We start from the raw sequence: 288,358 nt of genomic DNA, 5'->3' as shown, positions 1-288,358 counted from the left end.
TAAAAACTGAAGAGGCAAAACCAGGCAGACTGGGAGAGGTGGACAGCACAAAGGGCTCTGGGAAGCGGTAAGAGCCATTGCTCGAGGAGCCGTCACACGCCTTCTGTTAAGCAGCTAAGGCATAGCAGGGCCTGCTGCAGGGCCCGTGGGACCTATAGGCAGAGGGAGGGAATGAATGCTATTGGCTGAGGCAGGGAGTGTGCAGTGGGGAGAAAGGCAAATCCAGACATGAGGCGCCCTGTGTCCTCACGTTCATTCACTCACTCACTCACTCACTGAACATGTTTCCTGAGTGCCGACTGAGTTATGTACACTGCGAGGTTCTCGATACTTAGTGATGAATGAGACAAAGCCCCTGACCTTATAGACGCTATTACGAGTACAGGCAATAGATACGGAGTGACTGCATGTGTGATGTGAAATCCAGGATTCACCAGTGCTTTGCAGCAAAAGGAGAAAGGGTAGCAGTGATGGTGATGGCACTGGGCTAGACTAGGTGGTCAGGGACGGCTTCTCAGAGGTGTCACTACAGTGAAGCGAATTGAAGGCCCCTTAAGTGAAAAGGCACTTAACCCTCCCAATCTGTGATCAATATGCTTATGATCTAATGATCTATAGAGAGGGAAAATACCAGGAATCACCTGAGTAGCTCCTGGACTTTTTAATCTATGCCTTTTCTCATTATACCTTCAGTTCAAGTCCACCCACTCTGCCCATCACAACACGTCCAGCCTATTGTCCATGAGTTATTTTAAATGATGGGAAGCCTTGCTCTCTGATCTCTATGATGACAAACAATTAAACTGAGTAGCTCTTCTTGATGGTACCCTTCAAACCATCCACATAGATAGGCAAATAGATGGGGAGGCATAGATTAAAAGGTCCAGGAGCTACTCAGGTGATTCCTGGTATTTTCCCTCTCTATAGATCATTAGATCATAAGCATATTGATCACATAAAGGGAACAGGTGATGGGTAACTCAAAACAAGGATGAAAGTCCTAAGAGTTCGCTGTGATAAAATATATCCAAGGAAGGCTATGTTTCCTGACTTTTATATCACTCCCTCTTCTGCATTGCTCAGGAAAGAGGAAAAGAGCTGTATCGGTCGAGGTCTCCTCAGAAAAGCAGAAACCCCTTTGAATATCTAAAACATGGAGCCCAACACAGGAAAGTAGTTACACAAGTGATGGAAAAGGGAGAGCCAGATCAAGCCACACGAGCATCTTCGGTGAACGAACTCGATGGCCATCACCACCTCTTGTCTGGAAGGAGGTGGGGTTAACCACGCCTGGGAGGTCGAGATCCCCTGCTCAGAGCTGGAATCACGGGTGGGCCTGTCTGCAAGCAGGTGGGACCATAAAGGAAGTGTAGCTGCTGCCAGAGAAACCACCAAAGGTAGGGGCCAGGGGAGGGAAGTGCACCTTGGATTCTCCCCGGCCCCTGACTGTCTAACTTCCCCAGTGTTTCCCATGGACCAAGCCCAGCCAGGGGCCAGTAGCCTGCAGGGGCCATGTCCTCCCCAAGAGAGACAGGAAGATGGGAGAAGACTGAGAAATAGATTTGAGGGCTGGTCGCTCAACACTGTCAGAATTGTTTTGTTTTGTTTTTTAATGTTTTTATTTATTTATTTTTTGGTTAATCCTCACCCAAGGATATTTTTTCCCTGTTGATTTTTAGAGAGCATGGAAAGCAGGGGGAGAGACACACACAGAGAGACACATCAATTGGTTGCCTCCCGCACACGCCCTGACTGGGGCCAGGGATTGAGCCTGCAAACCGGCTAGGGCAGTGGTCGGCAAACTCATTAGTCAACAGAGCCAAATGTCAACAGTACAACGATTGAAATTTCTTTTGAGAGCCAAATTTTTTAAACTTAAACTATATAGGTAGGTACATTGTTACTAACTTAATTAGGGTACTCCTAAGGCTTAGGAAGAGCCACACTCAAGGGGCCAAAGAGCCGCATGTGGCTCTCGAGCCGCAGAATAGTTATAAAATGTACTTCATGTTCTTAAACTATGGGTCAAGAACTGTGCTAGGATCTCTCACAAACATATTCTCATTTAATCACAAAGCTTTCTCGGAAGGTGAAATGATTATTACAACTTTAAAGGACTAGAGGGTGTGCGGAATTTGCTCCTGGGCAGACACTAAGTATGGCGAAGCCAGGGCTGAAACCCGCCCCTCATTGTTCACCTCTGCTCTTTCCACTGCATTCCTGACCTCTCATGAGCCCTGGAGGGAGAGGGAGGCCCCTCTCCTTCCGAACTACTCGCTTTCCCTTTTCACCTTTCCTGTGGGACCCAGGGTACTGCTGAGTAGCGTCTCTGTACTCTATCCTAAGACTAGAGTTCATGGGAATCTAATATTTGATTCAAGCTGAATGTCATTTCAGATATAATTGTTGAGGTTGGAAACACGGCTATGTTGAAATCATCCCTCCTGGGTAATTTTAAATACTAAATGCTTTCCTTTTCTGTACTGCAAAGGTGAGCACAGATGGCCACGCCTGCATTTTCAGAGGCCAAGACTGGTTTTCGGGTGGGGGTGCTGGTGTTTGCGTCAGGCAATGAGGTCAGTGACTAAAAGAGTGAGGGTGAGTGAGGGTGGGGCCTCCCTCCCCAGATCTCAGGTGGGGCTTCGAGGTTGACAGCAAGTCCTGCATTCATTTATAAATGAACTGTGTTTGCTCTGGAAGCATCTGAGAGGATAAATATGGGATCCCACAGGAGCCACAATGTTATTTTTGCAGTGTCTTTTCTCATTATACCTTCAGTTCAAGTCCCTTCCCCCCCCCCCCCAACTTATTTTGGGTGGGGGAGAGGTTTGCTTCTTATGTATGAATGCATGTGCATGAATGATTATGCATATGAATATACACACAGCTAGAAGTTTGTTCTAATTGAGAATTCTGACGTAAAGATGTTTACAGCATCACTTTTCCAAATTTTTCCCATAGGTGAGATTACTTTGAAATGTGGTTCAAATGTGGCTCAACTCCATCTTGGAAAAATATGGAAGTGTAAAGAATGTACAAATGAAATAATGACTATGTGATGCTAGGTAAATACACTCTTAATTCTTTTAAAAGACATTTGATAGCAAATGTCATATGCATGAGACATACTAATTTTTTACCCTGAGAGATATCAGAATATAATTAAGATCTGGCTAAAAACAAAGCTTATCCTTCGTTTAAATTTAAGGCTCAATTCCACCTTCGCCATGTTTGAGGTACTTTCAGTGGGAGGGAGAATAATGCAGCCCCACTGCATTGTACCTATACCCTAACCCCTGCAACCTGTGAGGAAGATGTGGGTTTATCTGGCAAGGGGGAAGTAGCTTACAGATGGATTTAAGATTGCTAATCAACTGACCTTAAAATAAGGAGATTATCTTGGGTTTTCTAGGTTATCTAGGCCAACTGTAATTGCAAGGGCCCTTATATGTGGAAGACTCCGTGTCAGAATGACATGATGTGGAAAGACTCTACTGGCTCTGAAAATGGAAGGGGCAACAAGCCAAGGAATGTGGGCAGTCTCTAGAAGCTGCAAAAGGCAAGAAAACAGATTCTCTCCTGGAGCCTCCAGGAAGAAACACAGCTGTGCTGGCACCTTGATTTGAACCTAGTGAGACCCAGGTTCAAATTGCAAGACAATAAATGTGTGTTGTTTTAAGCCACAAGTTCGCAGTCATTTATTACAGCACCCACAGAAAAGTACACACCTTCTAACTCAGGCTATGCCTGTGGAACACCAAAACAAGAAGCTTAAAAAATAACAATGGCCGTGTATTAGCTAGGGTAAGTGATATTAGCTGCTACAACAATAACAAAACTAGAAAAATCTCATGGCTTAATATAGTTAAAATTTATTACTTAACCCATAGAATTCAGACAGATGTTCTGGTCTGTCACCCTCCATATAGTCATTCAAGGCTTAGTTTTTCTTCCATCTTGTGGCCTCAACTTCCTCTAGGATGTAGCTTACAGAAGACACCCAGGTGGTGTGGCTGACTCTCCATTTCTCCTTTCCCGCATTAGACTCCCTGTTTTAGATACTCAAAGTGGTTTCTGTTTTTCGGGGAGACCTCAACTGATATAGTTCCATTCACTGGCATGTGTGGAAGGAGAAAGTGTGTGGAGAACTGTGTGGAAAGATTGCATGAGCCTGACCTGGAAATGGCACGTCCCTTCCACCCACAGTCCGTCGCCAGGGCCCTGGTGAACGGGCAGACCTAATTGCAAGGGCGATGATGAAATGTAGCCAGGCTGTGTGTGTCCTTGAGGAAAAGGAAGTTTGGGATTTGAATAATGTAGCAGTCTTAGCCACAGTGGGCAAGCCCAGCCTTTAATAACACAGAAAGATATAGGGGCAAGGAAAAATAATTAACAGAGCCTAATATGAAATGCAGCCAATTAAACAATAATGAAAAGTAGAACATAGAAACAGCTATTAGATCTGGTTTTTAAACAGCTGCTACCTCATGGAATCACTAGGATTTCTGTAAGTCATTTAATGTCTCTTGGTCTCAATTTTCTCATCTTAAATACGGAAATAAAAATCTGTCCTGTCTCCAACTTTTTCTGTTTCAGTTTTTGCCAGTTTTCAGGTTTTTAGTGGAGTGAAAAGGCATTATACAAGTTTGTTTGCATGTTCATGTCTAGGGAATTTACTAATTTGAAATTTTATTAATTCGCCCTAATTGACTAGTTTAGTTAAGAAGGCTCAGGTTTTTTTTATTAGGTTGAACTATATGAAATAGTCATTTTTGTAGCTTAAGTATGGCCAAATAATAGCAAATTCTCATAGCTCCACTTAATATATTACAGAAAATACCTTTTGGGTCCTTTTGTAAAATCCAAAAATGAATTAGGAGGCTGTTTCTGATCACTCTAAGTTTGCCCTGTTAGTGCCCATCATGGTATCCTATTTATTTCCTTCCTCAAATAGTTCCATTTGTAATTTATATGTTTGCTTGTTTATTATCTACTTCTGGAAGACAGCAAACTTTGTGAAGGCAGATAAAAGCATCTTCATTATCACTGTATACTCCAAGTCTAGTATAAGTACTGAATTTACAGACTTAATAACTACTTCTAAATGTGAAAGTGGAATTCCTTCAAATTATGAGTCTAACTGAGGTGACAATATCATATAGGTTTTAGATTTCAGTGGAAATAAATTTCTACCTATACTTAGGTAATATTTATCAGTTGTTTTACTTTAAATTTTATAAAATCCAGAATTGCTTCCAACTAATTTTGAATGCCACCTGCAAATACCATGCCATTCAAGCATGAAAAAGTGTTGTCTTCTCTGCTGTGAATGATTTTCCCTGAATTATTTTCGATAGCTGAAGACTAAAGCCACGATGCTCATAATGCTTCAGTATTATTCCTGAGTTGCATATTTGGGAAAGGAAACAGAGATGACTTAACTTCTCTTTACCCAAACTCTCCCAGACCGGTGCGAATCTGTTCAAGTTCTAACTCCTTCCTAGAAGATTCCGCACCAGCTTTGGGAACCATTTCCAATGTATGCCATACACCAGCCTTCACTGTCAGGACTGTCTTCCGATTTTAACCTCTGTGTTTAGTTCTGTTCCTCTTTGTGAAGTGAAAATACCAAATAGTTCTCATCATTTGGGTGAGGATTCTTCAAAGCACAGAAAACCATCTTTCAATCATCATGAGTCTTCATTGTCCCATGTTCATGTGGGTTTGAGACCTTTTAAATTATCTCTAAAAGTCCCCCATCTCCAGGCAAAACTAGCAAAATAGCAACCCTGATGTCGGTGTGCATGTTAAAACACTGCTCTGACTCAAAGGACTGGAATGGAATTTACTATCGGGGGTGAACTCTGTGAAAACATTTCCATGATCAAAATACAAGATGAAAAAGAAGAGAATCTTTGGGCCCCAGGGAGAAGGAGATCTGATGGTATCTGGTTCAACTTATAAACGTGAACATTTCTCAGGGCAACATGGGACCAGAACATAGCAGCTCAAAGAGAACTGTACTTGAAAACATTCTTGTCCATTTGATGCAAATCCAGTGAAAAATACTAAGATGTTGAGCACATTTTTTTTTTTAATTTATATCCAGCGCCTGCTTCTTTCTAAGGTTCATTTTGTTTGTTTTCTTTTTTAAATCCTCACCCAAGAATATTTTTCCATTGATTTTTAGGGAGTATGGAAAAGAGAGGGAACGACAGAGAGAAATATCGAGTGAGAAAAACACATCAATTGGGTGCCTCCTGCATGCTCCCCAACAAGACTCGGGTGTGGGGAGGAGCCTGCAACCGAGGTACATGCCCTTGGTCAGAATCGAACCCGGGACCCTTCGGTCCGCAGGTTCTATCCACTGAGCCAAATTGGTGAGGGCCATTTTGTTTGCTGTTTAGCTTGTGTACTCTCTAGCTGCCACGGCTACAACGGATGCCGCTGCTTGGCATGCAAATGTCAAGAACCAACGAGCCAAAGTGAAGAGGAAGGAGAGACCACGAAGTCTTAATATCCATGGTTCAGTAGGGCTCAGGAGAACACATTTACGAGAAGACTGACTGTCAAACTACTTTCAGAAAAGGTCTTGATCGTGTTTTCTGCTACAGACACAGTGTCATGGAAACATGGAGTGTTGGGTGGGAGGATAAAGTCAGGAACGTGGAAGTGCCTGGGGATGCAGCAGCAGCGGGGCAGTGTGCGGAGCAGCCCTGGTAATGAAGGAAGCAAAACATGCTGCATTTGTTCACAAAGAAACAAGCTTTCTTGATGCATCTGCTCCAAAGACTCCTTTCCATCTTCTGTGACACCACCTTCTCCTAGGTGGTAGGTTCTCCTATCTACTTTGTTATAATTATGGCTAATCTTCTACCTTCAGCCCCCCTAACTGAGGGCCTTCCATAAGGTCCCATCCTCTCCCATGACGTGTTTACGTTTTTGCTCCTACAATGAACCTTGCTCTAGTCTCTAGCTATCACCCAAACTGTGGACCTATACAATTGCCCTCCAGAATTCTAGATTGACACATACTAGTACATTGTAATAGACTACAAGATTGAATGAATTTCTTAGGAATAAGCCATTCCTCCCACCAATTAGAGAAGAATAAACAAAATATACTGGTAACAATCTATACCTCAGGGTAAGATGTTCACTATCTTTTGTAGAATCTAAATTTAAGCACAGTATTCTGTTTACAGAGAATTTACAATATAAGTTATTGACATGCATTCACATGAATTAATATGAGCAAAGCTTTATATAACAGATGATAGGGGATAATTATTAATATTCTTTACAAGTTATTTAAGGTCACTAGCATTGGGATGATGAATGATAAAGAGAAAGTAGAATTCTCCTACTTAAAAAAGACCATTTTAAAGTTGTCTTTAGTGTTCTTATCTCCAGGCTTAACAGGCTCAGTACTTCAACCTCATCCTTCAGGTGTAATTTTCTCACCATTTTAATAATCTTTTTGATTCTTTCCTAAGCTTCACTCATTTTAAACTAGACCTGGCTTTAGTTAAAATGCTACAAATTGTAGTTAATAAATAAAGAATTGATGGTGTTTGTCCGTCCCCATCTCTTGGCAGCATTATCTAGAGAAGGTTGGGCAAGATTTAGGAAGTGCATTGTGTCCATAAGCCAATGAGAGAATAATCAGCAAAAGCAGGGACTAAATTCACAATTGTGGTTTCATCTGTACTGTGTCCAATAAAATAAAATAGAGACAAGAGGGCTTTGAGGAAGACATGGGGAGGGGACAAGACAGAGTTGGAAGAAGAATAGGCATTCTATTCTTACTCTCACTGGTGGCACTGAGGCTCTGAAAAGTAACAGGAGCCATGAGTCTGTGTCTGTGCCGGCAGAAGTGCTCCAGGGGACAGGGGATAACAACAGAAGCAAAGTGACTGAGGTGGTGAGAAGGCATGGGATCCGGGTGGAGGGACTGGATTTTGATACAGCAACGATGCTAAATTCAGTGTCACTGAAGAAATGCAGAGTCTGGGTACTGAATGCAGTTATAATGAGAGATTTGATGGCGGAAAGCCGATGGTAACTGCTCCTACTGTCTCTTAAATGTCACCACCAAGAACGATGGGAAAGATGGGGAAGTGGGAGATTTGAGGGTAGTGGGGAAAATGTGCACTATAATTTTGGAGAAGGGGGAAGGGAATACACCAGGCATGTGTGGCAGGGTTGCCCATGGGAGGTTAGTGGTCATGAATTTGAAGTGAGATCAATCCACACAGTTGTGTCCTTGGGTGGTCAGGGAAGCCTCAGTGTTAGTTGTTACCGCTTTTCGTTATTATTGTTTGAGAGACATTTCTCTTTGCCCATTGGCTGTTTGGATAACCTCTGGCCTTGGAGAGGGAAGGTCCAGGCTGTTGCTGTCTGGAATCACAACCTGGACAGTATCACAGCTGATAAGACCTAATAGAAACAGGAGGAGGTGCCCGGAGAAGAAAGGCAGTTCTCTCTTAGCTCCCTAAGAGTTCAAGATAAAAGAGCTGCAGGGAGGCCAGGTTACAGGTCAAGAAGCAGGAAGGAAGGTCTTAGGATGAATAGCCAACCCCATCTTATCCTAGACAGCAAGGCTCCATCCGATTGTTGATTCTGGGAGTAAATGGTTTCCCTGGTTACTGGGGCCTGTTTATTCAGTCAGGCCAAAGAAGCAAGTCTGTTCATGCCATGGCAAGAATACAAACTTTTCTTAGCACCTTATGTGTCATCACATTCTCTTGGATATTCTTCCAACTGGCTACACTATTAATCTGCTCCTTCCCAAGACGGCTTGTTTTCTTGTAACTGGGGCCTTCTCTAAGACTCATCATTGGTTCATTCCTATGATATGTTTGCACTCTCACTCCTAAAAGGATGAAACAGCCCGGCCAGCATGGCTCAGTGGTTTAGCATTGACCCATGAACCAGGAGGTCACAGTTCCATTCCCGATTAGGGCACATGCTGGGGTTGGGGGCTCGATCCCATATAGGGGGCGCGCAGGAGGCAGCTGATCAATGATTCTCTCTCAACATTGATGTTTCTTTCTCTCTCTCCCTCTCTGAAGTCAATAAAAATGTATTTTAAAAAACAAGATGAAGCATTCTCTTAGTTCTAGCGCTCCCCTATGCTCCCACCCTGTGTTTTCAAGTAGCATTAAGACATTTCTAAAGAGATGAACATTAATTCCTCATTTTTTCAGAATTGAAAACTTTATTGTTCCTCTTTCTGTGGTCCCTGCACTGGCTTACAGAGCTACCATTCTTATAATCTTCCAATCTGGAAGCTTTGCAACACCATGACTTTGTGCTTTTCTTTCTTCATCATGTTGAGTCTACCTCCATGTCCTGCCCATTCCACTTATGCAAGGCCATTTTCCTCCATTGTCTCTTCTCCCTCCCCTCGCAAGGACTATTTCATAGCTTCCTACCCTGCCTCCTAAGCTCTAGAGTCTCTGCTCTACATATTCACATACCACCACCCATGGCATTCTGCAAATTAGCCAACCAGAGAAACACAATTCCTGTTGGAGCCCCTTGATTTTGCCAGCTGCTCACCCCTTCCTTGTGCCTGTCTCCCCTACATAGTTCCTGCTAGTCTTTCTCTCTATATATAAAAGAGAAGCCTTTTTCTGTTTGATTTTGAGACATTTGTAGACTTCTGAGATTGGAACCTTGTCCCTATTGCAATAATCCTTTGGGAATACCAAACTGCATGTGTGTACAGGGGAATAGGAAGGAGAGAGATGTTGGGGGCATTTGTTTATATAGGCTTGTCCTTGGCTTAGTCCCAACAAGATCCCCTTCACTTATGTTTGATGCTCTGGATGAGTTTAAAACCTTAAAATCTCAAAGAGGATCATATTACAAAAAACCAACAAAAATAATCTGAGAACTGTGAAAAAGTATTTTTGGTAGAAAAAGAGGAGGAACTAACAGCATGTGAAAAGTCCTAAAATTGATTTACATAAAAAAGAAAAAAGTTTAAAAAATTAAGTGGCCTTTTTCTCCTCAATAAAATGAAATAGGATATTCCCTCTATTAAGTAAGACTAGGCCAAAATGAAATGGAGACAATAAAAAATCAAATTAGATAACATTTTTCAATAATGGCCATAAGAAGACTTGAAACTGAAGAAAATGGAACCAGTAATTTTAAAAAACTATTCTGAAAGTGAAGGTTAATACAAAACTAAAAAACAAGAAGATAACCTTGATTGTGGCGAGATAACAAAATTCTGATCTGCGAAGTATATATAATATTATCTTATCATATTTTAAATGAGTATAGGATCTGTAGTGATATCACATTTTCAATCTTGATATTACTAATTTGTGCCTTAATTTGTTCTTAATATGTTTTGCTAAGAATTCATAAATTTCTTTAGTCTTTTCAAAGAATCAATATTGACTTTGCTGGTCCTATTATATGTTTTCTGTCTCATGAATTTCTGCTCCTTTATTCATGAGTTCTTTCTTCTATCTTTAAGGAGTTTAAGTTGCCATTCTATTACTAACTTCTTAAAATGAATTCTTAGATCACGGATTTTCAGGCTTTATTCTTGCTTAATATATGTATTAAGGCTATATATTTCCTACTAAAGCACGACTGTAGTTGAATTCCATGCATATTTTCTCTAGCACTAGTATTTTCAAACTATTTTCTAATTTCCATTGTGATCTCTTCTTTGATCCAGAGACTATTTAGAAGTATAGTTTGTATTTCCCAACATGTGGGAATTTTTTATGCAGCTTTTATTATACATTGATCTGTGGTCACCTAATGTACTCTGTGTAATATCATTCCTTTGAAATTTGTTGAGTTGCTTTATGGTTCAGCATTTTTGAAAAAATTCCACATGTATTTGGAAAGAATGTGTGGTTTGTAGTTGTTGGGTATCCAACTACATACATTTTAAGTGGGATGTTCAAATATTTTATATCACTTTTGACTGCCTTGCTTGTTCTACCAGTTACAAGGAGGTATTTTAAAAATTTTCAGCATGAATGTGCATTTGCCTATTACTTCTTATAATTCCATCACTTTTGCTTGATATGCTTTCAGGCTATATTATTAGGTGATAAAAATTTATAATTATACCTACTTATTAAATTAACCCCCTTCCCCATAATGTTTCTCATATTAATGTAGCTATACCAGTTTTCTTTTGGTTAGCGTATTACTGATTTATTGCTAACAAAGCATCCCAAAGACATAGCAGCTTAAAACAACAACTATTTCTTTTTTTAATAGTCTAAGGGAGTCAGGAATATAGGAGCAGCTTAGTGTCTCATGAGGCTGTAGTCAAGGTGTCCAGAGGAGCTGCAGCTTCATGAGAGACTTGAGTGGGGCTGCAGGCTGGAATAGGGCGGACAGCCCACTTCTAAGATGGTTCCCTTTCATCGCTATTGGCTGGAGGCTTTGGTTTCTTACTGGCTGTTGATAGAAAGCCTTGGTTCCTCATCCCATAGACCTCTTCACAAGGCTGCCCGTGAGTCCACATGATGTGAAAGCTAGTGTCCCACAAGCCAGCCAGCCAAGGAAGAGAGGTGGAGGAGGAAGCCACAGTGCGCCTTATGACCTACTCTCAGAAGTGCCACCCTCTCGCTTCTGCCACACTCTGTTTACAAGGCGTGAGTCACTAAGTGCCACCTCCAGGGGGATTAGGCTTTACCTTTGAAAGGAGAAGTAGCAAAGAATTTGTGGGCCTATTTTTGTTTTTATTAATGTATTTATTTACTTAAATCCTCACCCGAGGACATTTTCCCACTGATTTTTAGAGAGAGGGGAAGGGAGAGGGAAAGACAGAGAAACATCGATGTGAGAGAAACACACGGATCTGTTGCCTCCTACACACGCCCTGACCAGGGCCTGGGCCAGGGAGGAGCCTTCCGCTGAGATAGGTGCCCTGACTGGAATCGAACCCGGGACACTTTGGTCCGCAGGTTGATGCTCTACCCACTGCGCCAAACCGGCTAGGACTGTGCGCTTATTTTTAAAACAGTGAGTATTTGCACAGTATACTTTTTTATACTTTCACTTATAGACTTTATGTTTCCTTGTATTTTAGATTTGGCCTATAGTAAGCAAATATACATAAATTGTATACCACTCTGTCTATCTTTGTCTCTTACTTGGAACATTCAGTCCATTTTAATTGGATGTAATTATTGATATGCTTGATCTTAACGCTATTGTTACTTGACTTTTGTGGGTCCTCTGTGTGCGCTCCTTTTCTCCTCTTCCTCCCCTTTGGATTCAGATGAGCTGGGCCTCAGTCCCTGGGCGGGATGCCTACTTCCCCGTCACCATTGTTTCTGAGGAGCTGCCTGGCAGGGTCCCACTGGAAGCAGACATGGGTCTCCCAGCATCGCCTCAGGCCAGCCAGCTGACCACAGATCTCCCAGCATCGCCTCAGGCCAGCCAGCTGACCACAGATCTCCCAGCATCGCCTCAGGCCAGCCAGCTGGCCACAGATCTCCCAGCATTGCCTCAGGCCAGCCAGCTGACCACAGATCTCCCAGCATTGCCTCAGGCCAGCCAGCTGACCACAGATCTCCCAGCATTGCCTCAGGCCAGCCAGCTGACCACAGATCTCCCAGCATTGCCTCAGGCCAGCCAGCTGACCACAGATCTCCCAGCATCGCCTCAGGCCTGTCAGCTGACCACAGATCTCCCAGCATCGCCTCAGGCCAGCCAGCTGACCACAGATCTCCCAGCATCGCCTCAGGCCAGCCAGCTGACCACAGATCTCCCAGCATCGCCTCAGGCCTGTCAGCTGACCACAGATCTCCCAGCATCCTCTCCAGAACCAGCAGGTGCTGGGGGAGAAGAGGCCCACGCTGAGCTCCCTTCTGTGTGTTCCTTTCTTTTCTGAGATTTTGTCTCTATGTTTCTTCACTATCATATTGACTCGCCCAAACTCTCAGGAAGAGTATTTAAAGCCCCCGCTATATTATAGTTGTTTACTTGAGAAGGTTGGTCTGAATTTCTTAGTTTGCTTTCACTGGAAGTGAAATAAGTCATTTAATTTTTACAAATGGTGAAGCAAGTATTATTATTCCCTTTCACTGGTGAGAAAACTGGTCTCAGAGAAGCTAAGTAAACTGCTCAAGGTTACATTTAGAAAGTGGCCAAGAGAATTTGAACTTGTATCTTTCTGTCTCTAAAAACAAAACTCAAACTCGTGCTGTTTACATTAGCTAAAAGCAATTTTGGCTAATATCCCCCAAATGGAACACACTATAACAAGATTTATTGCAATTATGCTTATACTTCCCATCAATTATAAATGTACGTTTGTAAAATTGGAAGTCTTTTTGTTTTACAGCAGTCCTTAATTAATTTCACTAAAACAGTTTGAGGTTCCTAAGCATTTTGATTTAGAGTTTATAATTCCTTAATGGTACTGACTAGCAATCAGTATTTTATAAAATAATGGTACTTTACCATAAAAGTCTAATATAACCCAATCAATGGCTATTTTCAAAGTATAAATAAAAATTGAATCTCAATTTTTGAATTTCTTAACCACTATTTCTTCATTCCATATCCAAGTTTTATTTTAAAGAAACTTGGTCTTGCTTCAGATCTCATTTATCACCCATTAAAATTCCATGGAAAACAATAAATTCCTTCCCATAAAGCCATATAACTATTAAATCCACCAGACATTATTTGACTTTTAGAAATGACATATTTTTGAAATCAATGTAGAGCTTTATATAGTCAACAAATATATATGACATGACATACATTGTTATCCAGATGATTAAGCTTTAGCATATTTCATACTGAAGAAAAGTTCCTTCTTTACTCACAAGACAAATCTGCTTTAGAAAAACAACTTCTCTGCTTATTTTGCTGATAAGAAACTGGAAGAGAAAGCCATCTGCCTCCGGAGTCATGAGGTCAAATTAAAATTGAAATCGATATTTTAGGAAAGGCAAAATGGCAAAGGCTACGAAAGACACATTTCTTCCACAAAATGGACTATGGCCCCGTGTCCTGGGAACCAGGCTTTCTGAAGTTCCTGAAGGCCTGTGCGTCAAGAGTGCCCTAGAGGGCATCTGCCTCAAATAGACGACTTTTCCCTGGGTGTTGGTGTCACCCAGGAGAGGAGATGGGAAAGAGGCCGCCTCGCGGGCGCTGGTGTCAGCTCTAAGGAAACAGAAGTGGAACCTGACTGAAGGTTTCTAAGTTGGACAGTTTATCTTCCCAGGAGACAGGGTTGGAAAACCGACTCAGAGACGACTAAAGAATGACACTTTGCCATGTGGTGTGACAGCTTTAGAACCAAAGCTCTGTGCTTGGCAGCTGGAGAGGGAAGATATGGCCGTTGAGGCGATAGAAAAATCTTCATGCGAAGGAAGAAGGGGAGAGGGTACCTGAGCTTCACTGAACTCAGTCTAACATGCTCTGGATCTGTTGGGTGAAGACCAATGGTCAGAACAGTCCCGGAAAGTCAGTTATATGCTATAGCCCTAGCTGGTTTGGCTCAGTGGATAGAGCGTCGGCCTGCGGACTGAAGGGTCCCAGGTTCGATTCCAGCCAAGGGCACATGCCTGGGTTTCGGGCTTTATCCCCAGTGGGGGATGAGCAGGAGGCAGCCAATCAATGATTCTCTCTCATCATTGATGTTTCTATCTCTCTTTCCCTCTCCCTTCCTCTCTGAAATCAATAAAGATATATTAAAAAATTATATGCTATATTTTTGTGGGTTCAAACACCAAATAAACAAGAAGAGGAAAAAGAGGGAGAAGTGTTTAACGGAAAAGAGTCTCAATAGCTGGGAAGATATTCCGTTTTAGTGGTGTTTTTGTAAATTTCTTAGATTCTAAAAGCTTGAAGTTTGTTCTTCAGAGAAGAGCAAACGCAGGCTGCCCTGGGATAAAGTGCCTTTTGGGGGACTGCGCAGGCAGGCCATGTGAAAGCTTACCTTGGACAGAAGGGCAGCCCTTTGGGGGTGAGTTGGCCCAGGGCCAGCTTAAGTGGATTTGATCCCATAGAGTCACTGGTGAGGCAATGGACCCTGTGTGTGGTGACTACATTTGCGTGTGGTGACTACATTTGCGTGTGGTGACTGCTGGGTCCCCAGGGACTGAGGGTTGACTTCTTAGCAGCCAGCCAGATTGCCAAGGTCTTAAGGATTGCCATTTGGTGTTCCTGGTGGGAGAATCTTGGGGAAACACAGGAAACAGCCCATGGGAAACAATCAGTATCAGGAACCTGCCATGCCAAAGGCACCAGTATAGGCGTATGTCTCTTCTAGTTGGCAAGTACCGTCCCTTAGCTATCCCCACCCCACAACTGACTACCCTGGAGGGCGTGGGGTACGTGCGGGAAGGAGGAAAGGGGAGGTTGGGAAATGGAGAGGTGGGTCACGCCCCTCTTCCCACTGAAGGAGTCTCAGCTGGGAGCAGCACTTTACCAGAGGGAGAAGATTTAGATTTCTTTTTTGGGGGGTTAATCCTCACCCAAGGATATTTTTTCATTGATCTTTTAGAGAGAATGGAAGGGAGGAGAAGAGACAGAGAGAGACATCAACGTGGGAGAGACACATTGATTGGCTGCCTCCTGCACATGCCCCGACCAGAACTGGGGCAGGAGCCTGCAACCGAGTATGTGCCCTTGACCAGAATCAAACCTGGGACTTTTCATTCCACAGGCCGACGCTCCATCCACTGAACCAAATCAGCGAGGGCGAGAAGGTTTGGCTTTAAGGAAAGGATGCAATTGTGATTATGATACTGAGCTGGGCATTTAATTACTGGGTTGAGACTGACCAGAGGACTTTTAATATTCAAAAGGGATCAGAAAAGCAGAGGTCTCGGTTGGGAAAAAAAAAAAAATTAGCCACTAACCCTTTGTGCTAGTGTGAAGGAAAACGCGGGGAAAAGAAAGTTGCTTTATGATTGCACCTTTTTGGGTTTGCTCCATCCAGCACTAGTTACAGCTCATCCAAATGCCTCAGCCTGAGTCTCTGGGAGTCTGTGTAACCCACAGGAAGGCCGGTGTCCAAATTGCCATGACTCTTAGCCCACACCTGTTCCTGCGCGCCACCTCCCACCCACTCCCCCCAGCTCTGCCTGGCTTACATCTGGGAGTTTTGCGGGTTGAAGACCTCTGAGAGCCTACAGCGGAAGAGGGGCATTTTGCAAGTGGATGGTTGGTTGAGTAAGACTATGACGGGTCTACATGTAGCTGAAGGAGAAGGAAGAGATGCCAGGCTTTGGAACAGGACTCAAAAGTGCTCTTCAAAACTTCCTTCTCGGTTACTCCTCAGAGCAGGCTAAGGGGTAACTGATAGTTTTATTTCCACCAAATTTGGATTGGGGCAATACATTTGCTATGCACATTCCCTTGAATCCAATCTTTTCAGCAGGGTTTTAAGGAAAGACTAAGCAGGTTCTTGCTAAAAGGCCTGTTCTTGAATAAATGGTTGCTGTTAGAAGTAAAAGACAGCCTCATCCAGGGAAAAGGGAAAGAATGGGATTCTGGAGGTTAGGGAAAAAGAACAATATAAAAGATACCAATTTTTAAAATTAAAAAAGGAAACATTAGCTCCATTCAGGCTTAGGAAAATTAAACACACTTGTTGTCATTTGTTCTCTAAACCATTTTAAAAAGGAGTTAACCAGAATCCTAGAGGTTAGTTGCTGAACTAGAGATTATTACTTGTAAAAAGTGATTTTGTTTTGTTTGTTTTTTGAGCAAAGAACTGAGAGTAACTCACATCTTGGAAACTGTTGGGAGAAAAATTCCCTGTGAAGGAAAAATTCAAAAAGAAAATATTGGAATGGAGTATTTCCATAAATTGAATATGTTTGCATTTGTGGAAGTCCATGAGACTTTACAGAGTGACAGATAATTTAGAACTGTTTGTTCTAAGAAAAGAGGAGATGGTAAGATGTCCTGAAAATAATTCCATATGTTAACATATGGGTCCTTGGAAAATACAGAGTATGTCCTATTATTGCCTCAGAAGCAACCCCACTGGGAAATGGCCTACCAGGCATAAAAGAAACAGATACCAATAGCAGAACTGAAGTGTTTATTTTTAAACATAAGGACCTAACGATGAATAAAAACACAAACTAGGCATCTGGATCTTTTCTTCTCTCCAAGGACTAGAAGTGTACAGGTTGGGAGTGGGGGCACGTGTAAAAATGCTCTACATTCCTTAGGAGAAAAACTTCCCAAGCCATATTGTAAAGGAAAGACAAATAGATGTTAAAACCAAGAGAACTAGATGTAGTCCTGACAATACCAAATGTGATCTATATACTTTATACTTTATTTCCCTTAATTTCTGGGGAGTGTTCTCACTGCTTATTTCAGGTAGCATTTTCCTGGACTTTGGCAGTTCTCTCACACACGTGCTAATGAGTATTAGGCTGAAGACTAAGGGGGCCTTCTGCAGATAAGCAGTCTTTCCTTTCTCCACGCAGCTTGCTGATGTCTGCTACCCTGAAAGGAGGTGTGAGAACTGGCTTTCTCTCCCCCATACCACAACACTACCACGTTATGTTCCAATCTTTTCTGGGGAGTGGTATGAACCCCCTTCCCTATGAGGTAAAAGGTAATACCATGCTATTTATTATTTATTTATTTATTTATTTGTAATCCTCACCCGAGGATATTTTTCCCTTGATTTTTTAAGGGAGAGTGGAAGAGAGAGGCAAAGACAGAGAGAAACATTGATGTGAGAGAAAAACATCAATTGGTTGCCTCCTGCACGAGCCCCGACCAGGGCCTGGGCCAGGGAGCAACCAAGGTATGTACCCTTGACCGGAATCAAACCCAGGACCCTTTGGTCTGCAGGCTGAAGATCTATCCACTTTATTTTAAAAATCACATGTAATCCAAAGGCTGGGAAGAGTAGCAGAAGTATTAAAGGGAAAAGAAGGAAACAAGAAAAAACATATGCATCAAAATATGAGAAAAAGATTCTGAAAGAATTGGTTATTTCCCAAAGTTACCAAAGTAGTTAAGATGGGGTCTGGGAGGAAAGTTCTGACAGTTTCCTTACATTACACATTTTACATTTTAGTACTGTATCACATTTCATTTCATTATCCCATGCATATTGTTTTATGCATTTAAAAACTCAATTCTGAAAGTGAGCCTATGTCACAAAGAAGATAATGTATTTATTTTAAACTGTCTTTGGAGAACATATCATGGAGAAGAGATATTTTAATTCAATTTCTTAGAAAGGTACCAAAATCTACATATGAATAACCAAATCTCTTATTCTTTATTAATGATTTTACTATAGACAACTCAAATCCAAGTATGAAACAAGGTCATCAAATGGAATTTCTATTGATTGTAAATTATTTTTGAAATGTCCAAGAAATGGTGACTTTTTCCAGTTGTTTAGGATTATACTTTAAAAACCTTAGCAATAATAATCACAAATTTAAAATTCCAACCCCATTAATTCCAGAGCATATAGGAGATGAAAGTTGATAGCATTGACCATTTTGACAGATATGGAAGTTCATTCAGACGGGAAACAATTCTCCATTTTTAAAATAACTGAGTTGGCTTCTTTAACTGAGTAGATTGACTAGGCCTTGGTTTTAGCATTGTTTTCCTATTTGCGGCAGATAATTGCAAAAAAGTGCTTGCAGAATATCTCATGGAAAATAAGTGTTAAGACACGAACTCTATCTCAGGTATCTGATTCATAGCCTCCTAGAACATAGTGTTTCAACAGCAGGTCATCACACACTAAATTAGGAGTCAATTTTATAGACAAGACCAGCATTAAAAAATAGAACATATCAAAGTGTATCTGATATAGTAAAGATATTATTTAGTGAAACATTTGATTCATGTGTGTGTGTGTGTGCACTGGGTCATGAGGTAACATATATTTCTTAGGTGGGTTGTAGTAAAACAAGTTTGAAAAGCACTGTATTAGTGCTCTTGCCCCCAAAGAGACATATGCAAAATGTTTATCTGAAGTGTAACAGACTAATACTTCATGAGTACTACTGGATGCTACCCAATAAAAGGGAACTTCTTTTTTTAAATATATTTTTATTGATTTCAGAGAGGAAGGAAGAGGGAGAGAGAGAAACATCAATGATGAGAGAGAATCATTGATTGGTTGTCTCCTGCACTCCCCACACTGGGATTGAGCCTGCAACCTGGGCTTGGGTGCTGACCAGGAATTGAACCATTCATAGGTCAACACTCAACCACTGAGTCACGCCGGCTAGGCAAAAAATGGAGCTGCTTAAGTGGCACTCAGGAAGATCTAAGTAAAAGACTTGAAAAATATTTTATGATCTCTTTCCATAGCTATCAATCTTCACGGCATTCAACATCTTGGTGAAAATGAAAATATTTGTCCATAAACTCCTAAATATGCAATAGGCAATATGGGCAATATACACTCTAATGTGACTAAAGGTATGAATGACTAATTCAGTGTTTCCATCTTCATCTGAACACTGGTTTCATGCAACAAAGATAATGCCCCAGATAAAATGACACCCCAGAAAGAATTGCTCTTTCATTCCAAACAATGTCCAAATTTTATTATTTTTCTATTAGATTTGCAAGCGGTATCCATTCTGATTCTCCTGGGCTCGTGGTATAAAACAGAATGTGCTACTCATGAGTGAGAGGAAAATAAATTCTATATTTGGGGTTAATTTATCTCCTTCTTCCTGCCAACTCACCTTGGCTTTCGGAGGAATACTAAAGAGTACAGAGAGCCGTGCAGTGGAACCTGCCTTCAAGGGGATAATTAATTCCTAGTCTTTGATTCCTGAGTTCCTGCCCAAAATCAAAGGCAGAGAAAACATCCCGGGTGCTCTGGGCATCCCACATCTGCTCTACTTGTGAGCTCATACCTCTAATTACCTTTCAAGAAGCCTTAACATATCCTTTTGCCACAGTATGCAAAGGTGTCTTCTGAACCCCCTCTTCTTTCTCCTGTCCTTCTGAGCCACACCCGCTCCAACATTCCCAGCCCACAGCCAGCCCAATCTCACTCTCAGGCGCCCTGGCCAACATCTATCATCTCTATTCGCAGTGTCAGGCTCCCGAGGACCTTTGCCTCGCGCCCTATGTGTCCTTACTCCTAGCCTCCGTTTCCTGCTAGGTGGTAGCTAACTGGTTTTCTGGAGATGTGATTAATAAGCATGCTGATTAATGAGCACAGGCCTGCTCAGTTCCAAGTGCACTGCTCCAATGATGGGTGCTCCTACCCACAGGTGTTACTATCTGTGGGTTCTCCAACAGGAAGAGCCGAAACTGTTCTTTGTGTCAGAGCTGGGAGGAAATGTGGAGGGCGCCACACGGAGGGCGGGTAGGAGCAGTGCTGTGGGAAGGGGGGGTGACTGACCTGACACTCCTTCCACTGGTCCTTAGCACTCAGCCCCAAGCTGAGCCTCTGCCAATACCCCCGACGCAGCTGAGTCAGGAGGCCTGGATTCTCCAGTTAGTGAAGAGCCTACGTGGCTCCCGAGTTCCTCTGGCGCCCTGGTCTGGTTGAAGTAGATCACAGTTGTCCCTCCAGCTCTAATCGTCTGTGTTCAAAGCAGCAGTCCCAGGTGGGGAACGTCCTCCTCCTGGCCCTTCACTCAGTGTGTGGCTTTGCCCTTGCCAGCAGATTCAGTTTCTTTGCTAAAAAAGGGCATTTTGCCCGATTAGACTGACCACTCGTGCTCCTTTGCTGCTCTGCCTGGCAGTGGATAGTGGCACTCACTGTGCTTTCTGAGGGTCCAGCTTGAGTGATAAATTGTATGGCCCGGGCTGTGTAGACCAACTCTAAGAATTACGCACTGGTAGCTATGTTGTCGTCATTTTCCTCTGAAGGACTTCAGAATTGCTAACCAGATGACCAAAATGCACGTAAATCACTTTCCCTACCAAAGCAGGATTCTCAGCACATCTTTATTCAAGTTTATTTCCCACTTGTTTATGTATAAACTTTCTGATTTGAAGTTCAGTTCAAGGTAAACAAACTTCTATGCAAACCCTGAGACGGGCCCCTGCCTGGCCCCCACCCCTGGGGGCTGGCTCTCTCCTCCTGGGTGAAGCTCAGACACATTTCCTACAGCTCCAGTAGCCCATGCTGCCTTGGGACATATGGTATTTAGTCTACAACTCAGTAAGCAACAGGCTTTATTCCTGGAAAGAAGAAGAAAAAATCTCAAAAAAGTAAAAAAAGCATTTCATTGGATTTCCCCCTAAGGGTTCCAAAATTAAAATGCAAATTCCTGCCCCGGGAAGAAGGTAGAAATATCATTTTCTTTCAATACGAAGGCCTCCGAGACCACAAGCAGGGAGGCAAAGATTAAAATAAAACCTGAACAGTCTTTTATCTGTCTGCAGTTCTATGTTAGCGAGGCCCGCGGAGTCTGGCCGAGTATTTTGAAAACCTGATTATTATTATACCATGCGTGTGGTAGAAAGTCACTATTCGCCCAAACACACCAGGCTGTGCTCACAGTACCTTCTTGTTCAATGGTTGTTCAGTATTATATCTGTCATATTCCCTACTCCAAGCCCCGTACTTCTAAACCAGGACCCCGAGCTTGCTATTCTAGGCCATGCTTTACCTTCTCGTAAGAAGCTACTTTGGGAGTCCCCAGCCTCTGACAGACCACTGAGAAAAACAGACACTTACTCGGGGGTCTTAGCAGTTAGACATCGATGCCAGTCTGGGAATCAGACGCCTTGATTCAGCGCTGGCTTGTCAGTGGTTAGCCCGGGAGATCTGGCCAAGTCAAAGCTGCAGGATGTGCAGGGTGAAGTGCACGCTCACTGGACGGCACACTCCCACCTGCCATTTACTGACCTGCTCATCGGAGCCTTAGCCTCCTGTGCCTCGCTTCCTCACCGTTAAGATGGGGTGACAACTGTCTATGCTTAGTTGTGTGAGGCATGAAGGTGTTCTTAGCCTAAGGACTTGGAGCTGACCCAGCACAGAACGGGAAGAACACACGCCCCACATCAAGTGCCGGAATCTTTCTAGGTGTTCTTTTCTCTATCAGCTCTTCCTGGTCTATTCTCCCCCTCCCCATACACACTCCACCACCACCACCACCCCCAAGGCAGATGGAGTCCCTTCTTCTGGGCTTGCTTTGCACTTGAACCACACTAGTTAGTGCCTATTTACATGTTTCCTTTTCTTAAAAGAATATAAGTTCAGTAACTAGCCCAGTGCCTGGCACACAGGAAATGCAGAATGCATGCTTCTTGAAGACCTGAATGAATTAGTATGTAACATAAAAGTTGGACTGGCTAAATCTATAATCCATTTTAGCTCTAAAATTCTATGACACTGTGACTTAGAGAATTATCCTGGTGATTTGAATGGGATCCAGAAACTTTCTGAATCAAAATGAAAATTAACTTTAAAAAAATGAGATGAAAATGATTGCTATAGAAACCAAAAGACGAAGTTTAATCACACCTGAATCACTCCCTCTGCTGCAGGGCTCAGGGTAGGAAAGGATAGAGAGGGTATCTTAGCAACAGTATAAATAAGTAAATAAATATATTAATTTAAAAATATGCAGATAGATAGGCAGATGCACATGTGGGAATTCCCATGAAACTCCCAAAAGAACATGGTGTTTGATTTCACTAGATTCCCTAAGGTGCTGACGGGATGAACTCCACATCTAGTCCCCTGTAAAAAACAAACATTTGGACGAAGTCCACCAAAATACAACAGAAGGACCTGGGGCTCTTGAATCATAATCTCCTAGCAGTGGGTCTTTGTGCTGGTGACAATACATTTTAGAAATATGAAATTATGGAGAAAGAGAGTAAACCAAGGAGATGAGAGAGAGAGAGAGAGAGAGAGAGAGAGAGAGAGAGAGAGAGAGCTCAGTGTGATTATTGTCTTCCAACCCAATTATTGCTACTTTATTGTCCCTGAAAATCCAAGACCGGAGGAGACCTGCAGCCACTAGAGAAGTCAGGGATGAGCGTACAGGAGAGAGGGGAAGGGGGGGCTAGAAGAGTCTCAGAGTGCAGCTCAGTTCTAAGAAAGCTTTGTCTGCCAAGGGAATCCTTCAGCCAGAGTCACTCATCAGAGGACTCCTGCCCCTCCCAGATGGGTCTGCCTCGTGAGCCCTGCTGCGGGTCGGCTGTAGCAGCCGGGGCAGTGGGCCTGAGTGCGGGTCCAGAGGGCGGCTGAGCCTCCTCAGGCCTCCCTGCAGCGGGAGGGGTGAGGGCAGGCTTTTATGGCTGCCACAGGCTTGCACCCTAGTCTAGTTCCTGATGTTCTATCCCAGCCAGTTATCCTCCAGAGCAATCATTCCCGAGACTTAGACTAGACGGTGGTAAAACAAAACACAAACAAGACCAAAACAAACCCAAAGAGGACAGGTAATGAGTTTTTCATAAAACTTAATAAAACAATTGTTCTTTATTCTTCATCATGTCTTTCCTTATCCTTTTTGGGGGGAGGGGGACATCAAAATATTCTTTTATTTTTAACAAAATTAAAGTGATATGAGAGAGAAGTGGTATTTTTAATGTCTTTAACCTGGCATATTTAAAAGTGGGCATCTCATGCCTTAAACTTATAAAAGTGGGCATCTCTATGGAAGTCCCAGCTCGATTTTACTGGTATTGGGTAGGTCAAAAAAAAGCAAGGACTCACAGCTCTACGGAAACCAAAGGCCATACAGCACAGTTCAAAATGAAAAAGATGAAAACGAGTTATTGTTTCCCTTCTCAGAAACAAGAGGAGAACAATCAGTATCAGACCTCCATGTTCACTGCAGCCTGAAGCTGGCTGGAGGTCCCGGCATCCCCAGAGGTGGGGGCAGCTTGGGGGGGGGGGGCTGTCCTTAGTCTGTGTGTCCCGAGCCACGCCCTGCAGCCATCTGCTCCCTGCAGACCCCAGGCTGGCTCACAGGTTAGGGTTAGGGTTAGGGTTAGGGTTAGGGTTAGGGTTAGGGTTAGGGCTAGGGCTAGGGTTAGGGTTAGGGTTAGGGTTGGGGAGCGTGTGTGGATCAAGATAACCTCATGACACTGGAGCCCAGGCCCCCCACATTACAGATGAAACTCCTTTAGAGGAGAATAAGTTGACTTTGCTGGGGTGGGGCTGACATGACCCAGGCTGAGCGCATTTCTACACTGCGCTGGGCACCTACCGCTACGGCCTGGCACTACAGGGAGCAGGGAGAGGCAGGGGGACACCCCAGCCACTGGCAGAGAGCTCGTGGGGGAGAGCTAGCAGAGCTTGAGCTTACTAAAACAGGTTCTTGTCCCCGGTCCCCAGCACTGGGTCACAGAGAAGTAAAAGTCCACTCCAGGTACGTTTCTTTTATATTTCAGGAAAGCCAGCTTTTCTAAGTGCACCGACACTCGGCAAGCCCAGGCATATTTGTTTGAGTATAAAACTAAAATCAAACAGCTTCTGCACTTACAAACCCACATGTCTATATTTTAACATGACGGCATTACCAGGAATCAGTAATTAGTCGGAAGTATCTGGTCAAAATCAAATAGAAATGAGCCAACCACATCTCTTGAATTCATCTACCCCATTTCAGACTTTATGATATTAAATTGCTTATGAAAAGTTGCCTATAAGAAAACAAAATGAGGGATGGCTTGAGGACATCTTGTCAGACTTTAATCATTGTAGATTAATTGTTTTTCAGAAACAAGATGCATTGTTTGCGACGTCTCCAAGCTTGGCAACACCCGAGCCGGCGTGCCCAGGGAAAGATGGGTTTAGGCAGGTAAATACTTTCAGATTTCTTGTGGTTGAACGTTTGCCAGGCTCTGCTCTCAGCAAACAGAAACTCTGATTTGTGGGGCCGACGCCGCCTGCCGGGAAGGAGGCACTGACAGGTACCGTCAGCAGGTAAACTGGGTGAAGATGAAGAAAGCCGCGGGGAATACATCTAAGTGTTTGCCTACAACATTGTGCTTGGCGCTGCCAAGCTGCTTGCCACCGGCCGTTTCTGGGCAGGATACTGTGCGTGTTTTGGATGGTATGGCGTAGATACCATGGGATTTCTCTTCTTAGTAACTTGGTAAGAGACATTTAGAAAGCCACTTGTCGAGGGCTATTTAAGTACCTATGACTGCTACGTTGTAAAGTACCACAGGTTAGCAGTATCTCCACAAGTATCATTCCTTAGGAAGTTGATTGAGTATGGGTTGTTTTTCACTGTTTCTCAGAGAAAATGTGTGGAGAGGCTATGGACAACTGACAGGAAGCACTCTGTATCATTTACCGAGTTAAACCCGTGGGGCTTGTTACCTGTTCTCAGGACACAGAGAAAACAGAAACAAATGTGGTTTAGACTCATGTTGTGAGTAACAAAAAGTGATGAACACGCAGATTCAGCTCTGCTTTTAAATGAGGGTACCACAGTCATCCGACCAGGGCAGAGAAGAAAACACTCAAAGATGAGCTGTGTTGGGTAAAGGAGAGAGTCACCAGGTACAGGATGTTTCAGAAAATTCATTTATGTGCAAACAGAGACACAAATCCAAGACTGGAAGACCACTGGCTTCATATAACCTCAATTATGGTCCTTCGAGAGGCTTCAGGGGCAAGCACTTTCCTAGCCCAGGGATTCCTAACTTCCAAACTGTGCGTAAAATACAGGCGATGGTGGAAGTGTGTGCAGCCTACAAACTGGATGGAAACAGTTTACAACTTTGTTTTTAAAACGTCTACCTGAAATTTAAGTTTTTCCTAAATTAGGAATGTAGGCAACAAACCCCAGCAGTACTGGTACCTGTGACTTTGCACTCACAGAAATAAGAAATATTTTCATATATTCCAGTAGGTGCAGGAATCTTGAACTATTATTTATACTTATCACACTTCACAATTAAAGTAGGTAAGGCACTAATAGTTTAGTCAAAGAATAGGCTACTTGAAATATATAAAATGTAACTCAGAACATGTATATTTCATTCACTAGAACTTGTATAAATGCATTAATGGCAACACATGGATTACTATATCACAAAGTTGTTTTTTTACTAGTTTGATAACTGTATTTGCAATACATTTCCCAAGTAACCTAAGCCTCTGGGCTCGCATGATTACATATGACGTTAGCTGTAGGTTTCTTGTAGATGTTCACTAGCAGGTTGAGGAAGTCCCCCTCTAGTTCCAGTCTTCTGAGAGGATATTGTTTTTATGTATCTCCTTCCCATTCCTATCCCATTTCAATTATGGGTCACGTGTTAGGTAACCCAGGTTGTAGCTCTCTGTAGCTCTCTCTCTTCTGCCTCCTGGATCCCTGCTTCTTGGTCATCTTCCTGCTGGTAGAGGCATCACCAGAAGCCAAGCAAGTGGCTGCCTGTTCATGGCTCTGAGAAAGCTTGGATGAGGCTACAAGGTTCCCATGTGAACTCCAGAAACCTAAGTCAGCCCCTTCCTTAAAAATGAAGCTCTGTGCTTTCAGTGAAGTGAGAGGGAAATAATTAAACAGGCAATTTCAATAGAGAGTGATAAATGTAATAAATAATTGAAGGTATAAGAACCTTCCAGGAGTGTATAAAAGGGAATTTAACCCAGTTGTGGGAGGAGATTACAAAGGAAAAAGTACTTTTCTAGTTGGGTCAGGAATAGCTAAGAGCCAAGGGACAGGGTACTGGGATAGGGATTGACTGGAGGTATAAGGAGAATGTTCCAGAAAAAAGAGAGGGCATGGAGGAAGGACAAGCAGCAAAATAGTATTTATCCCTTTGGAGTGAATTACATACACATGCTCTTTCAGTTCATTTTATATATTTCAAGTGGCCTATTTTCTTCTTTGATAGACTATAGTTTAATTTTATATTACATGAAATAATATGGCCAAAATACTTAGAACAGTGTATATTAAATATTTAGAAAAGATACCATTATTATAATCAGAGTCCTAAATTTAAAGAGCTTTGTGTTATCAGCAAAAGGACAAAGCTTCAAAGGACAGGATGACTCTCTTGTTAGGTGCTACTCCAGTTGGTGACTTCACATTGAAGCCATTCTGAATATCCCAGAGCCCCAAAGCAGTATGCTAAATCTACCCTTCCTGTGCTCTAAAATGCAGCACAAAGCCTGCATGGTAGCACATTTGGTTAGTGAATATTTCAAGCTCTCTGTTGGGACCTACTGCTCTGAAAAAGAGATTCCTTTTAAAGTATTACTGCTTATTGACAATGCACCTGGTAGCCCAAAAGCTTTCATGAAGCTGTACAATGAGATTAATGTTTTCATGCCTGCTAACACAACATTCATTCTGCAGCTCATGGGTCAACAAGGAGTAACTTTAACTTTCGAATCTTAATATTTAAGAAGTATACTTCATAAGGTTATAGCTGCCATATATAACTATTTCACTGCTGGATCTGGGCAAAGTAAATTTGAAAACCTGGAAAAATTCATCATTCTAAATGCCATTAAGAACATCCGTGATTCATGGGAGGAGATGAGAAGAGAATATCCACATTAACAGGAATTTGGAGAAAGTTGATTCCAATCCTCATGGGTGACTTTGAGGGGTTCAAGATTCCAGGGGTTCGAGCTGAGGGCGCAGCGCACGTGGAAAGGGCTGGAAACTGAGGACACGATTGTCTTTTTCAATCGGGAGGAACTCTCAAGCTCCCGACTGCTCTGAACTCCAGTTCCGGGCGAGTCTCTGGGGACCCAGACTCATACAGGAGAAATTGGACTGTCTGGCATTGGTCGGAACTCAAGGGCGGCTTTCTCTCAGAGGTACTGGCAGCGATTGCCGGGACACTGAGAAGTGGGGCCTCTTAGGGTAGGACTGAAGAGCAGCCATAGCTGCTTGCTCCGCCCTGTTGATCTCCAGAGACCCCGCCCCACCCAAGCTGTGTGCAGAGGCTTTTGCATATGAAAGGCCTGGCCCTTTGCAATCTGAAAATTACCTAACAAACTGCAGCTGGGTCAGAGAGACCCAGAACTTCCAAAAGAAGGCCCAAGGCCCCACAGCAGCTTGCATTGCTTCACAGCTGGGCTCCTGCTGGGTAGCCTCAGGCAGAGGTGAAATTAGCACCTCCTTAGAGATCCAAGAGCCAGTGTACCCAGTGGTCAGAGTGGGACTATCCAATTACAACTCCTCAGATCCATAAGGGACACACTCAAAGGACAGACTCAGTGAGCACCAAAGCCCCACTGAAGAAAGTCTTGCCCCATTAGGGTATCTCCAGCACAGAAGTTCTCCCACTGCAGACACAGCTGATTCTCACAGCCAATTGGCCTGGAGGTCAATTCCTCCCAGTGATACCTACAGCAATCAAGGCTTACCTACAACAAGACTGTGCACAAAGCCCACAAAGGGGGTGCACCAAAAGTGTCTATCTCAGGTAATTGGGGAGGCTGAGCCACTGGGCCCTATAGGACACTCAGCACACAAAGCCACTCTATCAACACAGGGAAGCATAAAAAATGCGGAGACAAAGAAACAGGTCACAAATGACAGAAATGGAGGAAAGCAAACTACTGGGTATAGAGTTCAAAACCACACTTTTAAGGTTTTTCAAGAATTTTCTAGAAACCGCCAATAAACTTAATGAGATCTACAAGAAATCTAATGAGACCCTCGAGGTTGTGATAAAGGACCAACTAGAAATTAAGCATACACTGACTGAAATAAAAAATATTATACAGACTCCCAACAGCAGACTAGAGGATTGCAAGAATCAAGTCAACGATTTGAAATACGAAGAAGCAAAAAAACACTCAACCAGAAAAGTAAAATGAAAAAAGAATCCAAAAATATGAAGATAGTGTAAGGAACCTCTGGGACAGCTTCAAGCATTCCAACATCTGAATTATAGGGGTGCCAGAAGAAGAGAGAGAGCAAGATATTGAAAACCTATTTGAAGAAATAATGACAGAAAGCTTCCCCTACCTGGTGAAAGAAATAGACTTACAAGTCCAGGAAGTGCAGAGAACCCCAAACAAAAGGAATCCAAAGAGGACCACACCAAGACACATCATAATTAAAATGCCAAGAGCAAAAGACAAAGAGAGAATCTTAAAAGCAGCAAGAGAAAGAAACCCAGTTACCTACAAGGGAGTACCCATACGACTGTCAGCTGATTTCTCAACAGAAACTTTGCAGGCCAGAAGGGAGTGGCAAGAAATATTCAAAGTGATGAATGCCAAGAATCTACAACCAAGATCACTTTATCCAGCACAGCTATCATTCAGAATTGAAGGTCAGATAAAGAGCTTCACAGATAAGGAAAAGCTAAAGGAGTTCATCACCACCAAACCAGTATTATATGAAATGCTGAAAGGTATCCTTTAAGACGAGGAAGAAGAAGAAAAAGGTAAAGATACAAATTATGAACAACAAATACACATCTATCAACAAGTGAATCTAAAAATCAAGTGAATAAATAATCTGATGAACATAATGAACTGGTGATTATAATAGAATCAGGGGCATAGAAAGGGAATGGACTGACTATTCTTGGGGGGGAAAGGAGTGTGGGGGATGCGGGAAGAGACTGGACAAAAATCATACAACTATGGATGAGGACAGTGGGGGTGGGGGGGTAAGGGCAGAGGGTGGGGTGGGAACCGGGTGGAGGGGAGCTATGGGGGGAAAAAAAGAGGAACAACTGTAATAATCTGAACAATAAAGATTTAATTAAAATTAAAAAAAAGAGACTCCAGGGGTTCAAGACTGCACATGTGGTGGAAACAGCAAAAGAACTAGCATTAGAACCTGAAGATGTGATGGACTTGCTGCTATCTCATGGTAAAACTTTAACAGATAAAAAGCTGCTTCTTATGGGTGAGCAAAGGATATGACTTCTTGAGACAGAACGCACTCCTGAGGAAATGCTATGCAGATTGTTGAAATGAAGACAAAGGGTGTAGAATAGGACACAAAGTCATCGATAACACACGGGCAGGCTTTGAAAGGAGTTCTGTGGATAAAAAGTGATCAAATAGCATGGTATGTCACAGAGAAATCCTTCAGAAAGGAAGAATCGATCTATGTGGCAAACTTTGTTGTCTTATTTTAAGAATTTTCCACAGCCATCCCAACCTTCAGCAAACATCATCCCAGTCAATCAGCAGCTACTGACATCAAGGCAAGACTCCACCAGCAAAAAAGTATGACTCTCTGAAGGCTCAGATGATGAGTGTGGTTGTTTTATTATTATTAATTTTATTAGTATTACTAGAGGCCCGGTGCACAAAAATTTGTGCACTCGGGGGGGGGGGGGGGAGGGGGGTCCTTCAGCCCGGCCTGTGCCCTCTCGCAGTCTGGGACCCCTCGGGAGATAACAACCTGCTGGCTTAGGCCTGCTCCCGGGTGGCAGAGGGCAGGCCCAATCCCTAGGTGCAGCCCCTGGTCGGGCTCAGAGCAGGGACGATTGGGGAGATGGGGCGCCGCCTCCTGTCATGCACAGAGCAGGGTGGATTGGGAGGTTGCGATGCCACCCTCAGTCACGCTCAGGGTAGGGCCGAGTGGGGGGTTGGGGCACTGCCCCCTGTCACATTCAAGGCAGGGTCGATGGGGAGGTTGCAGCGCCACCCCCTGACACGCACAGAGCAGGGCCAATCAGGGTGTTGGGGCGCTGCCCCCTGTCACTCACAGAGCAGGGCCCATCAGGGGGGTTGGGGCTCCGTACCCTGTCACGCACAGAGCAGGGCCCATCAGGGGGTTTGGGGCTCCGTACCCTGTCACGCACAGAGCAGGGCCCATCAGGGGGTTGGGGAGCTCCCCCCTGTCACTCACAGAGCAGGGCTGATCAGGGGGTTGAGGAGCTCCCCCCTGTCACTCACAGAGTAGGGCCGATAGGGGAGTTGGGGCACTGCCCCGTCACACTCAGAGCAGGGCGGATCAGGGGGTTGGGGCGCTGCACCCTGTCATACTCAGGGCAGGGCCGATAGGGAGGTTATGGCTCTACCCCGTCACACACAGAGCAGGGCCCCCGGGGGGGGGACGGGTTGAGGCGCTGCCCTCTATCACCCACAGAGCAGGGCCGATCAGGGGGTTGGGGCGCTGCCACTGTCACACTCAGGGCAGGGCCAATGGGGAGGTTATGGCTCTACTCCGTCACACACAGAGCAGGGCCTGTGGGGGGCGGGGGTTGGGGCGCTGCACCCTGTCACACACAGAGCAGGACCGATCAGGGGGTTGGGGCGCCTCACCCCGTCACACACAGAGCCGCAGGGCGATCAGGGGGTTGGGGAGCTCCCCCCTATCAGACACAGAGCAGGGCTGATCAGGGGGATGGGGCACCTTCCCCTGTCCCGAACAGAGCAGGGCAGATAGGGAGGTTGTGGCCCCGCCCCCTGTCACACACAGAGCCGCAGGGCGATCAGGGGGTTTGGGCGCTGCCCCCTGTCACGCTAATCCCGGTGCTGGGAGGCCTCACAGCTCCGCTGATCCCGGTGCTGGGAGGCATATTACCCTTTTACTATATAGGATAGAGGCCTGGTGCATGGGTGGGGCTGGCAGGTTTGCCCTGAAGGGTGTCCTGGATCAGGGTGGGGGTCCCCACTGGGGTGCCTGGCCAGTCTGGGTGAGGGGCTGATGGCTGTTTTCAGGCTGGTGGGTGACTGAAGCTCCCAACTCTTCCTTTTCTTCTTCTTTTTTTATTCTGGGCCAGCTTTAGGTCTGGCTCCAGCTCTGAGGCCTCTGCTGCTGAAAGCAGGTATCTGGTTTGTTTGGGTTCTATAATCGAAACACTGTATCAACTCCAGCTCTGAGATCCTGGCTGGCTGAAAGCAGGTTTCTGGGGTTTTGTTTAGCTTCTATATTTGTAAGAATGTTTCAAACTGCAAGCTTAGAGGCCGGCAAGGCAGGTGGGGAACGTTGGAATCCTCGTCACTGAAGCAAGCAAGCCTCATGTTAACTTCAAGCTGCCTGGCTGCCGGCCGCCATCCTGGCTGGCAGTTAATTTGCATATCGCCCTGATTAGCCAATGGGAAGGGTAGCGGACGTACGGCTAATTACCGTGTTTTTCTTTTATTAGATAGGATATCCTCAACTGAGGATATGTTTTCATTGATTTTAGACAGAGAGGAAGGGAGAGAAACACCTACGTGAGAGAGAAACATTGATTGGTTGTCCTCCCTTAAGCCCTAGTATGTGCTCTGACTGTGGATCAAACCCCCAACCTTTTGGTGTACAGATGATGCTCCAACCAACTGAGCTGCCAGGGCAATGGTTATTTTTTTAGAAGTATTTTTTAATTAAGGTATGTACTATTTTTTAGATGTAATTCTATTTCATACTTAATAGACTACAGTACAGTGTAAAAATAACCTTTATATGTACTGGAAAACCAAAAATTTTGTGTGACTCACTTTATTATGATATTTACTTTATTGTGGTTTCTAGAACCAATCCCACCGTATCTTTGAGGTAACCTGTATGCTTCATATATAATATGAAGAACTTTTTTGCCTCAGTAGCTTTTCAATAAGGTACTCAGGGAATTTATGTTTTGAAATATTTTTTATATGAAATTATGTCTGGATGAGTTTAAGAGACTTATAAAATCTCAGGGAAATGCTGAGGAAGGAGCTTTTCTTTCTAGTAAGATCTATAAGAATGGCGCGTAACTTTCCTTCCCTGTAGCTTCTGAAGAGCCATCTCTAGGGAATCATGAAGGAAGCGAAGCTGCACGTGGATTCTTTCCCCTTTTCCTCGTTGGACTTCTCCTTCCTCACCCTTCCATTTCCAGGCCCCAGACCCCCCCTCTTTCTCTCGGGATCTATCTGCCTGGGGTCCTGTTAGGGCCTTGAATGGTGCCTAACTGGAGAGACTATTCCATAGTCAGATATTGACAGCTGATTAGCTAAATGCGATATTACTTCCAGGAATATTTGCAATGCAGCAGGCATTCTTGGCTGCATAACACTGGAGAAGGATGAAATCTCTGTCTTATCTGTTAAATTTGGAGACTGAGCAATCCTATAGGGCTCTTTAGTGTGGCTTCCAATTCATATTTTAAGGCATCTGCCAAGAGGAGGTGTTGAGGGAGTCTACTCGCCTTCACAGAGATCTCTGAGACTATCGTGTGGCTAGTGCTGGGGCTGCTGGGTTTCCATATTCAGCTTTCTTAGTATTTCTATTATGCTCCCTTGTCCGTCATCTCTCATTTCTAGCTATTGCTGAAAGTACCCGAAAAGAAGGCTAAAGACCCTCAGTGCCACTGAAAGGACCCTGTGACATGCAGTCAGGGTTACTTTTTATTTTATGTAGAATTTTAATAAGGTGAGTAATCTATTTCCCAACCCAAGAGTACATCAGAGGTAACAAATTAGTGGCCTCAAAAAGAGGGCTTTTATAAGTCAAAAACAATGTGGGCAACCCATAGTGACACATAACATTGACACGGATGGAAGAGAAAACAAAATTAAACAAACAAAATAACAAAACAAAACAGGCAGTCTGGAGGTATTTAAGGTGGAGACAAACATCTTAATAACCTCTTAGAGCAAACTGGCAAAAGAGTGCAGTGAATAGCAGCTGTGGAACACCATTTAGAAGAGATGGAGATGTGAGTGGGATGCTCTAGTTGAAAAGGCATACTCAGATTTCTATCACACAAACTGAAGTTAAAAGATGTAGGTCGGACACCATTGTCTGCTGAAAGGAACAGAAATCTGAGGGCGGGGCAGGTGTGAGGCAATAGTGCAAACTTGAGGGGAGAAAGCTCCCCATCTCTCCTCTCCTGGAGAGCCAGGAGTCATTGTATGAAATATGCAGCCGGCAACCCAGCCTCCCTGTGTTCCTGTGTATTCCCCACGCTTTCTGATAAAGCAGGGCCGGCATGGCCAGAACAGATGCTAACATAAAAACAGTTCTCTCAAAGCCAGGGAGCCCATTGTGGCAGTATTTGGGATGATGATTCTTTACAACACAACTCACTGGAGAAGATCAAAGGTTGTGTTGGCCCCAAGAATATGACATCAGAGGCCACAGGCTGTGAGGCCACAACACTTACCAAGACCACAGCTATGGAGAAGCCAACAGAGCTCCACCCCAGTGCTTATTGTCAGAAATCTTAAATATTTGCCTTAAAAATAGCTGGCCGCTGAAAGGGCTACCTTTAGATGTGTCCATGAGTGATGCGGAAAGTTCATCTGAGGTGTTTTTAATGAATAGGGTTTTAGATTACTGTTTAGATTTTGCCTTTGTTGGTTTTAATGCCCATAAATAGAACCTGTAGTCGGAGAAAACATAATGGCGGAAGTTCTGAAAGAACCCTTCTCTGTGTGTTGGGGTGGAGGGTAAGGGTTGTGGTATGTGAAAGAAAGCTGCTGACTATCTCACGGCAGGAAGGAGTGAAGCATAATGTCCATCGTGAAATGGTTTTATTCATGCGAACTGAAGTGACCCATCCCTTCTCAGCACCCCCCCCCCCCGCCAGGAGGGATATTAGGGTCTAGTTTGCCAGTCTTCTCATCTGTCTACTTCATTTGGCCACAGAAAAACGAACTCTATTCAGGATTAGACACTGCTGAGAGCAGTGTTGCTCAAACTGGGGTCCATGGGATTCCCTCCAGTTTGCTATGAGCAAATGCTTAATGTGTTTTTAATAATAACCTTTATGGAGCATTTGGATGACTACCTAATATGTGAGTATCCCCTGGCTGTACCTAAGACAGCTTTGCCTAACTCCAAGCCACAGATTTTTTTCTCCTGGGTTTTCTTCTAGAAGTTTTATGGTTCTAGGTTTTACATTTGGGTCTACGATCTATTTTGAGCTATTTTTATTTGTTGAAAAGACTAAAAGACTATACTTTTCCCACAGAACTTCCTTTTCAGCATTGTCAAGAAACAGTTTTCTAAATAGGTGGTTATTTCTAAACTTTCTGTTTTGCTTGGTTGGGCCAGATCAATGTGTCTGTTTTGATGTCAAAATTTTGCACTGTCTCGACTGCTATAGCGTTAGTTTAAGTCTTGAAGCCAGGGAGCATTAAACCTTTTTTCTTTTTCAAAGCTGTTTTGGCTGTTGTAGGTCCTTTGCATTTCTTACGAATTTTTTATATAAACTAGCTTATCAAAAATCTGCTGAAATTTTGATGGAGACTGCATTGAATGTACAGATTAATTTGGGAGTACTGATATCTTAACAATATCAATATTTTAACAGTATCTTAACTGGTATCTTAATCTTCTGATTCATGAACATGGTATATTTAGGTTTTCTATTTACGTTTTCTTATATTTCTCTGAGAAATGTTTTACAGTTTTCCACATACAGGCCTTCCACAATATTGGCCAGATTTATACATAAAAATTCATATTTTATGCTACCGCAAATGATATTTACATGGCTAGTATATAGAACTGAGTTTTATAGATTGATCATGTTTTGTATACTGAAATCTTGCTAAATTAACTAGTTCCAGTAGCTATTTTTTGTGTAGAGTCCACTGACTTTTCTATTTAGACGATCATTTACCTATGACTAGACAGTTTTTCTTTTTCCTTTCAATAAAGATGACTTTTTTCTCTGTTATTCACTGGTCAGATCTTTCAGTATAATGCTGAATAGAAAGGAATGAGAGTGGATATCCATGTCTTGTTTCTGACCTTAGGAGGAAAAAGTAGTCTTTTGCCATTAAAGCTTCATCTTCACAATTATTTCTCTCTCTTGTTCAGCGCTCTAACTGTGAACTCCAGTCCCATTGGTCTCCCTGGACACTTGGCTCTGTCTTCTCAAATCAGGGAGTCTGCTGGGCTCCACCTGCATTCACTCCTTGCACTGCAGACTGTAAACTTTCTGGGGGGAGTAGGCCAGGGTAATAGTGGGGTTCACCTCATTTGTTCTCTATCTCCCAGGGATCCATGACTTTGCACCCTGTTTTCCAATGACTTGAGAATGCTTGTTTTTATTTCAGATGGAAGGGTAAAACTGGTCCCTGTTACTCAATCTATTCCAGGCACATAAGCCACTATGTTTTTATTTTATTATCATAATTTTTAATGGATAATGCCTTTACTGTCTTGTTTAAACAATCTTTTACTATTTTAGGGTAACAAATATATTCTCTTCATTTTCACCTTAAAGACTCTATTTTTTTACCTTTCACATTTAGATCTGTAATCACTCTGGAATTGCTTTTTGTATATGGTGTCAAGTAGAAGTCAAGAAACATTTTTTGGTATTGATATGTAATTGATCCAGCATTACTTATTGAAAAGACATACTTTCTACACTTCACTGCAATGGTACGTTTGTCATAAATCAGATGCATGCATATATTACATTGTTTATGGAGTCACTGTTTCAGGTTGCTTATATTTTCATCAATACCACATTTTTCTAATTAGTATAGTTTATAGTAGGTCCTGATGCATAGCAGTAAGGCCTCCATTTTTAAAATTTATTTTTCTTAAAGACTTCCTTGTCTATTCATAAGCCTTTGCATTGCCATATGACTTTTAGAATTATCTGATCAATTTCTGCAAGAAAAGTCACCTGTTGGGATTTTCAGTGAGTTACATTAAATTGATAGATGGACTTGGCAGTAAATTGACATCTTTATATATTAAATCTTCCCATCTATGAACTATGAATTATATCACTCCATTTACTTAGCTCCTCTTAACTTCTCCCAATGAAGTTATAGTTTCCACTATATAGGTGTTGGACAACACCTTTGGTCTATTCGATATTTTAAAAGTTATCCATATTAATAAGGATCATTAGCTCATTTTCTTCTTAAATATTCCCTAAGATTTCACAATGGTGAAGAAAACCAGACATGGGTCTGTTCTAATGAAGGTTATAGACTAGTGATATTAAAATGTTTATCATATTCATAGTGCAAGTAGTAATTTTATACCACTAATGCACCATATAACTCACATTAAATTCATAATTTTGGCTTAAAAAACAGAAACTTATTATCTCATAGTTCTGGCCCATGTTTGGTTTCTTTGAAGTCCTCTCTCCTTGGCTTGCAGACGGCTGTCTTATGGTTGTGTCCTCACATGGTCCTTTTTCTCTGTGTATCCTAACCTCCTCTTCTAAAAACAATTTTTTTTCAAACAATTACAGTTGACATTCAATATTATTTTATAGCAGTTTCAGGTATCTAGCATAAGGGCTAGACAATTATATAACTTACAAAGTGATTCCCCCAATAATTCAAGTACTCACCATACATAGTTCTCACAATATTATTGCCTATATTCCCTATGCTGGATTTTATATCCCTGTGACTATTTTGTAACCACCAATTTGTACTTTTTAATCCCTTCATCTTTTTCATTGATCCCCCAAACCCCTCCCCTCTGGCAACCATTAGTTTGTTTTCTGCATCTATGAGTCTGTTCCTATTACATTGAATTAATATCAAATTTTATGGATTTCATAAATTTGTTAAATATAAAATGTCAGAGGGAACATTCTGGCATATCAAAAGCCAGTGGATAAGCTCCAAGCCTATCACAGTCCATGAGAAATTAACTGGTGATTTGAGACATTTGTATTTGGGCCATTCATTGTTCATGCTGGTTAAACACCAATGTAGTCTAGGTAATGTCCATCTGAGAAACAAAAATGTACAAATACATGAGTTATTTGTTTTGAACTGAGCTCAAAACCAATGGATTTTAAAGAATTTTTGTTGAGGTTTTGTTGTTTGTTGTTTTGATTTTTATATTTGGTCTAACAGGCCCCTGGAATACTATTTGAGTACTTTGAATGAGGGAATCCAAGTGTAAAGTAAGACAAGATGCAAGGTATACCAACACAAATACCCGATATTTGGGTGAAAAGTGAAGAACTTAAAAGGGATCACATTTCTCAAAGAGACATATTTGACTCATGAAATTTAAATGCAGATCTACTACCAGTTTCTCCTCTGCTCCTCCAGACATTTGGCATCAGTCACCATGGTGATATTCTCAAACACTAGAAACTGTTTCAAAAATATGTGTTGAACTGAAATAAATTTTTCTCATGAATACAGAAAAAAAATCTTGTTTTCCCCCCAAAACACAATAAGATTAGTACTGTTAACTCTTGAGAAAAAGTCATATTAAAAATAATTTCTATACAGGTAATCATCATCTTTCTATATACACCCGTGAAAGACCTAAAAATGTGGTACATTTGAAATCAGGGGAGGGAGAGGCCCTACTTTTTTCAATACGGTATTCTCCAGCGGGTGTGTGACTAAGAGGGAAGGTATGCGACTCTGAGGCAGCGCTGCAGGTACAGTGAATGAGCAAATTCTTAGCAGCCTATGACATCACCAGGGAGCGTGACTTGGGTCAAGAGCTTGGCAGGAGGCGCTGGGAACAGTAGAATCAACAGCGATCAAGGCTGGCAAGCCAACATACTGGCCACCATAAAACTGAAAAGAGAGCTTATTGTACCTCACGCACAGCAGCAGGTTTAAGAGAAAAGTAGACATGTTTATAGTCCCAGATTTACAGCGCGCCTTATAAACACCTTATGACTTAGAATCCAGTCTGCTGTCCTAGAAACGAAGAATGGGACTTTGTTAAGCAGTAGGATTTGTTGACATAAATGTCTTGCCTAAGTTTGCCATTGTGGTTAACCAAAACGCATTTACTCCTGGGAAAGTAAACACCAGCAAACAAAATGCCTCTTATACTACAATACAGTGAGTTTCAAACTGACCGAACTTAATGCTATGACATAAATATGCCTAATGTTTATGGAATTTTTTAGAAACCTTTTGCCATGTTGGGCTTACCATCCTGTATAAGTCGCACTGAATGGGAATGTGTTTTCAGAATTACATGTGCTTAAAGCCTCCATCAGAAATATTCAGAAACCTTGCCACGAATACCAGGGCTGACCACGCAGCAAATAAAAGGGGTCATGGTCCCCTCAGACATTAGCGTGGATAAATCAGTTCTGCACCATGTACTAGTTACACACTGAAATGGTTACCAACAATTAAAAATAGAGAACTAATGGAAAATAATGTTGAATAAATATTATAAAGCCACATGAAAATATGTTCACGGAAGGTGAAGTATCTGGCTAAAACCCACAAAGTTGAGGAAATTCCTAGGGAAGAATGAAAATTCCAACTTATCTTTTGATGCTTAAAAATTCACCCATTTAACAGTAGATAAAACCCCTGGTTTGGGGGTAGACTTTTTAAATTACAGATTCATAGTACCATTGGAGGATAAATAAATCAACTGAGCAGATTTCCTATCCTTTCAGACATATAGTCAGCCCTCTTCAAATCTTAAAAATTCTATAGTAGGGAAGCTGCTTATGTCAGATATAAATGGGTATTCATGATGACATAGTTTGGATCTAACGTCATTACCAAATATTTTTGCAAAAACATCTATATCAATAAAGATCTATAGGAAATTGTTAAGAAGATGGTATCTGTGTGATTGACAGAAAAAAACTGTGAACAAATATACAGTCATTGATTGATCAAATCCCACAAACGAGATCCTATAAATGACAAGAACCTGGAAATCTTTCTAACAGAACCATGTGGCTGACTTCATGAACCACAACAAAAGACCATGACCACATGTAGCCATGACATTTTTACACGTTGAGAGCTACTGTGTTGCAGTAGCATATTCAGGAATGCAGGGATTTAGTTGACTAAGCTCCACAAGTTTCCTTCAAATCAAATGCAGCTCTAGGCCACAGTAACAGAAGTAGAACATTCAAAGTGATAGAATTGGGGGTTACAATTAAGATAGGAAATACCGTTCCCAGTTCTGACATTGACAACTGAACGAGATTTGAATAAAGAGATTAGGACCACATATTCTCACATCCTAAGAACAAACAGGAATTACAAGAAAAGCAACAAAACATAAGCATGAAGTTCATAAACAAAAAATTAAAAGTTTCAGGCCCTAACCGGTTTGGCTCAGTGGATAGAGCATCGGCCTGCGGACTGAAAGGTCCCAGGTTCGATTCCGGTCAAGGGCATGGACCTTGGTTGCGGGCACATCCCCAGTAGGAGGTGTGCAGGAGGCAGCTGATCGATGTTTCTCTCTCACCGATGTTTCTAACTCTCTATCCCTCTCCATTCCTCTCTGTAAAAAATCAATAAAATATATATTTTTTAAAAAGTGTCAGAACATAAGGTGGCCTTCTTTGGGAGGATGGACATCCCTGGAAATTAAGTGATTTTCAAATGGTTTAGCTTAACCTTAGTATCTGCAAAGAAACAAGGAGACAAGTAATATGTTAGGGTTTGCCTCCCTCTTCAACCAAAGGCATGTGCTATTAAAAATCTTGCAAACCACTAGAGAAGATAATTTCTGAAGTTAATTCTGACGTTATCCTATGATTCAGATGTTCTGAAAAGGTTCCATCTTTATGGTGTGATCCACTGTTACATTACAAAGACTAGAGCAGCCCTGTCTAATGAGGTGCTGGTGCTGGGAGGCTCAGAGTATCATATGTGGAGGAGCAGCAATTCCATTGATGGTCACCACCCAGACTTTGGTGTGGGCAGGGGAGAGTAATTCACAAGCAGGGATATGGGGAGGGTAATATCCAGGTCAATCAGAAGAGAACACCTGAAGTCTACGGATGTGAAGTACTGGAATAATTTCCAGGATCCCGTGAGTGTTGTTTACAACACTGTGAAAGAGGAAACACCTTTGGCCTCCAATTAGTTATCTCCATGCTGATACTCTTCAGATTAGATTTCATTTCCAGTGGAGCACTCGTTTTATGAGTTACTTGTAAAAACCTTGTCTCTGAGGACAGGGAAGAAGACTGATTTCATTCTGGGGGGTATATTAGCATGTTAAGGCCTCTGACATAATTCCAGAGAAACTGTGAATGCTTCTTTGGCCATTCTCTTCTACAGAAAAGCAGTTAATAACTTAGAAGTACTGTCCCAGAAGTCATCTCATTTTGTCTCTCAGCGATGACCTAAGTGGTACAGGACATACATTTCCATCCTCCTTTCCCAGGTAAGGGAATTGGAGATCAGAAACAGTGACCAGCGCAGATCACACAGCTACTAAGCGGGGGGTGGGGGTTGGGGAAAGCCAGATGAAAGCTATCTTGATCCCAAGTTTAAAAGTCTTTGCAAAATCTTCAGCACATGAATTCTTTAACTAAGGAGCGTGATAAAGCTCAGAGTTCCCTTAAATGTTGTCTTTCTTCTTATAATTTTTTTTTGTATCTGACATGCAGGTAATTGCTATTTAACATAGCCATAGCTATATTATAGATATATAAGTGAATTTTTAAAAAACCCCCACTTGGATTCAAATAGTAACATCTCCAATTGAAAATCAACAATTGTTTAGAAATAAACATGTCTATTTTAAAAAGCCACCTTAATTCAGTGACTCAGTAAACTGTGTTCTGATAGCTGTCAGTAATTGCTTTTTATTTTATTTTTGTTTTTTAAGTGTCTCTGGTAAGAGAAGCAAGCAAACACCAGGCTCTCTGTGGCCTTCGCCAGGCTGCCGAGTATCTGGCACGTAGACCAGTCTTGGCAAAATACCTTCGTTTATATCCGCGGGAAAAACGTAAAGGGCTCATAAGAAGCTAGGTTCCCGCCAATGGCGCCCTTGAAGAGGATCCATTTTTCTTAACTGCTTACTTTCTAGTTTGAGTTTTCAAAGTTCAGGGTCTTGGGTGCAAGGGTTATTAATAAAAAGCAAATTCTAGAATGGCCCCTATGGGAAGCAGAAAAAAAGGCCACAAGGATTCTCTGATCTCCTGTTATACCTGGAATTTTCTTCACTGTCTCCCCTCAGAAGAGAGTAGATGGTGTCTATTGGGAAACCTTTTACTCTTGCAGCCAACTCAGCAATTTCCACAAGATCAGTCCACTCTCCTGGGCTAGTCTCGCTAGAGAGAGAGTTTCTCCAAGCAAGTCCTTGGAACACGAGTCCTGTGTAATACTCTGGCATAAAGAGTTCCATTTCCAACCACACACTATACCCCTTCCGTGCAGAATCAGAGTGCGCATGGGCAATGCTACAGTGAAGAAATCGGCTGTTCTTCGTGTAACCCAGCATTTCTCAGTTAGTTGGCCACGTGCTGATCCCTTGCTTGGCCTCCCCTGCTCGTTCTGTATTGGGGAGAAGTGGAAGAAAAGGGCATCCTGGCAACTGCGTTTTCCCAGGCTTCTATGGCAAGTAGCTTCCTGCTGGGCTTGGCTATTTCAGTCTATGGTGGGAGATTGGAACAGAAGGAAGGGGTGAGCCAGGGTATTCCTTTCCCCTGCCCCACCAACTGTCTCTGCGAGATTTCCTGCAACAGTGGGTTTCCTTCATCATTCCAGCTCCCTCAGGACAGACCCTCTGTGGTTCCAGCTTCTGCTGGGCCGCCCTAGGTCCACTTCTCTCCTTTGCATTATGGGTAGAAAGGGACTCCTGCTACTGCTAATCTTTGGGTTGCTTTGCAAGGCTGGGCCAGGTGGTTTTCCTGAAGTGTCCATAGCACTCTGCATGCCACGGCTCACAAAACCTGCCCACTTGTCCCGGTCACCGAGCACTCGCTGCACAGATGTCAGTGTGGTGGGAGTACTGGTGACCAGCGGCACAGAATCGGCACAGATGTCAGTGTGGTGGGAGTACTGGTGACCAGCGGCACAGAATCGGCACAGATGTCAGTGTGGCGGGAGTACTGGTGACCAGCGGCACAGAATCTGCACAGATGTCAGTGTGGTGGGAGTACTGGTGACCAGCGGCACAGAATCTGCACAGATGTCAGTGTGGTGGGAGTACTGGTGACCAGCGGCACAGAATCGGCACAGATGTCAGTGTGGTGGGAGTACTGGTGACCAGCGGCACAGAATCTGCACAGATGTCAGTGTGGTGGGAGTACTGGTGACCAGCGGCACAGAATCGGCACAGATGTCAGTGTGGTGGGAGTACTGGTGACCAGCGGCACAGAATCGGCACAGATGTCAGTGTGGTGGGAGTACTGGTGACCAGCGGCACAGAATCGGCACAGATGTCAGTGTGGTGGGAGTACTGGTGGCCAGCGGCACAGAATCGGCACAGATGTCAGTGTGGTGGGAGTACTGGTGACCAGCGGCACAGAATCGGCACAGACGTCAGTGTGGTGGGAGTACTGGTGACCAGCGGCACAGAATCGGCACAGACGTCAGTGTGGTGGGAGTACTGGTGGCCAGCGGCACAGAATCGGCACAGACGTCAGTGTGGTGGGAGTACTGGTGGCCAGCGGCACAGAATCGGCACAGATGTCAGTGTGGTGGGAGTACTGGTGACCAGCGGCACAGAATCTGCACAGATGTCAGTGTGGTGGGAGTACTGGTGACCAGCGGCACAGAATCTGCACAGATGTCAGTGTGGTGGGAGTACTGGTGACCAGCGGCACAGAATCTGCACAGATGTCAGTGTGGTGGGAGTACTGGTGGCCAGCGGCACAGAATCTGCCTCGGCTTCATGCTTCCGGATATTCAGAGGTGTATTACTCTAGACACGCGCCCTGGCCATTTTCTCCGAATCACAGGGAACCACCTGGTCCAGGTGCGCCTGGCCTGTCATTCTTAATTCAGTCATTCCTTCTGGTACTGTGCTTTGAAATAACAGTTTCTAGAAGCCCCCCTGCTGGGTGGTTTTTTCCTCCTTCTTTATAACATTGACATAATATTTGGTGAATGGTTAAAATTTAATGTTCAGTCCCCACTATGCCCCACATTACCAAATGTGGAGAATCTAAGTGTAGGGCCACAGAGACTGGGGGGCTCTTTCATTATTAGGAATCTTTTGTCTGCAAGGGTACCAGACTCTAAGATCAGAGAGCTGTTGGAAGGATAACAAAGTGTCTCATAGAAAAGGCTTAAAAGCTGAGCCTTAGAAGGCAGGAGCCAGGACAGAAACCAGAGCCAGGAAAATAGCCATGACCCTCACACTGACACAATCTCAATTTCTCCCTCCCTCCCTCTGGTTCTCTCTCTCATTTTGTTTCTCCCTCTTCTCAGTTCCCTATCTCTCCCTCTGTCTCTCGTTTTCTATCTATTTCATATATCTTGCCTACTTTCTGAATGTTAGTTCTGTGCTGTCTTGCTAAAGTCAGGAGGTCTATACAATCAGGGACACAGCTGCTGGCAATAGCTCCTGCTCCTATGGTCACAGGGGGAAGACTATTCTTCCCAAGAAAAGACGCTGACTGGCTAGGCTTGAGTCAGGTGCCAAGATGTGGGATCATGTAAGAGGATGACAGATGCCATTTGGACCCTGTTACTTCAATAAACAAAGGGGATAAGAGATGGGGGAGGAGGCAATGTCCCCAACAAAGAAAATGGAAGAAGGCATGCTGAAAGTACAATAAATTTCCATTTGAGGCTTGCTGCATATTTTTAAAGACCAAAGTGGACTTATGACTGATGACATAGAATATTTCTTCTTATATAGAAAACTAGAGGCCCGGTGCATGAAAAGATGTTACTGGAATATTCTAGTGGTTTCTTTGCACCTGGCTCAAACTTATTATACACACACACACACACACACACACACACACACACACGGGTGAGCAAAAGTAGATTTATAGTTGTGAGTACATGAAAGAATTTATTTTTATATTGTTATTTATAAATTATTATGTTATTTGTGTTTTAACTGTAGTTGCATGTATTATGCATATATATGACACATATTTTTATTACAGATACAGTTGAAATTCTCATAAAAAAAGACATGCATTCACAAACATTCAAATTCAGCAGTACAAAAAAAAAGCTATCTAATTTTCCAGGACTTTAATAACATGAATTTTGTGAATATGAAGTCCTTTAGATAAGCACTTTGTAGAATAAAAATAAATTATTAATTTATTTACCAATTTTATAAATGCTCTACCTAAAACTTCAATAATGCCAGTTTTCTATGACACATGTTCCTGAGGTGGTAGGTCTTAAAATAGTTAAAATCTGTGAGAGTCATTATAAATTACCACATCAGAAAGAGATGAAAGTAGAGATAGTAAGAGAGAGAATTTAAATTGCATTAACAAATCCTAGGTTGTATATAAAAAATATTTTGGAGATGGCAGTCTCTAGGATCTTAATAAAGTTAAATAGGAAGAAAGCAGAGTGAGGCTAATAGGAAGAATTTCCCAGCAGAAATTCTTTGTGGACTTGGTGTAAGGAACAGATCTCATGATTACCTGTTATCATTTATATTGTTCCTGGGAGAGCTGAAGATATTTAAAAATGTGTGTTAATTAGAAAAATAATTTTTCTTTAACATGGTTTATAATATTTTCCTAAGAAAATTCCTTTTACAGATACATTCCAGAGGGGCATTTCTGTCAAGCCTTTATCCAAATGATGTTGATTCTATGAGTCCACAAGCTTGAGACCTATGATAGGCAGAGATAAAGAAGCCCATATCAAGAGCTAAAGATCAACAATGAGGTTAACGAAGGCTACAAAGATCTAATCTTGCCCAGCCCGTATGGCTCAGTGGTTGAGCATCGACCTATGAACCAGGAAATCATGATTCGATTCCAGGTCAGGGCACATGCCCGGGTTGTGTGTTTGATCCCCAGTGGGGGGCATATAGGAGGCAGCTGATCAATGAGTCTCTCTCATCATTGATGTTTCTCTCTATCCCTCCCTCTCCCTTCCTCTCTAAAATCAATGAAAACATATTTTAAAAAAAGATCTGCTTTACACAGATAGGGTTACATGAATAGTTTCATGCTTTGACATTATTGTGGCCTCCCTGAGCACCAGAGAGACATTATTTCCGTTTGCAGAAATGCTCACTGGCTTACAGTTGCTTATATGTCCCCTTCCTCAGTCTGGATCCAGAAATAGCAGTGTACACATGGCGCTGTGAAGTCCTTGTGACCTAAGGTGCTCAGAGCCCCCGCCTGTGGCCGTGGCAAATAGCAAACACTTATGCAACACTTACCATGTGTCAGGCACTGCTCCAAACTAACTAGGCCTCCCGCAAGCAGCCAGCGTAACCCCAAACACTTACAACCCCCCAAAGCCAGCCACTGCACGCCTGCCAGCCGGCGTTCACAGAAGTCTATATTTGCGTGCAGCATAGTCCGTTACCTGCCACGCGTCCCAAATGGAAACCATCCCCACACGCCACGCTATTCTGAATTTAATGTAAAAAATCAATTTGCAATGAATATTATAAAATCAAATATATTAATGGGGGGATAAGGACACATCTGTAATACCTTAATCAATAAAGAAAAAATTAAATATATTACAATTCAGGTGTTCTGGAATATTTTCAGCTGAAAGTTCTCACGAAAAATGATTTCAAAGTTGATCTATAGACGCTTATGGCGTGCAATGGGTTAGTGAAATGTCATGAACTCTGGAGTCAGCTGGCTCCCGCCATTCACTATTTGGATTCATAAAAATGAACCTGTTGGGGCTCAGTTTCCCTATCTGAAACCGGATAGAACAGCTTCTCTCCTCCCCACCCTCCACGCCGAGGGGCCACTGCGGGGCTGACTGGAGGCCCAGCGGTGTGAGAGCAGGAGCTCAGCCTCCAGGGAGAAGTGTGGCCGGCTCTCACAGAGGAGCGGAGGTCATGTTCTCCTGGAAGATGGCTATCCCTGCGAGACTTCCCACCTGATAGTGCACCAGGGCTCATCTGAACCCGGGCAACCCAAACCACCAATGCAGCCTTTGTTACTGCGAAATCAGTACACTTGGGCAAGAAGAGGGTTGAAATTTCTAAGGTTTGATTAAAAAAATACACAAAGAGATTGAATTTCCTCATTAACTCAACATACTTTGGGTGAGATGGAGAAGGCTAAGTGAATGTGCTGCATAGGCATTCCATTCTCTGAGGACAGTGCATGCTAGGATGGGGAGTTTATAAATTGGAAAATATCCTAGAAGGCCTTTGGACAGGCATAGGATAGTCTGGGTTTAGAGTTCGCATTCACTGAATAACAACAAAATGACTAATTAGTGTTGAGTTATACTCTTGGAACTATTAGAAATACATTCAAATTCAAAAATTGCTCTCTACCATGAAAAGCTGTGTGTCTTTACAATACTTTTTAAAGCATTCCAATTTGGGTTATTTTATCTTTATTTGCATTAATATCTCAATGGGAACAGAAACATATCTAGGAATAAATTAAAATTAAAAAACTTCAAACGCATAATAGTGAGTACATTTTGACCAAAAAAAAAAGAAGGGGCTAGATGGCCTGAAAAAAACCTCCCACTATAAACACCTAGAGTGCTGAGTGAAATATTTTATACATCTCTCTAAATTTATGGCTCATTTAAACTCACAAAAGAAGTAGAGTGGAAACTGATGCCAAACCCTTAGCTGCAAGGCCTTTTACAATCTCTATACCCAGAGGTTTGGTTACTAAAGAGGGGGTGGGTGACAGTAAGATGAGGAGTAGGAACGGAGACCCCAAATTAAGGGGGTCCCCTGAAGGCCTATACCCTCAGTGAAAGTTTCCTGTATTATTATTCATACATTTTTGTATGTCTGGGATATTTTATTACATACCTTGTAAGTTCTAAAAGGCATTAAAAGCCTGGGAAACTACTTTTCTCTCTCTTTCTCTCTCTCTCTCTCTTAATGGTTATATAAACTACTTCTCATTCACTTTGCTAAATACTTATTACAGTGAATTTTTATTTTAACAATTTTTAATTTAACAACTTTGACTTGGTATAATCAACTCCAGACAATTGGTTGTAAAGAATGGGAAGTGGCCCTAGTCAGTTTGGCTCAGTGGATAGAGCATCGGCCTGTGGAATCAAGGGTCCTGGGTTCAATTCCAGTCAAGGGTATACAGGGGTGGGCAAACTTTTTGCCTTGAATGCCACAATGGGTTCTTAAACTGGACCGGAGGGCCAGAACAAAAGCATGGATGGAATGTTTGTGTAAACTAATATAAATTCAAAGTAAACATCACTACATAAAAGGGTACGGTCTTTTTTTTTTAGTTTTATTCATTTCAAACGGGCCGTATCCGGCCAGCGGGCCGTAGTTTGCCCACAGCTGGTATATACCTTGGTTGCAGACTGAATGCCCGGCCCTGGTCGGGGTTTGGGTGGGAGGCAACCAATCGATGTGTCTCTCACATTGATGCTTCTCTCTCTGTGTCTCTCTTCCTCCCTTCCACTCGCTCTAAAAATCAATGGGAAAATATCCTCGGGTGAGGGTTAACAACAAGAATGGGAAGTATGACATGGACAGACCCAAATATTGGCTTTATGAGAGTATTTTCTACCTAGGTTTTCACAGTTTTACAGTCTACTCATGCAACCCACACGCGTGGGGTACAGACTATTCCAAGTAATTGAACACATGTAACACGTGATTCACTCCTACTCACTCCAGTATCCCCATTTTTTTTTTTAACTGCTCTTTCCAAGCTGATCTTCAAGACCCCTTTGGCTAGTTCCCATCAGTGACATGAACCCCATACCAGCACAGATGGCCCACCCAGGGAGCACGAAGGCTTGTGCACTGCTAGGTCCTGGCTATTTATGCTTGTCCTCCCTCTGGCTGTGGTGGTGAAGCCACCTAGCACACCTGGATGCATCTTTTCACAGCCTGAGTTTCCTTGGAGCATGATGGGAAATAAGCAAGAGTGGGCCCCAAAATGTTAGCATTTCTAAAGAGATGGGATGTACAGGCATTTTCTTAATAAGAATAGCAAGCCTCCTTATGTCCTAGGAAAATTCTAAACACTTCCAGTTTACCTTGTTTCATTCTCAGAACATATATTTTACTAGAGGCCTGGTGCACAGATTTGTGCACGGATGGGGTCCCTCAGCCTGGCCTGTGCCCTCTCGCAATCTGGGATGCCTCAGGGATGTTGGAGGCCCGGTGCATGGATTCGGCCTGATCACCACAGGCCAGGCCGAGGGACCCCGCCAGTGCACAAATCCATGCACCAGGCCTCTAGTATGCATATAAGATCTTTGGTTAATCTCTTCCCGCCCTCTCCCTTTCCCCTTCCCTCTGAGATTCATCAGTCTGTTCCATGTTTCCATGCCTGTGCATTGAGCTTCTGCCCCCTGGTGGTCAGTGCCCATCATAGCTATCAGTCGAATGGTCGAATGGTTGAATGATAAAATGGTCGAACAGTCACTTAGGTTTTTATATAGAGAGATAGATGATTGCCCTAACCGGTTTGGCTCAGTGGATAGAGCGTCAGCCTGCGGAATCAAGGGTCCCAGGTTCAATTCCAGTCAAGGGTATGTACCTTGGTTGTGGGCACATCCCCAGTAGGGAGTGTGCAGGAGGCAGCTGATCAATGTTTCTCTCTCATCGATGTTTCTAACTCTATCCCTCTCCCTCTCTGTAAAAAATCAATAAAATGTATTAAAATAAAAATAAAAATATAGATGAAATTGAGGCTCAGAGGTGTTAGGTATCTTTCTGACATATTAAGATTTTGACAGAGTTAATTGTGGAGCTAGGATTTGGACCAAGACCGTTCATCTCCCCGAATACGGAGTCCTAGGCCTTCTCTTTCCAGCCATGAGGGAGGATGGCTTTGTCAGGCAGATCGGTTTCTTTCATCTTGGCTAACCTCAGAATAAGTGCTGGGGAAATACCTAGCTTATATGAAAAGAATCTTTTTGTCCTGGTTTTGATCTAGTTCCCTGGAAGGCTTGCTAAGATTTGTCTTAACATGTACATTTTCCTTGCCAAAGCACACGTGGTATGTTTGGACATATGGTCTCATTTTTATGATCTTTTAACCTTTACATATTTTAAATACCTCATGGTGGGGTTAATTCTTTGTGGTGACCAAGATTGGCAGCTGGTCGGATGGGACCATGTTTGGAATCCCTAAGGAATGAGAGGCTGGATACCCTGTGGAACATACTTTCAAAGATAAATATATAAATGTAAAGGAGGAATTTATTTTTATTTTCTATTGTTGATACTATTACAGATGTCCCCCATTTCTCCCCTTGTAAAGGAGAAATTTTTGACACACTCATTAGTGAACAGAGCCTAGTAATGCCTCATGGTAAATCAGTGAATTTCTTCAGGGATATATCACTGTAAAATGGTTTTAAGATTAGCCTTACTGCACTTCCAACCATTTTTAACATGGATTAATATTGGGTAATCTGAATCCCTTAGAAAATGGCCATTTAACTATTGCCTGTCTTTATATGTTCTGAACACATAGTTGGCACAAAACTCTAAAAACAGATTGGCTAAAGGACTTCAAACTTATTGAGCCTTAAATATATATCCCAGGTAACTTAATGGTGAGGTCTCTAACATCATCTATACTAATAAAAGGGTAATATGCTAATTAGACCAGGTGACCAGCCACTTCTGGATGTCCGACTTCCTTCCGGACAAAGCCACAATGGTGGGGGCTGGGGCTGAGGCAGAGGCAGTTAGGGGTGATCAGGCCAGCAGGGGAAGGCAGTTGGGGGCCATCAGGCCGGCAGGGGAGGGCAGTTGGGGGCCATCTAGCCAGCAGGGGAGCAGTTAGGTGGTGATCAGGCTGGCAGAGGTGGTTAGGGGCGATCAGGCAGGCAGGCAGGCAGGCAGGCAAGTGGTTAGGAGCCAGCAGTCCTGGATTGTGAGAGGGATCCCAGATTGGAGAGGGTGCAGGCCGGGCTGAGGGACACCACCCACCATGCATGAATTTCATGCACTGGGCCTCTAGTAGGGTTATAAATAACTTCAAAGCAGTGTTAACTGCAAAATGGAAGAGTAAACAAAGTTTTTATCCTTCCAGAGACCCTTTGACAAGGTGGTTATAGTGAAATAAACAAAGTTAGAGAAGCACCAAGTGGAGCCAAACTCAGGGGAGGTGTGCTCTCCAAAGACCTTCTGCAAATCAGAGCTCATATGGTGCATGTATAGCACAGGCCTTCTCTGTTTCAACTGCTTAGCTCAGCCGTGGGCAAACTACAGCCCGCGGGCCGGATCCGGCCCGTTTGAAATGAATAAAACTAAAAAAAAAAAAAAAAAAGACCGTACCCTTTTATGTAATGATGTTTACTTTGAATTTATATTAGTTCACACAAACACTCCATCCATGCTTTTGTTCCAGCCCTCCGGTCCAGTTTAAGAACCCATTGTGGCCCTCGAGTCAAAAAGTTTGCCCACCCCTGGCTTAGCTCCAGTGAGCCAACATGGTGTACATGAGTCTGCCCTGAGAGATAGTGAAGAGGCCAGATTCCGAGGTGCCATTCCCTGAGGTTCAGATTCAGTGAACAAGGTTGTGGGCCTAAGCCCTGGGTAGCTGGAAGGCTTGTTCCCCTACTCTATACATCAGGGGGTAGTTTTTCTCCCCAGGAACACATGGCAATGTTTGGAAATAATTTTGTTTGTCACAGCTGGGGAAGGGGGTGCCTCGAGCATTTAGTGGGTAGAAGCCAGGGATGCTGTTAAACATTCAACAGTGCACAGGACAGCCCCACAAAAATTATGATCCAACCCCATATGCAATAGGGTGGAGGCTGAGAAACCCAGCCATAAGCCTAGATCACCTAAGCTGGTTTTTATGGATCTTTCTGATCGGATCTCAGAAACATGTCTCACGCTGTGCAGCTAATTTAAAAATTCAATCTGAATGAAGCAGAATATAGTCTCCAGGTTGACTGACCGTCCTGAAATGCAAGCTTTAACTCTTGCTAAATTTGTTATTAACTGTCAGCAAGGTCCTCATAGAATAAATTTAATATGTTTTATTTCATATGCAAAAGGGCAACTTTCTAATAGTTTAATATAACCTTATTGCCTAGAAGTTATAGCTCCCTTAGCTTCCTGTCTGAAATTTATTCCATATACTCACTGATGAACAGCAATTCTTAGTTTTGCAGACCAAGATTTTACGTGAGGAACACGTGGACTTTAGATAAGGTTATTTCAAGAAATATCATCATTAAAGATTCATTACTTGCAGGAGAATGCAACCAGGCACTACATCAGCTGTGGCTTTTGACTGTCTGGTCTAAAATTATCACTGGCTCATTACCACAAGCAGGACATACACCCCTACTTAAAACTGACGCTTAGACAGGGCTTGTTCCTTACGGGGCAGGGTTAATAGGAATGATCTCTGGATTAAGGTTAAAATGAAGAGGCTCTACCTTCTTCATAGTAAGTCGCCCAGATTCAAACCTCAGTTTTCCATTACTAGCTAGAGACACTGAAAAAGTTATTCCATACTTTACGCCACAGTTTTTTTCTCTCATCTCTAACGTGGGGATAATCACGGGGCTGTTGGGAGGGTAACTGAATCAGCACGTCATCTAGGACAGGTTCCTAGAAAAGTAGCAGATACACAGTAGATGCCAGTCAGTGGTTGTTATTATCATCTTTGATGAGCATACACTGTTTCTCTCTATTTCTTTGGGTTCACTTTCCCATGAGCAATTATTTTAGGGACTGAATGTCCAAGCTGACTCTTCCCTGAGCACTCCCAGAGAGACGGATCTTCTTGGGAATCAGAGGGTAGTAAGTGTCAGACCGACCTAAGTTTTAGTCTCAGAACAGCAACTATTTCGCGAGGACCCAGGAAACAATCTCTTCTCTCCAACGAAACTTCAACTATTGGATGATGGGAGACTTGTGTTGTCCTAGTTACAGTACATGTGGGGCCTCTCCTCCTCCAACACTTCATTTCGTGTAACAACAATGAAAGGAAGACTAAGGTTCTGATCTGTACTCTGTTCCCAACCAGCTGTGTCACACTGAACAGCTGAGCACAATTACAGACCTGGAGAGACTAGATTAGGAACTCTCTGAAGCGCTTCCAGCATTAACATTCTACTAGAGGCCCTGTGCACAAAATCTGTGCTTGGGTAGGGTCCCTAGGGCTGGCCGGCGATCAGGGCCAATTGGGGCCTTCTGGCTGCTGGCCAGGGCCTTCCTTCCCCAGCTGCTGGCTGCTGTCCATAGCCTTCCTTTGTTCTATGCTGCCCCCTGGTGGTCAGAGCACATCATAGCGAGTGATCCAACTTCCTGTCTCCTGGTCCAACTCTCAAGGGGACACTTTGCATATTAGGCTTTTATATATAACTAGGGGCCCGGTGCACGAAATTCGTGCACTGGGTGTGGGGCGGGGGGGAGTGTCCCTCAGCCCAGCCTGCCCCCTCCAACATACTGGGAGCCCTCAGGCGTTGACCCCCATCACCCTCCAATCACAGTATCGGCCCCTTGCCCAGGCCTGACGCCTCTGGCCTAGGCGTCCGGCCCGGGCAGCGGGGACCTGCAGTGGCAGCGGCCCCACAATCGTGGGCTTCGCTTTAGGCCCAGGCAAGGGACCCCTAGCTCCCGGGACTGCCAGCTTCAACCATGCCCAGCTCCCATCGCTGGCTCCACCCCTACTTCCTGCTATCACTGGCCAGGGCGGAAAAGGCACCTGATTCTCCGATCATGGCTGGGGGGCAGGGCAAAGGCGGCCCCAAGGCCGCCTTTGCCCTTCCCCCCAGCTCTTAGCTCCCCCCTGGGTTTCCGATCACTGTCAGTGGCAGGGGGCTTCTTCCTGCTTTCCCTTTCGCCTCCCTGCATTGTGCCTACATATGCAAATTAACCGCCATCTTGTTGGCAGTTAACTGCCAATCTTAGTTGGCAGTTAATTTGCATATAGCCCTGATTAGCCAATGAAAAGGGTAGCTCATACGCCAATTACCATTTTTCTCTTTTATTAGTGTTGATACTAGGGGCCGGTGCACGAAATTCGTGCACTGGGTGTGTGTGGGGGGGAGTGTCCCTCAGCCCAGCCTGCCCCCTCTCATATACTGGGAGCCCTCAGGCGTTGACCCCCATCACCCTCCAATCGCAGGATCGGCCCCTTGCCCAGGCCTGATGCCTCTGGCCTAGGCGTCCGGCCCGGGCAGCTGGGACCTGCAGTGGCAGCGGGGGGGTGCCGCAATCGCGCGGGCTCCGCCCCTGCCCCTGTAGAACGCCTCTGGCTGAGGCGTCCGGCCCGGGCAGCGGGGACCCGCAGCTGCAGCGGCCCCACGATCGTGGGCTTCGCTTTAGGCCCAGGCAAGGGACCCCTAGCTCCTGGGACTGCCAGCTTCGACCGTGCCCAGCTCCCATCGCTGGCTCCACCCCTACTTCCTGCTATCACTGGCCAGGGCGGAAAAGGCGCTGATTCTCTGATCATGGCTGGGGGGCAGGGCAAAGGCGGCCCCAAGGCCGCCTTTGCCCTGCCCCCCAGCTCTTAGCTCCCCCCTGGGTTTCCGATCACTGTCAGTGGCAGGGGGCTTCTTCCTGCTTTCCCTTTTGCCTCCCTGCATTATGCCTACATATGCAAATTAACTGCCATCTTGTTGGCAGTTAACTGCCAATCTTAGTTGGCAGTTAATTTGCATATAGCCCTGATTAGCCAATGAAAAGGGTAGCTCGTACGCCAATTACCATTTTTCTCTTTTATTAGTGTTGATATAATATACATTATATATATTAGTGTAAAGCAAGCATGTCAAACTCAAAGGCTAACATGGGCCAAATAAACGAGGCATGCGGCCCATGGGCCGCGAGTTTGACATGCCTGATCTACAGTATGCTAGGCCCAGGGGAATGTGACAATAGACAAGCCCTCATAGAATTGCAGGTGATTATGGAACAGGTAAACAGGTAGCCAGGAAGAGAACAAAGAAGCTACCGTCATCTGCAGGGTAAGGGGAGGATTCCCTGAAAAAGAGTGGTTGAGACTGGGGGCAGAGCATTCTGGGTAGAGAGAACAGCATTTACAAAGGTAGGAAAGAGCCTGGGATCTCCAAGCACTGAGGGATTTCATGTGTGGTTGCACCAGGAAGAAAATGAAGCAAGAAAAGACAAGCATATCCTCTAAGGACCAACCAATGGGTGGAGATGAAGACCATTCTGTTTCATCCCCTCCTGTGTCTGCTATGCTGTAGATGGCCACCTGTGGTCTGACCCTCTGCAGGCAACAATCGATCATCCTATAATAAGCAATAACACAAATCCCAGCCTGGTCATCCCCAAAGAACCCCTTCCAGGCCATCTGAGGGCAAGAGAGAGTGTGGTGCTTTGCCAGGGGAAATTCCTTAGTAGAGAAGAGGTAGGGAGAGAATGTTAACTATGCCTCCATATGCTTCCTCCTTGCCTTCACTCCTGCGCTCAAAGCATCCCCCTTTTCCTTAGAGCAGCGGTTCTCAACCTGTGGGTCGCGACCCCTTTGGTGGTCGAATGACCCTTTCACAGGGGTCGCCTAAGACCATCCTGCATATCAGATATTTACATTACGATTCATAACAGTAGCAACATTACAGTTACAAAGTAGCAACGAAAATAATTTTATGGTTGGGTCACAACATGAGGAGCTGTATTTAAAGGGCCAGAAGGTTGAGAACCACTGCCTTAGAGTCTATCTTCCTCCCTCAAGAACAGCTCCCCCTCCTTCCGCCCCCCGGCCCCCCCTTTGGCCCAAATTATAGTACTGAAAATGTAAAACCTGCAGTTTTGGGTATGGTACCAAAGGAAACAGTTTTACTTAAAATCTCATTTTTGCCAAAATATTTTCAAAGTAGCTGGCGAGCTGTCAAACCACAGTGGCTCTCAGCTGCGTTTCCTGCTAGCATTTCCCCAGGTTCTCCCAGCACAGCACTCAGTAATTGGATATTATTTGAGGAGATGGGGGAAAATGCTGCATGAGACGGTTTGTAGGTTTAAGAATTATCCTCCGGTGCCAAAGGCCAGAGATGTGGAGGTTCCAGGGGTGCTCGGCTGCCAGACTTCAGGCCTGCGTGACCGAGTGTCATTCCCAGATGTAGCTGTCAACAAGGAGACCGAGCGGCAACGTGCTGATCACCACCAATACTGAGGCTGCCAGTCCACGGTCTTCAGTTGTTTTCTGCCACAGTGAAGTGACTTTGACCAAAGGAATCTACTCTGATGGGGGGAAAATTACTGAGCACAGTAATTGAAATGACACTTTTTCCCCCCTTTTTCAGGTACTGACAACATATCCCATCCCTAGCTGTCTCTTATAATCCCAGCTAGCATCTGTGGGTTTCATGTACCAGTAGGATAATTTCACAGGAAGCACTCGGCTTTTATGCGCCTCTAACAACTTTCTTCAAGACTTTAAAGGAGGTGCAAGGGAATTATTTAGGGACTTCTGGACTCTCATATCACATATAGATTTGTTATGTGGATGTGGTTAAGGGTAAAGAATATTGGCATATATTGGCATAATATAGAAAATATAATATTGGCATAATATAGAAAATATTAGGGTGACTATAAGTCTTAAACCACATCTTTCCTGGGACAGTCCTGTCTATGCCTTTAGTCCCAGCATCCTTTCTGGTTTAGCATTTGACTCAGATTATTTATTTCTTAATGAAGTATTGTTATCATTATTTTCATTTAAGTAAGCTTCTTGTATAAAGAAGTGCCAATTTAAGAGCTTAACAATTTCAAATTTAATAACCAAAAATGCAGTTTTAAAGACATGCTCAGGTAACTTTTTTTTAAGGTTAAAAATAACATGGCCATATCCTATCTAATAAAAGAGAAAAATGGTAATTGGCGTACGACGATACCCTTTTCATTGGCTAATCAGGGCTATATGCAAATTAACTGCCAACTATGATTGGCAGTTAACTGCCAACTAAGATTGGCAGTTAACTGCCAACAAGATGGCGGTTAATTTGCATATGTAGGCACAATGCAGGGATGCGAAAGGGAAAGCAGGAAGAAGCCCCCTGCCACTGACAGTGATCGGAAACCCAGGGGGGAGCTAAGAGCTGGGGGGCAGGGCAAAGGCGGCCCTGGGGCCGCCTTTGCCCTGCCCCCCTACCATGATCGGAGAATCAGGCGCCTTTGCCGCCCTGGCCAGTGATAGCAGGAAGTAGGGGTGGAGCCAGCGATGGGAGCTGGGCACGGTCGAAGCTGGCAGTCCCGGGAGCTAGGGGCCCCTTGCCTGGGCCTAAAGCGAAGCCCACGATCGTGGGGCTGCTGCAGCTGTGGGTCCCCGCTGCCCGGGCCGGACACCTCTGCCGGAGGCCTCAGGCCTGGTCAAGGGGCCGATCCGGTGATTGGTGATCGGAGGGTGATGAGGGTCAACTCTTCTGGCAGAGGCATCAGGCCTGGGCGGGGGGCTGAGCCGGGGATTGGGGGGATATGATGGTCCCCTTGCCCAGGCCTGACGCCTCTGCCAGAGGCCTCAGGCCTGGGCGGGGACCAGAGCCAGTGATCAGGGGGAGATGGGGGTCCCCTGTCCAAGCCTGACACCTCTGGCAGAGGCGTCAGGCCTGGGCAAGGGGCCAATCCTGCGATTGGAGGGTGATGGGGGTCAACGCCTGAGGGCTCCCAGTATGTGAGAGGGGGCAGGCTGGGCTGAGGGACACTCCCCTCCCCACACACACCCAGTGCACGAATTTCGTGCACCGGGCCCCTAGTTAAAACATATTCTTCAAGAGAATGTCAGAGACACAGTAACAGATATGCATGTGGCTAAGAAACTGATTAGAGTATATAAATGGAATTGAGAATAATTATTCTGCTTAGGTCATTTTTGATGTTCAAACAATCAATAGACCAAAGTTTTTAAAAATTTTACTTTAATGTACATGGATATGACATTTTCACTTTCTGAAGCTAGAACTTTGATTTTGAAATTAGTTTTAGAATAGGACCATTTTTTAGTTCTAACAGTTGAATAAAATTTTGTGCAGTCAATAAATATTTAAAAGTTATAACATTTTAATAAACGTATGTAGTTATAGAATTTTTATAAGTTTAAGTAGTCACTCAAGTAACGCTCAACATAATCTAAACTATACAGGAATGAGGTGGTATAATAATTGTCTTTTGCACTTTCAAAAAAGAAAGTCAAAAGTATAATCTATAGCAGATTGAAAAAATACTATGCTAAAAAATAAACAAAAGAAAAATTTTAATAACGCCGACCTAAATGTAACCATTCTTCTGAAAGACATGAGATTTTGATAATAAAAATGTCGGCATTTTCTCAAAACTATCTGGTGGATCTAGCAGTATCTTATTGCATAAGGTATCCAAAGCACTTCATTCATGTGGGAGTTGTAAACTCATACATGTCTGCATTTAGAGGTAAAATCATATCTTTTATTGAGATGACAGCTCAGAAATTCTAAGTGGCTGTGTCACATGGTCAGATCACACTGTCTCTTATGTAGAACAAGGGAGATGGTACATTCTGGGGTCCCTCCTGAATTCGTGAGTGGGGGCCCAAGGTTTTAGGTAGAGAATGGCTCCTTCTTTTTCCATTTTCTTCTGCATTCCATTTTTTGTTTACGTGTTATTTCCACATCTTTCTGAGGTTCCAAGTCAATTAGGAACTTATATTTCTATAGGTTATTTTAGGACTTACTCCCTAATAATATACAGTTAATCTTTGAACAACATGGGATTGAACTGTATGGATCCACTTATATGCGAATTTTCCCCCCAATAAATATTGTAAATGTATATTCTCTTCATTGTGATTTCCTTAAAAACACTTTTTTCTAGCTTACTTTAGTATAAGAAAATGGAATATAATACATATAATATAAAAAGTACATGTTAATTAACTGTTCATGTTATTACTAAGCCTAAGGCTTCAACAGTAGGGTACTAGTAGTTAAGTTTTTGGGAAGTCAAAACTTATAAGTATCAGATATTTGATACTTATAAGAATCAGGGGTTCAGTGCTCCTAATGCCTGTGCTGTTGGAGGGTCACCTGTATCTCCATCCAATTTCGTATCGTGGTCTCATTTATTTCCACCTGGTAAAACCCCAGTGAGCTACAATAGCTCATGAGTGTCCAAGCAATGAGAGACTCCTACAGCATTAGAAAGAAGTAACACAGTCAGTTCTAATGACATTCCACACTTGTATGCTGGTCAGTTCCCTTTTAGCAGCACTCTCTCCCCTGATTCTTCATCTTTCTCCGCCTGCTCGGGGTGGGAAGCTGAGCTCAGATACAGAGTCACCCGGGACCCCTTTTCTCGGGCTTCCTTTGGCTCTGCTAGTGAGCAACACGCCGAGGAGGTTGGTGAAAGGTTGAGATATTCATCCCGGTCTTACCACAGTTTTGGCAGCTCTGCGCCTCTAAGGCCACAGCTCCTCGCAGGTGGTCCTTGTCCCATAGTTCCACAGTTCCAGGTCCCACCAGCCTCTCTGAGTAGGCCTGCTCTCTCCTTGCCACTTTGAGCCTCGTACTGACAATGGTATCTTGCTGTTAATAGTGCCCGGGTGCTTTCATCATACCTTGCTGGTTGCCCTAACCCTGCTCACACCTCTGTAAATGGTCTCTTCAAAAAGTTATTCAACTTGCCCAAGCCAGTCTGGCTCAGTGGATGGAATGTTGGACTTCAGACTGAAGGGTTCCGGGTTTGATCCCAGTCAAGGGCATGTACCTCGGTTACAGGCTCCATACCTGGCCCAGATCAGGAACCAGTGTGGGAGGCAACGATGTCTCTTACATCCATGTTTCTCTCTGTCTCTGCCTCTCCCTTGTACTCTCTTTAAAAATCAATGGAAAAATATTCTCAGGTGAGGATTAACAACAAAACAGCGTTATTCACTTAACCCTTTTGAGTGTGTCATTTACTGCCTCTCAAACCCTGGTGGCAGGCCTGGCATCACTAAAATGAAAGTCTCTGAATGTGCCTTCTAAATCCTCACTGCTCCTTCTTGTAAAAAGTAGGAAATGTTGGTAGTTCAGAGCTTGTAGGGTCCAGGGCTTTGTTTTGGAATCGCTGGCAAGTGGGTATTTCTGAAAGCAAAGGAAGTAGGGAATATTCTCAATCTATACTACAATACTGTCATTTAGCAATGAAATCATTCTAGAAAATTTAGTTTGTGAAAACTCATTCATCGCATCGCAAGTACTGTTGTAAGTAGAAATTGTGAGCTACTATACCTTTTTACGAAATAAAAAGTTTGAATAGAACTGTCCTGAGAGATGTGCAGAGTACACCGTCTTCATAAAGCAGACTAGAAAGTCTACCATCACCCAGGCCAGTCTGTGGAGGGTCAAGTGATGACAAGGCATTTTGCTCTCATTGCTTTACTGGGAATAAGCAAATGTAACCAAGATGCCACTTGGGACTGCCCTGACCCTTAGAGAGTGTGTCAAAGTCTTGATTTCAAAATCTGGAATGTCCAGTGGCCTCCCAATGACCTCTGCAAATATCTGACAAACAGCTAGTTGAACTTCTGTTTTCATTCCAGAATCTATGCTGGTCAGTTAGATTTAGCATCTTGCACAAACAACACCAAACTTTTTCCATTCCTGCTGCTGCAGGAAACCCAAACACATCAACCACATTATGATCTGTAGACTGAATGAAAAATTCTAGGATCACTGTGAAGGAATCACACTGAAAAATGTCATGCCACCTTCTCTCTGGCTACCCTCATTTCCCTCCTCGTCTCTCCTCACTCTCTTCTCCACTCTCTCCCTCCCTCTTCCGCTGTCCCTCCCATAAGTACTTGTTCACATATGACCACATCTCTGCCTTCTGTGACGGTACCTGTAATCCATTTTATCACATCCACTGCTTTTTTTCAAAGACAATTATAGTGAATGCATTTTTTTTTCTCTGCTTTGATGCACACATAATTTTTGTAAATAAAATTTCTGGGGAAATGCCTGGTTAATTTGTTAGAGAAACCTGAAGGTCTACTACTAAGACAATATGCCTTTAAGAAACTGGTAACCAGAGAATAAGGCCTAATAAAAGTAGTGTTTGAAACTCTCAGCAACCAAAAGAGGCTCAGACGTTTACAATATAAAGTATTTTCAAATATTTTGTTTTGGTCAAAATCTGTGAATCAATAAATCTTGGCAAAACCCTTCAGAATAAACCAGGAATAGCAAAGATGGTACCATCAGAATTGGTCCTTATGCGTCAGAATCATTTTTCAGATGTACTGGTCATCCCGTATTGCTGGAATTCTGTAGAATAGGACTGAGATGAAAATTTGTGTACAAAGATTTATTAAGGAAGTTCTAGAAAACAAGGAAAGAAAAGAGACCAAGCGAGTGTTTTTAAGCCAAGTTCTGTAGAGGGCAGCTCATTTTAATCCCCGAGATTAGAATGTGAGTATGTTCCACTCTGAGAAAAAGGGTTTCCTCATGGCATCTGCCAGGCACGTCTGGCTTTGGAGCTAAGTAGCTTGACTTGCGGGCAGTCGAAGTGGCTTCATGGGGGCAGACTCTTATGAGCATAAGCACTGCAAAGCCAGGGGCAGGGCACTGTGGTAATTTTAAACATCTTCACAAACTCTCCACCACTCTTCCCACAAGGGAGCCTCGTCTCCTTCCCTTAAATACGGGCTTGCCCTCTGACTCACTTCTAAGGACCAGAGTGCAGCAGAAGTGACACTGAATTCCAAAGCGAAGTTCAAAAAGGTGTTTCACCGGCCTGACTCTGACTCCTTTTCTTGGGTTTGTCTTGTCCCTAGAACTCAGGTACCACATAAGGCCAGGCACATAGAGATGTCTGGCTAAAAACCCCAACTAAGGTCTAAGCCCATAGCCAAATTCAACCACAGACATGTGAATGAGGTAGACTCCCAATGAGTCCTTCCCTCCATCTTCTGGCTGATGCCCCAGACATCATGGGTAGAGGGCATTCTCCCCTGCCCTGTCTCATCCAAATTCATGATGCGCAGAATCATGAGCTGATAAATGGTTGTTTTCTGCCACTGAGTCAGGGGCCGATTTGTTACACAGCCACAGGATCAGGAACAGGCATAGGAAAAGGAAATGCTTGTGTGGAAGTTCCTGAAGGAATATGGGTGAGAACTGGAATCTGTGAAAGTCCCTAACGAAAAGACTGTGAAGAGCCTTTCTGTCTCAGTTAATTGGATTGACTCATAGGACAGTGTGATTTAGTGGAAAGAACACTGGCCATTGAGTCACAAGACCTGGGTTCAAATTATAACTTGGAAACAAGTCCCTGAATCTCTTAGAATCACAGGTTTCTTATGAGTAATTACACCTACGTGACAGGTTGTTTTTGAGAGCTGGATAAAATAAGATATGTAAGCGTATCAGAGACACAGATACTGATGTAGATCTAGTGAGGAGTCTACTGTCTCCTCAAGTGCCCAGTTCATGTAGAAAATGCTATTTCACCCAATTCCCTCTCGGGTAGAAGAGTTCTCGTTGATAATAAGAGAGAGGCTCAGACTTTTTCTTTGACTTAGGACATTTTCTGTGTTAGAAACCATTTTTTCCACACCGTTAATGATCTCAGAAACACATGAACTTGCATGAACTTAGTTTTCCAATACTAAATAGGTGGTCTGTGTAGTTAACGTCTTAAAGATTTACAGTTCTACATTAGGGTGCCATTATTACTAAATAATGTGGCACTCTCCATTCTAGAAACCATCTTGACTGTTGGAAGCACTGTCAAAACCATATTTGGTAAACCAGGAATGAAATACATCCTTATTAAGTTATTTGACAATTTTGAAGTTTGCACTTGGAACCACTCACAGAGTTCTTTTTAAGCTATTAATTTCACACAAGGCAAGGAAGACATGTCTAGACAAATGTTCTTTAAAGGAAGTATTTTAAAATAAAGCCTTTTTTTGAAATGGCTATATACTCTTGTGTCCAAACATTTTACTTTGAACTCACTACAATATTTGCCTTCTTGAAAGCAAGCTAGTGTTCTGCAAATGAACCAGACTTCAGAGAGTTCTGATTTTTACCATGACAATTTTTAGGGGTGTGGGAAAAAAAAAGTTTTGTTAACAGAAAGACTTTTGTCAGAACATTTTTATGAACACCTTTTTTTTTTTTTTTTTTTTTAACCTAATGGCATTTATGGGCCTATGGACATAAAAATAATGAAGAGACTATATTCTGGTCTTAAGAAGAGCCTAATATGAACATACTGAAAAACCAAAGGAAGAACCTTAGTGATTTGTAGGGGCATAGCATTCGGTCATTGTTAAAATGACCTGCCAAGACCGCAGGATTAAAGAATCTTATCTGGCTTCTGCACAGTGCTGACTTTCTCAGTGAGGTGTGTTGGGTCATATCAAATATGACTCAAATTATTGATAACACAAAGTAATTTTTAATATAATTTTATTGATTTCAGGGAGGAAGGGAGAAGGAGGGAGAAAGAGAAACATCAATGATGAGAGAGAATCATTGATCATCTACCTCCTGCACGGTTCAGACTAGGGATCGAGCTCACAACCCAGGCATGTGTCCTGGCCAGGAATTGAACCGTGGCCTCCCGGTTTATAGATTGATGCTCAACCACTGAGCCTCACTGGTTGGGCAACACAAAGTAATGAATTCAGTTGAACTTAAGATCATTCTGAAGCTGCTATCTGAATAATTTTTCTCACCCATGAAGGGTTTTCTAGGTAAAAGCACTGACATCAGATTTAGGGCTATCTCCTGCCTAATTACTTTTGTCTTTCCCAGAACTGTCCCTAGACCAGATAAGTGCCTGAATAAATTACTTCTAAAAAAAATCCTCATATCATGGTCTGAAAGGTCACTCCAAATGACGTCCCACTGCCTCATCCACAGGTGAGATGAGTAACAGCCACATTTAGGAGCTTGGGAGCCCTGAAGAATTTTGACTTCCTTATAACTCCGCTAATTCCTTCCTTCAAGCAATAAATATTTACTGATGGCCACTGTGAACCACGGACTCTTCTAAGCACTGAGAATATAGCAGTGAACAAAACAGAGAAAGGACCCTGTCTTTATGGAGCACATATTATAGGATGGGGAGGGGGCAGATACGCAAACAGAAAGCATATGTCTGATGGTGTGAAGTAGCATAGGAAGACACGAGGCAGGAAAGCGAGGGGAGAGAGTAGGAATTACTATTTTATGTGGGGTGGTCTGGGAAAGCCTCGCCTATAAGGTAACATTTGAGCAGAGGCCTGAAGAAAATGAGAAAACGAGCCATTCAGATTCTTGGGGAAGAACAATCCAAGCATAGAAAGCATTACATGCAAAACACGTGAAGTGAGGGTCAGCTTGTCAAATACAAGGAATGCCAAAAAGACCAGCATGGCTAGAGCAGGGGGACAGGGGCGAGAACAGCAGGAGTGGAGGTCACAGAGGCAGAGGGCTAGACCTCATGCAGTGAGTGCAATCATGAAGGGACTCTGCAGAGAAAGAAAACAAGATTTCAAGAATAACATTTATGGAAATGCCTCCATGTAGGAGGTGGAAAAGGTAAGGAGGTAGTATTTTTTTTATTTTTTTTTTAATATATTTTATTGACTTTTTACAGAGAGGAAGAGAGAGGGATAGAGAGTTAGAAACATCGATGAGAGAGAAACATGGATCAGCTGCCTCCTGCACACTCCCTACTGTGGATGTGCCCGCAACCAAGGTACATGCCCTTGGCCGGAATCAAACCCGGGACCCTTCAGTCCACAGGCTGACGCTCTATCCACTGAGCCAAACCAGCCAGGGCGAAGGAGCTAGTATTTTTAAAAGATGACAAGGGGACCCCAGGAGATAACAGGGCCCTAAAGCCTTGGAAAGAGAAATTAATAAAAGAGGGGCTGCTCACCCACTGAGTGTCAACAGTTTCATAATTTACATGAAAATAAGAATTGATAAAAGCCTTTCCATTTGGTAATTAAGGGTTACAGGAGATCTCTGAGAGGACAGTCTCCCCTGAGTGATGGGATTGGATGTCAAGTTGCAAAATAAGAAGAGTGAGAGGTGAAGAAAAGCAGGTAGCACACATAGCCTGTTTTTGCAGCTTATCCCCCATTCCCTCCTCTCCCCCTCATCCTCTCCCTCTCCTCCTCCTCCTCCTCCTTCTTTTAAAAAAATTTGGTCACAAATGCAGAAAGGGAGATAACACTTTGAAAGCACAGAAAGCATTTGTAAAAATAGCTATTGGCTTTCTCTTTGTGCATATTTGCCAGTGAATCCCTGTAGAATTCAACATCAGCCCAATGCTCATAATCTGTTTCCACCAGGGAACATATAGTACTCTGCAGCCACTCATGCCAAAGATTTACTGGCATGAGATACAATCTGTTTTAGTTAGTTCTAGAGATAAAGTTAGTTTTTGCTAGGGTTATTTATCCATCCTCTCCACCCCCTGCTGTGCTAATTGGACAGGAAGATCAGTATCTTGGCACACGAAAACAGTAGGAGTAGCATTTCTGAGCAGGTACTATCCAAATAGGTCAATGACACTGGATTCTGGTGAAAGGGATTAATAAAATCTTTCAGGTTTCATTCTACAGTGGTTATAAAGACATATTTTAGGGCTTTCTTCCTTCAAATTTTATAATTGCTTTAAAAAATTGGCAGATGTATGCTACGCTAACTGGCAGGCACTCTAATTTTGTTCTTTGCTCAATTCCTAGGGCAGTGCTGACATTCAATAAATGTTATATATTAATATTAATACTTTCCATGTTGCCGTCATTAAATTTTTATGCCTTAATTAAATGATTACACTGGAAACAAACCAGGTGATCGGATGATTATAAAATATCTCACCCTCAAACGTCAAAGATCAACATGATAAAATCCAACGCATGCTCTTCATAATTGACCAAAGAGAGCACATTTATGGCCTTACATATAAGGTGTGATTTTCTTTTCTCCCCTTAAACTAGGGAACAAGATGAGCACCCAATGATGTTTTTGGCAGGGTGGGCTTCCCAGGATGTGCTATTAGGATATCTTTAAGTCAGCCGCATTTTTGCCTCTACACAAACAGTAAGAGACGAAGCTTGAAACCCCCACCAGAAAAAAAAATTTACAGTAGAAATTAGGATCTGGCTTACTGGTGCTCCAGCTCACTTAGGCACTGCCCCTGCAGAACCTAGATGCCAGGGCAGAGAAAAGGTAAGATTAATGCCAATGGATCAACCGTGCAGCCAGGTCAAGTTCTCGGCAGGGATGAAACAGAATCTTTCTGATGCAACAAAATTTTATTACGAAGTCTATTACGTTTTTACTATAAATGAATCAATGATCCTATAACTGATTGACAACAGCAAGTTAGAAGTAACCAAGAATAGACGTGTGTATTTCAAACTTTAAAGTTAAGGATATGGGAAGACTGAGAGAAATTTGTTATGAGAATGCGTGTCTGTACATCAGAGATGCCTGGCTGATCACCACTGTGATGAGAAAGGAGTGAGTTTTCACAGAGGTATTGGGGTCAGAGTGAGAAATAGTTGTTTTCCTTCTTCCTTTCACAGACTCTTGCTTCTTCTTTCCTCAGGTAAGATATACACTAGTAAATATTGGTGCAAGAAGAATTCTGGATTTCTAATACATCCAAGTACTAAGTATTGATTGATATCTATATATATGGAAGCTTCAGATTCCTTTATTCTGTTTTCAATATCCCCTATGCCAGTGCTTGGCAAACTCATTAGTCAACAGAGCCAAATATCAACAGTACAACGATTGAAATTTCTTTTGAGAGCCAAATTTTTTAAACTTCAACTATATAGGTAGGTACATTGTTATTAACTTAATTAGGGTACTCCTAAGGCTTAGGAAGAGCCACACTCAAGGGGCCAAAGAGCCGCATGTGGCTCGCGAGCCGCAGTTTGCCGACCACGGCCCTATGCCATGTAATACTTCAAAATTAACAATGTTTGAGAGTAATCAGTGTTACCTTTCAAACCTAAAGAATTTCTGTTGTTTAAATTGGTTTTAAAATTCAGGATTATCTTTTTTATTATTATTATTGTTTACAGTATTACAAATAATCGTACATATATCTCCTTTCCCCCCCTTGACGGGATTATCTTTGTTCTCTAAAAATTAACTTACTTTTATTAGAAGATGCTCATATAGTACACTTAGAGTTGATGCTGATAGGATCTAGATCTTTTTGGGAAGGGGGGGAAATATCTTCAGCACAATCTCTATACCCAGTCGCATTACTTCGTTAAGCAGAATTTTAATAAATTAGATAAATTATATATATAAAGAAAGAAAGCTAGTCAGTCCCTCTATAGGTTCCCTTAAGGTTTTTAAGGGAAGAAGGAAGTTGCCATTTACATACCACTACTATTTTACTTCTAAATAGATCTACATGGCTTTTGTCTGTGTAGGTGTTGTGATGATGTTAAATTTGTTATGATTGATTTCCTTTTTAATAGGAGGATAAAATAATTTAAGCCCATTTACAGTTCCTGATCTCAATTAGACATTTTTATAGGCATGTTCTACATAACTATAAATTTATTAGAGAAAGGTAAATACTATGGATGCTCTTCTTTTAAAAAAAATGATTTCAGAGAGGAAGAGAGAAGGAGAGGGAGATAGAAACATCAATGTTGAGAGAGAATCATCTATTGGCTGCCTTCTGCACGCCCTCCACTAGGGATTGAGCCTGAAACCCAATCCAGGCATATGCCCTGCTGGGAATCAAACTGGGGACCTCTTGGCTCCTGGTCGACGCTGAACTGCAGAGCCATACCTGGCTGGGTTACTATGGATGTGCTTGTATTTCATATTCTTTTAAGGGTTTTCCCTAAATTGGTTTAGAATGTGTCATGAATTCAGCGCTGTGAAGGCTTTAGCTACAAGGCCATTGGAGACAGTGTGGTTAGAAGTAAAGTCAGTTGATAGTTAAAAGGACTATACCATTTTAAGTAACTAGCTTTCACCATAGATTATTGTTAAAAAATAGTTGGTGAGGCAAAAGTAATGAGGGGAGAAATTTCAGTGGACAATAATGGTTGCCATGAGGTCAGAAGGCCTCGCCTCCCAGCTGCTTCTGTAGGCGCACTGTGGGTAACAAATGTTCTGATCAGTCAACTCCCGAAGGAAAGTCCACAGATTTAGGTTCCCAATTCCAGACACTCTTTCTTCAATGTCTTCTGAAGTTGATTCTGGTACCAAACCAAAAAAGATCGTGGGTTCAAATGAACTACTAGGAAGCAATTAGGCGTTGATGAACTGTACTGGCATTATGGAGGATGAGGGCCGTGGAGCTGAGATCTTAGATCCAAAATTCAGTATGGCAGACCACCCACAGGGTCAGTCTTCTGACAACCCAAAGGAAAATGCTTATGACACGAGACCATGAGCCAAGGAACAAAATAAACCAGTTACAGTTTCCTTTCATAGAAAATATTTCTCTCTCCCCAAACACATGCATATAAACATATACACACACAGGCACACACACATACCCTATAGGGATAAACAGTTTATAATCTCTTCAATATCCTGTTTGTAATCACCCCCAAATATAACCAAACCAATACAATGCAACCTATTTATAACATTGGTTTTAAAGAACAGGCTGCACGCTAACATCATGGATAGAGACTCACAATGAAGAGAAGGATGTGAGGGTGAGTAAGCAAACCTTTCCTGCTATCTAAAAGCTTACAGTTTAGTACGCACCAATGAAAGCAATAGTTTTCATGCACAGATCAAGAAAATAGGTAAACAATCCAAAGTGAAATGAAAATAATTGCTTTAAAGGGAAGTATGAAGTATTAGAAAGCCTCAAAGGTGGAAGAGATATGTCTATTTGGCTTGGCCATCCTTATGAATACAGCATACATAATTTACCCTTGAAGCATAGCAAGGAACTTAAAATACAATCTTATTAAATTAATATATTTGTTTTCTACATGTATGGAGTGTCATTTATAAAATATTTTTACCTGTAGATATTATCTCTATATATGAGCCTAATATGCAAAGCGTCCCCTCGGGAGTTCAACCGGCCGGGAGTTCGATCACTTGTTATGATATGCACTGACCACCAGGCGGCGGTGCAGAATGAAGGGAGGCCCTGGCTGGCAGCTGGCAGCTGCTAGGGATCCTACCCATGCATGAATTTTGTGCACTAGGCCTCTAGTCTGTATATATAAAAGGCTAAGTGACCGACCATCCATCCGTCTGACTGTGTGTCTGACTGACCAGCCAGTACATATGACGCACACTGGCAATTTAAAAATGAATGTTGACTTGCGCATGCACGATACATATAAAGCTCTTGTTGGCGCCAATTGCACGTGTATGTTTTGATCTGTCATTGTCGATCATGAATTTGGTTGTTTTTGTTGACATTCTGAAGCTGAAAGAAAGTGGCGGCGGCGACTGAATATGTCTGAAGACCAACTATTGGTACAAATGTCCCCATCTGACATTGGCCTCCCATTTAAATTAATTCGAAGACAGTTTCCCGTGACACCAGCATTTGCAATGACTATTAATAAATCACAAGGACAAACTCTAGACAGAGTAGGAATATTCCTACCTGAACCTGTTTTCAGACATGGTCAGTTATATGTTGCTTTCTCTCGAGTTCGAAGAGCGTGTGATGTTAAAGTTGTAAATACTTCATCACAAGGGAAATTAGTCAAGCATTCTGAAAGTGTTTTTATTCTTAATGTGGTATACAGGGAGATATTAGAATAAGTTTAATCAATTTATCAGCCATTGTTTTTAATCAATGTTGTTTTTATATCATGTTTTTGTTGTTTTTTATATCATGTTTTTATTGATTTTATGTTTTCATTGTTTTTCTATCATGTCTTTGTTGTTGTTATATCATGTTATTATTTATTGATTAAACAATTTGTATATTTTCATATACATTTTACTAATTTTCTTTCATCTCTGACATTTCTATTATAGAGAAAGAGCAAATAGTGATATTAAAATATTTCTTCTAATTAATTTCCTTTCAATGTGCATGAATCCATGCACCGGGCCTCCAGTCATTACTATAATAATACTTCCCATGTATTGAACATACCAGTGTATATGAGGCACTTTATTTTTTATTAGGTGATCAAATATTTTTGAGTGATTAAATGAAGTACTGTAAATGGAATGCTGATCAAAGAACTGGCTGATTCCAAAGCCCTTGTTCTTTTCATCACAACGTGCCACCTTTGTAAGTCAGGAGTCTCAACCTTGACTGCACATTGGAGTTAGCTAGGGAGCCAGGAAAAGCACTGACGCCTACATACTGTGTCCTAACATTCTGATGTGAGTGATCTGGCTGCAGCCTGGGCATCCAAGTTATTTAAAGCTCCTCGGGTGATTCTAATGTGCAGTCAAGGTTGAGAATCATTGCTCTACACATAACCTTTTGAGATAAAATACAGTCACTCTTGTTTGCTAGACAAGAGCTTTAACAATTTAAACAAGAAATTCCATTTTAATGCAGTGTTTTAGGATGAATTTACACCAGCTGTATTTATTTAAACACTTAAACATCAGGGCTTTGCATATGAAAGGGGCAGGGGTGTAGTCAGAAAATTCTTTAATGTTAAAAAGGCAATATTCAACCAAAGGCAGAGGCATACTCAGGTGACTAGAAGCAGCATTAACTAACTATAATTACTGTATATGGCTCCCTGTATGAAACTGTATGTGGCAATTAGGCACAAGGAGGACTTTCTGTTACTTGTTTTAAGAATTTTCCAAATGTCGTAAGTAAAAGTATTTGTAAGATTTGAAAAGTTTCAGCTGAATTCTAGGCTCCCTCCATTCATACCTGAGTCTGATTGAGCAGTTCCCTGCAGACCTATTCACAATTACTCCCTTTTATCCACTGCAGCACGTTCAGATCAAATGCACAGTAACTTCATCCTAGTAAATTTATTGTCCAACCCACAAAAAAAAGCCACATGAAAGGAGAGAAATATGAGACCTGTAATGTGGTCACTGCTAACTCAGCCAAAACTAACTCTTTGATATCTTTATGTTCTTACCATCTGCATTTTGCTCTGTCTTCAGCATGGTAGGAGAGGTAATAGAGGAGACAGATGAGAAAAAATGGAGGAAAACAGCCCTCCAAAAACAGTACCATAAATTATTCTAATGTATCTTCATTAATCACGCTCAGCTATGGTTTCAATTATTTATCTTTCAGGGAAGGTTTCAGGGTGAGTGAGTGAGACGTTCTTTCAAGCTGCTTTATGATTCTTTGAAAATCTGGGATGGAAAATATTCCCAGGTCTCGGTCCTGAGACCCTAACTGAAGCCTCACTCCTCTGAAAGCCAACAAAGAGGGATCGCATCCTGGAACCTACAGATCCCTTTAACTTGGTACAAAGATCTGGTTATCGCCTCCCCTCAACACAGTAACTTATATTTTTCTCGCATTTTAGAAATTGTATTTACTCTAAGCAACACAAACAGCTTAAAGGAACTCTTCCATAGGGTTCTATTTCAGTGGGAGAAATATCACCTTCCTGGACCATCCATACCAGAGTCCCTATACCAGCGGTTCTCAACCTGGGGTCGCGACCCCTTTGGGGGTTGAATGACCCTTTCACAGGGGTCGCCTAAGACCATCGGAAAACACATATATAATGACATATTGTTTTTGTGATTAATCACTATACTTTAATTATGTTCAATTTGTAACAATGAAAATACATCCTGCATATCAGATATTTCATTACGATTCATAACAGTAGCAACATTACAGTGATGAAGTAGCAACGAAAGTAATTTTATGGTTGGGGGTCACCACCACATGAGGAACTGTATTAAAGGGTCGCGGCGTTAGGAAGGTTGAGAACCACTGCCCTATACAGTAGAGTGAAGCTGCTTATTCCAGGATCAGTGCAAATTATCTCCTGGGTTTTCATGGTTTTGTACCAGACTTCAACCTTTAGTCACAACATGGCTTGAATAGTTTGAAAATGAGCCCTGTGTCTCATGCCAGCTGAGGGTGGCCTTTTCTGGAAGCCACAAAAGATGGAATGTCTGAAATCCTGAAAGTTTCTTGCTGGAGTTTTAAGACAGGCCACACTTCCTCAAAGACAGTGCCAAATTCACCAAACTTTTCATAAGTCTGACCCAAATTGTACACTATGCACAGGGCCCACCACCAAGCCAAACTCATCTGGTTCAAATGTATCATTTCATTTGTAAAACTGGCTGCCTCTGGCAAAGGGAACAGCAGAACCGGGCACTGGTGCCCAGCATGTGAGACCCACGGCTGGGGACAGGAAGGCCTGGCAGGGAAGGAGCCCGAGGTAGGCCCGGGCCCCAGAACGGCTACAGGGAGGGAAGTCCAGCAGTAGCTTGTGAAGCTAATGAGTATTTTCTCAAAATTGTCTATTTTTGTTAAATGTGAGAAAGCCGAACAAATAATAATTAATGCTATTGGCACCCCAAATACTCCATCACGTTTGTAAATTGGAGTTCTGCTTCAAGTGGCTGAGACCAAAAGGGAAAAGATATGGCCACGAGTCTGAAGACTTGGCCTTGGAAAGGAGGCGGGGAAATCTGCAAAAAGGACAGAGTGCTTTAGGACAGTTGAAAACAGTGAGACCCGGGAATCCTACTGCATCCCAGCACATCTGGTGACCACATGTTCCTCTCATACTTCGGGATATAGAAGCAACAGCTTTATCTCTACTTAATGAATGTGCTCAGTGTCTCTCAAATTCACTTGCCTCGTGACAATGTCCACCGGAGAAAAAAAGAACTCCAATACCTGGAAACATGCTATTGCTCAGGTTAGCCCCTCCTCTTTCTTCTCTTTTTCTCATCATCATCTTAGCCACTGGCTCATTGTAGAAGAAGGTGATTGAGTCAGGAAGCTAAAAAATAAGGGACAAGGTTTTAAAAATAAAGGATCATCAGCCATGAAGGCAGAAAGTCAGAAATCAGTGGAAAATATTAACATAAGAAGTGGTCAGAATTAATAAGCAAAAATACCCTTAAAACTTGGTCTAGACCAAAATCATATATAAATCAAGTTAGAAAAGCAGTAAATTGTCATAGTAGATGTGAGAAAAAAATAAGAATGACAATAGCCATTATGAATGACGTGAAGGACAATAAAAGCATTTATTCAAAAAATATTGTTGCGATTGTGTTCCTACCCTTGAGGCATTATAAATTAGTCATATGATTAAGATAAAAATGTAACAACTTAACCAATAATAGAGAAAACCAGCAATCTAAGCAATAAAAGAAATGCGTAACACAAGAAATGAGGTATTAAAAACAAGTGGGAGAAAGATTTATGACTAATGGAATGGTCAGGTAATTCCTATGGAGGCTGTAGGTGTACATTTCACCATGAAGGATGAGTGAGATTACACAACATAGAAAGGGAGAAGGTCATTTGACCTCAGGATAATGACCAAGGCAGTAAGAGTATGTAAGTTCACATGGGGCCTTTGAAGAATATCAAGTAGACCACTCTGGCTAAAGAGGAAAAGATGCAGAGATGCTAAGAGTGGTGTTGGAGAGAAGCTTAGGGAAGCAGGTTGTGAGGAACCTAAGCAGCCTACCAAGGGCTTTGGACACGTGCGATAGGTGAGAAGAGTCCCTTGGAAAGTTTAGAATGAAGTAGTAACATAAATAGAGCACTGTTTTAGGAAAACTAATTTGACTTACAGTATAAACTGGAATAAAGAAAGAAGAACAGGGACCAGACATACGGACATTATTCAGTGAATACTTTTTGCATGCCACCTCAGTGCAGGAAACTGTAAAAGATATTACAGATACATAGATGAATAAAATGTGCTCATTTCCCAGGAAAGCCTTGCAGTGTGGTGGAGGAAATGCACCAGTGAATTTTTAAATTATAGTAATTTTTAAAATTACTCTAAAAAATCATTATGGAGAAGATCTACAGATATTGCCTAGAAATCAGAGTGAGAAAAGCCAAGAAATAGCACGAACAACCACCCAGAGACAGAAAGGACAGGGATATGGAAGCAACTTTGAGTAGTTGTTAGTCTGGAGCATATGACGTGTTGAAGAGTCAGAGGTGATAAGGCTGGAGAAGCAAGTAAAATGTAAAATGTGTTAAGTAGTTCAAACTCTACTGCAAGCAATGAAGACCCAGAAAAGAATTCTGAAGGGAGTAACACAGTATGATAAGCAATTTAGAAAGATAACTCTACCGAGCAGTGTGAACTGCTTTACTCAGAAGTGCATATATTGATGGAGGTCACTTGGCAGATTATTGAAACAGCCAAGGTAAGGAATAATGAGGACTACATCTAAGCCACTTACCTGGGGATGGAAATAAGAGAACAGATTTAATGAATATTTAGGAGATAGAAACAACAGAACTTAGTGGCTGATTAGGTGTGGCTAGAAGAAGGAAAGGAAGAGGAAATATTGACTGAAAGATGCCTGGCCTGGTGACTGGGCGGATGATGGAGAGGAAGGACAGCCTTGGGAAATGGGGAGGAGAACTGAGAAGTGAACTGAATTTGGAACATGTATGGTTCAGGTATCTGTGAGTCAACCAAGTGTGAAGAAGACCATTAGGCCGTTGTAATGTGGTCTGGCTCTAAGAGTCATCAGCACACAGGTGATCGCCGAAACTCGGAAATAAAGGAGGCCATGCATGGAAAGAATTAAGAATGAGAAGAAAAACTCAATGAGTACTTAATCCTAAGGAACACAGGACTTAAAGATCTAAAGTCAGAAAGAAACCAGAAGAATAGTCTATCTAAATTAAATTTCAAAAAAGGAAAGAAAAAATTAGTAAGGAGAACAAGAAAAAAAAATAACAAAGGCAACTGAGAAATTCTGCAGGATGGATTGGGGTTAGGGGCGAATCAATGTCAAATGCTAGAGAAAATTCAAGTACCACGGTGACAGAGTGTGTGCAAAAGTGCTGGGAGCTTGACGTTCTCTGCAGACCTTGCAAAGGCAGTTTCAGTGTGTGGCTGAGGCAGGACCTATTCTCCAGAAAGTGTGCGAGCAGACTGGAAATGAAACAGTGGCAACATATATTCCCTGGCCTAGTCTCTTCAGGATGCTACCTGGGGAGGAATAGGAAGTAACTAGTGAAGAAGAATAAGGGGAGAAAGAGAATTATCTTAAAAATTGATTTATAAGCTGGGGTGAAAACAACTCAATAGAAAGGCAGTGGGAGTAAGGATTTGTGGCAGGATGAGTGCTTGAGATCATCTGAGAATTCCATGTAGGACTTTTTAGGGTTGAGAAATTAAGGGGATTTTTCCCTAACGGGCGGTCTTTCTTTAAAAAGCAGAGAACCCAGGTATTTCCTCAGAGTGGGGGTGGTGTGAGTAAGATAGAAAGTCTGTGAATTTAGATGAGATAGTGGAACGGCCCACATTGGACATGGAAGAACAATTAGGTATAAGTAAGAGGATTTCTGAGTGCAAAAGAGTCCCCAAATAATCTTAGAAAATATACATTTGTAATGGAGCCAAATTATATGTGTTTCTCCCAAACCCTTGGCAGTTTAGATGTAGAAGTGAAGAAGGCAAATGTTTTGATTGATTCAGGTTTGGTGACTGACACAGCAGGTGGAATAGAAACACAAAGGAACTCAGAATATTGGCCAAAAAAAAAAAAATATATAGATGAGATGTACTGTAGTGTCTGAATAGTCTCAGCTAAAGAATTCCTAAGCGAGAAACAACTGAGAGAAACAGACATTAAGCTAGGCTAAGGTACAAAACCTCTGGTCATTTCTAAACTTTATCTCAAAAAATGCCTTTCCCCCCACTACCCACCTTCAACCCGGCAATTCTGTTTCTAGCAATTTAGCTGACTCATACTCCCCTACATATGCAAAGTGTATTTACTGCAGCATTGTCTGTATTAGCAAAAGACTGGAAACAACATGGATTTCCATCCATACAGACCTGGTGAATAAATAAGAGTGCAATGAAATAACAGAATGCCAAGCAGCAATTCAATGGAGAGAGGAAGGACTAATGCGCAGCAACTCTAAGGTGTGGTAAAGTGAAACCGCAAGATGCAAAAGAGTGTGCATTACCTGCTGCTATTTGTATAACAGTAAAGCAATGTATGTACTCGTATATACTCACATACACAACACACATATATGCATAATATCTCTGGAAAGATAGAGAAAGGATATGGTAACTGCTTCTGGAGATGGTGCTCTATGGCTGGGGTCAGGGTGAGGAAAAAAAAAACCCTGCTCTCAGCTTACCCTATGTAGTTTATATATTTTTTTATTTTTTATTACATATGCATATAATTACATGGACAAAGAGATTTAAAAAATCAATCTGTCATCATCATATACTGTCTCCATTAGTGGTAAGCGCTAGTAAGGAAACGTAAGTACATTTGTGCTTGCATTTATCTATACCTTCTGGATTAGTCGTCTTTTAGTTTCATGGGATAAAATCAGGCTGTTTAGGATATGCAATATTTGTTATGCCCTGAGCCAGCAAGACCTTCAGTTTAGGTTCAGAAAAAGATAGGGCCATTTCTGATAACAAGGGCACGTAGAAGACATTTAAGATGAATTGTTCCACTGACAAATGCTAAGCTGAAAGAACATGCTAAAGAAACCACGTTTGCCATTTTCAGAGCTTAACGAGTAAAATGAGTTTAAAATGTCTAGGTGTAATGCTACTGTAACTTCAACATAATGTTTTAAGTAATAAACCTTTCTTGCTTATTAGAATTTCTTACGACTTAAGAAAAAGCTTTTTATTTAAACATCTCTGGGGGGTATTTGATACAAGAGAATTTACCACATAAGTAGTGAAAATTGTTAGTACTTTTCTCTATTTATAGCAAAGAAGAGGCAGTTTCCACTGCTATGTGTAGAGACAGCGCCCACATATCAGCCTTATTTCTGAAGAGACATTCGCAAAAGGTCTGTCACCCACACCCCGCTAAATGACTCTGCAGAGTCCAATCATGCTATTCGGTGAGATAGCCCCAAAGTTCCTTGCAGAGCTGCATGACATAGGCCGTGCGATGGAGACCGCCCACATGCACTTGGGGAAACCCTGAAAAAGTATCACGTACCACACAAGCAGCTTTGCAATGCCCACGACTGGTATGTGTTCACCATTCAAAACTAACAGCGGCCACTGCCAAAGCCCACATTGTTTTCGGTGCTGATGATTTATACTGTGGTTGGCTTGGGGGTGAAGGGAGGAGAAAGAGAGAAAACTAGAGAGCAAGAGAGGGGCTACATTTTTATACCAAACATCGGTCTCCTCTGCCTCACTGGAAATCCGAGCATCCTGCCCATGGCAGCATGATCTCCAGCGAGGGCCACCGCTGCATGTGGCGCGGGCTGTCAGCTCGGAAGGCGAGCCACGGGGACAAGGAGAAACACCACCACTCTCCTGTTTACAATGAGCCCTCTTGTGCCACGACCTGAGGCTCCTACTGACTGAGATGCCACCTCCCCCTTTCTACCCAGAGAGCTGCACCTCCCTTCCAAGTTTGGTTCCAATGTCCTTGCTCCCTGCTTTTTCAGGCATCATTCTTTGTATCACTGCAGCTCTCTGCTCACACATCTATTGCGGCACATCTATTCTGATGGATTTCTATAAGGATTAATTCCTGTATGTGCCTATGATGAGGCACATCCGCTTCACCACTGGACTATGAAGCCCCTGCGGGCAGGGACCTTGTCTATTCACCTTTGAATCCCCAACAGATACCGGTGACTTGGAGGGCCCTGGTTTCCCTCAGCTTCCCTTTCCTCCTAAGTGACACGGACAGAATAAGTTCAGTCCTGAAGGGCTGCTTTAAGGATTAACCATAGCACCTGTGCAGTGTCAAGGGAAGAAGAAAACCAAGAGGGACCAAGACTGAGGACATACCAAGTCACCATCTTCTATGCTGGTGGTCATACTCTGTCAGGATGCGTTAGCTGTGGACGGAGAATGTCTGCAGAAAGAAGAATGGACCAGATGGGCAGTGAGAAGCAGGAATAGGAAACGCAGTGAGGTCACGCATGGGTCTCTCTACAACTGTCCAATTCCAAGTCCAGTCCACCTGCAATCCTCAGCAGTAAAGCAAGGGATCTTAAAGCATAGCACGATTGAGAAAGAGAAGTGTTTACTATTCCTTAGGTGACGAACAGTTTCCAAAGAGAACAGAAACATAAACACAAACTGGGAGGAGCTTATATCACTGATGTTTATGTCATTCCTTTTGAACATCTGGGATGATTGTTATCAGACACCAAGGTTTCCTTGGAACATATCCAAATATAAAACGCTGCTTCTGTCCTCAGTCTACACTGCATGATGACTTCTAGCACTGGAATACAAATACACCCTGATTGCCAACCACACTACAGGCTCCTAGAGAGATCAATTTATTTTATTTCTATTCCCCAGAGAGCCCAGCCCACTGAGGAACATATAATTGATCCTCAGTAACTTTATCAATATTTGTTAGATGAATGAATGCAACTTTAAGCCCTTAAGTATTCATGAAATTCTCATATAAGGTAACAAGGAGAATATAGAGGCCAGTGAACATTTACGCCTCTTCTCAAACTACATACTCTCTCTGAATTTACTCATAAGTCCTCACAAGACTCTAAGCAAATTGAGAAAGGGATGCTACTTCTCCTAATGCTGTGAACTGAGGAATAGTAGCATAGTTTTCCCTAAAAGCTCCGAAACTACCTGTCAAAAAATAGACTTAAAGACACAAGAAACAGTAGCAGAGCAAATAAAAATCTATCTTATTAGGCTTCATCTACATAGTTTGTATATATTTGGTATATATAGAAGGCACCTATTTTTCAAAAGCATTTGCAGAAAGGTAAGGAATATTATAAGAGTGAAATGTAATATGGTATAACTGGAGGCCTGATGCACAAAAATTTGTGCACTCAGAGGGGGGGCGTCCCTCAGCCCAGCCTGTGCCCTCTTGCAGAGTGGGACCCCTCGGGGGATGACCACCTGCTAGCTTAGGCTTGCTCCCCAGGGGACTGGGCCTAAGCTGGCAATCAGACATCCCTCTGGCAGCCCAGGAGCCCTCGGGAGATGTCCACTTGCCAGTGGGGAGCAGGCCTAAGCTGCAGTCGGACATCCTTAGCACTGCTGAGGAGGCAGGAGAGGCTCCCACCACTACCGCTGTACTGGCAGCCATCAGCCTGGCTTGTGCCTGAGCAGAGCGCCCCCATGTGGGAGCTCATTGACCACCAGAGGGCAGCTCCTGCATTGAGCGTCTGCCCCCTGGTGATCAGTGTGTGTCATAGTGACCAGTCATTCCTAGTCTTTCTGCTGTTAGGATCAGTTTGCATATTATCCTTTTATTATATAGGATAGAGGCCTGGTGCACGGGTGGGGGCTGGTTGGTTTGCCCTGAAGGGTGTCCCAGATCAGGGTGGGGGTCCTGTTTGGGTGCCTGGCCAGCCTGGGTGAGGGGCTGATGGCTGTTTGCAGCTGGTCACACCCTCTTCAGGGTGGGGGTCCCCACTGGGGTGCCTGGCCATCCTGGCTGAGGGGCTGTTGGCTGTTTTCAGGCTGGATACACCCCCTTTAGGGTGGGGGTCCCCACTGGGGTGCCTGGCCAGTCTGGGTGAAGGGCTGAGGGCCGTTTTCAGGCTGGCCAGCAACTGAAGCTCCCAGCCTCTCCTTTTTTCTTTCTTTTTTATTCTGAGATTTATTTACCTTCTATAATTGAAACATTGTTGTCGTCACTGGCGCTCCCAGCTCTGAGGCCATGGCCGGCTGAAAGCAGGTATCTGGGATTTGTTTAGCTTCTATAATTGAAACATTGTTGCTTTCGGGCTCAGAGCCGAGCCGTGGCAGGCGGGGAACCTTGGCTTCCTCCATCACTGGAGCAAGCCTCCTGCTCGCTTCAGCTGCGTGGCTTCCAGCCGCCATCTTTGTTGGAAGTTAATTTGCATATCGCCCTGATTAGCCAATGGGAAGCGTAGCAGAGGTACGGTTAATTACCCTTTTTGCCTTTTATTAGATAGAATGTTCAAAGTGGAAGGAGATTACAACATATCTTGCTAGAGAATCTAAATCTGACACAAATCCCTTGGAAAATCAAAAACACGGTTAAAATGGAATGTTTGCTCTGGCTAGCTGCGGGGACAGGATGGTGAGGGACAGCACAGCCAAGAATTGCATTTCTGTGACTCACTGCTCCTACAAAAATGGGGGCTTCTGAGAAACAATTTAGAAGAAAATACCAGTAATAGAATGTGTGGAGTCACACTAACACCAACATTCACTCACTTTCTCTCAGAGAACAGAGCTTGGGAACGAGTGGGAATCCACCTGCCGATCTCAGGAGATTTGGGTGAGCCCATCTGTTCAAGTGTTGGTCATTCGTTTCTCATTCACCAAATATGTATGAAGTGCCCAGGCTATGAGAGGTGTGGTGGGGAACAAAGCAGGCACAGTTCCGGTAATGAGGTTACAATTTTAAAAAGAAAGACAGACAATTAAATAAGCAAAAACAATAAAAAGTGATAGACCCTGAATTGAACATTTCTCTAGAATGCTGTGGAAGCAGATAGGAAGATACTTAACCAATCTGGGGTTAGAAGGAAATACTTGCCTCCAGATATAGGAGGAGAAAGATTATCAGTGGGGTTGGGGCAGTATATGCAGAAACTTGAAGGGGAGAAATGTCTCAAATGGAGAAAATATGAACATTAAAATGAAACATATAGAGATTAGATGAGGAGATACTATGATCTGTTCATCCAATCATTTACTAGAACCCATCATGATTTGGGTTGTTTCCAGTTTTGGCCACTGTAAGCTTTCATTTCTCTTGAGTAAATACTTAAATTGCATACAGATCAGGAAAATTCTTGTGTTTTTTGTTCTAAGGCTTGTGGCCAATCACGAGAATTCTTTAAAAAGATATTAGCTTGTAAGAACATGTAATAAATAACTTCAAAATGCAATGGGTATTTAATTTTAAAGCGTGCCTTTAACATTTATGTAAAACGTTTTTTGTACTCCTTCAATAGAAACTTATCTGGCCATTGGGTAAAGCTGGCAATAAAACTACTGGTCCGCAATGTGTTATGAAAAGATTTGTGTCCTAGCCAGTTTGGCTCAGTGAATAGAGTGTTGGCCCACAGACTGAAGGGTCCTGGGTTTGATTACAGTCAAGGGCATGTACCTCAGTTTCATGCTTGATCCCCTGGTTGGGCGTATACAGGAAGCAACCAATCAATGTATCTCTCGCATTGATGTTTTCTCTCTCTTTTTCTCTCTCTCTCTCTCTGTCTCTCCCCATCCCTTCCACCTTCTCTTTAAAAAATAAAATAGCCCTAGCTGGTTTGATGGATAGAGTGTTGGCCTGGGGACTGAAGGGTCCCAGGTTTGATTCTGGCCAAGGGCACATGCCTGGGTTGCAGGCTCGATCCCTAGTAGGGGGTGTGCAGGAGGCAGCCAATCAATGATTCTCTCTTATCATTGATGCTTCTCTCTCTCTCTCTCCCTCTCCCTTCCTCTCTGAGATCAATAAAGAAATATATATATACTAGAGGCCCGGTGCACAAAAATTTGTGCACTTGGTAGGGGGGAGCCCTCAGCCTGGCCTGTGCCCTCTCGCAATCTGGGACCCCTTGGGGGACGACCACCTGCTGGCTTAGGCTTGCACCCGGGGTACTGGGCCTAAGCTGGCAATCAGACATCCCTCTGGCAGCCCGGGAGCCCTCGGGGGATGTCCACTTGCCAGCAGGGAGCAGGCCTAAGCTGCAGTCGGACATCCTTAGCGCTGCTGAGGAGGCGGGAGAGGCTCCCACCACTACCGCTGTACTGGCAGCCATCAGCCTGGCTTGTGGCTGAGCAAAGCTTCCCCTGTGGGAGACACTGACCACCAGAGGGCAGCTCCTGCATTGACCGTCTGCCCCCTGGTGGTCAGTGTGTGTCATAGTAACCAGTCATCCCCAGTTGTTCTGCTGTTAGGGTTAATTTGCATATTATCCTTTTATTATATAGGAGTGCCTGGTCAGTCTGGGTGAGGGGCTGACGGCTGTTTTCAGGCTGGCCACACCCCCTTTAGGGTAGGGGGTCCCCACTGGGGTGCCTGGCCAGTCTGGGTGAGGGGCTGAGGGCCGTTTTTAGGCTGGCCAACCCCCGTACCCTCCGGCGACGGAAGCTCCCAGCCTCTCCTTTTTTTCTTTTTTATTCTGGTATTTATTTACCTTCTATAATTGAAACTTTGTAGCCTTGAGAGGAGCTCAGAGCCAGCCAGGGTGGGCGGGAGGGAAGCTTGGCTTCCTCCATCGCCAGGGGCAACCTAAGCCTCCTGCTTGCTCCATGGCCACGCCGGCTGAAAGCAGGTATCTGGGGTTTTTTTTTACCTTCTATCATTGAAACTTTGTTGCTTTGAGTGGAGCTCAGAGCTGGCGCGGCAGGCAGGAAGCTTGGCTTCCTCCATCATTGGGGCAACCAAGCCTCCTGCTCGCTCCAGCTCCGTGGCTGCCGGTCGCCATCTTGGTTGGGTTAATTTGCATACAGTCACTCAGATTGGCTGGTGGGCGTGGCTTAAGGCATAGCAAAGGTACAGTCAATTTGCATGTTTGTCTTTTATTAGTGTAGATATTTTTTTTTAAAATAATAGAAAAATATCCTCAGGTGAGGATTAGAAAAAGAAAAAAAACTTGTGAGGTCATATGGTAAGTATGTTCAACTTTACAAGAAACTGGCAAACTGTTCTCAAAAGCGGTCATGCCATTTTAAATCTTGCCAAACAGGTATGAGAGTTCTTATTTCTTTCTCAACAACCTTGTCAACACTTTTATATTACCAATCCTTTCATTTTAGTCATTCTGTAGGTTTGAGTGATATTTCATTATAATTTTAATTTGTATTTCTTTGATGACCAGTGATGTTGAACACGTTTTTATATGATTACTGGCAATTTGTATTTTGTCATTTGTAAAATTTGTTTATTTCATTTGCCATTTAAAAAAATTGGGCTAATCATTTTACTATTGAGTTCTAGATATTTTGGATAATACATTGCAGAGAATTAGGATTGTGCTGTCTTCCTGGCTTTTTCCTTCCTTTCTTAGAAACAAGTTCAATTACTACCTAACCTACAATTTGTGTGGGCTTAATTTTATACTTTATTAGTGAGAAACTATGGAGAAACCAACTTATTTTGCCAGTCCCTCCAATTTGTGGGGACTGAATGCCCAACCTCTGTTGCTCTGTGGAACTTGTGAGAGCTTGGCACTATGGTTTCTTAGGGTAATTTTACAGTAGGTCTGACTCTAGGGCATGGTCCTTACTCCTGAGACATGGCCTTTCTGTATCTCAGTTGGACGTCCGAGTGTTACAGAGGCTTAAGGGAAATCTCTCTACACTGGCAAGGCTGGCATGTCTACAGGTCCTGCTTCATCTCCACTATCTTTGTGCAGCTCTTAACCCAATAGCAGCTGTTAGCTATGAAGCCTCCGGCAATTTTCCTTGAGAATACACAGCCCACCCTCAGCCATGGACACAGGTTGTCCATCCCATCGATTTCTGGGACAGCCCCCTTCTCTATGATGCCCCACCCATCACCTTGCAACCTCTTTCACAGCCCAGAACTGCAGTCTCTTCAGCCTCAACTCCGGGACTACTGGATTCAGCCTGGACTCTGCCTCTCTCTGCTGTAGTCGGGAAATGGTCCCGAGGCAGAGAGCTGGGCAACTGTGTGGCTCACTTCATGAGTTCCCTTCTCAAGGCTCACGGCCTTCAACTGGCTGTTGTCCATGGCCTGGAAAACAGCTGCCTGATGTGTTCTGTTCGGTTTTAGAGATTTTTATGTCAAGAAGCCCAGCTTGGTATCACTGACCTCATGACAGTTGAAGCTGAAACTCCCTCTGTGTAGGTATTTAAGCAGAGAAGTAAAGTATCCTATTTGTACTTTAGAAGGGTCATTGGCTACAATAGCAAGGGAATTGGTCAAGGAACAAGCAGGGGGGTGGAAGCACAACATGTGGCAGTGGCAGTAATCCTGGAAAAAATTCTTATTTAATAAATGCATATTTCATACTCACTACATTCCAGGCATGATTCTCATTTCACTATCAAGTCAATCATCAGAAATCCTATGCTATCAATGCTATCATTTTCTCCATTTTATAGGTTGGAACACTGAGGGACACAGAGGATAATAATTTGACCAGGGTAAGAAATACAGCTGGAGTTGAATCCAGGTTGCTTGAGTCCAGAGTCCATGATCTTTATTACCAGGCCATGCTCTGAAAGGAGCCTAGATTTAGGCAGTGGAAGTGAGCAACTTTCACTGATGTGCCTAAAGAGGATGCATAATATCAGGCATCTTGGGGGATAAAGAAAGGAAGTCAGAACAGAAAAGATATTCAGCCTACAATAAGCTAAAGTATCTAAAAACGACATGAAATCATGAAATAACTAATCGTCAAACAGATATACTACAGAGCAACTCCTGAAGTGCTACACAGATGCTAAGGGAAGCAACAACTGCCAGGATGGGAAAGACCATCTGTAAGTTATAAGATTAGAGTCTACTGTTATGTGGGTTACATTTGACAAGAGATCATTAATCATGGTCCTGAGAGCAATGGACAGAGAGTCTCGGTGGAGAACTTGTCTTATAGTCTATGAAAAGGCAATTGCCTCGGAACCAACTTCCGAGCTATAAAATGGGACTAAAGTTATAACATTGAAGAGGATACATCACTGAGTTAACTTTTATTTTTAAAAAGTCCATGAAATTCTCTATAAAAATGTGCTTTGGTGCAACTGCTGAGGGAAAGAGCTTCAATTAGAGAGGGAATAATGAACCTAGAATATGAAAAAAAAAGTGGTGAAATGTGCCATTCTTGGAGCAATGAATAAAATAAAATATCTGTTATTATGAAATACCCCATTTGAGAGGTCAGGGAAAATGGCAGCCGAGGCTAACGTTGGAATCCTCGGAAAGGCTGTGAGCTCAGAACATCTGGGTCTAGGTCACCATGTCATGTGTACCAAGTTAAGGGTGTCTTCTGAATTTTAGTGATAAACAACCATGAAGATTAAAACATGCCATAAAATCCTGGTTTTAAAAAGTACTGTTTACATTCATCTGTGGAAAATTGTGTCCTGCTGATAACCCAAATATATGACTTAAACCATCTGCCTCTTCTGCTGATGTGAAAGAGAATGACAGAAATGCCCCTAACAGCAGTCAGCTAGTCTGCTGGGAACTTGCTGCTCTGTATTAGTGTTTCAACAAGATTGCTGCAGGTGCGTTCTCAAAAGGAGTTCCCCAGACATCGCTCCTGGGGACAGTGGGTTACCTGGCGCGGATGGGAACTGCACAGGGGAGTATAAAAACAGAAAAAGGGGCTGGTGGGTAAATGAAGGCCCTGGGAGCAGCCAGGGAGAGAGGTAGGAATCGGAGGTACATGTTCTGATGCACTCAGGCTCTTACCCAGACGGCTGGACTGCAGTGGTGGGTGTCCCGAGAAACTGGAAAGCATTTTAAAATGAAAATGCAGTCTCCTTAGGTTGAAATTTTTGCCCAAGTGGGTAGACTGGTTAGTCTGGACCCTTTGGACACTTTTAAGCATTCCAAAACGAGTTTAGAATGCCAAGAATGTGCACAAATTTGGTATTTAAAATTCTAGGTTTGCATTTGCTAATCCAATTAAACCTAGCTTTGCCAGACATAGGGGCTGACCTCCACTTAAAATCATGTAGCTGAAACAGAAAGACTCAAAAGAATTTGTGCGGAGAAAAAAATATTTTAAGGCTATTCCTGTTTGTAAAATGACTGTAAATACTTAAAGTTATGAATATTTCTTTGAAATTGATTATTGCTACTACCTTCAATGTATTTTATTTTGAGAAACATTTTATGTTTAAACAAATTCATGTCTTTATTCAGATGTTCCCATTCTGCTCAGAAGCACCTATGTTATCTATTCCATTTAACAAAATCAACCATTCTTTTCAAGTCCATTTCTAGTATTTTTTCTGCTTCTGATGAAATCTTGTACTCTCTGACATGAGGAAGTGTGTACATTTTATCATCCCAAGAGGATAAGCTCCTTGAAAAAAGAGACCATACCATGTACTTCTTTCATATCCTCTTTATGCCTTGTATTATCATAGCAGACCTTGACTAACATGTGTTGATTTGACTTACCCGAATTAAATTCCTATCAAGTACTTTTATGTTAGCAAATTGCTACTTTGCACTATTACAGAACTGTGGAAATTGGATCTCTTTAAAAAGAAACAATTTGGAGAGATAAGTTTATATCTTGAAATTCTGAACTCCTTTACTTCCTGTTTAACATGGCATATTGAACACATAGTTATCCCTGCAGTGTCCAGAAATCAATCCAGAGGGGGAAGATGGGAGGTGGAAGAGGGCCTAGAGGGATAAATGGTGATGGAAAAAAATAAAGTAAAATGAAATATATAAAAAAGTGTAAACCCAACAAGAGGAAAAAGAGGAAAAGAACTGGAGAACTAGAGATTTAAACACAAGTTTGGAGGATGGAAGACGGATGACTGAGTGGTCCCTAACTTGCCAGAGAGGATGGTGTTAAAACATCAGTGCCAACAGGAAGCAATGACAAGGAGGTGCAGGGCAATTTGTGTGGAAAAGCCAGAAAGGGTCGGACATGGGAGGCCCCAGGGTTGGGGAAAGGGATCATTGAAAGTCCCTAAAACAGGAGGATTGGTTGAGAGTGTAAATAAAAGCGAGGCCCCTCACTTCATGCTAACTCACCACCAGAAAGTAATAAGGGGTTAGGAATCAAAGCATAACTTCTCTATGACAACACAAACATTAGCTAACACTAGAGCAATGCCTTCTGAACAAAGGGGGGGAAATCTGTAACCTAGAATTCAGCACCATATTATCAAGCAAATAGAAAGATGAATTAAATATATTTTCAGAAATGTAAGGTCAAAAATTTTACCGGTTAATGACATCTTTCTTAGGAAGCTACAAGGATATGGTACACCCCCTGGCCCCAAGGGTAGGAGCAAAAAAGAAAAATAAGAAACCCTAGAAATAGGGGCTGTGGTAAAAACAGCTAAATTACATTTTTTCCCTGAGATAATGGTACAGAGAAGTGCCAGTATGGTGAGGAAGTCCGAAGGTGACAACAGGCTTCCAGATATGAGCAAAAGGACAGAGGGTTCTAGGAGGGATGGCTTTTTGAGAACACAAAGGAACAAAACAAAATGAAAAACCCCAGAACTGACAGGTTACTGATACATTTGCCCATATAGGAATAAAGGCAAGATTGACTTTAAAGTGCATTTTGAAAATCTAGACGAACTAATAATATGGGTACACAGATATGGGTACACTAATAATATGGGTACACAAAAATAACCAAACAGGCATTATCGCCCCACCTCCTTCCAAAAGGGAAAAAAAGAAAGATTTTATCAGCAAGAAAAATAATCACAGTATACAACATGAACATGGTTCAACATGCATGGCTATAATAATATAAGCACTGAATAATGACCTGGTCAAAAAGTATGTAAGAATGGAGGTGGGAGGGAAATGAGAATACATAAATGGTTAGTAGGAGAAGAACAGGACAGAATTGTGTTCTTCAGTAGGAAATAGATAATATCTAACACTGAGAAACAGCTGTGGCGTGGCTCAGTGGCTGAGTGTTGACCTATGAACCAGGAGGTCATAGTTCAATTCCCAGTCAGGGCACATGCCTGGGTTGTGGGCTTGATCCCTGGTGTGGAGCATGCAGGAGGCAGCCAATCAATTATTCTCTCTCATTATTGATGTTTCTATCTCTCTCTCTCCCTCTCCCTTCCTCTCTGAAATCAATAAAAATATAAAAAATAAATACAACCGAGAAGACAGAATTGGCGGTGTAGACATATTACTTAGAAATACATAAAAATAAATTAAAAAGTTGAAAATGGTTACCACTAGAGATCAGGAGTCAGAGTTAGGAAAGGGAGAGGAAAGGAACACCATTTCTTTTATAAACTTATGGCAATTTGACTTTTGAAGTATGTGTATGGGTTACATTAAAAATTATGTTACAAAACAGTAAAATCAAAGCAAAAAAAACCCCACAAGACTAAATTAAGAAGCACTTACAATTTTGAAATCTCCAAATGTAAACATGCTATGATTTGAACTCAATAACTTATAGTTAAATAATCCACAGGTTAAGAGGGTTTGTTTAAAAAGAAGGGGTTTTTACTGATTTTATAAAGAAGTTCCATATTTCTGGCATTTTCAGACAAGTCACACCATGATAATCAAAGTTTTGATTTAATTCATAAATCAGATGACATTATGTTCAAATCCTTCAGTCCAGTGGTTTTATGTCTTACACAGAGTCAAGCCACTGTCCTCTCAGAGCAACAATCCCTGTTCAAGATCTACACCCCATTCCTGACCTTATCTCCTGACCTTGTCCTTGCTTATTCTGCTCTAGCCCTGAGGCCCTCCTTGTTTCTTGACCACAACAACCACATTCTGCTTCAAGGTCTTTGTATTTGCTAATTCCTGCTGCTTAGAGTTATCTTCTCTCAGGTATCTCCAATCACTTTTTTCAGATCTCTGATCAAATGTCACCCTATGGCAAAGGAATCCCCTGACCACCAAATGTAAAGTAATATGCCCTCCCACACAACTACACATCTCTAATACTGCTTAATTTTTTTCATAGCCTTTTTGTCACCAATTGGACTGATAAGAATTGGAAAGTTGGAGAGAGAGATAAGTAGGTAGTTAAGTAGATAGATAGATAGATAGATAGATAGATAGATAGATAGATAGATAAATGGACTTCAGAGGAGCAAAGGAAACAAAGTTGTACATAAAATATTTAAGGGACTGAGCAGGCCCATCTGACTGATGCTGGTGTTACATTTGAGAGGTGAGAATGAGACAAACTGGAAGAGTGTGGTCATATTATGGAGAATCTTCATCTCCTAAATAATAGGATGCTTTTTGAAGTTTTCAAAACTATATTAAAATATAAGTGGCAAATCTGTGTTGAGATCAGATTCTGGACAAGTAGATAGACAGTTGTTAGATAAAATTCTTGTTATCTACTGTTGTTTAATAAATCCTCCAAAACTCAGGAGCCTAAAACAACCACTATTGTTTCATTATTATTATCCCTCATGGGTGTGGGAGTTCATTGGGCTCAGCTAGGCAGTTTTTACTCAGGGTGTCTTGTGTAGTTGTAGTCAGATGAGGCTGAGACTAGAATTATCTCACATGTCTAGCAGTTAATTCAGGCCTTTGGCTGAGACCTAAGTTGGGATGTTGGCCAGAACACGTACACATATATTCTTCATGTGGCCTGGGTTTCCTCACAGCATGGTGGCTATGTTCCAAAAGAAAGTACCTCAAGAGAAAAACAGATAGAAGCCATATCACTGTATATGATCAGGCCTTGGATACCATGTAGTGTCATTTCTGCTATATTTTATTTGTTAAAGAAAGTCATCAAGTCTAGCTCTTATTCATGAGAAGAAAAATTAGATTCTACCCTTGATGGGGAGAATAGCAAAGGATTTGCAGACATGTTTAAAACTACCACAGTAAGTGGTAAGAGCTCTCTTCCTTGTAATGTCCTCACATATCCTTCCTTGGTGTGTGTGTGTGTGTGTGTGTGTGTGTATGGACACACACACAGATATCCCATGTCCCCTCCTCTTTTTTAAGTGCACTAATCCCATCATAAGGACCCCACCCTCATTACCTAATATAATTTTAATTACCTCCCTAAGGCCCCACCTCCAAATATTATCACACTAGGGGTTAGGGTTCTAAGATATTAATTTTGGGGGGGACACAAATATTCAGTCCATAACAACTCTGTTTCTCTGGAGAAGCCAGACTAGTACAAGGAAAACTTTTTCTTACTATAGGATGCCAACTAATAGAGATTTGGCAATAGTCATAGTGGTGGTATTTTCAGAAGAGATTCCTTGGTAGGTGGAACTTTGCTGTAGAAAAGAATATTAACATAATCTTGGAACACCCAATGCTTAGGAAATTATCAAGGGGATGAAAATGGTGATGTTACAGTTTAGCAATCTGGCAGATAATAACTGACCTGGTAGTCAAGGTGAACCTCACTGGTAGAGGACTGGATAGACATTGTGCACACCCTAATGTCATGCACTGAGAAGAGCACAGATCTCACTGCCAAGAAAGCATGACCTGACACTGGTCCAAAGGAACATCAGATGGACCCAGCTTGTGAAGCACCCTTCAGAATGGAAGGCCTTATTATGTTAAAACTCAAGATCATGAAAACCAGATCTTGCAACTGTTCCAGGTTGAAGAGCTAAGTGATATGACAACTAAGTGTAGCTCTTGGTCTGAAGTGGATGTTGGATCAGAAAGCAGAAGGAGCCCGGCCGGTGTTGCTCAATGGCTGAGCATTGACCCATGAGCCAGGAAGTCACTGTTCTATTCCCGGCCAAGGCACATGCCCAGGGCTCCATCCCCAGTAGGGGCTGTGCAGGAGGCAGCTGATCAGTGATTCTTATCATTGATGTTTCTATTTCTCTCTTCCTCTCTGAATTCAATAAAAAAAATTTTTTTTTAAAAAGAAAGCAAAAGGAGACACAATTGGTTCAGCTGAAATCTAAATGAGGTCTGTGGACTATTGATTTATTCGGATGTCTGCATTTGGTTATGTAGGAGAGAGATCTTGTTTTTGGAAAAATGCACCCTGAAGGGTTAAGGAAAGAGAGAGAACAAATGTTAACATATGGAATAAATGTTAACATTTGGAAAAGTTGGGTGAAGGAATATAGAATTTTTTTGTAGTACTGTTATTGTAATGTTTTTCCAAGTTTGAAATTATTTCAAAGTAAATAATATAAAAAGTTCTTAGAATTATATACGTATCTCCTACCAAAGTTTCCTGATCTGTCACCAAATTAATCTATATCCCCATTTATTTCCATTCCCTTCTCTTCATTCCACCACTAAATCATCCATGCTTTTACCCACAATTTCCATATATCCCTTTCAAGAAAGTCCTGAGATTCATTAAATCAAAAACATAAAAAAAGAGGCAGCCTAGCCCTTGGTAAATTGTCTTTACACATATCCTCCCTTGTCCCCTTCTTAACCTTGAGAGTACTGCCTGAATCTAAGCAGAGGTTTTAATACATCTGCAATCAATTTCTTATTTTCAAGAATTACATAGGCCAGATTCAGCACATACATTTAATCAGGGAGCTCCCAAATAGTGGGGGCTGAAGTATGACCAAGTATATCGATAATCACACTCAGCAAAAAAATCGTCCCAGTATGAGAGCATGCCCCTGACTTGAGGAACCTAGCTTCAAAAAGAAACTAAAATGTGGAAAAATATCACATTCTTCTCAGATGCCCCTAAGTCTAAAACTGGTGATGTCCAGTGGCATTTGCTGTGACCACAAAAAATGTTCCTTCCTTCCAGAAATGCACATTCATTTGATCCTAATGAAACTGCAACTCTCCAATCCAAATCAGAATCCAGACCGTGGGCTTAGGAGACTGTTTTGATAACAACCAAAAAATTCAGAATGTTTCACAGACACCAGACTGGGAAGGATCCAGTAAAGAAAATAACTTTACTCAACAGAAGATTCCCCCAGGAGGACCTGTATTATGATTTAGTCAAGAGTAATCGAGAGGGTGGATGATAACAATTGAGGTTCTTTACCCAGAAGCCAATTGTTCAAATAGGTAAAGAAAACAGGTAAAATAGATTAGAAGCTAGACAAATTCACAATTATATTTTGTCACTGGATCTCATTTTATGTAAGGCTGCACCAAATATTTTTAATTCCTAATACCCCCCAAAAAACTAAGAAAGTAAAAGAAGAAAGAGACATTGGCATAGAATATAAAGCATTCTTTCTCTAAGCAAATGGTGCACATTTTCTTCATATTTTCTCTAATATTTTTACAATTGGGAAAACACCCCAGCAGGCTACAAATATTTATGTACCGTCTAACTTCTTCACGTGTTTTCCTATCACCATGCCTGAAGCTTCATAGCATGTGATGAGTTGGTGGTGACTGTTTGATGAGTCTTCTCCAAAAGCAAGTACCAAACCTCCCTGGTGGTATAGAGTTAAATGATGTATGTACTTCTACCATCCTTATAGCATACTAAAGGCCTGGTGCACAAAATTCATGCACGGGGGGAAAGGTGGGGGTCCCTCAGCCCGGCCTGTACTCTCTCCAATCTGGGACCGCTTGGACATCCATCTCGCAATCCTGGACCACTGGTTCCTAATTGCTCACCTGCCTGCCTGCCGGATCGCCCCTAACCACCTCTGCCTGCTGGCCTGATGCCCCTAACTGCTCTCCCCTGCCAGCCTGATCGCCCTAACTGCCTCTGCCTCAGCCCCCGCCACTGTGGCTTTGTCTGGAAGATATCCAGTCTAATTAGCTTATTACCCTTTTATTAGTATAGTAGTATAGATTACCACAAGACAGAACAAATCATAAAAAAAGAAAGAAAAAGGAACAAAAAGCATTTATATCTATTGTTAAGTATATGAGCTGACCAAAAATGGGACCATATGGCATCTGGCTTTAAATCAAACTTGAGGTCTTCTAGATATGTGATGTTTCACTCGTTAAAGCATGGGTTCCGCTGTCTGTATAGGCCACAGGGACCAGACTGTGAGAATTTCAGTCTCAGAGGCAGCAACTCCTTTAAACCAGTTCCACCAGGTAGCAGGACACTTACCTGCCAGGGCTGGCTTACCGAGCGCATTCACAGACATGGTAGCAGCCCACTTCTTGTTGTGCATAGTGTACTTCTGAGACATTATAACTGAAAGTTCTGGGTAAACCTAAACATGGAGTGTGAGGGGGGGACGCAATGAGAATAAGGGAAGGTTGAATACGCATTTAAGTCATCGCCGATGATTCAGACAATGACTAATGAAAGATTCTAGTTTTTTACTGGCCTTATGTCAACATATGTAGCGCTTGCTTATCACTCGTGGTAACAGGGGGAGCAGTTGCTATTCCTGCTGAAAGAAAGCTGGATCTCCAAGAAGAGTACTATAATAGCAATCATGACGCTGGCATGAGTTAAGATAGATGATAATATCCACAGAAACTACAACACTAGGCAGAAAAATAGGAACACATTGCTAGCTCTTTCCCCTCAGCTTTCCAGAAAGACTAGGCATTTGTAGAAAAGTGATCCTATCTGGAGAAGCTCTCTTTTCATTTTTTAGGGCCAAGGGAAAGACCATAAAAGTTTACTTTCAGAATTTCAGTCAGTTAGCCTAACCTAGCATCACTTCATCAGAGAAATGCAAATTAAAGCCACAATGAGATATCACCTCACACCTGTCAGAATGGCTATTATCAATAAATCAATAAACAGCAAGTATGGGCAAGGATGCAGAGAAAAGAGTACCCCAGGGCACTGCTGGTGGGAATGCAGACTGGTGCACCCACTGTGGAAAGCACTATGGAAATTACCTCAATACATTGAAAATGGAACTGCCTGTGTCTCTGCTATTCCACTCCTAGGAATACACTGGAAGAACTGGGAACACTAGTTGGAATATGCACACCCTATGTGCACTGCAGTGTTATTTACAATAGCCAAGATTTGGAAGCAGCCCAAGTGTCCATCAGTGCCGGGAGCCGGTCCATCCTTGCTGTTTCAAGGGACCTGGCATATATGGCATACTGTTCTTAATATGTTTGCTCACCTTCTTGGCACTATGTGTTTTAACCAAGGTCTCCTCTCTGAAAAAGGTTGTTACCCCAGGTAGGGATTTTCCCCTGAAGTTAGGGAGGGAATAAAACCCCTCAACTAAGTGCCAGGCGGGTAATTAATCACTTTAACTACGAACAATCATGCTTAAGCTACATAATCTTTACTCCCTGGAATGGAGATAAGAAATGCCCTAACCTTTGGAATAGAGATTGATAGGATTGAATCAACTGGTATAAATACAGTTGTAACAAGACAGAGAGACAGAATTTAGAACACAGAACTGAGAACACAGAGCTTAGAAGACAGAACCAAGAGAGACAGAGCCTAGGCACAGAACCTACACAGAACGTTCTCTAGAGACAGAAGAACTTCGCTGGAGAGAGCATGCCGGAGGATCCTGGACAGGGACTGGCCTCAGAACCTAGAGACAGAACTAGCGAGAGAACATGGCAAAAGATCCTGGACTGAACCTGACTATAGAAATTGGCAAGAGAACCTGACTAGAACATGGTGACTGAACCTGACTGGAGAACCTGGACAGAACCTGGCTGGAGATCCTAACCAGAACTTCGCTGGAGATCCAGACTAGAACTTGGCTGGAGATCCTGGCTAGGCTGCTGATCAGCTGAACGCTGTCTCCGTGTCATTCCTTCTTCGCCGACTCCGTCCACACCTTTGGGAACCCCTGGACCTGCTGGGGTTGGACCCCAGCATCGATCCTGGCTAGGCTGCTGATCAACTGAACGCTGTCTCCGTGTCATTCCTTCTTCGCTGACTCCGTCTACGCCTTTGGGAACCCCTGGACCTGCTGGGGTTGGACCCCGGCATCTGGCGCCCGAACAGGGACCCCTAGGTAAGCACCCCGCACTCGGGACGGATAGGACTCCACCGTAGGAAGAGGGTGGATAGTCTTCGCCGACTCCGTCCACACCTTTGGGGACCCCTGGACCCGCTGGGGCAGGACCCCAGCATCTGGCGCCCGAACAGGGACCCCTAGGTAAGCACCCCGCACTTGGGACGGATAGGACTCCACCGTAGGAAGAGGGTGGATAGTCTTCGCCGACTTCGTCCACACCTTTGGGAATCCCTGGAACAGGATTCCCCTAGGTAAGCCCCTCCCCCTTGAAAACCACCACACTCGGGACGGATAGGACTCCACCAGGGTACTGCAGACCCCCCTATAGAGGATAAGTAGGGTAAGAAGGTGGATAGTACAGAACTTAGATTGAGAAGATGTGCCATACTGAGTCCAAAGAAAGAAGACTCTGTATTGATCCTTAGAAAGAAGACTCTGTATTGATCCTTAGATTGAGAAGATGTGCCATACTGAGTCCAAAGAAAGAAGACTCTGTATTGATCTTTAGATTAAGAAGATGTGCCATACTGAGTCTAAAGAAAAAAGACTCCGTATTGATCTTTTAACATATATGCTTGCTAGCAGAGGAATTAAGGTTACTCCCAGTCAGACAGAACGTTTTATACAAGAAGTATGTCCATGCTTTTCTGAGGAAGGAAAGGTAAATGTAATAGCATGGGAGAAGGTAGGCTCAAGGAGCCTTATCCTTAACCCCACTGCAGCCTTTCTACCCTGGGAAAGTGCAGGATTGGCAAGCTCTCCCTGGGATGATAGATCAGGACTCAGGTAATAGCGGAAAGCGCCAATCCTACGCTTAAAATGGATATAAGAGAGCATTTGAGGTTTTTCTTTTTAATGCTTGCTTTTAAAAAATAAGAAAGGGGGAATTTGCCGGGAGCCGGTCCATCCTTGCTGTTTCAAGGGACCTGGCATATATGGCATACTGTTCTTAATATGTTTGCTCACCTTCTTGGCACTATGTGTTTTAACCAAGGTCTCCTCTCTGAGAAAGGTTGTTACCCCAGGTAGGGATTTTCCCCTGAAGTTAGGGAGGGAATAAAACCCCTCAACTAAGTGCCAGGCGGGTAATTAATCACTTTAACTATGAACAATCATGCTTAAGCTACATAATCTTTACTCCCTGGAATGGAGATAAGAAATGCCCTAACCTTTGGAATAGAGATTGATAGGATTGAATCAACTGGTATAAATACAGTTGTAACAAGACAGAAAGAGACAGAACTCAGGAGACAGAACTAAGAGAGAGAACCTACAGACAGAACCTACACAGAACCTACAGACAAAAGAACTTCGCTGGAGAGAACATGGCAAAAGATCCTGGACTGAACCTGACTACAGTAATATGGCAAGAGAACCTGACTAGAACCTGGTGACCGATCCTGGCTGGAGATCTCAGACAGAATCTGGCTGGAGAACCTAGCGAGGGAACATGGCCACAGAACCTGGCTGGCGATCCTAAGCAGAACCTTACTGGAGATCCAGACCAGAACTTGGCTAGAGATCCTGGCTGGAGATCCTGGCTAGGCTGCTGATCAACTGAACACTGTCTCCGTGTCCTTCCTTCTTCGCCGACTCTGTCCACACCTTTGGGGACCCCTGGACCTGCTGGGGTTGGACCCCGGCACATCAGTAGATTAGTGGATTCAAACAAGTTGTGGGACATTGACACAATGGAATACTACTTGGCTGTAAACAAGAAGGAAATCTTCACTTTTGTGACAGCACGGAGAGTATTGTGCTAAGTGAATAAGCCAGTCAAAGACAAGTACCATGTGATTTCACTTATCCGTGGACTCTAATGAGCAAAATAAACTAACCACCAAAATAGAAACAGCCTCATAGATTAAGAGAATAGACTGACAGCTGTCAGAGGGGAGAGGTTTGGGGGGCTGGCTGACAAAGGTGAAGGGATTAAGCAAAAACAGAAAACCACCAAAACACCTCATATAACAGTCTGGTGATTACCAGAGGGAAAAGGGGGGTGGATGAGAGAAGAGGGGAAAGGGAAGATAAATGGTGATGAAAGGAGACTTGACTTGGGATGGTGAACACACAATACAATATACAAAAAAAAATTTACTTTGAGAATCTCAGTCAGCTAGCCTAACCTAGCTTCACTCACCACCACATCAACTAGCCTTGATAAGGCACAGTGGTAAGAGTCATAAACTACATCATTTATACAAATTTTGGGGGGAAACTTGGATCAACATGAATTTTTTTCTATAAATCATAGATACAATTTCTAGGAGTAAACAATCAACTATTCTCCCTACTGCATTCCTTTATTCAGCTTCATAAAATCAGTATCATGATAGCATCGACTTTTGAGTTCCTAATTACACAGGGCTCTAGAGTTTCAAATCTAGAAACATTTTTAAAAATGTAAAACAGAGTCTATATTGAGAATACTAACCACAGGAGTAAACCGTGGACTGCCCACAATCTCTAGGAAGCTGTCCTCGTGGAGGATCAGAATTCACACCGCCTCCTAAAGCATATGCAGGATTTCAGTAGAGGGACAGAAGGGGTGATGATGGGAAATAGGGGAGATATTCCAGATAGGGGGAGCCACGGCATACTGGTGAGAAAGCAAAAAGATTATTTGGACAATAAAGAATAGGGCTGGTTGATCAGAGCAGGGGTTCTCATTGGTAGGTAGTAGTAAAAAGAAATCAAAAGAAGGTTGTAAAGGACACTGAATACAAGTTTAAGAGTTTGCCCTTTCTCCTTGGCTGGTGAGTGTCACCAAAGGAGACATTTCATCAACAATTGAAGAAACCCACATGTCCTGATGAATTCACCAAGACTGGCGTAATAGTACTGATCTGGGCCACCTTTTTTAAAAAAAAATATACTATTGATTTCAGAGAGGAAGGAAGAGGGAGAGAGAGATAGAAACATCAATGATGAGAGAGAATCATTGATCGGCTGCCTCCTGCATGGAGCCCGCAACCCAGGGATGTGCCCTTGACCGGAATCGAACCCAGGACCTTTCAGTCCTCAGGCCGACGCTCTATCCACTAAGCCAAACCGGCTAGGGCCTGGGTCACCTTTTTATGGGATATGAATAGCACTAGCTTTCCTAATAGTGACTGAATCCTGTTCTGTTTTCACAATTGGGTGTTGATAGAACTGCCATTTGTGGCAAGGTCTCTTGGGCATGCCTTTGAGCCCCCACGTTTGTAATCTCTGAGCAGACATTCCAGACGCTTAGAAGAAAACCAAAGCAGTCATAAATCGCATCAATTCAATTTGCATACCCTCTTTTCTCCAAAATGCTTTAAAGTCCCAAAGAGAGTCTGGCTCTTTACAACACAGCCATGCCCAAACTCACTAAACAAACTGCTTGAGGTGCACAATCCTGCACACCTGCATCCGCACTCTCCGCCGCCTCTTTATGGCTTGCGTAGATCAGTGTCATTGAGCTTGAAAGTGGCCAGAAGCAGAGAATTTCCAACTCCTAAGAAGCAAAGAGGCTGTATGTGGCAAGTGCTGCTCTAGAGGTTTCTATGGCCCTTTCCAAGCTGGGGGATGCACAGTGTTAACTCTTGGCTGGCATTTCTGGTCCAAAGAAACAAATCATTATCTCTGCCTTCTGCCTTTCCACATGCCCTGATAGACTTAGTTCAGTAAAATAACTTTTTGAAAATCAGAATTATACAATATTCTCCAGTGTTTTTACAGTGCCCGAAAAGCCACATGCAGGCACATTAATCAGATGTTTGAGATCTGAGGTCTCCCCTGACTCCTCGTTGACCCACTATTTTCTCTTTCCACTTCCCCTCTGCAGGGGTGGGTTGCCATGAAGGAAAAGAAGGGCAGAGGACAGAACCCCTGACTCCCACTTTCCACTTCAGAAGAGCTCTGCTTCTTCCTACTTTATTTATTGGTATTTCAGAAAAGATAAAAAAAAAAAAAGTGTCCCACTGCTTTAAAAAAGTTTGAAATTGCCCTACCTGGTTTGGCTTAGTGGAGACTTGTCGGCCTGTGGACTAAAGGGTCCCAGGTTCGATTCTGGTCAAGGGTACATGCCCCAGTAGGGGACATGCAGGAGGCAGCCAACCAGTGATTCTCATAATTGATGTTCCCATCCCTCTCTCCCTCTTCCTTCTTCTCTGAAATCAATAAAAATATATTTTAAAAAAATAAATTAAAAAGTTTGAAATCCACTTGCTTCGTGGATAAATATAAAACCCTGAGTATGATAAAGAAAGCCTTTTAACATGTGTCTCAGAGTAACATTCCAGCCTCATTTCCTCTTCTTCGCTGTGGCTGCAGCCAGACAGACGTGCTCAGTGGCCACTGCATGTTCTGTTACAATTCTGCGTCTTTAACATCCGATTCTCTCTCGAAAGCTCTCCATTCCTTTCTATGCTGCGTCCTTACTCTTACCCCTTCGTGAATTAGTGGTTTCCTCCTCTGGGATTCTCACGTACAATAAAGCTCTTTTAAATGATCTCCACTTAGTGGACTTCCTTAATAACTATAGCTCTTCATCCACTCCCTGAAACATGCTGGCTGTAACATGGTGTCCATGGCCTTCTGCGTGTTCCCAACCAAAGAGAATGCTTCTGCTCCCACGAGTGCACACTGAATTCTGAACTTACCAAGAATCTGATGTTTCTTCCCAAACTGGTTAGTAGCTGCACTGATAAATTTTTTTTATTTTTATTTTCCATGTGTACATAAATTTATCTGTTTTCTTCATTGTTGAATATCCACTATTTAATAGTATTTGCATATGGTAAACAGAAGTATCTGTTGAGTGGACTAAATATTATGTGGATAAGTAGCAATACTTTTGTCTATAAGCACTTCTGTGAGGAAAATGTAATTGACAATAGCTTAAAACAGGGATTTATTTTTTGCACACATAAGTGTGAAGGTAGAGAGTTGCTGTCACTGATTTAGCAGCTTACTATTTTATTCACAAATATTCAGTGAATTGATAGGGACATGTGTCTATTGCTTTACCTGCTATGTTAGACAGATAATTTGTCCTGAAAAAGACAGCTTTCACGGGGAAACCCAAGATGAGTTTAACAGGTCAAGCTACATTAAATGCATGTAAACCCAGGAAGTGAGGGGGAAAGTTACACAATTTAAATCTCATAGCATTTCTGGAATGTCCTAGCTTCTGGCTCAGCATTCTCCTTCACTCACTCTCCTCTCCCCTTCAGCGTTCTCTGCACAGAAAGTGTAATTTAAGAACCTGTTGGAAACCAGCATATTAAAAGAGCTCCAAAAATGTATTTTCCCTTCAATGATAGCACTTTGGGGGAAAGAATTAAAGCCATCCTGAAGATCTCCCGCCTGGGAGTGCTCTGCGTTCCAGACTAGTTACTAAACCTCGGGTTGTGAGCTGAGAGCCTCCCCATCTCTTGGCCAGCCATAGTATGATCCCATTTGAAAGTTATCTTTCTCTTAAAAGTAGAAGATACATAAAAATATTAAAATTGATAATTTATAGGAGATGGAAATGTAGGTGGTTCAAATTTTCCTTTTTTACTTATCAAAGTTTCAAATATTCTATAATGTACTTATATCTTTGTGCCTCTAGAAATATGCTGAATGTCATTTTAATTTTTTTAAATAGATTTTTATTGATTTCAGAGAAGGGAGAGGGATAGAGAGATAGAAACATCAATGATGAGAGAGAATCATTGATTAGCTGCCTCCTGCATGCCCCACACTGAGGATCAAGCCCACAACCCAGGTTTGACCGGGAATCAAACTGTGACCTCCTGGCTCATAGGCTGATGCTCAACCACTGAGCCACGCAGGCTGGGCTGAATGTCATTTTTAAATAAAAAAATCTCAAGAAGATGTCTAAAAGTCTAAAAAATGACTTTGCAAATCACTCTGAGCAGTGCAATAAGGGCATAATCTCTAAAAATTGCTATATTAAAAGAACAACCCTCATTCAAAAGCTCAAAGTCTGAGATGATACACAAGATTATACTACTTGAGAATAAAAATTTCTATTTAACTGTCTAGCTGATTAAAAGCTGGACATCGATGAGGTACGTAGTCTCCTTGCTGGGGGAAAAAGCACACTGCTTATGATGTCAGAAAAAAATAGTTCCGAAGGCAGTGGATTCCCAGAAATGTGTTTACCAGTATATTTAAAATTACACAAATACATTCTCTTGCCCGAATGTGTCTATTAAGTTTGGTTCCTGTTGTCCATCTCCAGAAAAAAAAAAACCGGCCAGAATCAGTCTAGCATTGTTACATTCAAAGATGGAACAAATCAGGTTTGCAAATGCTGATTGTGCCCTGTATCTGCATCATGCTTTGCAATTTATTAAGCACTTTTATACATTTCATATGCCCAAAGCAATTTTTATTTTAAGCCTGAAATAAGACAGAATAAAAAGAAAGAATCACTGATTTCAAACAATGCTTACCTTCAACATCACAAGCACCTGTAAATGTTTATTGACTCTCACAATGAAATACCTCCTCCTGCACTGGTTCTTCTGTGTGAAATAAAACTCACCCTGTAGCCTTCTGGGCAAGCCTCCATCACTGCATCTTATTACAATTATTTGCTACAGGGCTGGGTGGACAAAAGTAAGTTGACAGTTGTTCATATGGAAAATGAAATGATAATTAATAAATAATACAAGAAGACTCTGTGTTTTGCATACACACAACTGTCAACCTACCTTTGCCTCACTTTGTATTTCCTCTCCTAGACTATGAGCTCTGTAAGTCTTTTAAATTTTTGTTGCTTAATACTTGGCCCATGTAAGTACAAGATCAATGTTCTTCTGCATGCCGATAGGATGACACTTGCTTTGAAAAGTTAAATCAATGTTTCCTATGTAACATGTCAATTATATCTTAATAAAGCTGGGGGAAAAATTAATGTTTAAGCAAATGTTATTAAATTGATTTAGTAATTAATTGGCATTTCTTTCCTAGTCATTTGAAACATGTTCCAAATACTAGCTGAGATTTGATAACACAGGTCAGCAGAAAAACTTCTAACAACATAAACACGGGAATGTTTTAATAACATCTCTCTGTTGTTTCACAGGATTTGCTTTTTCCAGGCCTAAGTGCATGGAAAACTGCTTCAACTCTACAACCTTCTGATCCCTGATAGACGAGCTATGTTTTCTCTTTGGTGTTGAATTTCATCTCTGAAGACCCTTTCTAAACTACTCATTGTAAGACAGTGGTTCCCAACCTTCTGGCCCTTTAAATACAGTTCCTCGTGTTGTGACCCAACCATAAAAGTATTTTCGTTGCTACTTCATAACTATAATGTTGCTACTGTTATGAATCGTAATGTAAATATCTGATATGCAGGATGGTCTTAGGCGACCCCTGTGAAAGGGTCGTTCGACCGCCAAAGGGGTCGCGACCCACAGGTTGAGAACCGCTGTTGTAAGATGTCTCTGTAGGTTCATTCGCCATAGGAGGCAACGTTGCTCTCATCAACTACATAAGCTCCTTTTTCTTAATAACCTATCTCTTGCCTAGAGAAGGATTAATGCTCAGATAAGCTGCCACATTTCTATGTGAATCCCAGATTCTTTGACAATTATGTGAATTTAGAATAAGAAATAATTTCTAAGATGTCACGAGTTTAGCAGCACGATTATCAGCTAAGGGTAATTGTAGTATGTGCTTCTCTCAGCCCACATTTTACTTCAGCTTAAACTAAAGATGTTGATTTATTTTTTTCAAGTGAAAATTCTCTAGCCATTAGCAATCATTGGGTCTTCAGTTTGTTGAATGACTTTCATATCCTTTCTGAGGAACAATTTTTAATAAAGAAATGACCAGACCCTCATGATTCAATATATGGAAAATATGAAGGGGGAGGCCCACTTTATCAAATTTGTAGGTGTGTCGAGGGTAGGTTGAACTTCCTTTTTTACAAAATATATTTTTATTGATTTCAGAGAGGAAGGGAGAGGGAGAGAGAGAGATAGAAACATCAATGATGAGAGAGAATCATTAATTGACTGCCTCCTGCACACCGCACACTGAGGATCAAGCCTTCAACCTGGGCATGTGCCCTGACCGGGAATTGAACCGTGACCTCCTGGTTCATAGGCCGGTGCTCAACCACTGAGCCACACCAACTGGGAGAGATAGAAATTCTTCAAAGTCAAATAGCCATGTTTTACGTCAGTTGTAATTGTTGTTACTAATTTCAGTCTCACAGAATGAGAGGAATAAATTCTTCTAATTCTTTTGTTAGGAAATTCAGGCATATATCACAATATTCAAGAGATTTGTCAATAGAAATCAAGTTGCAATTTGAATAAATCCACTATGGCCAGCCTGCCCTGATCAAAATCAGTTGAGAAATTCTAACACTCTCCAGTGACTCTCCTGATTTCAGGGGAAAGTTCCCCCACACTAGATGAAAACAACTTCAGTCATAGACAAAAAGATTTATCTTACTTGTATTTCATTTCATATATTCCCAGGGGACAGAATACTGACTTCCCTGGACAATACCTGGAAAGCCAATTCTTCCCCTCTAGAAGATGTGGTACCGGCATCTGATATAAATTTGAAATAAGGTTGTAACCTAACTGCACAGATTAAATAATATCGATTAGAATCGTTTTGATATAGAAAACCTATTCCTGTCCTAATTTCATATACATACTCCAGAAAGAAGACTTTACAAAAGATCAAATGAACCACTTGCTACAATAATTCAACCGTAAATAGAATGTGTTATGTTGAAGAACTGCTGCTTTCCTATTTAGGGCAGAGTTTAGCATAAGGAAGGGGATGTCAAGTATGGTCTTTTCCATGAAGTAGTCTACTGTGGACCGTGGCTGTCCTCCAAATTATTTAAGGAAAAAAAAAACCCTAATGAGCTAACACTGGGCGAAGGCTGTTTTCATGGCAATTGAACTATCAGAAAACCAAAGAACAGAGATTCTTTGTCTAGCTAGTTTATGTAGTTCCATTTTTAACTCCTTGCTACTGGCAGTCAGAATCAACGGGAGCTCAAGCTATCCAAGTAAATGTTTACTTTCCAAAACACCAAGAAATGAATCATGATCCAGTTATTATTTCTTGAAAAGATGACCATACCCCCTGAGAGAGGGGAGGAAAAAAGGAGAGATGAGAGAAATGTTGATGAAGAGCTTTGGGCGGAGGGCAATGAAAATTAGAGAAGATACAGTGTGTCTCCTCCACTGTGTTTAACAAACATGTACTGACTGTCAACTATTTAGGGAACACCAAGACGAGAAGGAAAGCTGGTATAGACCTCAAGAAACTCAGAGCCTACCACAGGAGGCCATCAAGTGAAGAGAAAACCCCTGTACACTTGTATACAATCTACCATAGTGATGTAATTGGGGTGGGAAGCACTGGAGAGGGACACAAATCCCACTTGGGGTGGGGATGGGAGTTGCCAGAGCAGGTTTTAAAGGATAGGTCAGAGCTAGATAAGTTAAGAAGGGAAAGGGTACTGTAGGGATCAGGATAGATATGTGCAAGGGGAAGCCCAGTGGTTAGTATGGAAAAGAACTCTAGGCAGTTAGTTTTTGCTGAAGCAGTTAGTTACAACTGTATGGAGTGTGAAAAAGCAGCTAGAGATGAGATTGGACAGAAATTGAAAGAGAATAGAATCTGTGACTTTGGATTTTATCTAGATCAGAGTCTATAAGAAATGACAATGATAAATAACTATAGCTGCCTTTTATTAGGTACTTCCTGTATTAAAGGCACAGAATTAGCACTTTATAAAATACTAGAGGCCCAGTGCATGAATTCGTGCACAGGTAGGGTCCAGCAGGCCTGGCCCCAATCGGGGCAGATCGGGGCCGGGCCTGTTGGGAGGAGATGGCTGGCCAGCCTCACTTGGGGCCTGATCAGGGCTGGGCCGGCTGGGGGGAGGGGCTGTGGGTGATTGGCCAGCAGCCCCGCCCCAGAATGGGGTGGGGGGGGGCTGATCGGGAGCAGAGCTGGCTGAGGGGAGGGGCTGTGGGCCAATTGGGATGGTGGGGGCCCATCGGGGGTGGGGCCAGCTTGGGGGAAGGGTCACAGGAGGCTTGGCTGGACGCCTGCCCTCGATCAGGGTGGGAGAGTCCGATCAGGAGTGGAGCCAGATGGGGGGAGGGGCCGCAGGAGGTTGGCCAGCTGGCCCACCGCCAGATCGGGCCAGTTTGCTGGCCACAATGGGCGTCATAGCGACCAGTCATTCTGGTCGTTCCGGTATTATGGTCACTGGCTATACACACACACACACACACATATATATATAATCTAATTTAATATTTATCTAACCTATGAGGTAGATTCTATTATTATCCTTTGTAACATAAATGTTTGACTGACTCACCAACTTTTGAAATCCCATTGGAAGAACTAACTAATGAGCATTGCCACTTCCATGTCCTTCCTGCCTTAACTATAATGAAATGTCTGGAGTTGCAGCACTCACTTTGTTACCCTGAAGTAAAAGAATTGGGCAATGGCCTAGAGAATGGCAGGAAGGCTGGTTGAAACCATCAAGCTCCTGCACCAAAATCAGCAACTGCTACCACTGGATTTTTTTCAATCCTCCCCCGAGAATGTTTTCCATTGATTTTTAGAGAGAGTGAAAGAGAGAGGGAGAGACAGAGAGAAACATCGATGTGAGAGAAACACATCGATTGGTTGCCTCCTGCACGTGCCCTGACCAGGGCCCGGGCTGTGGAGGAGCCTGCAACCAAGGTATGTGCCCTTGACCAGAATCAAACCTGGGACCCTTTGATCTGCAGGCTGATGCTCTATCCACTGAGCCAAACCAGCTAGGGTTACCACTGGACTTCTTGATGGGAAGGGAAAATAAGCCTATTGACAGTTAGGAGTTTTGTTACATACAATTGTAAATAGTTCCATTTGATATACCTATTTTAGAAGAGGGAAAAAAAGTTCCAAATCATTAATACCATGGTCATGCTTTCAGCTAATGGCAGAGTTAGGATTCCAAGTCAAGTTTGACTTTGAAGCCTGGGCTCTTCAACATTTCAATATAGCAGTACTTTTTCCTCATTCTTTTGCTTGAAAAGGGTAAAGTAAAAGGTAAGTCCATTCCTAGATGAGAGAAAAAGAGTCTTCATGGCAAAGAAAGGGAAATTTTAGGAATATAAAAGCTGAACACTCTCTTTAATAACCCAATCTTGTTTTGGCCTGAATAAAGGGGAAAATGAGACAAAACAGACATTTACTCTACAACTCCTTTGGTAAACTGACTGTGGCTGGGCCAACTACTCCATGCCATGCAAGGAGCTCTAATTCATGAAGTGCCTAGGAAACCCTGACGGAAGCGAAGGATAGGATGGAGGCTAAGAGTGCAAGCACTAGTGACCTAGCTGGTTTGGCTCAGTGGCTGAGCGTCAGACCAAAGGGTCCCAGGATTGGTTCCGGTCAAGGGCACATACATTGGTTGCAGGCCTTTACCTCTGGCCCAGTCCCTGGTCAGGGTGTGTGCAGGAGGCAACCAGTACATGTGTTTCTCTCACATCAGATATTTCTGTCTTTTCCTCTCTCTTTCACTCTCTTTACAAATCAATGGAAAAATATCCTCGGGTGAGGATTTAAAAAAAAAGAGTGCAGGCACTAGTGTCAGACTGTCTGTTAGAATCTCAACGTCTTACCAATTATATAATTTTGGGCAAGTGACTTCATCTCCCTCAGCTGGCACCTCTCTAAGATGGAGGATAGGAATGGTGCCTCCCTCACAGCGTTGCTGGGTGGGTTAAAGAAGATAGCCCATTGAAAGAGCCTAGCAATTCCTGGTATTATAATAGGCACTCAAGAAGCATTAACTTATTTCTTCTTCTTGTCTGATCTCAATGGCTCGTACTTCCAGTACTATGTCAAACAGGAGTGGTGAGAGTGGGAATCCCTGTCTTGTTCCTGTTCTTAGGGGAAATGGTTTTAGTTTTTGCCCATTGAGTATGATGTTGGCTGTGGTTTGTCATATATGGCTTTTATTATGTTGAGGTATGATCCTTCTATTCCCACCTTGCTGAGAGTTTTTATCAAGAAAGGGTGTTGGCCATAGCTAAGATCTGGAAACAGCCTAAGTGCCCATCAAAGATGAATAGATTAGAAAACTGTGGTACATCTACACGATGGAATACTATGCTGCTGTAAAAAAGAAGGAACTCTTACCATTTGCAATGGCATGGATGGATCTGGAGAGCATTATGCTAAGTGAAATAAGCCAGTCAATGAAGGAAAAATACCACATGATCTCACTCATTCATGGATAATAAAGACCATTATAAACTTATGAACAAAAATAGATACAGAGGCAGAGCTGCCTCTATCAGACTGTCAAACTGCAGTGGGAAGGCCGGGGAGGGTTGGGGCGCAGGAGGGAGGGGGGTAAGAGATCAACCGAAGGACTTGTATGCATGCATATAAGCATAACCAATGGACATAAGACACTGGGGGGTAGGGGAGGCCAGGGGATTGTCAAGGGCGGGGGGAAAAAAGGACACATATGTAATACCCTTTGTAATACTTTAAGCAATAAAACAATAAAAAAAAACAACCTGAATAGAACAAAAAAAAAAGAAAAGAAAAAAGAAAAGAAAGGGTCTTGGGCCCTAACTGGTTTGGCTCAGTGGATAGAGCATTGGCCTGCCGACTGAAGGGTCCAGGTTCGATTCCTGTCAAGGGCATGTACCTTGGTTGCGGGCACAACCCCAGTGATGGGTGTGCAGGAGGCAGCTGATTGATGTTTCTCTCTCATCAATGTTTCTAGCTCTCTATCCCTCTCCTTTCCTCTCTGTAAAAAATCAATAAAAATATATTTTTTTTAAAAAAAAGAAGGGTGTTGGATTTTGTCAAATGCTTTTTCTGCATCAATTGATATGACTAAGTGATTTTTATCTCTCAATTTGTTTATGTGATGTATCACGTTTATTGATTTGCGGATATTGTACAATCCTTGCATCCCTGGGATAAATCCTACTTGGTCATGGTGTATGATCTTTCTGATGTACTGCTGGATCTGATTTGCTATAATTTTATTGAGGATGTTGGCATCTATGTTCATGAGGGATATTGGCCTGCAATTCTCTTTCATTGTGTTGTCTTTATCTGGTTTTGGTATTAGGGTGATGCTGGCTTCATAGAATGAGCTTGGAAGTGTTCCTTCCTCTTGAATTATTTGGAATAGTCTGAGGAGGATAGGTTTTAGTTCTTCCTGGAATGTTAGGTAGAACTCCCCTGTGAAGCTGTCTGGTCCTGGGCTTTTGTTTGCTAGAAGCTTTTTGATGACTGCTTCAATTTCTTCCATAGTTATCAGCCTATTGAGATTTTTAGAATCTTCCTAATTGAGTTTTGGAAGGTTGTATTTTTCTAGGAATATGTCCATTTCCTCTTGGTTGTCTAGTTTATTAGAATAGAGTTGTCCATAGTATTTTGTAACAATCCTTTGTATTTCTGTGGGGTCTGTTGTTATTTCGCCTCTTTCATTTCTGATTTTGTTTATTTGGGTCCTCTCTCTCTTTGCTTCTTGGTGAGCCTGGCTAGAGGTTCATCAATCTTGTTTATCCTTTCAAAGCACCAGCTCTTGGTTTCATTGATCTTTTGTATTGTTTTTTTGGTCTCTATGTCATTCATTTCTGCTCTGATCTTTTTCTCTTTTTTTTTTATAAATTTTTATGATTTTTTACAGAGAGGAAGGGAGAGGGATAGAGAGTTAGAAACATTGATGAGAGAGAGAGACATTGATTAGCTGCCTCCTGCACACCCCCCATTGGGGATGTGCCTGCAACCAAGGTACATGCCCTTGACTGGAATCGAACCTGGGACCCTTCAGTCCGCAGGCTGACGCTCCATCCACTGAGCCAAACTGGTTAGGGCTCTGCTCTGATCTTTATTATCTCCTTCCTTCTGCTCACTCTGGGCTTTTCTTGCTGCTCTCTTTCTAATTCTTTGAGTTATAGAGTTAGATGATTTATTACCATTTTTTCTTGTTTTTTGAGGTAGGCCTGTAGAGCTATAAACTTCCCTCTCAGGACTGCTTTCATTGTGTCCCATAGATTTTGGATTGTTGTGTTTTTATTGTCATTAGTTTTCAGGATGTTTTTAATTTCTTCTTTGATCTCTTTGGTAACCCAATAATTGTTTAATAGCATGCTTTTCAGCTTCCAAGTGTTTGAATTTTTTGGATTGTTTTTATTGTAGTTTATTTCTAATATTATGCCATTGTGGTCTGAGAAAATGTTTGAAATGATTTCAATCTTCTTGAGTTTGGGGAGACTTTGCTTGTGACCCAATATGTAGTCTATTTTTGAAAATGTCCCATGTGCACTTGAAAAGAACGTATATTCCGTGGCTTTGGGGTGAAATGTTCTGAAGATGTCAATTAAATCCATTTGATCTAGTGAGTCATTTAGGATTGTTGTTTCTTTGCTGATTTTTTTTTTTTTTTTTTGTCTAGAGGATTTATCCAGTGATGTCAGTGGTGTATTAAAGTCCCCTACTATGATTGTATTGTTGGCGATCTCTCCCTTGATATCTTCCAGGAGTTTTTTAATGCATTTGGGTGCATATAGGTTTATCAGGGTTATATCCTCTTGTTGTATCGATCCCTTTAGTATTATGAAGTGGCCTTCCTTATCTCCTGTTATGGACTTCACTTTGAGGTCTACTTTGTCAGATATAAGTATTGCTATTCCAGCTTTTTTTTCATTTCCATTTGCCAGAAAGATATTTTTCCATCCCTTCACTTTTGGAAAAGAAGAAGTAAAACTGTCCTTATTCACAAATGACATGATACTGTACATAGAAAACCCTAAAGATTCCATCAAAAAATTATTAGACTTAATAAATGAATTCGGCAATGTAGCAGGATACAAAATTAAAGCCAAGAAGTCTATGGCATTTCTATACACCAATAATTAACTTAAAGAAAGAGAGACTAAAAAAGCAATCCCATTTACCATCGCACCAAAAAAATAAGATACCTAGGAATACACTTGACTAAGGAGGTAAAAGACCTCTACGCAGAAAACTACACGACACCGAAAAAGGAGATAGAGGAAGACATAAACAGATGGAAGAACATACCGTGTTCATGGATTGGTAGAATTAACATCATCAAGATGTCTATACTACCCAAAGCAATCTATAGATTCAATGCACTCCCCATTAAAATACCAACGGCATATTTCACAGACCTAGAACAAACTTTCCAAAAATTCATCTGAAATAAAAAAAGACCCCAAATAGCTGCAGCAATCCTGAGAAAGAAGAACAAAGTAGGTGGGATCTCAATAACAGATATCAAGCTGTATTACAAAGCCACTGTTCTCAAAACAGCCTGGTACTGGCACAAGAACAGACATATAGATCAATGGAATAGAATAGAGAACCCAGAAAATTGACCCAAACCACTATGGTTAATTAATATTCAGCAAAGGAGGCATGAACATACAATGGAGTCAAGACAGCCTCTTCAATAAATGGTGTTGGGAAAATTGGACAGATACATGCAAAAAAAATGAAACTAGACTACCAACTTACACCATACACAAAAATAAACTCAAAATGGATAAAGGAATTAAACATAAGACCGGAAACCATAGGCAGCAAAATCTCAGACATACGCCAAAGCAATTTCTTCACTGATACTGCTCCTAGGTCAATGGAAACTAAAGAGAAAATAAATAAATGGGACTACATCAAAATAAAAAGCTTTTGCACAGGAAAGGAAACAGTCAACAAAACAACAAGAAAGCCCACTGCATGGGAGAACATATTTGCCAATGTTATCACTGATAAGGGTTTAATCTCCAACGTTTACAGGGAACCCATACAACTTAACAAAAGGAAGATAAACAGCCCAATCAAAAAATGGGCAACAGACCTAAATACTTTTCAAAAGAAGATAGAAGAAAGGCCAAGAGACATATGAAAACATGCTCAAAGTCACTAATCATCCGAGAGATGCAAATCAAAACAACAATGAGGTACCATCTCACACCTGTCAGAATGGCTATCATCAACAAATCAACAAATGACAAGTGCTGGCGAGGATGTGGAGAAAAAGGAACACTCGTGCACTGCTGGTGGGAATGCAGACTGGTGCAGCCACTGTGGAGAACAGTATGGAGTTTCCTCAAAAAACTAAAAATGGAACTCCCATTTGACCTAGTGATCCCACTTCTAGGAATATATCACAAGAAACTAGAAACACCAATCAGAAAGGATATATGCACCCCTATGTTCATAGCAGCACAGTTCACCATAGCGAAGATTTGGAAATAGCCTAAGTGCCCATCAGTAGATGAGTGGATTAAAAAACTGGTGCATCTACACAATGGAATACTGCACTGTAGTAAAAAAAGAAGAAGTTCTTACCATTTACAACAGCATGGATGGAACTGAAGAGCTAAATGAAATAAGCCAGTCAGAGAAAGATAAATATCACATGATCTCACTCATTTATGGAATATAATGAACAACATAAACTGATCAACAAAAACAGATCCAGAGACAGAGAAGCATCAATCAGACTGTCAAACCTCAGAGGGAAGGTAGGGGAGGGTGGGGATCAGGGGGAGAGATCAACCAAAGGACTTATATGCAAGCATATAGGCCTAACCAATGAACACAGACAACAGGGGGGGTGAGGGCATGAGTGGGGGGGATAGGGAGTTATGTGGAGATAAGGACACATATTTAATAACTTAATCAATAAAGGAATTTTTTTATAAAGAAGCATTAACTAATATCATTTTATTTGTCTTTGGAATCTCCAGCAATGCTTTATCACATCTTCCAATCCACTTTCCCTTCATACATCTGGTACTCAAGTGGCTTATCCTTCTCACCAATCTCCATCAAGAAAATTTGCTTTTATGATGCATTTATAGTACAATGTATTAAATATATAATGCCTCACGTAGGGGCATATCTATAATAATAAAAGGGTAACATGCTAATTAGACCGGAAGTCCTTCCAGACGACCTTCTGGATGAAATCGGGCCTGTGAGGGAAGCCCGGATCCCAGGTGCCTGCCAGCAGCCAGAGGGAAGCCCAGATCCTGGGTGCCAGAGGGAAGCCAGTGCCGGCAGCCAGGAGAAGGAAGGCCTACTCTTGCATGAATTTCATGCATCGGGCCTCTAGTTAAGTATAAAATGCATTACCTAGGGTTATTTATACCTTAAACTTCATCTCCAATTGTGGAATGACTTATCTACCTGCATATACCAATAAATAGTTAGGAAACTATATTGCTGGGCAGGAAGTTCTTTGTAGTTTCTTAAAATCACAACAGGTAAACGGTTTTCTAACTAGGGGTCAGTAAAGCTCCAGTTTGAATCATCATTTGAGAGTCAGCGGAGTATTTCAAACTACAGTGTAAGAGATATTATGACATCATCTCTGTGATTCCAATATGGTTGCCACAGTTGACTTTTATAAGAGATGCCTGTCCCTACCTGCTCATAGATTTTCCTTTACTTAATTGCTTTTCCAGAGTGAACAGAAAGAGCCAAAAGGTTAGCAGCTGTGACACCTGCCTTACATTTGTAAATTCCAATAACAGCAAAAGACAGTGTCTCACTCTTCAACAGACTTGGCAAGGGCCTGAGCAAATACCGGGAATGTTTTCAGACACGTATGCCCTGGGTTTCCAGCACCGGCTCTCCCTCACTACAAGGGAAACCCTATTCTTCAGCAGAAAAGTCCTCACCACATCTTGAAGGAATATGTAAACATTTTTGAACCACCAAGTTAAATTTAACCTATGTAACATACACAGATGACACACTTACTTTTCACATGGCCTGCCAACTGTTATTTCAATTTAAGTCTTTTCAGAAATACTATTGGAAGGAATCCAAATGTATTTTGTCAAAAAAGTACATAAAAATTAAATGGAAAAATTAGCCTTCCAAAAGAGAAAAAAATTATCATAGAAATAGTAAAGAGTATACCTCTTTTAAAAAAAGAATATAATTATAGTTTAGTAAAATCTTACAACCTTTCTCACTAGCATGAGGTCTAACAAACACAACTCATTTTTGAGGATAAAGCTCTGTTGTAGTTTAGCTATCTAGCTGCAATTTCAAAACTAGCTTAAATATCCACTTAGGAGTGATGGGCAGCATTACAGAGAATTCATTTAAGGAAAAGAAAAAAAGAATTCTCCACATCAATAAAAGAATGGCCTCATATGAAAAGGAAGGTGAGCAAAGTACGTATTATTCTAGAAAGAATAAGATTTGCTTCTTAAAACCCTCTTGAGGGCCTTACAACCACTAATTTCTATTATTATGATTTTTCTCGTTCACCCAAATCTGCATGGCCTACAGGATAAAACCCAAGTGCTCTGTGTGGCATGGAAAGCCTTTACAGTGCAGTCACTGCCGACCTCCCAGGCCACCCTTTCCCTCATCCTCTGCCTTCGGGCCTGTAACGCTGCAGCCAGGCTGAACAACTTGTAACAGGCCTTACCTCAGGGCTTTCATTCACGATTTTTCCTCTGCTTAGAAGTCTTACCCTCATCTTGACTTTCTGGTGAACTTGTATGCATCTCACATTTCTATTAAAATATTATCTCTTTAAGTTAAAGTTCCCTCAGGGGATTAGGCTGCCCTTACTCTGTAAGCATCTGGTTCTAATGTTATACTGTAATTGTTTCTGGGTATGTCTTGCAACTAGACTGTAAGAGACCTGAGTACAAGGGCTATGTTCTTCCAACTTTACATACTCTAATACCTGGCATCATATCTCACGCATAACTGATATATGTTAAATGAATGAAACTTTAGAGTTCTTATCAACCATTTTGGTTGTGTATTAGATGTGTTTATTATATACATTTGTCAAGAACTATGAAGGGTCTGAGATTTTACCCTACTTGCAAGTCGTAAGTTCACCCACCATTCTCACACACGCTGGTGGAAGAAGACAAGACTCCAGGACAGAGAAGAAGGACAGATTATTACTTACAGCGATAGCAGGGGCCAGAGTTCCAGCCTTTTTTAAGCAGCTTCCCTTGCCTCCAGTCCCCCGAGGGCAGCGCAAATGGGCCCAGATGGATACCTATGGATTGCATTAGAGGATGGAAGCCTGGCCTTAGGGAACTCAAATCTTTTCTATTAGAAAGTAAACATGCCTGCCCTTTGCTCCTGAGTATGACACACATCTTTCCAAGGTTATTCACTATACAGACGTCTAGAACAAATGCAGTTGGTTCATATACTTCCAAGATATGCAGAAACCTAAGAGACCCAGGAGAACTGTCTCCCAGCAGCACTCATGAAAAAGAAAGATGTACTTCTAGGGACAGGAGTCACCAAATCTTACATAAATACTCAGAGGGAACCTCCTACCACATTCCAAGAATGTTGAAACTTAAATAAATTCCTTGATTTCCACCACTTTTATATCTCCTAATAATCACTTCGGATGAGCCTAGATTCTATTAGAACCGTGGAGAGAGATTTACAGCTCCTAACTATCTAGGCGCTTTTCGTATTTCCCAGCACCAGTGCCACTGGCTGGGGAAGCTTCTCTAACACTTTGTCACTTCTACGACAGAACAAACAAGCCAGGGCTTGAGTCCTCCATTTCCTCACTTCATCTGATGTAGGAATTTTGGAGACACTGAGATGCTAGTGTTTGTTAGCCTGGTACTCTGAGTGACTGTGTGGATCAGAGCTCCTCTGCTGACCAGTGCTAGACATGCACTTGAGTGAGACATTAATTTTTATTGTGTTAAGTCACTGACACTTCAGTGTTCATCTGTTTTCACAGCACATCACAGTGTACCTTGAATAATATAGCTGCTCTTTATCTTATAAGAGTGCAAATATTTGAAGAACAAAGATTTTATTATTTTGAATTAATTCTAGTAGACTCTCCACTGGTAAACTAAATAAGCTCCCACTGAGCTATAAAAATTCTGATGAAATATTGATGAAATATAATGAATGTGTTTAAGAATATAACCACTTCTCTTACAGACATGTACGTTCACTGAGAAGCCATAGGCATGAGTCTACAGAAGCCGAGCAGGGCTGCTAAGGAGAGGACGTGTGGACGTTAGTCACTCATAGGGTTGCCAGGAGTTGGAGCTGACTCAGTAGCACATAAAAACAACAAGCCTGAGTAGTTGTTAACTCTGTAAGAGGTGTTGAAATCCCTAAGAAAAATGTTTCTGTATACTACGGGAGTTCCAGTGTGAAATAATGCAGTCTTCTTTTCCATTTGATGCACAAGCTACATAGGTAAAGGAAGGCCTCTGTTCTAAACCTACTCATCAATATGCCATTCAATTTTCATTCTTTCATTCACTCAGGTCCCTCAATTAATACATTATTCTGTGTGTTTACAGCATAAGAACCTATTAGTTTTACCAGGGATGGAGGCTGAAGGGCATTTTCTGCATTTATTCAGATGATCATATGATTTTTATTTTTAAAATGTTACTATGGTAAATTATACTTTCTGATTTTCTAAACCAATCTTGCATTTCTGGGATAAACCTCTCTTGATTATTATGTATTAACGTTTCAATATATCATTGAGTTCCATTTTCTAAAACTTAAAAAAAATAATTTACTTCTATGTTAAAGAGAGATATTGGTCTGAAGTTTTATCACAATGCCTTTAATGTTGCTCCACTATCTTCTGGTTTTCACTGTTTCCCGCGTCAAATCTGTTATCTGTTATCTCTCTTCCTTAGGATATAATGTGTCTCTTTCCCTCTGACTGTTTTTAAAAATACGTATTTTTTATTGATTTCAGAGAGGAAGGGAAAGGGAGAGAAAGATAGAAATATCAATGATGAGAGAGAATCATTGATCGACTGCTTCCTGCAAAACCCTACTGGGGATGGAGCCTGCAATCAGGCATGTGCCATGACCAGGAATTGAACCATGACCTCCTGGTTCATAGGTCAATGCTCAACCACTGAGGCACCACCAGCCGGGCTCCTCTGGCTGTTCTGAAGATTTTCTCATTATCACTGGCTTTAAGCAACTTGATTATAATGTGCTACATTTTTTTTCCTACTTGGATTTTGTTCAGTTTGCTTCTGTGGCTTTACAGTTTTAATCAAATTTGGGAAATTTTCCACCAAGATTTCTTAAAATATTTTTTTCTATAATTTTTCCCACTCATCTTCTTCTATGGCTCCAATCCCAAATACTGAGAAAGAAGGGGAAATGGAGTTGGGGCACAACAGAAATCTCTGTCATAAATATTCTAAACAACAGATGCTGTTCCAACTTTTGCCCTGGCTTTACCCTATTTAATTATCAAGTTCACAACAGGCATTTGAAATCATATTTATTTTTCGTATCTTATAAGGTATATATAAATACTTCCAGATCTCCTCATTCAGACAGACTATATCTCAGAGCCGTAGCTATTTCAGTATAAATGAGTGCTCAATAACAATTGTTGTCTAGCTGGTTGGATCTCTAATTTCAGAGTCCACTTTCCTAAGCTAATAGTACTTCCCTCCACCTGGGAGGAGTGTGCTGTCACCTTTGTGGGTCCATCCCTAAAACAACTATCCCATTCCCATGTGAAGTCTTCATGCAGTAGAATATGTGAAATAGAATTATAACTAGCAAATAGAACAAATACAGAGGAGGAAGCAATTAGCTCAGTCACCAATGAAAGGAGGTTACAGAAGGCTATCAACAGAAGGGAATTCGTGGGTAGGAGTCTGAAGGATGCTCACCAGGTAGGTAAGGAGAGAAAGAATAAGTCAGACAGGTTCATAGAAGCATCAGAGTCTACTGTAATGGGCTTGACTGTGGAAGAACCCAATGGGAGAAGTAGGAAGGAGATTAAGGCTAGAAAGGAGAATGTCCTGGGTGCCATAATAGGGAGTTTGAGTATAAACAGAGGACTGACATGGTCATATTTGCATTTCAAAAAAATTATTCTGATAGCTATGTAGGGTAGAGAAATAGTAGAGGTTAGGAGATTTGTGGAGAGAACTATAATCCAGGGAAAATGTAATGAAATCCTAGATTAAGGGAGCAAAGAGGAATAAGATAAGATAGATTCAGGAGATAATTGGCTAATTTCTTATTTCTTACTGTATGCTAGGCTCTGATCTAAAGGTCTACCATGTACTACACATTGCTTTCCTCACATCACCCCTATACACTAGGTATAAAGTTATACATATAGAACCTGAGATCACATAAATGTGTAACCAGAATTCAGACACAGGTATTCTGACACTACAGCCCATGTTTTCGACCCGAGGAAGCAAACTCAACAGAACTTGAGAACTGGATAGGGGAACACTGGAGATTCTTACCATCACCCAGTGAGTACTGAGTCAAAGGTAATGAACAAGGAAATGACCAGGTCTTCACCAAACAGAGTCCTTGCTCCTTGCATTGATTTCTATAGGGAATGTCAAGTCCTGTAAACATATTGGTCTGTATTCATTTAAAAATATTTTAAACAGAACACAGAGACGGAATGAGCAGTGAGCTAATTCTGCACACTCTGGAATAGAACCCACTCATGCCTCAGAACCTGAGTCCAGCTCCCAGCCCAGAACATACATATACTCATGGACATTCCTTGATGAAAGGGGTAAAAAAAATCGCCCTCTCCCTGGCTCTCTACTTCTTCTTGTTAGCTCTGACCAACATGTGGCTTCTCTAATTATTAAATAGACCTAGCCGTGGGGCTGATTGCCCAGGAAAGTGTGGGCTCTTCGCAGACAGGGCTGAAGTTGGCTGACAACATCACCTACTGGTCCTTCAGCACAAGGGGTGGCATTCATTTCCAGCCTCTAGCAGCACATTCACAAGTTGGCCCCATAATTAACTAAATAGGCCCCTTCATTTAGGAGTGCCCCAGTCCCGAAGTCTCATTCCTGTCAGAGAGTCATCTCTTCTAGCCTATTTACCGGGAAGAGAAGGGGTATTTATAAAAGTAAACTTATCTTTGACGTGAATCAGCACATTAACATGCATTTGAAATGAGCATCAATGGACCACATTCTAGCCTCTCAGCCTCCATGGGCTCTGGGAAGATAGCCACGCCCACACAGTTTCATTTGCATTCTGCCTGCCACCCCATTACCTGCTAAGGCCAGGGAGCCAGCTGCTGAGGGGAGATTCCTGCTGGCTCCTCGATTCTCCCAGCCAGCCACATGCTGAGCCAGCTCCAAGGCGACCTAGGCACATAGCTCAAGAGAAAGCCCAAGTATATGCTGAGAGCTTGATAATACAAGAACGCCTCCTTTCCCTATGTGCATCCTGTCATATTTGTGTAGTTATGTGTGTTTATTAATATACATTTCAATTGCCCTGACCGGGAATTGAACTGTGACCTCCTGGTTCATAGGTCAATTCTCAAACACTGAGCCACACTGGCTAGGCAAAAAGGGAGGAGTTTTGTTGAAGTTTGAAGTACTCTTTGGGTATTACATTTCATATGAAATATAAGAGTTTATGAAATCCTTTGACCAGTTTCTGTGTTTTGTTTTGTTTTTTGGTGCCATGGCAATATACCCTTTTTTTCTTATTAAAAATTAAAATATGGTCTAGCCCAGAAAATGCTCATAGCTAACAATGAAAGATTATAAAGCATCATTTATTCTTTGTTATCAACCTGAATTTCTCTATATGTATACTTATGTCATTATATTATGAAGGTAAAAATCTTGAGATTTTGTAAGATTGTAAAACCATAAATATTGAACGTATGAGAAGCATTAGAGATTATCCATGTGCAGCCCTTTATTACAGATAAAATAGAGTCAGGGAATTCAGCAGTTTGTATCATATGAAGCCTAGCTACATAGTGGTAAAAAGAACAGATCCCACATATCCTAGCTGTCATTCCAATGATAGCCCAAGACTCCCATGTTTCAGTAACTTATGAAATCATTTTTGAGATGACACTGAGCTACGTCTTATCTCTATAGACTAAGGGACTGCTGAAAGTGTCCATCTTCTCACCCACTATAAATCCAGGGCATTTCTCCAGAGGCATCCTCTTAGCTCTTCCAGTCATGGCTTCCTCATCATTCAGGGGTCACTCTCTCAGAAGTCTTTCCTGAGCAGCTCCACACACTTCCCTCTGTGACTGCCTCTATCACACCACCGCGCCTTATTTCCCTCTCAACGATACACCTAACAGAAACGACAACATTTGTTTTCTTCTATATTATTTTTGTCCCCTACAACACACTGTTCCTTCACAAATATAAGCTCCATGAACTCGAGGAGACTTGTCTATCTTAATGACAACTCTAAGCTCAACTCCTATTCAGCACAACTGCCACTTAGTAAGTAATTTAAAGAATGAACAAGTACATCAACAAATCAGAGTTTTAAAACACTTGGAGAAATATATTTAACTTAGACTAGCAAAGTTTCAAATCCCTAAGCAGATACTTTAATCCTGATTTTGAGAGCATGTGGTACTATTTTTATACATATTAACTTTTTATTTCGAAATAATTTGTCTTACAGAAAAATTACCAAAAAAAAATTATTACCAAGAATTCCTGCATATCCTTTACCCATTTTCCTCAAATGTAAGAATTTTATCACATTTTTAAATCATTTTCCCTTCTCTCCCTCCCAGCAAACATATTTCCTCTTTTCCCCTCAATATGTCGATATGTGTGTCACAAAACCAAGGACATTTCAGACGTGACTACTACAGTCTTCAAAATCAAGACACTAACATTGATACAATAATATTATCTAATCTATAGCCCTTAGTCAAGTATTATCAATTGTGTCACTGGGTTTAATGGAAGTCACGTCTCCTTTGTTCTAGAACTGTTTTTCAGTCTTTGATAACTTTGACATTTTGTAGAATATCCCTCAATTTACGTGTGTCAGACGTTTCCTCAAGATTAGGTTCACTTTTCTCCCTTGGCAGGAATAACGCAGAAGAGATGCTGTATCTTCTAGGTACGTCGGATCAGGGAGCACACAATATGTGTCCCATTACTGACAATGGAAAGTTGATTGTGGTGGTGTCTGTTAGGTTTGTCCACATAAAATTAGTAATTTTTCTTTTTTGTTACTAATTAGCGTTCTATAGGAAAATACTTTGAGGTTATGTAAAAATCAAATTTCTCAACAGAATACTTTGGTCCACTACCTTTGTTGATGATTCTTGATTGAAACGTTTACTACCATGATGATGATTCCATTTTTTCCCAATCTATCATCCTTCAACATGTATTATCTGATATTTTACTTTTGGAAACTGTTCCTTTACTCCCCCTTTAATTATATATTCATTTGTGTATTTATGTAAGGAAAGACTCATGGATTTTAATCGATCATTATTTATTTTGATGCTCATTTGTGCAAGATTTGGCCAGTGGGAGCTTGTCAGACTAATTCCTGTGCTCTTTTGATATGTTTCCACCCCTATTTAAGCACTTCCTTGCTTGCTGGCACACACACAGAAAAAGATGTCCTAATCTCAACTTGAACTTTTGCTACACTAGCTCTGGAATCACTCATTTTTCTAGGGGCCCCTGGTTCTTCTTAGTTAAGAATGACATTTAGAAGACATTATCTGGGTGCTAAGGATGCTTAGTATTATGAGAGTGCCTTAAGTCAGGGTCATCTCAGTGAACAGAGGTAGGAAATATGTACACACATTCACATCTATACCTATTTTAATATCTATTATTATATTTTTAAACCACGAGTTTATACTAACGCCTCCAATTCCAATGTAACATCAAAAGCCTTGTTCTATGCCTGTCTTCATTCTCCCTTTACATATCTGTAGCCTGCTTTTCTAACAAACAGAAACTTGGCTCTTACAACCCACAATATATTTACTTATTTGCTCAGTATTAGGATACACTTCAAATATTTCAGAATTGTAACATACACCATTGGGGAAAATAAATCTACTAACTATAATCAATATTTGTTTACATATTTTTATGTGTAACCTGAGGGTTATATTATCAAAATACAGTGCTCAAAAGTTCCGTGAATTCGTGCACCTCCCTCATACTCAGTGAAGTTGTTATTCATTTGGAATACAATTAGGCTCATTTGTTTCCATTGGTTTCACTTTTTAAAAAATATATTTTATTGATTTTTTACAGAGAGGAAGGGAGAGGAATAGAGAGTTAGAAACATCGATGAGAGAGAAACATTGATCAGCTGCCTCCTGCAAACTCCCTACTGGGGATATGCCCACAACCAAGGTACATGCCCTTGACCGGAATCGAACCGGGGACCCTTGAGTCCGCAGGCCGATGCTCTATCCACTGAGCCAAACCGGTTAGGGCATCCATTGGTTTCATTTTGGTTTTCCCCCAACCTTGTTGATTTTATTCATTCATTCATTTTAGAAAGTAAAACATCATGTTGGTACTAAAACTCATAACTATACAAATAGGTATATTAGAGAACGGTCTCTCTCCCAACCCATACACTGTACCCCATTCCTGTCTCTCCTGTTGTTCTACCCCATTCCTAACCACCTCCGGCAGTAACTACCTCAGGTTTTGGTTTATGCTTCTAAGATTTTGTTTTGCGCAAACAAGCAAATATTTGTATATTTCTATTTCCTTTTTTCCTTAAAGAAAAGTTAGTAAATTTCAGACACTCTATTGTATTTTTTTTAAATCATGTGTACTCCAAATCATTCGGTGTCAGTTTAAAGATCTTCCTCATTCTTTTTCCAGCTGCATAAAATGCCATTGGATGGAAGAACCATAATCTGTTCAGTCTTTCCCCTAAACAGGAGCATTAGGTTGTTTCCAATATTTTATAGTTACAAAGAACGCTGCAGTGAATAACCTTGTGCATATATATTTTTGAATGGTTTGTATGCCTTCAGGATAGATTCCTAGAAACGGTTGTGTGGGTTGAAAAGTAAATGCATAGGGACTTTTTGTCAAATACTGCCAAATTCCCTTCTCTAAAACTTGTACCAATTTTCATGTTTGAGGTTGTCCCGCTAGCAGTGTATGAGCTTGCACATCACCTCCCTAAAGAATGTTCTGTAATACTTTTTAATTTTGTCAATCTCAAAGATGAAAAACGGCATCTCTGTGCAGTTTTAATGTACACTTCTCTATTTATAAATGAGGTTGAATGACCTTTCATTAAGGGTGATTTTCATATCTTTTTTTTTTGTAAATGGTTCATATCTTTTACCCACTTTTTAAAAAAATACGTTTTATTGATTTTCTACAGAGAGGAAGGGAGAGGGATAGAGAGTTAGAAACATCGATGAGAGAGAAACATTGATCAGCCGCCTCCTGTACGCCCCTCACTGGGGATGTGCCCGCAACCAAGGTACATGCCCTTGACCAGAATCGAACCTGGGACCCTCAAGTCCGCAGGCCGACGCTCTATCCACTGACCAAACCAATTCTGGCTGCCCACTTTTCACTTTGGCCTTTGGTGTTTCCTTTCAATGTTTAAGAGTTCTTTAAACATTAGGGATATTAGCCCTTTATCTGGCTACACATAGAAAATATTGTCTCAGTTGTCTATTACCATCTAATTTGTCAGTTTTCAATGGTTCCTTCAACTCCCACAGAAACAATGTGCCACCAATAGCTTATTCTTCTGTCCTATATAACTTTACTTCTTTATCCTCCCATTTTTTATTCACATAATTTGTACATTGTCAAAACATGTAATATTTCTAATTATATTCACCCCTGTACTCACATTTTAGTCTTAGGTCTACAATAAAATATATTAAATGTTTACCATAAACCACATTGTGGAAGCTTCCTCCGTCATCTCTTTATTTGGATAAACCCATCCTCCAGTAGATTGTTTTTCTATTGTCTTAAGAGCTGGATACAAAACCTTTGGTTCACAATTTTTTTCCTAGTTTTTGTTTTGTTTTGATACTTACTCTATTATTTTGTAAATTGTTTTGAAGATGTCTGACTCCAGTCAATATTCTCCTCCTGTATATCATTTGGCAGTTTTGATAGAAGGCTTGAGAAGAATTTTTCTAGATCTTGAAACCTAAGAGTTTACTAGGATGTGTCTCACAGCTGGCCATCCCAGGCCCATTTTCTCAGGTACCCTCTGAACCCTTTCAAAATGTAAATTTATAACTTCATTCACTTCTGGAACCCACTCTTGGATTATAGTTTTAAATATTTGTTCTGTCCCACTATTTTCTTTTCCTTCTTTGAGGACTCCAATGCATATATATGTTTTTTCCTTCTTTGCCTGTCTTCCATTTCAACCCCTTTCTCTCTATTCCTTTTTAGTTATTTGTGTCACTTTTCATTATCGTTTCTAATTTTCTATGTCAGTGTGTCATAACATTTTACTTGAGCCCATTTTCTCTTGAGTGCCCTGTAATTTAGTCTTCATATTTGTAATTTTCTTATTTCTTTCTTGAGTGTAGTCAGTCTCTTGATTTTTACGGCTTCTTGTCCATTTTTGTCTTTAATGTTTTAATATCTGCAAATGCTTATTTAGAATGCAAAATTTGACTTGGAGTTCTTTATTACATTTTTCTTCTGTGTCATGAGGTATTCTGGTGACAATTTTTATCAAATGAAATCATTTGATTATGATTTTATAGTAGCCTTGTATAGGTTTACTCACTTTCGTCTTATTTTGTGGCACTGGGGTGGCTTATAAAATTTTTAGTTCAATGGTGCCCTCTTCTGTCAGTGTAGCAGAGCCCAGGTTGTTTCATGGGTTTGCCCAGGGGGGTTGGGGTGAGGTGTGGAGAGGGATGTGAGTCCTCTAGCTTTGGGTTATATTTGGGATTACAAGACCCCAATACTTCCTTCTTGTTTCCCTTATATGTCACCACCCAGTCTCCGAAGTGCCTCTCCCTTCCCTTTTTGTCCTCTTGATATTTATTGCTTCTTCTCCATTATTGTCTTTAATGATTTAATATCTGTAAATGCTTATTTAGAATTCAAAATTCACAATGTCCTTCAAAGACTGCCATCTGGAGTTGTGTCTTTCAAATCTGTTTCCTGTTGTCAGTGCTCTGATCGACCCGCACATTTTTCTACTATTTTCAATCTAGAGGTGAACTTTTTTCTGTGAGGTGGTGGTTTTAACCACCTGCTAGCTCTCTTCTGTTCTCTTTCCAGCAGTTTTCCATGGACCGATTCCCATAAAGGCTTAGAAGAAGAGCAGAAGAGACGGCTCACTTTAAGCTTAAAATATATAGAAATGTAATTTGAAGTTGAGGTGTTTTTTGTCTTCTAGTTATGCTTGAAGTGTGGTTCTGTTTGTTCCTTTGAGATTGCTCTCTTTCTTCCCCCTTCTCATCTCCTCCACCCCTTGGTTAAGCTCATTTATGTAGTGGGAGGCACAATTTATGTAACTGAACAATTGTACCTCCTAGAATATATCAGATATTTAAAAAAACCCAATAACAAAACAAAACAGAAAGCAACAACAAAAACACACCAATATGGTTTGGGTTTGTATGATATACCAACTCAAATGTTTCTCATTAATTTCCTCTGATCATCACTAAAATTAGAAGTAATTTGTCTGTTTTAAAACTAGACACATGCTTATCTGAAAAAAAGGCAATTTTAAAAATATCTGAATACACAAATATTACTAAATTGTATTCAACCCAAATCTGCCATTATCCATATGTACTGCTCCTATAATAGTTACTATTGTTACATTGCATTTTCTTTATTATCAAGAAAAATCAAAGAAAAATTATGATCATCTATAATTATGACCATCTTCCACAATACTCGTCATTCTTCTCAGGCTAGAACAATTAATATTTGTACATTCTTCAATCCAACTCAAGTCCCGAAATCAATAATGAGCCCTACCTAGGAAAAAGACAACAAATTATCCATAGCTGCATGTAATTCAAAACCTAAATACTATAGAAAATCAATACATAGATCTGAAAAAATTAAAACTCAATTTTAGTTTGATTAACTCTTTTTCTCCTTGAATTGCCCAAATTTACTGAAGGTATTAACATTATCCTAGGCCTACTTCCCAAGTATATTAAACTAAATTTTAAAGATAACGTTTAGTGAAGTCTTTTCCAAAAGGGCATTTTTGTCTATTTTCCAATTCTAAGGGTAATGGTGGGGGAAGAGTATCTTCTCAATTACTGTACCACAAAAGCTGCTATTACCTTCCAGTTCAAATAATCCTGTTATTTGACCACTGGCTGTAAAAGCCTTAGGGCACCTATTTTTTCCTCTCCTTTATATTACTGTTTTCTCAAGGAAATTCAATTTCATATAACATATTTTTCTAACTAAAAGAAAGCATGCGTGATTCACAGAACAAATGTTTTAGTTGCAAATTCAATGTTTCCTACAACTACTAGAAGTCTAAAAACAAAGAAGTTATGACCATTTGGCCTATGGTGCTCATCAGCCTCTCTACCTGTCACCACCACTACCACAAAACGAAACAGCCTTAAAAACACAACACCCCTGGAAGTTGGGCACAACGGCTTTGCCTTTTATATATTTCTTGATCAGTCCTTATGATCGGTAGTCATTTCCTACTTTCCTCCCAGCTTCCATTTGTCCTTAGTCCTGAGTTTACTAACAAGATATTATTGTTCTTCTCAACAAGAGAAGCGCCAGCAATTAATCCAGAACTTTTATAATAAAGTAATTTCTTCACATGATTATCACTTCTTAAAGAGGTTTCTTGAGAGTTTCATACTACCATATATATCAGGGGTCTGGCGGTCATGGACTGGCTGAGTGATCGCAAATAACTTCAAGTGAGTAGATTAATGAATAGATTAGTGAATAAATAAACTACATCTGCCAGGACATAAGGAGGGAACATCTCAGACTCATTCAAAGATACTAACCTTTCTCTTTTGAGTGATGTTACTTTTCATTGTTATTTTTATGTATTGTTTTTATTATCCAATGAATATCACTATGTCCTTTTTATTTAAGAGGAAAGTTACACATGTACTGAACAGGGTTCTTCAGAGAAACAGAAACAATTAGATGTAAGTACAGTGAGAATGAGAGAGAGAGAGAGAGAGAGAGAGAGAGAGAGAGAGAGAGAGAGAGCGAGCCAGCAGAGCCAAAAGTATAGTTCCAGTCTAAAAGGCAGGCAGACTTGAGACCCAGGAAGAGCAAATGCCTTCTGGTTGAAGGCATGAAAAAGTCAAGGTCCTAGTTTGAAGGCATTCCTGGAAGGATAAATTCTCTCTTACTCAGGTGAGGGTCACCTTTTTGTCCTTCAACTGATTGGATGAGATCCAACCACATGAGGGAGGGCAATCTGCTTTACTCAGTCTATCCATTTTATTATTTTTTATTCGTTTTTTTTCTCAGTCTATTGAATTAAATGTTATTTTCAACAACAACAAAAAACAAACAAACAAAACCCTCAAAGACACACCCAGAATAATGTTTGACCAAATATCTGGGCCCCCCATGGCTCAGTCAAGATGACACAAAGTTAAGCATCAGAGCTGTTATTCAAACTTGCCTGCCTCACATATTATTAAGGAGTTGCCTTTCTGGATTTTCTGCTGCTTCTTTCTTTCTGGCTGCTGGGTCCCTTAGTTGTGTTACTATTTTTCCTCAGGTTCTGTAAACCTTAAAGTCGGGTCCAGTTACTAGTGCAAAGCTGCTGGTGCAGCAAAATATTAGTTTGCTGCCTGGCAAGTTGTCAGTCCCCGTCTGGGCTCCTGGAGAAAGTGTGCTTGTTCCCAAGCCTCCCTGGCTGCAAAGACAAGTGTTTGGTTTTTGTTTGTTTGTTTGTTTGTTTATTAGTTGGTTGTTTTTAAAAATATTTTTTATTAATATCAGAGAGGTAGGGAGAGGGAGAAAGAGATAAAAACATCAATGATGAGAGAGAATCATTGATCGACATGCCCCATACTTAGGACCAAGCCCGAAATCCAGGCGTGTGCCCTGACTGGGAATTGAACCGTGGCCTCCTGGTTCACAGGTTGGCGCTCAACCACTGAGCCACGCTGGCTGGGCTCAAGATCAGTGTTTTATTGGTCTCAGTGTTTTATTCGTCTCCGGGAAGGAAAGGTTCATCCCCACCTGATCCGCACTCCTCATTTCCGTGGGGCTGGGAAGATGGGAAGTCCTCTCCAGAACATTTTCAAAAGCGAGGACTGTGTCTCCAGGGTCCAAAATGTGCTGCCCTCACGCCTGGGCTTTCTCCTCTATGATTCATAAAAATGCTAACTCACAGGAAGATACTACACCCTTGTCTTCCACATAAACAGTTGATAACTTTATTGTTGGTCAGAGAAACTTTATAAGTCATGTGGCATGTGTGGTTAGGAATGGTGGTTACAACTATTCAACTTTTTATTCCCATTTTCTATTATTCACTGATCCAGTTGGATAAGAAATTAAGAATTCTGAGTCCAACAGCAGGAGTCATAAAGTTCCTATCCTACCTCATCCAATTCTTACACAATTTAAATTCACATTTTGGGGTATAAGAAAGAGATCTCTGAGCTAGTATGTAGAAACCTGGGTTTTAGACTAAGCTCTGGCTGAATTGTGTGGTTTTATGACTGAAATGTATGATATAGGACAGTTCATCTAATCTTTTAATCTCTCTGCTTCTCTCTCTCTCTCTCTCTCTCTCTCTCTCTCTCTCTCTCTCTCGAAACAGAAACAGGATGTAAGTGCAGTGATAGAGATATCTATAAATCTATATACCTATATCTCTATATATCTATACTAGTATATCTCTCTGTAGATATAGATATATGTATACATAGATAGATAGATAGATAGATAGATAGATAGATAGATAGATAGATATAGTCAGTTCCACTTCTCTGAAATGGGAGAAATTATGTTTATGCACAGTCTACCCCCTTCAACCTTTATTTCTCAGAAATGTTATATAGATAAAATAATAGACAAATGGAATTTAGGTGATAATAGTGATATTCAAATAAAATGACCAGATTTTTGCTACATTTTGACTCAGACACATGTATTGCTTTAAAGTGATGCATTTACTATGTGAAATCCTTTCAAAATATTGCATGTTGACCTTCATTTCAATAAAGAAAAAGATTATCAACCAAATTCTAATTTTCCCTCAGATATTAAATAAGAGTTCAATCAGCAAAAGATTGAATCTGAAAATAAAGCTATTCCTTGAGTATAGCAGATTGGTTTAGTTCATTGGTTAGTATATTTTTGATAAAATTTAAATTGACATTGAATTTACATATACATGATGTAATTGGAACATAATTAGATTAAACAATTCTAAAACTGGTCAAAATAATTGCATTAAAATAGCAATAGTTCTAACCTTACAAATTCATTTGTAAAAGAGCACTTATTTTCCTAGTTACAGTTAAAGTAGCAAAATTTAACTTTTACCCAAATCTCTAAGCAAATAAAACTGAACACAGAATCATTTTTTCCATGAATGTCTCTAATAGATGTTTGATGAGCATATTATTACTATATGCAATAAACAGCTGAGAAAGCACTTCTTGAAAAAATAATATAAAAGAAAATATTTGATTTTTAGTGGCAAGAGTTTGAGATTTTTCACATCAGAAATGGCCAATATATGGAATAACTTCATATGAAAACATTTTAATATGTTCAGAATATTCATAAAATAATCCTATGAATGGGGTGCATGTGTTAGAGTCACTTTGGGGAAAATTAACAATTTTGGCTATGTAACAAAATCAACTAAAATAAGGTGGGAAATTATGTGTATGACCAGGGGGAAGAGTTATCTAAGATTAGAACTTATGTTTAACTTGGAAAAAGTGTCAAGCTGCCTTTGACATTGACTAAAATTACATTATTGTCTAGATCAGCGGTTCTCAACCTGTGGGTCACGACCCCTTTGGGGGTTGAACGACCCTTTCACAGGGGTCGCCTAAGACCATCGGAAAACACATATATAATTACATATTGTTTTTGTGATTAACCACTATGCTTTAATTATGTTCAATTTGTAACAATGAAATTGGGGGTCACCACAACATGAGGAACTGTATTAAAGGGTTGCGGCGTTAGGAAGGTTGAGAACCACTGGTCTAGAGGCTCCTTTTCTATGATCTGTATGGAAATAAACACAGCAGCTCTGAGGAACAACTGTGTAATTATTCCTCAGTCTTTGATCTATACCAGCTACTGAATGAAACTAGTCTTCCAATGTCTTTACTGGCAGGGGTGTATTTCTCTAATGGAATCTCTCTGTTAAATGCTTTTTGTTATTCCTCATTCCAGTTGTTATCACTGTTTCTGAGAAAGGTGTTCTCAGACTGAGAAAACCTCTTCAGCCAACTCATGCCCACTATCCATAAATGCAATGGAGCTTGGCACTTGACTGACCAAATGAAAACATTCAAGATGGCTGAGATTCTGAACAGAGTCAGGGTTGAACAGACATACTATTACACTCTTGCTGTTGTCTATGTGCTCATCACTGGTAGATAATGCATCTAAAAACTGCTAAGAAAATGTTTCCTTCTGTACTCTACAGCATAACACATTTAAACAGAGATACTTTTAAAACTATTTTTAGAAATATTTTAATAAACATCTGTAATTGGTATCTTTGCATTGGTCAATAATCAGGTAAACACAGATGAATATTGCTTTATAATTATGTACATGCCCCATCTTAGTTTTTTTTTTCTATTTTGCAAATACGAGTTCCTTCTTGTCATTTCATTTACAATGATAAGAAAAATAAAAAGGGTCCTGGGTGGGAGGGAGCTCCAATGGCTTCAGTTATAGCGTAAAACAAAAACAAAGTTACTATTGAAAAACATCTACGGAAAACAGACCTTCTCTTGAATGGAGTCTAAGAAAAAGCCACGAAGAGAAAACTGTCTATTGCATTCCCATGTAAAATAATGAGCAGTTTACTCAATACAGACTGGTCCCTTCACAGGCACTATTAAGAGTTCCACGGAACTAAATGATCTCAAAAAGAAAATTGTTACTCTAATGAATTTTAGGACACATTCATTCTTAATATAACTTGGCTATTTCTGCCTCCCCGTGTTGTGACATACGGTATTACAGAAAGCAAAGCACAGAACAAATTCAGGGTCATTGCGTAACTGACCACATTGCTGGAAGCCCTTTCAGTAAAATGGGTTAAAGGAGAAAATGCCCATGTTTTTAAGTGGTAGGCTGCCCCTCAAGATGAAAACTCAAGTCTCATTAAATAAAATATTTTTGTGAGCTCAGATGAAGAAAGATAAATTCATCTTGAAAGCATGCAGTCTCAGGGAAAAAAATGTTTCTTCATTATGCTTTCAAATAAGCAATGGTCAAAATGACAGCAAGGCCTACAAAGCCAAAAAAAACAAAAATAAAAATGTCTGACAGAGCTAAATCAACAGTTGCTTATCTACATGGATTTATTCCTGAGATTTCCTTCCAGAATAAGTACACGAGAACCCGCTTTCTTCTATTACAAGTTGTGACTTTGGAAACCTTTCCCATCTCCCTCACTATTTAGTGACTTTGAGAAAATTTATTGAATAGGATGCCTTTTCATTCCACAATGCCACCAAATCTGTTTTCGTGTCTATCATAGTGGTGTATGTCAATGGTTTCATGTTTAACTCCTCATACAAGAGAGTAAAATTCTGTACAGAGTAAATTGATCATGAGAACATAACTGTAATGGTGATGGCTGTCTCAGGCCACGCTGCTTGTCTTGCAGAAAAGATAGTTTTTTTAAGCAGAGAAGCTTCTCAGCACCTTTTAACTTGTTCATTTTGGCGGGTGTTTACATACATGGATAGGCAACTCGGTGTGAAAGTACCTCACAAACACATGTACACACAATTGTGCTTTGCATTGTATGACCTGGACTGTACAAACAGGCCTACGTGAATTGGAGTGTGATAGATAATAGGGAAGGAAAATGGCCCAACTCCTTTTCTTTACTTTCTAATTATGCTCATTGTCAAAGTTTATAATAGAATAAATGTTTTATTTATGTAACTTTTTAAAAGTTCTGCATTAGGTTTTTACTCTCAAAAGTGGAAAACAAGAGTGGTTCAGACATAGGTAGAGATATATATGGGTATTTAAGAGGAAAAGATAGGTTATTAAACTAATGGTGTTAGCATGAATGACTATCCAATTAAAAGAAAACAAAGATAGATCTCTACACCTCACATTACTGATGGACATAAATTTCACACAGATTGACTTTTTTAAAAGGAGAGATAAAATAAACAATAGAAGAAAAATCAGGGGGCTAGTTCTGGTCTTAGGGTAGCGGAGAACTTTCTCAACAACATAAAGAAATCAGGAATGTAAGAAGGATGGTCTACTTAAAAAATAAAAATATTGAAGGCAAAAGACACTATAACAAAGACATGACTGAGACAGAGGGCCTTTTGCAGTAGCATAGCTCAGTGGTAGGAGAGAAGAAGAGGCAGGGTGTGCTTCTATTCTTACCTTTCCAGGCTGACATCTGCTGAGAAGAATATCATCCTGATCTCATTTGCATCGCATGCTCTTTATGGCTGCCCTGCTACCTGTGAGGACCGCAAAGTTTCATCAGGTCTGACTGCCTTTCGGCTACTGCCATACAATCCAAATGCGGTAGGCAAAATAAGGCCCCCTCCCCCTCCAGCCCGCTCCCCATTTATGTCTACATCCCAATCCCTGGAACCTGTGAATATGTTTCCTTACACAGCAAAAATAACTCTGCAAATATGATTAAGTTATGGGTTTTAAAAGCTGAGATATAATTCACATACCATAAAATTCACCATTTTAACGTAAAGAAAAAATATATAGTGCTTTTGGTACTATGATAAATCTAGACTGGGTCATGTTGGTCTGGAAATTGTAAACTTCTTAATGATTAACTAACTCATGTTAGCCCTTCAGTAAACCATTTAATTATTTGGCAAATGGCCCTTATAATACCCATATAACTAATTAGCCACCTTTTGGTAAGTCAAACATATAATCTCCAACATACAATGCACAACTTAGTGTGCACATACACTAAGATTATATATCCTGGTTGCTCTTCCCCACCACCAACATAATAAACTCCACATTCAATAGTTCCCATTAAAAATAAACCAATTTATAAAAATAAATAAAAAAGAATAAAAATGAACCAATTTATAACACATTGCTAATTAAGTGAGTATTTGTAGGAATTTAGTCATGTATCCAAAATTATATTCTGCTACCTTTTCAGTCATCTTACCCCACAATAACATTGTCAGGTAGCTGCCTACAAGAAAAAGGGATATTCAAGTAAATTTGTCCATTTTACACAGTCACACACATGCACACACATGCACACAATTTTGGGTTAGAACTTAGTCTTTAGGATACAAATAATTCATCATGAAAATCACGAAATCTCCCATTTTATAAAATATTAATTACAAAGAAAATAACCAAATCTATAAGGATGGTAGATTCACCTGCTTAGCATTCACTAAATGTTGCTTTCTTGTTACCCACAAATCTCCTAGATTTGCTAGACTAAGGTCAACAAAACTGCGTGGTCTAATTCAACATTAAAACTTGCTGAACATGTAGTAGCTGACAGGAAATACAGAAGCAAAGGCATGTTTTCCACTGTCCAGTTTATTTGGGAGACAGATGTGCACACACTGAGATCTGGACCAGAGGGATGAACAGGGTGACGTGGAAGCAAAAGCAGAGGGTGATTTACTCTATTTAGGGAAGAGGTCAGGGGTTGGGTGGGAGGTTGGAGTCTTGGAAGATTGACAGAATAGATAGCATTTAAGCTGGACCGTGCCTTTCCTGATAGGTAAGATTTCAGCAGGAAGAGAGTGGACAAAAGGGCATGTCAAACATAGAAGACAGAATGAAAATATAGAAATTAATATATTTAAAACAAATATAAACGGCCTTGGCATAGTCACAGAATCCTAAGTAGAGAGCATTATTTATAAAAACGTTATGTTGGGAAACATGATAGCGCTCTTCTGGGAAGTATTTAATTCATCTTTAGAATTGTCCATTTGTTCCTATGGAAGGTATCTCTGACCCATCTGTGCACCAATGGAACTGGCAAAGGGCAGGAATGAGACCGGGTGCAAAACGAGCGTAGGAGGCAACCTCTAGAGACACTGAGTGCAGTGATGGGGCCAGGAGAACCCAGTGAGTGAGCTGGCAGGAGGCCTGTAGAGGAAATGAAAGAAAGAAAGCAAAGTGGGTCTTGGGGGTTCATGGAGGGTAACACAAGCAGTCCTTTGGCCGCTTGTCCTACTAAAAATAGAAGCATCGCCAGAGACATTGGCAAGATACCAATGACCCTGAGCTCAGAGTTCAGGGAAGAATTCTTCAGTTAGATGTGCTTGAAGTCAAGGGTGAATGACATGACTCCAATGAGAGGCCATAGTATTTAGTGTTTAAAAGTTTAGGCTCAGACCACCACTTTCTGATGGATTTTGAACAAGCAAGTTAATCTCTATTACCTTGGTTTCTGCATTTCTAAAATAGAGGAAATAATAGTGTATACCTCACAGAAGTGTCATATAGATGAGAGAGTTGTATATGTAAAGTACTTAGAACAACCAGGGTCTAGGGCAGAGAAGCCAAACCCTGGGAATCTGTTTTCAAACATGTCTAAAGTGCTGAAAGGTTCAACAGGGGACCATGAAGCAATGCAGAGATTAGGAAGAACGGGAAGTCTCTACCAGCCCATCCCCACCCCCAACAGGACTAGAAGGGAAAGGAAAGAGGTAGTTTTAACAGAGCCCATGACCTAGAGCTTTCTGTAAACAAACAAAGAAACAAAAACTGGAACCATGAGAAAGACATAGCGACTTCTGGAGATCCCACTGGAAACATATAAACATGGGAGATACAGCCTGGCTCCAGCTCTCCAGTCTTCTGCCAGTGCCTCCACATCTGAAACTTGCTAGGAGCCAATTAGGGAGGGAGTCTGGGGAATGTAGTTACAGTTAGTTGGGAAAGGGCCAGGGGAGGAAATAGATCTGATACTATATGGACAATGACTGGCAGGTCGTTCAGTAATTGTTCGTAACCGTTATTATATTTTACATTTGACCGAGGTTGGTGATGGGGAATTACCTGGGAAGGCTGTACCATCCCTGCAGCCTCTGTGTAACTGTAAAACTGTCCTAAAGTAAAAAGTTTATTAGGAAATATTCTGGAACTCTGACATGTAATAGGTTCAATATTATTAGAAACTATTATCATTAGTAGTGGAATCAATCATGGGAAAGGAAGCAAAAAAAAAAAAAAGTATTTCCACTGCTCTGCTCACCAAATCCATTCAGCACACACCAGTCCACTCATGCCCTTACTTCCATCTAGGAATGATGCCAGCTTCAGGAGACACATTTGCTCACCATACGATTCCCACTTACTGAGCCCTGACAAGCTGAGTGCTACAGGAATTATCTCAACTGACACTCAAAACCCTTATGAGATTTGTACGATCATTATCCCAACTATACAGATGGGAAGCAGGAAACTCAGAGGTTAAACAGAAACTTCAGGAGGCTGAGGAATTTGCCTAAGGACTGCAGCTAATAAGTGGAAAACGTGGAGCCCAAGCAGTATGTTTTTAGCACCTAAACGCTCAACAGCCCGCTAACCTGTCTCCTACACGTGTGACTACGCCCGCCCCCACATACACAAACACACTTCATTCTTCATGCTTCTCCTTCTTTCTACTACTGTCAGGACAAACATGCTGCTCAGCCACTTCCTTTCTATCTGCAAATACTCAGATAAATGCAAAATAAAAAGCATCAGATTATCCCACTACCCGGGGCCTTGCCCAACCCCCAGTGCTGTGACTCAAGTTCGTATCCCTGTTATTAAATATGCTATGAGGTAACATTTGAACTTGACCGAGTTCACTCCTATTGTTTTCCTTTGAGGAATATACTGAAAGCAACACTTCCCTCTGGATGAAAATAATTCAGTGGCAGCGCCATTGTGTCAGCCTCTTTTTCACACCCGCACTTCCCAGTCCTCCCTCTAACCCCCAGAAACAGAAACAATGAGGAGGAAGCCTTATTTCCTTTAGACGGCAAATCTCTAGTCCAGCGCACTTTCTTCATGTGAACTAGAGCAGCAGGCACTGGAGTGAGGGATCCTGTGCAGCAACAGCACCTTCCAGTGTTTGTAAATCTAAAGCCATCTCGTTTTCTTTCTGTCGTTAGGACATAAGCCAGTCCCTGCCATGCCGGCTGACTCACTCGGCGGCCCCCGGGGGCCGGACTGTCTCCGTTCAGAGCTGGGTGCTGAGTGCCTTTGTCTGGGCCTGCGGCATAAATAGAACAAAGGGAACATTTTTCCTGAGAGAAAACCTTGAAAACCAAGGAATGATAACCTTTTCTCACACTGAGGGGAGGGTGGGGAGTGGTAAAACAGCAAACAAACCCATGTCCTTCCTTGGCTTTTCCTGTCTTCAAAGGGATTCAGGGCCACACGAATTCCTTCCCAGGCACTGCCAGACAATGTTACAATTACCCAGCAAGCTCCTCGTGCAACAAGACAGCCAGTTCTTAGTTTGCTTCCCTTAGACAACAAACACCCTAACCTGGGACTGCTCCCCTCCTCTAGTCAACTACAAGAAACCCTGGAGAGTCTGGAGAACGCAACGAGCCACCTGTGCATCCTCTAGGGTCACTCTCACCTGACAAGGGGTGGCCTCGGAGACAGAGCATCTGTCCCGGATGGAGGAGGGCACACAGGAAACAGTCATTCTCCCATTGTATTCATCAGGCTACATTTTCCTCCAGCCCCGCTGCAGCCTTCCCTCAGGAACGCTCCCCACTGAGCCATGGCCTCCCTTAGCCAGCAAGTGGCACCGTCACATGGGCACCTCTGTGAGCTTGTATTTCATTCTCCACTCAGCTCACCCAGAGCCCTGTGCTTTCCCGCTGCCTCACACAGCACCCTCAGCCTTGCAGCACTGCTTGGGCTGAGCACGTAGGTGCCTCTCACTAGACTGTAACAGGCGGTTCTGTGCTCCTCCCCACACAGCCCTGGCATCTTGCTCAAAAGTCCTGTTGAACCAAAAACTTCCAATGCATTCATAGCCTTTCTCATCTAATATGTCCATAAGTTCTTCATGAACCAGACACTGCTATTTTTTGTAAGCATCTCTCATTGGTATGCACTCCCTTTGTCACATATGCCAACACATCCATATACACACACACAGACACTCACACTTACACACACTTACACACACACACACACACACACACAGCCATACCTGTGGTGTAAGCAGTTATCCACCAATTAATTAATAAATATTTCATGAGATATGCTCAGTAAGACTCCTGCTCTGTTGCTCATCAATATATATTATCTTTCTGGTCTATATACATTTGTGTATTTAAATAATTAAGAGAGCAAGAACAACAACAACAAAATCAAGCAGAGAAGATAAGGACTACTCCAGTCTTATACCTGGGATTCTAGAAAGTAACCCTAATATTGCTTCCATATAAGAATAAATGAATACAAATAAATATTCCAACCAGGTCTTTGATAGAAAAGAAACTGAGTAAAAAAATATCCTTTTAATTCAATTAATTATATCTCTTAGAAATGTAGCTGTTCAAACCTCAACTCCCTCTTCTTATACTGCCGTCTTTGGTTGTAGTTTATATAAATGACATCATTTTAGAAAGTAGATAGCTTTGGAAATGCTAGGATTTTATAAAAACAAGTATATTGTAACACTAACTATCTACTCACAGTTTCAACACACACACACAAACACACACAGTTTGGTCCTGAACCAATTTATTTGCTCTGTAGCCGGACTCAAAAGCTGGCAGATCCAACTGATTTAGAAAGCATGTTCACCTCCTCAGCCTCAGATGTACCCAATCAATTAAAAATGCCAAGGCTCTTCTGCTCCAAGTTAAAAACATAGAGAGCGGGGCTGGGCACTTCCATGTCCTACAACTCTCCAGATGGCCCTAGCCAGTTCGCTCAGTGGATAGAGCATCGGCCCCTAGACTGAAGGGTCCCAGGCCCTGGTCCAGGTGCGTGCAGGAGGCAACCAATCGATGTGTCTCTCACATCGATGTTTCTGTCTCTCCCTCTCCCTTCCACTCTCTCTAAAAATCAATGGACAAATATCCTCAGGTGAGAATTAACAAAAATACAAAACTCTGCAGATGCACCTGTGCCACTTTTCATGACAAAGGCAAGAGACTGAGCAAGCCTGTCTAGCAGGGCAGGGGTGGCAACCTGGATTCCCTTTGCTTCTGACCTTGGTCTAGCTGGCAGGCTGCCTTCTCTGTGACCATCTGCTTGTGTAGGCTTTGCAATAACCCTCTTTTGATAAGGCTGCTAAAAGGTTTCAGCCAAGGACATATCTAAAATTTTAATGGACCATTTTTAATAATGTTTTAATTTAAAAAACTACTCTAGATACAGGAGTTATAGAATTTCTGATTTGCAAATAAGCAAATACTTTGTTTGTTTCCTAGCACCCTCTGTCTCATAACAGCTCCCTACTGCCAACAGAAAATGATCACACAGGACCAAATCCATCCATCCTCAAGTAACAGACATTGGCAGGCACAGGGCATTCTGAGACTATTTGTCAGACTTTGGCTGATTCACACTGGCTGTTCCAGAGATAAAACAACTCCACAATCACTAAGATGGGCTCTGAATCCTGTCACGTAGACAGACAGACAGACAGGCAGGCAGAAATGGGTGAGAATAGGACAAAGAATGAGAAAAATAGTTCAAAACTCAATGGAAAAAAGAAACACACACCCAGGATAGATGTATATATGTCTTCTCCACTTACTCAAATTACCTTAAATTATCCACTTTTACTATCTCATGAGGTCACAGTATAATGTAGATTCCACGGGTCCAGCAGAAGTATAGAGTTTGACTATTTTTTATAAGACTTTGAAAAACTATTTGTGGAATTTATCCTAATAAATGTGACATATTAAGAGGCAGGAAAAATAATACAAATTTAAACTTTAGAGCTCACAATCCCTTAAATTTATATAGTTTCAAATTATTTTATTAGAGTGCTTTCCAATGAGTGTTTTTATTATGATCTAGTCTTAAGATTATAATAAATCACATTTGGGCAAATTAAGAGTATGTCTCCAGATTGGTCACTGATTATGTGTGAACTAGTTTAATGTTTGTGGTGCACCACACTAGACAGGGAAATCAGTTCACTTCATCCATCAAATGTATTCATTTCTTCCTCTTTGCATTAGATCCCCAGTAGTTTAGCTGCCTGTCTATTTTGCCACTTGGTTAGAAGAGAAAAAAAAAGAATATTCAAATGCGAAAGAGTTTGAAAGGTATTACATGAAAGGCTACTCCTGTTTATAATGAGACTCGGCTTAGAAGAGAGAGAGCCTAGGGTGGCTGGTCTCTTTACTGGTGAGTGATCATAGTCTATGTCACAGCCTGTTTCCAGGATATCTCAACAGCCATTTAGGTTATGGTTAGATTAGGATTCTTAATCCACTCCATAAAAACATACTTGACCTAACCCCATACCCAGAGTGTTCATCTTTCGCCATTTCTATCATTTCCACTAAATACAACAGTCACCTCCTCTCAGGACTCCAGGTCTCTGCTCCAGGCCCTGCCTCTTTAGATGTGGGTGATGCTGCACTCCCTCTGCAGCTGTCTCTTTGCTATTAATCCCTGGCCCTCTATGAAAGAGGGCATTTCCTACAGAACCCTAGTGTCCTTCCCTGGCAACCAGAACACCCTGAAGTGAGTTTATGATCTCCTCCTTCCAGGAAATTAATCCTTTCTAAGTTCTCGATGCAGAAATGAGGCCCTGCATGTGTTTTCCCTAGCCAGTTTTCTTTTGCATGTTCTGATTCTTTGTGTGACTAGGCAGTCCTAGGTAGGTAGGTAGTTCCTAAAGCCGATCGATTATACTCTTAGTCATTCTTATTTCATTTTCTAGGCAGAGTTTCTGAAATGGCCCTGCAGGCAGGACTATACTATTCTTCTCGTTCTGCATCTACTTTTTCCTCCTCTCACATGACAGCTTCTCTTGCTATCCCTAAAAGGATAAGTTCCCTTCTGTGCAACTTGATTTACTTCCTGTTACAGGTTGAATGTTTGTATCCTCAACGATTAATGATGACATTTGGAGGGCTGGAGAGAATTAGGTTTGGGTAAGGTCATGAGGATGGGTCCACACGGTGGGATTAGTGTCCTCATGAGGAGTGGAGGATCCCTGACCTCTCTCTCTCTCAGTGCACACAGGGAAGAGGAGATATGTCCACACGGGCAGATGGCAGCAGCCTAGAGAAGATGCCTCAGAATGAAACTACTTGCTGGTACTGTGACCTTGTTCTTCCTGGCCCCCAGAACTGTGAGGAGTAATTATTTTTCAAGTGCCACTAAATGATAAAATGTTGCCCAAAAGATGGGATGGTTCTGCCATAAATTTCTGTTTAAGCCACTGCGCCGATGGTATTGTTCCGGCACCATGAGCAGACTCGGACACTCCATCACTCTCCACTGAGCACTCCCTGAATGCCTGCTTCTCCGCCTCATCACCACTGACAATGGGAGGACTGGCTCTCTTTGCCCAGGGAGCTGTGTATTAGAGGACAAAGGAGAGAAGACTCTGACATCACCTTTTCCCTGTTACTGGACATTCTGGTTGGACAGTTTTCGTTGCTTTGGGTATAAATCCTCCCACAGGCAGGTGTGTGGCATTTCATCATCCCATTGTTCCGACTGACACCAGCCCAAGGCTGCAGAGGCCAGTTCAGACTCATCTCCTCCAAGGAATGTTCCTAGATGGTTCCTTCCCTTTTCTAAACTTTTCTGGCATTACTGTCGGCACCAAATGATTTAGACATTTAACAAGCTTTGTGTTCTCTCCTCCTCCTGGAATTCCCCCGCAGTCCTGTGCTCCCTTCTGCACTTCTGCACTGAAGTGTTCCTTTCAGTCAGTTGCTAATCTACCATGACCCGCTGTCATGTTCTTCTATCCTTACGCCATGCCTACATACAGATATTCCTACAATCTTCTGTTTCTGGCCCCTTCAATTTACCAAAGATATTTTAATGTCTCAGCATTTCTGTAATTTCCTCAGTACCTTGCTGACCTCTGCAAGCTAAGGGACTTTTGTACCATCCCTTGAACTAGGCTATTGACTTTGTTTTTACATAGTTTCTCTCTGAGAGAATTAGTAAGATCAGTCCACGCTTCCCAAGAGACTTTAACATGGTGTCTGATTACCTAAGTTATTTCTCCCTTTTTATGTTTTAAAGAATGAGAATGTGGGAACAAAGAATAGCAAGGGTTCTCTGGAGTGCATCATGCCTACTCAGACGTGAGAAAACAAAGAGAGGAAGGCTCAGGAGCCAAATGCCTCTCGCACCATTGTCCGTGCGCCCTCCCTGGAGCTGGTGCGGTGGGTAAACCAGCAGTCGCTCTTCCCAGGCCTATTATTCCAACAACCTGTTTCTCCTGAATGTGTGCATTTGAGATACCTGGGCTTCAGGAGTAGCGACGGTTTTCTGAATAGGCTTTGGGAAGGTGGGATGGCAAACCATTACTTGTTTTTATCATCAACATTTATTTTGCTCTGTAAGATCGTTTTGCTAGGCTCCACCCTATAACACGAGAATGAGGAAGAGGCATTTCTCCCCTTGAACGTGAAGTCCCGCATGTGCCAAATCATACAATAAAATACACACATAGCATCCAATAGATGTCTGTGAAATCTTCATTTGTTAAACAAATACTTCCCATGCATGCGAAGAGACGGCCATGCTAACCAGGAGGGCACACCTGTGCACGAAACAAGTAGATGCCCACTACCAGGCTCGGAAGTCTCAGTATCAAGTGGGCACCAAATACTCAGCCATTCATTTCCTAAATGTCTCCTTTATCAAATACATGCTGAACAGTACATGAGTTACTATGAGTGATAAAAAACCCAAGATATGGTCCTCATCCTTAGAAACATTATAAAGAAACTTTATAACTTCACAGAGGGACAAGATATACCCGAGTTGTGCTGTATAGAAGTAACGCCTGACAAAATTGTTATCAAGGGATGTGCTATATTGCCTCCCAGCTCTGAACTGCATTTGGCTGAGGAGGGAGCAGAGTGAGCCTAAGGGTGGCTGTGCTTAGCCCGGGATGCACGCAGTAGAGGATTACCTTCCTGCTTCTGTCTGCCTTTGCCCAGCCGAGATTGCATTCCCAAAGCTTGTTTCCCTTTCCCATGGGGAGCGGGCATGGAAAACATATCAAGGATCTGAGGAAAGCTAATTAGGCGTTCGACATTAGCTGCTGATTTGCTGTTCATAGTTCGCATTTTTATGACACTTCATAAATTCACAGGCATTATCGGTCCGCTTAACAAGCCTTCAAGGAAGACAATATAGATATGATCCAATTTTATACATAAGAAAATAAAGGGACAGAGAAATGATCTGACTGGTCCAAGAACCTGGATGTATCTGTTAGGATCCTGACGGGAAACGGCTGGCACAGCTAAAGGATCTGACTGAAGGGCTGGAATAAGAGGCCAACAAAGGACAGGAAAGCACTCGGGAAGATAGGGCAGGAAGCCCACAGCTTTCTCTCGGCCTCAAGAACAGACAGCAAGGTTCCCAGCTCTGGTGAGAGCCACCACTGCGGAAGAGGAGCTGCCAGCACTGACACAAAGTGGGGGAAAGCCCGTGAAGACATGCTCTGATCCCTTCTCTTCTCACCTTCCACTCACACGTCAGGGCCTCCCATTGACCAAAGTAAGCCAGAAGCCAGATCGCCAAGATCCTTGATGGTGCGACCAAAAGAGGTCACCTTCTTAGACCCAGAACTGGGCAGAGGGGCGTGAGTGGATCCGAGGAGGTGGACAGGAGCAGCACAGTGAGTAAAAGATGCCTAATCTGTGTCTACAAATTCAATGCTGTTTCCCCCATAGGTGCTAATCAGATACACGTGCCCAGAAGGGTTCACTGCAGTTATCTCTTCTGTAGGTGGGGTGAAGCCGCTGCACTGCCTGGTGGCTATCCTGGGAGCCTTTCTACTTGGACAGCAGTCACACTTTGTAACTGATTACCGCCCTCTTTAGTACGTGGGTACCTCTGCATCTCTCCAAACTAAATGCAACCCCCGGAGGTCATACTGTCGAGTTTCAGTATAATGCTAAGCCCTACAAAGTCCTATCCAAGCAGCAGCAGCAACTGAAAAAGATGATGGAAGTGGTGCTGCTGTAGGGGACAAACACTGCCAGAAAAGCAGCTCATGCCTCCAGGGGGCATGCGATCTTACTGGCAAAAATTTCCTCTGGGAGGATCCAAAATGAAATCAGGAAGGATGAGGTCCAGTTCACATATTACTCAAGAGAATGATCTTTTTTTCAGGATTGCAGAAGCAGATTTGGAACCCAACACTTTGAGTTCTATTGGCGTCCACTGCACAATGTCATTTGCTCAGTTAATCTTTTGCTTAAGTCCCTGCTCATCACTTCCACTCTGATCTGAGAATCCCTTAAATTGAACCCCATCCTTTCCAAGTATTAGTTCAAAGATCCCTAGAAAGAGTCTTAAAAAAAATCCCTGAGAAGCTATCACCTTAGTAGGAATTGAGTTTACCTAAGTACTTTCCTCCTTTGATTAGACAACTTTAAACTACAGAAAGAAAGTACATGAAATGCTTTTAACAATTTAAAAACAAGTAATAAGCTTGGCCATGTTGGCTCAGTGGTTGAGTGTCAACTGATGAACCAGTAGGCTATGGTTCAATTCCTGGTCAGGGCATATGCCTGGGTTGTGGGCTCGGTCCCCAGTAGGGGATGTGCAGGAGGCAGCCAATCAATGATTCTCTCTCATCTTTGGTGTTTCTATCTCTCGCTCCCTCTCCCTTCCTCTCTGAAATCAATAAAAATATATTTAAAAATAAATAAATAAAAACAAGTAGTTACAATACCATAAGCCTTTGGAAAGAAAGTGGAGAAAGACGACACTCCAGGATTGAGGAAGAGGATGCAGAAGAAGGTGGTGGTGGGGGGGTGCAGTTATTGAAAATAAACGTTCTCATTTACATCCTAGGGGTGGCCCTTTGTGGGCAGAGCCCACTTCTGACTGACCTCGCCCAGAGGGCTGGCATTTGCACCCACTGAAACCTGGGCGAACGGTCCCCAAGTGGCCACCTTCCCCACAGAGCATGTTGGCTTCTGTTTCTTAAAGGAATCCATCCAGCTTCTTTAAAAAAGATTTCCTCTAAGATGAAGCGAACTAACGGCACTTCCTTCCACTGCTAAAGCCCAGGCTTTGGCTTATCCACTGTCATTTCCTAGTGTTTGTTTTCCTTTTCCCCAGAACAATGAGGGTGACAGTGAGTTCTGGCTAAAGGGCCCCAACACCTGAAATACTCTTTGCCAATTACACCGCTTGGCAGGCTACAAAGGAGTACAGATGCAGTCTTTCATTAAAGAGAAAATTTGAAGGATACCAAGAGTATCCAGTGAAAACAATTAAGGAATTAAATAATTAAAACTGTTCAACTTTATAATGACTCAGACACAATAATATAATTGGCCTGTTTGCCAATTAGGGCAGAGTCGCGGCTCCTGGAACAGAAGAGGGGCTTGGTCAGTACCCTGACGAGTGAGTTGTTTTTAAGGAGAACAGAGTAGCACGCAGGGCACTGGGCCATAGGCCGCAGGTGGACTTCTCCCAGAAAGAGGGCTTTTCCCTGTGGCTTTTCTTCTGCTTGAGTCAGATTTCACTGACATGCAAGATAAAACACTGCAAGCTAGCAAGCCACACATCTTCCTGACTGAGCTCCTGGATCCAGTTTTAACCCAGGGAAGATCTTCATGAAACAACTGTTAGTCTATATTTCAGTGAAAGATGAGCTAATTTGGTGTAGCCCCGTTTATTCTGTCATGAGGGTCTTCAATTATCCAACACTCCCTCTCTGTCAGTTCCCCTCCACCTCAAAGGATGTGGCTATCTCAAGGACCTAACGATGATGGCAAGAACTCTCTTCAACAGTGTTTTTCTATTTTAAAAATAATAGTTACATTACCGAAAAATCGCACACTTACTCATTTATAAGTACCTAACATGCTTTATACCTGCATTCTTTCATTTGGTGGGCATTCAATTAAATGTATTGGTTTCTTTAAATTTCACTATCAATTAAACAACTCTCAGGTCAGGCGCTGTGTTAGGTCCAGTCTCATGTGTTATCTCCTAAATTCATCACAATCCTGAGTAGGTGACATCACCTCCCAGAGAACTTGTCATAGACATGAGGGCGGTATTATCACGATGCAGGCCCATTCTATACAAATACAACTAAATCCAATCAGATATTTAAAAATCACTAGTATCGTTGAAAAATGTCTTTGCAAGTTTCTTAATCAAATAGTCACAGCTTCACCTTTGCATCATTTTTTTTTAAAACTTTTTTTTCTGAAAGCCAAGCAAATCCATTCCAGAGCACACCTGCTCCTGGGGGAAATCTTGTAAAATGCTGCAGGCTCCTGGAAGACTAAAAGGCATGATGTGATGATTTGGCCCAAACTCATCGCCCGTAATGAGAGCAAACTAATACCTACAGCCCTCTGACACTGAAATGCTGATGTCACTTACATATGATGGCCCAGCGTTCTTCTTTCACCTCAGAAAGTGGGAGGTACATCTGTACTTTGCCAGTTTTAACAAAGCAAGTGCAAAGGCTATAGACGAGCAGAGTCCAGGATATTTGAAGGTTAATGGGAGACGGATTCTCAAGTGCATTTTACAAGCAAAAAAATAGTGAATATCAAAACTAAAATTACAGGGATGCATCATACTAAGGTAGTCAAGGCCATAGATGAAATAAACTGGCAGAGGTGAAAATGCATTATGGTGATGCCACTGCCAGTATTCCCCCTGAGATTTTATAATCTTCTAATCATTGTACAGGGACCAGATCAAATCAGCCACAGTGAAGTCTCCATTTAGGTCGACACCATTGCCTAGTAATTTGGATCACTCACCTGGTTATCTTCTGAGATCTATCTGGATAGTTATATTACTTGGATCTCAGTCATTTTTCATTTAAATTAGAGAAAGTATGATTTGGGTTTTCAGAAATTTGAGAAAAGCCCATCCAGGTTATACTCTCCTACTTAATAGAAAACTACCTAATTTTTTTTTTACTATTTCCTTTCCCCAAATGACTTTGTAGGCAGTGAAAGCTTCTGCCTACTTTTCAGGTCTACCTTTTATATGTTTGTAGATCTGGCATCTTCACAAATCCCTATAAATAAAGTGTAACTTTTAAACATTTTGGTTCAGACTTGGGGCAGAATACACTCCATTCACTCATAACAGAACAATTTAAACTTTCGCCCAAGATACTTGTGGATATGAGGCCTACAGATTTTGGCAATGCAGGCATATTCTTCAGTGTCTCTTTAAATCTTCCTTAATGTATAAATGACATTTAAAAGTCCCTTTTTCACTGCAGTTGGCAGAGTACCTAAGACCATAACAAGTTGCTTCCCCAGTAAATGTCATTTTCCCTTAACCACAGGGCTGTAATTCAAAAACTGTAGATTTTTAAGAAGAAAAGTCTGAAGAAAAAAATAACTCTGGGAATGAAGCCTAGGATTTCCCATCTATGAAAAAAGGGGGCTGTAACAGAGTGGAGGACTGGCCAGTGGCCAGGGGCCTGGAGTTACTGCTTTCAAATGGCTTTCTGACCAGCTGTCCCAGAGGAAGGGGCGCTATGCACTCTGGCGTGGCGACTCGCAGGGAGAGGCAAACAAAGAGCAGGCAGGTGGCAGGAGCTTAGCACAGTGCAGTGTGTAAACAGACACCTGTTGGAGCTAGAAACCGAGGCTCAAATCCAAGTGCAAACACTCACTGACTTTGTAATCTCAGGTACGTTCTTTGCACCTCAGTCCCTATTATGAAATGTAGGTGAAATAATAGGTAGGTGTAATTGTTTTCTATTGCTGCGTATTACTACAAACTTCGTTTCTGTGAATATCAAAACTGAAACGTGTGGCATAAAACAACACAAATGTGTTATCTCGCGGCCTCTGTGGGTCAGAAGTCCCGCACACTGTGGTGCCTGTATGGACTTGCCCCGGGCCTCACGGGGCTGAAATCAACGTGACGGCTGGGCACCTACTCATCTGGGGTCTTGACTCGGGAAAGATCTGCTTCTAAGCTCCTTTGGGCCGTTTCCTTGTGACTGTCTGACTGAGGTTCCCCCCCTCGCTGTGGACGGTAATGGAGGCCCTTCTCAGCGTCTGGAGGCTGCCGGCTGTTCCCGCCCACTGCCCCCATCAGCATGGCAGCCTCTCCCTCAGGGCCACAGAGAACTCCTCTCCCACTTGGAGTTTCCTCTTTCAGGCCACATCCTGTTAGAGGCTCACCTGGTTAGGTCAGGCCCATGGGGGTAGCCTCTCTTGTGATGAACCCAAAGGGAAATGATTAGGGGCGTTAATGAGATCTATGACATTCTTTCACCTTGTAAAGTGATCACAGAGTGATAGTCTTCATGTGAGTAAGTCCTGTTCACACTCGTGTGTGTGTGTGTGTGTGTGTGTGTGTGTGTGTGTGTATGGAGGGGGCAGATCATGGAGGGTATATACACAAAAGGGCAGGAATCTCAGGGTACATTTTAGAATTCTAAGACAAGCTTGCAGGATCCTTTGGGAGGATTAAGCAAGCTACGTTTAACTGAGTAAAACATTTCGTGCCTCACTAGGGGACAAGTGCTATGCACATTTTTACCATTCATATTTGCTACAGGATGGATTTCCTAGGAGGAGACACTGAGCCTAAATGACCTGCCCCATCGCTGTGTTCCTGCGCTGGAAGCTGGGGTGAAGGCCAGGCCTCTCCTGATCTGTTCGTGTCTTTCCTCTTCCTGCTGCATCCCCGGTGGCATCTGGCCCAGGATGCTTCTCCCTACAGCTGTCTCTTCTGCTTCTCAAGCAGCTGTATCGGAACAGAGAGCACCTCCTCACCGGCACCGTAAGTCAACAGGTAGCAAATTCTTCTTTACAGGCCACTGTGGGGGGGACTCTGGCATTTAGTCCTATGCGTGGGGGTGGAAGAAGGGAGTCATGTTGACGCCCAGGCTGCAGGCTTTGTCCGCATAAATCACTAACGATGTGCATGTCCCCTTAGAAGGGCTGGCCACCCTCAGCCAGGATCAGATAGTATTTAAAAGAACCTGTAGTTATAAATCACAGGTTGAGTCTCTTGGCTGGCCAGTTCCCTCAAATAAATGTACAGAGCTCCACAGTCAGTCGGGGAAGGAAATTCTCTACCCTGGGTCTAGCTACCTTCAGGAGCGTATTCTGCATGCCGACGGCTGAAATACGCCCAGTGATGTACCAGGTCTCTCCTGCACATACCTCAGCAGGATGTCTGTAAATAGAAACTTAAAAATAATAATCCCTTCTTGCCCCGCTGCTCTCTTCCTCATGGAGTCACACATACGCTGGAAGGCTGATGTGTTATGCACTGATACAGGATGCCAGCCCTGTGATGTCTGAGATGTGGGTGTGTTTTCAGGTGTGGATTTCCAGCATCATTGGTGTACAACATGCATGGGGGGAAGAGGGCGTGGGGCACTGGGTGAATTCTAGCAGCCTCACGTCTCTATGGTAAGAGATTTTGAAATCAGTGCTACTGAGTACCTCTACCGTGTGTATTAGTTTGCTGGGGCTGCCATAACAGAGGGCCACAGACTGGGGGCTTAAACAACAGACATGCATGTTCCCACAGCTCTGGAGACTAGGAGTCCAAGATCAAGGTGTCCGCAGGGTTGCTTTCTTCTGAGACCTGTAGAAGCCTTAGCTTGGAGATAACTATTTTTCTCTGTCTTCACATGGTCTTCCCTCTGTATGTGTCTGTGTCCTAATGTCCTCTTCTTCTAAGAACAACAGTCATACTGAACGAGGGCCCAGCCTGATGACCTCCTTTTACATTAATTACCTCTGTAAAGGTCCTGTCTGCAAATGCAATCACATTCTGAGGTACTGGGACTTAGTACTAGATCGCCTCCATCTACCTTTTTTACTCCTCCTTTATATTCTACACTAGAGGCCCGATGCACGAAATTCACGCAAGAGTAGGCCTTCGCAGCCCCAGCTGCCTTGGCCCTCACAGCCCCGGCTTCATCCGGAATGTTGTCCGGAAGGTCTGGACAGTCATTCCACTGTTCAGCTGTTCAGTCAATTTGCATATTACACTTTTATGATTATAGGTTCTTTCCTCCCCCGCTCAGGTCATGCTGCCAAATAGTCTAGAACAATGAAAACATTTTTTCTGTATAAACATTGGGGGATTTTTTTTGAAACTAGGAGAAACCAGGAAGATCAGCTAACCTAGTCAGCATGTTTATCATGGGGAAAAGGAGTCCCAGAGAACCAAAATATACACACACAGTTGAATCCTAAATCATTGGGGGCTAGAATCAGAATACATATGGCTAGTCTCCTTGCCAACATGCCAGGTGGCTTCCAACTTTCACTGTTTAATGTTTTCAAATTGTACACAAGGTGGGGCAAAAGTAGGCTTACATTTGTTAATAGGGAAAATGGTACAATAATTAATAAGTAATAATACAAGAATAAACTCTTTCACATACTTACAACTGTAAACCTACTTTTGCCCCACCTTGTATATTATTTGTATTCTCACATCTACATAAGATAAACAGCATATATTTTTATTCTTATTTAATAAGTGAGGCTCAATGGGTTTTCAAAAGGAAAGAAATCCTTACTAGAACTGGGATAAGAAGCCAAGCTTCTAGCTTCCAGTTCAATATTACTTGAATATTTCATATAAAATCAATATTCTTCCACTAAAAATTTGATGGGTATTGCATTTGTGAGAGGCCTAGCACAAAACAGATGGCACCCTACAGAGGGCTTAACAACAAAGAAGTAAATGAAGGGATTTACAGAGTAGCGTTCTGAGTGAAAAGAACCAAAAAGAAGGTGAGGCACCCAAGGACGAGCTGGAGTGAAAGCCTCACCACGCCCCTGTCGGAGGGGTGAGCGTTGGACACGGGGTCTGCAGAGCTGCCAACAATGGAGAAAGAATGGTCTCCTAGGAACAGCCACTGCCAGAAGGTTGAGAAGCAGGGAGGAGGGAGGACGAGGGTAAATACCTTGGACCTCTTTTCCCTCCTGCCCTCCACTTTCTTGCAGGTGTCTCTCATTAGTCAAATCTACCCCCAAACCAGGGCATTTCCTGGTGCACAGGAAGAGAGAGACTGGATTGGGGGTGGGGGCGGGGGCAGAGAAAATACCCAGTGCAGGTCGCGGGAGCGTACAGGGACATCAAGGGGAACAGCATCTTCTTTAATCAGGCTCCGTTTGTAACTGGTGGTTAACTACTTGATGCTTTCAGCAGCCTAAGAACAGGTGGAGGGGTGGGCAGATTGCCTAGACCTGAGATATGCTAGAATCTTCATAATGTAACTTTCAAAAAGAAGAAGTAAATACAATACTTTTTGTTCAAATCACTCGACTGTGCTAAGACGTTTAATATGTCTCTGTTAACCAATGAAACTTGTCTTGTGTCCTCACCTGGCCTAAAAGTAATGAGTCTGCCTCTTTATAGTCAACCCAACCTACAGGTCTCCCCTGGATCCCTCATTGAGCCTGAACTTGTCCTAGAAATTAGTTAGGCCTTATTTTCATTTTAAGTTGTGTCAAACATTCCATGTCAACGTTACCTTCCCTTTAATAATTCTCCATCCGCTCCTTCTGGCTTCATGAATGTGCCCCTGTCCAGAAACATACAGCTAATGAATATGAGCATTTTCCAACCTTGGGACTATGACATTTTGAGCCAGAGCATTCTTTATTGGGAGAGGGGCGCCGGCCTGTACACTGTAGTTGTTTAGCAGCATCCCTGACCTCAACCCAGGAAATGCCAGTAGCACGGCCACCGCTGTGACAAGCAAAAATCCCTTCGTGGATTGCCAGATGTGCCCACAGGGTAAACCGTCCTTGCTTGGAAACCACCACTCTATATTCTGGAGAAAGAAAACCCACAGCCCAGATTCATCTGGCTGCACCCACCCTCTCCCAGCTGCTTTGCAACCATCATACAGTGTTTAAAGGGAGAAATTAATTGAACCCTGTTTTGTTTTGTCAGCCAGAAAGAGAAAAACCCACACCCAGGTGCTTGCTTAAGACCAAAAAATAAATTATGTACACCAAACCCCCCAAACTCTAAAATAAGGCTTTATGAGGTGTCAGGCTGTGAACGGACTTTCCCTCGCTACAATCCCCACCAAATGGCTTTCTGTAGCTTGTACCTCAGATGTTGAGTCTGAAGGAGTCAAGGAAGAACTGAACCCTCCCCAGCCTTGAACCAAAGCCTAAAGAGCCAGTCACCTGGCTGTGGAGTCTGCGGCCGCAGGAGGAAGCGAGGGCCTTCAAGGGATTCTTTTGAAGGTGAATGTAGTACAAGGACATTGGTGCTTGCAAAGCCTTATGAAGTTTCCCCCCTCCAAGGGCATTGTTCCAGTTTATCTCTGTGCTGTGGGCGAGCTTCCTACCTACAGTCCCGGAGATAGCTCAGTTCCAAACGTCTTATTTACAAGAGTTTAATTGGACAAAATACCCTGGAACAGACCTCAGCCGTTCCCCTGGGGAAGGGAGGGTTTTTATTTTTGAAGCACCAACCTAAAGACTAGGAAATTCAAGGACGAAGAACGTTAGAGCGGTATTAGGGTAAACAGTGCACTTCCCCAAGGTTTGCTGGGGTAGGAGACCACCCGGAGGTGGCAGAGTTACAAGTGCACAGTGCAGGCCACACCCAGCATTCGGATTCAAAGGGGCCAGGGGAGCCTGGGCATCTGCATTTGCACAAGCATTTTGAGCCTGACACCGGTGGTGACCAACTGACTAGACACACTACCCTATGTAACTCTGTCATTTCACAAATGAATAAACTGAGGCCCGGAGGAGGTCCACCAGCCAATTAGACGCAGAACTGAAATGCGGCTGTGAGGGCAGCTCCGGTCTTTTTCAGGCAACCATCTGCCCTGGGCACAGACACCAGAGGTAAGAAGGAGGCCGTGTAACCTAGGCTTTCCCCTCCAGAAATCCTGTTTGTTAGCTTATGCTCACTCCTGGACAACTTTTTCTTCTCTGGAGTCCCAGCAATGCTCTGACACCTCTGCCTAAGATGTGCGCGCTGAATATTCTCAAAGTCGGCTCAGCTGGTATCAGATGAAGTCCCCGCCCCTTTGCTCATCCGTGCACTAGTTTACACACAGAAGTCGGTGTGTTCTTTCTAAAGACTCTACTGGAGCCGGAGCCGTCTCAGGCATCTGCGAAGGACTGCTGCTATCTCCTCGCAAGTACATACCCACTGGCTCACACAAATGGAAGAGACAAGCCTCAGGCAATAGATTTTCCCATTTCAACAGACACTCTGGTGGCTAACACTGGGATGTCATACTGCTCTATTTTTTCAAGTAAAGACATAAAACATGACTGCCTGCTCTAGGAACCATTTCACCTCCATTAATAAAAAGTAATCAAATATTTTTAAAAAATTAATCTTCTGAGAAACGCTCTATTATGTCCCACTTTACTATAGAAGCAGGAATTTAATGAACATTTGTGGATCTGACAGGGCATGTGGCTCTACCGCATAACTGACTTCATAAGAGGATCTCATTGGTCATTCCCAGAACCCTGTCTGCCACCCGCACGCCTGAGTTGTTTGCAGGGGTGCCAGTTGCCTTATCCAGTGACTCCCCAGAATTTGAGATGGTATTTCCCAGCTGAGTTGCAGGAAGGTCACATTTTTTTTTTAAAGAAACTAATCTCCTCAGTGTTCTGTTCTCCTTGTTCCTGTTACTGGTCAAGGTACAGAAGGAAAAACAAACATGATGAGTGATACCAGCTGCTGGAGCGCATGAACTTTCCTATCTAAGCATTCTCACCCCGGGGCAGAACGTGTGTTTTATTTAGACTTTGAAAAGCATTTACTGGATCGATAATGTCACAAAACAGAGACAGAAGATGCTTCCAACTTCTCATTAGGTCAATTTTATTGGAAGTAGCATAGAGATAATGAAAGATGTTGAATACTGGTTGCTTTTCAAACGTGGAAATTGCTGTTGTCCACTGAGAAGTAAGTGTGGTGAGAAAGCTGTTTTCAGTTCATAAATGTGGTTATTATTTCATATTTTTATAGAACCCTAGATGCACAAGGTGCTGACAATATTTGAAGTGTGGCCAAGCAAATCAAATTTCTGGTCCAAAGCACGCAGAGTCCATACACAGACCCAATCCATACCAAACCAATAACTCAAAATAAACATGGTACAGCTCAGGGCCATTGCAACGGGAGGGCTGTAGGAGGGGAAATGGTTTTAAGGTGAAGAAAAGAAGAGATACCCCTAAAGTACAATAAAGTAATTTTTTAAAACCCTTTGAATAGGCCCTAGAGTCTCCACATGAGTTGTCCAAACCAGCATTTTCTTTAAGAAGCCTTTCACCCCCCGCCCCCCACACTTTCCTGGCAGGAAAAAACACAGCTACACCAGGACAATGAATTAGATGTCAAGTGTGCACATACTAATACATTTTGGTGTGATGGTATTGCTCCCTAGACACAGAGCTTCTCCATCCTCATCAGTTCTTAAACTGAAAGCTGGAAAAAGCTCCTCTTTAGAGGCGCAAATAATGACTTTCTCCTTAAGCCAAAGGAAAAATCCCTCTAAATGGGAGAGCTTTGCCCTGACTGGTTTGGCTTATGGATAGAGCATCAGCCTATGGACTGAAGGGTCCCGGGTTCGATTCCAGTCAAGGGCATGTACCTTGGTTGCGGGCACATCCCCAGTAGGTGGTGTGCAGGAGGCAGCTGATCGATGTTTCTCTCTCATGGATGTTTCTAACTCTTTATCCCTCTCCCTTCCTCTCTGTAAAAAAATCAATAAACATATTTTTTAAAAAATAAAAAATAAATGGGGGAGGTTCTCTGAACCTTGTTAATAAATCAGTCCAAGAATAGAGCACTGTGTTCACAACATGATCAATCAAAAGCCACTGAATGGAAAAAGGCCTCCAGAGCAGCCAGAGGCCTTATCACAATTGCTTCCTGCAGAGAGAGTGGGTAAACAAGCCCCATCAGAGGCTGGTCCAGGGACGTGCTTCTGGTAGCTCCAGGTATCCAAACAGGAAGTAAACAGCTCAGAAACAGTCCTGAGAATCGCCCGGAGGAAGTGCTGCTTCCTCTCCCTGCACTTGCTCCGTCTGCTTATCGCTCACCCTCTCAGCACAGCCCTCTGCAAGCTGTCTGAGAGCCCTGGGCAAAGACCATCTTTTCCCATCTGCCTCTGACCCAACACACCCCCTCCCGTCCCGGCCAACAGAATGTGATAAGGAAATGAAGACATCAACTCCACCAATTTCCATGCAATGGAGCCCCTGAAAAGCTGCAGACATCTGGCCTAACGGAAATACCCACAATATTGTGGGCGGAAATGGGCACCAAGGCCAGGTGGGGTTCCAGCAGCATCCCAGCACGACTGGACTTCTCATGAGCAACCAACCAATAAACGGTCCTGGAGCTCACTCACTGCCCAGCCGGCTGTTGGTGCCCACCAAGCAAACATGTAAGCTTGTTTTACAAGGAGCCCTGGATTTGTGTTACCACCTTTCAAATGATTTTAATACACCACCATCACTGGCCTGGCCCTGACACTTCCCTCAGGCTTTTCATTCATGTGTGCCCACAGAGCATTCATGCATCTGGCTGTCCGAGTCCCGGGAGCCAAAGAAAGCTCTTGTAAGCGCTTGGTTGCCACAGGGTGGCTTTGCATGTCCCGGTTTTAATTTGTGTAAAGGTGTTCATAATGTCAGTTCTAGGTCACCTGAGTTCCACTCAACCTGAGAATTTTAATATGAAACATGAATGCTTTCAATTGGAGGTAACTAATAATTCAGGATTGTCTTGGAGAAATGGGCCAGCTCCCGGAGATAAGTATAAAACCCATTTTTGATTTCTAACTTGGCCTAGAGTTCTCCAGCTTCTACAAAATGTTTGATACTGGATTGTCTTTCCAATGACTAAATGCTTTTATACGCACATGCTTTAAAAACCACAGAAAATCTGGTTTTTGAAAGGTACAAATTCGCTGGGCTTTTATAGCAGAGAGGGCAAACTGTTGGATATCATACTTATTTTATCATTTTTGTGCAATCCGACTCAGTAAATAATTCTTTAACAAAATTTACCAAATGATCAACCTTTACAACAAAGAAACTAAAACCAACATGATTTCTGTAGATCTCTTCAAAGGCACAGATGTAAAGCATGTGCATTGCTTTCTATAGAACAGTCGTATAACTGGGCAGTTTCGGGGGTATTACCTTTACAGTGTTGATCATATAAATATTATTTTTCTGTGGGTTTGCAGTGAACTAATCATATCTAACATCATATTAAGGAAGTCATTTTAGTAGCAGCTTTATTTATGGAGAAAATTTCAGCCAAAGTGCACACAGAAAAATTATTAATATTATGATTTGGTTGGAGAAGCAAAAAACACATGCTAAATGAAGTCTGAATTTCATAAATGCTACTCTATGGGGGAACAAGAAAATTCATTTGGACTGAATATTTCATTTTCCACATTGAACTGTTTAGAATTCATTCTTTTTTTCTTCACCTATTGCATTAACAGAAAAAATATAGGAGCCTTCCAGTGAACAAACTCTATATCCTCTTGGAGGAAAATGGGAGTAAATGGGAGTGAAATGACTGAGCAGGAATAAATAAGAGTCTCAAATGAGAACCACCACTGAAGCCTGGACAAATGCAGGTGTCCACCGAGGGTCATCCGAAAGACTGCAGGTGAGCAGGGCCCACTCTGAGGCCAGTCCTAAGCATACACATGATTAACTCGTAAACTACAGCTCTATTTTCTCTTCTTCAACTCTTTCTTACTCTTCTCTCCATCAATAAAACAAAACCCATTCAATCAGTCAGGGTCCAACCAAGGAACTGGAATGTGGGGATACAATAGAGGACATTTTGTTACAGAGGTTGAAAGAAGGACCGAGAAGCCAAACAGGAGACTAGAGGGTAACCAGGGGTTAACAAAAGCAAGAAGCTGGCACCACCCTAAGCTGGAGGACCAAGTATAGAACTACAAATAAGTAACTAGATTGATTCCTTAATACCTGCCCTCAATTACCTAATGGACTCTATGTAGCCACACTTGTCCATTCCACATATCACTCCTCTACATCTCTTTCTCTCTGGTGACTATTTCATCATTTAAAGAGGGAGATGAGTTTGGATAGTGATTGATTTATTAAATGATAGTACTTTATCCTCAATGAACTCAAAACCTCTAATCCATGAAAGCTAACTCCCCAGAAGGGCCCTGTGGCTATCACCATCAGTGTCCCTCTTCTGAAGCCTTAATAAGACAAGCCGAGGAGAGGAGCAGGTGCTTTCATTACTTTCACTCGGTTAAAACGCAGAGCAAAGGGCCACACATCTTCAACGTTTCTGCCAGGGCTTCAGAAGTTCAGACTATCACAAGTTTCTTCTACCTTGGGAAGAAATAATTTCAATCTTTCAATCTCTAAACTATGTTGGCCCTTCTTCCAAGCTGTTATCCAATTTTCTGTGACTCCATACCAACAGCAATTACCTTGTCTCCTTAACAGAACAATAGGACCTATCAACATTACAGACGTGTCAGTCAATACTCAGTATGTCAACACTCCGGTCAGCTGAAGGAGACCTTGGACAGTCAAGACATTTTTTTTATTGTTGACAGTGTTACAGACCATCCCCACCCCACTTCCTCCCTTTTTGCTCCCCTCCACCCAGCCCCTGCCCCACCCCAGGCCTTCCCTACACTATTATCTGTGTCCATAGGCTATGCATATCTGCATATATGTTCTTTGACTAATCCCTTCCCTTTCCATTTCCCCCAAACTCTCACCTCTGACATCTGTCCAGTCTGTTGCATGTATCCATGCCCCTGGATCTATTTGGTTTGTCAGTTTATTTTGTTCATTGGAATCCACATATAAGTGAGATCATGGATATTTGTCTTTCTCTGACTGGCTTATTTCATTTACCATACTTTAGCATTCAATTTTAGTGTGTAAATTAAATCTGTAATGGGTTATTCCATTGCAATGCAGTTGAACAGCATGATGTTAACAACTGGATTCCAGTGAATCCAATTGGGATTTCTGCATGGTCTCCACCCTGGAAAACCAACTTGAATTCCTGTACTCAGGCCATATTCCAAGAGACATCATAATTAGATCCCAAAAGAATACATTGCAGCTGAAGAGGATGTCCCCTGGAAAATTATATGGGGGAAAGGCTGGCCAAAGCAATGTTCACATTCATGCAATTATCCACGTAATTGCACAAGGTGCAATTATTCTGGCTAAAGTTATGCTAGGATTAGTCAGTCTTAAAAGAATGTATTTTGAGAAAGAAAGCATAATGCTGGAGCAGACTACCAACACACCATGTTCCATTTTCTTTTGCAACACTTGAGGGAAAGTTCATCAAAACAAAGGTTTTAGCAGATTTCAAAGCATAATGGGGAAAGTGATTAAGTGTAAGACATGACACATTTTGACCAACTCCACTATACCTCCCATTGACCCTTATGTGAAAGACTTATTTGTGGACATTCAATTATAATCACTTACAGTTTAAAGAACTAGGACCTCTACTGTCATGTTTACCAATAACCCTGAGGTTTTAAATAAAGGAACTCAACAGGGGACTCTTGCAATAAGATTATGAAGCACATAAAACATTTGGGAAATGAGAGAATTGAGCAAGAGACTCACCTTTAGCCTAGTTGGTGTGGCTCAGTGGTTGAGCACTGGCCTGTGAACCAGGAGGTCATGGGCTTGATTCCCAGTCAGGGCACATGCCTAGGTTGTAGGCTCGATCATCAGCAACATGTAATCACAGCCTGATAATATAGAAAGCACTTCAACATTTTGCAGAGTCCCATAGTAAGTATTAGAAACAACTATTCTAAGTACAAAACAAAGAAGTACCAATCAATAGAAACTATTGCCCAATAAAAAGCCAGAAAACTAAGGGGCCATTATACTGCTGAATATTTTAACTGCAAAACCAAGTTAAAGGAATTTTAATAGTTTAGATCCGTGCCCTGTAAGACTTTTTTTAGTGGGTATGAAAACTACTATAGTTAAATAGCTATAATTACTTAATTATGCAAACTCCCAAAAAACTTGTTCAATAAAAATACTAAATATATGTCTTATTTTATTCTGCAAAGTTGTAAACTCTTTCCGTGTAAAGTGGAAAGAGTTCATTTTTCTATATCTCCCCACAAAATCCAACTCAGATCTGGGAAAATAGTAACTGGGCAATAAATAAGTGGCAAGGAAACAGCAGCTGAAAAAGAATGCTTAAAAAACAAAGTGTCGAACTGATTTTAATCAGAATCTATTGTTATATGCCCCCAAATACATTTCCACAGTATGGATGAATCACTTTCTACCTCTCTTACAGAAACAGTTGCCTTTGAGAAACGTAGCTCTGAGAAATAGTTCTAAGTTGTCAACATTATCATGTGTGCCTCTATAATCCTAACAAACATGACTGGGACTTAAAATATAAATGATCTGGTTATTATCAGCATTAGCCAAAAAAAAAAAAAAATTCAATACTACCCTATAAAATAGGGAAGATAGCATTTTTCCCATTTTATTATTCCTACTTGACTAGAATATAAACAGATTAAATAAAATCTCAAGGTGTCAAGGTAAGTTAAAGAAACCTGCATTCCAGCCCTAAGTTTACTTTTTTTAAAAAAATATATTTTTATTGATTTCAGAGAGGAAGGGAGAAAGAGAAACATCAGTGATGAGAGAACCATTGATCAGCTGCCTCCTGCATGCCCCCTACTGGGGATAGAGCCCACAACCCGGGCATGTGCCCTTGACTGGAATCGAATCCAGGACCCTTCAGTCCACAGGCCAAGGTTTTATCTACTGAGCCAAACCGGCAAGGGCCCTAGGTTTACTTTTGATTTCCTAATCAAGGCCAAAACTTATTCTAATGGCACAGTAAAAAAAATAAATTTATGCTCCCAACTCCCAGGAATAGTTATGCTGTGCTCAATGACTTTTCCATCTACACTAATAAAAGAGAAAAATGGTAATTGGCATACGACGATACCCTTTTCATTGGCTAATCAGGGCTATATGCAAATTAACTGCCAACTAAGATTGGCAGTTAACTGCCAACAAGATGGCGGTTAATTTGCATATGTAGGCACAATGCAGGGAGGCGAAAGGGAAAGCAGGAAGAAGCCCCCTGCCACTGACAGTGATCAGAAACCCAGGGGGGAGCTAAGAGCTGGGGGGCAGGGCAAAGGCAGCCCTGGGGCCGCCTTTGCCCTGCCCCCCAGCCATGATCGGAGAATCAGGTGCCTTTTCTGCCCTGGCCAGTGATAGCAGGAAGTAGGGGTGGAGCCAGCGATGGGAGCTGGGCACGGTCGAAGCTGGCAGTCCCAGGAGCTAGGGGTCCCTTGCCTGGGCCTAAAGCGGAGCCCACGATCGCGGGGCCGCTGCAGCTGCAGGTCCACGCTGCCCGGGCTGGACGCCTCAGCCAGAGGTGTCCTGCAGGGGCAGGGGCGGAGCCCGCGCGATCGCGGTGCCCCCTGCTGCCACTGCAGGTCCCCACTGCCCGGGCCAGACACCTAGGCCAGAGGCGTCAGGCCTGGGCAAGGGGCCGATCCTGCGATTGGAGGGTGATGGGGGTCAACACCTGAGGGCTCCCAGTATGTGAGAAGGGGCAGGCTGGGCTGAGGGACACTCCCTCCCCCCACACCCAGTGCACGAATTTCGTGCACCGGGCCCCTAGTTTTATATAAATCTAGTTCAGATTGCCTTCCTTATACATGATGTAACTATCAAACAAAGAGGCTAACATTTAGTGTCTGCCTAATGGAACTCTGCCTCCTTGTTTCATAATAACATCAAAGACATGGACATGAGTTACAACAGAGTGAAAACAGTATTTCCTTCAAGATCATCCAAACTTTGAATATTGAGTGTTGTCTCAACACTGTAACAAGCTCATTCCAGAGTTGCTGGTTGATGAGTAGCTGTGACAGGAAGCACCAAAGGGTTTCTTATTCCTGATTCTCATGTAAGTATGTGTAAAGCCTAAATTTATTTCTAAGCACATAACACAACAAAGAGGTTGTAACTGTTAATAGTTGGCACTAGATACCTCTTGAGTAATTGTGAGAACTTTCACCCTTACTTCCTTCTCGGGGATTTTACTGGGGTTTATGTAGCAGTGAGATTTTTTTCTTTTTCAATTATAGTTGACAGTCAATATTATTTTATGTTAGTTTCATGGGTACAGCGTAGTGGTTAGACATTTACATAATTTATGAAGGGATCCCTCCACTGATAACTCTAGTAACCACCCAGCACTATGCATAGTTATTACAATATTATCTATATATATAAAAGCCTAAACGACTGAACAACCGAACGACCAGTCGCTATAATGCACACTGACCACCAGGGGGCAGATGCTCAATGCAGGAGCTGCCCCCTGGTGGTCAGTGCACTCCCACAGCGGGAATGCTGCTCAACTGACAGACCTGTCCCAGTGGCCCACCAGCCAGGCAGCAGCCACTCACTCCCTTAGTCGTCCTGCAGGTCCAATCTCCAGAGAATGGGCCAGGCACCAACAGACCAGCACAATTCCAACAGCACCACCAGCCTCCTAGAAGTTGGCCTTGGGCACCGTGGCCGCATCCCCTCCCTAGATGCTCCACAAGTAAGAAATGATATAAAAGCGACCACCAGCTGGCTCCCGACAACCGGCGCAAATGTCAGTAGGATGGATCCGGATCCTGGGCTGGCAAGGGCAGCCCACTGCCCACCTGGAGGGTCAATTGCATCCCAGCCCCCCCCCACACACACACCCCTCTCAGCATAGGCACCAGACGCAGGGCTCATGGCTGGCGAGTGCCACGGGGCCAGGATGAGCGGAAGCGGCAGGCAGGAGTGGCAGGCGGTGTTGGACTGCTGGTTTCAGCCCAATCCCTGAAGGCCATGCTGAGGGACCCCACCCATGCACAGATTCGTGCACCAGACCTCTAACTGACTACATTCCTCATGCTGTACTTTAAGTTCCTGTGACTATTTTGTAACGGCCAGATTTTGTACTTCTTTTTTTAAAATATATTTTTATTGATTTCAGAGAGGAAGGGAGAGGGAGAGAGAGAAAGAAACATCAATGATGAGAGAGAATCACTGATCGGCTACCTCCTGCACACCCCCTACTAGGGATCAAGCCCGCAACCTGGGTATATGCCCTTGACCAGGATTGAACCCGAGACCTTTCAGTTTGAAGGCCGACACTCTATTCACTGAGCCAAATCAGCTAGGGCTGTACTTCTTAATTCTTTTACTTTTTCACTCAGTCCCCTAAACCCCTCCCATCTGTCAGGTAGCAATAGAAATTTTTTTAAGCAACTATAATCTCTTTTCCCATAGGCATTTCCAGTCCCTCCTTGCCACAATTACCCAGTCTAATAAGGGGCCAGTTTTAAGTAGAAATGATTAGATTCAGTGTAAAAGTCCTTCTCTCAACAAAATTTTAAAATTTATTTCTCAAGTTCTTTTAATGTTCATGCCTCCCAAAAACACAATATAACCCCCAGAAAAAGCACTTAAATACAACCAGTGAAATTATTTCAGAATTAAGACTTGAATTCTTTGATAATAAACTTAGTTAACCTGACCTTCTTGGGTACTGGGTTTTTTATTTTTATTGATTCAACCACAGAATTTATTTGAATCTTCCCAAACTACAGCTTAATATAATTTTAAAAGGAGACTTTAAAAAATAGCAAAATATGGCACCACACATTACAAAAATTGAGTAAAGCTTCAGTGGAAAGACTTAGTAGGATGGTAATAATCAATGAAAGGAAAACTGTTTTCAGAAATTCCATTATCTGCTCTCTAGGTATCAGTGGACATCACCAACTCTAGGGAACCATGAAACGGATCCCAGAACTTAATCTAGTGAAATGGATCGTACTGATGCATCTGTCTGGAATAGTTGAGAATGAGGGTTATATTAAACTGCCTCTTTCACTTACTTCTTCTTTAACTTCTTCTTTTTAATTTTAAAAAATTCAAATTTAAGCATTCGCAAAATCTCCCAATATAAATATATTAAGTTTCATCAGTAGATGAGTGGATTAAAAAACTGTGGTACATCTATACAACGGAATACTACGCTGCGGTAAAAAAGGAGTTCTTACCATTTGCAACAGCATGGATGGAACTGGAGAGCATTATGCTAAGTGAAATAAGCCAGTCAGAGAAAGATAAATATCACATGATCTCACTCATTTGTGGAATATAATGAACAACATAAACTGATGAACAAAAACAGATCCAGAGACGAAGAAGCATCGATCAGACCGTCAAACCTCAGAGGGAAGTTAGGGGAGGGTGGGAGGCAAGGGGAGAGATCAACCAAAGGACTTATATGCAAGCATATAGGTCTAACCAATGGACACACACAACAGGGGGGTGAGGGCATGAGTGGGGGATGGGGGGGTAATGTGGGGATAAGGACACATATGGAATAACTTAATCAATAAAAATTTTTTAAAAAAAGAAAAGAAAAAATATATTAAGTTTGTCCATTAAGTATATTACTAATTTTCATTTCATTTCTGAGCAAAGTAAAAAATAGCACCTATTTACTTAAATTAGTAAACTAAAGTTAAAAAATGTTAGCAGAGCCTTTTACACGAGTTTTAAATGATTTTCTAAATGCTAAACTGTTCAGAAAACTAGTGAGCAAAATTAAACAGTTGAGATTAACTTGTAAATTATAGCAGATCTAGGAGCAGATAGGTAAGTAATATATTGCAGTATTTTAGTTAATTCATTTATTCATTCACCAGCATTACTGTTATTATAATTGAGCATTAACTGTATGTGCCAGACACTATTTTAGGTGCTGGAGATACAACAGTAAACTAAACAGTTATGATGCAGTTTACAAATCTATTCTTAAAGGTAAGTTACTCTTGGAAGGAATAGCTAAGAATGGATGCAATAATCTCTCTCCAAGTGGAAGCATAGACTATCGGTATACAGAGTTTAAAATCAGGTGGTATAATGATTAGTACAAGAATTTAAGATCTCAAGTTAAAAATCAAGAAGCGCTGGTTTATTTTTCTTATTAGCATTTTATTTTAAAATAAACCTTGATGACACAATTCATATAATCTTTAGTTTTGGTAACCTTGAAAAGTTAAAAGGAGCATCACACTAGGATAGAGATTAAAGCCTATCACAATAAAATAAATATTTAGGGAAGACACAAGAACCAGTAGAAACATAAGTAAAGCAAGCACTGAACTACTTCTCCAATTAATTCCATTTTATATTTTCATTGTCTAGTGGAAATTAAAATGTTAAAAGCCTACTTCCCCAGGAAGCTAGATGTGTCTCGCCATTTAAATGGCATTTAAAATGTCCTCTGGAAGCAAGGTGCCCATTATTTCACTTAATAGGCAAAGAGGAAAAGGGACAAAATGGTCTTAAAATAAATTTTAGACTTAAAAGGTCAGCTCCTGATACTCATTTTTAACTGAAGCATAACATATAGGCAAGGGCACAAATTTAAATATACAGAATGATGAACTTTTACATGTGTATATATTCATGAAACATCACCCAGATCAAGATATAGGACATTATCATCACTCCAGCCAGCCCTTATATCCCCTCTCAAATACTTCCCTCTAAATGTAAAAAACATTCCAAAGATCAACTAGTTTTATAACTTTAGAAAGTTCTAGAATAAATGCAGAAAGACCTGTCTAAATCCAAGTTTTATAACTAACTAACGTGTGATAAATTCTACATGACCTCTGCCAAGAAAGGAAGAAATGATGAATTTTATTATATACTAGAGGCCCGGTGCACAAAAATTTGTGCACTCAGGGGGGTCCCTCAGCCCGGCTGTGCCCTCTCGCAGTCTGGGACCCCTCGGGAGATAACGACCTGCTGGCTTAGGCCTGCTCCCGGGTGGCAGAGGGCAGGTCCAATCCCTAGGTGCAGCCCCTGGTCGGGCTCAGAGCAGGGCCGATTGGGGAGTTGGGGCGCCGCCCCCTGTCATGCACAGAGCAGGACAGGCAGATTGGGAGGTTGCGATGCCACCCTCAGTCACGCTCAGGGTAGGGCCGATTGGGGGGTTGGGGCACCGCCCCCTGTCACACTCAAGGCAGGGTCGATGGGGAGGTTGCGGTGCCATCCCCGTCACGCACAGAGCAGAACCAATCAGGGGGTTGGGGCGCTGCCCCCTGTCACGCACAGAGCAGGGCCCATCAGGGGGGTTGGGGCTCCGTATCCTGTCAAGCACAGAGCAGGGTCAATCGGGGGTTGGGGAGCTCCCCCCTGTCACTCACACAGTAGGGCCGATAGGGGAGTTGTGGCACCGTCCCTTGTCACACACAGAGCAGGGCTGATGGGGAGGTTATGGCTCTACCCCGTCACACACAGAGCAGGGCCCGTGAGGGGGCGGTGGGGGGGGGGGGTTGGGGCACCTCCCTCTATCACCCACAGAGCAGGGCGGATCAGGGGGTTGGGGCGCCGCCACTGTAACACTCAGGGCAGGGCTGATGGGGAGGTTATGGCTCTACCCCATCACACACAGAGCAGGGCCCATGGGGGGGTGGGGGTTGGGGTGCCACACCCTGTCACACACAGAGCAGGGCCGATCAGGGGGTTTGGGTGCTGCCCCCTGTCACGCTGATCCCGGTGCAGGAGGCCTCACGGCTCCGCTAATCCCAGTGCTGGGAGGCATATTACCCTTTTACTATATAGCATAGAGGCCTGGTGCACGGGTGGGGGCCGGTGGTTTGCCCTGAAGGGTGTCCTGGATCAGGGTGGGGGTCCCCACTGAGGTGCCTGGCCAGCCTGGGTGAGGGGATGATGGCTGTTTGCAGCTGGTCACACACCATTCAGGGTGGGGGGCCCCACTGGGGTGCCTGGCCAGTCTGGGTGAGGGGCTGAGGGCTGTTTTCAGGGTGTCAGGTGACTGAAGCTCCCAACCGCTTTTTTTCTTTTTTCTTTTTTTATTCTGGGCCAGCTTTAGCTGTGGCTCCAGCTCTGCGGCCTCTGCTGCTGTGAAAGTGGAAACCCTCCGGCCCAGACTTGTTTGTGTTCTACAATCGAAACTCTGTATCAACTCCAGCTCTGAGATCCCAGCTCGCTGAAAGCAGGTTTCTGGAGTTTTTTTTTAGCTTCTCTATGTTACTATGTTTCAAACTGCCTGCTCAGAGGCCTGCAGCGGCAGGCGGGGAACGTTGGAGTCCTCCGTCACTGAAGCAAGCAAGCCTCATGTTCAGTTTAAGCTGCCTGGCTGCCGGCCGCCATCTTGGCTGTCAGTTGATTTGCATATCTCGCTGATTAGCCAATGGGAAGGGTAGCGGTCGTACGCCAATTACCATGTTTCTCTTTTACTAGTGTAGATTACACTATGCTAAGTACTTAATACATATATTAAACACTAGAGGCCTGCTGCACAAAGAGATTCATGCAATAGGCTTTCCCTTCCCCTGGCTGCCGGCACTGGTTTTCCTCCGGCACCTGGGACCCAGGCCTTCACTCCAGCCAGAGCTGCCTTCGGTCTTCACTGCCCCGGCTGGAGCCGCCTTCGGTCTTCACTCCGCCGCTTTGCGCCTACGTATGCAAATTAATCGCCATCTTTGTTGGGTTAATTTGCATACTCTCCTGATTGGCTGGTTAGTGTAGCGAAGGTACGGTCAGTTTACATGTTTGTCTATTATTAGGTAAGATAGTAACAATGAAATCAGATTGGTAGTCAGGAGAAGACTTTAGAGACGAGGTGATGTTAAAGCTGATTTTTAAAGGACTCTTAAGGAAGAGTTGGTGAGAAGAAGCTAGAAGAGGATGACATATGGGAGGGGAATATGAATGAAAGAAGATAACTGCATGTATAATACCATGGAGACATGGAACAGCATCACATATTCAGGAATTCTGTTTGTGCAGCTAGAGCACAGGATTCAGGTGGGGAAGTAGTGAGAGATAAGCTGTAGAGATAGGAAAGAGACAGGTCAAGAGGGCCACAGGTATTAAAATAAAAATTAAACTTCATTTGGGGCATTAATAAGGAATCATAGTCTGATCCCAGGGAGTCAAGAAGAGAGATGGCATCACCAGGCATCTACTATTTAGTTATTGAAGATGTGGGAAGATTGAAGGCAAAGGAAAGTGGTGACTGCAGTCATTAGGGCCCAAAGGGAAGGGCAGTTGTGGATTTAAGTGGCCTGTGGCAGGGAACATGGAAATAAAGGAATTAACTAGAAAAGTGTTGAAGAGGTAAAATCTAAAGGACATATCAATGCATTGGAAACAGGAGGGGAGTGATTGGTGGGTTCTGGATTGGACAGTAGAGGCCCGCTGCACTGAGACAAGGCATACTTTTCATTATATTTGGAGAAATGATGATGTGTTCAATTTTAGACATGGTAAATTCCAAATGCCTATTGGATGACTTGAGATGTCTAGAAAGCATTTGGATAATAGCAACTAAAACTTCTTGAATAGCTACTGCATGCCCAGTTCCTTCTAAAGAATCACACGATATACCTGAAACTAATATAATATTATATGTCAACTGGAATGATTTAAAAAAAAAAAAGAAAGAAAAACTATGGGAAATGCAGAAAGAACACAAGAGCTGATGTTCTGAAAATCTAGAGTTAGTTCAAACTGACACTTGGTAACTGGGTGGTTTTAGGTAGCTTCAGTTAACAGAATTCATGTTTGCATTTTGAAAATGAAGGACCCCTTTCCTTTCAGCAGCCCATGATGGCGAGGTGGCAAGATGGCGGTGCAAATTTCCAAGAAGAAGAAGGCAAAATAAATAATTAAATAAATAAAAGAAAATGAAGGATCCAAGAAAGCTAACTTAAACTTACTAAAGTACAACAGACTTCCTTGATAAAGACAAATTTGACTGTTTCTGTGCTAGCACTGTAGAGAATATCTTAACCTTAGTGTGTAATGGAAAAACAAGGACTATAAAAATTTGCTTGACCTGACAAGATACTCTAATGAACAGATGACAGCCATGTATAGCCAGAATTGAGGACTTTTTTTTTTTAAGGAATATTCGTAGCAGAGAGCATAAAATTAAATTTAATTTTAGAAGAGGGGAGTTTAGGATTTGGGGGTCATTTATTCATCTAACAAATAGATATTGAGCCTCTACATGCTAGAGACTCTATGTACTAGACACCATACTCTTACACTAACCTTCATAAAGTCAGAAATCTTGTTCTCCTCTAAACCCATATTACTCTTTTTCTCTTCTAAGTTTCTTCTAGTATCAGGTTACTTTTCTATATAATACTAAATCCTAACAGATTTTAAGATATATTTCAAGTCCAAATGCCTCCCCAAGACATCTCCTGATAAGTAGAAAGTATTTTGGTCCTTCTTTTTATCTACCTATACTTAGTGTAATCAATCAATGTTGGGTCAGGCTTCCCTCATCAAAGAACTTGATATTTTGTTGGTTGTAATAGTAAGGGCTAAACATCCAACCCTAGTATAAATCCAGAGGAAGAAAAAAATTTTTCAGCAAATGATAAAAGTTTCAATACAGCATTCCTTTCAATAGTGGTTTATTCATGCATTCCATATGTTAGCATATAAATATATTCTCTCATTGAGTTTCCTGGAGAGAAAGAAGTATTTGTGAAATTAAAAGATTTAATTTCATTAACAGCCATGATATATTCTTACTAAGGAGGCAATTATAAGGCAGCTTTTATTTTAATAAAGCAAATGGTAAATGTCATGAAGGAAATACCATTCAATGAGAGTGTATAACAATGGAATCTGATCTAAATGGTCAAGAAAAACAGGAATCTGATCTAAATGGTCAAGAAGAACAGACCCAAAGTAGTTATATACAATTACGTGCAGCAACTAGGGCCATTCATTTTCAGCTCAAGTCTTCAGAGAACTGGCATGTGTTACTCATAGCTAAATATTTGTTTCTCAAAATATAATGAAAAAATAAAAAATAGAAAAAAAAATATACCCGAGTAAACATGAGATTATTCTGTACTCCTCATGAGTAATCACAATTTTCATAATGCCAAGGCTCAGATTTGTTTTAAGAAACATTTAAGTGAATTCTCATTTTTGTTTAGGTTCAGGTCTCTCTTCCAGACTTTTTCTGAACTCTAGCAGACTAACTGGCTTTAGCGAGGCAAGGATGGGTCCATTGTTCCCATTACTTCAAAAGTTTCCTTGTACAGAGTGCTGAAAAGTTAATACCTCTAGAGAAAACTAATCAGAAGCACAGCTGCTCAATAGGAATGAGAGGCTATGGAAAGCAGAGACCTAGGAATGACAGCGGCCAGACAATTATGGATGATTTTCCAATAGAGCACTGCTTGAAAACGAGGCCAAGAACATTGGGTGTACTGGTCAAGAGAATGTCTCATGTCACTTATGACACCAGATCCCCAGGATGATGTAACTACAATGGTGAGGACTTAGGACTCAGTCTTGTAGGTACCAGTGTGTCACTGGAACTAAGTATTGATTAAAAATTAGAGCTAGATGTCATTCTATTTGATACCTGTCATTTGTAACCAACAAGTGACAAGGATACTGGAGACTTAACTAAGAGCAAAATCTTTAGCTAACAACATTCTCCATTTTCCTCCCCCAGTCCAAAGCAGAGCATTGTGGCCCACACATAATTGGGCATTATGGGATGAGCCTGGGAGAGGGACCCCCTGGGACAATCTGGCCAAACACAGCTGCAAAAAACAAGACTCCCCATCCGGAGAAAGGCTGTGATGGACAGAGAATTGGAAGGGTTTCCGAGAGAAATGGTGAGTTCCTCACTAGAAACACTTGCTACAGGCCGAGCACACAGCAGGGGCCACTCGGACATGAGGCAGGGTAGAGCAGACTTTTCCAGGGATGATGATGCAGCTTGTCCTCTAGGACTGTTCTCCACATTACAGTGGGTAAAATGAGCCATGAGAGTCATGTAATTATTTCCATGGATGTATCTTTGTACATTTTTTTTGTAAATTAAAATTTTTTGACACAAAATTGGCCCCACCAAGCTCTTGTGAATGTCAACACAATTCAAAGATTGGAAAGTGGGGAGTAATCAGTATAAGCCAATTCTGTTGCTTAAATCCATCCCTGTCCTCAGTTAACATCAGTCAGCATCAAATGATCTATAATTCCCTTTCCAGACCAACCACTAGTCTTTTTTTTTTTTTTTTTTTTTTTTTTTTTTTTACTAACTTCAAGTAGAGGTAAAAAGTAAAGAGAGCCCAGTGGCATGGCTCAGCAGTTGAGCATTGACCTATGAACCAGGAGGTCATGGTTCGATTCCTGGTCAGGGCACATGCCCAGGTTGTGGGCTCGATCCCCAGTGTGGGGTGTGTAAGAGGCAGCCAATTGATTATCTCTCATCATTGATGTTTCTATCTCTCTCTCCCCCTCCCTTCCTCTCTGAAATCAATAAAAATATATTTTTTTAAAAAATAAAGACAACTGAAAACAAAAATGTCATCATCTCCCTAGCCAAGAGCAAGAGTGAGAAATATGATACAGTCATTCCAAAGACTTTGCGGAAAGCCTTGTGTGTCTATTCCTTACATTGGTGCTTCAAGAACTGAAAACATATAACAAAGACCATTTGCGAAGACAAAGGCATACTTTTCTTTGTCAAGATTTTGTTTGGGTGGGGGGTATTCCAAGATGGTGGCAAAGGAAGATCCTGAAATCACCTCCTCCCAAGGACACACCCAATCTACAGTTTTATGTGGAACAATTCCCTCTGAAAAAGACCAGAACATTAGCTCCTTCACAACAAACGATAAAAGTGCCACATCAAGGGGAGTAGGAGAAGCAGAGACGTGGTCGTGCCCAAATCTCCATTCCCGGGGGAAGGAGGGGTGGAGACCACAGTCAGGAGAAACCTCACAAATCCAGAGCTTCTTCCCCAGGAGCAACAGGTTCAAGCCCCAATGAGGTACCCGAACTTTGGGACCTGCACTGGAGAGATGGGCCTCACAAGAAATATTAAAGGGACTTTGCTAAGCCGAAAAGAAAGGGCATTACTCAATAGCCAGAAAAAAATATAAAATATAAATCTCACTGGTCAAGGTAAATATATAGTACAGGTAGTGGATTAATCTATAATAATAAAAGGATAATATGCTAATTAGACCGGAAGTCCTTCCAGACATCCTTCCAGATGAAGCTGCGGCTGCAGGCGCCGAGCCCCTTGCATAATTTTCGTGCATCGGGCTTATAAAGCTTATAAGGGGTTAAAGTCACTTATAAAGCTAGTATGAAGGTAAAAGACAAAAGTAGTAAAACAACTATAATTATAATTATTAACTAAGGAATACACAAACTAAAAAATGTTAAAGTAAAAACAAAACATCCATTCTCATATATATCATATCCTAAGCAGGCTTAAGATGGAGAACCAAGCAATGAATTAAAGATCCAAGGACTGGATTCCAAATCATACATCATTCCCACAGAAATGAGGCGTGCCAATTAGCACTGCTTCTTCCATTTGCAGATACAAACCAGCCTTTCAGAAAAGGTCTTGAGAAGGTAAAACTGGATCATGTTCAAACCTAGCAATGAACACACTTGTTCCCAACACCTGGGGAGGTGAGCCTGAGGAAATGGCGATGGTGGTGACATTTGTCATCAACGGCAAGGAGAACTCAGAAAGAAGAGGGAGTCAGAATCCACGGCTGAAAGCCATCTGCGGGCCATGGTTTGAATGGCCCATGATGAGAGCCTCAAGGACACAGTCCACACATGAATCATGTGGTCATTTTTTCAAAACAACCAAGAGCCACAAATAAACACAAGCATCTTCCTGTCTTATTTTCTTTGAAACATTTTACCTTTTTCTCAAAATAAAATATTTGAAATAAATTAATATATTCTAGTGCATTGCCCTGTCCCACACAGTGCCTGCCATGGCATAGGGTATGCTGAATGCCACCCACTTTAGCTGCTAAGTGGAGCCCAGTGGCATTCCCCACCCCGCGTTCCTCTAACATTTACCGTTCATGTCTCACAACCAAGGACCTAACAATTCGATGTCTGATGGGATCAAAAATCCCACAGTCTTGCACCAACTGCTTCATCCCGCCACCCTACGGACCCAGTTACTGTGCTCAGAAAACAGGAGGGTGGTAGGGAAAGACCCAGTGGCTGCTGAACGCAGAGGATCCTGGGTCTACAAAGCTGTACGAGGAAAACATCAAAAACTGCACCAGGAATTCTGCACAGATGAAAACTATGAGACTTCATTCTTGCTACTATTTAATGTGAAAGATGATAAATTCAACATAAAAGCCACAACTTGTACTCTCTCGTCAGATCTCCTCAAAAATAGGTGCAGAAAAGATTGCTAAGATGCTTCTAGGCTTGCCTGTGAAGGAAAAAAAATGTGTTTGGATCATGTTCAAATGCAGCATTGAACACACTTGTTCCCAACACGTGGAAAGGTGAGCCTGAGGACGTCTGTCATCAAACCGCAAGGAGAACTCAGAAAGAGAGTCAGAAACCACAGCTGAGATGCTGTCTGGATGCTATGGACTGAAGTGGCCTCAGGAGAGCCTGGGTGATATCTACTTATTCCCAGGGCTGAGAACCTGGGTGTTCATTATAAACACATACTGGAGAGATCCCCGAGGTCTGCCTGTATCCAATTCCTAACCATACAGTGAGAAAGTGAGAGTGGGAGAGGGAAAGGGAGGATGACTGGACTCCCGGGCAAATAGACAAGTATGTGGCTGCCTATCAGGGAACTGACATGATTCCCCAAATGGAAAGGATTCCCTAGTCTGGCCAGATTTGTAAACTAGAGCCCCAAACTCTCCAACTTCCTATTTCAGGCAGACAAGACGTGGTCCTAAACAGACACAGCCACGCTCTCACTGCCACTGCCCTCACTGAGGAGTTGCCTTTGCCCACCAGTGGCCGGCTTCATAGTGTGGGCCTCCCTCTGTGTCCAGGGCTCAGGCACAGGACACAGGCAGACACTCAGAGAGAATATGTACAAGACCCTCAGGTACCTCTCAACTTTCCCAAGAGGGACAGGGCTTGCCAAGAAAATCAGTATGCACTCACTTTCCTATGCCCACATCTTTGTTATTTTGATGAAATGAAGTTTGATTAAAATGAGCATCATGGACAGATTAAATTTTAAATGATGCAATACAAGGGCAGCTTGACCGTGAAATGAGAGAAATTCTATTCTTTTTAGCACAAAATGGTGGAATTGTGGACTAGTTATCCTATGTAATAATAGAAAAACATGGTAATTAACTGTACCTTCGCTACACTTCCCATTGGCTAATCAGGGCGATATGCAAATTAACTGCCAACCAAGATGGTGGCTGGCAGCCATGCAGCTGAAGCGAGCAGGAGGTTTGCTTGCTCCAGTGATGGAGGAAGTCAAGGTTCCCCACCTGCCGTGGCCTGGCTCTGAGCTCTGAAAGCAACTAGGTTTCAATTATAGAAGCTAAACAAACCCCAGAAACCTGCTTTCAGCCAGCGGAGGCCTCAGAGCAGTGACAGCAACAAAGTTTCAATTATAGAAAGTTAATAAATCCCAGAATTAAAAAAAAGAAAAGAAATAAAGGAGAGGCTGAGAGCTTCAGTCGCCAGCCAGCCTGAAAACGGCCCTCAGCCCTTCACCCAGACTGGCCAGGCACCCCAGTGGGGACCCCCACCCTAAAGGGGGTATGACCAGCCTGAAACAGCCATCAGCCCCTCATCCAGGCTGGCCAGGCATCCCAGGGAGGACCCCCACCCTGAAGGGGATGTGACCAGCTGAAAACAACCATCAGCCTCTCACCCAGGCTGGCCAGGCACCCAAGCGGGACCCCCACCCTGATCCAGGACACCATTCAGGGCAAACCAGCCAGCTCCCACCCGTGCACCAGGCCTCTATCCTATATAGTAAAAAGGTAATATGCAAACTGACCCTAACAGCAGAAAGACTGGGAATGACTGGTCACTATGACACACACAGACCACTAGGGGGCAGACGCTCAATGCAGGAGCTGCCCTCTGGTGGTCAGTGCACTCCCAGATGGGGGAGCTCTGCTCAGCCACAAGCCAGGCTGATGGCTGCCAGTACAGCGGTGGTGGTGGGAGCCTCTCCTGCCTCCTCAGCAGCGCTAAGGAAGTCCGACTGCAGCTTAGGCCTGCTCCCCGCTGGCAAGTGGACATTTCCCGAGGGCTCCTGGGCTGCCAGAGGGAAGTCTGATTGCCAGCTTAGGCCCAATCCCCCGGGGAGCAGGCCTAAGCCAGCAGGTGGTCATCCCCCGAGGGGTCCCAGACTGCGAGAGGGCACAGGTCGGGCTGAGGGACCCCCCCCCCCAAGTGCACAAATTTTTGTGCACCAGGCCTCTAGTTTCCATATAACTGTAGGTCTTTTTGTGCATCTGCTGGCAGGATGACATCCTCCTCCCCATCACCCAACCCCTAAGTCACTTCCCTTTCACTAACACACAAAGACTAAACAAGAAGGTTTAGGGAAATTCCCTAAATATCTAAAGACAGCCCTGATTATAGGACCCAGAAATGGTACCACTAAAGCAGTGGTCGGCAAACTGCGCCTCGCGAGCCACATGCGGCTCTTTGGCCCCTTGAGTGTGGCTCTTCCTAAGCCTTAGGAGTACCCGAATTAAGTTAATAACAATGTACCTACCTACATAGTTTAAGTTTAAAAAATTTGGCTCTCAGAAGAAATTTCAATCGTTGTACTGCTGATATTTGGCTCTGTTGACTAATGAGTTTGCCGACCACTGCAAGGAGTGAATCTTGAAGCAGATTCTAATGAAAATGACCTAGTACTCTAGTTTACAATCAAGCATGCTCAAGTTCCAGTGATAACCACCATGGGGATTTTAATTCTCTGTGGCCAATTAGCTTAGTTAGAGAGTTCCATTGGGACTGAGGTCATGGCTTCAGTGCTTTCTAAACCGAATCTGGATTTGATTAATTCTATGTCTACAGATCATACTAGCAATTTCACAAATTGCACAAAAGGCAATGGGCAAACTCACATCGGTCAATTCTCCCAAACGAAAACAGTTGAACAGGCCTAGATCTGTGGTCAGAAGTCTGAGGCTGAGATTCTGGTTCTAGGTTCTTGCTATGTGACCTTGGACAAGTCACTTAATTGTTCTGAGGCTAAGTGGCCTCACCTGTGAAATAAATGTTTAAAATATCTGTTTTACAGGACTGTTCTGAAGATCAAGAAAATCATGTATGTGAAAACACTTGGCAAATGTGCTCAATTATCCAATAGCTGTTATGTAAAAATAATTATCATTGAGGAACCGGCTCACTTACCATTAGAGTGAAAAATAGCACATTGCTAATAAAAGAGAAAAATGGTAAAAAAAAAAAAAAAAAAAGAAAAATAGCACATTGTAAATTTGCATAAAATACCGCTGTACTTATATAAATATTTGTTGAATTAAAGAAAGAATAAAGGGATAAAGTGCCATTTTTGTACTTTTCAGCAGAGAATTCCTTTGCGAGTCAATTAGCCCAGTGGTTTCCAAGAGGTCTTTCTGCAAAAGCCCAGGGATCGCTGAAGGGGCAGCTGCGCGGAGCAGAGGGGAGACAGAGCTCCAGACAGCTCCCCTGCTTCAGAGCATCTCCCGGCACAAGCAGGGTTTTCAGACTGCGAAATCTACAACAAACGAAGTCAGCTCACCCAGAGCTGCTCTATACTCAGGTCCTGGCGTGGCTCCCTGCTGCGGCCTAGCACTGCTTTGGCATCCCTCTCTTAAAACAGAAGAGGAAATGGCATCGATGTTGTAGTTCACCAAGCACCCTAAATCTCAGGCAGCTCCCAATTTGGTCATCAGAGTGAAGCGTAAATATTCTGATGTCTCTAAAGACTTATTTTGATTTAATTGTGGAAGCCAAATATTCTCTGACAGGCTCTGGAAGGACAAATGGAAGGGCTGTAGCTATTTCCAACTTTTCCAGGCACCTCCTTGTCTACGGGCATCCATGGCCAGTGAGCTGTCTCGGCAGGCCGACTGAAATACTGGGAAGAACACCTAAACTGGGAGTCAAGAGATGAACTTGGTCACAGTACCAGGACCAACCCGATGTGGTCTTTGACAAAACTCTAGACTCTAGATCAGTGATGGCGAACCTTTTGAGCTCGGCGTGTCAGCATTTTGAAAAACCCTAACTTAACTCTGGTGCCGTGTCACTTATAGAAATTTTTTTATCTTTGCAACCATAGTAAAACAAAGACTTATATTTTTGATATTTATTTTATATATTTAAATGCCATTTAACAAAGAAAAATCAACCAAAAATATGAGTTCGCGTGTCACCTCTGACACGTGTATCATAGGTTCGCCATCACTGCTCTAGATCATCCTGAAACAATGACCAGAGGATCGCCTCACCTCCTCTGATTGCAGAAGCACTATGACCGACCGCTGAATTAGTGACGTTATGTGAGGGGATCACCCTGACAAAAGCTCCTGGAGGAGCACACGTGTTGCAAGGCTTACTTCCCCCCGTACACTGCAGGATACCAAATATGCCAAGACTTCAGGACAACACAGAAACACTCGGTGACTGGCTCCAAGATTCACCATCATGCCGCAGCTTCCTGTGCGAGAACAGCTGTCCTGGGAATGTGGAGCACACAGCTCGTCATTTTTTCACTGAGTTGTTAAGAATAGTTTTGTTTCTTGAAGGAAAAACTGATTCCATTAAAAAAAATTGTAGGATAGTGTCCTGCTAGCCATGTTTCACATATGAAAAATAGGGGGCCCAGCTGGCATGGCTCAGTGGTTGAGCGTCGACTATGAACCAGAAGGTCATGGTTCAATCCCGGTCAGGGCACATGCCCAGGTTTGCAGGTTTGATCCCCAGTAGGGAGCGTGCAGGAGGCAGCCAATCAATGATTCTCTCTCATCATTGATGTTTCTATCTCTCTTGCCTTCTCCTTTCCTCTCTGAAATCAATAAAAAATGTATATATCAACTATATATATATAGTGGGCCCTAGCTGGTTTGGCTCAGTGGGTAGAGCTTCAGCCTGTGGACTGAAGGGTCCAAGGTTCGATGCCAGCCAAGGGCATGTACCTTGGTTGCAGGTTCCCCGGCCCTAGTCAAGGTACATGCAGGAGGCAATCAATTGATGTGTTTCTCTCACATTGATCTCTCTCTGTGTCTCTCCCTCTCCTTTCCATTCTCTCTAAAAATCAATGGGAAAATATCCTCTGATGAGGATTAACAAAACAAAAAAACAGACAAACAAAAAAGAAATAGGGGATTATGAAGACTCCAGAACACTGTTTCTCTTTAAATTGATACATAAGCTTTCATTAAAAATAAAATTTAGCATGGAAGATATGCGGAAATTACAGAAGTTTACTTTTTCTTCTCAAGAGCAATGAGTCCAGGCCATATGCAATAATCATTATAAATAAAGATTCTGCTTTGCTACGTGCTTTATCTTGGCCCTAAAGAAAACCATCTATTTATACTCAGTCTGCTCCTATCACTGTTTATTAGACGTAGATACAACAGGCCTTCGCCTGCTCGTCACTGCCATTGCTCACACGTCCTCTCACAAAGCCAAACTGACCTCAGAAACTCAAACCCCATCCATTCATTAATCTTTTGGCGCCACATCCTGGGAGGTCAGTATCTGGCCATGGTCTTCGGTTTCATACGCTGTGCAGTATTTGTATCACGTGAACTTGAGCTAAATAACTCAGTCTTGGAAATCAGCCTGAAAATGTCATTTGGCTTACAGAAATACTACTTGGCCTGCAGACTATACACGGGGCCAGCACGCAGGAACTCAGCCTGCCCTTTGCTTACCCTCCCTCCCCAGTCGCACAGAGCTGAGACCACAGAAGAAAGAAATAAGCTGCATTATCTCTGAAGTATGTTTCAGGTACTAACTTTTTACTCCAAAAGAACATTCTGTCTTCACTGCTTGACACTATTCTGTTCTATTTTGTATTCTTTTGTGTCTCAAAGGTTTTAGGCTTTTCAGAAATTTCCCTTTAAAATTCAGGTGCCTGGAGACAGGGGTGAGGTCTGAGGGAAGATGGGTCATTGTAACAGCTTGAGTTGAAGAATTGAAGAATCTAAGAAAAAGACATGCTGAGGGCCCAGTCAGCATGGCTCAGTGTTTGAGCATGGACCTACGAACCAGGAGGTCATGGTTGGATTCCCGGTCAGGGCACATGCCCGGGTTGTGGGCTCGATCCCCAGTGTGGGACGTGTAAGAGGCAGGCAATCAATGATTCTCTGTCATCAGTGATGTTTCTAGCTCTCTCTACCTCTCCCTTCCTCTCTGAAATCAACAAAAGAAAGAAAAGGAAAAAAAAAAACATGCTGAGGGAGGAAGTGAAAAATCAACATTGCCTATCTCATAATTTTACCTCCTCATATTATTTATCAAAAATGCAAACCCATTTGCCTTCAGAAAACACTAAATTTCTATCTTCAAAAAATAAACAAAACATCTCCAAATGATTAGAGACACCTCACGTCTTATTTCTTCCTACGAAATTAGCAATTTTCTGAGACATCAATGAGAAGCATTGTATCTGGCCATCTTTGGGGTTTCCCTCTAAACTGGAACAATCTATAATAATAAAAGCATAATATGCTAATTAGACTGGACAGCTGAATGACCTTCCGGGTGTCCTTCCAAACAACCTTCCGGACGAAGCTGGGGCTGTGAGGGCCAAGCCCCTTGCACAAATTTTGTGCATTGGGCCTCTAGTTAACAATAATTAAGAAAACGAGAATGGTGGCAGCTTGTGATCATCCCATCCTGATCCAGTTGACCAGGGTGTTTCATTCGACTCCCAGAACTTGGTCTGTTAATCCAGGCATGCTCACATGTATTTACAGAAAATGACGATCCCAAAGCCTCAGTTCCATGCACTCACTCTACAAAAGCAGATCTGCTAGGGCAGTGGTTCTCAACCCTCCTGAGGCCACGACCTTTTAATACAGCTCCTCATGTTATGGTGACCCCCAATTTCATTGTTACAAATTGAACATAATTAAGGCATAGTGATGAATCACAAAAACAATATGTAATTACATATGTGTTTTCCGATGGTCTTAGGCGAACCCTGTGAAAGGGCCGTTTGACCCCCAAAGGGGTCGCGACCCACAGGTTGAGAACCGCTGTGCTAGAGTATGTTCCTTTGGTGCTCTTTCGCAATCTCCTCCTCCCTCTTTAAGAAAAGACAGGCAAACATTTCACCATCTATTACTTACGTGGCTCATGACCCACAAATGTCAAAACTTCTGGGACTGCAAACAAAGAAAAGTTTTCCAATGTCTTCACCAGTTCTGAGAAAATAAATTATTCTAATGATACTATAACAAATTCTTTTGCAAATCAGGTGGTTTTAAATTCTTTGCTTTTAGAAAGAACTTTTACCATCTGCAGTACCCTGGAGGGACCTGGAGAGTGTGATGCTAAGTGAAATAAGCCAGTCAGAGAAAGATCAGTGCCACGTGATCTCACTCATATGTGGAATCTAATGAACAAAATGAACTGATGAACAAAATAGATCCAGAGACATAGAAGCATGGACCAGACTGACGAATTTCAAAGGGAAGGACGTGGGGAGAGGGGGAGAGGGGTTGGGAGTGATTAACCGGGTAACTTATATGCATGTCATGAAAATACAGCACAGTTTACAGAGGGTGTTCCCCTAAAATAAAAAGTTAAATAAAGAAAAAGAAAACTTTCTCAATGTATTCACTTAGTGCATCTTTAATGAACAGTGGAAAATATGACAGAACAAGTCTCTACCCTTATGAAGCTTATAGTGTAGGGGGACAAGAGAAACCACCAATAAGTAAACAAAAAGACGGTATTTCCACTTAGACAGTGACATGGTGTGGTGACATACAAAGGTCTAGGGAAAGAATCAATAGGAACAGAGACTGAGTAATAGGTTCAAAGGCCATGAACCAGGAATACATCAGTGTGTCCAAACCATGGAGAAAGAGGCAGTGCGGCTGAAGTTCCAAGAGAGAGTGATGAAAAATGAAGTCATCGAACAGGCCCGAGCCAGGTCAAGTAGACCTTGTAGGCTGAGGTATAGAGTTGGGCTTTTATTTTAAATGTATTGAGAAGTCACTGGGAGGTTTTAAGCAAAAGAGTGATAATTTGGTTTATGTTTTCATATGGTCATTCTGACAGGTGTGTTGCTATGGAAACTGAAAGTAATCTGATCGATATGTCCTGAATAAAAGAACAGCCGCAACCAAGCAGGTCGAGGGCAAAATGGGAGAGAGGCTGGAGCAAGGGGTGAGACACCGGGAGAAACGGCTTGGCGACAGAATGCAGTGTCAGTCCAGCGTGACATCACAAGCAGTCTGTCCTGAGAAAAGGGTCTTCCTTACTCACGCCTTTCTCCCTGCTACTCTACATTCCTTAGTACCCACAGGCCTCGTCTGGCCCCTCGCTGTCCAAATGCCCGCACTACTCATGCCTTATGTGCCAAGGTAATCAACTATGTATTCTATGAACCCCCCGATTCTACTGACACTAAAATGACAGTCTTCTAACAAGTACAAGTACATATGCATTTTAAAAACTTTTTAGAAAACATGAATAGCAACTGAGAAAGTTTACATAACTACGCAATGGATTTTAGATAATATGTGAGAATGGCGGGAATAGGCAAGAGTACTCTCCCTCTATAATTCTCTTCTGTAGCATCAAGCATAATGTCTGGTATACAGATATTTAGAAAAGTATGAATTAATACATTTTATACAATGGAGTGCATTTTTGCCTTTCTTTGAAAAATAAGATCATTTGTTCTTCTTATAATGTGATCATTTCTATATATTTCTTTACGTTTAGTCCCAGAAAACAGACAACGTAAAGGTGTAATGAAAAAAATTAACTATTCTCCCAAAAAAGAAAGCTACCAATGTCTGAGTATCTCACCTAAGATCAAGCTAGTTCCACAAACACTACTCTAAGTCATTGATAGCAAAGCCGAGTGACTCGATAAATCATAGGTTTTAAATGTGACACAAGTTCTAATGCTACTACTGTTAAGAAATAAAGAGATGAATAAAGAGAGGGCTTTAGATAGAAAACAAATATTTTTAATTCAATCAGCACAGTGATCTCTGATGTGCAAGGAACCGCGGGGAAAGAAGAAGATGCTCCAAGTTCATTTGGAGATTAGCTGTATATGAGACACCCGGATCATCTTGCAATGACCTAATCAGGCAGCACTTACAGTGTGAGAGACACATGGGTTCACAAAACTATTTATCAGCCAATTCCTCTCATAATTATAGACTCAGACCAGACACTTGCTCTCCCTACCAAGCTGCCTTAAGGCATCACACGGTGCAAATCAATAGGGGACATTACCTCACATTTGGGAACGTCTCCAGACGGAGCCACTCCTCATTCGTTCAGTGTCATCTGGGAATAAGGGAAGCCACGTAAATAAATGTTGGCGTACCTGGAGCTTACGTTTGCATGCTGAAACATGTCTTACTGATTTCCTAAGATACTGAAACATGTGACTGCTCTCCAGCAGAGGACATGGTTATATCTGCACTGTTCTGGATTCAAATCATGTCACTGCAATATCCTCAGTGATGAAATGGGAATTGCTCCTGTACTCGTTACCCTGAGAGTCGCCTCCCCCTTCATTTGGCAGCAGCTATAAGAGCAGTTCTTCCTTTTTACCACCATATAATTTGCTGCTTCTAGTCACCAATAAACTAAGAAATCATGCTGCCGCTGATTATTTTTATGAGAAAATTGATCATGAATTCACAGCAGTATTTCCAACTCAAATATATAACTACAGAGCTTTAATTCTTTGGTTTTATATTTTTATCTCTTTCTCTTACATTGAAAATATTACTTAGTAATGACATAAGTATACCTGTTTATTAGCATTATCTTACTACATATTACACGCACATACGTACATAATAGGTTGGTTAAAAATGACAGCACTGGGTGTCAGCATCAGGGTGGTGAGAAGGCCTCTTTGTATCTACCCTTAAGTCTACAACTGGTCTCACATCCGTAACCCAACCAAGTTCCTGTGCTCCACACACGAGCAGGCCCGAGGTCCACCCTTCAGTCCATCTGAACAGGAGGCAGGGCAGGAGGTGGAAAAGGGACAGTGCTCACAGATGCAGTGCCCCAGCTGCTGCACCTGAGCCCAGGACCCCCTACACGGAGTGGTGGGCTAGGGGTGCATCCCCCACACTATGGCCCAGAGGAGGGACAGAAGCAACATCTGCACCTGAGAATCAAACTCCTCCCCTCAAAGGGTTTTTGGAGGAGCCCAGGAGCAGCAACAGAGGGGCCTCTACAAGCCTTCAAGCTGTAGCACCCGGTACCAGTGACCACAGGGATCCAGGCAGTAGTGCAACAGGCTCTGGAACCTTCCCGCTGGGCACAGCCCACTACCACAACAGGAGTACTGCAATCCCCTGACCACAGCAAAGCACCCCCCGCCCCCCCCCCCCCCCACACACACACACACACACAAGCTCTAGAGGTGAAAGTACTGCAGGTAAGAAAACACAAAAACTTGCACTACAGCACCATCTACTGGAAAACTGAATAGACTGAAAAACAAGGTACGCTTCGTGGCTCTGTAAGAGAAAGGAGGACAAGGAGCAAACCACAGCCCCCAAGACTGGGGAAAGGAGCAGGTGAAAAGTTATGGCCCCCTGTGGTTCCCCAAGGGGAACCAGGGCCAGGGCAGGAAGCCCCAAACTGTAATTGTGGACAACTCTGAGAGTTAAAAACTCCACCAACACTGCCCTAACTGGTTTGGCTCAGTGGATAGAGCATTGGCCTGCGGACTGAAGGGTCCCAGGTTTGATTTCAGTCAAGGGCATGTACCTTGGTTGCGGGCACATACCCAGTGTGCAGAAGGCAGCTGATCAATGTTTCTCTATCATCGATGTTTCTAATTCTCTATCCCTCTCCCTTCCTCTCTGTAAAAAATCAATTAAAAACAACAACAACAAACTCCACGAACCCTTAACAAAATTAACTCAAAATGGAACCTAGACCTAAATGCAAATGCACATCTATAAAACTCCCGGAAGGTAACACAAGAGAAAATCTAGATGACCTTGAGTGTGATGGTGCCCTTTTAGAAAACAACCCCCAAAGACAAGATTCATAGAAAAATAATTGATAAGTTGGACTGCTTTAAAATTAAAAACTTCTCTGTGAAAGACAATATCAAGAGAATTACAAGACAAGCCACAGACTGGGAGAAAAAATTTTCAAGACACATCTGATGAAAGACTATTGTCTAAATATACAAAGAACTCTTAAAACTCAACCATAAGCAGCCTGATTAAAAAATGGGCCAAAAACCTCAATGAATACCTCACCAAAGAAGATATACAGATGTCAAATAAACATATTCACATTTCCCTGATGACATATGAAGCTCCAGGTCATATGTCATCAGGGAAATGCAAATTCAAGCAACACTGAGATACCACTACACAACTATTAGACTAGCCAAAATCCAAAACACCGACAACACTAAATGTTGGCAAGGATGTGGAGCAATCGGAACTCTCATTCACTGCTGGTGGGAATGCAAAATGGTACAGCCACTTTGGAAGACAGTTTGGCAGTTTCTTACAAAACTAAACATACTCTTATCCTATGATCCAGCAACCATGTTCCTTAGTATTTATCCAAAGAAGTTGAAAACTCTGTCCACCCAAAAATCTGCACAGGGATGTTTATAAACGCTTTATGAATTGCAGTTATGAATAAATGTGGTACATCTACATGATAAAATATTATTCAGCATTAAAAAGAAATGAGCTATCAAGCCATGGAAGACATGGAGTAAACTTAAATGTACATCACTAAGTGAAAAAAGCCAATCTGAGAAGGCTACATACTGTATGATTTTAACCATATGACATTCTGGAAAAGGCAAAACTATGGAGATAATAAAAAGATCAGGTTGCAGAGCACAAAGAATTTTTAGGGCAGTGAAAATACTCTGGTGATATCATAATGATAGATATAGGCCATTATACATTTGTCCAAACTCATGGAATGTACAATACCAGGAGTGAACCCGGATGTAAACCATGAACTTTGGGTGGTTATGATGTATCTCAACATAGGTTCCTCCTTGGCGAAAAAAAAAAAAAGTATCATTCTATTGAGTGATATTGACAATGGGGGAGGCTATGAAGGGAGAGAGGGAGGAGTTATACGGGAAATTTGTATACCTCCATCTTATTTTTATTGTAAACCTAAAGCTGCTCTAAAAAATACCTTTAAAAGTTAACTGCAAATGTGGGGAAGAAAGGAGACCTGTTTAACATAGTTCCTTTTTTAAAAATGTTTTTATTGATTTCAGAGAGAGGAAGGAAGAGGGAGCTAGAAATAGAAACATCAATGATGAGAAAGAATCATCGATCGGCTGTGTCCTGCATGCCCCTGTCATTTTAGTGTTAGTAGAATCAGGTTGCTTCCCTTGAACACATAGCTGAAGTGAACCTTACTGAGGAAATAAACATTCTGAGATAAGCCACAACAATGTAGATGGGGACTTTGAAACCTAGTCCGCTACCCATGATATCCGATATCCGGCAGGGGAGCTTTGAAACCTACTGGGGAAGGGTATAAAACCTTTGAGCCCCTACCGGGAAGTGCGCTCAGACTTAGTTGAGCTGCCCACTTGCAAATTCACTTACTTTGCTTCAACACTGCTTTCTGTCACTCATTTGAATTCCTTCTGTAGAGACTGACAAGAACCAAGGATGGGAGAATCCCCTCTGACTCAGGGGTCTGTCTAGAAACACATTGGCAATGACTAATTAAGAAGTTTAAAATATAAAGTCAAATAAATTATATTCTAACTCTTTTACTGTCCAAAACAGCCAGGTCTTCCAATAAAGGAGAACTCAATAAATTACATTTACAAAGAGAAGCTAAATCAACCAAGCAGCTCCCGGCTGCCACAGGAAGATCAGAGGAAGTTATTATTAGAAACTAGGGAAAGACATATTAGAAACCACAGCAAAGGCCTTGGATATTTAAAAACTCAAATAGTTTCCATGAGGGTTTAAAGTCAGAGCCAAATGTGTCCAAACATTGAATACACTGAATACACAGAGACAAATCAGATTCAAAATTCGTAAATAAGAGATGCATGGAAGAAGAACCCCTTAGAAAATGCATGTGAAGATACTGAGGAACTAAAGGGGCGGGTGGGGGGGATACAGAGGGCATTTTTGCTAGAGAATATTGCATAGGTCACTTTTTCTGCACTATACTGTAAGGTCCGCATTTCACACAAAAATTAAAGAACTTTGCTAGCAGATAAAGGTTATAGGAAAATGTTTTATTTCACCATAAATATTTATATTTCAAGACACACTCTAGACCCCATAACAAAAGATTTTTTAAAAGGCAGGCCCTAAATAAATAAATAAATAAATAAATAAATAAATAAATGGTAGGCCCTAATAGAAAGCTGTGTTTAGCTCCCCCTTAAAACTCAAAAAGGCCATTTGAAATAAGCAATTGTGGAAACATGCCCACGGGGCCACAGGACTTCTGTCAGAAGCCTCTGGATGGCCTGTATCCCTCCTCACAGCTTCCCCCCACTTCCATGCCACATGGCCCCGAAGCTCTCTTCCAGAACAGCATCTCCCCGAAGGTCACAATGCCCACTTCTTCTGAGACACACTAAGCACACACAACGAGCACATTCACCGAAAAGTGCCCATTGTAAAGCCCAGCACACAGTCTGTTCTCAGCAAAACCATGTAGAATGAATGAACAAACTTGCTGCGGTAAATGGAGGTATCGGGCCCAGGGCCCTTTCCTTTCTTTTTTTAAAATTCTTTATTGTTGAAAGTATTATATATGTCCCCTTCCCTCCCACCATTGTCCTCTTCCAGCCTGCCCTCGCCCTCCCGCTTCTTTTAACAAATTTAAAACTCTTCAGCTACAAATAGTTTAGAATTCAAATTAGGTCCTCTAGCACAGTACAATTTGATCCAAACCCCAGAATATCTCTAAAGTTATATCTTTGAAAATTACCTTGTGAAATCATTCAAAATAGAAATCATTCAAATACAGAAATTCTACTATGTTCTCAACATTATCCCTTCATCTGAAACCAATGCTATAATCACAGCCTCCTAGCAAGTTCCCGAAACCTTCACATGATGTTAGTTAGTGTACTTGGAACACCTGCACACTGCTTCAAGTTATTTTTGCCTTTAGAGGTGATGAATTTTCCCTGGGTTATCCAAACACTTCTCCCCATCTGGGCTCCTATTGGGATCCATAAGAGAACTTCTGAATTTATCTGGTCCTTAATTAAGGTTGTAGTCATGGCCACCATTGTACTTTTCCTCTAACCAATATAACCGACCTGTACAGAGTGTCTAATACTTTATTAAATGGACAAATAGATCGCCAAGCCTCAGTCGCTCCTGTAATAACAATATATCATTAGATAAAAGATTGTCTTTCCATATAGGAGTCTCCTCCCTCTCCTACCTCAGCCATCCGTACACCGTAACAAACTTCCATCAAAACCAAGGCTGCACCCTAACCGGTTTGGCTCAGTGGATAGAGAGTCGGCCTGTGGACTCAAGGGTCCCAGGTTCGATTCCGGTCAAGGGCATGTACCTTGGTTGCGGGCATATCCCAGTAGGGGATGTGCAGGAGGCAGCTGATCAACGTTTCTAACTCTCTATCCCTCTCCCTTCCTCTCTGTAAAAAAATCAATAAAATATATTTTTAAAAAACCAAAAAAACACACACACCAAGGCTGCAAGGGAAAGATGAGCTAGACAGAGCACGTGACATTCTTTCTTTTTAGGCTAACAGCCTGGTTTCCATTATCTTCACACGCATTTCTTTTAGGGCCGGGCTGTTTTTAAATATTCTGTTATGAGGTTTGGAATGTGTCTTACGATATAAACATTTATGATAAAGGAAACATAGTCATACAGTTTTACAGTCAAGCCTCTCCCTGGACATTATACGCTTATTTATTGCCAGCAGAGCTCCCCAGGGTGAGGGAGAAGCAGGGGTCTGAGGTGGATCACTGACATGTCTAAGGGTAAATCTCCATTATATTTAAACGCAATGCTCCCAGCATTGCTGCGCAGGGCACTTGATGCCCCGGTGCAGTTGGCTAATGATCTTCCGATCTTAACTTTTTCAAGCCCTTTAAGTCCCCAAATTACAACAGGGTCCCACATTAGCTGAGACGATGAAAAGTGTGAGTGACTGAATCACAACCAAACTCCGGGACAGCACCTGCTTCCTTCACTGTCCCTCTTTAAGACACGCTAACCACTGCCTTCAGGCGGCCACAGCCAAACCCCGTGCACCAAGCAGCGAGTCTGGACAACTGTGTCCTGCTCTGCCTCAGAGCCTCGGCTCCCAGCAGAGCTTGCTAACTATTAAGCTATCCTATAGCTCGTCGGGCGCCAAGTCCAGGTTGAAGCCAGGCAAAGCCAGTCTCCTGGGAAGAGCTGTGGACAACGGAGAGCAAACTGGCTCAAGGCCAAGGAAAAAGAACAGAAAACAAGGGCTTCTGCAGACAGAGTGGTTACATTCATGTATCATTTTTGCAGTTCTTAGCCTGTGTTCTCAAAATTGTAAAAAAAAAAAAAAAAAAAAAGGCATATTTTAACTCATGCAAGCCACAATTCTCTTTATTAGTTCCTTTAGAACCCCAGCTCCACACATTCAGAAACTGCAACATGGTAATGAAATGCAAGGTGTGTGAAGCACATACTTTAAAATCCCAAACACATTTTAAGAGATCCCAGAGGCCAGTGACCACTGCACCATGTGTGTTCGGTGAAAAAAATCCCCAGCATGGAGTATGTCGATTAAGTCCATTATTGAGCTCCCCTAAGCCACAGCCAAACACAAGTCGCAATGTGCTGGGAAGTATCAGTGTCTCCTCTTACTGAAAAGATGCAGATACAATCCAGCTGTAGAACTGAAACTCCAAATATGTAGTTACCCTTGGAGAATGGAAAGAACTAGAAGTCCCTGATACCTGGTAGAAACATCTCAGTTATTACCTGAATTTCTTATCTCATTCTTTCCTCTCATTCACCATGTTTTGTCCGTCACCATTAAATCCTCTGCTAGAAAACAATTGTTATGTTTGACTGGCTTATGTGGTCCCAAGTTTATGCTACAAACTTTTCAGATGTTTTCTCTTAGAGAAGAATGGTCCTTTTTGGACCATCTCTTTGTCTAACATCTGAGTTAGAGACAATCTTATTTATTTATTTATTTATTTTTATTTTAAAGGAGCTTGAGTAAGACGTTAATGATGAAGGCAACTAGGTGAGAATATATGAGAATTCAAATGCACTACCTTTGTTCTGTGAGTCTAAAATTATTCCAAAATAAAAAGCGTGTTAAAGAGATCAGCCTTCTCGGCCAAGCAGACATGGAATCGAAGGCTGTGATGAGAAGCAGATTGCTTTCATTTTCTTTAACTGCATTTATCTTATATTGGCATTGAGAAATATCCGTTTCCAAAAGAACTGTGAAACATTATCATATTTTCTTCGTTGTGGAGCAATTTGTAATAATAGGTTATTACAAGCATGCATTACCTAATAATTTTTAAAGTCCAATGAAGTATCAGTAGATAATAATATAAAGTACACACTATAGTAGGTACAGTTCATTGCCTTAACTAACCTCTCCAGGCCTTCAAGCATAGCCAGAGCGACAAGTAGTGACAAGGAATTAGACTGACCAGGAAAGCCTCGTGTCCCAGTAAAGAGCGTTAGGCTTAATATTTCCATTTCAAGCCACTCATCATTCCGTCTGACAGACAGTTTCCCAACCTGCAAGCAGGAGAAGCTGGTAGCAAGCAGCTGCCTTTTCTCCTAGTGTTTGGCTGGCACCACCCTGGTTCTCCGGACCCTGGTGCTAGCTCTCTAGGCTCCCCCCTGTTATACTGGAGTTGGGTTCCATTATCACCAAGGTCCCTGTAGGCAGTAAGATCCTATGGCAGGCAGTGCCTGTGTTTCCTTGGCTCTCTCTGTCATAATCTCCGTTATGGCCAGGGCAGGTCATCTCAGTGATGGAAGAAAAGCAATGAAGTGAGTTAGGCCACTAGATGGAACAACATTTTCTTAATGTTGAGAAATAAGCAGTTTTGCTCACTATCTTGTTTTTAGCTTCTATTTGGGAAGATGATAGCCTACTCATTCTTCAAATCTTAGCCAAAGCATCTCTATTTGAAGGAAGTCTTCCTCATCTTCCATAACTAGATTAAATCCCACTCACGTACATTCTCGTGGTCCAGTACCTCTCCTATGTAGCCTTTATCAATCATAGTAACAATTTTACATTTATTTGCATTCCATTGATACTTCTCTCTCTCTAAACTCTAAGCTCCATGAGAGCAAATATTATGACTGTTTTTTTAACTATCTTAATTCCCAGTTATAATTAAATTTAAAATGTTAAAATCATGTTAACCCTTTCCATATTAAAAAAAAGTTATAATTTTTCTCTCAAAGAAATAAACAAACCAAAAAGCTTATCTAAGAATGGAGTGATAAATATGTACAATATCTTTTTAAAAAATATGTGGGTGTTTTTTTTTTTTAATTTCAGAGTGAGGAAGAGAGAGGGAGAGAGAGAATCATAGATCAGCTGCCTCCTGCACGCCCCCTACAGGGCATCAAACCCACAACCTGGGCATGTGTCCTGATCAGGAATCAAACCCATGACCTCTGGTTCATGGGTTGACACTCAACCGTTGAGCTACACTGGCCGGCTATATATAATATCTTAATGGAGTTTTGTGTAAAGAAGCCCCAAGAAGGATTCCAAACGTGGGTTCAGGTTGCAGTTCCACCACTAACTAGCAGTATCCATGGGTCAGTAGTAGAAAGTATTGCCGGGGTCCAACCCCAGGAGGTCCAGGGGTCCCCAAAGGTGTGGACGGAGTCGGTGAAGAAGGAATGGCACAGAGGCAGCGTTCAGGTGATCATCATAGCTGGGTTCTCTTGTCAGGGTCTCCAGCCAGGTTCTGTAGCCAGTTCTCCAGCCAGGTTCTGTGTCCATGTTCTCTTGCTAGGTTCTCCAGCCAGGTTCAGTCACCAGGTTCTAGTCAGGTTCTCTTGCCATGTTCTATCCAGGTTCTGTAGCCAGGTTCTATCCAGGTTCTGTAGCCAGGTTCTGTCTCTAGGTTCTTCAGCCAGGTTCTCTCGCTAGGTTCTGTCTCTAGGTTCCGTGGCCAGTTTCTGTCCAGGATCTTTTGCCATGTTCTCTCGCTAGGTTCTGTCTCTAGGTTCTGTCTCCAGTTTCTGTCCAGGATCTTTTGCCATGTTCTCTCCAGTGAAGTTCTTCTGTCTCTAGGTTCTGTGTAGGTTCTGTGTCTAGGTTCTGTGTCTAGGTTCTGTCTCCTGTTGTCTTGTTACATCTGTATTTATACCAGTTGATTCCAATCCTATCAATCTCTATTCCAAAGGTTAGGGCGTTTCTTATCTCCATTCCAGGGAGTAAAGATTATGTAGCTTAAGCATGATTGTTCATAGTTAAAGTGATTAATCACTCGTCTGGCACTTAGTTAAGGGGTTTTATTCCTTCCCTGACTTCAGGGGAAAATCCCTACCTGGGGAAACAACCTTTCTCAGAGAGGTGACCTTGGTTAAAACACATAGTGCCAAGAAGGTGAGCAAACATATTAAGAACAGTATGCCATATATGCCAGGTCCCTTGAAACAGCAAGGATGGACCGGCACCGGGCAAAGTATAAGGCTTTAGAGTCAGATAGAACTGGTTTTAGCTGACAAGTTAGTTGCATGACTTTGAACAAATCACTCAATCTCTTTGAGCCTCGGATTTCCACTCAGTAAAATAGGGTAAGTGAAAATGGATTAGTTATAGTTGCAGCAGGAAAGAAAAGAAACACCCAAATGGGGTAAATAAGGAGAATTTCGTGGAGGGACTATTAACAAAGGTGTGGGCAAGGTGAGGGACACAAATTGGCACTGGCTGAGCATCCCAGTGCTGCCAAAGCAGGGAGCCTTAACTGCCGCTGCCTTCCTCCCTCCCTGATGCTAGGAGAGAAGGGGGTCCCGACACCAGAGGATTATGGGCAATGATGTAGCTACAGCAAAGGGCCTTCAATAGAGGAAAACAGCACAGTCAATGTGCTGCCTGGACAGGAAGCACCAAGGAGGAGGATAAAGAGCACTCCCTCTCTCCTCTCCACTCTCTGAGCTCCAGCCTGCGCCTCCCATTGGCAAAGGATTCTGGTTCATGAGGTGCACAGAAGATGAGAGAGAGTGCAGAGCAGGCATTAGGGCAAACAGAGAAGATATAGCACCAGTCCTTGCCAATAGGTCACAGAATGGTAGAGTGGATGAAATAAGATGAAACACATAAGGGTGCCCAGTACAATGCCTGCCCCACAGAAAACACCCTGTATGTGTGAACTCCCATTTCACCACAGCTTTGAACTCACAAAAAAGTCAATGGTTCTTTCAAACTCTAATTTCTACAGCTATGCCCCAACTCCTCTTTCTTTTACAAAATAAAACCCTCATTTCGAGGAAGTTCTTCCTTATGGCTAAACAGAAATCTTCATTTTGCTGTTTAGGAACATTTGAGAACACAACCTCCAACAGAGCCCCCCAGACCTAACGGAGTTTTCCTTTAGGAACCAAGGGTGGGAAGTGAGGAGAGCGGCAGGTGTGCGGACAGCTCAGCAAAGATGTCTCGGCTGGAGGGGACGGCCTATAACAGCGTTCCCTGCTCCGGCCACGCCTGCCTCTGCCCTGGCAACGTGCTTTGACTCTAATGCACCAATCAAAGTCGAACAGCACAGTCACTGAGCCTAAATGACATCCTAATTGCATGGATGTGCACCTAGAAAAAACGTGATTGGATTCATTCTATTCAAACAATTTGAGATTAAAAAAAAAATTAAAAGAGAAAGTAAGTCCAATGCTCTAGGGTAGGATAGAGGGCAGAAGTCAGAGAAACGGGATCAATTTTATCCTGAGTTTAGCCCAGTAAAAACCAGCGTTCCCCTCCTCTGTAAATTTGTAATTAGTTGTTGATTGTTTTCAATGGTCTCCGGAGCCAGGACGCTTGCTCCGACAGTTTACTGTATCAACAAGCGCACTTCTGTGCAGTTGCTGTTCTCTCAGGGGCATGCTCTCTTCAACACCCCGCCCCTGCCACTCCCCAAAATATCCACAAATGTATCTCCCTCGCTTCACATCTGTGCTCAAGCCTCCCCTTGTCAGATAGGTCTTTCCTGAGCACCTTATCCAAACAGTAGCTGCACCCATCATTCTTCCTCCCTGACCTGAATTTTTCTCCACAGCACTTTTGCTATTGCTCCCAAACAGTATTACGCTGCACTTTTCCAACATATGCACTTATTTGCCCCAAGACATTATATATATGATTTTTTGTCTATCTCTATGTATTTAAGTCCCATGAAATCAGATACTGTGTCTGTTTTGTTTCCCAGAGTCTATACCAGTCCCATTAAATAATGAATAATCAAAAAGTATTTGTTCTTTTTTTGTTGTTTTATTGATTTCAAAGAGGAAAGAAGAAGGAAAGAGAAACTTCAATGGTGAGAATCATCAATTGGCTGCCTCCTGCACACCCCCTACTAGGGATTGAGCCTGCAACCCAGGCATGTGCCCTTAACTGGAATCGAACCTGGGACCCTTCAGTCTGCAGGCTGACACTCTATCCACTGAGCCAAACCAACTAGGTCAAAAAGTATTTGTTGGCTGAAGATATGCAAAGTGTACTAAGAGAAAGGATTCTGTGCTTTTGGTTTCAGTATACGAAGTATGACTATAAGATTTACTTTATTTTTAACACACACCCTGAAACCTACACATTGAAAAGTGCACTGTCTTGTTTAAGGTCTTCATCTTTGGTAGCTATACACAATCTCATTGAGTTACCATTACTTAAGATTTTTCAGACTTTTGTTTTATTATAGACATCAGATCAAAGTCTTTAGAGTAGTCTCAGTTGTAGCAAAAATTCATTCTCTGAACATGGATTTGATTTTCTTAAATAGCCCACAGTCACACAGACTGAGGGCTGGCGAGCGACCTGAGTAAGCAGGTTGGTGAGGCTAGCTGTATCACATATTAAAGATACCAATGAAGTGAAAAGAGCTCAATTATCCAGAAGCTAGATCTGAAGACAATTATCCCCCAAGGGAGCTACAAACTTTTTTTATATCCTGTGGCCATTTCAACAGAACAGGAGTGTCACCCTTCCAAGGACGCATGCTGGGGGGAAACACCATTTTAATGCAAATATTCTAATTATGGTTCCAAACATCTTCTCCCTACCCATCCTCCGTAAAGGAGTGCCAGGTCTTTCTCCTGAGAAGACTTACATGACGGTTTACAGGAAACAGTTCCCATGAATTTCACGTCCCTTGAACACTTGGAGGACATGTGTTAAAGGACACATCCTCACACTGTTTTCAATTTCTGGGAGATGATTTTCCTTCTCCCTGGACATCTACAGCTATGTCAGGGGACTCGTGATTAGATCCTGCAGTGAGAACAATCACTGGAGTATGTCCCATGAACTGATCTCTTGTGTTTATAGCCATTCACAGTTTACATAGGAACTTGTAAAATGAACCAAAAAATATGTTTTCCGACTCTATGAGGTGTCTGAGAAATATCAGCCCATGGTATGAACGAAGCCAAAACAGGGCATCTCAGCTGGTCACACACACAGGCTGTTTGGCCACAAAGCTGAGACAAAGCCTTAAATAGCCCCACACCTGAAAAGTCCATTAGCTAATGAAATAAAAACATTTTGGGCTTGGTTATTAAATACAGCGTGGACATCCAAAAATGTTTACAGCTAGCAGGCCCATGAGATTAACTGATCACTTGGCCTTTTTTCCTGAAATTTACTATTATATGTAAACAATTTATGGTAGGTGTGGCCCTAAAGACATCAGGAAATGCTTTAAAAAATAGACCTTTTGAATTTTGTGAATCCAGGGACCTATGGAGCGCTTCAATTTAGCATTTTATGCTGCTTTAAAACACTGGGAAATGCCAGGGAGAGCTCTGGTTTCCATTTGATCCATGAACATAAAGAGGCTGACAAGGCACCACGAAAAGCACGTGTTCTTTTGCTTTATCTCAAAGTCTTATGCAAGAAAACATTCCCTGGTCATGACACTTTTTATTCAACATCAAGACAAGTAAGTATAAAAATGCATAGTTAGGTGATGAAGAAACAGTGCATGCCAAGACTTAAACCAGGCCTCTGGGAAAATGATTGACCACTTACCAAATATATTCCTTTATGTTTCTAAGAGCAAAGTTATACTCTCAATCTTGCTTGCACCTTCCCGATGGTAAGAATCTGAAGTCCTTTCTCTACCTTTCATCTGTCACTAAAAATATAATGAAGAGGAGAGGGGTCATACAAAACATCTGCTGGTAAAGGAGGCCTACCACCTATGTCTGAGCAGGTAATGTCTATGTATGTTTGAGGTGGGGGTGGGGAGAGAAGGAGGGGAGAGAATAAAGATGTCTAGTTAATAGTTAATGGCTCATAAGTACTGTTCTGTTTGCCTCCAAGAGACTGTAAATGAGTCACATAATCAAAGGACTTAGCCTTGAAGAGAATCTTAGAGACCATTTAATTCAACTTTTTGTTTCAGAGATGAAAAAGAGAAGGCCCGGTCAGAGATCACACAGCCGAATGGTGGCAGAGCTAGAGCTAAAATTCCAACTCTGACCCATTTTAACCCGTCCTCTCTCTAAATCAGTAAAACATATTTTTAAATAAAAGAACATCCCCTGCCTGGGATAGGGGGCGGGGATGGCCTAGAAGGGGTCAATGGGATGGGGGGTGGGGCAGGTAGGGAAATCAGATGTATGTAATACTTTCAAGAATAAGGATTTCTCAAAAAAGAACACCACCTCTGCTTCCTATTTAATAGTTACTATTATTCCATCCTTCCCTGGATTTTCATTTGAGAAAAAGCTACACTGCCCAGCCTGCGTGGTTCAGTGTCAACCTAGGAACCAGAAAAGGTCATGGTTCGATTCCCGGTCAGGGCACAAGCCTGGATTGCCAGCTCCATCCCCAGTGTGGGGCATGCAAGAGGCAGTTGATCAATGATTCTCTCTCATCAATGATGTTTCTATCTCTCTCTCCCTCTTCTTTTCTCTCTGAAATCAATAAAAATATATTTAAAAAGAAAAAAAAAAGGAAAAGGCCCTGGCTGGTTTGGCTCAATGGGTAGAGCATCAGCCTGTGGAATGAAGGGTCCCGGGTTCCATTCCAGTCAAGGGCATATGCTCAGGTTGTGGGCTCGATCCCCAGTAGGGGGTGTGCAGGAGGCAGCCCAACAATGATTCTCTCTCATCACTGATGTTTCTCTCTCCCTCTCCTTTCATCTCTTAAATCAATAAAAAAATATTTAAAAAAAGAAAAAGGCTACATTATCACTCTGCTCACTTAATCTAATACCAGCTCTGCTACTAACTGCGTAACTAAGTTTTGTTAACTTTTTTAGACCTCCATAAAATGAGTGAACTAGAACCGTTCTGAGGGAAAATAAGATGCTCTAGCTACTAAAACTGGAAAGGTTGTTTAAGAAACACTTGAGGAACAGGCCGCCTCCAGCCCAGCACGTAAGGAACTTGGAAGTCATCGCTCCCACCCACACACGGAAAAGGCTGAACAAACGGAAAGTCAACAACTCTTCTTGGACCCACGGGGAATCCAGATCATGGGCCCCAAATTCTGAGAGGCAGACAGGCAGGACAGAGAACCACAACTCACCCAGGAACCTCTGGGGGACCAGTACCAGAGTGGGGAAGCCTCGGGTGCCACTGATGAACGGGACAGTGTGAGCGCTAACAGCTCCAGGGGGGCGGTGCTAGGAGGCTCCCACACTTTTGCGAGCCTTCCCTCCAGGAGCCCTAGGCGTCTCACAAAGATGACTGGGAAAATCCCCTCAGGCTTCCGTCGGGGGTAGGGGCAAAAGAGTCCTTTTGAAACAAGCCTGGAGAACTCTGTTCTTCTAAACCAGCGGTTCTCAACCTGTGGGTCACGACCCCTTTGGGGTCAAACGACCCTTTCACAGGGGTCGCCTAAGACCATCGGAAAACACATATATAATTACATATTGTTTTTGTGATTAATCACTATGCTTTAATTATGTTCAATTTGTAACAATGAAATTGGGGGTCACCACAACATGAGGAGCTGTATTAAAGGGTCGCAGCATTAGGAAGGTTGAGAACCACTGTAAAAGAAACTGTTTCTCCAGAGCCTAACCACCTGGGGGAAAGGCAATAACCAGCTCCAGTCTGCTGCAGCCTCTGATGAAAAGGAAAGGAATCTATAGAGCAGCCCCTTCTAGTCTTCCCATGGAGGGGAGGGAGGGAGGGAGGGAGGGAGGGAGGGAGGGAGGGAGGGAGGGAGAGAGAGAGAGAGAGAGAGAGAGAGAGAGAGAGAGAGAGAGATAGATAGTGATAGTTAGTTAGTTTGGGGGGAGGAACATGAGAAGCACTTTTAAAGGTCACAGCCCAGCCTGGCCAGCATGGCTCAGTGGTGGAATATCGACCTATGAACCAGGAGGTCACCGTTGGATTCCCAGTCAGGGCTGTGGGCTGGATCCCCAGTGTGGGGCATGTAGGAAGCAGCCAATTAGTGATTCTCTCTTATTACTGATGTTTCTGTCTCTCTCTCCCTCTTCCTTCCTCTCTGCAATCAATAAAAATATATTAAATTTTTATTAAAAAAATAATAACGAAATAAAGGTCACAGCCCAGGGCCATAGGCTGATAAAAACTGGGACCTGCCCATACCAGTATAGAACACGTCCCCCCTCGCCCCTTACCACCACATCAAGAGGCCTAGAGACTGAAGTTCCTTTTACCTAGTATATCATGTCTGGCTTTCAACAGAAAAATTACAAGGATACTAAAAGGCAAAAAGAACCGTTTAAAGAAACAGAGCAAGTATCAGAACCAGACTTAGATATGACAGGGATGTTGGAATTATCACCAGACTAGGAATTTAAAATATCTATGATTAGTATGCTAAGGGATCAAGAAAATGAGAAGACAAACCACAGACTTAGAGAAAATAGTTGTTCAATACATATTTGATTAAAAGACTGCTATTTAAAATATAAAAACAACTCATACCATGGCTAAGTGGGATTTATCCCTGGGATGCAAGGTTTAACAAGTACAAATCAACCAATGTGATATATACACATTAACAGAATGAAAGATTAAAACCCACACGATTGTCTAAATAGAAACAGAAAAAGCATTTGATAAAATTCAACATGCATTCATAATTTAAAGAAAACCTCTCAACAAAATAGGTATAAAAGGAAATTTTCTCAACACAATCAAAGCCATTCATGAAGAGCTCACAGCTAGCATCACAATCGATGGGGGGAATAAAGTTTTTCCTCTAAGATCCAGTGCAAGGCAAGGATGTCCACTCTTGCCCTTATATTTAGCACTAGAGGCCCAGTGCACAAAATTCGTGCACAGGGGCCGGGGGTCCCTCAGCCAGCTTGCACCCTCTCCAGTCCGGGACCCCTCGGGGGATGTCTTACTACCTCTCACAATCCGGGACTGCTGGATCCTAACTGCTTGCCTGCCTGCCTGCCTGCCTGCCTGATTGCCCTGGCCACCTCTGCCTGATCGCCCCTAACCACCTCTGCCTCGGCCCCACACCCGGGACCCAGGCTTCCTTCCTCCAGCCGGCTGCAGGAACCCGAGACCTGGGCTTCCCACCCCCTGGCCCACCACAGGCACCCGAGACTGAGGCAGGCCACAGGCGCAGGCACCCGGGACTGGGGGCAGGTGGCTTCTCCCGGGCCGCAGCTGCAGTCACTGGCACCCAGGACCGTGGGCAGATGGCTTCTCTCAGGCCCAGCTTTGTCAGAAAGGATGTCCGGAAGATGTCCGGTCGAATTAGCATATGACCCTTTTATTAGTATAGATACCACTGGAAGTACTAGTGACAGCAATCAAACAAGAAAAAGAAATAAAAGGCATCCAAACCAGAAAAGAAGTAAAATGATCTGTTTACAGATGACATGATCTTATAGATAGAAAACTCTACAGACTATACCAAAAAAGAAACAAATTTTAGAAAATTCAGTAAATTATGACAAGATTTTGAAGTAAAATGTGATGTGTTTATATGTGCATGCACACACACACACACACACACACACACCATGAAGGAAAAAATTGCTAAATTTGATCATATTGGAAGGGTATAAAAAACAGGCACAAGGTGGGAGAAGATATTAGCAATAGAAGGCTTTTTATATTTGTAGGAACTCCCATAAGGGGGAAAAAAGGCAAATTACCAATAAATAGGAAAAAAAGGAGGGGTAGATACTTGAGCAGGAATATCATGGAAGAAGAAATCCACATGACCAATTAATATACGTTAATGGGTTCAATCACATATTTAATCAGACAAATAAAAGTCAAAACCAGAATGAGCCCTAGCTAGTTTAGCCCAGTGGACAGAATGTCAGCCTATGGACTAAAGGGTCCCAGGTTCGATTCCGGTCAAGGGCACATGCCTGGGTGTGGCTCAATTCCCAGTGGGGGGCGTGCAGGAGGCAGCCGATCAATGATTTTCTCTCATCATTGATGTTTCTTTTTTTTATTATTATTTATTTATTTTTTAGTTCACTAAAGTATTTATTTTTTTTTATTTTTTTATTTTTTTATTTTTTTTACTTAAATCTTTATTGTTCAGATTATTACATTTGTTCCTCTTTTTTTCCCCCCCATAACTCCCCTCCTCCCAGTTCCCGCCCCACCCTCCGCCCTCACTCCCCACCCACTGTCCTCATCCATAGGTGCACGATTTTTGTCCAGTCTCTTCCCACATCTCCCACACCCCTTTCCCCCCCAAGAATAGTCAGTCCATTCCCTTTCTATGTCCCTGATTCTATTATAATCAACAGTTCATTCTGTTCATCAGATTATTTATTCACTTGATTCTTAGATTCACTTGTTGATAGATGCATATTTGTTGTTCATAATTTGTATCTTTACCTTTTTCTTCCCCTTCCTCTTCTTAAAGGATACCTTTCAGCATTTCATATAATCCTGGTTTGGTGGTGATGAACTCCTTTAGCTTTTCCTTATCTGTGAAGCTCTTTATCTGACCTTCAATTCTGAATGATAGCTTTGCTGGATAAAGTAATCTTGGTTGTAGGTTCTTGGTATTCATCACTTTGAATATTTCTTGCCACTCCCTTCTGGCCTGCAAAGTTTCTGTTGAGAAATCAGCTGACAGTCGTATGGGTATTCCCTTGTAGGTAACTGAGTTTCTTTCTCTTGCTGTTTTTAAGATTCTATCTTTATCTTTTGCTCTTGGCATTTTAATTATGATGTGTCTTGGTGTGGTCCTCTTTGGATTCCTTTTGTTTGGGGTTCTCCGCGCTTCTTGGACCTGTAAGTCCATTTCTTTCACCAGGTGGGGGAAGTTTTCTGTCATTATTTCTTCAAATAGGTTTTCAATATCTTGCTCTCTCTCATCTTCTGGCACCCCTATAATTCTGATGTTGGTACGCTTGAAGCTGTCCCAGAGGCTCCTTACACTATCCTCGCATTTTTGGATTCTTTTTTCATTTTGCTTTTCCGGTTGGATGTTTTTTGCTTCCTCGCATTTCAAATCATTGACTTGATTCTTGCGCTCCTCTGGTCTGCTGTCGGGCGTCTGTATAATATTCGTTATTTCAGTCCGTGTGTGCTTACTTTCTAGTTGGTTCCCCAATATAAGATCGAGGGTCTTATTAGTTTTCGTGTAGATCTCATTAAGTTTATCGGCAGCTTCTAAACAGTTCTTGAGAGACCTTAAAAGTGTGGTTCTGAACTCTATTTCTTCCACTGACAATTTTGTCCTGTTTCTTTGTCTCCGCATTTTGTTATGCTTCCTTGGTGCACCCCCTAGTGGTCTTTGTTCGCAGTCTTATAGTTAAATCTTGATTGTTGTAGCTAATTCCAGGGAGGGTTTGACCTCCAGGCCAAGTGGCTATGAGAATCAGCTGTGTCAGCGGTGAGAGAACTTCTGTCCTCTAGGGAGGTGCTAATCTAGCCTTTGCCTGAGGCTATCCGGCAAATGCCTCTGTGCAGGGCTTGGGCGGGGCAGGTCGCACAGGATCAACAGGGTGGGCCAGAGAGAGCAGTTATGGCGGCTCTCAGTCCTGTCCCCAGGGGCTCTGCCTCTCTGAGTCCCAGCACCCGCTGCAAAGCTGGGAGAGAAAGCTGCACTCGCTCTGACCGAAGCCAGACAGTCCCGCTTCTCCCGTTTGAGTCTGGGTCCCTAAAGACTCGCCCGGATCTGGAGCTCAGAGTCTGCGACTCCCTCCGGAGTGAAAACGCCAACCGCGCCCTCCGCCGCCAGCCCGCTCCGCGCACTCCGCACCTCAGAATTTGACTTCAGCACTGCGCCTCCTCTGAGTGTCCGTATGCGTTTCTCTTTCCTCCTAGTTGTAGGACTTCCACTCAGCCAGCGTTCCTGTGGTTCTGGGTGATGTCCCTTCCGTCTTTTAGTTTTACTTTTGAAGTAGTTGTTCAAAGCAGCAAACTCCGGCGTTAACCTATGCCACCATCTTGGTTCTCCCTCATCATTGATGTTTCTATCTCCATCCCTCTCCCTTCCTCTTTGAAATCAATAATAATAATAAAAAAAATACACCACAGGATAAGATACCATTGTACTACAAACCAATTAAGAAAATTCAAAATGTCTGCAAATAGCCTGTGTTGAGTGAGAAAATGGCAACTCTCAGCTGTGCTGCTGGGAGTAGGCACTGGTACAACTACTTTGGAAAAGCAAGTGGACATTATCCACAAAAGCTGAAATATGCACATCCTATGATCCAACAATTCCACTCCTGGTTACTTCCCTGAAGAGGAACTCTAGCATATTTGCATTGAGGTACATATAAGTACTTTCCTGGCAGTCTGGTCCTTAACAGTCCAAACTGAAGTTTTGGAAACAAAATGGCCATAAACAGTAGAATGAATAAATACTAGTATATGCCTCTAATGGAATATTACACAGCAATAAAAATGAATAAGCAAAAAAGCAATATGGTTGGCTCTTAAAAAATATTAAGCAAAGATGACAAGATAAATAGAATATGAATCCACTTTCATAGAGTTTAAAAATGGGCAATACTAAAATTGTTACCCTGACAGTAAACGTTTCAGATCATTTAGTTGTAAGAAGGTATTAAGGATACCTGGATGCCTATTCCAATATTGATTCTTTGTAGGTACATTTTGTAGGAAAGGAGAGCGGTTAGGTAGACCTTTTTAGTCTAGGTATATAAAAGTGAGTGTGGTTAAAGGTGGTAGATTTTTGACTGATAGTCAACTGAGAACCAAAGTGACAAGTGAGTAATTAATTTTCAAAATAAACCTTAATCTCATGAAAATCCACCGGGAAATTGTTCAGGCACTGTCAGGAATATCCATCTTCTCCAAGCGGTTGTAAGTTACATCACAGGAAACGTCTATTCCAGACCAGGCTTGGGCGGTTTTCTCTTACAGTGTGTAGTGTGCAAAACGAAAGGAAAGCGAGAAAAGCACTGCCGTCAAGTGCAGGCCGGTGGTCACCCTGAGCACGGGGAAGGGTGGGGTGCTTGGGGGAGACCCCCGCAGCTTTCAGAGCACTGCTCGTGTTCTCTGGAGTAATTACAATCACACGTGTGGCTTTATTTTCTTTTATTCACTCATTAGACTGTTTTTCCTCCAACTAGTTTAGGTACTTTTCTGTATGTGTGTGCGTGTTATAATGCTCCATTTGAAAGAAGGTGATAAAGAGATGAAAATCTGAAGCACAGAGTGACGAGGTGGTTTGTGCATGTCACACGCCCATGGAAGATGTTTCATGGGCACCGCACTTTGTATGATGGAACCGCAGTACAGAGCTGGCTTCTCTGGGACTCCAGAAGCCCTGGCATTCCGCCTCATCCCACTGTGACTGCTCTTCCCCCCGCCCCTCCCCCCTCCCCCCCACCTCCGCCCTGGCCTGCCCATCCTCACAGCACTCGTTGTTTAGACCTCTCACTGGTGGTTAACGAAGTGCCTCACAACTGTTCCTGCACTGCTATGTCACCTTTCACATGTGTGCCGTCTTCCAGTTTATGGCTTGGCACACGGTATCCCCTGGATATACATTTATTCCTAAGCATCGGTACAGAGTCTAAGTGTGAATCCCACATCAGAGCAGGTCATGTGAAAGCCATGTTCCAATATTTAGCATCATCATTGCTCAAACACTTTTCTCAAGTCCAGCTGTGACTGTCAGACTTAAAGGCTCATGCCCTTCCTCCCTCGGTCAGAAAACTCTCCTCTTTCTGCAAACCCAAGGTCTGTTGGCAATCTGTAACACCCGTTACCCAGTTGCATGGCAGCTCCTTTTAGGACTCAGAAGGACTTGAGGCTTAAAAATTGCTAACTCCCTGTAGGGGAAAAAAGCCATCCGCTGGGTGGTAGTCTGACACAGAGTGAGGGCACAGTTTCCTTACGGGCACTGTCCTGGTGAGGCTGGGCTTCATTCTGACCGTGAACTGCTTTCCTAATATGAATTACTTTGCAATTTCCATTCAAAGCACAAAACTCAATCCTTTCAACAAATATTTGTGTCTACTACACGCATGTTGCCAAGACATGATGGTATGACATCCTGAATTTTCTTTTTCCTCTCTGCCGAGCAAGTCTCACTTATTGATAGTGATTAAGACAGAAGCATACAATTCCTGAATTAACAAGTAGCACTTCCCTTTGTAACAGGATGTATCATAGCTATTACACCCCAGGGTGACGTGCCAGAATATTACACAGCAATAAAAACAAATAAACAAAGATGCAAGTCTTCAAAGGTGGGTGTTGAAAAAAATGGTCCCAAAGTCTGGAGTCCCCCACTTATGTTCAGAACATGAAAGGTGGGGGAAGAATAGGGCGTGGGGGGAAGGTTTCCTCAGAGAGGCACCTTCTCCCACCTCTGTTCCCGTGCAGACATGTGGGAGAGAGACTAGCTCCTGAGATGAAGTCGAGAGAAGGCTTCAGGACCTCGCTTAGCGGGATTTCTAGGAAGATCTCTGTGGAGGGAAACCCTGGCATTCTGAGGCCCTTCCCAAGGGGAGTTAGCTCTTCCTTCTTGACTCCAGGCGAGAGACACAGACGACAGAGAGCAATGGGAGAACTCACCATTCATGTCCCCTGTCAGCGAGGAGCCCGGGACCTGGAAACTCTTTAGAGGACAGAGAGGCTGCTGGCTCGCACTCTGGCAGCGGGAGAAGCCGCTGCTGCAGGTCCTGGTTCCCGAGGCTGAGCTGCAGGAGGGACTCCATCAGGTAGACGGACACGGTCGGGAGAGAGCAGTTCAGGTCTGGTCGCAAAGAGCCACCTGGAGGAACGGAAGACAAATCCCCAGGTGGTTTACGAAGCTGACCCCTGCTTCTGCCCTAGACTCCTTCAGTGTATTCACCACAGAAGTCAGATAATTCCGTTAAAACCTAAGTCAGATCCTGTCATTCCTCTGCTCAAAACCCTCCAGCGGCTTCCCATGCCACGTGGGGTAGAAGCCCAAGCCTTCACTAGACCTGGGGGCCTGCGCCATCAGACTCCACGCCCAGGCCCTTACCCTCGCTCCCCTCAGCTCTGTGATGCTGGGCATCTGTTCCTCACGCCCCCCGGGCCTCTGCACTGCCAGGCCCTCTGCCTGGGGCACTTTGATGCCTTGGAGTCCTTATTCCAGGCACCAGACACACAACCTCCACAGAAGCTGAGCTTTGTGTGTTTTGTTCACTGTGCCATGCTCAGAACCTAGAACAGAGCCTGGAACAGAGGCGTCGCTCCATAAATATCTGTTGGCTGAATGAATGCATGTCCGTCACATTTCCGTGAATGACAACAGTCCTGGGTTGTTGTTCCCGGAGGAGGCCCAGGGAGATGGAACTCTCTTCTCCCACGTTTGCTGGCCACAGGGGTTGTTCCTCCTCATTCCCACGCTCAGTGCAGAGTTCAGTCAGCAGTGGTCATGACCCTGCTTTCTCCCCCCCCCCCACCCCCGCTCCCCTTCTGTTCTTTTGTCGAATAAAGAAACCTGCAGCTCCAGCATGCGAGCAGCATGGACCACCCTCGGTGCTGGGCACCTCCTGGCTGGATGAGAACTCAAGCAACCCCGGGAATGTTGATTCAGCCACAGAAGCAAAAGGGGGGAATCCTAGGGCATGGATCATGTGGGACCCCGTGTCCCTGATGCTAAGTATGATCATTATCATCATTTCTAAGCAGTGTTGAGAATACATGTCTTTCTTTGATTCCAAATTTTCTAGAAATGTGCTCCTGCCTTTAAAAACCCTGATTTCCAGAATTCCAGTGTTGGAGGAAGCAAAGTGACCCGGTGGCAAAGGAGGAAAGAGCAGGAAGAGTGTCATGTTGAAGTGGACTTCTTACCTCCTCTTCAGCGTGACTTTAAACCCCAAGGTTTTAAGATAAAAGGAGTATAGGATATTAGAATTAGCTGAATAATATATAAACAGTATCTCAGATCCAAATAAACTGCATTAAACACACACATGAACATGCATGTGTTCACAAGCACACACACAAGCATGTCCTGAGGGCTCCTCATTCCAATAGGTCACAAGAAAACCACAACCTTGTCTCTCAGACTCTCCCAAATGCCATGGCCTGTTATCCACAGGAGTCCGTCACTCCACTCGGCACCCCCTCGCAGCCACATTTCTGCACAGTGAGGCCAGCAGACAAGTGAAGTTACATATGAATATGCTGGAGCATTACTGAAAGCCAGAGAAAGTCTCAAGTACAACGACAGCAATGACAGCAGCAGCAGCAATAATAGCAGTAGTTAAGAGCAGCAAAGTGGTGCCCTGACCGGTGTGGCTTAACTGGGAGTTGTCCAATGCAATGAAGTGTTGCTGGTTTGACTCCTGGTCAGGGCACATGCCTGGGATGCTGGCTCGAGGTGTGTAGGAGGCTGCTGATTGACATTTCTGTCTCTCTCATGCCCACCCCTTTCCCCGCCCCCTTTCCTCCCCAAGGTGTGCCCTCTCATTTCTCTCTCTCTCTCTGGAGCACAGCTACAACTTTCTCCCTCTTCTTCCTTCAAGGAGCCTGCCTTTGCTTTCTCTCTCCCCCCTAAGCTCCAAGGCCCTTCTTCTGCCTCTGCAACTTGTTTCCTGAGCTCACGTAGCCCAGGTGACTCACTTTTTTCTAACTCTGTGATTTTCTGAATAAACTTTCGCTTGTAAAACAAAAAAGAGTAGCAAAATAGTAAATATTGAGCATTAATGCAGATTTGTGCCTCTAAGGCATTATGTCATTTAAATCTTCACATGCCCTTGATAGCCACCTGGCCTGGAGGTCAAACCCTACCTGGGATTAGCTACAACAATCAAGGTTTAACTATAAGACTGCGAACAAAGACCACTAGGGGGTGCACCAAGGAAGCATAACAAAATGCGGAGACAAAGAAACAGGACAAAATTGTCAAAGGAAGATATAGAGTTCAGAACCACACTTTTAAGGTCTCTCAAGAACTGTTTAGAAGCCGCCGATAAACTTAATGAGATCTACAAGAAAACTAATGAGACCCTTGATGCTATATTGGGGAACCAACTAGAAATTAAGCATACACGGACTGAAATAACGAATATTATACAGACTCCCGACAGCAGACCAGAGGAGCGCAAGAATCAAGTCAATGATTTGAAATGCGAAGAAGCAAAAAACACCCAACGGGAAAAGCAAAATGAAAAAAGAATCCAAAAATGCGAGGATAGTGTAAGGAGCCTCTGAGACAGCTTCAAGCGTACCAACATCAGAATTATAGGGGTGCCAGAAGATGAGAGAGACCAAGATATTGAAAACCTATTTGAAGAAATAATGACAGAAAACTTCCCCCACCTGGTGAAAGAAATGGACTTACAGGTCCAAGAAGCGCGGAGAACCCCAAACAAAAGGAATCCAAAGAGGACCACACCAAGACACATCATAATTAAAATGCCAAGAGCAAAAGACAAAGAGAGAATCTTAAAAGCAGCAAGAGAAAGAAACCGAGTTACCTACAAGGGAATACCCATACGACTGTCAGCTGATTTCTCAACAGAAACTTTGCAGGCCAGAAGGGAATGGCAAGAAATATTCAAAGTGATGAATACCAAGAACCTACAACCAAGATTACTTTATCCAGCAAAGCTATCATTCAGGATTGAAGGTCAGACAAAGAGCTTCACAGATAAGGAAAAGCTAAAGGAGTTCATCACCACCAAACCAGGATTATATGAAATGCTGAAAGGTATCCTTTAAGAAGAGGAAGGGGAAGAAAAAGGTAAAGATACAAATTATGAACAACAAATATGCATCTATCAACAAGTGAATCTAAGAATCAAGTGAATAAATAATCTGATGAACAGAATGAACTGGTGATTATAATAGAATCAGGGACATAGAAAGGTAATGGACTGACTATTCTTGGGGGAGAAAGGGGTGTGGGAGATGTGGGAAGAGACTGGACAAAAATCGTGCACCTATGGATGAGGACAGTGGGTGGGGAGTGAGGGCGGAGGGTGGGGCGGGAACTGGGAGGAGGGGAGTTATGGGGGGGGGGAAAAGAGGAACAAATGTAATAATCTGAACAATAAAGATTTAATTAAAAAAAAATGTTAATAAAAAAATAAAAAAATAAATCTTCACATGCCCTTAAAATGGATTATAGGGCTTAAAATATGTATTTCATAAGAAATCACTATCTAGTGTGGCTTTAAATAAGTGAGCTCTAACAATTAGCAAATTAAAGGAATGAAAGAAGATACAAAAGAAATGCTCTTTAAAATCCAATCCAAAATGTTATTATCTTGATGAAGTCATAACCCTTCTCTGCAGATCAGTTAGAATGAATTGCAAGACTATAAAAGAGCCTCAGTGCAAACTATTAGCAGTAAATTAGGGGAAAAGGCTACCATGTCCCTGCACACATACTTACCTACACAGTGTAGGCCATCCTAAGTGCTTGATGAATGGACAAACAAGTGAATAAATGAGTGAATGAACAAGCAAACCAAATAGCCAGCACTCCTCTCTGAGAAACATGAGACTCTTTATTGCTCTTGAGTAACTTCTCTTGCTGGATCTTGTCTCTCTCCATATGCAGCAAGCTCTCCAGTGTTATCTGGAGCGTAACAAGCACTCTGGAGTGTTCTGACTCAGAAATAGCCAGATTCTATCCCTTCCATTCCATTCCCAATGCCACCGTCCGCATTCAGATTCAAGCCCGTATCACAAAAGCATCGCCTTCACACTACCCTGTAACCCATCTCCCAGTGTCTCAGGTTAAGCTGCCTCTTATACTGCTTTGCTTACACCGTTCTTCTCAAATGGCTCTACACTGCCTACACAAAGCCCAGCCTTTCTACTCGGACACTCAAGGCTTTCAGCAACTTGACACCAACTCACATTTTCCCAGCCATTTCATAATATGTATTTAGATCCAATCATTTTTGACAGGTCATAACTTCCCAAAACCTACTGTACTTTCCCTCTGTTCATGTCTTTATCTATGCCATCCCTTTCATCCATATATGTCTCCACTCAGCTGCAGCTATGAAAATTCTATCCATTCATCAGATGCTAGTTCTGATTCTCCTCCTTCAATATGCACTCCATAATTGACTTAGTTGGAGAGATCCCGCCTTCCTGTTATTCCCAAAGCAAGCCTCTGAGCTCAGAGAACACATTCCTTTTGCATAACTGCAGAGTCAAATGTTATCCAGTTCAATGTCTCAGTACCTATGCTCCAAAGATCAGGTCTTCTGATTCTTCGAAAAACCCTAACCCAGACCAAACCAATACAAAACAACCAGGAAAAAAACAGACCCCTGGCCAGAAGCATCAGAAGATGCAGCATCCTCCCAGACATTCACAGCGCATATTAGCATATCATAGGCTCTGGGGATCCTGCAGTGATGAAATGTGATTAACTTGGCTTAACCCAGTATTTCCCAAATATATTTGACTAAAATTTCCACTTTTCACTTATTAATAAATCTTTCTCAGAAAGCTAGTTTTTCATAAAACCCAGGTTAGGAAACACTGATGCAATGTCATACAACTCTCAAGGGAAGAGGTGAAGACATTGCGATCTAGAGAAGTGAAGTAACTGAATCCAGACCATGAGCTAGTGTGTGGAAGAGCCATTTGAGCACCCCAGGTCTCATGCTCCCTCGTTATCTATAATAATAAAAGTGTAATATGCTAATTAGACCGGACATCCTTCTGGACGAAGCTGCGGTGGGCGGGGGCTGAGGTAGAGGTGGCCGCCGCAGCAGGTGGAGGCCAAGCCCCTTGTATGAATTTTGTGCACCTGGCCTCTAGTGTTACTATACTTAACTTACAGTACAGTAGCAAAGTGTAAGCTTAGAATTTTTATTTTATACCTCACCAAACTTCTTAGACATTGCAATTCTTTGAGCAGTACTTCACTTTGGGAAGACTTTATTATAGGCAGAGGATAAATCCATTTTTAGCCCAATAAAGGATATCTACAGATACACACACAAATGAAATTAATCAGGAAAGCCAATATCCGAATAGTTCCCAAGGATTAGAATTCATATTAACAAGTTGAATTTACAGAAGGAATCCAAAATTCTGAGACACCCTATCTATGGACAAGATGGTTAAGAAAGAAAAATCAGTATCATACTACACAAGTAGGCACAAACATAAAATACGCTGTATTCTGGTGTTTGTGTGCAGTTGTGATGAGGAAGTGATGTCTGGAACCATAGAACCCATCCTGGCACCATAAGAACTAAGCCTAGAACAAAACCTACATGGAGGCTGACAGAACAGAAGGGTGACAGGACAGAAATGTGCGTTGGCCTCACACAGCACTTTCTGCTTTCTCCCTTCCCTTTACCTTCTCTTCCTCCAGATCACAGACTCCAAATCAGCCTCTCCCTGGCTTCTCTCTCTCTGTTTCTGTCTTCACTTCTAGGAACCATATTGTCACCTCAGTGCAAACATTTAAACACTTAAGGTCTCACATTTCCTGCTTTAGATACATGATCTACTAAATTTATACACTATTAATCAATCAATGGTGTAACTGACTAAGTTACTGTATAGTAATATATGGCACTCATTTAGGTCAAATGTTACATAAAGAACTAAACAGCCCGGCCAGTGTGGCTGGCTCAGTGGTTGAGTGTTGACCTATGAACCAGGAGGTTACGGTTTGATTCCTGGTCAGGGCACATGCCTGGGTTTTCAGGCTCCATCCCAGCATGGGGCGTGCAGGAGACAGCTGATCAATGATTCTCTCTCATCATTGATATTTCTATCTCTCTCTCTCCCTCTCCCTTCCTCTCTGAAATCAACAAAACTATATTTAATTTAAAAAAGAACTAAACAATAGGCTGAAATGGTTACTGCTCTCATGTTGTTTAGATTTCATTTGAAAAAAACAATAAAACATTTTGTTAAAAAAGAACTCTCACATTTGCTACATATATCAGCATCCACCACTATTGTCCAACCTCTAGGCTGGACTTCTCTCCCCTGCCCACACATCAGTACCTTTAGGAAAGAGTATTCCAATAAAACGACAAAAACAAAGTCACAGTTTTACCCAGGGCCAGACTTCCTCCACAGGACCTCTTGGTGATAGAGTATCTTAGATCTCTTTGTATCCACTGGAGTGCTTAGGTGCACACTAAACAGTGCTCAGTAACTACTTTCTGAATTATTCACCCAAAAAATGTAGTTCCAATTAATTTATTCCAAAGAAAAAAAGTTAAAAAAAAAACACCCAGCCATTTGATTAATTGAAAGGAATCGCCTAAATAAAATGACATAGGAAAAGTTCTATGGGTCCAAGGGTATTTCAACAATGATTTCAGAACTGACACATTCTGAATACAAGCACCTTAGTAACATCTCATATTTGTACAGTGTTTTCTGACCTCCAAACAGCCTTGTGCCTATTACCTCATCCGAGCATTCCCCATGTGATGTATCATTTTTAGGTATAACAAGTTTGTATTACAACATGGGCAAACAATTTGAGAGACAGCCTGTGGTCAGAGGTCACTCACACATATTTCAATTATACGTTGATATGAAGCTTCAAGAAAGAAATAACATGAGAATAAATTCTCCAGAACTGAATCCAATGTCTTCGCCAGCAGACCCGGGACTCTGCTTATTTCTGAATGATGTACTGTGAAAGGGACACTGTCAAAACAACGTATCCAAGACAAAGGCAACCAAGAGGATGTCTGGAAATTATCTCAAATGAAGACCGAGAGAACTGGGAATGTTTAGCCTAAAAAACCCATAACATTTCAGGGATGACATCATAGACAACTTTAAATTCAAAGGCTGTCAAGTGAAAGGTGGCAAGATTCTTCTGATCGCCCTTCTGCCGGCAGAGTGAGTGCCAGTGTGAACTAATACAAAGGCAGAGTGATCCGCATCAGGCTGAGGTTTCTAACACCCACCTCCACTGCTCTCCAACTTCCAGGCTGTTCGACATAAGGAAGAAACTTCTAACATGTAAAATTGTCTACTAACAGACTGGACGCTCTGAACATTAGAGTTTCGAGTGCCCCTCCTCAGGAAACCGTGAGAGAGGTTCCTGTATGGACGGGCCAGGCCAGACAACCTCCCGAAACTCTCCAGCTTCAAGACTCAGGGATTCCATGTTCGAGGGCAGCAGGAGGTGTCACTGTCAAGCCCCACTCAATTCACTTGTGCAGTCAATCTTATGTTTCAAAGCACTGAGACAACTAGATATATAACTGGAAAAGATGGGTCGGCATATAAAATCTAACCAACAGTGGCCACCCCTGAGCATCCCCAGCACCTGGAACGACACAAGCCCAGAGCAGAGGCTCAGAAATATGTGTGATTTAACAATGACGTAACTATCTAAATGGTAGGTAGTTCCAACAGGTTTCCAAACATTTTAACATTAGCTTTTGAGCTTTACACAACAGCCCTGTGCAATAGGCTGGGCAGGTTGGTACGCACATTTTACACATTTTATTTGTGGTCCTCCGCCCAGCATCTCTTCAGTTAACATTATGGCTTTAATATTTCATTAAAGGTTGTTTAAAAAAAAAAAAAGCCATCACAAGAGCATCTTATGGGAAACCACGGTCGAAACCGTTACTGCTCATCATGCTCCTCTTATGAGAAACATCTTGATAAATTCCTCCTGCAATTAATGCCCCATTCCCCAAAAGCGAGCCTTGCCCCACAAGGCATGCAAGTGTGTCTGCTCTGCTTGCCTTTCCTTGCTTCCTTCCTTCCTCCCTCTCTCCCCCGCCCTTTCTTTTCTAAATAAGATAATGGAGACTTATACAAACACTAGAGACCCGGTGCATGAAATTCGTGCACAGACAGGGTCCCTAAGCCTGGCCGGTGATTAGGGCCGATCTGTGGGACAACTGATGGGGGAATCAGGGGGGCTCCCACTGGCACCCACCTTGGCTGGCCTGGGGCCTGGGGGCTGGGGGCAGCTCCTGCATTGAGCATCTGCCACCTGGTGGTCAGTGCATGTTATAGCGACCGGTCATTCTGTAGTTCCATCAATTTGCATATTAGGCTTTTATTATATAAGATGGTTGCTCTTTTCCTCAGAAGTTGCCAGGAAATTCAGTCAACTTTGTGGTTCTAACTTTGATATGCCAAGTTCGTAACATAAATCTCTCCAACATTATAATAAATCAGGACTCAGAAACTTTCTTTGGGGTGTGTGTGTGTGTGTGTAAAGCAATGCTCTCTTTGGTTTGAAAAAAAGTATTACTTGGAAAGTTGATACATAAAATAGATACAAGAACAGCCATTGAGACAGAGCTCTGAGATCTCCCAACCAAGCCCCCATTAAAAAGCCACTCCCTCCCCGCAGTGGCCCTAGACCCCTTAGTGCTCCTGTGATCATCAACTGAAAATCACTGCTTTATAGCAGTGGTCGCCAACCAGTGGACCACTGGTGGTTCATGAGGTCCGAAAGGTTGGCGACCGCTGCTCTATAGTATATTTTATAATTATTTTACCTGCCTTGTTTTGTGCCTTTTTATCATTGGCCACATGAAATGTCACAGTATTAGGCACATGAAAAGTGTGTGTATATCCATATATGATTACACATGAAAAAAATGAAAACATTAGAAATTAAAAATATGTAGCAAGTGAACAGAGCCAAGATTATAACTCAAGACTGACATTAAACTCAAACAATATAGGTTTGAGTCTTAGCCTCTCTCTGTGTAAGGCTGAGAAAGTTACTTGATCTCTCTTAGCTAGGATTTACGTACGTAAAAATGGTTACAATATTTTCTATCTTAAAACATTGCTTCAGGAGTTAAATGAAATAACTTGTATAAATAACTCAATATGGTACTTGACACAATAAGTACTTATTATCAACTGCATTACTTGTTGACTCTCGCTCAGGTCTGGTCAATATATTATGCCAATAGGATGTTTTTTAAGGAGACACTAAGTGTAGAACCTCCGTGGGACAATTGACAGCACTGAAAAGCAGGAGGAGCGTGGCCAAGAGGAGCCAGCCTGGTACTCATCAATAATGTCGAGAGAAAGGAAACTGTCCCACTTTGCAGACGAAAGAAACTGGGTCATCAGAAAAGGCTGAAAATGAGGCACAGACTGAGACTAAAAGAAGCAGCCCAAGATGTTGCCACGAACCCAACACCATCAAAGCCACAGTTTGACATGCTTGACCCATGTCCCGGCCATTTTACTTTCAAGAAAACACATTAGCTTGCTTGTATGTGAAGAATTACAACCTCAACAAAGCTGCTGGGAAAAACATCGCCGAGCATGTCCTGGCCCAGCCCAGCACAGCCCTCGTCCAGCTCCTCGGCCAGAGCCCTCCAACAACGAATCTCCGAGAGCCACGTTTCGCTCTACGCTGACATCTCCCTACAAGCTAATGTGGTGTTTGGCACGGAAGGCTGTTTATTTAGGTGTGCGAAGGTTCTGGCTGTTAACTTGGAAAGAAAAGTGATTTCTCTACCTCCCTTCAGAGACCATCCAAGTACTTGTTTGACAGAGTGAACACCCATTTCACACAAAAGAGGGGCTGGGCCAGAATTCTGCAAAACTGAGTAGGTGAACTGTCTCTGACACTTCCTTCCCACCTCTTAGCCTGCGAGCCCCATCCCCTGCCTCCAGCGGTCCCATTGCTGAACCCGGGTATCTACCCTGGGCCTTTGTGCCAGGATTTTGTGATCATCTCATTGTCAACTGACTCCTTCTCTCTCCTTCCCCTATCCTTTCAAGCAGGTATTAGCTGATAAGTGTTCCCCAGGAACATTCACATTTTAATTGGTACTTAAGAGTATTGAAAGGTCTTCAGAATGTAAAGGAATGAAACCCAACTGATCGAATTTGAAGTTCTGTGAGGCTCACACAAGTTAATCAATTATCCCATTAAAGTGACCATCTACTTCCCCTACATTCAAGGCTGACCTGAAAGGAGTCAGTCATTTCCTTAGAGACATGTAGGAGAAGGAAATTATATACTATACTAGAGGCCTGGTGCACAGTGCATCAGTGGGGTCCCTTGGGGGGTCTGTGGGGATTTGGCCGAAACCAGCTCTCCAACATCCCCCAAGGGGTCCCAGATTGTGAGAGGGTGGTTTTCAGGTGACACATCCCGGAACTGGGCTCCCTCCTCTCTGGTTCTGGATGTGTCACCTGAGAACCACAGCTACCAAGGCACGGTAACTCGGCAGCTCCTACATTGAGTGTCTGTCCCCTGGTGATCAGTGTGTGTCACAGCTACCACTCAGAGTGTCTGCCTCCTGGTGGTCATTGTGTGTCATAGCTACTGGTTGAACAGTCGCTTAGGCTTTTATATATATAGATATGTATACATATTTATACATATTTATATATATGCATATATTAATTATATACACATATATAGTATATACTACACATATATCATATGGATTGCATATACAGCATAGACATACATACATAGATAGCATATACAGTATACACATATATATAGTAACTAGAGGCCTGGTGCATGAAATTTGTGCACCGGTAGGTTCCCTAGGCCTGGCCAGCAATCAGGGCTGATCTTTGGGGCAACCAGTGGGGTGATCGGGGCCCTGCTTGCACCTGCCTCCGCTGGCCTGGCACCACCTGCTCGCCAGCCCTGCCCCCCTGCTGCCACCCCCGCTAGTTGAGTGTCTATCCCCTGGTGATCAGTGTGCATCATAGCAACCGGCTGTTCCACCATTCAGTCAATTTGCATATTATGGTTTTATTAGATAGATATTACTACATGTATACTAGACTGTACACATATACTATTACATGATTGATAGAGTGTATATATAAATTTCATGCACACCCAATCCCTGTAAGATTTTAAAATACATTTAGGGGATTTACTTTGTAAGTCACACAACATACCAATGTTTCCATCATCACATCTTGGCTGGCTGCAGGGACGCTGCTTCATTAATTAAGGGTGTTTCTGCGCCAGCAGCTCCTTTCCAATAGGAACTTCCCAGAGTCGTGCAGCTAGGCAGCCGGGTGCTTCCCAAGAGCGGGCTCCTGAGGTCCCACGAATACAGTCCTGAAGGCTGGGCTGCCAGAAACAGCAAGTCAGACTCCCTGTCCCCACCCTTGTCTTTACCATGAAGAGTGTAGGGCACCCACAGGTGCAGAACCAGGCCACATACCCCAGGGACAATCCCAACCCTGCCAACAAGGTCAGATCATTCCAATCGAGCGAAGCAGTCGCCTTGCTGTGGAAAGACCTGGAACCACAGGAGAGCTGGGGGGAACAGGAGCAGACCCTGAAGAGGAAAGCGTACCAGGCGCTTTAAAGACCAGAAAAATGCGGGTGGAATCCAATTCTCCATGTGTAGCGACCACACAAAGGTGACGGTGGGTATTTTCTAAAAGCTTTAAAGTGGAGCCTCTCAGGCCAACACATCTGTGGCACTGGAAAGAAAGGCCAGTCACCCCGCGCCTCCTGGCTGCCAGCATCTCCACCCACCCGCCTCCCGCCTCAGCTCAGCAACGAGCAATACATCCAGAAGGTGTGTATTCTGTCGGGAAATGTGATGGATGTTTCTCTCTGCTGTAAAAGCCTGCTATGCGCTGGAACAAAAGCAAATGCTTTCCTCATAAGCAGATCTGGGTGGAACTTTTACATTATTTTAACACGTGTCAAGGGACAGCCTTGTCTCTCCGTGGAAAACGGGAAAGCAGTTGATGTCTACAAAAAGCCTGTGAGCCTTTCAATGTCCCCCTTTCTCTCCAGAACCCCCTGGAATCACACACTCAAGACTAGAAAAGCTCACAGAGGAAAATTAATACAAATGATCTATCTACTGACAGGACCAAACTGGGAGGAAAGACAGGAAAGCCTGGACCATCTGAGAACTGAGCTCCGTGGGATGGGAACAGAGCTGGGTGGAGTTCATCGGTCCAGAATAAATGGGGCTGCACTTAGCACTCTGTGTTTCCATCCATCAAGCCGACAGTCCCAGTCGCCAGGGCAGAAATGATCATTCATTACCGAACTAGGAAAAGCCTGGAGCCACATGCCAGAAACTAGGATCAGGTGTCCTTTCATGTGGGTGGACCGCAGATGGTCAAGTGCTTACTATTAAGTAGTTACAGCATTTCTCACTTAAAGTAAAAGGTCACACCTCAGTCTGTTCCTTTGCCAGGAACAGGACTGTCAGAAAATGCCATTTCTCTTAGAAAAGACAAAAGGGCCAGATATAATTATAAATAGCTGTGTGATGTAAATTCTGAATTCAGGTCGACATTCCAGAACTCTACATTATCCTCCAAATCCACCGATAAAACTGGTATTTTTAAGGGCCAAAGTTTAAGATAAAGGATCAGTAATTAAATCTAAGGAATATATCCCAAAGGGTTTTTGCCAACATGAAAGTCATTATTTCCAATTCATATGGTACCGTTTATAGTTAATTCAACGGTAATTTTGTTTGTTTGTTTTTCAGAGTCCCTGCGAGGTCAGACTGCATGGGATAATAAGGAAGGGGGGAGTCACATGGGCTTGCTAGAATTTGGTTTATTACTTTACTCTTAGAATGGAAATTGGATATAAGGAAGCTCTTACCTGGAGATTTTCTGGGGCGGGCAAAATTTATGACCATGGTACCATTTTAGTGATGGTTCTGTGTTTTAGGGAACAAGAAACATCTGGAAGAAATGTGAGTGATGGGTAAAACCCTCAAGGGATATGTGTGTCCTATGACCTGAATGATTATCAGGACTTGGGTTTATTTCCATATAGAGATGCATGATGAATGATTCTTATGGGGGGAACACCACCAACAGGCTCACTAAGTGAGTCAGAATGATAAGTAGGACACATTTCTTCACTTTCTAAACTGAAAAAATTCTCTCACACACGCACTACTCCTTTTTACACATATGAAGATGCTACTGCATTTAATAAAAAGCTTTAGGCTCACTAAATAGCTATTTTCCACTATGGATTTTCTTAATTAACAAACAGTATAAGTGAAACTAGGAGAGAGAAGAGGGGAGGGGAGAGGAAGGGAGGGGAGGGGAGGGGATGGGAGACCATAACATTTTGGTCCTTGTACTCAATAAGAGTTCAGATGATTGTTACGTGATTTATAGCACAACTTTGGACACAATTGCTGTTGTGTACTGTGACATCATGCACCATGTCAGCTCTTTACATTCTGGTGAGCCGCCAGCACATGAATAAGCCAACAAAATATGGAAATGCTGCCACCCAAGCAAATATCAAAAACACATTTACATGTATAAGAATGCTCCTGGGTTCTCTGTAAGTATTATACCAACTGTAAGATGCTGGGACAGACCAGGTAAGGAGACTGTGACACAATCTCTTCCACTGGAGATTTAATAAGAGAATAGCGGGGAGGCCAGGTTAGGTGGAGCGCGGCAGGCAGGCCTGGGGATTTTGCATGTGCTAGATCAGTGGTCGGCAAACTGCAGCTCGCGAGCCACATGCGGCTCTTTGGCCTCTTGAGTGTGGCCACAAAGTTTCAATCACACTGTCCGTGCGCGCCTGCACGTGGTATTTTGTGGAAGAGCCACACTCAAGGGGCCGCAGTTTGCCCACCACTGTGCTAGGTCAGTGGTTCTCAACCTTGGCTGCACATTAGAATCACCTGGGAATCTTTTTAAAATCCTGATTTCTGGGCCTCATCCTCCAGAAATTCTCTTTCTTTGTGACTAATGTTGTGGCCCCACCTCATAACAAAGAAACAGAATTTCCGCAGGATGAGGCCCAGAAATCAGGATTTTAAAAAGATTCCCAGGTGATTCTAATGTGCAGCCAAGGTTGAGAACCACTGCGCTAGATGGTGTTTCCAGGCCACTTACAGCCAAAGGTGAATACAAACATGTCACCATCCCTTTCTCTTCATGGACTATTAGTGTCATACTAATACTCGAAAGTTTGTTAAACTGTATGAGAAGTTCAAATAAAGATTTTAATGAGAACCTTTCGATTTCTGGGGGGAAAAAATGACACGCTGTGTTCCAGAGTGGAGAAAATATTGGCATAAAAATTGTAACCGCTGCTTTGCACTGATGGTTCAAAGCAAGAAGAGCATTGGAGACCTTCTCCAAAGAGGGTTCCGTTTTGATGGGGTGACGTTTATCTTAGGGACACAACAGCTTTATGTGGAAGAGTGTGTAGTCATTAAAAAGCTATAACAGACAACATTTAAAACATGGGTTCTCCGTCGTATCTTGTGCACAGATAAAGGTGTCTGCAAAGCAGCGGTTCTCAACCTGTGGGTCGCGACCCCTTGGGGGGTCCAACGACCCTTTCACAGGGGTCGCCTACGACCATCGGAAAAGACATATATAATTACATATTGTTTTTGTGATTAATCACTATGCTTTAATGATGTTCAATTTGTCACAATGAAATTGGGGGTCACCACCACATGAGGAGCTGTATTAAAGGGTCACAGCATTAGGAAGGTTGAGAACCACCGCTGCAAACGCTGGGGCAGAGGAAGGTATGAGCCGGAAGAACAGGCCAGGCGGTCTGTCTGAGCCCATGTGTTGCACTGGGTCAGTCCTTTCTCGTTGACAAAAGCTCAACGGCAGCCACCAGCCAGTGCTGGTCACGGTCACCCTCTCCACCCGCTGCCTCCGCCCTCGCTGGCCGCGGGAGCCACTCTCCCCGGACGGACAGGGAGCCACGGGTTAGATCAGAGAGGAGCGGCCACCGCCAGCTTCCCCCGCAGCCCTGGGAGCGACCTCCTCTGCGGACGGGGCTGGCGAGGGGCACGGGGCGACCATCAGGGCTGCATGGGCCGCACAAGGCTCCGCTGGCAGTACCTTCGGCCCGGCTCTGTCCCTGCTTCCAGGTTCGGACGGAACCGACCAGGGGCCCCGGCCTCCAGCCCCGACCACGCCTGCGTCTCGTCCCGTCTCCACCTGCAGAGCCACCTGGGAGAGCGGCCACACGCGGGTTTCCTGCCTCCACGCCTATTGCCCGACAACCACGAGCTCCCACGCGGGTCACAGTCACCCCGCCTGGCCCGCCCCGGCGCCCCACACCCACCTCTCTCTGGGCTTCCATTGCCCCCAGGACCGGGCTCTGCAGGGCGGGGCGCCTCTTCTTCCGCGCATCGGAGGAGGAGGAGCTGGATGCTGGAAGGCTCTGGTTCCCCGCAGACCCTCAGAGCCGTGACTTCCGGGAGAACCACTTCCGGGGCAGGAGGTGACCCTCACCCAGAAGACGGGCCACACCTGCCTCCCCTCTGCAGGCGCCCCGTCTGGGCTGGGCGAGCGTCTCCTGGAAAGGCGCCCCCCAAGCGGACCAGGCGCCTTCGGGGCCCAGAGGCCTGTGCGGGGCCCTCTGCACCCCCTGGTGTCTGGGTCTTACCCGGGCTTCTCCCCGAAACGCCCGCCATTCTTCTAGCCACCCGAGCCCTCTCCCGTGCATCGGGCCAAATGCAACAATAAAGCGTTTTGCAGAAAAAAAACAAACCCAAAAAACAAAAAAACACTTAAATGGACATAGAAAGTGAAACATGTGTCATCGTTTGGTAACTATTCTCTAGACACTTTTTGCATACTCAAGTCAATCTTCTATCCTGGCCTCTAATCTGCAGATGATGTGCACCTTCCCAGGTTACATGTCTAAGGGACTTTTTCCGTGTCTAGAGAAGTAGTTACCACACCCGCCAACAGAGTGTTTGCTATCTCCTATCAGGACAAAATCAGAGCAATGGTTAACAACACTATTCTACTGAATTCTTTTCTGGAGCAGTAAAATATTCAGAGGAGTTGGAAGAGATGAATAAGGGAGGCTAGCATGCTATTCCCTTGCTAAAAGATTTGTAAGGAAACAAATATAATGGATAATAATAGTTAACAGTTATTAAAGGCTGCATTAGCCCTAGCTGGTTTGGTTCCATGGATAAAGTGTAGAGCGTCGGCCTGCAGACTGAAGGGTCACAGGTTTGATTCCAGTCAAGGGCACATGCCTGGGTTGCAAGCTCGATCCCCAGTGTGGGGTGTGCAGGAGGCAGCCAATCAATGTTTCTCTCTCATCATTGATGTTTCTATCTCTCTCTCTCCCTCTCCCTTCCTCTCTGAAATCAATAAAATGTATACTTTTTAAAAAGAGCTGTATTATTTCACTTAATCCTCACATTAATACTATCACACAGGTACCACTATTATCCAAATTTTATAAGACATTAAGATTTATAGAGAACTTGCTCAAGATCCTATTGCAAAGAAATAGCATAGCTCTGTCTACTTCCAAAACCTGTGCATTTCAACATTGCTCAAAACTGCTTCTAGGTGGCTTGTCGGTACTTCTGTGTGGCAGTATTACATGAGCTTGAACATCATTCTCAGGTCCAATTTAATACTATGCTCAGTATGAAGGGTACAGAACACAAAATGCATGGCTAAACTGAATGTGTAAAATGCGACAATGAGAACAAAATGAAGTACATAATTAACACTCTCCCCTCATCCCTACATGAAGGTCAAGAAAACAGTTTTTTTTCTATTTCTTTGTCATGTACTTTTTATTGACAGACTCAGTTGTATGACTTGCCAGCATTATTCTGACTTCACCACCCAACACAGTGTCTGGCATGCTGAATGAGTGAATATTCATCCATCTGGTTGAGCTGAAGTCAAGCCCTGACCTACAGATACGTTGAAACTTTCTGAGTGATTGCCATCACATATCCATATAGTTTCAATGGCAAGCCAATCACCATCAGATCTACCCTTGTACATATTGCTTCTTTCCCATATTTCTCACCAAATATCTATAATAATAAAAGTGTATATGCTAATTAGACTGGCATCCTTCTGGATGACCTTACGAATGAAGCTGGGGCTGCGAGGGAAGCCCAGGTCCCAGGTGCCAGAGGGATGCCGGTGCCGGCAGCTGGGGGAAGGAAGGCCTACTCTTGCACGAATTTCATGCATCGGGCCTCTAGTCTATATATAAAAGCCTAAGCGACCAAATGACTGAACTGAATGACCGGTCGACCGGTTGCTATGATGCACACTGACCACCAAGGGGCAGACGCTCAGTGCAGGAGCTGCCCTTTGGTGGTCAGTGAGCTCCCACAAGTGGGAGTGCTGCTCAGCAAGCTTACCAAGTGGCGGTGGCAGGTGCAGCGGGGCTGGGATGAGCGGGAGTGGCTTGGCGCCTGGCCTGGGCTCAGGCTCCTCCCTGGCCTCCTGCTGCTTCCCACACTACTACTACTACACCCCTCGGGGGATGTCAGGCTGCCAGTTTCGGCCCAATCCCAGGCAGTCTGACATCCCTCGAGGGGTCCCAGATTGTGAGAGGGCACAGGCCAGGCTGAGAGACCCCATCAGTGCACAAATTCATGCACCAGGCCTCTAGTATATGATAACAGGATAGGTTTGCACCTTGAAACAGCAAAAATCATATATTTCAAATATCCAGACTCCCTCTTAAGTAAAGTTGGAGAAAAGCGAAGAGGAGTTGCCTCTCTCGCTTTCACTGTCACGTTTCTCTGATGTAGAGTGGAGACTGACTATCCTTAGCCACCTGGAAAGTGAATCTCAAGGTTGCCGTCGAACTAGAGTGCTCTATGGTTTCATTATGCCTGTGACCGGGCCCTGCTGCAGTTAAACTTCTGCTCATGCACATTAAGCAACGGTTTAAACTTCTGGTTGTTTGCATCATAACCCAGGTTTATTTATTTAGGGGGGCAGGGGCTCTAGTTAAAAGGAAGGGAAAATAATCCCTTAAAACATATAATCTGGGAAAGTTCTCATTATTTGAAGACTAGAGGCTCAGCAGGTATAAGCCACTCCTGGGAGAGACTAGCCTGAGACAGCCAGAAGGACAGTATGTCACCGTCCAGGTCACTGCCAGAAATAAAGTCCTTTCTTAGCAAAGCAGGAGGAACTTGAAAACCTTAGTTTTAGGTTGTCACATAAAGTACATGAAATAAATAAACCCAAAAGAACATATGGGTGAGAAAATTTTACTTATTCATGAATGAGAACAATCATAAACTCCTGTCTTCTTTAGAGCACCTGGAGGTGAGAGGGCGGTCAGGAACCACACGTTTTTTCATTTCCTTGAAGTGCATTTACTTCTGGGTTGACTCTGTCAGGTATATTCCCTAAGAATTCTTAAAATCCAGGGCTGTTCACTAAAAGGTAAAAATGACAAATACCAATTTGGGCTGCTCTCACCTGATGCCAAAAGCATATCCCCTGACAAGCATCACCTCACCCCTCACGTTAGCTGTCACCCAGTCAACTGGTGAGCACAGACCGGAGGCCACCGCGAGCCCAGTGCTGTGCTGGGCACCATGAGAACCAGAGAAGCAACTGCATGCATTCTATGTAGTTTCTGCCCTCAAACAACATATAACAGCTGGAAATGCACCAGTAGTGCAGAAAAATAATTTGGTAGCAAAGTGAGGTAGTGAATAATTTTTTTTAAAGACAGTGAATAATTAAGTCCTCAAAGAAGTAGGACAGAATACAGAGTGTGACATTGCAGAGGAAGCTGAATAGGGCCTGGGACAAAGAAATATTTTGTTCAAATAAAAATGACAAAAATCATAGCTGCATCTTATTAAGCATTTACTAGACAAGCACATTGGTATTAGTTCACTTAATCCTCACAGCACAAGCACAGGATACAGTCATTCTTATTTTGCATCTGAAGAAACTGAGGGGCATAGGGGCTAAGTGCTGAATTGCCGTATTGCTTTGGAATCTCTCCTGTTCTATTCATCTACTATTTGTCCATGCTTATACTGGTATCAAACTGTTAATAGTTTTATAACTTTATTCAAGTTTATACACCAAAAAGCATCAAAGCCAGCATTCCACAAAAGACAGACTGGCCCTACAATCTCCTTTCTGAATAGCTTTAATATGTAGCATCTGAGAAAAGGGAGATTTGAAAAGATAAAGGAAAAAAGAGTAAGCCTTCTGAGCAGAGTATGTTTTGCCCAAGAAACCCTAGGATCAACCTGGCCTGCCCTCTTTTACTTTTGTGGCCATCGCTTGTAACTTCTGACCAATTTCTTTCTACTCTGGACCCCGAAGGAATACAAAAGTGTCCTAGCTTTCCGAATTTTTCCTGAACATAGGTTATTGCCTTCAAATTATGAGGGACATAATAATTAAGTATACCCAGTAGAGAAGTCCCGGGAGGACAGTGTGTGGGCAACCAAGGCCAGAAGGAGCTGCAGGACCGAGGAGGAACACCTCCAAGAAACACAGACATTTTATCTCTTATCATTGACTTACTAAGAGTTCAGGGATGAATTTGGGTGATAATAATACAAGAATAAACTGAAATAAGAAGGTAGAAAAATAACCAAGCAATAAATGAACATTTATTGACTCCAGGAAAAATAAAAAGCTGTAAAATAGGCAACAGACACACTGCTTGACTCAGGAATGAATATTCTTTACATGCACATAATAAGTACTAAGTATTGTGCTATTGAAAAGATGGAAGGAATAAGAAAACAGAATCCTTACCTTCTTGCTCTTCCCTGGAAGGTTGCATAGAATATGTATAATTAAGAAAAAGCAATATAAGCATGTTATTTAGAAATATGGAAGTAAATAATAGAAACATCTAGAAGATTGGAAAACAGTTGCCACTAGGAAGGAGGAACCAAAGGTGAAGAGGGGTGTAGCAGAGGACTACTGATTTTATTTTATTTTTTTAATTTTATTTTATTGTTTAAAGTATTGCAAATAGTAGTACATATGTCTCCTTTTTTTCCCCATTGACCTCCCCTGGCCTCCCCTACTCCCCAGCACATGCCCTCACCCCACGGGACTACTGATTTTAATTATAAGCCTTATAGAATTATTTCACCTGTATTTTTTAAATTTCAGTTTTTAATTATAATTGACATTAAATATTATTTTACATTAGTTTCAGGTATTCATCATAGTGATTAGAGAATTATTTTACCCTTAAAATGACTCATTTGATCCATAATTTTATAATGGGTTTGATATAAGTTAATTTTAAAAATATAAAAACAATGGCAAGATTAGTACCCGTAAAACAAGAATAAGAATTAGGCACAAATAGAATATAAAAAGTATTGTCATCGAAATAAAAAGAGTCAATATATGAGCTAATTAGTAGACTAAGTACAACTGAAAGGAAATTTAGAGTATTAAAAAATCGAATTAAGCATTAAGCCTGTGTGGCTCAGTGGTTGAGCCAGGAAGGAGTTCATGCTTTGATTCTAGTCAGGGCACAGGCCCAGCTTGTGGGCTCAATCACCAGTGTGGGGTGTGCAGGAGGCAGCCGATCAATGATTATCTCTCATTATTGATGTTTCTACCTCTCTCTCCCTCTCCATTCCTCTCTGAAATCTATTTTTAAATAATAAAATAAAATAAAGAACTTCCCCAGAATGTAGCACAAAGATTTGAAGAAGAAAAAAAAGATGAAAGTGAGTAGATATAAAGAATAGAAGGGAAAGCTCTAACAGACATCCAAAAGGAATTCCAGAAATAGAAAACCTAGTTAATGAAGGAGAGGCAGAAATATGAAACACAGAGGATGGAGAGGCAGCAGAACACAGCATCAAGAGTTACAAGTGCCAGGCTGCACACTAGATCTCCTGCTTGAGGATCCCCCTGTTGTTGGACCCGAATCACCTGCATGGTTCTAGAGTTTTACAGGTGAGTCTAGTGGACAGAAAGCATGAAGAAACACTGCTTCACACTGTGGAATGACCCATCTTTCTATAATGCAAGAGCACTGGACTAGGAGTTAAGAATCTCAGATTGAAACCCCACTCTGGGTCACACATTAGCCATTTGACCTTGACCAAGTCCCTGTTGATTCTCCGGGAGCTTTTTTCCCCCTAAAGTGCAGGAAACAACACACCTCCTATTTCACAAGCTTAGGAGGATCAAATACACACGCCCACTTGCAATGCCACAGGCCCTGGGCTAAGTGCCTGGTGCACAATCTCCTTGGAAATTCACAACTCCATAAGGTAGAACCTTCATCTGTCTCATTTTGTAAATGAAGGAGAGGCCTGATGCTTTAAATAACTTGCACATGAAAATTACTCATATTAAGTTACCTGAATTTCTCTCGCTAGTAATTCGCCCTGCGTATGAGAGTGCCTATACGGAGCTAGAAATTCAAATATCTTAATATTTTCCTCCATTCAAAAAAATTAGAATAACCTAGGTATGAAAATGAGCACATAACCTCATGTTTTCTAAGGAAAGTTAAGATTAACTTAAAAAAATAACTGCAAAAAATATGAATCCCTCCTAAAGAAACTGAAAACATGCCCCCCTCATCACATTAACACCAATTAGTGCGGGAGTGCTGATGGACACGTGATGTGGGAGGCTGTGTGCAAAATGCCCTGTTAGGACTGTTTTGATTAGGGGTGGAGGGGAACAGGAACGTTTATGGAAATGTTTGCTCAGTTTGCTAATAAATGTCTAACACTGGAGTGTGTGCCAGCATAGCTCTCTTCACACAATGGCTGTGTGAGCAGTTTTTGTTTTTTTTAACTGACTTACGATCAAACTGGCGCTAGGGAAGAGCAATAATCACGAACTGAAGTCTCAATAATACCTTTTCAGGCAAAGGCCTACATGACTATTTCCAGGTTGGACTGCTGTGATTCATAGCTTCCAAAGACCTCATGCTTCTCCATATCACAATGCAGTTGGACTTAACCAGTCCCTGTGGGGGTAAAGAGAGTTCATTGCTTATAAGCCTTAGAAATACAGTCAGCAGCTTGGAGCCGATGAGGAACAAAGACAAGTTGGCACTTAAGCAGAACAGGTGAGAAAGAGCTGGCTGCAGGCCGGCCGTCCATGTGCAGAAGAGCCTTATAAATTGGTATTTGCAACAGAGCATTGCAAAGCGTACAATACGATTATTCAGCCATTTAACCAAGTGCAAGGCTTTTAAAGTCAACTGCTTCCATAGGCTGGGCAGCACAACAATTCTTTTGATCAATGCGAGGTTAAAATGAACCAATAAAAAGCAGAAATTTTAATGCTGGCAAAAGTCATTGTTTCTAAAGCTCATTTTCTCCAAAAGAGGCTTAGGTGAGATTTCTTTGCGTTTTCTGTAGCTTAGCAGAACGGTCAAATCGATAGGATTACCTGAGCCTCATTCTACATGATTGTGAAAGAAAATCTAAAAAGCCGTCCAGTGTGAGGAAAGGCCTCGGCTGAGAAGGGGCATGTGCGCCTGAGCAGGCCGAAGGCCCCCAGTGCGAAGTGCGCAGGGACCAAGAGGAGCAGTTGCCCGAAGGCCAGCTGGGCGGGTGGCTGCTGCGGCAGGAAGGCTTGCTGTGTGGAAAGCAAGTGCCCACGGCTGCAGAGGTCTTGGGAAAGCTGACTCTAGAACATCTGAATCTGAGGAAAGTAAAAGAATGGAGGGGGTATTAAAATCAATGATTTTTTTTGTTTTACTTGACCCTGAAACCTGAAGTGACTCAAGAGAAATACCGAAAAGAAGCTGGTAGGAAGAAGTGAAAAGCCTTTCCTAGGTACCCCATTAGCCTCAGTAAAACAAAAGTCAAAGGAAGGAGTAAGAACAGTGAACGCCTCAGTGTTCTGGGTGCATGTCTGTGCCAGGCATAGTGAGACGTTCTCTACGTGCGTTCGTTCGCTCATTGAATTTAACCCTCAGCAACATTCGTAACACCCCATTTTACAGAAGTACATGTTTAGGCTCCGAGAGGTTAAGTACCTACATTGCCAAGATCACAAGGCTTGTCTGGGAGGAGCTAAGATATGAACACAGGTCAGTCTGATTCCAACATGTCATTTAATGATCCCTGAGAGGACCTTTCAACATGTTATGTTATATATAACAAGAAAAAGAAAAAAAATGTTTATATAAAACATTTTTAAAGACCACACAGTCTAAAAAATTCCTAATACGATTCAAATGGCCTCCTAACTGCATGAAACAGAAATGCAGGCAATTACACAGGAATAAAATTCAATCTGAGATGACGTGGGATTCTATTCTGTAACAAAGACTGCTCAATTAAAATCTCTCACAGAGATAAAAGCTGCACCCTATGATACTGTTGGGTAGTTCTGATTACTAAGTGCCCAATACTGAGTTGAAGTCCTCTCCCCTTTACCATTCATGGGTCCCTTTCTAGCCCCAGTCACACAAAGAAATTCCCTGAACCCTTTCTCCACATTCTTCTCTTAAAATCTCAGAGGCAAGGCGTGGGAGTGTGGGTAGGAAGTGATCAACCAAAGACCTTATATGCATATATGCATAACCCTCAGACACAGACAATAGGGTGGTGAAGGATGCTGAGGCAGGGGTAGGCTAGAAGGGGTCAATGGTAGAAAAAAGGGAACATATGTAATACTTTCAACAATAAATATTTAATTTAAAAAAACAGCTAGGTTCTAGTTGAATAAAAGTTTTCAGCTTGAGAGGGGATGTACTTTCCCATAGGATCAATTTATAAAATGATTCTTAGAGTTCCAACATAGCCACAAAAAAGCAATAGCACAGTGTGGTTAAAACACAGCATGCTTAGAAAATGTTAAACTCTAAAATAGATAAATAATATATTAGAGCTTACAGAATACATAGAAGAATACTGAAAAAGGAACAACATAGGATTTGCCAATAAATTACAATATTTACACTGGGGAAAAAGTGAAATAAGAACTATAAAAATGCATCATGAGTGCTGGTGCAGTCAGAGTCACCTGGTAAGCTTTCAGAAGTACAGACTCCTGCATCCCACCCCAGACAAAACCAGAACCTGGGGGTGAGGGTAGGGCCCAGCATCAATGGTTTACAAAGCTGCCAGGTAACTCTAAATGGCAGCCACAGTTGAGAACACAGCTAGAGGTAAGGGGAAGGGCTGTGGCATGTCTACGTGGGATTTCCAGGTGTCTTCCAGGACTTCAGCAAATGATGCTACTCGTCTTAAAAATGTTGGTCTGGTTTTACTGAAAAATAATTTGCTTTCAGGTTTGTTGGTTTGTTTATTTGTTTTGACTAAGCAATTATCACACATCACCTCTTACTCTAAAATTAAGGTAATTGGGATGGGGGTGGGGTTATAAATGGACTGAAGACCCTCTCTAAGTTCAGCCTGAGTACAGCATAGTATCTACAACCACCAAGGCTACATGTCCCACTTACTCAGCCTTTCTCTTAACTTAGTTCTGCAGGCTCCCGTCTCTCTCAGGGGTTCTGTCTCTGACTTTTTCTGTGCTTCTCTCTCCACGGGCTTCATGTTCTCCCATCCTGCCAACCCCAGGAGAGGTAAGATGCTCCCCTCACCCCCTCCATTGTCCAGGCTGGTGGGGAAGGCCAAGTCCTTGAGGCTGGCGGGTAGCCAGTGAAATAGCCAGGGGCAGAGATTGAAATCCAGAGAACAGGAAAGCATCCTCAGCCAGCATCAGTGAGAACAGAGTGGGGGTCTCCAGAAATACAGGGAATTTGCCTGGTTGACGAAGACACTGAATATTAGGTAAAATAAGAAGTGCCTTTTTATAATAAATATTAGATGGTCCCAACCTTAGATTCTAGGGCTAAACTCTCCAAGCCACTGCATTATTATAAAGCCAAATGGAAATATGCCCTGAGATAAAGATGCACAAGTTAAAAATAGCAACTGTCTTTGCTTAACTTAGCATGTTAATTCTAGTTATCGCATACGGACCACACCCTCTTGACTGACAGGTAGGTGTTATTTATTAGATAGATAGGGCAATGACTTGTTTATAAGAAATGCAATCTTGTTTGTTTTCAGTATAGGTTTTGAGATTTTAGAAACTGTTTTAAAAAGTGAGAGAAGAGCAATTGTAATCTATTAAAAGGGACTTAAGAGACACAGCAGCCACATGCCATGTGTAAGCTTTGTTTGCATCTTGATTCAAACATACCAGTTATTAAAAAACGTTTTTAGCCTGGCTGGTGCGGCTTTGTGGTTGAGCGTTGACCTATGAACCAGAAGGTCACAGTTCGGTTCCCGGGCAGAGCACATGCCCGGGTTGCAGCTCGACCCCCAGTGTGGGGCATGCAGGAGGCAGCTTATCAATGATTCTCTCTCATCATTGATGTTTCTATCTCTCTCTCCTTCTCCTTTCCTCTCTGAAATCAATGAAAATATATACTTTCTAAAAAACAGATTTTAAGGCAATCAAAAAGATCTATATGTAGACCAGGCGTTAAAGGATAAAATAAATCATCATTAATTTTGTCAGATAGATGGCACTGTAATTATTTTTAAAATCCTTATCAATTGGACACACATAATGAACTATTTACAGATGCAAGTGTATGATGTTTGAGAATTTGCTTTAAAACACTCTTGCCAAAATAAAAGGGGAGCAGGGGAGATGGGTGAAGTGAGATTGACACATTGTTGATAAAACTGTTGAAATTCAGTAATAGATGCATGGAGCCCATTATACTATTTTCACTACTTTTATGGATGTGTGAAATTTCCCTAATGAGAAAATTAGCTTTAAAATGTGTGTTCAATCATAGCATTCATGGGGAAATAATAAAATAGAGACTGTATGTGGAAAATGTTAGAAACTGCTCTCTGTTCATTTGGCACGGAGAATGTGTGAATCAGGAGATTAAAGAAAAGAGAGATCAGCAGTGTGAAATGGAGGAAGATTTCACTGAGGAGGTCAAGCTGCAAGCAGAACTTGAGAAATCATAGTTTAAAATTATTTAAAATAAGTAGTATTTTGATTGAGAGATTTTATTTCATTTTTTATAAACTTGCATTTTTCTTTGCTGTAATAGAGCCATCTCTATTACAAAAAGTGAATAAATAAAAGTCTCTCTATAAATCCAAATTGATGATCAAGAGAGCTTTCCTTGAATGGAGATAGGAATAACACAAACTCCCAGGTTATGGTGTCGGAGACCAAAATTAGTTAATTTTTAAGGAAAAATAATAATAAATGTATCAATATTAATCATGATGATGATGGTGATGCAAAAACTAGCAGCAACTGCGTGCTGACCACTTACCAGCCACTATGCAGAGCACCTTCCATACGTTCTCGGCGAAGCCCCAAGCAATCCCATGAAGTGAGGGCTATGGTTAGCACCCAACTCCCACCCCTTTCATACTCGAAGAAACTGAGCCCAGAGAGGCACACATAGCTGCCCGCGGTTACTTGCTGGTAACAGTGAGAGCTAGGACTCTCAGGCAGGCCTTCGTGAATCCAAAGTACAAGCCCTGAAACTCCTTGTCACTCTATTCCCTTATGACATTGTAAATTTCTCTCCATGTAAGAACCACAGAAATGTGGGGCTGTGAGTCCTGGCATTAGTGGTTCCCTGTTGTTTCCTGGAGTGTTTGGGGAATGATCCAGTAAAGAACCGTGGAGAAGCCCTCCAGGAAAGCGTCACAAACAAGTACATGACGGAAGAACACAAGTCCGCACCTCAGCCAAATGCCCACCTCAGGGAGGAAAGAGAAAAGGGCCGGCACATCCAGAGGGGATGGCGTACCGAAAGGACCAGCAAAGGGAAGCGGAAGTACGCAGGCCAGGTCACACCCTCCCCTTGGAATCCATTTCTACCCTAGAGGCAGCCCATCTAGTCTAGGTTTCCAGAGTTTCCTATGCTCTCCTCCATGAACCACTGTTCTCGGGCAGCAAGCTCCTAGCTAGGTCGGTACACTTGACTGGATTCCCCTGTTAAGATGAAATAGGACAGCTGGTTAGCCTCCCTTGACATTTACCTTTCAAGCTTCAACACATTCCCATCAACCAGCAGCAACCGAAACAATCTCCATCGTTCCTACGAGCCGGGAAGGCATGTGAACTGGAGAGCCCTGGAACTCCCCTGGCCACGCCATGTGCACAGCCCTCCTGCTGTGGGGTTAGGGATGGCACACTTGAATGAAAAGCACCAGCTGGGCCCTGACTGGTTTGGCCCAGTGGATAGAGCGTCGGCCTGCAGACTGAAGGGTCCCAGGTTCGATTCCCGTCAAGGGCATGTACCTTGGTTGCGGGCACATCCCCAGTAGGGGGTGTGCAGGAGGCAGCTGATCGATGTTTCTCTCTCATCAGTGTTTCTAACTTTCTATCCCTCTCCCTTCCTCTCTGTAAAAAATCAATAAAATATATTAAAAAACAAAACAAACAAAAGCACCAGCTGGAGGTTTCATGTTGAAATTCTTGTAAGTGATTGTGTTGGTTTCCTTCTCATAAACCTTATCTCTTCCTGGGAGTGTGTTTTGGTTTGCCTGGATGCAGCAGAGTATTCCGTTGGCTGCCTGAGTCCTCACGTCCAACTCCCTTTCTGGGAGCTGGAGGACCGGGCTCATATTCCCCGCTTCTGCTATGAACCTGCTCTGCTATCTTTGCAAACCATTTCATCTCTCTGAGCTTCAGATTCCTCATCTGCAATGAGCTGGGCTATAATACAGAATTTTACGACTTATTTCTAGCTGCAGAATCCTTTCATCAAAAGGTAACGTGTAACAGACAGAAAGTACAACTACTCTGGGGGGTGGGGGCGGGGGTCAAGGGTACCCTTTCCCGTGTCCCATTATCACATATCATGTGGAGGCGCGATTCAGCTTCGACATTCTGTGATTATACGTCAACTCCCAGCAACCCGAGGAGGAGGCAGGGTTCCCCGTGGGCAGCTGTACGGGGATCCTCGGGCCCAGATGGCTGTTCTCCTTTACCAGTGAGCCTCTTCCGAAAGCAAATAAGCAAAGAAAGAAATCCCACAGAAAGGGAGTTGGACGTGAGGACTCAGGCAGCCAACGGAATACTCTGCTGCATCCAGGCAAACCAAAACACACTCCCAGGAAGAGATAAGGTTTATGAGAAGGAAACCAACACAATCACTTACAAGAATTTCAACATGAAACCGCTCAGGCCAGGCAGCCAGGCCACCAGGAGGCTGCAAAATATCCGAGGCCGGCCCTCAAAGAACAGACCTCACAGGGGCCCTGCCTTGACTTTCCTCCTTTGTTTCTCACTGCCCCGGGGTCAGCCCCTTTCAGGTCACACGTGGGAAGTGGCCAGCGCACTGGACACAGCACGTTCTCCTGGCCGTGAGTCCGCAGGCGGCCAGCACTTTGGAGAAGGGGATTCTAGGGGGAGTGACTGCACATGAGCAAACCTGGAGTTTTACATTCATCAAAAAAAAGCAGCCAACTCAGCAGGGTCACCAGATGAAAAACACAAAACCCTGTTTTGAAATTTCAGACAAACAACAAATTTCAGATAAGCAACGAAGAGTTTTTTATTTAAAGTACTGCATACTTTTGAAAAAGTACTTGTTATTTATCTGAAATTCAAATTAAACTGAACATCCGGTATTTGTATTCGCTAAATCTGGCAACCCTAACCCTCAAGATGCAAACATATTCCAGACAGACTCCAATATCCAAATTACTGTCTTAAACCCTTCCTTGGGAATGTCCTTTACAAGACGAGGAATGTCTCCCCCGCCAGCCTCTGTGGAGTTGAAGCTTCAGCCTCAGAGACTGGATTAAAGTTCTGAAAACTGACAAATACTATTCACAAAGTCTGATGAATGAGAACAATCAAGCAAGGAGACGCCACTGGGGCCAAAGCATGAGGTGTTGTTCTGTGTCAAGGAGCGAGTCTCCTTGGCACTCCTTGTCCTTCCTCACTCCCACTGCCTACGGAGTAACTTCTCAGTGTTGTCAGCCCAGCCTACCTCTCCAGCCTGTTTTCACCCTAGTCGGGGGCCCACAGGACTACTTGTTGATAGACCCTCTCACACTACTCTTCATCTTGTCGCCTCTACCAAGATAGCCCTTTCTGGCCCTCCCTAAGGATTGACCATTGCATGTCTTGCAAGACGCAGCTCAAATGTTACTTTTCCAAAAGCCACCTTAAATCCTTTCTGAGATATAAGAAAGGATGAATGAATGGTGGATGGATAGATGAACTAATAAAACTTTTCTATAAAATTTTCTTACCCCTATTCTCACCGCCCAAGCAGCGGTTAAAAACAGGGGCTTTGGAGTTAGGCAGAGCCAAAGTCAAATTCCAGTTCTATCATTGAGTGGATACATGATTTTAGACAAGACATTTAACATCAAAGAACTGCAATGCCCTTTTTTTTGTAAAACTGGGATACTATAGCGCATCCCACAAAGGTTTGTGGGGATAATGAAATAAGATAAAGTGCAAAAAGCACTTAGCGTGGTGCCTAACTCGGAGTAAACATTTAATAAGTGGTAGCTATTATGTCTTACTACTATTACTCCTTTCTTCGTGTCCTCCCAGTAACCCCATATCACAGAACTCAAACCAAATAGATATATCTTGAGAGCTGAGAAAAATTGGACGTTCTAAAAGGCCATGCTTTAAGATATACAGAAAAGCTAAAGCTAGAAGTACTAGTAGGCCTCTAGATTGCTGGTCCAATGTAACTTCAAATTCAAGAGTAAATCGAGACAACACAAGGTATTAATATGAGTGGGAAGAGAAAGCGGGGGGGGTCGGGGGGGGAGGCGGCGATAAAAGAATTACTAGACTTGTTTGGAGAAAACATGAAGCTAGAGATCAATGCGGGAAGATGCACTGGGGAAGGCTGTGTGGTCAAGGGGGACTTATTTGCGTCTGCCCTGATGTTCGGCCTCATTCATCTATTCTGGCAGCATCTGCCCCTCTCTGTTCAGTATGCTTCAGGCTATGTGACAGCAAGAATCTTACTGCACGCAGTGGACTCCAGGCATAAATACTGCTTCTTCAGCTTGCCCTCTCCTCTGGTCCTTCTAATTCTGCTTCTTCATCTCTCCTCTCAATTCCTTTCCAATGAGCTCCCAGAACACTGTTCAATCCCCCAGGGGTAAATGCTGAGCCAAGTGTCTTTACTTTCCTAATGGCAGAAGCCTTGAGACCAAAAGAAGTAGCACAAAGCCCCAGGCATTCTTTGGGATACCGTGAGTGTTGGATGATTAAAATAAAAGTCCATTGTGCCTTATTTTTCCCTCCAGATCTTATCAACATCGAAAATAATGCCCTTCACGCAATGGCAAAGAAAAGTACAATGTGGTCTTTAAACTATCAGTCAGTGTTTGTGCGAGAGCAGTTTGGCACCACGTAAGCAAGCAGGGGTTTTAGTAAGTGGGGGAAAGTTGTCATTTCACACAATGGGTTTGAGCTGGGTGGCTGCTGCCAGTACTGTCTTGAGGTAGAGCCACCCAGTAAGGAGAACTAAACTGCTCCTGTTTTATTGGCTTCAACGGCCTGTTTAGCTGCACGTAGCTAAGTGCTCAGTAGTTCACTGATGTATGCAATTCATCTACAATGCACGCACTTTTTGGAAGATTGGGCAAGGGTGATGAATGATCCAGTTATGCAGCAGATCTGCCAGAGCTTGTGACCTGCATCTTCCTTGAGGATCTTAATAGATCAGTGATGTTTGATTATTCTCTGGCCTACTTAGTCTCTAATGGTTTCATCCCTTGTTGCTTGCCCAACAGCAACAAAACTCCCAGGGAGAGACTATCATAGTGCTAGGCCCAAGCAGGTAATAACTACATACCTTTCTCAGAGCAGTCATCATTTCATGAGCACCTACCACCTGCTAGACATTGGATTCTTACAGCGACTCTATGAGATTATATAAGAACTAGAGGCCTGGTGCACATATTGTGCACCGGTGGGGCCCCTTGGCCTGGCCTGCTGGGATCAGGCCAAAACCAGCCCCCCAACACCCCCTGAGGGGTCCCGGATCACGGAGGGCACAGGCCAGGCCGAGGGACCCCACCAGTGCATGATCAGGGCCAGGGAGTGACTACGGGAGGGCTCCAGGGCATGTCCAGCCTGTCTTTCCCAGTCCCGATTGGCCATATCCCAGCAGCAAGCTAACCTATTGGTCAGAGCATCTGCCTCCTGGTGGTTAGTGCGCATCATAGCTACTGGCTGAATGGTCATTTAGGCTTTTATATATATAGATAATTAAGATCCCCACTTTACAAACCAAAGGCTACCAAAGTTCACAGAGACAGAGCTACGATTTGATCTCATGTCTAACTCAAAGTCCCATGGACTTTCCAGTAAACCACACTTCTCATGGTATTTTCATGATAATAAAACTTTTGTAGCTTTATCTACATAACTCTCAAACTTTAGTCATTCCCTTTCTGTTATTACATTAAAACTTTTCAAACTACTCTTTAGCATTATTTGTCTTAACAATTCTTTTAGAAAAGCAGGAGATGGAATTGTCTCAGTGGCCAGTGGCTGGATATTTACTTGTCCTGCCAGATCCACTTTCTCCATTTTCCACTGAACTTGGTGCCCTGGAAAGCAGCCTTTATGGACTACAGCATTTAGTTGCCTGCCCTCTGGCTTTCAGTTGGGTTTACTCAATGGGGGCCACTTGATGGAGGCCAAGAGAGGAAAAATAATGCTGAGATAATAGTATTATTCTTGTTCTTATAATTCTGGCCCTGCTGGACACTGGAGAGGTTCCAAAGATTGATTGGGTTTGTCTATAATATGCGCAGTTCCTATCCTCTGGTTCTCTTTTAGAACTACCACTGTTCTCTTTGGGGTGGAACTTTTTCCTTCACTTGCCCAGTTCTAGGGGTACCAACTTCTCTCCAGTTTTGCCAGCCCCAGGTGTTTCACTATCCCTTGTTAGTTTTCTTTACGCCTGTGTAAATAGTTCCTAAATGAAACTTTCCTCCATTGCTCCATTTGAGGATCTTGTGTCTTCCTGCCAGGATTTGGACTGATACAACCTGAGGTCTAAAATCTCCTTGAAGCTTTGGATCACAGAAAAAATATAAGATGCCTTTTTTATGTATACATTTATACATTCCACAAATATATTGGGCACTCTGTGTGCCAGGCCCTGGGTTTACAATGCTGACAAATGTAGCCACTGCTCTCCTACAGCATAGAATATAGTATGGCAGAGAGATTAAGCAGATAATCACACAAACTAGTGGAAAACCAATTGCACCATGTACCATGGTCCCATGGGGGCTAATGATAGGAGTCAATCAAGTCAGGAAAAGACAGAAAAGGCTTGCATGAAAAAGGAAAACATGAGCAGATATCTAAAAGAGACATAGAGCATCACCCTATGAACCAGGAGGTCATGGTTCAATTCCCAGTCAGGGCATATACTCGGGTTGTGGGCTCCATCCCCAGTCTGGGGCATGCAGGAGGCAGCCAATCAGTGATTCTCTCTCATCATTGATATTTCTCTCTCTCTCTCCCTTTTTAAAAAGAAAAATAAATAAAATGAAAGAGACATAGGCATTTTTTGGGCATAGAAGGAAAGAAAGGTCATTCCAGGCAAAAGCTAATGGTTGATAAAGGTCGAGGTGGTGGAACAGAGAAAGCAGGAGGGTGCTTGAAAAGAAAGATGGAGCTAAACAGGCTCTGCAGACCATATGGAAACTGGTCTTTATCCTCTTTACAGTGTGGAGATTGGATCAGAAGACCAGAGTGGATTGAACATAGACCAGGTGGGAATCTATTAGTGCAGTAGACAAGGTGACAAGTGACCTAAATGGTGGTGGGAGAAATGGAGAGAACTTGATAAACTTGCCCTTCCCTGGGAGATGCCAGTGCTTAGTTCCTTATACACATTAATACAACTGTCAGGATAATGACTTCTCAGCCAAGGGAGAAAATGCTGCCTTCTCGTTGTGGGAGGGGAGTCAAGAAACACTGGGCTCAGTCTCAGACAGAGGATGAAACTCAGTAATGCAGTTATGAACACAGGCTCCGGACGTAAAAACTGTCCCCATGTTGACTTCCTGCCTTTCCCTCTAACAATTCTCACATCTGAGAATTTCCATAAGAGGGGGAGTCTAGAGAGACCTGAGTTCCCATCGTGGCTTCTTCACTTACTGTGTTAACTATGCAGTTAATTCATTTCTGTGAAATGAGAATAATTCATTGGCTATAGAGTTGTTGTAGGATTAAATTAGGTAATGTATATCGTTAACTAATTCAAGTAACAGAAAACTGATTTAAAAGGACTTCAACAAATAAAATTTATTATCTAATATATTGGGAACTCTTAGGTATGACATATTTCAAGGTTGATTCAGTAGCTTAATTAATTTCTAACTTTCTTCTCCATCACCCTTGATGTGTTGACTGTATCTTGAGCTGGCTTCCCTCATGAGCACAAGTTAGGAGTATCACACTTAATGAGAGAAATATATTTTTCACTATTGTGTGAGAAACCTTTATTAAACAGCAATAGACTTATATCTTGTTAACTAGAACAAGAACATAAGATACCCTAGGGCAGGAATTTTTATCTGTTTTGCTTACTGATATATCCCAAAATAGTGGGTTAGGACTAATAACTATTTGATGTTTAATGGACCTCATACCTAACTCTAATCCAACTCTAGTAAGCAAAGTGAAACAACCATGTATTGGCATTTTTCTGTAAAAGTAAAATAATAATGATTTTGGGCTTTGCAAGCCCTTATAATCTCTGTAATATAGTCTCCTTTTGTCAATCCTATAAACATGTAAAAAATATTCTTAGCTCAAAGAACAGACCTGGGAACTAGCTGGCTTGCAGGCAATAGTTTGCCTAGCCCTGGCTTAGACTAATCATGTGGGGTGATAGACGTATTATGTGGAATATTTTCAAATATTTGAAAAGTCAAAAATGTAAAAGTAAATTCCTTTACTATCTCAGAGTCTTAAACTGGCTAATAGGCAACGAGTCTCGCCACGAGAAAACCCTATGCATTGTTTTCTGGACCATAGAATTCTTTTTCACAAAGGCCATTGCTATGACACCTCAAAAAATACTGCCTTTAAGGTTGAGAGCTGACTGGTCCCCTTCACTGTTTTATATGGTCTGATCTTCAGTAGAAGCCTGTGGAAGCTAGGAGAAGATTAGCATTATTACCCTCAATCACTGGTGATATTAAAAATATTTAACAACCAGTATGACTTGGGACCAACCATAGCCCAGAAATGGAACAGGTCTTTAATGCCCCCTGCTGAGCCCCACATTAACCCCTTTATTGATGAATCCTGGGGAAGTGGGAGGAAATCCAAAAAGAGGGGGCCACTGGAGTGGCTTCAACAGACAGTACAGAAGGACAGCAACATTTTAATCAGTAGTATGGCTGACCTAGTGTGCACCAGATGACTATCAGCCCTGCCTACACCTGCCAAACAGGAAAATAAAAAAATAAAAAAGTAGAAGTGTCTTTTCTAGGACTATAAACCAGTAAATGGCAGAACTTGAACTCAAAGTTAGTCTTCAAGGAGCCAAACCTCTAATGTTTTCTCTCTGCCACCCACTTCTTGTGTGTTCTTTTCCACTTCCTATGGACTGCCCTCGTCACTCACTCAGAGCAGGGAAAAGAATGCCATATGTGGAGACAGAAGACTTACGCTCACGTCCTACTCCTGCTATTTATTAAGTGTGAAACCTTGGGCAATTTGCCTGGTCCTACAAGCCTGAGTTTCTTCTCTGGGGAAATCATGATAATCATGTCTGCATAGCAGGGCAGCTGAAGAAAAGACTTGTAAAATATTAAGTGCGACTCAGATGTTAGGCACTCACATTATGCGCAGATTGGCCATTTTCACCTTAAAAATCTGAATTTTGAAACTAGAGTTCTTTTTCCAGATGAGAACACTCAGACTTCTGAGAGATCAAATTACTCGCCCAAGGTCATGCAGCTAGTGATGATAGAGCCAGAACTGATTTCAAAGCTCTTGACTTCCAACTCCGGGCTCTTCGCTGGGCAACTTCCAAACTCGCTTCGCAGGCTGCCTACAAGGATGGGAATGTGAAGGTCCTCAATCACAGGCACAGCGCTGCTGGCAGGCCGTGTCATCAGCTCCTTCCGGGTCTGCAGGAAGGGGGCTGCTCCGGCCCAGCGTCCGTCTTCTGTCGTTCAGGGGGCACCTGGCCAATCGCTAGGTCACTCCGGCAGCCCTGGGACTGGAAGTCACTCCAGAGGCTCTGGGACCGGAATAGCAGGAAATGGTGTTAATGACGTTATTTCTGCAATAGACAGAGCAGGCAGAAGACAGCACGGACAGGGACAGTGCTGGCCTACCAGGGGCTGACTTTCAAGCCCTCACCTGTCATAGGCCAAAGGGGTCAGACTTTCCAGTGTGACAACTGAGAAGGACGAATTATTCTTCACCTGGGAAGATTCAGCCTCAGTTGCCTCAAAAAGACAACAACCTTCTCCGAAAAGCAGCAAAGTCAAATGAGATGGCTACTGCCCTCTCCCAGAACTCTAAGCGGGTTGAGGAAAGCAATGTGGTTTTGTGAACTAAACCTGGCTTTGGAGTCAGGTACATTTTGGATTCAGAGACCACGTCTTCCACCTACTACATCTGGTGGTCATTTGCAGCGCCCCCCAAATTCCTCCCTCTGCTTCCCAGGCACACGAGAGGGAGACATTGCTAGCCCGCCTGTGTTTGCGTGGGGTCATGTACCAATCCTGGCCGGAACATTAGGAGAAGAAAGGTTGTGTCACCTCTAGGCCAAGGTCTCAGCGCTGATGAGCACTCAATCTAGGGCTGTCTTCTTCCCTGGGACAGCAACCTCTGTGATGGCTGCTGCTCTGCGGCCTGGGTCCTTAAGTGTGATGAGCACTGAAGTATAAATACTCTATGCACAAAACTGAGAGGCTGCATGAACCAAATATTGACTGGCTTTGGAAAGGGAGCGCATTGGCACAGATTGTAATGTAATTGCCACGAAACCCTGAGCTTCTTCAGTTGGCAAACCCATCCCTCATTCAAGGCAACCAACGCACACTTTCCACCTTTTTCTAAGTGGGGGGTGAGATTTGGAGGCGGGGGAACTTCCATGCATAAGACACACAGACTGCATGAGTCGCACCATGAGTGGTCCGGGAACAGCCTTTTTAATATTTTTTTAATACATTTTAATTTATTTCAGAGAGGAAAGGAGAGAAAGAGAGAGATAGAAACATCAATGATGGGAGAGAATCATGGATCGGCTGCCTCCTGCACCCCCCTCCCACCCCCGACCCCTACGGGGAATGAAGCCTGCAACCTGGGCATGTGCCCCCACCCCCTGAGCCACCAGCCTGGCGGAACGGCCTTTTAACATCCCCCGCGTGAAATCATCACAACCCTCTCCCTCAGCAATGGCTCCCACTCTCCACGTGCGCTTGGCTGGAACCGCTTGTGTCCCATCTCACTGGAAACCCGTCTCAACAGCAACTGTCGCCCAAACCAGCTTGCTATCACTACTCTGGCCGGATCTTTGTGGAGCCGAACCTTTATGACAAGGTCACCATGTTGTGGTTCCTGCGTTGGTTGCAGGAGCCACTTCCCTTCCCTCAGGGCTGCAAAGGTTCTCCTGGAGAGAACATTCCCTCTCGGGTTCACCCACTGGACTACATGCCCGGCTAATCCCTTCTCCACTTCCCATTGCTCAGGCTGCTCTGTGCCACCTGCAAGCAGAGCTGTATTAGCCAAGCTGTACTTGGCAAGTTCCTTCATAGCGATCATCAGGCTTTTCTGGATTACTTACTCCCCAAAAGATGGAAAGTTAAGTACCATTCACACATTTAAGTTGTCCTCTAAAATGTTCACCATAAATATAATTACAAAGAGTGATCTTGCCAGTACTCTCAATAACGTTAAAAAAACAATGCGGTTGCATCTCTTTATGCATTTGTCCAATGAAATCTAAGTACCACAATGATCTGATACCCCATCCACTTGAAAATGAGAGAGGAACGCGTATTTAACGTACACTCTATATTGTTGTTGTTTTTTTGTCATCAAAGAGAATACTCCCATAGAATGTGTCTGAAATGAAATATATCATTATGCTTTACGGATCACCCCATGAAACTTTCCTGCAACAAAAATAGGTATATTTTTGAAATATTTATGTTTTTAATTTTTGAAATCCATAATTCTCTTATGTTTATTATGTGCAATTAAGCACTACTTAAAACTGAAATTAACATAATATTGTACGCCAACTGTAATTAGAACATAAAAGTATTTAAAAATAAAAATGAAAACGTTCTACATAAGCCGCAGAAGTAATATAATTAAACTAAAAGCCATCTTAGAGATGCTTTACCTACTCCTCTGTTTTAATGTGAGAAAAGTAAGACCCCCCAAAAAGTCAGAAGGGTGATAAGGCCTAAGGACATCAACTGAGTAAATGAACTTGAGCTAAACATAAGTGTCCTGACTCCCAGTCAATAGCTCAGACCAACACCAAATATTAGCTCACTGCTGAACAGTGTGAGCCAAACTCCAAGTGCTGGAGGCAATCATTGGAAGGAAACTTCACGGGGCTGGGATAGTGAGAAAAGGCGACAGAGAAGAGGAAGGACTCCAGCCAGGCTGCGAAGATCACAGGTGGTTTCAGGGAGGGACAGAGAGGGCCATTTTGGTATCTTTCCCGTGGACTTGGTGACAAGTTGGGAACAACATGAGAGGAGACAGAAAGGCAGGAAATCATCTGAGATGAGCCAGGGACTGAGTTCATATGGGAAAGAATAAAAATGAGATTTGGGATAGTTTTCAAAATCGTTCTGAGGAAGCCCAGGTGACCTTCTTTTCTGGGTACTGTCTTCACTTTTGTTCTTCAATCTTCAATTGCAAAATATCCTATTGGCCCAGAGAGGTCCCCTGAGAGCAGCTTTGCTAGAAGTGAAGGCATCCCCAGGGCTCAGACACCCTTGGAGCTGCCCAGCCCCCAAAGGTGCCATGCTTAGGATTCGAATGATGAATTCAAAAAGCTTCCACACACCAAAGTGCCGGGAACAGGAACAGTCATTGTGCCAAAAAAACGAAGCTTTCATCACTTCTTTCCCTTTAGCACTTGATCTTGATTATTAAAATGGACTTGATTCCTTTTGTCTTGCACAAGCTAAATTTCCCATCTGTATCAAGGGATGAGTCGTCTGGTATCAATGAATGAATTATGTAAATCATAAGACAGTGAATTTGATTTTACGGCTCAAAAAAATTTAATTAATCCAATACAAAATTAAATAAATAAATCTAAAACATGACAGTTTCATCAAAATCTGAAAAAGATCCATGAATAAGATTTCTTCAGGAAAGAGCTGAGGGGCGTCAGCCAATAGTTTTAGCTTCTCAGAAAGGCTGTCTGGGAAAAAGAGGGAGAGAGAGAGAGAGAGAGAGAGAGAAAGAGAGAGAGAGAGAGAGAGAGAGAGAGAGAGAGAGAAGGCATATTCTATTCAATTTGTCCATTAGTGATGGAGATGACCCTTCTAATGTGTGTGTGCACACATATGTGTGAGAGGGGGAAGAAGGGGGGGGAATTCTGGGATGGAGGACTGGCATTGATTCTGGAAGGAAACATGTAGAAGAAAATAAGGATCTAGCTTATTTTCAAAATAACAAAATAACAAAAATGTGAAGAGGCAAGTACAGCTCTAATAGAGCACCTCCTACCACTATCACAGTGATAACCAAACGAAATGATACCGTGTTACCTTCTCACACTCCCTCCGGCATTTTTTAGGCAAAACAAACCACTGAGTGATTTTCCCAGGGCTCAGGCCCTCTAAACAGAGTTGCTGAGTGGTAATTGTGTAATTTCTTTTCTCTTCTAACCAAATGTCACTTGCAGGAAAACGTTTGGCGAGAGGAGAAAACAGGACACAGAACTGAGGGAGACATCACGCTGCCTGTTCCAGACAGTATTCCACCCCGAGGTCTGAATCCAGGGAGAGGGGGCTGCAGGAAGCAGCCAAAGGAGATGCCCGCTAGGGGACTCCGGGAGGCGGGAGGACCCGTTGCGGCGGGGCACTGGTGTTTGGGGACAAGGTGTGGCAGGAGCTGGGAAGCAGCCTTCCCCAGCACAGCAGGTGAGACCTGGAGGAAGAGCATGAGGAGGCCGCCCCCTTGCTGGGACAGCAACGCCCTCAGAAACAGGACCAGCCCACCGTTTGGGACATTCTTGGGGCATATCCCCCCAGGAGACTTTTTACTTGTTCGACATCTCAATCCTTGTATATTCAGCAGTTCTCGGTGCCAGCCATTCTATTTTCTGGGGAAACAAGGCCAGATGACAGCCATAACAGAAACAGAACAGCACACAGGAAACGATGCCTCAGCTCATCTGGGACACCCCCGGAGACTTCCAGGAATAAGTGGGTGAAGGGAGGCCAGAGGACTGAGGTTGTGGGCTGGAACTATGCAAATGAGGACATAATCCAGTTAAATTTTGGTTAATACTCTCACTGTGACCCCATTGGTATATGTACACTGGTGGATATATGCATGGAGAAGGGGTGGAAGGAAATATCTGGAAATGGTAGCAGGGTTATTTGTGGGCAGTAGGGTTATGAATTATATTTTTATGTAATTTTATATAATTTACTAGAGGCCCGGTGCACAAAAATTTGTGCACTCGCGGGGGAGGGGGCGTCCATCAGCCCGGCCTGTGCCCTCTCACAGTCTGGGAACCTTCAGGAGATAATGCCCTGCTGGCTTAGGCCTGCTCCCGGGTGGCAGAGGGCAGGCCCAATCCCTAGGTGCAGCCCCTGGTCAGGCTCAGAGCAGGGCCGATTGGGGAGTTGGGGCACCGCCCCATCATGCACAGAGCAGGGCGGATCGGGAGGTTGCGATGCCACCCTCAGTCACGCTCAGGGTAGGGCCGATTGGGGGGTTGGGGCACCGCCCCCTGTCACACTCAAGGCAGGGTCGATGGGGAGGTTGCGGCGCCACCCCCTGTCACACACAGAGCAGGGCCAATCAGGGGGGTTGGGGCTCCGTACCCTGTCATGCACAGAGCAGGGCCAATCAAGGGGTTGGGGCGCTGCCCCCTGTCATGCACAGAGCAGGGCCCATCAGGGGGGTTGGGGCTCCGTACCCTGTCACGCACAGAGCAGGGTCAATCAGGGGGTTGGGGAGCTCCCCTCTGTCATGCACAGAGCAGGGCCCATCAGGGGCTTGGGGAGCTCCCCCCTGTCACACACAGAGCAGGGCCGATCAGGGGGTTGGGGCGCTGCCACGGTCACATTCAGGGCAGGGCCGATGGGGAGGTTATGGCTCTACCCCATCACACACAGAGCAGGGCCTGTTGTGGGGGTGGGGGGGTTGGGGCGCCGCACCCTGTCACACACAGAGCCGCAGGGCGATCAGGGGGTTGGGGAACTCCCCCCTATCAGGCACAGAACAGGGCTGATCAGGGCGTTGGGGCGCCTTTCCCTGTTACGAACAGAGCAGGGCAGATAGGGAGGTTGTGGCCCCGCCCTCTGTCACACACAGAGCCACAGGGCGATCAGGGGGTTTGGGCGCTGCCCCGTCATGCTGATCCCTGTGCTGGGAGGCATATTACCCTTTTACTATATAGGATAGAGGCCTGGTGCATGGGTGGGGGCCGGCTGGTTTGCCCTGAAGGGTGTCCTGGATCAGGGTGGGGGTCCCCACTGGGGTGCCTGGCCAGCCTGGATGAGGGGATGATGGCTGTTTGCAGCTGGTCACACACCCTTCAGGGTGGGGGTCCCCACTGGGATGCCTGGCCAGTCTGGGTGAGAGGCTGAGGGCTGTTTCCAGGCTGGCGGGTGACTGAAGCTCCCAACTGCTCCTTTTTTTCTTTTTTCTTTTTTTATTCTGGGCCAGCTTTAGCTCTGAGGCTGCTGAAAGCAGGTATCAGGTTTGTTTGGGTTCTATAATCAAAACACTGTATCAACTCCAGCTCTGAGATCCCGGCTGGCTGAAAGCAGGTTTCTGGGGTTTTGTTTAGCTTCTATATTTGTAACAATGTTTCAAACTGCAAGCTCAGAGGCCGGCAAGGCAGGCGGGGAATGTTGGAGTCCTCTGTCACTGAAGCAAGCAAGCCTCATGTTCGCTTCAAACTGCCTGACTGCCGGCCGCCATCTTGGCTGGCAGTTAATTTGCATATCGCCCTGATTAGCCAATGGAAAGGGTAGCAGACGTACGGCTAATTACCATGTTTCTCTTTTATTAGATAGAATGTAATTTTATATTTAAAATTTTATATTTCAATTGTATACCTACCTTCCAAATATTCTAGGGTGGAGGTACATTAATATTATTATTATTATTATTATTATCATGAAAAAAAATTTTTTTTGGTCAGGGAGGAGGTGGTATTACTGTCAGTAATTTAAGTTGCTTCAGACAGTATGAGTACCTTGGGAAATTCTGATCCTAGTGTATATTTAGAAGAAAGGTATTATTATTTCATGATAAACTTACCAAAGCAATGGAGTAAAATAAAATGTGTTTCTAAATATAGAATTGACCATTTTCACAGCAGCGATCTGTAATTCAATATTTAATTTTATTGAGGCTTTACTCTTTCTAGCAAAGTAAATTTTACTCAAAATGAGAAAGAAGAAGGTAATTACGTACCTCTTTCTGGGAACAATCATACAAATAAGCTCTGTGATTTCCTAGAAGATCAATTCTACATCAATAAGTAGATAATTAATTGAACTCTCCAGACCATTCAGGCTCTCAAATATCACATCCTTGCCCTGGTGTTTCTGTAAAGAGATGAGATGGTTTACATGTGTGACTGTTCTATATCCTATTACCATAAATGTGTACTTTCTAGCTCATTTATAAGGAGTTCCCCTGGACACATGTGGATTTCAAAAGTGTAATGTTGCCCTAACCGGTTTGGCTCAGTAGATAGAGCATCAGCCTGCGGACTGAAGGGTCCCAGGTTCGATTCCGGTCAAGGGCATGTACCTTGATTGCGGGCACATCCCCAATAGGGGGTATGCAGGAGGCAGCTGATCAATGTTTCTCTCTCATCGATGTTTCTAGCTCTCTGTCCCTCACCCTTCCTCTCTGTAGAAAATCAATAAAATATATATATATTTTTAAAAGTGTAATGTTACCGCTAATGTAACCAAGTACCTTAATGTTTTATATATATTTATATGTATATACAAATTGGTTCTCCTGGAGAACTATAATTCAACCTATCTTTTACAGTTGAAATTCCTTTGTTAATTAACCAGGAACAAAAAGCAACATTTTATCTCATTTTCCCCTCTTCAGACCCAATTACAATCAAAAAGGAAGATTAATTTTTCTAAAAACAGTGTAAGGAGACCTTATGCCAAGCATGTCTGTGCCTGGGTTAGGGAAATAAATAAGATATAGATATACAGCAAGCCTGGGAAGGCCATGCTTGGTTGAGGCATAAAAACAAGGAATCAGCACAGGGACCCCAGAATGTGGAGAGTCTTAGGAGACTCTGGAAAGAAACGTGATGGCACTGATGTCCAGTGTGGTGCCCAAATGGGTCACTAATTATTGCTTGATGATGATGTTAGAGGCCACGACGCACCTGCATCACCAATCCCAGAAATAAGCCATGCGTGCTGATTTGGGTGAATCACACCTCCACCAGAGTTCATCCAAGGCCTTCAGGGAATTGTCAAGCTCTACTGTCCCCCAGGGCATGCTCACCACGCTTCGGGAGCCGGGATGGCTCCAGGAAAAAGAAAGGATGTGCCAGGCATTCCTGTCACGGCAACGCACCCACATGAGTATGTATGTCTACTTTGTCCTGGGAGTTCACATCTTGGGGACTGTTTGTGCCCTTCCAGACCCGATTGGTTAAGAGGTAACCTTGGAAGTGAGGAAGCTCATCTTACCTAGGTCGGGTTCATTGAGACTCTCTGATGCAGTACAGACCTTCCCTTGATGCCATGTTCCCTTTCAGAGGCCCTCTGATAGGATCTCCCAGGGAATCTGAAAGAGTCCTGAGGGGCATCGCAGATCACAGCAGAAACATCTACAGAAAAGCTTGGCAATTGGTTCTTTCTACCACATTGAAAACGTGGGAACTCTCCAGTCAATGCCGTTTGCGTATTCAGTTCCAGACTCCCCAGGAAGCCAGACAGAGCCAGTTGGAAGACATGAGGCACTGGGGGAGCTCTCCCCACCCTGATGGAGATAAACCAAGTTGGATTCTCAATATACTTCTCAGTCTTGCCAAATGAGCTGTTCTGCCTGAGTAACGTTCCAACAACCTTATTGTAAAAATGCATACACTTTTCCACATTACAAATGCTATACAGCTGAAAGGCAAGCCCTTCAGTGATTGTCAAATCACACAAGAGGATGGGAATGACATGTTGAAATATAACTCACCATATCTATGGTACTTGCCAAACTTTTCTTATTGTTTCCATTTTTTTCCCTCTTTCAGGGGAAAAACAGAAAAAATACGCTTTGGGTTTATTTTTTTCCCCAGTTAAAAAAGAGAAACTTGGGAAGGAGACTTAACCTTGGATAATGAACACACAATACAATACGCAGATGATGTATTATAGAACTGTACACCTGAAACCTATATAATTTTATTAACCAATGTCACCTTAATAAATTCAATAAAAATATTTTTTTAAATAACAAATTACTTTAGAAAAAATGTAAAAAGAGAAACTTGGGTCTAAATAAACAGTTCTTTAATTTTCAAGGGAGAAAAACAAATGGAAAAATAATTTAAACACATTTGTGGAGAAGGAGGACAGCTCTCTTTAAGGTAAAATATGGGTGACACAGGATAGTCACATATCAAAAAAAAATTATTTTGACCCATATTACCAAGCTAAATTCCAAAAATCATCTAGAAAATATGTTCTCTAGCACACTCTTCAGGTGCTATTCTACGGTACTTGCCAGATGGCCTTATCAGGATTTGGGTCTAATCTATGCTGTTGGGGTTAGCAATTCCCTTATGGAAACTCTCTTAGGTAGGATGTTAAGTCTGTCTAAAGAAAAGGGCGGCCTGGCCGGTGTGACTCAGTGGTTAAGCATCAACCTATGAACCAGGAGGTCATGATTCAATTCCCAGTCAGGGCACATGCCTGGGTTGTAGGCTCAATCCCAGTGTGGAGTGTGCAGGTGGTAGCCGATCAATGATTCTCTTTCATCATTGATATTTCTCTCGCTCTCTTTCTCCCTTCCTCTCTGAAATAAATAAAATATATTTAAAAAAAAAAAATAAGAAGAGCCCTAACCAGTTTGGCTCAGTCGATAGAGCGTCAGCCTGCGGACTCAAGGGTCCCAGGTTTGATTCTGGTCAAGGGCATGTACCTTGGTTGCAGGCACATCCCCAGTAGGGGGAGTGTGCAGGAGGCAGCTGATCGATGTTTCTCTCTCATCGATGTTTCTAACTCTATCCTTCTCCCTCCCTCTCTGTAAAAAAATCAATAAAATATATTTTTTAAAAAAAGAAGAAGAAGAAGAAGAGTCCTAGTCTGTTTGGCTCAGCGGATAGAGCATCGGCCTGCGGACTGAAGGGTCCCTGGTTTAATTCTGGTCAAGGGCACATGCCTGGGTTTTGGGCTCAGTTCCCAGTAGGTGGCATGCAGGAGGCAGCCAATTAATGATTTTCTGTCATTGATGTTTCTCTCTCTCTCTTCCTTTCCCTTCCTCTCTTAAATCAATAAAAGTATTTTTTAAAAAGAAGAAGAAAAGGGTTAGGGAAACTAAGGCAATTGGATCTGATGCCAAAACTCAGCTCTGCCATTTACCAGGATCTGTCCTTGAGTAAGTGGATTAACCTCTCTGAGCTTTGGCTTCTTTAATCGTAAACTGATGACAATAACAGTGCCTACCTCATTAGGTGCACAGATGTAGGTAAAGCAGTTAGCGCTTGCCTGGTATATGAGTACACATGCATGCATTAAACCCGACATCAGCGAATTATGGCCTATTAGTTTACTATTTGTAAAACAGAAAAATTTTCTCACCCGGATGTTAGTTTATTTGCAGAGATGAAATGTCCTTCTCTGATTTAAAGATGAACTTCCAAACTATACTAAGTCACACAGAATGAGCTCAAAAATTATGCTTTAGGGTTTGGAGTGTAGGAAAATAGCAACCAGATCTGAACAAACTGGAGGTTTTCACCATTAATTATTTTGACTGTAACATGTATTCAGTTTAAGATAAATGTATTTTATTATTTTCAAAATGGTTCTGAGATTGGGAGCATCTCAAACGCCAGGAAGAATTTCACAGTCAAGTTACAAAAGCCTGACAAAGTTTATAAGGGGAATGTGGACACCATCTTAGCACAACATGACCGATGCCACTATAATGTCACAAAAATATGTGGGAAATAAATTACTTTCCAGGAATCTACAAGAAAATATTAAAATTCTCACATTGAAATTAAGCACATGTTGCTGGTTATTTATGGATTCTGACATCATAATAATGTTACACAACATGGTGGGTGAGGAGAGAATATAGAAATTCAGTCAGCACGTGCTTGAGAGATGTGGACACGTGTGATGGCCAGCTTGTTTTGCTTCCTCATTGAAACAAACTGGAACCTTCCTACAACAAGCAACTTTAAGTTTTTAAGTATAAGTCCATCAAGAGGATTAAAAAAGAAGAAAAATACTAAAGCTTTACCATGCAAAATAGGAAAAACAGCAGAAAACCCCAGTTGTCCAAGTCAGGACACATAGCAAATAAAGCTAAATATAGCTTCAGGGAGATACTGTACAGGTCCTGGTGTTCCTTCATGTTGGAAGTTAGCATAAATTTTTTTTTTTAAATGAGAGAGAGTAAACACAGGGTGGAGCTCCTGGCTTCAGGGAGCTCCATCCCAGCTGGAGAGCCATCATACACTCCTTTGTGAGCACAGATGGGTAGCATCTCAGTACTTTGTTGTCCCTGGCAGAACCTCTCTGGTCACTCCTTATCTTTTGGAAAGTAGATCAGCTCTGCAACTTCACCACCCACAGAGAAGTTAACCCATGTCCCTCCTTCCTATCTGTTCTTGTCTAATTCTGAACTCTTTGGTTTTCTCAGTTCATCTCCTCAGAGAGAGCTCTCCTAGGGAGGGTGTGTGCACTCACTTTTCCTCGCTGTCCTCATTTTCAGAGCTTACAATTATGCAGTCCTTTCCGCTTTCTGCTCTTTCAAATACCCTACAGCAGCCCTTTGCAGGAGTGGTATTATTCCCAATTTACCCGGGAAATGAAGTCAGTATCAACAGACTCACTATTTGTATACATGATCCATTCCCATCTCTATCCTGAAAAAAAGGATTGTACCTTCACATTTATAAGTATTACATAAATAACTTTCTCATATAAGCAACATTTAATTCCTTTTCGATACCAAAGCATCATTTAAATATTTTGTAGGCAATCCATCTCAAAAAAGGTATATGTCATAAAGGATAGTCGATGTAATTTAACCTTTTCTTGAAGATACAAAGTTGTCACTATAAGCATCTGTTATTTTATGATGATGTACTACAGTTTCGCTTCCTTGCGTTTAGCAATTTTCCTCCTTCTTCTAATTGGGCTACCTGCTGTTGCTTCTTACATTAGTGGGCCTGCCCCTTACAGTCCCATTTCTATTTCAAATCCCCCAGAGTCATCTAAACCAAAAATTAGGTAACCATGTTTAGTAAGAACTGCATGTTGGATTAGGTTAAGGGATGACATAGAAATTAATGTTAACAGGGTTGGTGCAGCCCTTAAAAAAGCTATTTCACTTCTCAAAGAAAACCTTTTCATCTTGCTTTCCATTCAGGGCCATGGTAAGAAAGGAAAACATGAATTTGTCAAAATCTAAACTTTAGATAAACGAAGTGTTGTGAAGTTTGATTTCCACTTACATTCACATCTACCCAACTTATCACACCCTCTGATGAATTATCTGCAAACAGGTCTCCAGGCAGAGTTGTCATCTATAATATTACATTTTTGTCTAGCGTTATTGACATTATTTTAAATCACAGAAATTTGGACAATCTATCCCAGATCCCAAAGTTATTTTGAATAATAGTTCAAGAAGAAAAAGAAAGAAAAACAACAACAACAACACAGTATCAAAGTTGATAACTAGTGCAAAAACATCATTTCTAAACATTATTCACCATAAAGAGAGAAAGTTCACTGGAATAGAGATAGTAAATCTGGTTTTAATGCTTACTAGCTATATGAACTTAACTAAGTCATTTGATCTATCTAGTCCAAATAGTCTACTGTTGTTTTTATTTTTTTAAAATATATATTTTATTGATTTTTTTACAGAGAGGAAGGGAGAGGGATAGAGAGTTAGAAACATCCATGAGAGAGAAGCATCGACCAGCTGCCTCCCGCACACCCCCTACTGGGGATGTGCCCGCAACCAAGGTACATGCCCTTGACCAGAATCGAACCTGGGACCCCTCAGTCCCCAGGCCGACGCTCTATCCAATGAGCCAAACTGGCTAGGGTGATTGAACACTTTTAAAGACCCACTCAGCTCCCAGCTATCCTCGCATTGCAGATATGGTTTGAAAAGCAAAATCTGTGAAGTGGATGCCATCTAGTGGCTTCTCAGTTTATATGCATCCTAACTAGCCAACAATTCCCATGAAGTCACTATCCATTACTACCATCTCATACATGCAAATATTTAGAATTTTTAAACATAGAGGGACCTAGAGAGCCATCTAGCTCAACCTCCTTATTTTGCACTCATGGCAACTGAGAGCCAAAGTAGTCATATCCTTGCTTAAGGTCACACTGCTAGATGTCACCCAAGTCAACTGACTCAAAATCCAGTGTGTTTGTTTTTTATGTTTACTAGAGGCCTGGTGCACGAAATTCGTGCACAGGTAGGGTCCCTAGGCCTGGCCAGCGATCAGGATGGATCGGGGCTCTGGCTGCTGGCCAAGGCCTTCCTTCCGACTGCCAGCCAGGGCCTCCTTTCCCTGGCTGCTGGCTGCTGGCCAGGGCCTTCCTTCTTTCCATTCCACCCCCTGGTGGTCAGTGCACATCATAGCAAGCAATCGAACTCCCAGTCTCCTGGTCAAACTCCTGAGGGGACACTTTGCATATTAGCCTTTTATATATATAGACGTTCCCCACAAAGGCAAAAAAAAAAAAAAGGCAAAAAATAATGCCATAGAAGACCGAGAGTAATTTCACTCCTTTGTGCAAGATCATTATCTGTCATCGTACCTTTTACAGTTTTGTAATGTTTGTTTACTTGTTTAACTTTCCCCATTAGCTGTAAGTTTCATGGGGCTAGGAACCCAGGTCTCACTCATTTTTGAAGCCTAAGTACCAAGAGTTACATTGAGCTTATCACTGATGCTCAAATCTATCTATATATCTGCCTACTTTCCTATCCACCAATAATTGATAACAGCCCTAGCTGGTTTGGCTCAGTGGATAGAGCGTCAGCCTGGGGATTGAAGGGTTGAAGGGTTTCAGGCTCGATCCCCAGTATATCATCATTGATGTTCTATCTCTCCCTCCCTGTCCCCTCCTCTCTGAAATCAATAAAAATATATTTTAAGAAAAAAAAGAATTAATAACATATTGTCAATATATCCTTTAAAAATGTAAGGAGCATGAAATTTTATAAAATAAGAATATAATTGTGCACTTCATGTGTGACCAAAAAGGAGACAAGTTTATTAATTGAACTGTTTTTTCTCACCTTTCCATTGGAAAACCACCTATCTCCATTTTCCAACACTTGACCCACTCTCCCTCAGCACCAGAAGTTCATGACTAAGGTGTGGCCAGTTCCATTTTGTCCTCACCCTGACCAAATAGTCTGGTTTAATGACTTTCTGCCTCTTCTTCCTCTAGAAACTTGAGCATTAATGTGTAAACAAGATACAGATTCAGAATACCCAGTGGCCATTTTTCCTGTCATGCAGAAAAAGCTCTTTGAAAACTAAAGTTGGTAAATGAAAGAAAGCAGAGATAAAGTGAAACAGTGGTGTGATGTCATCAAAACCACTGGATCTACCGTGGATTGAAGGGTCCTGGGTTCAATTCCTGGTCAAGGACACGTACGTTGGTTGCAGGCTCGATCCTGACCCAGTCGGGGTGTAAGTGGGAGACAACCAATCACTGTGACTCTCTCACATCGATGTTTCTCTCTCTGTGTATGTTTCTTCCTCTCCACTGTCTCTAAAAATCAATGGGAAAAATATTGTTGGGTGAGGATCAGCAACAAAACAAAACAAAACAAAAAAACAACCAACCCTGGATCTGGCTATGCCACTTTCTTTGTGCTTAAACTATGATGAGTGGGCTTCTGTCCCCTGAAATCAAGTGCAGAGAATTCTGAAAGACAGGACTCTAAGAACAATTTTGAGAACAAGTCTTTCAAATTCAGTTCCCAACTGTTTCTATGCAAAACTAGACAAATGCATTATCTCAGTGTGAAATGGAAAGTTATATCCTAAACCAGAGGCTCGGTGCACGAATTTGTGCACGAGGGGGGTCCGGCTGTCCACCCCGACGGGGGCTGATCAGGGTGGGCTGGTGGGGGGGAGGGGATGTGGGAGGTTGGCCAGCCGGCCCCTCTCCTAATTGAGGTGGGGGGCATGATTAGGAGTGGGGCCGGCAGGAGTGGGGCCGGCAGGAGCGGTTGGCCAGCCGCCTGGCCCCACCCCCAATAAGGGTTGGGGGGCCTGATTAGGGCCCCAATAGGGCTAGTTGGCCGCCACAATGGGCATCATAGTGACTGGTTGTTCCAATTGTTCTGTCATTCCGGTTGCTTGGCTTTTATATATATAGACTAGAGGCCCGATGCATGAAATTCATGCAAGAGTAGGCCTTCCTTTCCCCGGCTGCCAGCACTGGCTTCCCTCTGGCACTCGGGACCCGGGCTGGCTTCCCTCTGGCCCTGGCTTCGTCTGGAAGGACATTTGGTCTAATTAGCATATTATCATTTTATTATTATAGATAGGAAGTATGAATTATCTCTTTCTTTAAATACATATAGAACGCACAATCTGAGTGGCTTATAAAGAACAACAATTTATTTCTCACAGATCTGGAAGCTGGAAGTCCATGATCAAGGCACCAGGGGATTCAATGTCTGGTGAGAGCCCCTTCCTAGATGGCTCTTTATGCTGCGTCCTCACACAGCAGAAGGGGTAAGGCGGGCTCTTTGAGGTCTCAGTTCACAGGGCCTTTCCTCTCAAGACCTAGTCACCCTCCAAGGGTCTCACCTCCTAATGCCATCACATTCTTTTACCACGACCCCATTTCTTTGTGGACCCTTAGCGTCACACAATCTTAAACATCTGTCAGTGTTGTTTTGTTTTTCACGTGCTGGGATTAATCTTCATTCGTAAGATTGTCTTTCAGCAAAGAAGAATTAGAATTGGGATTCCAATTACCCTATACATAAGAAAGGAAAATAATTAAGATAACCTATTTAACTTGAGAGCCTTTTAGGAACAGTTAACTGATACATGTAAACTAAACACATGCGAGTCATTGACCTCTGGTAACGGTGCAATGGCTAATATAGTGACACAGAAAACAATGTTCAGTCTTCAGTTAGCTTCATAAGTAATATGAAGATAATATTCTTAAATATTAAAATTAAAATTTATAAAAGATACAGACATTAAGATCCAAACAACAACAGGAGTGCCTTCCTATGCTTTCATATGATAGCCTGTGACTGAAGGAAATAACCTACTGTGTGTAATGCCGTTGGAGAAACAGAAGAAAACGCACATTTTGGAGGTAAATAGACTTGTTTTTGCTAACTGTATACATTTAACTAACCCACACTAAGCCCATTTCCTCAAGGATTGAGGTACCCTGCAGAATAACTATGAGGATTAAATAAGTTGCTCAAAAGTAGCAGTTCTTCTTAAGATGAGATTTCCACCTGGAACACAGATGTTTAAATGAGAGGCAGCTACACAGGGGCCTCCTGAGATGTAAATGACCATTTGCAGTCAGAGGGCCCCTGACTGGTGAGAGACTGAAGAACTGGTGCTTCTTGAGCTCCGTGTTGAGATAAAAGAAACACACCTCAGAGCAGGAAAGGACCCAGACATAAAGGCAGAGGATGGAGAGCATTAGAATATAGCAAAGTTCATCAAGCTTATCATTTACTAGCTGTCATTCCCCTTATTCGATACTTTCTACACAGGCAAATGCGAATGTTTAAAATAAGAAACACTATAGACTTCAGTTCAGGGTCAAGCTACAAGAGAGTGGGTGAGACAAGTCCCATCTCACAATCCATCCTGGAAGGAGAAAAATCTCTGGAAAGAACGTGGCTCCTGGCATCTTAAGAAGAGAGGGAAGTAGGCTGAGTCCTACGGGCCTGCACAGAAAAAAGGTGAGGTGAGCAACTCTGAAAATGTGGCTCGTAACTGCTATGAGGCACATTAAAGTCTCCGACATTTCATTAATTTCCAAGAGAGTTGTCTACCCAATATGTGACCCAGATACGAATAGCAACTGTGAATTTGCTGAGGTTTCATGCTGGGCATGGAGAGATGGCAAGGTTTAGATGAATCTGAGGGGGTAAGTGCATGACCAATGAGCAAAGATCAGGACACAGAAAAATAGTGTCAGCTCCCCTGGGATTCATCCATTTGTTTGGAATTGATGAGGACAGAGAAGGAAGATGAACGGGAAAGTGATTAGAGTGTAAGCTGTGAAGGTCCTTGAATGCTAGGATAAAGACCATCTTTGCTCTTGTCAAGGAAAAACCATTTAAGGTTCTCAGCAACAAAGAGAGAGAGAGAGAGAGAGAGAGAGAGAGAGAGAGAGAGAGAGAGAGAGAGAGAGAGAGAGAGAGAGAGAGAGAACGAACGAACAACAGTGAAGATAATTCCTGGAAACTCTTCAGGATAATTTCTAATGAACCTGAGAGGGTAATTAGCCAGAACATTCATTCCTCAAACATAATTAACATTTACAGCCCTTAGAGTTTATGAAGTACTTTTCATACATCTACTTTCGTTTTATTCTTCCAACAAGTTCCAGAATCATCCCCATTTTATAGCTGCGAAACACGAATACATCACACAAGGGCCCAACAGGAAACAGAGGGCAAACTCAAATTAGAGTCATTTAAAGAGTTTATTTACAAGGGGTTATAAAAGGATGGGGAAGTGTAGAGGGTCAGAAACCTGGAGCCAATAATAGTGGGAAACCTGTGACCACTCCCAGGCCAGGAGGGTGAGGAGAATGAGTTTACTGGGACCTAGGAGGAAGGAGTTGTGTAAAGAGATTGCCGTGAGATGGGCAGTGACCTTTGGTAGTAAAACATTAACAGTCCAAGGCAGCCTCCCCCCAGGGAAGAGCCACAGGAATGAATACCCTGATTTTGTTCTCTGCCCTCCCATCTCCTGTTAAAGGTCCCATTGGCTGGAAGGCACTGGAAGCCAAAGGCACAGGAGTCCATTGATACAGGCTATACCTTTCCCCCTCAACACCCTCTCTAGTCTTCCATCCACATGGAAAATTTCTATCCCCAGCACCAGCGACACATGAAGTCCCTTTAGAGTGTGTGTCATCAGGGATTCATGTTGATTCCAGCACATTCCCTCGTGAAAACCCAAAGTTAGCCACTCTGGGTGTCCTTCATATGTGATACAAGGAAAAGTTGGGAGAAGGTAAAAGAGAGGAGAGAAGTGACATGAAGCAGCTGCTACAGTCCACACTTCCCTCTGGTCACAAGGGCTAGGCTAGCCATCATAGCACCAAGCCCGGCTTCATGGCTGCACACCCGGTTGGTGGTGGTGGAAGTAAATATATAAAAATTGCTTAATAACCTGTTGTTCTCTGGACCTGAGATCTGCAGGCCTAAATGTGCATGTGATGGAAGGAAGACCCCTTCCTAACACCAGAGGCCGCTGTGCCACTGGGAAACCAGCAACTGCTTTTTTTTTTTTTTTTACAGCTTCTACATTTTTGCATCACATGCAACCTTTCAGAAAAGCCTTCTGCTTTTCCTTTTGGCAGTTCTTAGGCCAGGACCGGTTCCTAGGTTGAAAGAGAACGAGAGGTTAAGAGAAGCTGCTAGCGACCAAGTTGCACGGCAGTAAGCACAATCCGTAATTGTTAGCCTGTACTGTTCAGCCTCTAGCAAATTCAGTACGCTCAGTCTTTCTGGTCTTCATTATCCCCATTTAAAATTAATATACAACTCAGGCAGACATGTCTAAGGAGCATAATTAAATTGTTTTCTATTAGAAGGTAAGATTAGATCCCGTTGATTATCATTCTAATGATTCTGGCAATTCTAGTTAGAATCGTCAACTTAACTCTACTAAAATTGTATGTATCTCCTAGAAATTTTAAGGAGAATACCCACCAAGTACCACCAATAATCTATTCCACATTAACCTTCTTCTAAATCTAATTAGTATAGGGGTTTTGGGGCTCTTTTTCACAAATACAAATTAAGAGGTAATTTTTCTTTTTAAGTAATTTTAGTCGAATTTATTGGGGTGAATATATAGATTTCAGGTGTACAATTCTATAATACATCAGCTGTATATTGTCTTGTTTGTTTACCATTCCTGGCCAAGTCTTCTATCTCCATTTATCCTCCCGTTATCCTCTTCTACCTCTCTGTAACTATGAATTTTTGGTTTTTGTTTGTTTTTTAGACAGAGAGGAAGGAAGAGAGAGAGGAACACTGATGTGAGAGAAGCATTGATTGGGTGTCTCCCATAGGCACCCCAACAGGGGACTGAACCCAGCGCATAAGGCATGTGCCCTGACTGGGAATCCAACTGGCAACCTTTTGGGTATGGGATATGCTCAACCATCTGAGCCACACCAGCCAGGGTTGGTGGTTTTTTTGTTTGTTGTTTGTTTTTTGCTTAATCCCTTGACCTTTTTTTTTTTTTTATCCCCCTCTCTAACTCCCTCCCTTCTGACAGCTGTCAGTCTTTCCTCTGAATCTATGAGTCTGCTTCTATTTTTTTTTTTTTTAGGTGGGACCTGCTTTATTACAAACAAAGCAGCCCGAGCCTGCTTCTATTTCGTTTGTTAGTTTACTGTGTTCATTAGATTCCACATATAAGTGAAATCAGATGGTACTTGTCTTTCTCTGACTGGCTTATCTCACTTAACATAATACTCCTCAATACTCGTGAATTCCCTTGACATTTATTGAACATCAACTGTGTGCCATGCTTACATTCGCTAGATGCGGGTAAAAATATGCAAATTGTGCTTTTGTGACGTTTTCCACCTAGGACACAATAAGATGATTTCTTCTTTTAATTGTAAAATTGACCTGATTGGTGCTACCAGGAGAATTACAGGAAGCTACCAGCAGATACAACAGGGAGACTTGCTCCATGCAGTGCGGGTGGCCAGGAAATGGTTCTCCAAAAAAAACTATTCCTGAGATCTGACAAATAAATAGATGCTAAACAGGCAAAAAGTGTGCGGGGGGCGGGGGGGAGAAGGCAGAGGTGAGGGTGGGGAGGCCATTCTCAGCGCGCACCCGAACATTTGTGGGGGACCTGGGGAAAAGTAAGGTCACTGCGGCCAGAGTTCCGTATGCCGCGGGGGGGTGGAGAAAGTTGGGCCGCCGGGGGCCTTCAAAGCCATGACTACGTTTATGCCAAGAGCAGCTACGAGTCACGGGAGAGTTTTAAGCAAGAGGCTCCGCGATTCCCTTTGTGTGGACGAGACTATCCTACCTACGTGCCACGTGAGGAATGAATGAATGAAGACGTCGAGCCGGGCTGGAGGCCACTGTTCTTTGTGGAAGGATGACCGCGGAAGTGGTGCGCCGGAGACTTCCCGGAAGCTCCGACAAAGACTAGCTCCTTCGCTACGGTGGCCGGGAAGGCCCTGGACTAATGGGCCCCGGCGCTCTGGGGGGAGGCGCACGCGCACTGCGGCCTCGGCGCCGGAAAGGGTGCAGTCGAGGCTGGGGAGGGGGGCGTACGGGTCCCTCTCCTCTTCCCACGCCGCACTGATTTCCTAGACCCGCCCCAACAAGCTTTGCCATTGGTTTAGAGATGGGAGAGCCCGCCTCCCCCCTTTCTGATTGGCTGCCCGCTAGGAGGCGGGGCTTGGGCGCTGGTGGATTGCATCAGCGGGTCCTTCCAGGCTAGTGGCTGTGGCGCCGAGATCCCGGGAGCCGCAGCGCCCTTCAGGCCGCCTCCCGCTCCTCTTGCCCCGGCCGTCGCTTTTGAGTTCCGTCCTCTCTTCCCGGTTCGCCGATGTCCGAGGAGAAGGCCAGCAGCCCTTCAGGGAAGATGGGAGGCGAGGAGAAGCCGGTGAGTGGGGTCGGGAGCGCGGGCCGGGGCTCTTCTCGGTGCCCAGCGGCCCCCCGGGGAGTGGGGGCGGAGGAGGCAGCGGCCGGGCGTGTGGGACGGAGGAACCGAGGGGGGCGGCGGACAAGCCAGGGCCCCGTTAGCGGCGGAATCGTCCATTCATTAAGCGGGCAGGGCTTGCAGGGCTCCTCCGCTCCATCCTCTCGGCAGGTGAGGGACCTGGGAGCTGGAGCGAGCGGCTCAGAACCGCACATCGGACTGGAAATCGAGGCACTTCCGGGCCCCCGGCCTGGTGATTTCCCTTCACCTGCGGCGAGAGGAGCATTGCAGAGCCTCCTTGAACCCTGAGACCCCATTCAGGGCAGAAGCCTCTGGGTTAAGGAAGAGAAACCGGGTTCCCGAGGTCTGACCCGTCTGGGTGGGTGGTCAATGGTGGAGGCCGATGACCTGACCCCCTGGACAGGTTTCACACTTGCCCTGCCTGGGCCGCAGGCCACCTTATCTCATTCACACCCCTGATCGTCTCATCTTTGAACTTTACCTTTGTGTCATCCCTTGCTTAGGAACACCCCCCTCCCGGGTCACTTGCATGCCACCGGGTCGAGGTGTGTGTTTTGTGTGTGTGTGTGTGTGTGTGTGTTTAACAAATAAACGTCAAGTATTTATTCTGCATGCCGGGCCATACACCCAGGCAGGGGACTAGGACCCAGCCTGGGGTGCGAAAGACAGGGACACAGCCGTTCTACTGAGGGGTTACCGAAGCGGGTGCCTAGTTCTGCGTGGGGAGGCTCTCGAATTGAGTGTGAAGAATGAGTGTAAGTTCCCCCAGGTCAACCAGACAGGGCAGGGCTTTCCAGGGAAAGGCAGGGAAGGCAGTGAAAAGGCTGCTGAATGAATGAATGAATGAATGAATGGTGTGTGGGGTTGCTTTGCTTGCAAGAGAGATGCTGAAGGAGGAGCCACAGCCGTCGGAGGGATCTTAGGCAGCCGATGGCTGGAATGGTTTCCTGCAAGTGAAGGTTTCTAAGCAGGGAAGTGACAGGTGAACTGTAGTCTTGAAGATCAGCTGGCATTGGGGTGGGAGGTGCGTGGGGAAGAGGTGAGACCACACACAGGGGGCGGCTGCACTGGGCCAGTGCGAGGTGAGGCGTTGAGCTAAAGGAGACGCAACCCAGCTTCAAAGCCACAATTTTCTCATGAGTAACAGGAGGACATCTCTAACTCAGAGTTTGGTTGGGGAAAATGCATGTGCGCGCATTCTAAACCCTGTAAATTAAATTAAAAGTAGTAAATGGTGTCTGTCCATACACCTTTTCCCATCCATATTGTTTTCGCTTAAAAATGGCATCTTTACTTTTTAGTTAATAGCCTGTAGCCCAGTGTTCCGTGCCCCTAAATATTCTGCTGTGCCATTCTTAATTGGAGGCCTGGCTAGTAAATGTATGATTTCTCCCTTCTGTAATAATAATTGCTAATGTTGATTGAGTACCAACTATGGGGTCTGGCACTGATTACATGCATGAACTCATTCAGTCCTCAAAATAAGATGAGAGAGAGCAGCCACAATGCCCATCTGTGAAATGGATAAGTGAACAATGAAAGGAAGGAAGTACCGAAACGGAATGTGGAATGTGTATTTTCTCCAGATAAGTTCTGCGTGAATGGAATGTTACTTGACAATAAAAAGGAAGGAAGTATTGAAGCGAAACTTGGATGGCCTTGAAATCATTATGCTAAGTGAAACAAACCAGTCTCAAAAGACCACATATTATGAAATGTTTAGAATGTGGAAAACTGTAGAGACAACGCAGGTTCGTGGTTGTCAGGTGCTGGGGAAGGGGGATGCGGTAGGGACAGAGAGTAACTACTGATGGGTGAGGATTTCTTCTGGGGTGATGAGGATGTTCTAAATTGATTGTGGTGGTAGTTGCACAACTGAACACACTGAAAACCATTGAATTGTATACTTTATGTTGGTGAGTGATAGGACAGTATCTCAGAAAAACACACAGTTATCCCCTGAAATGAAAGGTCATAAGCATACAAAATTATAATAGAGTCCCCTTCACATCCCTAGCTCTACCCGCAGAACTTCCTCACCGCTGATGAGCGCACCTCCTTACAGTTGGCCACTGTCAACACCGGGATAGATACCTTTCCTGCCACTCATAGGTTGTGTGAACCTAGAAGAATTGTCCAACTTTTCCAACTAATTTATCTGTAAAATGGGAATAATAATAATAACAATAATAGCCGTCTCACAGGGTGGCCGTGAAAATCAGATGTGATTATGGAAGAACTTGGTACATGGTGACATTTTGGGTAGTGCCGTTTGCCTAGGGTGTTTCTGAGGTGACTGAAGTAAGTGATGCATTTCTGAGAAAATCCTCTCACCGTACCCCGTCCTGTCGTTCAGGCTTTCTGGACCTCAACACTGTTGACATTGTGTGGACTCGATACTTCTTTGGTGCTGTCTGTGCATCCTTGGGTGCTTGGCAACATCCCTGGCCTCTACCTCCTAGATGACAGTTGCACCCCCAAGTCATGACAACCCAAAACGCCTGCAGACCTTGTCAGATGTCCGCTGGGGCGCACATGGCTTCTGGTTGAGAGCCACTGGTGTAGACCTGCTCTGCTGCTGGCTGCCTCTTTGTACCGGACTCCTATAAAACTTCCTGTGACGCTGTGTGCTTCCAATGGAAGTCCACATTCCTTAGGGTAACTTTTAGGGTTTGCTCTGTCTGAGCCCTAGTTTGTCTTAACATATTATTTCCTGAAACAATCCTGCCTTAGTCAGCCTTAGTCTGTCCCTCTCACTCTCTCGCTCTGTCACTGTCTCTTTTTAATATTTCCGACAATGAGTGTGTGTACACCTAGAACACATGTCCTCCATTCTCGGGTTCCGGCCTGTCGTCCTAGCTTATTCTACATCAAATCACGGTTTTGCAACTGTGTTCTCTCCCCCCTCGCGGGGTTTTTCACACATGCATGCCTTCATTTCCCTGGAGAGATTAAGATTACATTTGCACATGGCAGGGATTGGGTCTCAGTTTTGCATCTTCCGCAGGGTTTAACAGACTACCATGAGCGCAGAGGCTCTTAGTACATGTGGAATGAATGGATACGTATCGCACGATTCCCCCCCTGAAAATGTTACTGAATAGATCTCATGTTTGTTTGTGGCTACATGGTTAGTATATGTCCAGGCAAACCTGCAGCCAGAGTCGTGGGAACAGGCAAAATACATACAGTGTGAGGACTTGGACATTATCTCTGCCTGGTAGGACTGGTTGTCGTTTAAGTTGCTCACTTGCCTTTTACAGTGGTCGACAGCGCTCGGATTTTCTGGTCTTTCAAAATCAGGTTTTCACTCTTTAAAAAACAGATGCGAACATAGCACCCTCTAAACCCTTCTGGGGGCAGCATGAAGGGGTGTCCTTGTAGACTGAAATATGAAACCGTCTTTTCTTTTTGCTTCTCTAGGTGGGTGCCGGCCAGGAGAGGCACAAGGAAGACGGCAAGAAGAAGAACAAAGAAGGGTGTGGAGATGGAGGGCGAGCGGAGGTAGGTGTGCGGGGCTGTCATCAGGTTTGACAGGTGGCAGAGTGCTGCCTCAGACGTGTCCTGTGTCAGATCCTCAGGGCTTACATGGGACTGTCAGGCGGACTCGATGGAAATCTCAGGGAGAAGAATTAGGAAAGCGTGGGAGGGGAAGAAGGACTTGTAGCTATTTGTTATGGAAAAAGGAAAGCAACTGAAATATAATTGTAAAGCAATCTGTGGGATGAGATATGAAAACCAGAGGTTGAAGGGGAGAGACTCGGTGTCCGAGCTTCTCCTGAGTACAACAGAAACCAAGAAAGCCCACGTCCTTGACCTCATTCCCACTCTTTCCACCTGGACCAGCCAGTGGGTTTGGTTTTGAGCCAAACTGCCTTTCAAGTAGAGGGCATATGCTTCCCGTTTCCCATGCTCCGACTAAAGGCGTGGCCTTTTCTGAAAAGGAAAGCAAGCTCTTACTGATTATTCCTCTCTTCCTTTGTTGTCTTGCAGTTGAATCCTTGGCCTGAATATATTAACACGCGTCTTGAGATGTACAATAAACTAAAAGCAGAACACGACGCCATTCTGGCAGAAAAAGCAGCAAAAGAGAGCAAGCCCATCACAGTCACTCTGCCGGATGGTAAGCAGGTGGCCGCAGAGTCCTGGAAAACCACGCCTTACCAGATCGCGTGTGGCATCAGGTACCGGCCGCACCTGTCCTCGTCTTCTGCTGTTTGTAATTAAACTTAAACGTATTTTGCCAGGTTTTATCCTCAAAACGTCTTTATGTTACTGTTCCATATTTTTAATGTTTAATTTACATTATTTGGGATTTTTTCAAAATCAAGAGGATGTAGAGCTTTATAGTCAAGATTCAAAGTTAATTTCTTAGAGGCTCTAGTTTGGTTTTATCTTATGAAGGATTTTATATGATTAGTTCTTCAACCTTGATCAAACATGTCACAAAAACCAAGTAGATAAGGTTTCACAATCTATTTTGATTTAAATGTCTCGGTTTTAAGCTTAAATGAAGGTTGATCATCTCACAGGGGAAAGTTAGGAAACTATTATTCAACATGAGAAAATGTACTAATTTTATAAATCTAAAGGAGGGCCATGCCCGGTCTTAAAACTGAACATTTTTATTGGGTTGGGAAGAAGTAACAGAATCAGATGCATGCTCTGTAATAGAATAATGCTTTCTTAAGCTGATATGATTTGGGACTCAATAATTGGGTCAGTTTCCATGTGAGATTATAAATATTTGGATAGACCTTTAAATATCAGTGCAATCTGTCATTTTAAAGGTGATTTTGAAGGTCATTTGGTGATGCGATTTCTCTATTGTTGCACACTGATATTGTAGCAATGGGTATTAAAATTCAGGCTCCTATCAGTGCAGGCACTTTTTCTCTACATTCTACAATATCCTCCTCCATTGTAAAATAGTTTTTTGAGAAATGCCAAATTTTACATTGAATCACATGAGACCTTGATGAACTTTAGAGCTAGGGTTCAGTCATGCTCTGCAAGTAAGGGTGCTTGAAGACATTTTCCCACAAGTCCAGACTAACTTCTTGTTCTGTGAAAAATTATAGCACCAGTAACAGGCTGTTTAAAGGTTGTGATGATTAGGAATGAATATGAAAGGGAAGCAAAAAGAAGGCATGCTCCATTTGCTTCAAAAGGGTTTTCTTTGAAGTTTTGTGCTGGGGTCCAGCCCCAGCGGTCCAGGGGTTCCCAAAGGTGTGGACGGAGTCGGCGAAGAATGTTTTACACAGAGACAGCGTTCAGAACTCTCTAGCTTTCCTTAGTCTCCGTGGATCTTCCCTGTGCCTGGCTGAGGCCACAGAGAGAGAGAGATCCCAAGGCAAGCTGAGCCTTTATTTTATAGTGAGAGGTAAACAAGGTAGTGGTTTCCAAAGTTGCTGGGGTCCAACCCCAGCGGGTCCAGGGGTCCCCAAAGGTGTGGACAGAGTCGGTGAAGAAGGAATGACACGGAGACAGCGTTCAGTTGATCAGCAGCCTAGCCAGGATCTCCAGCCAAGTTCTGGTCTCGATCTCCAGAGAGGTTCTGCTTAGGATCTCCAGCCAGGTTCTGTCCAGGTTCTCCAGGCAGGTCCAGTCACCAGGTTCTAGTCAGGCTCTCCTGCCAATGTCCGCAGTCAGGTTCAGTCCAGGATCCCCTGCCATGCTCTCTCGCCAGGCTCCGCCTCCAGGCTCCGAGGCCAGTCCCTGTCCAGGATCCTCCGGCATGCTGTCGCCAGCGAAGTTCTTCTGTCTCTAGAGAACGTTCTGTGTAGGTTCTGTGCCTAGGCTCTGTCTCTCTTGGTCCTGTCTTCTGAGTTCTGTTCTAAGCTCTGTCTCTTTCTGTCTTGTTACATCTGTGTTTATACCAGTTGATTTAATCCCATCAATCTCTATTCCAAAGGTTAGGGCGTTTCTTATCTCCATTCCAGGGAGTAAAGATTCTGTAGTTTAAGCATGATTGTTCGTAGTTAAAATGATTAATTGCCCGCCTGGCACTTAGTTAAGGGGTTTTATTCCCTCCCTAACTTCAGGGGGAAAATCCCTACCTGGGGAAACAACCTTTCTCAGAGGTGACCTTGGTTAAAACACATAGTGCCAAGAAAAGTATGCCATATATGCCAGGTCCCTTGAAACAGCAAGCATGGACCGGCTCCCGGCACAAAGTTACACTGTTCTTGTGAGTTTCACTTGTTTTGACCTTGGTTATACTTCCTGCACTTCCTCAGCCCATTAGCTTCCCAGATAAGATATAGGGAGTGTTACAAGGTCAAGCCTAATTATGCTAAGAGGACTGTGCCTTCTAAGCTGGGAATTGTTTGTGACTTTGCCCACAGGTCAGTCCGAGGCTTAACCCTATATCCGCTTCCTACATCACACCCTTCTTTTATTTTTTAAGCTACTATAATGAGAGTTTTTAAGCTACCATAATGACAGTAAAACTTAAGCATCAAACTTAAGCATCAAGAACAAAACTCTGGCTATTAAAGCAATAACAAAATAATGCCAATGCAAAACCCAAAACATTTTAAAACTTGAACATAACATTTTTAAAACTAGTAATAATAATAAAACAATGGCAATGCAAAACAGCAATAAGTGAGAAATAAAACCACAGTAACATTTTTCTAACAAATGAAAGTTCCTTTTGCCGATTTACTCAAGAGTCCTCCGACTTCGTTGAGAGAGTAGCTTTCACTTCTTGCTTTTCTACCATCTGCTGGGCCTCAGTTGTTAACTTCTTCAGCTGACACCAAGTCGGTGGTTTGGTTGTCCTTGTTGATCTGGCTAATGGGTGTCATCACTGGCGACGGGTCACCGTGTTGTACGGCTGGATCAAAATGTCCATCAGGGCCGTGTTTGATGGTGGTGTCGGTGTCCGGGGAGGAGTCAACTGTGACCTCTGGGTCAGCTGAAATGGATGATACTGGGGAGGTGGAGGATGAGGCGGAGATGGAGGGTAGTAGAGAAAAAGAAGAGAAAGCAAAAGAACTACACGGCATGGAAGTGTTTAGATAAAAAGAGGAAGAAGAAAGGGAAGGTGGCTGCATCCTGACACAGCCATTTTCTTCAGCTGCCCCTTTCCCTGTGATCCAAGGTAGAAATGGGAAACAAGTCCTGTTGCGGTGAGAGGGCAGCTGCTGTCAGCCAGTCTCTGTCTTTACCTGGGTCCCGATTGGAGCTGGGCCAAGTCTCTTTCTGTTATCTGGGTCCCGATCTGGGCTGGACATGGGAATCGAGAAGCAGCCATGGGGGCAGGAGACCTTCCTCAGAAGGGGCGAGTGTTCAAGCCCCTGCACAATTGGGGGGGTGAGGATCTGTGCCCCACCTCTGTTGAACCCCAAGTTCTCTCCTACTGGCCCCCAGCTGTGCCTGTCTTAGGTTGCCCCACCCTGGGGGGTCTTACCCGTCTTTGACTACCAGCCATCTCTGGGCCAAGTAGGGTGATGTGAGGTTCAGTTCTGTCTCCTTGGTAGCCTATGCCCCTGTGGCCTCCATGCCCAGCAACTGCCTTGGGGTCCCCTCGCCTGCTGGCAGGGCCCCGGCATTGATCACATATCTTGGGAAACCCAGGTTTCTTCTCCAGAGAGGGCCCAGCTTACACCATTGGGCGAGAGACAGATCCATGGTACCAGCCACCGTGACCTCAGCAAGAACAGAGAACTCAGGCAACAGCTGTGGGCCTGGGACAGGGCTTTCTCAGCCCAGGATGTCAGGCTCTTGGTACAAGACAACTCCACGTATGGGGCATATACCAAACACTCCCAGTCACGGCAGAAAAGGGAGGTGCCCTTCCTGGAACAGTAGGGTAGGGAGATTCTAGAAGAGGCTGTGTTCAGGAGAGAAGGAGAAAGGCCAAAGAACCAGAAAACAAGTAGTCAGATTGAGAAGAAAAGAAAAAGGAAAGGAGATGTGGGACAAAGCTGGGACATAAGGACAGACAAAAAGGAGGCACATGTGATCCTCCCAATGGACAGGTGGTTCCAGCTCAGGGCTGTACATCTGCTGCAGACAGGCACTGGTCAGGTGTGCTGACTCGGCCTCCCAGGGGTGACGGTCCCCAGGAGGGAGGCAGAGGCTGCTCCTTCTGGAAAGATATAAAACATAACCTCTTCCCCACATCCTTACTAGATCTGGTAAAACTCTTGTCTGGTTTGTGTATCCTTCTACCAGGTTGAGTCGGCAGAGGCTATTGTACAGGAGGCCCGATGCCTTTTGGCTGCTGTACAACCCTCTGCAATGTATTTCCAAAAAGTCTAACATAACATTATTTCCCCCCCCCCTTTTTTTTCAGACCAATGAGTAACATATTTTGAATTCCTGATTATTTCAGAGAAAACACATTTTATTTTTTCAAAAACAAGTTATACATTAGATATTTAATTAATTTCTCCCGATTCAATTTGCACTTTAAACTTTCAGAGCTTACAAGTCAAATATTAGCAGTTCTTTGATTAACTACACTTTTATATTTTTAAGAATAAATTTTAAAATCTAATAATTAACTTTAAACTATGTTTTTTCTGCCCAGGGAAACTGAGAAGCAAACTTGTAGGTATTAAAAAATGACTACTGGAGGAAAGCTGATTTCAAAGGAGCCACCTCTTGGCCGCTTGACCTTTTCTGGGAAAGTGGGCTAGCAAAAGGTGTAGCCATTGAAATGCAAATTAACATTCCTAAAGATGGCTATTGGCGGGAATTGGATTACCTGTATGCTAGGGGAAGGGGTGTCTACCCCTCCCTCCATTAAAAAAGGGTGTAGCTTTAAACTTTTTAATGGCAAGAAAAGAGACCTTAAACTTTCAGAGCTTTAAATCTTAGGTAGCAAATTAAATACTTAGCATTTTTCAAATCAATACTTTTACACTTAAGGATACATTTCAAATAAAATATAAGGCATTTTCAATTAGTAGATTAATTTCTATCATCTAGACTTCATACTAGGCATACTCAGATCAACATTTCAGTATTATAAATCTCAATACTTTGAGATGATTTGAACTTAAAAGTTTTAAGTTTCCAGTCAATAAGCCTGGCATAGCTGCTAAATTCCAAAATGGTCACAATTTTCCTGCTGGGGAAGTCAAGAAGCAAACCCATAGCTATTCACATGTAAACTTGACTATTAACTTCCTGGTGGTACTTGCCTCAGGGGCTTGAAATTTCAAAAGAGCTACTTTAAATCGCCTTGGGAAACCAACCTATATTTCTTTCTCAGGTTCATCTCTGCCATTTTTAAGGCCAAAACAGTCTCGGGTTTTTATTCTGTACACAGCAAAAGGTCAAGTTCAGCTCAAAACTATGCGCACTCGTTTTTAAACTGGCCTTTTCCTTTTACATGTGCACAGAAGTCCCGGATGCATTTCTAAATTTTGTAAAACTTTTCAATTACAAGAAGGACTTTAAATTATAATATTTGGGGAGGGGGCGTCCACACTGGATGGACACATGAGCTTCTTTCTTCCCTTCCCCCACATCCTGCTTTGGGGGAAGTTTCAGCAAATGACTCAGATGGCGTATTTTTCCCAAAGTCATGGCTAGCACCCAAGGTTATCTTAGCTAAAGTTTGGTTGTCATAATATGTTCTCCAGTAATTTTTAAATAAAACATTGAGTAATCTCATTGTGGGAGAGCTTACGGCTCTGCCCTCTCTTGCCACCTTTGAATCTCTCCATACCAGAGGCAGATTCGGCAGCGGGGTTTCATTTCTTATTACAGATTTTAGATTCCAAATACAAATTAAGATGTTAATTTGAACAAGAAACCACATTGAAGTGACCATGGCACTCTTTCTTTTTTTTTTTTCAAGTTCTGATTAACTTTTTGGCAAACTTTTAATATCTAATGTACCTCTTTCAAGAAAACAAGGGTTATGTTCTATAATATGCAAAAACTGTAAGAGATTACCTTCTGAAACTTTAACTCCTTAAGCATGCAAATCAATAGTTTATCATAAAGTTTCTTACTTTTTTTTAAAAGCCGAATGTACTTTTTAAAGCCAAATCCTGCCCCGTTAGCCTGGGTTAAGAAAACATTCCCAGCCTACTTATAGATCCAGAGAGCTAACTTTGATGTGTTAAAACTAAGTAAAATGCATTTACTCAATCCAAAGCAGGCATTAAAAAGAAAAACCCCAAATGCTCTCTTATATCCATTTTAAGAGTAGGATTGGCACTTTCCGCTATTACCTGAGTCCTGATCTATCACCCCAGGGAGAGCTTGCCAATCCTGCACTTTCCCGGGGTGGAAAGGCTGCAGTGGGGTTAAGGATAAGGCTCCTTGAGCCTACCTTCTCCCATGCCTCTACATTTACCTTTCCGGCACCTTTCCTTCCTCAGAAAAGCATGGACACGCTTCTTGTATAAAACATTCCGTCTGACTGGGCGTAACCTTAACTCCTCTGCTAGCAAGCATATGTGTTCAAGGATCAATACGGAGTCTTTTTTCTTCTAGACTCAGTATGGCACAACTTCTCATTCTACAGATCAATACAGTCTTGTTTCTTCTAACTCAGTATGGCACATCTTCTCAATCTAAGTTCTGCACTATCCACCCACTTACCCTACTTATCCTCTATAGGGGGGTCTGCAGCACCCTATGGTGGAGTCCTATCCGTCCCGAGTGCGGGGCGCTTACCTAGGGGAATCCTGTTCGGTCGCCATATGCTGGGGTCCAGCCCCAGCGGTCCAGGGGTTCCCAAAGGTGTGGACGGAGTCGGCGAAGAACGTTTTACACGGAGACAGTGTTCAGAACTCTCTAGCTTTCCTTAGTCTCCGTGGATCTTCCCTGTGCCTGGCTGAGGCCACAGAGAGAGATCCCAAGGCAAGCTGAGCCTTTATTTTATAGTGAGAGGTAAACAAGGTAGTGGTTTCCAAAGTTACACTGTTCTTGTGAGTTTCACTTGTTTTGACTATGGTTATACTTCCTGCACTTCCTCAGCCCATTAGCTTCCCAGATAAGATATAGGGAGTGTTACAAGGTCAAGCCTAATTATGCTAAGAGGACTGTGCCTTCTAAGCTGGGAATTGTTTGTGACTTTGCCCACAGGTCAGTCCGAGGCTTAACCCTATATCAGCTCCCTACAGTTTTGTTTTGTTCTCAGTCTTAAAGTATGGGTTATTTTGTTTCTTCTTTGGAAAACTGAAATGATCCAGTACGGTCCATGTGAGGTTATTTAGCATTGACTCTCAGGAAATTCTGTTACAGATTTCAAACAGTAGTCAGAGCAGAGAAGTTATTTAGTACCCCTGGCCCCTTTTGCTGTTGGAATCTAAGTAGCTTGGCTTTGTGGAAACTTCTTTGGAGAAAGTGGAAAATAAACTAGACTACTGAAAAGTCTCATTGTTTATTTATTAGAGTGGCTATGTCTGTTTAAATAAGTATTAAATGTCATAAAATAGTGTTCTGAATTTTCAGGATCTTGTAGTTAATTTTTAGGTACATTGGCACATTTTTGGAGTTTGTTGCTTTTTCCATTTTATTTCAGAAATATATATATATTCTATATAGTGGTATAGTATAGAATAGTATAATATAGTACATATCCTCCTATTTAATAAAAGGCTAATATGCAAATTGACCTAACAGTGGAATGAACAGTCGTATGATGCGCACTGACCACCAGGGGGTAGATGCTCAACACAGGAGCTGCCCACTGGTGGTCAGTGTGCTCCCACAGGGGGAATGCTGCTCAGTCAAAAGCTGGGCTCACTGCTGGCGAGTGCAGTGGTGGTGGTGCTAAGGATGTCCGACTGCTGGCTTAGGCCTGCTCAGATTTCATGCACCAGGCCTCTAGTAGTAGTATAGTACACTAGAGGCTTGGTGCACAGATTTGTGCACCAGTAGGGTCCCTCGGCTAGGCCTGCACCCTCTTGCAATCCGGGACCCCTTAGGGGATGTCGGACTGCCATTTTCGGCCCAATCCCCGCAGGAGATTCATCAGTCTGTTCCATGTTTCCATGCCTGTACGTCGAGCGTCTGCCCCCTGGTGGTCAGTGCACGTCATAGCTACAGTCGAATGGTCGTTCGGTCGCTTAGGCTTTTATATGTATAGATGTGCATGTATATTATATAGTGTTTATTTTCCTGTTCTTGTTAAGTCAAGGCCTGGCTGACAACACTGTTATTGCGAAAGTGAATAAAGCTGTCTGGGACCTAGACCGTCCTCTGGAGGAAGATTGTACCTTGGAGCTTCTCAAGTTCGAGGATGAGGAAGCTCAGGCTGTAAGTTTTTACTCCGTGTTCATTACATTTCAGGATGGTGATTCCCATTTGCATTGTTTTCCAGCTCATTACCACTCCCAGGAGGTGACGAAAATTTATTGATGTCTCATTATATTCGAAGTCTTCATTTTTGTCTTTCACTAAGGGAATATAATAAAAGTGCTTGCTTTATGAAATCAAGAGGTGGAATTGAATAAATTTATTTTCACTACTAGATAATAAAATGAGGGCGTATTTATGGAAATTCTATTAAAATTTTATTAGAAATGGATTAAGCAAGTAAAACTTGCTTTCTACACTGTCAATCAACACTTAAGCAAGATGTATGTATATATTAAATAAATAAATTGGAACATTACCTAAAGTACTTACATTGGGAAGTTGATTTCCATTTTTTCCTCATCTTTAAGTGCATATCTGCTGAAAGTACGATAAAACCAACTTGCATATGATGGCAAGGTTTTCTCCTTATTTCTTCATGATGGTATACATATAAAGGGAAGTAAAATGTGTTGTTTTAGTTTGTTTCATTGATGATGGTTTACTTATGTAGGTGAATCAATAGTTTTCAAAAGTATTCTGGATTCCTTAAGCTTTTAAAGAGAATTTTAAAAATCATTTGGCTACCTTACTGTTAAATAAATCTTAAAAACGTTGATTTGGATACATTCTGACTCATCTGAGTGACCACCTTAAAGCCAGGTACTGCCATTAGCTTTTAGTGTTCACTGTTTGTCCTTGTACTCTCTAGTGGTATTGTAGGATCGAGTTGTACCACCCTAGTTGTTTGGGGCCAATAAGAAAAAGGCCCTTGCAGTCCAGAAGGCAGTCACAGGGTGAGTGGCGATTGTTTCCAGGGAACAAAATCCACCCATGTGATTAATGAGGCTAATTTGAATTGAGTTAGTTTGAAAACAAACTAGGCAATTTCTCAGGTAGAAATATACTTTAGCAATTAGCATCCTCTATTATTTTGGCTCTGTATAGAATCACACTGCAGTTTATAGATTTGTAAATTTAGATTTTTCTTTCTGGGTTTATTTATAATTAATTCTATATATCTCTTTCAGATGACCATATTAACTTACAACACATATGCCCGGTCTCAGACCTTCTCATTTTTCTTTGAATTTCAGGTGTATTGGCACTCAAGCGCCCATATAATGGGTGAAGCCATGGAAAGAGTCTATGGAGGATGTTTATGTTACGGTCCACCAATAGAAAGTGGATTCTATTATGACATGTACCTTGAGGAAGGGTAAGTATGTCCTTGGATAAAGAGAAATAAAATCTGAATTACCATGAGTCCATACATTGTTTTTAAATTGTTAAATTGTTCTCAGTAAAGGAGTAATATAACGCTGTTGCTTCATGGTCACCAAGCGTTCCCACTGTTAAAACTTGAAGTGTGGCCCTGACCGGTTTGGCTCAGTGGATAGAGCGTCGGCCTGAGGACTGAAGGGTCCCAGGTTCGATTCCAGTCAAGGGCATGTACCTTGGTTGCAGGGACATCTCCAGTTGGGGGTGTGCAGGAGGCAGCTGATCGATGTTTCGCTCTCATCGATGTTTCTTATTCTCTATCCCTCTCCCTTCCTCTCTGTAAAAAAGTCAATGAAATATATTTTTAAAAAAACTTGAAGTGTGTAATAACTTATAGAGGTGTAGAGCCTTTTGTGAGAGCTTTGTTCTAGGTCGATGGAGGCAGGGCCTAAGGTACCCTGGGAAATAACTGAAGCCGGTCCCCTCTTCTTTAGCCTGCTATAGAGTGGAGGGGGGAGTCACTAGTGGGGACAATCTCCAGGATGACCAAGGCAGAAGCCAATGGAAATATCAATTATTAAAATAATTTATGCAAAATGTTTCATTTACAATTCTGATATATGATGCAAGAGTCTAATTTTTTATATTAAATCCCTTGAAGTGTTCAAAAGAAACATCCCCCTCGCCCCTCCGTGGTGTGAGTAGAATGGAGTGGAAATAATTTTATACTTTCTTCCTTTCCAGGGGTGTGTCCAGCAATGATTTCTCGTCTTTAGAGACTTTATGTAAGAAAATCATTAAGGAAAAACAAGCTTTTGAAAGGTTGGAAGTTAAGAAGGAAACTTTACTGGAAATGTTTAAGGTACATCAACCGTAACATGTGGCACCTACTCTTCTATCGCTCATTAGTGTGATTTGAAGTCATTACTCTTGGGTTTAGTGCACTAAGTTGAAACCTACTCTGTTCCTTTGAAAATGTAACTATGCTTTCAAAACATGAAACTTGAACATATTTATAAGCGTGCAGTGCTTTGGTAAGATGTATTTCGAGTTCTATGTTAACTGTAGTATTTAGAGGTAAAAAAGGATAGTTTTAAAAATATAATTTTTGCTATTTTCAGTACAACAAGTTCAAATGTCGGATATTGAATGAAAAAGTGAATACTCCAACTACCACCGTCTATAGGTGAGACTGCCAGATGTCATGAAATACAACTGTGTGCATGTCATCGTAAGCCTTTAGTAAAATTCCTTTCATTTCACCTCTAGGTGTGGCCCCTTGATAGATCTCTGCCGCGGTCCTCATGTCAGACACACTGGCAAAATTAAGACTTTGAAAATACACAAAGTAAGCAATACAGCCCAAGAGGCTCTCTCCATGTAAATGTATTTGTGTTGGATGGCTAGATATTAAACGTCCACTGATTTCTCTTCCTGCCTATTTGCTTTTGGGCGGGTTTGTTCTCATGCTCTCTCCTGCCTGTGCTACTATGAGTCATTAGGCATTTTTAGCAGAAAGTCTCCGAAGCGGTGGCTGACCAGCCGCCCACCACCAGGGCACGTGGGGGTGGAGTTGGGGGAATCACAAAATCACGCAGTTATGGGCCATCATGAAGCTTCCAGACTCACGGCAGGAGCATGTGCTTTTGCTCTTTGTGTGTCTGAGGTAGTAATTACCCAAGTGGTTCTTGCTAACCTAGCTAGTCCTGCCAGTCTCTGCTAGTTCAGAAACACTTTATGGGCGATGATTAAAATGCACTGTAAATCGTAAGCATAATTGAGTCATTTCAAGATTTTTTTTGTTGCCTTCTTTTCCATTTTTGCTTACGAATGCTTTAAAAGATGCCCTTGCCGTCAGTCATGTTCGTGGAGGTGTGGTTTGAGGGGGCGTGGCGGGTGGGTTTTCTGAGGGAACCGAACAGCCAGCTCTGTGCTGCCGGGTGAACCCAGCTGTTTAGCTCTGCCCCAGACCCACTAGGGATGTCTCACTAGGTGTGAACTTTTTGTGACTTTTCTTGTGTAAGGACTACTATGAATTTGACTCATAAGGTGCCTATGGGAACTAACATCTATCTAACTCTTAAAATAAGTGAGATATTGGCAAATTTGAATATTGTTTCACGGTTGATCCTTGTTTTCAGAATTCCTCCACATACTGGGAGGGGAAAGCAGATATGGAGACGCTCCAGAGGATTTATGGCATTTCATTCCCAGATCCTAAGTTGTTGAAAGAGTGGGAGAAGTTCCAAGAGGAAGCCAAAAACCGAGATCATAGGAAAATTGGGAGGGTATGTTAAAAAAGAACAATAATGTGTCTAGACTGCGTTTGTTTTCATTTGAAATTCAGCTGTGTGAGGTATTTAACTGTATTCAGGATTTCCCTTTGAAGAAATGCTATAGCTTTCAAGTATTACTGTACTGTGTCCTATATAAGCCATAAGTAACTTCCTGATTGTCCACATTATCTTTCTAAAGTGTGCTCAGTACTGCACAAAACTTCATTGTAACTGTTCCTTTTATTGAGGACAAATGCTGATGACCCACAGTGTTCAGTAAAAGAAGCATAGCAGTGCCTCATAAGCTGAGAGATACTTTGGAAATTCACCTGGTCTTACTGACTTATTTATTTAAAAACTATTATTATTGACTTGAGAGAGGAAGGGAGAGGGGTGGGGGGGGGAGAGAGAGAGAGAGAGAGAGAGAGAGAGAGAGAGAGAGAGAAAGAGAGAGAAACATCAATGATGAGAATCATTGATCAGCTGCCTCCTTCACGCCCCCTACTGGGGATTGAGCCTGCCACCTGGGCATGTGCCCTTGACCGGAATCGAACCTGGGACCCTTCAGTCCACAGGCTGATCCTCTGTCCACTGAGCCTAACCGGCCAGAGCATCTGTGACTTCTTGTAAAGATGTGGAAACTGAGTTTTAGAAAGAGTCATGTACTTGTTGCCCAATTTCATGCAGCGAGTCAGCGCTGGATTCCAGGTGCATTGCCTTTATCCCTCTGCCCTGAATGTTTTCAAACTGGAAGTTAGGTGTCAGGTGGAAACATTTCTTTCTGAAATTGTGTTCACTCTGTGCCAGGCGTCCTTGGTTGGTGGGGTAGGAAGCTTGATTAGGAGGCAGCGTCCATTGCCACGCTCACCTGACTTCCTGAAGTCGGTCCACCTGTAAGGAAGCCGCAGGGACTGGTGCGGCACCTCCTGGAAAAGTTTGGGCCTTGGGGGTGGAGGGGGTGCCATTCACCATGACCCAGAATCAGCCAGCTTTTCTGTTTTATTGTCAGTATCTTTTTCCCAGACTCCTAACTGCCACTCCTACTTAAAAAATAATACAGAAAAATTTAAAACAGCCAGATCTTAGAGCTCTAAGGAATTAAAACCATGTGAGCTCTCTCTAGATCAGCCGTGGGCAAACTACGGCCCACAGGCTGGATCCGGCCCGTTTGAAATGAATAAAACTAAAAAAAAAACGACCGTACCCATTTATGTAATGATGTTTACTTTGAATTTATATTAGTTCACACAAACATTCCATCCATGCTTTTGTTCCGGCCCTCCGGTCCAGTTTAAGAACCCATGTGGCCCTCGAGTCAAAAAGTTTGCCCACCCCTGCTCTAGATAGAAGAGAACTAGACCTTTGTTCCATGTCATCTTTGGTACATTTGACTGGATTCAGGAATGTAGCAGGCAGGGAACTAAGTTGTAAATTAACCGCAATCTGTGCCATTAAATCGCACATCCGGGATGTGCCAGGTTTTGTTTGCACTGCGAGGCCCAGAGGAAAGCAGGAGACATCCCGACCATATTCTCAGGAGCAGTGATGTCGCGTGCACAGCAGTGAGCATTCTTTGTTTTCTTCGTTACAGGACCAGGAACTGTATTTCTTCCATGAGCTCAGCCCTGGGAGCTGCTTTTTCCTGCCGAAGGGAGCGTACATTTATAATACGCTTATCGAGTTCCTCAGGGTAAACCCTACTCATTATTCTCTTCTGTAGCTTTAGGACATGCGTCGATTTTATTAAACAAGGTCTGCTAAAACGAAAGATAATCGTGTATTTTAAAAGAAAAATTTAATGGAATGAATTTAAGAACTTTTTTTCCTAATGCGTGATAATGTCCAGAGACATGGATGTGCACACAGAGAAGCAGTGACCGCACTGGAGCTAGGACTTGTCGCCCTTTGCACAGGGGCTCTGTGTGCTCGTTGACCATTTATATTTTCCTTGAAAAAGCAGGTTAGTCTTTACCTTGCTTTTTGTCTTTGTAAATTATGAAGTGTTGAACGCATCCTATAGAATCAGAGAGGAATATGCTAATTAGCTGTTACACCCTGAGGTGTAACGACCAAGCGCATCATGACCAGAGGGTGGGCCAGCAAGGTAGAAGTGGGCTGCGGAGAGCTACAGGAGGGGGCAGGGCAGCAGGCTTTGGGGGGGCGGTGAGAGGAGAGGAGGGCAAGCGGAGAGCCTACAGGAGGGTGACAGCAACCTACTGGCGCACGGATTCATGCGCAGGGCTGCTAGTGTGTTATAAAGAATAGTACCACCAACATCTGTATACTCACCACCTGATCTAATGCACATTTGCATTAGGTTCTGTTTGAAGTAAAGTAATACACAGTGAGGGGCACGGGCTCCCCGGGGCTTTGTGAAGCATGCCTGCCTTTCCCAGAAGAAGCTGGTCTGGAAGGCAGCATGGATCCGTTCTATCCATGTTGTCCACCACCCCATACATACGTATCCTCAGTGGTTTGTGTACTTCAGATTTGCATACAGGAAGGCTCATTGTGTATCAGTCAGACTGATTTTTTTTAAGATACATGCAGATCCCGCTTACTGTCACTTGTTACATATGACTCCATCATAGAACCACCGCAGTATGTCCGTCCCTTTATCGGTGGGCACTGACGTAATTTCTGATTTTCCCATGTTACTGTTGTGCTGCAGTAGTGTCATTTTGACAAGCCTCCTTATGGCGGAGTGTCAGAGTTTCCTCTTTGGTGTATACCTCCAAGTGGAATTTCTAGATCATAGCATATGTGCATCTTAAACTTCACTGGAGGGTAGGAAGTTTAAATTCTTACTCCCACTAGAAGTATGAGCACTAATTTCTAGACACGCGTTCTGTTCTCTAACAGAGTGAATATAGGAAACGAGGATTCCAGGAGGTGGTCACCCCAAACATCTTCAACAGCCGGCTGTGGATGACCTCGGGCCACTGGGAGCACTACAGCGACAACATGTTCTCCTTCGAGGTGGAGAAGGAGCAGTTCGCGCTGAAGCCCATGAACTGCCCGGGACACTGGTATTCAGCAGCTCTGAGTTCCATTTCACCCTAGATTGCTTTTCTTCCTTTGGAAGGATTTTTCTTAAAAACAAATTATGTGATCAGAGCAGTATTTAATGCGGCATTAGTGTGGTGGTGTAATTTCTTCGATGCCCGATTTGGTCCTCAGATCTGTGGACATTGAAGAATAGCAGTGAATTGGCAGAATATAAAGTGTTTTTTTCTTTAAAGAAACATGTTCTATCAAAACCTAGTGCTAGTGAATTAACATCCTTGGGGAATCTTTGCCTTGGGGCTCTTCCTCTTTCTATACATGAAAGTTGGGTGAACAGCTTGGGGGAAACCAGGGAGACTGTGGCTCCAGGCAGCTCAGTGCGCACAGCTCCTTGTATCGGTGCCTGGAGGGCAGGGGGAGAGGCGTGCCCGTGAGAACTGGTTGTGGTCCAGGAGACCAGCGAGCTCCTTCTGCAGGGTCTGAAGCACTGCTGGGAAGGACAAGAAAGCACGGACTTCCGTTTCCAGAGTGACACGTGATTCGTAGGCAGCTGAGTCTCTTTATCTTTAAGTAGGGCCTTCAAGGCCGTCCTCACATTACGTGAGTGAGCACAAGGACGTGCCTGCCGACGATGGGGACACGTGTCACTCTCCCTCAGTTCCCGGTGCTTGTGTTACAATTATTTGCTGTCACATTCCTGCCAGCGCCCACATTGCTGTGTGCGGCCCAGAACTGGAGAGAGCCACTTGGAACCCGGGGCTTTTTGACAGCCTTTCGTATACGCTCAGAGAAGCGGTTTATTGTATTAACTGCCGACGGGTTTTCCTTTTCTCTTTGCCAGCCTCATGTTCGATCATCGCCCGAGGTCCTGGCGAGAGCTGCCTCTGCGACTCGCCGACTTTGGGGTGCTGCACAGGAACGAGCTGTCGGGGGCGCTCACGGGCCTCACACGGGTGCGGCGGTTCCAGCAGGACGACGCGCACATATTCTGCGCCATGGAGCAGGTGGGGGCTCGGCGGTGAAATGTGGTGAAGGGAAGGTCAAGGAGGTCACGGAAAATTACCGCTGTGTCATTTTCTTTTTTATAATTTATTTTTATTGTCTAAAGCTTTACATAAGTCTTCTTTTCCCCAGTTGACCCCCGCCCCCAGCCATTCCCACCTCGGGCAAGCCCCCACTGCCCAAGTGCCTGTGTCCGTTGGTTATGCCGATGTGCATGCATACAAGTCCTTTGGTTGCTCTCTAACCCCCTCCCTTGCATTTGTGTCTGGATCTATTCTTGTTCATCTCATTTTCTTTTATTTAAAGATTGAGGAAGAAATCAAAGGCTGTTTGGATTTTCTGCGTACAGTGTATGACATATTTGGATTTTCTTTTAAACTGAACCTGTCCACCCGGCCAGAAAAGTTCCTTGGCGACATTGAAGTCTGGAACCACGCTGAGAAGGTACGTGGTGTTTTTCAGGCGCTTGAATTCTGGGTGGCTGCAAGTGGCTTCCTCCACCGTGTAAGAAAGCCAGCCTCCTAAATGGGTAAAAGCGAAAGGAAATTAGAAATGGCTCCTGGGTTAGAGTACGCTCGCTTTTTCCTGTTCGCTTTTGGATGTAGAAATGCTTGGATGTGTTTTAGTCTTCAAGCTGTAACCTTGGAAGGGGGTTGGGTGTGAGTATATTCAAGTGGACAAAGTGACGAAGAGAGAATAGTGACCCATGAACGTAATTATGGAATTTTTAGTCTCAAATTAGACCGGTTGCAGAGGAACAAAGATTAAAGTCAGTGTTGCTTTATCTTTAGCAACTTGAAAACAGCCTGAATGAATTTGGTGAAAAGTGGGAGTTAAACCCTGGCGATGGAGCTTTCTATGGTCCAAAGGTCAGTGCCACAGTGGATCTGAGTAAGGTGACATGCATTTGGGGGAAGAGATTACTTCAGGTTAAAAAAAGGGAGGGGGAAATCAGCCCTCATAACTACTGCGTGAGCTCCAGTCTGGACAACACCTCACAGTGAGCCTTCGCTTCTCAGATTGACATTCAGATTAAGGATGCCATTGGGCGCTACCACCAGTGTGCCACCATCCAGTTGGATTTCCAGTTGCCCGTCAGATTCAATCTGACGTTTGTGAGGTGAGTTCCTAGTGTCTGTTCTGAACATTCTTCAAGAACATAGAACGGAGTGTGTGTGTGTGTGTGTGTGTGTGTGTTTGCACATACATGCATATAAAATAAAGGTATATATATATGTGTGTGTGTGTATATACTAGTTTATATAAAATAAAGGTATGCATATATATATACTTGTACATATAAAATTAAGATGTGTATACATACTAGTATATATAGAATAAAGGTATATATACACACACACACACTAGTACATATAAAATAAAGGTATGTATATATATTAGTACATATAAAATAAAGGAAGACAAATCATTTATGTTTCCTTTCTAGTCATGATGGAGATGATAAGAAAAGGCCAGTGATTATCCATAGAGCCATCTTGGGATCCGTGGAAAGAATGATCGCCATCCTCACTGAGAACTATGGGGGCAAATGGTAATTTTCATGTTGTTTCCTTCTGGGCGACAGACGTTGGCTGTAAGAAATGTCTGCTGTCCAGTTGAGCATGTGATGGGAGGGGAGAGTGATTGCAGTTAGTCGCTTGTAACTATTGACAGATATTCACTAAATAGGAAGGCAGTACAACTAAAACCCAGATGTTTTAGCTTTAAGAGGACTTATGAGGAATTATTTTTATCTCAGAATTTGATGTATTGAATGTTACACTTTCTAATTAGGAATGATTATTCAGTAGGAAGCATATTGGCTATTTTATGGCTTTTCAAGGAATTTGATGTGTCTGAGTAAAACAGAGCAGGCGTTGGCTCCCGTGCTGAGTGTCGCTGACCGTCATCAGCAGGTAGTTGGACACCCTTTAGAAGCCATGCATTTTCCACTGAGAGTACAGACTCCAAAACAATCAGCATTTCGTGTCTTGCTTTTATAAGGTTATGTTTTTGCTGGAAACATATGAGCACATGATTTTCATTTTACTTTCTAAGCCGTTCTGTCTGGGCCTGCAATTTGTAAAGACGGTTATAAGACCCCCGTTTTGTAGAGCCTGCTGCATTAATTCTGTAGATACAAAACTTCTGTTAAACTGTTGTAAATCTGTTCTGTCTTATACATTGTAGTTATTTTAGTTGTATTTGTAATTTGGTTAGTTCAGACTTGAAGGGAAGTGTGTCATACGTTTCAGTGAAATAATCTCTGTTATATTTCACAAAATCAAATCACATATGGGAAACATTCTCTCTGTGAATCTAGAGAACAGGGGCGCCTCAGCTAACTGCTCTGCCAAACCTGCGTCTGGTGGGGAAGACGCACAGTTTGGGCAGAATTTAGTGCCCCCTCCACCTTGTCCCCGATTAGCCAGACAACTTAAGACACGGAGTGACCCAGAGAAACGCTGCTGTCTGCAGCATCAGGAAGTTTGACACTGAAATACCCCAAGAGAGTTGCAGATGGGCCCTCTTTTAATAAGTAGTGAGACCCACTCATCTTCCCCAAATGCCCTCAGCAGTCACTGTCAGTGACAGCTTGCTGCATCCTGCAACATGGAGCTGGAATAAACTGAAGACAGTCTGTGTCCCCTTGTGCGGAATAAGTAATCAATCATGCTCGAGCAAAATCACTTCTTTAATAACACAGCAGTAAGTGTGGTTCTTCAGCAACGTGCCAAGCCCTCTGCATGGGGCATGGCGTTCTGTCCCTGAGGTAGTGGAGCGTGGGCGTGGTCTCTGCCCCCCGTCTGCTTTGCCATCTGCTTAGCAAGACAAAACCTAGTTACAGGTTTTTCTTTCTGAGGGTTGGCTTTCTGCTCCTTCATCTCTCTTTAGTCTTTATTGGATATTAAAATAAAAGCCATGATTTTAAATGGTCTACACATGTTTCAGGAAAAGATACAAAGGGTAGACTGATAAATGAATGGGCTGTCCTTGTTTAGGAAAACCCACATTAAATATTTTTAATTTCTTCCTAAGGCCCTTCTGGCTGTCTCCTCGCCAGGTAATGGTAGTTCCAGTGGGACCAACATGTGATGATTATGCCCAAAAGGTAATCCTTAAGTCTGACTTTTCTTTAAATTTAACATCTGTTGTTCGGCTTTCAAATCCCATAAGCTCTATCCTTGGTAAATCAAGCTGCCCGTGATGTAAAGAGCTCTTACTGTCTTCAATCTGTGGTAAGCTTAAACAGAGCACATGGCCTCTTTAATGCCTTCCTGGGTGGTTCTGTGATCAGAAGACAAGTTGGGTAGTTGTTTTACTCACTCTGGTTTAGTGGTTCATGTTATCAAGTAGGAAATGCCTCCGTATGCTGTGCACATTCAAATGCATAATGCAGTTGAAGTTACTTTTTCACTCAGAGTGTAGTTTTGCTTTATGTTCAATGCAAATTTCTTCATTTATTTGAAATCTTTTTCCAGGTTAATGGCATGCCAGACCAATGTTTTGCCCTACTGGCCAAACAGCTACCTCACTAATAGATGTAGAAATATCCGTTCATTCTTCACACCTTAAAGCAGTGGTTCTCAACGTTCCTAATGCCGCCACCCTTTAATACAGTTCTTCATGTTGTGGTGACCCAACCATAAAATTATTTTCGTTGCTACTTCATAACTCTAATTTTGCTACTGTTATGAATGGTAATGTAAATATCTGATATGCAGGATGCATTTTCATTGTTACAAATTGAACATAATTAAAGCATAGTGATTAATCACAAAAACACTATGTAATTATATATGTGTTTTCCGATGGTCTTAGGCGACCCCTGTGAAAGGTCGTTCGACCCCCGAAGGGTTCGCGACCCACAGGTTGAGAACTGCTGCCTTAAAGACTATGACAGTGTTTTGTTACAGCAACAATTCTTTATTAAGAAATGTTAAATCAGCCGAAACCGGTTTGGCTCAGTGGATAGAGCGTCGGCCTGCGGACTGAAAGGTCCCAGGTTCGATTCCGGTCAAGGGCATGTACCTGGGTTGCGGGCATATCCCCAGTGGGAGATATGCAGGAGGCAGCTGATCGATGTTTCTCTCTCATCGATGTTTCTAACTGTCTGTCTCTCTCCCTTCCTCTCTGTAAAAAATCAATAAAATATATAAAAAAAATGTCAAATCAAAAGTTGTGTTATTAAAACGCTTTGTTTCAGAATTGCAAATTAAAAGTAATAAAATAGTTAAGAGACAAAAATCTAAATATCATTGAATGGTCTTATAACATCGAAATCGTGTTTCTAGACCATCAAAATAAATTGCACTCAGGTCTCAGCTGTCTTTAAGAAATAAATGAACATTAAACCAGCTAATAAGCAAACCATTCAGACAAACTGTTTTCCTGTGACTGCACCACAGTAGTGTAGTTATAAATGATGAAAGCCACCTGTGTTCTATGGCTGATTCGTTGTTTTTATCTGATGTGCATTATGAAAGCTCACTCAGCAGGAAAATGTTCCTACTCATTTCTCAGCTGGAAGCAGTACTGACCTCCCCCACTCTGGGGGTAGAGTGGCATTGGAATTAGGTAGGGTAGGCTTTTATTTTGTGTTTTTTTCCATTATATTGATTGATTTTAGAGAGAGAGGAAGGGAGAGGGAGAGAAACATTGATGTTAGAGAAAAACATCGATTGGTGTATGGGACACTGCCCAGGACTAAGCCTTCTTTTAATCAAAAGGAAATCACTGTTGAGGGAAAAAAAAAATCACTTTTTAATATTTCTTGAGCCTGATACTTTCTTTTTATTAAATTACTAGAGTCCCAATGCACAAATTCATGCACGGGTGGGGTCCCTCAGCCTGGCTGGTCATCGGGGCGGATCGGGTTTGTCTTGCCCAGTCCCAATCAGGGCCATTCAGGGCTGGCTGGCCGGGGGGAGGGACTACGGGAGGTTGGCTGGCCACAGGAGGTTGGCTGTGGGAGCGCACTGACCACCAGGGGGCAGCTCCTGCATTGAGCATCTGTCCCCCTGGTGGTCAGTGAGCGTCATAGCAACTGGTTGACTGGTCAGTCACTTAGGCTTTTATATATAGAGATTCTTATAGACTTCTATTTAATTAGGTCATTGTATACACAAAATTATTGAAGAACTAATTTTTAATGCTTACATGATCTTCCAAATTACAGGTTACATAAAATCATTTAAGATCAAAATATAATTCTAATTTTGGATCTGAAGAATTCTGTATCTCTGTTTAAATAGGTGCGGCAACAATTCCATGATGCTAAATTCATGGTGGACATCGACCTGGATCCGGGCTGTACATTAAATAAGAAGATCAGAAATGCACAGTTAGCACAGTATAACTTCATCCTGGGTAAGAAAGGAACTTAGCCAAAGACAAGCTGCACAACCTGGGAAAATTCTGAAATCTTGAGACTTAGCTTGAGAGGATTATAGTCATCAGTTTAGTTCCTTTTAATCCTGATTCTTAAACTATTAAGTTTGTTCAGTTGACATAAGAAAGGAAAACTATGGTGTGAAAACGAATAATCTGTACAGCACTGTCTTCACCTTTTATTTCTTCACATGGTCAGTTTTTATTAAGGCAGCAGGACTAAGTGACTCAATAAGCACAGCAGTGTTGGCATTGCAGAGTGGGTTTGCTTTTTTAATGAATAAATTTTAAATCAGTTGCCCAATTGTGCATGGTTACCTGTACATTTAAAAAAATATATGGTTTATTGATTTTTTTAGAGAGAGAGGAAGGGAGAGGGAGAAAGAGATAGAAACATTGACCAGAGAGAATCGTTAATCGGCTGCCTCCTGCATGCCCCTGCTGGGGACCAAGCCCGCAACCCGGGTAAGTGCCCTGACCGGGAATCGAACCCTGAACCTCCTGGTTCATAGGTTGATGCTCAACCACTGAGCCACACTGGCCAGGCTCACCTGTCCATTTTAATCAGAAGAAGCTACAGGGTGGCTTTTGGTCCCGGGGTCCTTTCTGTTCGGATGCCTGATGAGAACGCTGCCATCTGAGGATCCTTACTGTCTTTTGTTTAGTTGTCGGTGAAAAAGAGAAAGCCAGCGGCACGGTGAACATCCGCACGAGAGATAACAAGGTCCACGGGGAACGCACCGTTGCCGAGACCGTGGCACGGTTGCAGCAGCTGCAGCAGGCCCGCAGCAAGCAGGCCGAGGAGGAGTTCTGAGGACGGCCCGACGGGCCCAGCGGGAGAGGAGCAGTCTGTCCGTGGTGCACAGTCACTGTGTTCTGGAGGGCGTTGGTTTGTCCTGAACTTGGATTGTGTGGCAGAGTCTGCGTAGGTGACTGCGGGGAGGAACCTGTTTTGACCTCGACAGGTTTTAGATAATGTGTATCTGCTGGAGATAATTAAAAGAGACTCATTTAAATGATTTATTCATTAGTTACCTGAGCACTGGAAATAGATAACAAGGAATGCTTTAGTGTGATGAGGGAGAACATTTTTTATAAATTTAATGCAATGGAAAAATAAGTTTTCAAATTTGATTCGGGTAAAAAGAAAGATTATAATTGGATTATGGCATAAAAATAAAAACTTTAACTCGTGTAAATTTCAAGACTTCTGACCGTCACATACCTCCTCCCCGGAACAGATTGCATGATTCAAGATTAATCTTTAATGTTCTATAGCAAACGTGTTAGGTGGGTGGAGGGGAGCGGGTCTGCAGTGTGTGTGGTCTCCAGCTGGGCCGGGAGCGAGCGCCTGCTCCCGGTGGCAGAACGGCTTCTTTTAGGAGCACTGCTCTTACCCAGCTTCTTTTTGGACATAAACCTTTTAAACAATTGAAGCCAACCATGGGTCTAATGGAGATTATTTGCACAGATTTTTAAGATACATTCGGTAAAGGAATATATGTTTATGGCACACTGTTCTGGGCCATTCAGTCCCTTGTTAATACAAATTCCCAATACTCTCTCTCAGGATAATTTTTGAATTTTGCTATCAGTGAATGATGAGTGAGAGAACACCACAAAATAAGGAATTCCTTATGTAGATAGATATGAATCTCTAATGTAATCCCTTTTAAAAGGCAACATCTTGGCAGTTTCTAATATCCCAATAGGGTGTTTGCAAGGGTCACTCAAAAGCAAAGCCAATTGCGTAGATTACCCCTCACTCTAACACAGGAGATAGGATCTTAATCAGGGGTTTGGGGAAATTCTGTAATAAAGCCTTGCTTCTAAGACGTAGTCTTTGATAGGTTTGTAATTACTTTTTATATATGTCTTGAGGGAAGCGATATTTCAACCAAGTCACACTACTAACATCAAGAGCATCTAGTGGGAATCATTTTAAAACTCTATTTTGTTTTTATTTCTTTAACCTAAAATTCACAGTATCTTAGTTTCGATTTTTCTTCAGTTTTAAAAATTTCATATTACATTTTTAATTTGTAGTCCAAACACCAACTATGGTTTTAACTTTTGGTATAACAAATGTGTAACATGGATTTTTCTTACCTATTTTATACTAAAAGCAAGGACTGGCTTATACAATGTATTAACAGTGTACTTGAGATCATTGCAGAAGCTTCATAAATCCTTCAGAACTTTAAAGGTGCAAAAGTTATTAAAGACAGAGGTTGGCAGAGCCGCGAGTGGGAAAATCCTCTCTGTAGCAGGCCCTTAGCCTGGTCCTTCCCGGGAAACCTCAGGGAGCCACCCAGAAGGGCTCTTACAACCTGCAGGCGGCTTGTCCCATCAAAGCTCTCTTCCCTGTGGCCTGTTGTGTTTGCTTTTCAGTCCCTTTCCTGGAAGGCAGCGGCTGTCCTAGTTACTGACTCACTCACCTGTTCTGTTCAGGCTTACGACATAATGGAAAGACTCCCAACTGCTAAGCCTCTGTGAGCGTCTAGTCTACTGAGAGTCATCTTGGTAATCAAATATACAGGGACGATTTGAGAACAATGACAAAAAGTTGCAACCTCCGTGTGATAAATTCTGTAAAGATGGATTTTGTGAAGAAATAGGTGCCCCAAACAAAGCAGGTACCAAAATGTATAAAACAGGCCAGGAGGATGGAGCTGTGGGTTACCAGTAGAGGCGAGCGACAAGGGTGGAGGACCCAGAACAGTGACCTGAGGTCACATTTGAAGCGCCGGTCACCATGTGCCGCGTGACCCCTTGCTTCACCTTTACTACAGCGATGGGCACCGGCCGGGGCACCGGGACTGCTGGGCCAGCGCTTTTCAAGTTCACGGGCATAGAGGTGGGAAATGCAGAGCCTCGTTCTGTAGGTCGGGCCAGGTCTCAGGATTCTGCACCCAGCAAGCTCCGAGTAGGTGCTGAGGAGCACACTGGGGAGAAAGCTCTCATTCCCACTCTGACTTGCCTTCTCTCTCCCGCCTTAAAAAAATCAAAGAGCAATAAAAGGCTCGCAAGGAAAGCAGCCTCTTGTCCGTGTGACCCTGTGGGTACCATCCCCAGGCAGCTGCCTCCCGCCATGCTGGTGTGCGGCTCCCGCCCGCCATGCTGGTGTGCGCCTGCCGCCCGCCATGCTGGTCTGCGCCTGCCACCCGCCATGCTGGTCTGCGCCTCCTGCCATGCTGGTGTGCACCTCCTGCCATGCTGGTGTGTGGCTCTGCTCCAGTTCTTGACTCTCACTGTTAGAGCCGCTGCATCTACTGTGCCAGCAGAGGAGGGTTTCAGTCACCTCATTTCCCCTCCAGGCTTCCGATGTATCTTAGCTTCCTGTTAGAGCCATACCAGTGTCCTTGTTCTATGTCCGTGAATAGGCTCTAAGTTACTAGTAAGTAGTATCCTATGATTTCTCCTAGTACTTTTTTACTGGGCTTAAAAATGATCCCTTTAAAAAATATATTGTAATAGCTATGTACCAGCCAGGGAGGAGAGGGGTACGTGAAATATCACGGGGACCATTCTGTGCCGTGTCTGATTGTCTAACTCTAACCAATATGTTGTCCACCTGAAACTAATACAGAATAATATCGAATGTGCACTATAATTGGAAAAAAAGGAAAATTGTATGTTACATGTTTTTCATCACAATAAAAAATAAAATATTTTCTTTGACTATCTGCCTTGAATACTCTTTTACCTTGCATTACAGTCCTTCCAAAAGTCAAATCTCCCCCTCCCCGGCTTTATTTAGATCCTGTTGACAGGCAGTCTGTGTAAGTTTAAGGTGTTCAGTGTGATGGTTTCAAGGTTTGTGAGCACCCTCATCCCTCACATAATTTCCGTCCATAAGTCAAACCTGGCAGACAGTTCTCTGCTGCAATTACCTTCTAAGACAAATCCCTTCTGGAACCGTCTGTCTCCTGGGCCCGAAGCAGCGCTCACCGTCAGCCTTCTCCTCCCTCCCGTCTTTGGTTCTTTTTCCTGGATCCCACACCTTCCTTTTTCTTGGTTCCCTATTTCATGTTGGTGAACTATTTCCAGTTGCCTTTCAAACACGGTTGCAAGGTATCGAATTGTTGGTTGAAACGTGTTTGTTTTTTTCTTAGAATTGGGGAGACATTGCTCCCATTTTCCTCTGCCTTTTAGTGTTTCTAAGGAATCTGTTCATTTTGTTTTGTTGTGTTAATCCTCACCTGAGGATATTTTCCCATTGATTTCAGAGAGAGTGGAAAGGAGGGGGAGAGACAGGGAGAAGAAACACTGATTGGTTGTCTCCTGCATGTGCCCGACCAGGGCCAGGATCGAGCCTGCAAACGAGGCATGTGCCCTTGACCGGAAGCGAACCTGGGGCCCTTCGGTGTGCAGCCCGATGCTCTGTCCACTGACCCAAACTGGCTAGGGCAGGAACCCATTCTTATCCCCAGTCCTTGGTGTCTCACCTGTCATTTTTTCTTCCTCCAAAAGGTTCAGCTCTCTTTTCTTCAGCCTTATTCTGAAGTTTCCTGATGACTGTTGGTCTTTAACCTCCATCACAGCGAGCAGCCTTTTCATTCCGGACCTTCAGGCCCTCCGGTTCTGAGAAATGTTTTCTGTGTTGTTTTTGCTGGTTTGCTCCCCTACATTCTGTTCTTAAAGGGCCTTCTATTATTCAGATATCCCACTTAGAAGAGATTTTTCAAACTTTTCCTTCTCATTCATGTGTGTGTTTATTTCAGCTTTATCCCCTTAGCCTTCAAGTTGTCTTTTTCTTATATTATCCCCTATATTAAAGCATTCTATTCTTGTTCCTTGGGTTCAATTTTATCTCAGGTACGTCTCTAAATGACATTGGAGTCCTGTTTAGCACACCGTAATTTCTCTACTTTCTTTACGTCCCCTTCTCTATGTTTTGGTCTCTGTATTGTAAGCAGGCCTGACTGCCAGAGGTCATGTGTAAGAGGGAAGCATGGACAACTCTGTGTGAAGGGGGTGTGTGTGCGCCTACATGCTCCCTCACTGAAAGATTAAAGGCCATTCTAATTCCCGGCAGCAGAGGGCGATCTTGCCTTATCGAGATGGACGAAGCAGACAGGGTTGAGGTGAAACCAGTTACAATAACCTTAGTGCCACTTGAACTTCCAGGGGAGCTTTTTCTGCTCCCTGCGTGTTTCCAGCCCATGTTTATGTCCACTGTTGCAGGAAAGTCGCCTTTTCAATTGTTCGAACGAGATGCCCGTAGATGCCAAAGCAGACTCGGGCGGGAACGTCTTTCGGCATTGTGCACTCACGGGGGAAGGGTGATGGAATCCATCCGCGTTATTTGATTATGTTTGCATCTTGAACCAGCACCGTGCCCTGGCCAGTCTCAGCCGCCCCTCATGATCACCACTAATGGGCAAAACTTGACGACAGCCTGGAGAGCTGCCCTGGGGTGCCTTTCCCGGCTCCGCTGTCGTGAGGAGGGGCAGCAGAGGGGGACGGGGCACAGCCCTGGAGGGTCGGGGACAGATTCTTGTTTTCAGCAGGAAGAAGAAAGGTCAGGGCAGGAAGGCGAGCGCCTAGGGTGCTGGAGGAGCAAAGCTTAAACAGGATAAGGAAATACCTCTTAATAGTTGGACCGGCCAAAGAGAGGAGCCCCCAGAAAAACACCTGTTCCCTGGCATTGTTCCCTAAAGAGCGCCAGAAAGCCCTGTTGCTAAGAGAACTCACCGGAACCATTTAGTTAAAGGCAGGCTGTCAGAGGACCAGGTGCCGGGAATTAGATAAGGATGGAACTGGAGAAGGAGAGATAGGAATATAAAGGTTTTAAGGTTTGGTAAGTAATGCCCCCTTTCCCCTCTGCTGGGTGAAGAACTAATGAGAGAGGGGGAGGGGGGGGAGAGATGGACAGAGGGAGAGAGAGGGAGACGGGGGAGAAAGAGGGAGAGAAGGAACGATGGGGGAGAGGAAGAGGGAGGGTTTCCTTTTATTTTTATTTATTAAAATATATATTGATTTCAGAGAGGAAGGGAGAGGGAGAGAGAGACAGAAACTTCAATGATGAGAGTGAATCATTGATTGGCTGCCTTCTCCACACCCCCTACTGAGGTTCTTGAGCCCACAACCCAGGCGTGTGCCCTTGATCGGAATCGAACTCGAGACCCTTCAGTCCCCAGGCTGATGCTCTATCCACTGAGCAAAACTGGCTAGAGCCAGATTTCCTTTTAAATATACAAAAAGACTACTTTCTACGAATGATATGCCTGTGTTTAAAAAACCTCAGCAAAGTGGCTGTGATGACATTTCAGATAAAGAAGTGTCACCACCCCTGCCCTGGGAGGGTCTCACTCACCACCCCTGCGCTGGGGAGGTCTCCGCCTGGCATCTCCACCAGGGCTGCCTGGGAAAACTGGGCCTCTCCCCCAGGGCCCACCCATCTCTCTTTGCTGCTACATTCCCTTGGCGCTTCCTTCTTCCCAGTGAGAATCTCCTCCTTGGCTCTCCTGGCTTCCAGGGAGGGTGGTGGAGGACTCCCACCTGAAGGAGGTAACTTACATAAGGGGGGGGGGGGGCATTGCCCAGAAAGAGAACAGAACTCAACAAGTATTGTGCAACCAAAAAGGACAGTGCCACTGGAATTATATTGTCCGATATGATCAGGAACTGAATTTAAATGCCCTGCTGAGTGCATTTGACGGGTATGGGCGTGTTCATGCATCCTGGGCCCAGAGAGCCCCCTGCGTCCATGTGCCATCACAGTGTTCTGGGTAACAAATAGTTCCTTAAAGCGATTCAGTTCAGGGGAGGGAAACTTGTTCCCCTGGCCATAGCTCTGGAGAAGGGAATGCTCTGTGAAGGCCCCATTGGGGATTACTTCAGTGGGAAGGCTGGCTGACGACACGGTGGCAAAGAGATTTAGGGGGGTTAGAGGCGAGAATGGTTGGTCAGAAATTCTTAACTGTTTGTGTTTTATTTTTTTAAATATTTTATTGATTTCAGAGAGGAAGGGAGAGGGAGAGAGGGATAGAAACATCAATGATGAGAGAGAATCATTCATCGGTTGCCTCCTGCACGCCCCACACTGGCGACTGAGCCCACAACCCTTGGCTGGAATCAAACCCCAGACCCTTCAGTCCACAGGCCGATGCTCTATCCACTGAACCAAAGTAGCCATGGCTAAGTGTTTGTGTTTTAAGTGTTAGCCCTCCTAACACCTTTCAGG

At 43.0% G+C, this 288,358-nt stretch overlaps 1 protein-coding gene and 1 long non-coding RNA gene across 2 annotated transcripts; one reads left to right on the top strand and one right to left on the bottom strand.

The window, feature by feature from the left end:
- Window positions 1–155,949: 155,949 nt before the first annotated feature.
- LOC132233779 (uncharacterized) lies at window positions 155,950–255,749 on the bottom strand. Its single transcript, XR_009452722.1, has 3 exons — window positions 255,359–255,749; window positions 200,566–200,764; window positions 155,950–156,072 (listed from the first exon to the last, which is right to left on the bottom strand). It is a non-coding gene; the product is annotated as an uncharacterized LOC132233779 (long non-coding RNA).
- On the top strand, window positions 255,748–284,850 carry TARS1 (threonyl-tRNA synthetase 1). The gene is made up of 19 exons (XM_059694984.1): window positions 255,748–255,943; window positions 259,424–259,504; window positions 259,994–260,184; window positions 268,111–268,234; window positions 269,371–269,492; window positions 270,239–270,356; window positions 270,616–270,680; window positions 270,764–270,842; window positions 271,636–271,782; window positions 273,362–273,460; window positions 274,633–274,799; window positions 275,618–275,780; window positions 276,085–276,222; window positions 276,570–276,647; window positions 276,798–276,898; window positions 277,226–277,330; window positions 278,818–278,890; window positions 281,034–281,148; window positions 281,835–284,850. Exons 1-19 carry the CDS (start codon window positions 255,887–255,889, stop codon window positions 281,981–281,983), a joined length of 2,172 nt encoding a protein of 723 aa, XP_059550967.1. The 5' UTR covers window positions 255,748–255,886; the 3' UTR covers window positions 281,984–284,850.
- Window positions 284,851–288,358: the final 3,508 nt, after the last annotated feature.

The sequence above is a fragment of the Myotis daubentonii genome, chromosome 4 (assembly GCF_963259705.1).
Source record: "Myotis daubentonii chromosome 4, mMyoDau2.1, whole genome shotgun sequence".
NCBI lineage: Eukaryota > Metazoa > Chordata > Mammalia > Chiroptera > Vespertilionidae > Myotis > Myotis daubentonii.
Note: the sequence above shows the minus strand (reverse complement) of the source record. Positions and strands in the feature narration are given on the sequence as shown.

Coding starts and splice junctions, on each gene's coding strand:
- TARS1 (XM_059694984.1), top strand. CDS start 255,887: ATGTCCGAGGAGAAGGCCAGCAGCCCTTCAGGGAAGATGGGAGGCGAG. Junction 273,461..274,632: donor CGCTTATCGAGTTCCTCAGG/GTAAACCCTACT, acceptor GTTCTCTAACAG/AGTGAATATAGGAAACGAGG. Junction 276,223..276,569: donor TCTGGAACCACGCTGAGAAG/GTACGTGGTGTT, acceptor CTTTATCTTTAG/CAACTTGAAAACAGCCTGAA.